The 288,358-nt window shown below is 40.1% G+C and overlaps 5 protein-coding genes across 6 annotated transcripts; 3 read left to right on the plus strand and 2 right to left on the minus strand.

The window, feature by feature from the left end:
- Positions 1-3,945: 3,945 nt before the first annotated feature.
- On the minus strand, positions 3,946-66,495 carry SH3BP5 (SH3 domain binding protein 5). The gene is made up of 9 exons (XM_060781833.2): positions 66,217-66,495; positions 59,852-59,914; positions 36,584-36,712; positions 15,032-15,196; positions 12,822-12,952; positions 11,591-11,633; positions 9,675-9,894; positions 7,265-7,522; positions 3,946-5,511 (listed from the first exon to the last, which is right to left on the minus strand). The coding sequence occupies exons 1-9, from the start codon at positions 66,316-66,318 to the stop codon at positions 5,333-5,335; spliced, it is 1,290 nt and encodes a 429-aa protein (XP_060637816.2). The 5' UTR covers positions 66,319-66,495; the 3' UTR covers positions 3,946-5,332.
- Positions 66,496-89,394: 22,899 nt separating this feature from the next.
- On the minus strand, positions 89,395-100,489 carry METTL6 (methyltransferase 6, tRNA N3-cytidine). Of its 2 annotated transcripts, none has more exons than XM_060781835.2 (6): positions 100,335-100,489; positions 97,239-97,603; positions 94,978-95,112; positions 94,419-94,589; positions 94,031-94,172; positions 89,395-91,117 (listed from the first exon to the last, which is right to left on the minus strand). In XM_060781835.2, exons 2-6 carry the CDS (start codon positions 97,533-97,535, stop codon positions 90,969-90,971), a joined length of 894 nt encoding a protein of 297 aa, XP_060637818.2. In that variant the 5' UTR covers positions 97,536-97,603; positions 100,335-100,489; the 3' UTR covers positions 89,395-90,968. The 2 variants fall into 2 exon arrangements, with proteins under 2 accessions (XP_060637818.2, XP_060637817.2); XM_060781834.2 differs by having other exon boundaries at positions 100,325-100,489.
- Positions 100,490-100,518: 29 nt separating this feature from the next.
- On the plus strand, positions 100,519-117,042 carry EAF1 (ELL associated factor 1). The gene is made up of 6 exons (XM_060781836.2): positions 100,519-100,706; positions 106,379-106,473; positions 108,844-108,980; positions 109,966-110,132; positions 111,372-111,596; positions 112,439-117,042. The coding sequence occupies exons 1-6, from the start codon at positions 100,604-100,606 to the stop codon at positions 112,483-112,485; spliced, it is 774 nt and encodes a 257-aa protein (XP_060637819.1). The 5' UTR covers positions 100,519-100,603; the 3' UTR covers positions 112,486-117,042.
- An 8,822-nt stretch (positions 117,043-125,864) lies between these two features.
- On the plus strand, positions 125,865-154,613 carry MTURN (maturin, neural progenitor differentiation regulator homolog). The gene is made up of 3 exons (XM_060781837.2): positions 125,865-126,227; positions 151,296-151,418; positions 154,333-154,613. The coding sequence occupies exons 1-3, from the start codon at positions 126,066-126,068 to the stop codon at positions 154,441-154,443; spliced, it is 396 nt and encodes a 131-aa protein (XP_060637820.1). The 5' UTR covers positions 125,865-126,065; the 3' UTR covers positions 154,444-154,613.
- A 61,937-nt stretch (positions 154,614-216,550) lies between these two features.
- On the plus strand, positions 216,551-279,480 carry ZNRF2 (zinc and ring finger 2). The gene is made up of 5 exons (XM_060781838.2): positions 216,551-217,488; positions 258,623-258,718; positions 270,373-270,478; positions 271,514-271,595; positions 272,811-279,480. The coding sequence occupies exons 1-4, from the start codon at positions 216,996-216,998 to the stop codon at positions 271,569-271,571; spliced, it is 753 nt and encodes a 250-aa protein (XP_060637821.2). The 5' UTR covers positions 216,551-216,995; the 3' UTR covers positions 271,572-271,595; positions 272,811-279,480.
- Positions 279,481-288,358: the final 8,878 nt, after the last annotated feature.

Raw genomic sequence — 288,358 nt, forward strand, 5'->3', positions numbered from 1 at the left:
TAATCCGTTGTCAAATTCTTCCAAACCGCACCAGGATGTAGAGTAGGTCATGCTGGGTCTCTGTGTAAATTGTGATCCTGATCCATCATTGTTGACAGTTGTAGTGGTCTTAGGAAGGGAGTGCAGGTATTGCAAGTCCCATCGTCCATGGTGCATCCTCCTTCAAACTGCACCTGGATGTAGAGTGCGTCATGGAGTCTCAGTGTGCCAAGTTTGGTATGTATTGGTAATTGGATGAGGGTTGCAGTGGTCTGAAGAATTGAGCAATGGTTCTGCAAGTCCCATAATCCACGGTCCATCCCCGGCCAAACCACACCAGGACGTAAAGTGGGTCATAAGAGGTCTATGTGCGAAGTTTGATCCTGATCAGTCATTGGATAAGGTTAACAGCGGTCTCAGAATGTGAGTGGTGGTACTGCAAGTCCCATCATCCATGGTTCATAGTCCTCCAAACTGCAGTAGGATGTCGAGTGGGTGATGGGGGCTCTGTGTGCCTATTTCGGTCTGTATTGGTAGTGTTCTGACCCAGCCCCCTTTGGCCTTTCCTTTCCTCTCTTTGTCATCTCGGAATGTTGGATTTGAGGCTGGCCAATCAGAGACCATATGCAAATTTCCTTCTGTCATGCCCCGTTTCTGTCATGAACCCTCTTCTCCACCAGGGGCTCCTATTGAAGCTGCCCAATCAGAGACCATATGCAAATAGCACCACAGCGGCAGCCAATCAGAACGCTGCCACATACATTTCCGCCCTCCACACTTCCTCTGTCCTTCCCATACAAACAAACACTCTTCTTTATTATATATATAGATATAGATTCTTTTCCTTTATGCAATTTTGATGATGGTGTTTGTTGTTTATGCTCTGGTTTTATTTTGCTGTAATATGTTGTCCGGGCTTGGCCCCATGTAAGCCGCTCCGAGTCCCCATTGGGGAGATGGTGGCGGGGTATAAATAAAGATGGTGGTGGTGGTGGTGGTGGTGGTGGTGGTGGTGGTGGTGGTGATGATGATGACGATTATTATTATTATTATTATTATTATTATTATTATTATTATACACATTTACAAACAGTTAGTGGAAGCTTTGTAAGTTGCTATTTCCAATGTCAGTCAGGGTCAGATAACACTTATCAAAGGATTTCCCAGACAGGAAGCAGCCAGGCTTTGAAGCTGCAAGGCTATTCAATGTTGATCATGCTGTCCAATTGCAACAATCACACTTGCCTCCAACAGACAAGAGTTCGTTCTCTCACCCTGGACATTACACAGATATATAAACTCCACTTACCTAGTTTCCAGCAGACCTCATAACCTCTGAGGATGCCTGCCATAGATGTGGGTGAAACTTCAGGAAAGAATGCTACTGGAACATGGCCATACAGCCCAGAAAACTCACAGCAACCCAGTGATTCTGGCCATGAAAGCCTTTGACAACACTATTGGAATTACATAAATTTCCAGCAGACATCTTGCAGTATGTACAAAATGTAGCTCAGATGTAAGGCGGAAAACCTTTTCCTCTTGTAAAAATCTAAACCCATGTACCAAATCTGAAGGTTATAAATACTCAACTCGAAGGCTTTTTCTATCCTTGCTAATGGTGGGGAAAATAAATCCTTGTTTTGCACATGGGCTCCGCTGAACAAAAACAAGTTTGGGAGGAAGCACTGGAATAAGCTTCATTCCATATCCTTTTCGTACATAGAAACCATACAATTTGGGGGTTTTTTTCAGACACCTCTGCCTTTGCATTATGCCTGCGTTTTTTGAAAATAGATCTGAAGTGTTGCTTTTGATCTTAGGGCGGCAGATGCACAGGCTCGGTGTTGTTCCTGCCACATTATCATGCAGCAACAAGAAAGCGCTCCTTTTGGGATAATCTTGAATTATAGCTGCCTTTGAAAAGAAAATTAAAATCAGATGCCTTGTAATTGCTCTTCAGTAATGGACCATTTGGGCTCAGGGGAATCGACTCACGCTGTGTACTTGACAGTAACTGGCAGCTTATCTGCTTTGCCAGGTAATTAGTAAGATGAAAGTTAAAGCTGCAGCTTGGACTGACAAGTACGTCGAAACCTAAAAGCAACCGCTGCTTTTAATTTATCTTTTAAGGCTCTCCTTACAGCAAACCAATTTGAAAAAGTTGGAATCTCGAGATATTCTGACAAGCTGTTTAATAGAGTAACAAGAGGATTGGGAAAGTGGTTGTGTTAAGCCAGTGGCTCTTTCAAATGTATGTTCACTAAATTACTTAAGCGATCCCTCGTAGCCCAAGGATGATGGTCCTCCAGTGTCTTGGCATCGGATCCGTGGGTGGCTATGGAGCCCTATTCTTGATCCACATGTTCTGCAGTGTGGATATCAGTTGGAAGGCAGCCCCAGTCAGGATTGGCTTGACATGCCTTCCTCTTGACATGTTTCTCCCTTTCACCCTCCATTTGTACCTCTTTGAATTCTGCAGCACTGCTGGTCACAGCTGACCTCTAGTTAGAGCACTCAAGGGCCAGGGCTTCCCAGTTCTTGGTATCTATGCCAGTTTTTAAGGTTGGTTTTAAGTCCATCTTTAAATCTCTTTTCCTGTCCACCAACATTACATTTCCCGTTCTTGAGTTGGTAGTATAGTAACTGCTTTGGGAGAAGGTGATCGGACAATCAGACAAAGTGGCCAGTCCACTAGAAGTGATGGCGTAGGAGAATCACTTCAGTGTGGTGGTCTTTGCTTCTTCTAGCATGCTGACATTTGTCCATCTGTGTTCCCAAGAGATTTGCAGGATTTTTCAGAGGCAACGCTGATGGAATCATTCCAGGAGTTGAGTGTGACGTCTGTAGACAGTCCACATTTCACAGGCATATAGCAGGACACTTATTAATCAGAAGATCAGTCCTTTAAATTCTGGGGATAATGTGGCCTGAGGATTGCACTTTCATTTGCACTGAAGTACCAAAACAGCATTTCATATTTCTTCTCTAGCTTCCCTAACTAGTAAGATCCTCCGCTTTCTTACATAATGGCTAGCATCACTTTCACTGACTGTTATATATCTATTCTATATCCATAATAAAAGTGAAAATATGTGTGTAAATACGTATGTGTATGTGGCTGGGGTGCCCACTTCCACAGAAAGCTTTAATTCACAGTGCTGAAGAGCCGCAAAAAGCCCTCCCTCCAAATGACATTTGAAGTTATAGTGAGTGCCATGAACATGTTACCCAACCCCTACCAAAGTCCTCCCCAAACACCATACTACCCACCACCCAAGGAAACCCACCGGCAGCTCCATAGAATCATAGAATCAAAGAGTTGGAAGAGACCTCATGGGCCATCCAGTCCAACCCCCTGCCAAGAAGCAGGAATATTGCATTCAAATCACCCCTGACAGATGGCCATCCAGTCTCTGTTCAAAAGCTTCCAAAGAAGGAGCCTCCACCACACTCCAGGGCAGAGAGTTCCACTGCTGAACGGCTCTCACAGTCAGGAAGTTCTTCCTCATGTTCAGATGGAATCTCCTCTCTTGTAGTTTGAAGCCATTGTTCCGCGTCCTAGTCTCCAAGGAAGCAGAAAACAAGCTTGCTCCCTCCTCCCTGTGGCTTCCTCTCACATATTTATACATGGCTATCATATCCCCTCTCAGCCTTCTCTTCTTCAGGCTAAACATGCCCAGCTCCTTAAGCCACTCCTCATAGGGCTTGTTCTCCAGACCCTTTATCATTTTAGTCGCTCTCCTCTGGACACATTCCAGCTTGTCAATATCTCTCTTGAATTGTGGTGCCCAGAATTGGACACAATATTCCAGGTGTGGTCTAACCAAAGGAGAATAGAGGGATAGCATTACTTCCCTCTAAAAGGTTAATCATGCCTAGAATAAACCCATAAAGCTTGATTGCGTCTCATGGCTACAGCTTGCACTTTTCCCTGCACTAGAATAAAGACACCGCACCAAAGACTTCTACTTTTCTCTTTATTTTACCGTTCCATTTGGCACTCACAGCATTCATCTCCTTAGCTGAAATGTAAGCCAAGCAAACAAATGGAAGGTAGGTGTATAGCTCAGAAAACACATTTATCAAGTTTTTTCCCTAAAATCATTTAAAACACTTAATGTAACCATACTGCACATGTAGACAAAATTAAAAAGGGGAAAAGGAGATGTTTACTGTAGTGTGAAAGGTTTGGGTTTTTTTTACATTTGTTTCCAGAATAGATGTATAAGTTACATAATAGGGGGAAAATGTGACAAAACTAAACCAAGCAAACTGGGGCAATAAACATCCAGAAAATAAATAAGCTTATTAGGGATGGCATATGCCATTTCCAGGAATACTATCAAAGCAACAAAAAAAAATCCTATTTTAACTATTATTAGTGTAACTACCAGACTTCTCTACTGCCTAACAGCTGCTACTAAAGCATGCTTCAACCCTCCAGTCTCATTTAGCTTTTTGCTTAAGGGATGCTACATGTATACGTCCCTTTTAATGAATCCAAATACATTATACATGACACCCGACATAGATAGCAGAAAGTATTCACCCATTCTTCAATCCTAACTTGCAGATATGCTGCCTTTCATGCACACCTCGCCACTTTTACTTGGTAGGCCAAGGGGTAAGCGTAACTTTTCCTAACCATGCCTAGTGATGGACACCATATCATACAGTCCTCACTTTAAAAGTGCTGGAAAATGTGTCCTTGGTAAGAATTTCCACTATACATTACATATCAGTCACTGGGTTCATTATCATGTTAACCTGCCCTCCCTCAAACCGCATGTGCACCAATATTCATCCATTTATGCTACCATAGAGATATCATCTATCACTCATTAGCTCTAGAGAAAGAGCAGATGTTTCTAGGCTCAATTACATGCAAGAGCTTTTTTTCATAACCCCAAAACATAATACAGTGAAAGAACAAGGTATTTAAAAAGATATGCCACTGGCACTTTGGAATTCTAGTATGTCTGAACAGCAGCTCAGCTCACCAAATGGCAATCGGCTGCGCCTCGCAACCATTTGGCATGGCCTCTCTGCTCAAGTAGCACAGCACGAGTTATTGCTTCTGCCAAACTGCTACAAAGAGATATGAAGTGTGCAGTACAAGCACAGTTGATGATGTATGTGGTCGACATCTGTCAAAATGATGTCATTTATTTTTCAAAACACACCACACGCGTCAGCCCTCAACACTGATGTAACTTAGTGCAGTTTTAAAGAGTTAACACTCAAGAGATTTGGCATATATTTGTTATTGGCACAATGTCCTTCTGACGTCCAGAAGATGTTTGTGTATAAATAAGTTAGAATTCTCGTTCGCTGCAAAGTGGCATCAATTTCATCCAATCTGTACTGTTTTTCTGTCGGGACAAATCCCATCTTTGACTTTCAGGCATTGGAGGGAGAGTCGCTTCATCCTGTTGTCCAACATTGGGCCACCCGAAGAAGAGCCGTTGCTACTCCTGTTCTTATTCACTTTGTCAAGTGTCTTGTTCTCTGCACCTTCAGCCCTGTCACCTGTGAAGATGAAGCGGATTATGAAAAACAATAAGAACAGTACCAATTCAGGACAACTAAATCTGAACCCAATCCAGAGCTATCCCATTAATCCCAGAAAATGTGGAATCAACTTTGCATGAAAGGATTCTACATTTAAACAGATTGTTGTCGGCTTTCATGGCTGGAATAACTGGTTTGGTGTGCATTTTCCGGGCTATATGGCCATGTTCCAGAAGCATTCTTTCCTGCCATTTTGCCCACATCTATGGCAGGCATCCTCACAGGATACAAAAGATCTACAGACCCACAAGGAAATTCCAACAAATGCTACGTTCAGCAAAGGACAAGAGGGATCCTCTCACCTCTGTAGGAATCATAGAATCATAGAGTTGGAAGAGACCTCATGAGCCATCCAATCCAACCCTCTGCCAAGAAGCAGGAAAATCGCATTCAAAACACCCCCAACAGATGGGCATCCAGCCTCAGTTTAAAAGCCTCCAAAGAAGGAGCCTCCACTACACTCCGAGGCAGAGAGTTCCACTGCTGAACAGCTCTCACAGTAAGGAAGTTCTTCCTCATGTTCAGATGGAATCTCCTTTCTTGTAGTTTGAAGCCATTGTTCCACGTCCTAGTCTCCAAGGAAGCAGAAAACAAGCTTGCTCCCTCCTCCCTATGACTTCCTCTCATATATTTATACATGACTATCATGTCTTCTCTCAGCTTTCTCTTCTTCAGGCTAAACATGCCCAGCTCTTTAAGTCGCTCCTCATAGGGCTTGTTCTCCAGACCCTTGATCATTTTAGTTGCCCTTCTCTGGACACATTCCAGCTTGTCAACTGTACATCATGCAGCTGTGGACAAGTCTACATAGGGACCACCAAATGGTGCACCCAAATACGAATCAAGGAATATGAAAGGAACTGCAGACTACTTCAACCAGAGAAGTCAGCCATAGCAGAGCACCTGATGAACCAACATGGACACAGCATATTATTTGAGAACACAGAAATGATGGACCTCTCTAACAGCTAACATGTCAGACTACAAGGAGAGGCCATTGAAGTCCACAAGCATATGGACAATTTCAACAGAAAGGAGGAAACCATGAAAATGAACAAAATCTAGCTACCAATATTTTTTTTAAAAACTAAAATCAGAACAGTAAATAAAGAGCAACACTCAAAAACAGGGGAATTCCAGACAAGAACCAATCAGGGCCAGCTAACATCTCCCAACAAAGGACCTCCCTCAGGCTGCAACTAGCCAGGCTTTGAAGCTGCAAGGCCATTAAATGCTCATGAAGGTGGCCAATTGCAGCATTCTTTCTCTCACCTTGGACATTCCACAGACATATCAACCTCACTTACTTAAGTTTCCAACAGACCCCTCAACTTCTGAGGATGCCTGCCATAGACATGGGCGAAACGTCAGGAGAGAATGCTTCTGAAACATGGCCATACAGCCTGGAAAACTCATTTACATAGATTATATGTAAAGATCCTCAGCTATCTCTTTAGTCATACCATAAATGTAAATGAATCAGGGCAGGGAAAGATGTGTCTCTCAAGTTGTTGAATCAGGATTTGTATCAGCCACTGGCAACATGGTTATCTATGAAATACAAGAGATCTGGGAAATTGTAGTCTACCATACTGAGGGTCTAAGGTTCTCTATCCCTTAGAAAGGCATGATATTGGTGGTTTTCTCTGTGAACCTTATTCTGGTGTCTCCCAGTACAGAAAATATAATAGGCCTTTTTAGTTCAACTTACCTCTTTCAATTTCACACTCGGGAGAAGAAGCCCCACTACATTCGCTGCGAGGTCCTAATAAAGGAAATACGCCAAATTCAGAGAGCGAGACGGGGCTGGACAGATCCAAGCTTCTAGGCCGCGCCACAGGAAGGTACTGAGTCGGCATATCAAAAGGGCTCGTGGGGCCAGAACTGAAGCTGGACACAGACTGGGTTTCAGAATCCTCTTCAGATACAACACTGCTGCAGTTGTCATCCTCAAACACTTCCGAAGCCACTGTGTGCAACATTGAGAGAAAACTTCATTAACAAAGCTATTCCCCTGACATCTAGTGCGTATCGCTTTGATGATGCCACTAGTTTATGGACTCTGCCCCCCATCATTATAATTACATACACTGTTTGAAATATACCCATGGCAGCTCTCATTAAAAACAAGCTGATTTTTCACTATTATGAAAGGCCAGCTCTAAAGATAGTTGCATTGAACTCACATAGTGTCAAATCATTGTTAAGGACTGTGTGTTCTCATCACTTTGATAACACCAGGGGCAGCCTTACAGTCCACAGCAACAAACATGAAACAATAAGGGACTGGAAAACATGAAACTTTCTTCCCCATTATTGTTGAACTTCACTGACTGGCACAACCTGGGGACCTTCACTGACTGGCACAACCTACAGTGAAGACATCTGCCCTTGCGCTGTGCTACTCTGCTGCTGAGTATGCATGCCCAGTGTGGAACACATCTCACCACACTAAAACAGTGGATGTGTTTTAATGAGACATGCCGCATTATCATGGGGTGTCTGCGTCCTACACCACTGGAGAAATTACACTGTTATTGCTGGTATTGCACCACCTGACATCCGCCGGGAAGTAGCAACCAATAGTGAAAGGACCAAGGCAATGATATCTCCAACCCATCCCCTGTTTGAGTATCAGCCAGCACGCCAATGACTTAAATCAAGAAATAGTTTTCTAAGATCTACAGAGACACTCGCTGGAACACCTCAGTGGCAGGCTCAAACCCAGAACCTCAATCAATGGATTTATTTTTATTTATCGTGTCATCCGCAACCAGAACACTGTATTACATTTCTAACAGAACAAAACAAGCAAACAGATTTTTAAAAACCACAAATTTTGCAAACTTGATAGCTGATTAAATGTCCTTTGACCAGTATCTGGCCACTTGGAGTGCCTCTGGTGTTGCCGCAAGAAGGTCCTCCATCGTGCATGTGGCAGGGCTCAGGTTGCATTGCAGCAGGTGGTCAATGGATCAATGGATGACACCAAATGAGAGACTCTCTCCTGGGCACACAGAAAACTGGGCAACTTGGAAGGCACTGAACAGACTGCGCTCTGGCACCACGAGATGCAGAACCAACCTTAAGAAATGGGGCCACAAAGTGGAACCCACAACATGCGAATGAAGAGCAAACCACAGACCACCTACTGCAATGCAACCTGAGCCCTGCCACATGCACAATGGAGGACCTTCTTGCAGCAACACCAGAGACACTTCAAGTGGCCAACTACTGGTCGAAGGTCATTTAATAGAATACCAAGTCTGCAAACTATGTTTTGTTTGTTTGTTTTTAATGCAATACAACTGTTTTGGTGCGCTCCTGACACGATAAATAAATACACTGGCACCAGTTAGTGTGACAATAAGGAATGGGTATAAAGGTAAAGGTAAACGTTTCCCCTGACATTGAGCCTAGTTGTAACTGACTCGGGGGGGGGGGGGGGTGCCTATCTCCATTTCTAAACTGAAGAGCCGGTGTTGTCCATAGAAACTTCCAAAGTCATATGGCCAGCATGGCTGCATGGAGCTCTGTTACCTTCCTGCAGAAGCAGTACCTATTAATCTACCCACATTTGCATGTTGTCAAACTGCTAGGTTGGCAGAAGCTGGGGCTAACAGCAGGAGCTCACCCCATTTCCCATATTCGAACCGCCAACCTTTCGGTAAGCAAGTTCAGCAGCTCAGCGGTTTAACCTGCTGCACCACCAGGGGACTCAAGTAGATAACAAGTCAACAGCCATTTCCAATTCAGTCACATATTGCACAACAGGAAAGGAGGACAATGGCTTTTAGTTTATGACAGACTAATTCATTCAGTATAGTGCTATCATTCATCGGCGACAAGGGATCTCAAGGCTTCTTTGGAGCCCCATTTTTCTGTTGACATTTTCATGTGCTTTAATAGGCAAAGCTGGCAGTTTGGAATAAATGTTTCATCTACAGTTGTGGTTCCCTACTGTTGGTCCTCCAGGAGCCTTGGGTTGATTGGCCAATTGTCAGGAATTCTGGGAGCAGGAGTCTAAAACATATGGAGGACCAAATGTTTTGCGAAAATATATGGCAAATCCAGATTATTATTTTTTTACAGACCTACTCAAACATTTTACTTCTACTTACTGGAAATATTATCTGGCTCCAATTTGCATGTTGAAAGGTCTTCCACCGAAGTATTGCTGCCTTCAGCGCCCACACCACACCCTCTGGGCCCCATGGAAGAAGCTCGCCTCCTCTCATGGATCTCGTCAGAGATCATTTCTAGGTTCTTCAGTGCCGTTTTGTATTCACCCTTTGCCAAGGACAGTTTTGCTTGCAGATCGTCCACTGTCTTTTTCAATTGCTAATGAGGCAAAATACATTTTTACTAAGAGAGATAGGTAAAGTAAAGGTAAAGGTTTCACCTTGACATTAAGTCTAGTTGTGTCCGACTCGGGGGGTTGGTGCTCATCTCCATTTCTAAGAGCCAGTGTTGTCCATTGACGCCTCCAAGGCCATGTGGCCAGCATAACTGCATGGAGTACTGTTACCTTCCTGCAGAAGTGGTACCTATTGCTCTACTCACATTTGCATGTTTTCAAACTGCTAGGTTGGCAGAAGCTGGGGCTAGCAGCAGGAGCAGGATTTGAACCGCCAACCTTTTGGTCAGCAAGTTCAGCAGCTCAGCGGTTTAACCCGCAGCGCCATTAGACTCACTATAAGCGATACACTGCTTATAGTGAGTCTATTAATATAAACTTCACAGAGAGGTAGCTTCTACCTTATTGCAAGAGGTACATTGCTTAAATGAAACTTTAGGGTAATAAAAGGTAAGATTTGGTTTTGAGACAATAAACACAGCACTTCGACCCATTCACAAGCCTAATTCAGCTTCTCCCAGACAAACAGCCTATTGTTATTACCTTGTTTTCGAGCAAAGATTCCTTTTTATAACACTACTAGCTGTCCCCTGCCACACGTTGCTGTGGCCCATTCTGTGTATATGCGTTTTGTGTGTATATATTTGTATATGTGTGTGTATGTGTCTGTGTATGTGTGTATATGTGTGTGTTTACGCATATATGTGTGATTTTGCAGATGCATTGTAATGTTTTGGGGATTTTTTTTGGCTTTTTAAGTCTCTTCCACTGTGTTGTTCAGTGTTTTTATGAGTGATGGTCACTTGTTGGCCTGATAGGTGTATTGTGTCCAAATTTGGTGTCAATTCACCCAGTAGTTTTTGTTATGTTAATCCCACAAATGAACATTACATTTTTATTTATATAGATGGAATGATACGACAATTGTCCTGAATCAATCTATCAACCTTTTGCTTGTGAAACTCGGTGGTTGCTGTCACAGGATGTCCAACTCTTTGTTTGTCACGCAAGTCAGATGTTCCCACCTCAACATCTTTAAACTTACTTGCCAATGACACACAGTACTCACATCAACACAATCACCATAAAAAGCTTGCATTCTCTAATGAATCTCCATTGGGGTGACACCTTCTGCTATCAAGAATTCAATGACTGCACGTTGCTTAAGTCGCATTGACCGACCGTCTGCGCAGGGTTCCATACATTGCACTTTAACAACACAACCATTCAATGCTAAGGCTTCCCGCCAAAATGGAACTGTAGAGGAGAGTCTACTGAACAAGCCAGTACCTGCCACATACCAGTACTGCCATCTGTTGATGAGTTATGAAGGTGGAGGCATTACTTTTCATTCAACCCTCGTATATACTGCTTTTCTCCTAAAGTGAAACCCAAAGGTGGCTCATAAAAGTAATGACAGGGAAAAATTAAAAAGAAGCCAACTGCCAGTGCCTATGGAAAAGCCACCAGTAGAACATGAATTCAACAGTGCCCTCTTCCTCGTCTCTCCAGCAACTGATAAGCAAGGGCATATAGCCTGTAATAACAAGGAGTAGCATACAGCCATCCTGACTATTAGCCATTAGTGGTCTGAAATTTGTCTCTAAAATCATAAAACTAATTTGCAATATATGTATTTCAAGTTTTACATCTTTGCTGAAAATTGTTATTGATACATACCTCTAGTTGTACATAGTATTTTGCCTTGAGTTCAAAGTAAGGCCTGGAGAGAAAGTACAGAAAAAAGATGGTGTGATTATCATTACTTATTGGCAAAACAATCTACTAATAAGCAAGAGAAATGTCTGTCCTGGATTCCAACACTAACTGTTTCAGGGTTTCCTATACTAAGCTATCTCTTCAAAGCTAAAGGAATTCCAATATCAATTATTCATTTCCTCTTTTATTTTCGAGAAGGATCCACTTCCCTTACAGAGGATATTCAAGAGGCATTCTCAGAAATTGATTTCAGCTTCTCAAAACCATTTTCCAGAATCATAGAATCATAGAGTTGGAAGAGACCTCATGGGCCATCTAGTCTAACCCCTGCCAAGAAGCAGGAAAATTGCATAAGCACCCCCGACAGATGGCCATCCAGCCTCTGTTTAAAAGCCTCCAAAGAAGGAGCCTCTACCACACTCCAGGGCAGAGAGTTCCACTGCTGAACGGCTCACATAGTCAGGAAATTCTTCCTAATGTTCAGATGGAATAGTTTGAAGCCATTGTTCCGTGTCCTAGTCTCCAGGGCAGTAGAAAACAAGCTTGCTCCCTCTTCCCTATGACTTCCTCTGATGTACTAATACATGGCTATCATGTCTCCTCTCAGCCCTCTCTTCTTTAGGCTAAACATGCCCAGCTCTTTAAGCAGCTCCTCATAGAGCTTGTTCTCCAGACCCTTGATCATTTTAGTCACCCTCCTTTGGACACGTTCCAACTTGTCAACATTTCCCTTCAATTGTGGTGCCCACAATTGGACACAGTATTCCAGATGTGGTCTAACTAAGGCAGAACTTCCTAACAGAGTGTTGAGTATGCATAATGATTTCTCTGTCCTTCAGGGACCCAATTCTGTGTGGTATTGTGATCCAACTCTATAGAAAAAGTGGCAAAAAAGATTCCCCAGAATCATAAGATATAACATGGAGAAGAATCGTTGGTCAAGGACAATAGAGGTATAATCTTAAGTTATGAGTTCTTCACCTGCATGTGACCAAAAGCCTAAAAAAAGTCCTCTTGTCATGTAATAGCATGCCTCTTTCTTTCTTTCTTTCTTTCTTTCTTTCTTTCTTTCTTTCTTTCTTTCTTTCTTTCTCTGCCTCTCCCCTACCCACTCGTTCTCTCTCTTAAGCACATGCATCATTCTCTAATATATGCAGGTAAGAATTTGACCTATATCTACAAAGTGACATACTTGGATTTATTTATAGCTCTTTTCAGTTTCTTCTCCAACTGCTTCATTCTGCCCATGGCAGCATTATACTTGGCTGCTGTCTCCTTGTGCAACAGCTCACTTCTGGTTTTCGTCTGCTCTGCCTCCATGACCTTTAAAAGAAGAAGAAATAAAAATGGCTTTGAGTTGAAGCAGCGGCAGGACTACTTTACGCTGAGCTCGAGTCCATTTTTAACAGCATTACAGCCCCAACTTCTCAACATAGACGCAAAGCATAACAAAATTTGGAAGCTGATGACAAACATAATTAAAGTCATTCTGTCAAAGTCATAAGCGTTGAGGTAACTGCTGCTGTTGGCCCAATTCAAAGCACAGGTTATTACCTATAAAGTGCTATATCAGTGCTGATATCTGCTGGGGAGGCCCTTCTCTCAGTCCCACCATCGTCACAGATGCAGTTTGTGAGTACAAGAGAGATAGCCTTCTCGATGGTGGCTCTCCGACTCTGGAATTCCTTCCCTAGAGAGATCAAGTGGTCCTAAATCTCAAAACCTTCAGTTCGAGCCTAAAAACAATGCTATTTGCCTGGAGTAATGCACTATGGTCATGTGATGATGTCAACCATTGTTATTTGGCACTTTAGTTCGTATTTGAAGAAACCCAATGGCCCACAGGTATGATATTTAGAATTTTTAATTTTTATTTATACACACACACACATTATCTACTGACACTATCTATTGTTTGTATCCAAATTGTGTATTGTTTTTATGATATGTAATGCTATTTTATGTGTGGCACCTTGAATGTTTTGTTAGCCACCCCGAGTCTCTTCGGGTAGATGGTGGCGAGGTACAAACAAAGATTTATTTATTTATTTATTTATTTATTTATTTTCTTGAAAAACAATTGTTCAGAGGGGGATTTCCACCTTCGCCTTCCTTTGTTGCTGACAGTGCGTGACTTACTCAAAGTCACCCAGTAGGTTTCCAGAATCATAACACTATGTAAAATTATTTCAGTTCCTGGGTAATACATGTCATTTCCTAACTGGTTCTATCATAAAAACATGAGAAACGTTCATTAAACTGCAAAAAAGTTGGGTTGATGTAAGTTTTTCAGACTGTATGGCCATGTTCCAGAAGCATTTTCTCCTGACGTTTCACCTGCATCTATGGCAGGCATCCTCAGAGGTTGTGAGTTTGCCTCTCACAGATGCAGGTGAAACATCAGGAGAGAATGCTTCTGGAACATGGCCATACATCCCGAAAAACTTACAGCAACCCAGTTATTCTGGCCATGAAAGCCTTCGACAACACTTTGAAAAACTTTGTTTCTGCAGGACATCCTGCAGCACATTTTGCTATAGTTTTTCAGTGAATATCTCACAGAGTCTCAACTAATTCAACATAGTTTGTGGCAGCCACAAAAGCAAAATTTCTGCAGTAGAACAACTACTTTCAAAATAAGTACTGCACAACTAAACAGAAAACAACACTTTCAAGCCAGGAACAATTTTTTTTCCAAATTTGATATAGTGTAATCTTGCACTCAACCACTACACCACAATGACGTTGCTTAGTTAAGACTTCATTTTTAAGAAAATCTTAATTGTATTAGGGATATACCTTTGGCTAGCTATCTAAAATTCTATCAATCATAACTTAGAAATGCAGAACAATGGCTGACTCCTATGTTTATAACATGAAAACCATAAAGAGACCATAATTTTATCCTGGAACCAAGGTCATGAAGCCCACAAAAATGTAAGGTAATTCCAGAATTGTCTATAATCCTAAATGATGTCGAAGATCGTAAGAAAGTATTGACAAACAGCCTAAAAGGCAATAACCATAGACCTACTAAATTTTACAGAAGTGCAAGGGGAAAATGTCCTAAAAAGTTTGACGTACACCAAAAAGTGTGGCCTTTTAACAGGTTAAAACTAACAACTGAATTCCCTATGCTTTATTTTGTACCTTCTAAGATGGCTTTGTGGAGTTCCTTTAAAACCATGTATGTGACCAGGTCAGACCAAATGCTATCTGAAGTAACCTATATGACTGCTCACTGATGAATCACTGCAAATTCAGAGCCTGGCCAACAACACATAACACACAGTATTCTGTAACTTTCATCTCTTTCACAAACCTCTCAAGAATGTTCAACTTTCTACAGGAAGGGACAGAAAGCAAAGGGCAGCTTTTCCCTAGAAAACCAATAAATCTTACCCTTTGGGTAGCATGGTTAAGCATCTCCTGCCAGGCAGAGTCAAACTGACGCTTGTCATCTTCCAGCAGCCTCTGCTCAGCCAGGGAAATGGTCTCCTTTGCAGCCCGGAGCACCTCTGTGGCTCTCTGGAAATCCTGTGTTGCTTTCTGAGCTTCCAGCTGGGCCTATAATGAGAGAGACCATTATTTAGCACTCGTCAATCTTGACAAATTAGTAGAAAGAAGACCAGTCAATAATCCACACTTATTAAGATCTTAAACCCAAATGATAGACCTAACAAGAATAGATCTTGGGACATGTGCTTGTGTGTTATGCGTACAAGTATGTGCCTTCAAGTTACCTGTTGATTTATGTCAAGCCCAAGAATCTCACAGGGCTATATATTTATTATTTTTCAGCAATATAATAATAATGATACAATTTGTAGTCAGTTATTTTCCACCTAGCTTAAGGTAAAGGTTTTCCCCTGACATTAAGACTAGTCGTGTCTGACTCTGGGGTGTGGTGCTCATCTCCATTTCTAAGCCGAAGATTTATAGTCCACCTACAACCAAAGAGGATTTTGAACCCCACCAATGATAGGATTGAAGCAAACGTGGCACTAAGGACTCCCATGATCAACAGAAAACACTAGGAAGGGTGGTGGCCATTGACCTTGAGTTTGGGAGTTGTAGTTCACCAACATTCAGAGAGCACTGTGGACTCAAACAATTATAAATCTGGACCAAACTTGGCACGAATATTCCATATGCCCAAATATGAACACAAATGGAATTTGGGGGAAATAGACCTTGACATTTGGGAGTTGTAGTTACTGGGATTTTTAGTTCACCTACAATCAAAGAGCCTTTAGTACTCCACCAATGATAGAATTGGGCCAAACTTCCCACACAGAACCCTGATGCCAACAGAAAATACTTAAGGCCATCCAGTCCAACTCCCTTCACCAAGACAAGAAAATGTAATCAAAGCCCTTTTGACAAAGAGCCATCCAGGCATAGATATTGATAGATATATATGATTCACACACACAGAGATATAGTATCATAGATTTGAAAGGGACCCCTAAAGAAGGACAATTATATGTTGCATGTTCCAGAGTAGGCAAACTAGAGAATCACCACATCAACACTGACAAAGAAACAGCAAGAAATACTGTTTACTCAGTAGCATAAATAAATTACATATATTAGAAACCATTACTTTATTTTCCAGATTACCAGGCTGGGCCACAGCAACGCGTGGCAGGGCACGGCTAGTCATTAATAAACAGAGAAAATAATTTTGTATCGGGTTGTTGTAGGTTTTTTCGGGCTATATGGCCATGGTCTAGAGGCATTCTCTCCTGACGTTTCGCCTGCATCTGTGGTAAGCATCCTCAGAGGTAGTGAGGATGCTTGCCATAGATGCAGGCGAAACATCAGGAGAGAATGCCTCTAGACCATGGCCATATAGCCCGAAAAAACCTACAACAACCCAGTGATCCTGGCCATGAAAGCCTTCGACAATAATTAATTTTGTATCCTCTCATTCTACAGAGTATCAAGATGATATAATACTCGTTTCCATAAAAAGAACTAAGAAAAAAGAACCAAGATCAGAAAATGTAATGATCTGATATTCTGTGCGTTGGTGTTTGCCTTCAAGCAGCCTGTCAACTTAAGGCACCCCCTTGAATTTCACAAGGTTTCTTAGGCAAGGAATGCCTTAGCTGTAGTTCTGCCAGTTCTTTCCTCTAAAATATCGCCTGCAGCCCTTGGGATTCCTTGGCAGTCTCCCATCCATCTCCCATCTGGTGCCTTTGGGGCCTATTTTAATAGATAGTCTTCCCCTTAAAATCTTCCTTAAATCATTTTTAGAAATGATTTTCAGGCGGTAAATATCTTTTCTTCAGAGAGCTGCCTTTGAAAGAAATCTTACACGCCTTCGCCATTTAAAGTTTCCTTCTCTAAGTGCTTTGTTATGTTGTCGCTTGAAATGGATTGAGCTTCCAGCATGCTCAGCAGGAACCGTTTCTTCCCTGCAGCATAAATATTACATGCCTGTAGCATACACAGTCTTAATGTCCTAGTTTATGATAGCATTTTTCCTTTTTGATGAAATGCCTTGAGGGTGTGATCGTTCGGAGCGAAGAATACGACAGTGCCTGACCTTTACCAAGTATTAATCTAACCTTTACAAAATATGGAGCAGCGGGGGAATGAAGGTCACTGCAGTCAAAAACAGACTTGTGAGGCTAGGCTGGTGTGACCTGGACACATAAAACAGATTCATGGGGTCTAAACATAACTCAACAGTATCTGCTTCAGAACAAAATTACCTATGTCACTTTGGAGCATATATAACAACCACAATGTTAACCTGTGTCAGCATGAAAAAATGGGGAAAATTGAGAGATAAGTCTATTGCAGAAGACTCACCTAGCAGCATATTTGAAACTGATTTCATTTACCATGAGCTTTTGGGAATTTCAATCTGTTTCTTCAGGCATATGGAAACCAATGTGGTGTAATAGTTTGAATGTTGGACTGGGATACTGTGAGACAAGGGTTTTCTGCTCTAAGACAGAAATGGCTTCAAGGCATAAAACAAAAATGAATTTAAGAATGATTACATAATTGTGGGATTAGCATCAGAGTGATGCAAATTGTGATGGTGGTAATAAACCTTCAAAGAGCAATGCAAAATAGGACATGTCCATCAAACAGTTTGACTGTGTGGAAGTCTTAAATCCGTAAGTCCTAAGATGTGTATTTAACCCGAAGTATATATAACCTAAAATATTATAATGTTGGGTTGCTGTCGAGCTAAATGGCCATGTTCTAGAAGCATTCTCTCCTGACGTTTCACCTACATCTATGGCAAGCATCCTCTGAGGTTGTGAGGTCTGCCATAGATGCAGGTGAAATGTCAGGAGAGAATGCTTCTAGAACATGGCCATATAGCCCGAAAAACCTACAACAACCCAGTGATTCCAGCCATGAAAGCTTTCAACAATATATTATAATGTTTTTAAAATATAAGCCAAAACAGATTTCTCAAAGAATGCGTTTAAGATTTTGAGAATGACTAGTCCATATTTATAAATGCCCAGTCCCTAGCTCGTCAGATAGTACTCTGTTCTTTGTACTTCTTCCATACCTCATGTATACAGTTAACCATTACACTGGGATTCCTTCATCCTATTCCTCCCATTACAGTCCGAGTCCTATGTCCACAGGGTATACATTCATGGATTTATGTGGTTATGCAAATCAATGGATAAAAGAGAATACAATTAAACTGAAGAATTTCTGGTACAAATATAGCCTGGAAGACCTAGAAAATGCTTAGAAAGGACATATTTGTTGGATGTGGATAAACAAAACCATGGATACTAGTCTTCTGGATAGAGAGGCTGACATTAGTATTTAGTAATTACTGTTGAACTCTCATATTTCGTTCCTAGAAACACATGCCACTCTTTAATGGAATTGTGCATAACCTTTATGTGTTGTCCACAAAAAAAACTTTGTCAATCTCCAAATGAAAATGAGAAGGACCCACCCAAGGCAGAAAACCAGCAAATCTATAAATCCCTTCCTCTGAGCCTATGCTGCAAAGTCTCTCACAGAAGGCTCATCACATGATGCAGTAAGCCACTGTATATTGCAAGCGCCATCTGCTCGTGTCAATTTGTAGAGCCAAAATACTGCATTCCCCGCTGCCTCTTCCCTCCTTCCTCCAAACAATGAAACTGCAATCACATCACAGGAATATTGAGTGAGGTTAGTTAAGCCTCACTGGCAGGAGGGGAAAAGAAAGTGGCATATAACTGGTTATAGATAACCAGTTGTTTCCACATTCTGATATGTGCCGCTAATGAATGGATTAACTTGATAACCTTGACTGGGAAGATGGTAAGCAATTAATTACATTTTGTTACTTACAGCCAAATGCTGAAAATAAATCTATAAATCGTGACAGAGCCAGGGAAAACTCCAGCTGATTTTGCATTACATTCAGTAAGACTCTTTACACCCAACAGCACTCTTTATGCTGAAACAGAATGCATACAGCAGTGGATAGAATACTGTTAATAAACATCTATTATTTATTTAAAGTATTTATTGATTTTTTCCCCACCAGGATTCTGAAGAGGGATACAATGAAATGCAAAATATAAATCATGTGCCGGAATAGTCAGTTTCATGGCAATTATTTGGGGGGAAATACCTCTAAATCTTAACCATAATTTACCCCCAAACAACTCCTATTGTCCTTTGGTCTCCTTCACATATGACAAGTTGACAGGAAAATATATATTTCACCCTATATCTATGCAGAAATTTAGAGCACTCAAAAGAGATCTAGGATATATTTCACAATAAGCATTACTTCATTCTCTTCAATTCCCTTCTATAATTTATAGACACAGACCAAGGAGAAAAATAAATTTGGGAACGCAAAAAAGGCTACACACAATTCAATGAAGAGTATACATTCCCATCTTTTAAATCAACGGTTGTCAACATTTGGGCTTCGAAATACAGGCAGTCCCCAAGGTTTGTTGAATCTGTTTGTAAGTAGGAAGAGGTACATTGTTTAAGTTAACTCCGGATACACACACTCAAGCTTTGGCTAGCATAGGGAAGGATTAACACCTCTGTACTTTTTGTTTTGCTGTCTGTGCTCCTGTTCAGAAGACCTCACCTCACTTTCTGTCCCTGTGATAATTGGATTTTGAAAAAAATGGCTTCTTGTGGAAATAAGGATAGATGAGAAAGCTTCAGTGGATACACCTTTTCCCCATGATAACTCTTTTCGTTCCAAGGGGTAGATTTATCTCGCTTCTTGTTATCTCAACCCTGTTCTTAACTATGAGTCATTTGTAAGTCAGATGTATGCAACTTGGGGACTGCTTGTAGTTTGCACTAAAAATGATGTTCTAAACCAGAAAGAAAGTGGTGATTGAGAAGTACGTGTTTAAAAAAAAAAACAAGAGAGATAAGCAGGGAAGGATTCCATTAGGAAATGGTTAAAAGATTACATATGCCATCCCAACAAACTATAGACATTTGTAACATTCATCTTTGATTTTTTAGTTCTTTCTCATTAAGAGTGGGTGCTTTTAGACATCTCCAGTGCACTGCCTCTAGATATTTTGGATGACAGCTTCTATCATCCCTGATGAATGACTGACACTTGTATTCCAAAATACATTAAGAATAGCATTTTTGGGAAAGGCTAAAATCTTGTTCCAATTGGAATGTGTGTACGTGTTGCAAAATACAGGTTGAGCATCCATTATTTGGAATTCCGACATCCAAAATACTCCAAAATCGTCCACATGGGTGGTTATGATAGTGACATCTTGGCTTTCTGATGGTTCACTATACACCAAATTTGAGTCAAATGGAGAATTGCTTCAAAATACAGTACATTACTTCAGGCTATGGTTATAAAGTGTATAGAGAAAAGAATTTTTGTGTTTGTACTTAGGTCCTATCTGCAAGATAGCTCATTATGTCTGTATATGCAAATACACCTATTCCAAAATGTGAAGAGAAACCGAAATCAAAAGGTTTTCTGGTCTCATGCATTTCAGATAAGGGATACTCAACCTTGATTAGAAAAAAATCTTGATATAACAAGGTATTAAAAAATGAGATTTTTAACCCTGTGTGAAAGCAAAAAGACAAATATATTGATGATCCATGCAAAAAAAAAAAAAAACCACCTTCATGATATTGAGGGGGAAATCCTGAAGTATGAGTAGTAAACTTTCATGTGAGAACAAAATAAGAGAAAAATTATATTGAAATATAATGAAACAGAGACATACTGGAATATTTTCAGATTGCATCTCCAGATAATTCAACATTTTTAAAGATCTATTTTGTTTTTCCCTCTCTGCCACGTTACATTTTGCATTATCTTACCAGATTGACAACATCTATAAGTCTTGAAAGTCTGCATGCTCTTAATGCCCTTTCAGGCGACCTACTAAAGATCCTACCTGGATAACAGTTTTGGAATTTATCTTACAGCCAACACAGCAGATCTTATTTTTGTAACCTTTACAGTCAAGAGAGGTTGTATAGCCTCACCACTTTTCTACCAAAGGCCAATAGCGTCTAGCATTCTAAAAGCATAGCTAGAAGCAATCTTAGTTACCTTCAAATAATGAAAAAATAGGTTCTTATTTTAAAAACCAGCAAATATTCTGGTAACTTCTTTCTTCTTAGGCGATCCCTTGTTGTTTGTGTATGATGGTCCTCCAAATGTGGTGTCTTGGCAGTGGGTCTGTAGGTGGCTATGTAGCACTATTCTTGATCCGCAAGTTCTCCCGCAGTGAGGACATCGGTTTCTAGACGGAAGGTGGTCCTGGTCAGGGTTGGCTTGATGCCCCTTCCTCTTGGCATGTTTCGCCCTCCATTTGTGCCTCTTCAAATTCCACAACACTTTTGGTCACAGCTAACCTCCACTTAGAGCACTCAAGGGCCAAGGCTTCCTAGTTCTCAGTGACAATGCCACAGTTTTAAAGGTTAGCTTTATGCCCATATTTAAATCTCTTTTCCTGTCCAACAACATTCTGTTTTCCATTCTTGAATTGAGCGTATAGTAACTGCTTTGGGAGACGGTGATCGGACATTCAGACAATGTGGCCAGTCCAGCAGAGTTGATGGCGTAAGAGCATTGCTTCAATGTTGGTGGTCTTTGCTTCTTCCAACACGCTGACATTTGTCCACCTGTCTTCCCAAGAGATTTGCAGGATTTTTCGGAAGCAACGCAGATGGAATCATTCCAGGAATTGAGTGTGACGTCTGTAGAAAGTCTATGTTTCGCAGACAAACAGCAGGGTTGGGAGGACAACAGCTTTATAAACAAGCACCTTGATATCCCTATGGATGCTTTGGTGCTTAAACCTCTAGATAATCAGTAGCCAACACATAGTTTGGTGGCTGAAAGGTTAAACCTCTTTCTGGGAATATTTGACCTGCTAATTCCAAACATGGCACCACTTTTCCCCTATCAGTTCCAATTTTTGAGATACACAACATAGCCATCTCCCAGTTTTCAACTACTCTCCCATAAAAACCATGATACGTATATCTAATAAACTAGAGTTAATGCAGTCTATCTAATGCCATTTTCTGAATCAGCACCCCAAATAACCTCTGGGAATGGCCTAAAAACTATGACACCAAGGAAAAAAACTTTTTGTTGTTGGGCTGTGTAACTTACGAAGCAACTTTCCAAGGTCTCAATAAATACACTCAGCACTTCACATTTGGTGGGATTCGGAGCACAGGATCCATGTGAAAGTGAAAAAATGTGAATGTGTAAAAAAAATTTAACTGGAGAGAATACCTCTCTAGAATTTCTAGGTCTTCCAGCATGACTCCATGGCTGAATTCCAATGGAAGCTAACCAAAGAATTACACTGGAGGAGCCAAAGATTTCTAGAGAGGAGTTCTCTCTAGAAATCTCTATGTCTTCCAGTATAACTGGAGAAAGTTGACTATAGAATCACACAATGGTGAACCTAGACATTACTACAGAGAACATTTTACTCAAATCCATGAAGAAATAAATCTGCAGAAGTAAAAACCACAAGCATGGAGGGATGGTTATACTGTGTTCATGTACACATACATAAACACTGAGAATTAATATTCAACAAAGACTGCACAAAGTTCTAACTAGTTCCAATATACAACCAAGTAGCATGGAACTAACTGTTCTTAGCCCAATTGAAGTTCTCATTCTTTCCTTAATGAGAGCAAATATACTGATCAACACAGATACTTAAATATTTTAATTGCTTAGGGCATTTTTGGAGCCCCTGGGTGGTGCAGTGAGTGAAACCGCTGAGCTGCTGAACATGCTGACTGAAAGGTCAGTGGTTTCAATCTGGGGGCCAGGGTGAGCTCCTGCTGTTAGTCCCAGCTTTTGCCAACCTAGCAGTTCAAAAACATGCAAATGTGAATAGATCAACAGGTACTGCCCTGGCAGGAAGGTAACGGCGCTGGCCACATGACCTTGGAGGCATCTGCGGACAACACCAGCTCTTTGGCTTAGAAATGGAAATGGGCACCACCCCCCAGAGTCGGGCACAACTAAATTTAATGTCAAGGGGAAACCTTTACCTTTACTTTTTAGGGCATATTTTTAACCAACAAGAATTCCTTTATCACAATTCTTGTCAAAATTAACAAGAAGCAGAGTAAAGTTTAAACACTGCTGGCTAGTGAAGTATTTGTTGCTTGGGCTATGCATCATGGATAACTGTTGAGAACCTTATACACAAAATACTTTTGGCATCTTGGATAGATCCTTTACAGTTAGAACTTAAATCCTAAGCATGTTCACTGTCTTACCGATATCAAAGGTATCAGCCACCGCTGCATGCGAAGAACAAAGTTTCAGTGGCAACCAACTATACTCCTGTGCCATTTCCATAGTAAACACTACCTCAGCATGATCCCATCAGCAATAATATACTTTGGGATTTTTTCACACAAAAGACAGAACTAAATGTGTAAAATGAGCTTTACCCACAGTGCAGAAAACAGGGATGTGATCTTGTTAGTGCTACCAATGGATATGATCCCACAGAGACTGCTGTCAGAAGTTAAAAGACATACATCTTCAGACCCCACCAAGCATGAAAGGAAAAAAAGATCCTGTCATGAATGAATAAAAGATATCTCCAATAAAAATAGTTTGATAAGGAAGATATCAGTGAGAGGTAGGCATGAAAAAGTGATTTGTTGGGTTCCAATTTTCCATGAAAAAATCCCTTTTGAACTTCTTGAGAGTCACATCAGGTAAAATTGCATTCTGGATCCAAAAAGGGTACATTTCCAAGGTTTATGAAATATGTATGCAGAAAGAAAATACATATATGTATATGTATATATGTATATGTGTGTGTATGTATGTATGTATATGTATATGTGTGTGTGTGTGTGTCTATCTATCTATCTATCTATCTCAGCTTGGGTACCCAGCGTCATTTTTTAATTGTACAAAATGCACAAGGTTGTGTGTGAACTACAAATCACATCATGCTAAAAAAAACTCCAGCAGTACTTAAAATTTGTTATGTTGGGCAAGTTTGCTCTAGATGCATCATTGGTGGGGTTCAGTGTGCTCTCTGGCTGCAGGGTATACTACAACTCCCAGTAGGTTGAGGCAGTCATGGGGGTTCTGTGTGCCAAATTTGGTCTAGGTCTATCATCGGTGGAGGTCACAGTTTCTCTGGTTGTGGGTGAACTACAACTCCCAGAAAGGAAGACCAGTTCAACCCTCCCACAACCCCCTCCAGTAATCAAATTTCGGCATGTCAGGTATGTGCGCCAAATTTGGTCCAGATCCATCAGTGTTTGGATTCACAGTGCTCTCTAGATGTAGGTGACTACAATTCCCCCAAATCTAGGTGAATTTTCCCCAAAGACTTCCAGTATTTTTTACTTTTCGTGGGGGCTCTGTGGTCAAGTGTGATCCAATTCCATCATTGCTGGAGTTCAGAGTGCTCTTAAGACTGCAGATGAACTAGTACCTACACCTCCTATAAATCATGGTGAATTCTCCCCAAACCTTTCTAGTATGTTCTGTTGCTGATCAATTCCTCTATGTGCTGTGTGCCATAGAAAAGAATAGAAGAAGGTTAAGGGAGAGGCAGCGGGCAGGATCATGCAAATTCCACACCAATGGAGAGAGTGAGAAACACTGGGATGTCTGTAGTGGAGGAAACACATAAAATCTAGGATGAAATTGTCCTTGTATGAAAGCCTTCACTTGGGTAGTGGACAGTATTGTGTTTGTGGAGGACATTGGCAGGGCTCTTGTACATGTTCATGGCGCTCACTATAAAACTGTATGCCAAAATCCAATGTTGATTCTCCCCACCCTGCTTTCTACACATTTCCCTTCATTTGCAAATGCTTCAGAGGGTGAAAATGTGGCACCTAGTCAAGTGTATATATAACCATGTGTGTACATTATCAAAAACAGGTACAAAATATGTATTTTGAAACAATATGAATACAAATGTGCATGCATATTTGTGGTACGAGGGCGAAATGCTAGCAGAAGATGAGTATTCTGAGAAAGGAAAACAAAACAAGCAACATACATATTTCACATCTCTACTTAGAGCTTAAGAACAGAATAAGATAAGATAAATGTAAGACTGTCTTTGTAAACTTGAACAAAGAATGATTGTTTCATATAATGCCGAGGCCTAATCTGAAGTGCCTGGCAACCCACATTCTTGTACAAAAGTCATGTCATGGCCTCGGATCATGAACACAACCATACAAGGGAGAATCCCACATTTAAACGTCATCTTTAACAGCGGACAAGAAGACAGCCCAGTTTTTACTTATAAATTAAATGTTTTGTGATAGTTTGAGATGAAAATTGGAAAATCTATTTTTGAACTACAATTTCCAGTGCCCCCCATCCAGATACAATGCCAGTTCACTTGTTAACACCATTTGTAGATGTGGGTATAATGAAATGTTGCATAGATTTGTAGTATTTATTTCCCCGTTAATTATTTTCAAAAGGCGCCAACTGCTACTGCTTTCATTGGGACCCATAATTCTGCTTGACTGAATGATTGTAAAAAGAGAAGCCAGGTGCACAGTCAAGCTAGCTACCAGTTTAAATAATCAAAACCTTCAGTAGCCTTTGAAGCCCACCTGCAATTCATTATTGAACATCTATCTACCAGATGCCCCATTTCTGGTGAGATTCTCATTTTTAATGAGCCGTCCCTTCTACCTTCATTACATTTAGAATATCCTAACTCTATTGAAGCGCAGTTTCAGTCAATGCCCAGCAGCATTCCAAGCCAAAAATGTGGTGAATTTCTTATCAATTGGGTTTTCAAGCTTCACTACTATTCATAATTACATCTGGGATCCAACTGGAGTTTTATTCTAGAGGGCATCTAGACCAGTGGTTCCCAACCATTTTTTGACCAGGGACCACTTGACCAGGGACCACTTTGACCAGGGACCACTCTCCAACAGGGTTACGAATCAGTTTTTGGTCAACTTCATATTTAGTTTGGTTATTTGGGATGCTGATTCAGAAAACTGAATTGGATAGACCATATCAGCTCTAGTTTCTGATACATAACATATGCCATCCAGTAATCGCCATCTGCTTGCCCAGAAAACTATATTTAATAAGTCTCAGCACTATAAGAGTGCACTATGAGACCAGTCATTCTCATTGCAATGGTGTAGTAATGGTGAGGCCGTGGACCACATTTTAGTTCTTGAGGAGCACTGGTGGTCCACAGACCACAGGTTGGGAACAGCTGGTCTCGATATACAACAGCCTGCCGGATGCCTACTGTTCTGTACCCACTACCACAGTGGCCTTTGCTTTCAAACTTTAGAACTTACACATTGTCTCTGCATCCCATTGTTCCTCTAAGTAGTTCAGAGATAGATTTTAAAGAGACAGCCTGTGAAGAAGTTTAACAGGAAGGTGTAATGGCTTGTCCCAATCCAACATTACAAGAAAACATATCTACCTGTGTGCATCCACACAAGTAATTCTAACTGTTGTTTAGGAAATGCAAAATGCATCACATTTGATCTCAAAGTCACACAGTTTGGGCTTATTTATCAACCTCACTTCATATCTGGTAGCAACCACCCCTTTTCCTCCCTGACGTTCTCTGGAAAGAGAGGATTTTTTTAAAAGGCAGTGTTTCTCTTTCCATTTACCCCGAGGAAAGGTTTTCTTACGTTACCCTTACCTCCTATGCTCTTTTGTGCAAATACAAGCAGATACTACCTTCTCAACTCCAAGCAGCACCAAATTCCACAGAAGTTAAAGAACAAAAGAAAGCTCACTGCCCACATCAAAAGTCTGTAGAGGCCACTTGTATTGTCCCAAATAAGAAAGATGCACATTTTCCATCCCAAGCTACTTCTGAAACTCAGAGGTGTCGCAAAAATAATTTGGAGAACCATAAAGACAAGTACTGTTCAAAAACATGGTTCGATGTAACTGCACATCCAGCAGAAACCATGTGCTACCAAAGAATTAGGAGATCTTACTTATTTATTTTATTTATCGTGTCATCAGCAACCATTGTATTACAATTCTAACAGAGCAAAACAAACACAGAGATTAAAAAGAAAAAGAAAAAAAAAGAAAGAAAAAAAACCACACAGATTTTGTAAATTTGGTATTTGGTTAAATGTCCTTTGACCAGTATCTGGCCACTTGGAGTGCCTCTGGGGTTGCCGCAAGAAGGTCCTCCATCGTGCATGTGGCAGGGCTCAGGGTGCATTGCAGCAGGTGGTCAGTGGTTTGTTCTTCTCCGCACTCGCATGCCGAGGATTCCACCCTGTAGCCCCATTTCTTAAGATTGGCTCTGCATCTCGTGGTGCCAGAGCGCAATCTGTTCAGCGCCTTCCAAGTCGCCCAGTCTTCTGAGTGCCCAGGGGAGAGTCTCTCATCTGGTATCACCCATGAATTGAGGTGCTGGGTTTGGGCCTGCCACTTTTGGACTCTCGCTTGCTGGGGTGTTCCAGCGAGTGTCTCTGTAGTTCTAAGAAAACTATGTCTTGATTTAAGTCGTTGACGTGCTGGCTGATACCCAAACAGGGGATGAGCTGGAGATGTCTCTGCCTTGGTCCTTTCACTATTGGCTGCTACTTCCCGGCGGATGTCAGGTGGTGCAATACCGGCTAAGCAGTGTAATTTCTCCAGTGGTGTGGGTCGCAGACACCCCGTGATAATGCGGCATGTCTCATTAAGAGCCACATCCACTGTTTTAGTGTGATGAGATGTGTTCCACACTGGGCATGCATACTCAGCAGCAGAGTAGCATAGCGCAAGGGCAGATGTCTTCACTGTGTCTGGTTGTGATCCCCAGGTTGTGCCAGTCAGCTTTCGTATGATGTTGTTTCTAGCGCCCACTTTTTGTTTGATGTTCAGGCAGTGCTTCTTGTAGGTCAGAGCACGGTCCAAAGTGACTCCCAGGTATTTGGGTGCGCTGCAATGCTCCAGTGGGATTCCTTCCCAGGTAATCCTCAGAGCTCGGGATGCTTGTCTGTTCTTAAGGTGAAAGGCGCATGTCTGTGTTTTAGATGGATTAGGGATCAGATGGTTTTCCCTGTAATAGGCAGTAAGAGCACCTAGAGCTTGGGAGAGCTTATGTTCTACCATCTCAAAGCTCCCTGCTTGAGCGGTAATGGCACGATCGTCAGCATAGATGAAACTCTCTGTCCCTTCTGGCAGTGGCTGGTCATTTGTGTAGATGTTGAACATGGATGGAGCAAGCACGCTCCCCTGAGGCAGGCCGTTCTTCTGTTTCCGCCATCTGCTTCTCTGGCCCTGGAACTCAACAAAAAAGCTCCTGTTTTGTAGCAGGTTTCCTATGAGGCGGGTGAGGTGGTAGTCCTTTGTGATATTATACATTTTTCTCAGGAGGAGGCGGTGGTTCACAGTATCATAGGCTGCTGACAAGTCTATGAAGACAGCTCCTGTGATCTGCTGCCTTTCAAAGCCATCTTCTATGTGCTGAGTCAGGTTCAGCACTTGCGATGTGCAGCTTTTGCCTTTTCTGAAGCCAGCTTGCTGTGGGATCAGACAGGGGTCTATATTTTCCATAATTCTATGCAAAATAAGTCTCTCCAGAACTTTGTAGAGGTGGCACAACAGGGAGATTGGTCTGTAGCTTTTTGGGTCATTACGGTCTTTGCCTGGCTTCAAGATGGCGATGACTCTTGCTTTCCTCCAGATTTTGGGGATCTGACAGGATGCAGTGCAGTTGTTCATCAGCTCCAGCAGCCAGCGCCTTGCTTTTGGGCCAAAGTTCTTGATTTGTTCCATCCGTAGATCATCCAAGCCAGCTGCTTTGCCATTCTTACATTTGTTGAGAGCCATGTCCAATTCAGTAGATGTAAAGGGTTCATGGAGGTTGTTGTTCTCAATCTCCGGCTGTCTGGCTATTGGTTTCTTTCCTACTTTGGTGGCAAGGTTGGGTTTCCCATTCTTCAAGAGTTGGTGTGCTATCTGATCTGCCTTTATGTTGGCATGGGTATTAGTTTGTGAGGGATCGTTGCTCAGCCGTCTCAGCAGCCTCCACGCCTTCTGGCTGCTCCTGCCCATGTCGACCTCTGTGATCAACTTGACCCACTGTTCTTTCTTGGCTTCAGAGATGGAGGACACAATGCTCTGTGCTGCCTGAAGAGTCTGCTCACTGAATGGGTCTTCGTTGTGGAGCCTGTAATAGTTTTCCAACAAGGCAGCTGTTTCAGGAGTAATGCCCTGAAGGTAGTGGGTTCTGCAGCCTCTCGGTATAGAGGCCCGTGAGCAGGTTTTCACTATTTCAATAAAATGTTCGTAAGGAGATCTTACTTATGAGTTGGAGAAATCTATGACATCCGAATGTTTACATAAAATTATCAAACTTATAAACAAATCAGAAGATACCCGTGCACCAAAACATTAATTTTCAAGAAATGTTGTCAACCTGCTCACAACTTCAAATGGTGACAAAAATGTATATAGTAAGTGTTTTACAATGTGTGGAGAACCCCAGGTATTCTAGTTCTGTTCTAGAGATAGTTTATTAATGATTATTAATGTCTCATGTAGACAGAACAGAACAGAACAGAATAGAACAGCTTTACGGTCAATGTGTATTGAAATGTTTTTAGTTATGAGCTGCTTTGATTCTTTGTATGGAGAGATAAAGCGGAATATAAATAAACATAATAATAAAAAAATAATAATAATAGGGAACGTGCATGGAGAAATCCATCAAATTAGCTGGAGACACTTACCAAAAGTAGGCATAAGAAGCAAAGTATGTACAAAAATGAATATGTATAGATTTGAATTGGTCTGTGAATTTTCCTGCTGATATTTTAAAATGCAATTTCTGTTGCATTCAGAAATTGATATGGGAAAACTCCAAGACAAGGATGCAATCAGGAAAATGAGAATTTGGATAAATTGAATTGGAAATTCCAAATAAACCTTTTAAAAGATTGGCTCTACATCTGCTTGTGGATAAAATAAAAGCTTTTGTCAGAAGAAACCCTGAAAAGTAGAGAGAATTGGTGTTTTAAGTAGAGAGCAATGTTGCTATTATTTTGATTAACAGTAGAAAGCATCTTATGCAGCAAGGCTAAGTCCTAACCTATTGGGATGAAAAAGGATAGAAAATATTACATTCAGTGTTGAGAGCAGAATATAAAAGGGTATAGTCAGTTTGCAATGACTCTACGAATATTTCAAATGTTTGGTGTGAATGATTTCCTTTCCCCAACTGAGCCAACATCCTCCCTTAAAAACAACACCATTTCACCGCTTACTAAATTCCACGGTTTAGGAGCAGGAAGCCATTTTCCGCCTATTCAGCAGTTTTTATCAGGTCATGTTTCCGTTCTTCCTAGAATTCAATTGAGTATGAGCTGGATTTACATAAAGTCATTCAAGCAGGACCCCTGAGGGGACATGATTTCAAAACAAGGAGAACGGTTCAGTTTCTTAGACCTTTGGGGACCTGCATCAAGCTAGCCTAATGTCATGCTGCCAGGCTTTCCCCAAAAAGATGGAAGAAAGAGCAGCACAAAAATAATTAATGATGTCCCTTGATGGAAATGCAATAACCTCTAAGAGAAAGGTTTCAACAAAGAGTAAGCCCAGAGGAAATAATAAATCATGAAAGGGCCATGGGACAAAAAGGGCAAAGGCTCCATGTCACAGCCTACACCAGCAGCACCTACGTCAACGGAAGAGCAGATCTCTCACACACTCTGGTCCAAATTGAAAGCCCGTGAAGCAGTAATGTGAAAAGCTGTCATTATGGAAAGGAGTTTTTTTTTCCAAGGCAGAAAGATCCAGCTAGATTAACAACTATCGCTATAACAAAAGGCAAAGTTTCATTACAGTACAACATAATCTTGGGGTGTTAAAAGTTAGCTTCCCCTGTGCTTTAATTTTTCAGATTTACTAATTATATTGAACTTACACACAAGGATTCTTGGAACTGTAGTGGATGCAGTAACCTTTTCCAAGCAATTACTTATAGGCCTTACTTCAAGTATTGCTACTGTTTTAGAAACAGGAGTAGCTCTTGGTAGGATTAACTGCTGCCAGAACATCCATTCTGAAGCTCTCCTCCAAATTTTGAAGCTCTCCAGTGAAAATTTTGAACTCAGTGTTTGTAATCGTGTAAAGAACCTCCATGCACAGAGGAGTTTCTCCCCATTAGAAACTTATTCTCCACATAAAGAGAGTTGTGGAAAACCATGATGAAGATTTAAGGCTAGGTTATCATCGTTCCCACTTGTGGGATTCATCTCTAAACCCTTAACAGAATTCATGTTCTTCAGAGTCAAGATAATTTCTTTGATCTTCCAGATGATGTATTGCAACTCCCAATATTCCTAGATACAATGGCCAAAACTTCTAGAGGACTGAATGATTTCAACTCATGTTCCAAGTGTTGTGGCAAGTGGAATAGAAGGTATTTCAGTGTATCTATCTAAAGATAGATCTTTGTAAGAGAAAACCTACAAGTATGTGTGTCTAATAAACCCATTTATATGTAACCCCCAGTGGTTCTCAACCTGTGGGTCCCCAGATATTTTGGCCTTCAACTCCCAGAAATCCTAACAGCTGGTAAACTGGCTGGGATTTCTGGGAGTTGTAGGCCAAAACACCTGGGGACCCACAGGTTGAGAACCATTGCAACTTATAAGTGTGCATACCCAAACTTGACAAATGAAGAAGATGAGGAAAATGAAAAGTATCCTGCTCCTTTACCTATATCCCTTGGATGATTCTGACTAATCAAACACAGCAGAAATGATGCAAATAAGTCAAAGCAATGGCTGTTGAAAGGGTATGCAGGCTGAGTACAATTTATCTGAAAGATTTGAGACCAGAGAGCTTTTGGATCTTGGAATTTTTTTTCAGATTGTAGAGTACTTGTATTTGCATATGTGTAGATATTGAGGAGATGGGACCCATATCTAAACAGGAAATTGGTTTCAGTTTCAAATACACATAGCTGGAAGATTATTGTATACACAATCTATATAGATAAAAATGTAATTTTCGTTTGTGGGATTAACATAACTCAAAAACCACTGGGCAAATTGACAAAAAAAAATTGGACACAAAACACCTATCAGGCCAACAAGTGACCATAACTCATAAAAACACTGAAAAACACAGTGGAAGGGATGTAAAAAGCAAAAAAAAAAAAAAAAAAAAAGCAAAAAGATGCTACAGCGCATGCACAAAATGACTCCCCCTGGCAAAATAAAACAATAGCATATCCACACTCTCTTCCGGATTACAGCTCCCAGCATCCCCTAGACCAGGCCCTTTAGGAGAGAAGGATGATCCAAATGCACTGCTTCCAAGCTGCAAGCTTTCTTCTCCTGGGATTTCTTCGAGAGCATCCCAATCCCTGCATATTTCCAATTTCCTATTCTTGGACTGCAACTCCCAGCAATCCTCCAGATGGATAAGATAGGTAGTTAGGCTGGTAGATAGATTGATCAGTAGGACTGCAGGGAGTTGCAGTCCAAGAATAGATAGAGAAGGAAGAAAGGGGAGAAAGGGGAAGGGAAAGAAAAGGGGGGAAGGAAGGAGAGAGGGGAAGGAAGGAGAGAGGGAAAGAAAAAAAAGGAAGAAAGAAAGGAAGGGAAAGAAGGAAGGAGAGAAAGAGGGAGGGAAGGTTGGCCACAGCCAACACGTGGCGAGTATTTTTTAAAAATTGTACATGAAACAAAGTCTGTATACACTGAAGCATCAGAAATCAAAGGTATCATTATCTCGTCCACCTATGTGGATTTTAGATTTCTGAATTACAATTAAAGCATACTCAACATGTTCAAAATTACAAAGCTGCAAACACAGTAAATAAAATAGTTGGCTTTTTAAAGTCTCTACGTGTATTCAAGGGGCTTCACAAGCATTGTCCAGTTGTGATCTTTTTAACAGATCTAAAGAATCTCCCACACTCCAGACAGCAACACCAATCGTTCTTAGTCAATAGACAATAGTGAATTTTAGATAGGAATTGTAGTTCAGCAGCATATGGAATTTCCCATACTTTCTATGCTTGCCTTAAGGCAAATCTAGATTATCATCACCCACACTGCATTGTAAAGCAGGGAACTGGATTATGAGCCCTTGACAATAGTCATTTTGTGCCACCATCTTTCAAGTTCATATAGGAGAACTTAACTAGGAGCCATCCTGATTCATAGCTTTAATAATTCAGCTATAAAACCGCAAGAAACATAAGCATGTTTACTGTACCTCATAAATAATTTTTAGGAAAAATAATAAAAGAAAAATAGAGAAATAAATGCCCAGAAGATCAACCTCTGAGTCAAGCAAAAGTAGAGCAAGTGTCAGTACTCCAGAAAAGGTCAGCCAAGTCTTTCGCTGGAACTGGACCAACTCTTTTCTGTGGAAGTCAGCCAAATAGAAATGCAACTCTGTCCCATATTCAGTGACACGAGATTTCTGTTCCTCAAATCCATCTTGCTTCCAGCTCTTGCCAAGAAACATTTTGCAAAACATTACAAAATCTCAGTTACACAGTTTGGCGCCAATTCCACATTTCAATGAATCTCAAGATTGTGCTGCTAAATCAATCTATCAACCTGGTTTGTTTGGGTTGAGCTTTAAAATGCAATTTTATTTTGTTGTAATCAGCGACAAAGTCGATATGGCTATGTTTTTTCAAGGACCACAGTGAACATGGAAACGGTGATTCGTAAGTTCAATTTTCAGATGTAACTATGGACACGTGAAAAACAGGTATAAAGAAATCTGATGTACACTTGTCTCTGCACAATCATGGTGTATCTAAAACGGCAATAAAATCATAAAGCAGCTTTGTATTTAACAAGGAAACCACGAAAAAATATATTGTGAGAGACATTCAAAAATTGGTCTTTCTAGCTTAGCTGTACAAGGTGTCCCCTTCTCCCAAAGCGAAAGGCTTGCTATTCCCAGAATAAGCTGCAAGTGTGAATATAGCAAATGAATTACTGACATGTAACGTTTTGGTTGGCAGCAAGCCTAATGAATTTCTAGAGGCTGATTCTTTAAACCAGAACTACAAGCAAACATCAAAAGTGATTTATAAGCCACAGACAGGTTCATCTGGAGAGGCTGCATTCAGTTGGTGCCAATTTAGATTTGCCAGCCCAGCTGGAAAGTATACAGAAAGATGCAGCTGTCTTCAACAAACAACACTCAAGCTCAGATCTCGATTCACTTTCCTAGTACCAATAACCATGCCTTAGAACAGTGTTTCCCAACCTGGGGCTTGGAGCCCCTGGGGGGGGGGTCGCAAGGGGGTTTCAGAGGGGTCGCCAAAGACCATCAGAAAACACATATTTCTGATAGTTTTAAGGAACTCCTTTGGCAGAGAAGGCTCAAGATCTCTCCACCTATAGAATCACAGAATAGAATCATAGAATCAAAGAGTTGGAAGAGACCTCATGGGCCATCCAGTCCAACCCCCTGCCAAGAAGCAGGAATATTGCATTCAAATCACCCCTGACAGATGGCCATCTAGCCCCTGTTTAAAAGCTTCCAAAGAAGAAGCATCCACCACACTCCGGGGCAGAGAGTTCCACTGCTGAAAGGCTCTCACAGTCAGGAAGTTCTTCCTCATGTTCAGATGGAATTTCCTCTCTTGTAGTTTGAAGCCATTGTTCTACGTCCTAGTCTCCAGGGGAGCAGAGAACAAGCTTGCTCCCTCCTCCCTGTGGCTTCCTCTCACATATTTATACATGGCTATCATATCTCCTCTCAGCCTTCTCTTCTTCAGGCTAAACATGCCAAGCTCCTTATGCCGCTCCTATCCTACTCTCCTTTTTGTAAACAGACAGTGAATCCTCCCACCAAAAGCCCTCCTCTTGCTGGGATTGGCTGGCCTCTCGGCTGGCCTCTCAGCCAAGGGGAGGGCTGTTTCTGAGACTCCAAGTGGGAAGGGGAGAGCAAGCATGCTCTTCCCTTAATCACTGTCAATTCCTCCCAAATCCCTCCAGTATTTTCGGTTGATCATGGGGGTTCTGTGTGCGAAGTTTGGCCCAATTCTATTGTTGGAGGGGTTCAAAGGGATCTTTGTTGTAAGTGAACTATAAATCCCAGCAACTACAATTCCCAAATGTCAAGGTCTATTTTCTCCAAAGTCTACCAGTGGTCACATTTGGGCATATTGAGTATTCATGCCAAGTTTGGGGTGGTTGAAGAAGAAGAAGAAGAAGAAGAAGAAGAAGAAGAAGAAGAAGTCTGTTTATGAGCATGACTTCTCACGTCCGCCATTATTTTTAAATGCAAATGAAAAGAGAAGAATTGGGTCTGATACAATTACAGATGTGACAAAACATAAGTCTAGAAAGATTAGTCAAGAATCAACTCCAAATGCCCGGGTCAATCTTTACTCTTAACGAAAAAGGAACCATCCTCTTCTCTTAGGAGAGTGATGAAAGGCACTCCGTCCCAAGAAAGCCTAAAAGAAGCACCAATCTCTTCTATTCTCATTGCCATAGCACCGTCTTTAGCCTTTTGAAATGTCTGGGTAGGGAAATGGCAGTGGCAAAATGCTCCTGAAAGCAGAGCTATGAATTTCCCCTTTCAATGGAATAACCCTAGATTTAGCTAAAGCTCATATCAAAATCCTGAATTTTGGCATCAAAACTTGCCCTCGAATTATAAATAAGGTCAACTTATACACAAGTATATGTATTTATTTATTTCAGGTCCTATCTCAACCTCCGCAGAGGGCCTCACGACGGCTAACAAAACGGCACCCCATGGTGCCCATACCAGAAACATAAAAATACAATTTAATAGCAATATGGCAAGAAAACAGAATAAAACAGTAGAAAACAGTAGAAAACGATATAAAAATATAAAAACAATCAAGCAGTCAGCAGTCGCCGGTTTGAATCATCATCCAAGGGGCAGTCAGTCAGTTCTATAAAAGTCGTCATGTCAGCAAGTCAACCTAATCTACAAAAGCCTGATCCCATAGCCAGGATTTCATTTGTTTCCAGAAGGTTAAGAGGGATGCAGCAGATCTAATTTCACTTTGGAGGGAGTTCCAAAGCCGAGAGGCCACCACAGAGAAGGCCCTGTCCCTTGTCCCCATCAGCCGTGATAGCAACAATGGGGGGACAACAAGCAGGGTCTCCCCGGATGATCTCAGGGCCCTAGGTGGATCGTAGCAGGAGATAAGTTCAGCCAGGTAAACTACTTATATATAGTAAGTAGGATGTTTCTGAACCATCATTATAGGTAGTGATTAGGGAAAAGAATAGAATAAGCTCTTTGACAGCTTACACTTGTGTGGGTGGTACTTGCAAGCAGATGGGGGGAGTGAAAATGTGTGATGAGTCCCAGGGAAAATACCAAGCTGAAACAGCCAGTCTGGTATCAGTCAAATAGATACATATCAAGCATTATGAAAACCGCTGGGCTTACAATATACCCTCTGTGGCACAATAATCAGCTCATACTTTTCTGTCATGTTTTCTTACCTGCCTTGCAACCCTCCGAGCTTCCCAGTAAGGTTTTGAATCTTCGACAGCTTTCCCAATCTTCTTCACTAATTCATCTAGTTTGATTGTAGCTTCAACGAGGACAGAACGAAATTTCTGACGGGCATCCTGCAAAGGAAAGAGCAGCAAACAGTGTCACCAAAACTGTTCTTGCGGATCAAATTTGATTAAATAAGCCTGCCTAGGCACAGCAAACGGACATGTTTTGTAGAATATTATTTCTGGAGACAGTACCAGAAATGTGGGTCACCATTCTGAAATGAAATTTACCACGATGACAAAAACCGCTTGTGATCAGATTTGAAGAGTATGCAATGCCTGGCAGCATAACTAGGCTTCTGACTTTCTCTGGCAAATCCAACCACATTTGAACAGAAATCAAATCCAGAAAATTCATAAATTCAGACGTGAAGGAAACAGTAGCATCTTTTAATATACACTGATGAATACGCATGCCCAGTGTGGAATACATCTCACCGTGTTAAAACAGTGGATGTGACTCTGAATGAGACATGACCCATTATCACAGGATGTCTACGCCCTACGCCACTGGAGAAATTACACTGTTTAGCTAGTATCACACCACCTCAGGAAGTAGCAGCCATCAATGAAAGAACCAATGCATTGACATCTCCGGCCCATCCTCAGTTCAGACACCAGCCAGCATGGTAGCATCTTAAATCAAGAAATAGCTTCCTAAGATCTACAGAGATACTCGCAGGAACACCTCAGCAAGCGAGAGTCCAAAAGTGGCAGGCTGAAACATAGAACCTTAATCAGTGGTTGAGACCAAATAAGAAACTTCCTCCTGGGCACACAGAAGACTGGGTGACTTGGAAGACACTGAACAGACTGTGCTCTAGCACCACGTGATGCAGAGCCAACCTTAAGAAATGGGGCTACAAAGTGGAGTCCACGACATGCAAGTGAGGAGAAGAACAAACCCCAGACCACCTACTACAATACAGTCTGCAGTAGGTGGTCTGGTGTAGGTGCCACATACACAATGGAGGACTTCCTTACAATGACACTCGAAGTGGCCAGCTTCTGGTCAAAGGAAATTTAGTATAATGACAAGTTTTTAACTTTGCTTATGGTTTTTTATACATTTTAACAGTATTCTCAATTTGCTTCTGACATGATAAATAAATATATGCACCACTGTCACCAATAACCATTCTGCTATTTTATCCTATGTGCAGTTTTCATTCTATAAAATATTTCTTATTGTTTGTTCTTAAGTTTCTTCTTGCTTTTGTGCATTATTTTGCTTCCTAGATCATTCATCATTGTTATATAAGTAAAAGAACAGGTGTGATTAAAACGAATGACTTTTTGAGTCAGACCACACTGTCCAGGTGCTCATTTCCTTATTTTGCTCTGAAAGCCAGTTTTCCACCTAAATTAAAAATAGAAAGCACACCTCACTCTCTCACACAACAAAAATAGGAACAGTAGTTCTGACTTGCGATATGTCTGTTCCATCAGATAAGGTATAACCCTCTCCTTCCTCCCACCTGCTCCAGATGGGCAGGAAAAAGAAAGACCTTCTGGGATCCACACAATGGGGGAACAAACCATAGAAAGCCTGTCGCTAATATAGTTAAAGCACAAATGCTGCAGAAGAAAGTACACAACATGTGGAGGGCGAGTCCCTGTTATGCCAGAGAGCTTCTCCCCCATCCCTGGCTTCCTTGCTATTCTAATAATGTTCCTGGAGACGGAAAGAGAAACGGAAGAAAGTGAGAGAGGAATGGTAGGGAGGAATGCGGAACCCCAAGGAGATAAGGACGTCTAGAAAAAAGGATAATAGACAATTGAGTGTGAAGACAGGGTTTTTTTCTAGAGAGAGAAATAACTAAAAGGATCCAAGAGGAAAAGAGATACTGGAGCAAGCAGAAGGACAACATGTTTTACCAGAACACAGACAAGATTAGTTTCCCACATGGGGATATCAGAAGATCTTTCTTTTTCATCCCTATCTGGAGCATGCAGGAGGATAAGAATAATAATAATAATATGGCTCACGAATGGAACACTGAAGAAGGAGACAGAAGGCCTGATTCATGCAGCCCAGGAGCAAGCCATCAGAACAAATGCCATTAAGGCCAGGACTGAAAAATCAGCTGATGACCCAAAATGCAGACTGTGCAAGGAAACGGATGAAACCATGGATCATCTCCTCAGCTGCTGCAAGAAAATCGCACGGACTACAAACAGAAGCACAACTCTGTGGCCCAAATGATTCACTGGAACTTATGTCACAAGTACCACCTGCCAGCAGTAAAGAATTGGTGGGATCATAAACCTGCAAAAGTAGTGGAAAATGAACACACAAAAATACTGTGTGAGTTTAGAATCCAGACTGACAAAGTTTTGGAACACAATACACCAGACATCACAATTGTGTAACAGAAAAAAGTCTGGATTATTGATGTCACCATACCTGGTGACAACCGCATTGAGGAAAAACAACAGGAAAAACTCAGCCGTTATCAAGACCTCAAAATCGAACTGCAAAGGCTCTGGCATAAACCAGTACTGGTGGTCCCGGTGGTCATTGGCACACTGGGTGCCATGCCAAAAGATCTCAGCCGGCATTTGGAAACAATAAACATTGACAAAATCATGATCTGTCAACTGCAAAAGGCCACCTTACTTGGATCTATGCGCATCATTCGAAAATACTTCACACAGTCCTAGACGCTTGGGAAGTGTCCAACTTGTGGTTTTGTGATATGAAATCCAGCATAAAGATCTCGTTTGCTGTGACATACTGTGCTTTCGTGTCAGTAAAATAATAATAATAATAATAATAATAATAATAATAATAATTTATTTGTATTCCACCGAATCTCCCCGAGGGGACTCAGGGCCGATTCCAACATACACAAACACAAAGACAAACTCTCAATGCCTAGAAACAACATAACATAGATAAAGGTAAAGGCTTTCCTTGAAAGGCTTCCCTTGAAGCATAATCCAAGCTAGAAAATCTGCTGAGAAATAACAGGCATCCAAAATAGACAAAAAGTTAATTCAAACTACACAGTTACGACACTTTAATACCACTTTATCTACCATTGCTCCATCCTATGAAATCTTAGGATATATAGTTTTGTGGGGTACTTGGGATTTTTTGCCAGAGATTACAACCTCTAGATTACAACACCAGCATTGAGCTTCTGAGACTTCGAGGTACCTCTGAAGATACTACAAATCCTAGGATTCGACAGATGGAACCATGAGAAAGTGGAATCAAAATCTTACCAGTGTTTAATGTACACTCTGACCTGGCTGCCTTGGCAGATATACCCAGAGTCAATCAACTTTATTCTAGAAATGTGAATTAATGTTAACTGTAAAATTAAGATTTATTCATCCTCAGAAAGGCAAGATGACTTTTTGTTGGAACAGTTCCTTCGCCAAACAATATTCACGATTAATATAAACGAAAGTGCACAGTACCCAAGGCTGCTCAAGTCATTTTGGCAGAAACTCCCTGAAGCATCTCTCTCGAGCAGAGATTTAAATAGTTACAGACGGCTTCCTTTTCATGACATGATGCCTCTTCACTGTGCTAAATTACAGGGCCAGCCCTGCTACCCAAAGGAGGGGTTTTTTATGAGTCACTATTCTGAGTATAACTCAAAGGACAAGAAAATCAGCTATATCATAGCATTGAGAATGAATGGATTGTGGCATTATATGCCAACTTTTCTCCCTTAGTGAACTGAAGGTGGCATGTGCTTTTGATAGACCACAGGAACCTGTGTATGATATAGTCACGTGCCAACTATTCTTTTGACTCCCCTTCCCCAATCTGCTGCCTGCCAGGTATACTGGGATTACAACTTCCATCAGCTCCAAACAGACTGGTTAATGGTCAGGAATGGTGGATATTATACTCCAAGCTTTTTTTATGTCAGGAGCGACTTGAGAAAATGCAAGTCGCTTCTGGTGTGAGAGAATTGGCCGTCTGCAGGGATGTGGCCCAGGGGATGCCCAGATGTTTTACCATCCTGTGGGAGGCTTCTCTCATGTGCTTGCATAGGAAGCTGGACCTGACAGACGGAAGCTCATCCCCAGATTTGAACCGCCAACCTTTCGGTCAGCAGTCCTGCCAGAACAAGAGTTTAACCCATTGCGACACGGGGGGCTCCAAGCCTATGAAGAACACCAGATGTTAAGGGACACTGTAGCAGAGATCAAAGTAATGGGACTCTAGTTTTTAGAAGAAATCCCAAATTTCATGGATAATAGAATAATATAAAATGTGAATAATTAGAATTATGTACTTTTGTACTCAAATCCTCCAAGTATTCTTAATTTGTAACATCTTTGCAGGGTGTGTTCTACAAATGCAAGAAATGGAATTCACATGAAAATAAGAAAAACATGAGCACACACTCAACAAGCACACTTCTTCTTTCATTCTTTCAAAGATATGGAACTACCCATTAGTTGGTAAATTACTGGCTTCAAGCTGTAGACTACATACTTCCAGTTTTGAGAGACAAAACTATTTGTTCGTTGCAAAACTCAGCTTGACATCCAAACAACAAAGGTGAGATAATGTGCAACACAAACTGCTGTAATCACCAATGAAGCAAATATTTTGACAAAAGCCAGCATCTCTAAAGCCAAACTACTTCTGACTCACTAAGAACTGTGCATGTGGTACCAGCCTTTATAATTTCACTCCTATAAAAAGACAGAACAAAACCATAATACAGGGTTAGTCAAAATGCATAGGCCAATAAGCCATTCAATTGAATGGCTTATTGGCCTATGCATTTTGACTAACCCTGTATACACTTTCCTAAGATTGGTGGGTGGGTGTAATACTAACATGAGCAATGTGATCCTATTAAATAAAAAGGAGCTTTCTGTGAAATAAAGGACTTGGGTTTGTTACAAATGCCGTCTTTTTCCAGTATTTTCAACTAATGTTCTTTACTTAACAATAGACAAAAACAAGGGGCAGTAAAGATTCGTGCACAGATGCGAGGTGTGCAATTCGGCCAAAAGGAATCCCGTTTCAGGGTCTATTTTCTGTTAACCCCTAATTCTGTTTACCGGGAAGTTACTCAAATTGGTACTCAATCTTCAGTCATTTTAAGGCCTATCTGCATGAAACCTACTTCAGTTTTAGACTCCATTTACAACTGCAGGCCTGCCAAGTTTCAGAATAATTCACCAATCTACTGATTTTTAAGAATTATTTTAAGTTTTTACCATAACTTTTTTTTAAAAAAACTGTAAGCAAGGGTTCTAGGGATTGTAATCACCAGTTGTGTCAATTCTCAGGCAATCAGAGCATGGACACAACCAGACATTTTATTGGTTGAGAAATAGAGGGGGAAAAACTTCAGCTCCCATCATGCTCCAAGAGGAACTCAGAGACTTTTCAATGCATGTGCTGCTGGGAAAGCGAGTTCCCAGCAGAGTCCTCTCTGGAGGAACCAAGGGAACTTTTCTACTGCCGGAGAGGGAGAGAAGACATCTCAGGAGCTTCTCCAGGAACTCCACGGCAGACCCCTGCCTCAGGTATAATGCAGACTTAACTCCATTATCTCCAGTTGCCGATAAATCCGGCTCTATTGATCCGTTTTGCCCAGCTTTTCAGTTCCCTCCTCCCCATTCTGTTTTTGGGGATTACACGAAACACACACCGAATATTATAAATCACTTTCGGTCAAACTGATTCAGGACCAAGCCTAGAGGGAAGAGAAAAAGGTACCCACTTTCCCTCAAAATGGATTAGGGTGGCCATGTTTCCAATTTTACAGAGGATGTTTGATGGGCAATCAAGTCCAAATTCAGTTTAAATATATGCCTAATAAATCCAGTATAAATTCTTAATGAACAAGGACCTTAAAATAATCGTCAACAGAACCTGGGAGGGCGTCCAGCTCACGCCACAATATTTCCCCCCATAATTGTGAGATACAATTTATTTCTATTTAATTCTTTCTAAATTTGCATCTCTAGATAGAAATTAATACATTAATTTTTTTATGCAGAAGCTTTTGTTATTCTGTTGTTGTTCACTTTCTCATTTGGCAATGTATAAGTGGCCAGTTTACGATGGCTGGTTATCGTTCTGTTCCAAGATGCAGAAGACAACTTCACTTCAAAATCCTTTTAAATAATGCAACAATCTTTATATACAAAAAAGCCCAGGCAATATGCCCAGAATATAAAATTAATTTTTAAATTCTAGTCCCCAAAGACAGGCAGAGCCAACCTCCCACCCTTCAAGGATGACAGCTTCTTCTTACACACAGAGCACTAAATCCTCAGTTCTCTGGCTGGAAAACAGCTACACACTGCAGGCAAGCATAGGAATGCAATTTATTCTTTTCCTGAGCTTTTTATAGCAAAAAGGTTGTATTATTCTCTTGACAACCCACTACACTGGAATTGATATTCTATTGATAGTCCATTGCCCAGTAGGAAGGAATAAATTACTGTTTATAAGATACATTGGCTTTGAAGCAACATACATTTTGAAATACTATCATTAAGCCTTTAAATGCATAAGGTTCCTACATTTCAAGATGGGTTTTTTTTTTAAAATCTCAGCATAGTCAAGCTGCAGTCCCACAAAGCTGTATCCCCACAAAGTAGTAGTAGTAGTAGTAGTAATTATTATTATTATTATTATTATTATTATTATTATTATTTAATTCATCTGCAAGGAAGCAGATGAAACAATAGATCACATCCTAAGCTGCTGCAAGAAGATCGCGCAGACGGACTACAAGCAGAGGCATAACACCGTTGCTCAGATGATTCATTGGAACTTGTGCCACAAATACCATCTGCCTGCGACAACTAACTGACCTCACAATCATGTTAAAAACCAAAGTATGGATCGTCGATGTTGCAATCCCAGGTGACAGCAGGATCGCAGAGAAACAACCAGGAAAGCTGACACGATATGAGGATTTAAAAATCCAACTGCAAAGACTCTGGCACAAACCAGTAAAGGTGGTCCCAGTGGTGATCAGGACACTGGGTGCAGTGCCTAAAGACCTTGGCCTGCACTTAAACACAATCGGCGCTGACAAAATTACCATTTGCCAGCTGCAAAAGGCCACCTTACTGGGATCCGCATGCATTATTCACCAATACATCACACAGTCCTAGACCTTGGGAAGTGTCCGATGTGTGATCCAATACAACAGCCAGCAGAGTGTCTGCTGTGGACTCATCTTGTTGTGTTTCAAATAATAATAATAATTTATTTTGTAACCCGCCCTATCTCCTCGAGGGTAATCAGGGTGGCTTCCAGCAAAATTAAAACAATGGTAAACATTCAATGCCAGTAACAATGTATAACACCTCAAAAAACAGAATCAATAACAATTAAATGCCAACTTAAATAAGCAAACATAATACATACCAAATTTTAACAGCATAGGTTCTTAAAACTCTTAGAATATGATTAAAAATAATTGTTTGAGCTAATGAATGAAGGTTGGTGTACAGCAGTTTGGCAGGGGTATATATCGGGATGTAATTAGTCCTCCTCCTCTCTGTACGCTAAAGTGCATATATGAGTTTTAGCAGCTTTTTGAAAGAGAGGAGAGAGGGGGCGAGTTTTAATTCTTTAAGGAGGAAGTTCCAGAAGCGTGGAGCAATCACGGAGAAACCCCCCTCTCTCGTTCCCACCAGCCACACTTGAGATGAGGGTGGGACCAAGAGAAGGGCTTCCTGTGCTAACCGCAGTGCTTGTGGTGGTCTGTATGCAGATATGTGGTTTTTCAAATAGCCAGGGCCTGAATGGCTTTATAAGTAATAACCAGCATTTTGTATTTAGCCCAGAAGCAGATTTAGCCCACTCCCTGTACAACACTCCAGTTAGTAACCTGGCTGCCAATCTCTGCACCAGCTGTAGTTGGAAACCAGAATTTCTTGAGAAGCCTGAATAAATTGATTTTTAGCTTTCACAACTCATTTAGCATCACCTGGGTCCTTCCATGTGTACCTTCAAATCACCTATCGACTTATGATGATCCCACAAATCTCATAGGGCTTTCTAAGGAAGAAATACTTAGAGTTGGTTTTGCCATTTCAATGAAGTTTAGCTTGCAGCACCTGGTATTTGTTGGCCACCTCCCATCCAAATACTAACCAGGGCTGGTCTTGCTTAGTTTCCAAGATGAGCCTTTAGAGCAGAGCCTTCCAAACAGTTCATGTTGGTGATGCACTTTTTAGACATGCATCATTTCAAGACACAGTAAATTAGTTTTACTACCAAATTGGAGGATAAACCAACTCTTAATAAGAGATACGGAATTGTAATAACGAAATGTAAGAGGACACAACAGAGCTAATGAAAACATTTCATTTATATATTTTAATAATATATGATTTGGAAGCGCTGCTTTAGAATATTTAGCAACTTGGCTCCGCATATAAGTGGCTTTAAAAAAGAAGAAATCTGCTATAACCACAGGCCAGAGTAAGCGATATGTTTTGTAGTCAATGGCAAAAATGGTGAAACTATTTTAGAAGTTGTCATACAAAGTACAAATGAGAAAAGATCCCTTAGGGAACAGCACAAGTCAAAGTAAGGGAAATCCACTCCAACTTGTGGCAAACTGTAATGAAACACAATCACCTTTGATGGTGAACTAGCCCACAATTGATTATGTCAAATCTGCAAATGAATGTCGTCACCCCTTTCCCACTAGACTGTTCTTTTGGGACTCTGTTGCTCACATATAACTAAGTTTGTGCCTGCTATGGGACATCCAGAGAGATAAATGTTCCTGTTCTGGTTTTTCAGTGTTAACACTGAGGATGTAAACATCCAATTCCAAGTGCACAATAATAAAATATAAAGTTGCACTTTAGACTATGTGCTGGCTGAAGCAGGGAGAAGATTCTGAAACTTGTAATCCACAAAAATTATTTTTCAAATACCAGCCAGAGGGGAAAAAACATCATTTGGTTCTTAACTTTTCCAAATCATGACAGCAGCTCAAAGCTATCCAAGAAAAATCTGTAAGTTACATCTCAATTTCTGCCTTGCCAAGAAAACTACATCATCTTCACAAGGGGGAAGGTGCAGGGCATTCTGGCAAAGCACTCCATCTGCGCTTTAGAGTTGTTTCATCATAGCTTAGCTGCTCTGCAACAATCCTCTCTGCACTTGACCAGCTGTCCTACATCAATGGGCAATTTGGTTATTTCCTTCCATTCTTTAGCATTCTGTGTCTTAAAACCATCAACAATGACTTCATTCTGTTCCTGTCTGTTTCCAAGCGGACCTCCCTTGGAACAAATCTCCACTTTCATCCCTAACCTTGTGTGTAAATCAACCAAGTTGAGAAACCAATTTAATAGGACTACACTGCCTGAAAACGCATTTAATTTAAAACAAATGGTACTTTAAAACTTGTTCCAGAAAGATTACATCATTTCTATGGGGACTACATCAGATTTAAAGCTTTATTTTCTGACCTGTTCATCTCTTGATGTTAGTGAAGGGATGGCCAAGTCTTACAATGACGGATAGGCCAACTTTTCACACACAAGTGAACTGCAACTAGCCTATAAATTGAAACTGAAATGAAAGGGAAACAAAAACTTGAAGTGACCAGACATCTATCTACTTCCAGTTTAGAATGTTTGATTTTTTGGAAGAATAATAGGTACGTTCCAAAGACCTCTAGGATCAGACACCCCACATCTTAAAAAAATATCCCTGTGAGAGCAGAATCAGTGGGTTCTCGGTTCTACAGGCTATATTTTACCCATTCCTGACTTTCGAGACTGATTAAGGATTTATTTTGTGTTGGTCACTTAGAATCAGCCTATATGTTTGGACAACTTCCTTAAAGAATCTATATTTGATGACTTTGTGACACTATCCTCTTGTGAGCCACACAGATATTGCCATCTGTGTCACTCCACCATGTTCTCCTTCAAGCAAGTCAGGGCTTCAGTAAGACCTGCCAGTCTGTATGTGTACATGAACATGAATAATTACTTTGTCTATCTGTCTCCCCAGATGAATGGAATGGGTGGTTCTAATAATCAAAGTAATCCTGCTGAGATCCAATCCCCGAAGAAGCCACACATTATAGTAATTGGTTTGTGATAGATAGTGCTTCATGATAGGAATTCAAATTGACCTAGCTTAGCACCAAACCAGCAAAAAAAAAGATGTTCTTCCAAGCACCTGGGGGCCAGCATGTGATTCATAAATTGCTTAGGAAGGAACAGGTTGAGTAGAGGATCTACCAAGTAAATCTTCTGGATTGACCACTTCAGTTGTTGTGTCCAACTGTGTTATCATAAACCAGTACAGCAGTCAGTTATAAACACAATACGTCTGACCAAAGTTTTTACCCTGCAATTCCAGCAATGAAGTATCTACAACGCAATCCTGTGTAAATGCATTATCACCATCATGAGCACTACAATTATTTTATTGTCACCATTATTAATATCCATTACAATGCCATTAATGGGTCCTCGGTATCTGGTAAAGTTTGATTCAAGGTTTCATCATGGACACCAAAATCTGTGGATATTCAAATCCCATTATACGCAATGGCATAGAAAAATAGTGTCCCTTATATCAAATTGTGAACAATTAAAATGAGTTCCAGAGAACCTGAGGATCAGTAAAATGGTGGGAAGCTACAGTAGGGTATGCATAAATATCTGTATTGCAAAAGATTTACTTTTAAATATTTTTGAGCTATGGTTGGTTGAATCCATGGATGCAAAAGCCACAGATACAGTTGACTGATAGTGCAGATTTATTTAAAATATAACTTTTTAATATAATATCAAAAAGAAGCATTTGAACAACTCCACTTTCATTGGCCAATGGATGGGCCTTGACAATTATTTTCAAGTCGTCATTACGTATAGTGATTGCTCCAAGACCTTCAAAGTCATCTGTTGTCAACATAACTACCTTTAAAAAAAAAGTGGTATTGCCTTCCCATTTCTCAAAAGTAACAAGATGGTAACTTCAGAAATTAATCACATTGCAAAGCATTTATACTATGGTCATCGTAGGAAAATAAATTATTTTTCAAACACAATTTATTTCTTACTGTCTTGGGTTCATGTTGTTAATGGAAACTGGTTGGTCTCCTGTTTGCTAAAAGAGTTGTAAAGCCCCCTTAGCCCTGAACCTCCAAACTAATGGCATAGGGCAGATTTTATTATTTAGAATATTGTGATTGATTTAAGAGTTTTATTATCTAAGTTGTTTTAAAGCTTGTTTTAAACATGCTTCTTTTTTATTATGTTTGTTAATCACTTTCAGCACCATATTTATTGGAAAGGCAAGACAACAATGCAATTCAATAAATAAATAAACAGCTGAAGTAATAACAAGTCTTGAAGACGTTAAAGATTATGATTATGGAACTATTTTCTCCCCACACATTTCTGATATTTAAGTCTTAATTTTCAGGAGTCATCATTTGCAAACCCAGTGAACCTAATGCTCCTAACCAAAGTTTAAAAAATAAATAAATATGAAATGAAGGCTGTATTCCACATGTCACTAAAAGGATGCCACAAACGTTTGCAGGAACACCGTGTTTCAAAACGGTGGGCTTTCATACAATGTTCATAGCATTGACACAATGCTAGCCACCATTAAGATGTTTTAAGCATCACCATATGCTAGTAATCCTGAGTTGTGCAATTTCCACTTTTGTCCCAATCCATTATACCAGTTCCCCTGCTCCATTCTACCAGGACTGGTCCAAGGAATGTTACTGCCTGAGCTAAGGAAAGATACAGTTTGACAGTCTTTGCTGGGGATGCATCCTTGGACTTCCTGCGGTTAGCAAAAATCATGAACAGCAGCAAACCCTATTGCCAGGAGAAACATACCACAGAGTTGCACTGGAGGACACTGGAAATGCCTAGATACCTCTCAAAGCATTGCTAGATCCCCCAATGCTACTTCATGGTCAATCTCCAGCAGAAGCGTGCTGTAGAGTCACACTAGAGGACTAGGAAATGCCTCTAATAGCTTACCTGCACTCCCCACGCCTCCCAGCTTCTAGGAGTCCATCTCGCTAATAAGTAAGCCCAGCCCTAACTTTTTTCCTCCTCGCGGACTCATCTTAAAAGCTTTCAACCATTAATCCTTAACCATTACATGCTGTCCAGGCAAACGAAGCTAAGCTTCAAATAACATCAACATTTTAAACAAGAGTGGGCAATATCAGGTCAGGAGTCCAAAGGGACATCTCAGCCCCATAACATGCAGATGTCTGTTAATGCAGCAAGCAACTGTTGGACACTTTCCATTGAAGTCCAAAGTCCTTTCCAATGCAGATTTTGGAAACTGTTTTTTCTCCCGCCTAGCATCATCAGCGGTCATGCTAATTGGGAATTCTGAGAGATATAGTTCAAAGCAGCAACACTTTCAAGTTCTGTCTATACCTAAAAAACGTCTCCCAATTTTCCAATGCTTTTCTGCCTTTCTACTTTTTCCCTCCAGCCTGGCTTGGCTGGTTTTGAATTTATGCCCTCGTGCCCTTACGTATATGAAGGACAATTGCCTGGTTGCCCATTATGCTAACTATGACAGGAGCATGTTGCAGCTGTCTCTGCATGTTCTGTATCAAGAGCTCAGAGAAGTCTAAGATAAGTCATGGTTTGGTGCAAACTTTGGAAGCAGCTTTCTATTTATTTATTTTATTTATTTACATTATTTATATCCCGCCCATATCAGCCCGCAGACGACTCAGGGCAGTCTACATATCAGCACAATTTGATGCCATCAATACATACATTCAAAAAGCAAAATCAATCTGTTTACCAATCTGTTTCTAATCAATCTGTTTACCAAAGGAAATTAACCAACAGCCAGGGAGGTAACCAGATGGCAATTTATTATTTATTTACTTCATTTATATACCGCTTTTCTCAGCCCTTGGGCAACTCAAAGCGGTTTTGGGCGGAAAAAGTAGACAGGTTTATTTGAATTGACTGATGCATGAGCTCATTCGTTACCTGCTAATGCAAACTATTGCAGAGAAAGAAAGTAAGTTATTACATTTAAGATGTTATTTACTAACAGGCTCAGGGACAACACACCAAAGAAGTAGCAACGTCTATTTTTATCTCTGTGTTCCATTTTCCTTCCCTGTGGATTATGTGCATACATGTTAAGGTTAAAGCCTGATTCTTTGTGACATGAGAAATCTGTCACAGGGAATGGTATCGAGGTCAAGGCAGAGGTGGGGCGGAGGAAACTGCCAAAAATGGTGTCAGCATGGATCAGCAAAATATCTGGAGCCCCCAATGGAGCAATAGGTTAAACCCTTGTGCTGGCAGGACTGCTGAGCCAAAGGTCGGGAGTTGGAATCCTGGGAGCGGGGTGAGCTCCCATCCATCAGCTCCAGCTTCTCATGAGGAGACATGAGAAAAGCCTCCAACAGGATGGCAAAACATCTGGGTGTCCCCTGGGCAACGTCCTTGCAGACAGCCAATTCTCACACACAAGAAGCGACTTGTAGTTTCTAAAGTCACTCCTGCCATGGAAAAAAAATCAAAATACCTCAAAATGACTGAGTTCATATCTCTTTTGGTTAAAAATGACAATACCATAGTGGTCCCTTGTGGCAAGGGTATCACTTTGTGTTTCTATCCACATAATTTGGGGATATTATCCCATGTGACAAATACAACACCTGCAACAGGCATTGGTCTGGATAGGCCTCCAAACTACTTGGGAGCCAAACTATATGCGACATTAATTGTGTGTAAATAATTCATTTCCACTATTACAAGTTTTAAAAGCTCTATGGGAACACAAGTATGCTTGAGAAATGTTCCCTTCTTCACCAAGGTATAGCTGCTGTTATACCTTGTCAATTTCTCCTCCAACTTTAACAGCATTTTAGTGATGCAAGGAGAGGAGTCACCAGGACCTATTGAGGGGAAATTCCTATTTGCATCGATAGTCCTGATCTGTCTCATCCATAGCCCTGATCAGACACTACAATTCACATACAAAGTGGCTATTTAAATTTTAACGAAAAGCACATGCATTAACTCCTTCCACACAATTGAAACCATGTCTCATTTGAAATAGCTCTTAGCCATTGATCTGCAGCCACAACTATTAAAACACTCTAGGAGTGAATGCGTCCAAGGTTTCCAGTATCTTAACGTGAACCAATGTGGGCCAGAACTGACGTTATTGGTGCTAGGATAGCCAACACAAAAACACAAGGAAGTGGGGGGGGGTACGTCTAGGAGTTTACAAGAGGACAAAACATTGTTGTATTTTCTTGTGAACCTATCACAAAGTTTTCTGGGGCTGGTTATGAGTGATTTGGACATGACTGAGCAGGGGTTCAAACCCTGGACTTCAGAGGTGTAATCCAGAATTCAAACACCCAATTTTTAAAGGCATTCTGCCTTTCACAACACATTTACAGTAATGTTTAGAAGTGTGCTGACAAAGTGAACCAAGGCATTTTGCCAAATGATACAATAGACAACATGCCTCTTTCTATACATTGAAACAAACCAGACTGGAAGTTGTATCTTATTCAATTGTGGTAAGAGGATCACATCCTCCACTCAAGGACAACAGACCAAATTGGGACAGGGTAAGTTATAATATAAACACAGCTTTGTCTAGAATGGTCAAGGGCACAGGAAGAATGATGGGAAGTGCTCCCACTGTCGCCTTTAACATCCATCATCCAAGATAATTGCATCACTCTTCTTGATGGAAGGACTGGCTCTAGTATAAAGAAAAACTTGTTCGTCTTCTTAAATGCATTAATAATAATAATAATAATAATAATAATAATAATAATAATAAATATTATTATTGCTATTATTATTATTATTATTATTATTATTATTATATAAGATAGTCCCAGTGGTGATCAGCACACTGGGTGCAGTGCCTAAAGACCTTGGCCTGCACTTGAACACAATCAGCGCTGACAAAATTACCATCTGCCAGCTGCAAAAGACCACCTTACTGGGATCTGCACGCATTATTCGCCAGTACATCACACAGTCCTAGACACTTGGGAAGTGTCCAACATGTGATCCAATACAATATCCAGCAGAGTGATCTTGTCTGCTATGGACTCGTCTTGTTGTGTTTCAAATAATAATAATAATAATAAATACTACTACTACTACTACTACTCCTCTGTGTCCCAAATCATTCTTTGGAGCTTTTGTCACAAGTACCACCTGCCAGCAGTAAAGAATTGGTGGGATCATAAACCTGCAAAGGTAGTAGAAAATGAACATGCAAAAATACTGTGGGACTTTCGAATCCAGACTGACAAAGTTTTGGAACACAATACACCAGTCATCACAATTGTGGAAAAGAAAAAAGTTTGGATTATTGATGTTGCCATACCAGGTGACAATTGCATTGAAGCAAAACAACAGGAAAAACTCAGCCGTTATCAAGACCTCAAAATCGAACTGCAAAGGCTCTGGAATAAATCAATATATGTGGTCCAAATGGTCATCGGCACACTGGGTGCCATTCCAAAAGATCTCAGCCGGCACTTGGAAAAAATAAACATTGACAAAATCACGATCTGTCAACTGCAAAAGGCCACCTTACTTGGATCTATGCGCATCATTCGAAAATACATTACACAGTCCTAGACACTTGGGAAGTGTTCGACTTGTGATTTTGTGATACAAAATCCAGCATATATATCTCGTTTGCTGTGACATACTGTGTTTTTGTGTCAGTAAAATAATATTAATAATAATAATAAACACAATAATAAAAATAATAAACTTTATTTATACCCCACCCTATCTCCCCTGGGAGACTCAGGATGGATTCCAAGAAACAAAAAGGCAAACATTCAATGCTTCAATCACAGTAAATACAAATATAAAAACTCAAAATAACCCCACATAAAGAGCAACTTAAGCATTCTCTTCACAAGCATTTCAGTCATGAACAGGAATATTAGAGTAGGCATAAATTAAAATCTCTCAGAGGGCTTCCATAATCCTTTACTGCAGTATTAATGCTCAGCTCTGCACTCTGAGCCAACAGAATTATGGATTTAACCAGGTCCAATCAAAGGCTCATTAAGAAGCAACAGATTAATTTACATGCAACCATCAACAGCACAGTGTCTCTCACAATCCATACTCTCTTTGCCTCACTGAGACCACTAAAGCAATCCACAAAGCACTCCAACAATCAGTGGAGCAACAATTGCTTCCTGACCAATAAAGGCATGAGCAGGGAGGACACAAAATACTATTTATTGACTTACAGAGCAGAGGTTGCTAAAGATCTTGGATTTACAAGCACTAACTGAAATTGTTTTCACTGACTAAAACGTGTCTATGGTTTGTCTACCCTCATAACACCATAGTAAGTGCTGTTCATATCTGTCCAGCAACACAAGCTGAATTTAGATCTTGACATAAGATCTCAAGTTATCCTAAAGGACAGGAATTACCTGCTAGCTGCCAAAAGTCAAGTTGAATGCCCAAGAGAACTCAGCACGCATTGAAACTTAATACATGATAACTTTTCCTGTGTGGCAAACACAAGCATTAATGGTTGGCGGAATAACTGAGTGTTATTGTTTATTCTGTACACAATTTACAACCTACCAGGCATAATAATATCCACCATTTCTGATTGTATGTTGAAAAACATTAAACTTTCACCTTTATTCAGAACTGGCTTTTTACATATGTATGTCTATTATATTGTATATTTTTTTGTTTTCTAATTATTTTAATGAATATTTGGAATGTCTGTAAGTGCATGCTTTACCATGTTGGAAAGTGCCCTGAGTCCCCTTGGGGAGATAGATGGTATTTGTGGCACAAGTTCCAATGAATCATCTGAGCAATGGTGTTATGTCTCTGTTTGTAGTGTGTCTGCGCAATCTTCCTGCAGCAGCTGAGGATGTGATCTATTGTTTCATCTGCTTCCTTGCAGAGTCTACATTTGGGATCTGTCGTCAACTTTTCAATTCTGGCTTTGATGGCATTTATTCTAATGGTTTGTTCTTGGGCTGCCAGAATCAGGCCCTTTATCTATTATTATTATTATTATTATTATTATTATTACTATTCAAAAGATCTCACAGCTGCATATGTGGTTCTTCTCCATTATACACATACACCAATATTTTATTTTCACAACAACATTAAGACATAGGTTAATCTAAGCAAAAGCAACTGAGCTTAATAGCTGATTTGACACTGTGGTCTCTCACCAGGACAGCTCTACTTTTAGATCCAATAAGGCAAGGGCTTCAGACAGCAGATGCTGAGGAATAGCAATGCTCCTCATTAACTGTCCAGGGGTTACTTTAAGTTGACAGGCAAAGGTGTGCATGTCAGTGCTACCCAAAATAGTGGCAATGCTCACCCAGAAGCTATTAGTTTCCAGCCCACAGCAAGTTTCCAGGAAAGAAACAACTGTGCCATAGTTAATGGTCACCAATATGATGCCAGTCAATGGTCCACTGGGATGGTCCCAAGCATTAGATAGTTTACGAAGCAATAGTGCACTTCAAACAAGGAAGAAGGGATATTATTATCTACATTAACCTACTGCTTCAGATCAGGTGGAAAATACGATTCGATTATAAACTTCAGTTGCCAATCCATTCATCTTCTGAATATGGAACCAGAGATAGTACTGCCTCAGGCTAGTATAGGTTGCTATAGTTCAATATCTGAACCAAATTCCCACACTGCCTGCCAGACCACCTCATTTTGTTGCAGACCCAGGCAGAACATAAATCAAATTTATTATGCATTCATTTTGGTTAGTCACACAAGTTGTCCAACCCTTGAGTAAGTGCTTGAAAAGCAGTAGAAAGCACCACCAGCAAAGCCAGTTTCTGATGGATTATGGAGCTATAGTTAAAATGACCATTTTTTGATATTTGGAAACAGAACACAAGAGAGAGAACTGCTTCTTGTAATGACAGATAGCAAGCCCAGTTTGCACAAAGAAGATAGTTCCAAGGACACTCCAAAGTCTTCTAAATCCAACCCTCTGCCAAAAAGACTGTTGAAAGAGGGACAAAAGAACACAATCCACAGAAACTATGCAGACCAGTATGGGGAAGGGATTGAGACATCCCATTACCCACTTTTGTAAATCTCTTAAGTCATATATGGAGACCAGATACAAGGCTAAGCAAAGATTATGTCACCACTTCTCCCATGAATGTAGAATGGTGTGATGTTTGAGCATTTGATTATGACTGAAATCCCCACTCAGCCATGCAAACCCGCTGGATGACTTTGGGCAAATCACACACACTCAACCTTAGAAGGAAGGCAAAATCAGACCTCCTTTGAACAAATCTTGCAAAGAACACCCTGTGGCAGATTCACCTTAGGGTTGCCCTGACTTGTGAACAACTTAAAGGATCAAAATAACAGAACAGCACTTTCACATGACTGTTCTTTCCGATAAGAACAACATCATGCTATCCCCAAACGACAAGTGGGCATGTCCTCAATTGCCCTTTGTGATGATCAGTGCCCACAGGACATATGAGAGACCGTTCATCTGAAATGGCGAGTTTCCCAAATAGACTCTTGCCCTTTGCAAAGTCCCTGACGACAGTGTCTGACAAGAATGACCACCGTCAGCTGGGAAACCAGGATAAAAGTTTAAATGTCAAGTGACAGGAAATGAGCATCAAAGCAAGAATCTCTTTCCAAATAGGAAGAAGTGGGATTTAAAAGGATTGAAGTGAACAGCATAGATGGATATAGAGGATGGCACAAAGTTGTATAAATTGTATAACAATGAAATTTGCCTATACAATTGCCATGTCTCCTCCTGAGAAAATTAAATGTTATTACAAACTGCCACCTGTCAGCTGAGAGATACTATAATACTATAATCATGTAAGCTGCCCCGGGTCCCCATTGGGGAGATGGTGGCGGGGTATTAAATAAAGTTGTTTATTATTATTATTATTATTATTATTATTATTATTATATAAAGTAATATATCAGTAAAATAATAATATAATAATAATATTATTTTACAGATATATTACTTTATATAATAATAATATTATAATTATAATAACAACACTTTATTTATATTCCACTCTATCTCCCCAAAGGGACTCAGAGCAGAATATAACATACACAGATAGGCAAACATTCGATGCCTTTAACACAGTGGAAATAACAATGACATGCAAATACGTAGAACAAAGGTAAAGGCTTCCCCTTTCATCTCCGGTTTTCTGGAGGCAGTACTCAACTCTGGCCATGGGGAGGTGCTTTTGTTCCATTTCCAAGCCAAGGAGCCCATTTCCCGTAGACACCTCCTGGTTGTTTTTTGCCGGCATGGCTGCATGGGCTCCTTTATTACATTCCTGCCGAAGCTGTATCTATTGATCTACTCACATTTGCATGTTTTTGAACTGCTAGGTTGGCAGGAGCTAGGGCTAACAGGGGGAGGTCACTACGACTTGTGGCTTTGAACAGCCAACTTTTAGGTCAGCGGATTCAACAGTTCAATAGTTTAACCCGTTGAGCCAACACAGCCACTATTTATTTATTTATTTATTTATTTACATTATTTCTATCCCGCCCATTTCAGCCCGAAGGCGACTCAGGGCCACTAGAAATCTATTTTGTTAAAAATCATCACTATTTTGAAATACCAAGTAAACAGCAATAGTGATGTTCTGGGGAAAAACAAATGAAACATTTTCCAGTTCTCTAAATAGCATTATCTAATTTGGCACATTTGATTTAATCCTTATATTAAAACTCATTAAAAGCTTTAAGTGGAAGCTATTTCATCCAAATATTTATAACAATGTAGAGAACAGCACATGCTTTCCTTATATTTAACCCTACAAAGTTCAACAATATCTGAAAGAATGCCTTCTTTGCAGGGAGATAGCCCTAAAAACATTTACATAATACAATTTAGAGCAACTACTTAACATTCTTTTGCTAAGGTATAACTGTACCACCTTCAGCTTCGCTCATTTACACGTCCCATTTCAAGCTGATACACTACAACTAAGGCCCCTTCTACACTGCCACATAAAATCCAGGTTATCTGCTCTGAACTGGATTATATGGTAGTGTAGATTCATATAATCCACATCAAAGCAGATAATGGGGATTATCTACTCTGATAATCTGGATTATATGGCAGTGTAGAAGAGACCTAAATTCGTATTCTAAAAGATTTTGATTTCAGATTGAGATGTAAAGATACAAGAAGATTCTAAATCAGAATTATTAGAATGCACAACATAGATATAGAAGTTTAATACCAGATCTCAAGTCCATTCTTCTGAACTTATACAAGCACACACACCTCACTGAAAAAAACCCCAGAATATCTTTAGTCAAGTATATTGGGAAGGGCAAGATTTCATACCGCCTCTTCTTTCCCACCTACAGAGTTGAGTGCAAAGTACTTTTGCACTCTGAATTCACATTTGCGATAACTGATGTAAACCAAGTGGGAAAGAATCAGGAACTGGGGAAAAAAACAGGACACTTTAAAAGTAGCTGAATGTGGGACAACAGAGAATGAATGAAGAATGTCCTTCCAAATGGGAATAGTTGAGAGGTATATTAACCATACCACTAGAACTCTCCAGCTAAGAGTTCTACCACTCAAATGCCACAATTCTAAGGATGGAGCTGTAGCAGCTAAAACATTACCCAATTGTTGTAACACTGTGGTGTGGATACACACCGAGGGTACACCTCACTGTTAAATTAATGCAGTTTGATACCATTTTAACTGACATGGTTCCAGGGTCAGGGAAGCAGATGGCAAAAACAGAAGAATGGCCTGCCTCAAGGGAGGGTGCTTGCTTTGTCGATATTTAACAATTGCACAAATGATCAGCCACTGCCAGAAGGTACAGAGAGTTTCATCTATGCTGATGATTGTGCCATCACCGCTCAAGCAGGGAGCTTTGAAATGGTTGAACAGAAGCTCTCTGGAGCGTTAGGTGCTCTTCCCACCCACTGTGTTTGACTTGTCATTATGTTGTTTTGCACTGTTTGTTTTATCTTGTTTATTTATTTATTTTAATGTGTTGTAATTTTTGTTGCTTTGTATTTTATTTTATTTTGTTGTATCTTCGGGCTTGGCCTCATGTTAGCCGCCCCGAGTCCCCTTTGGGGAGATGGAGGCAGGGTATAAATATAGTATTACTACTACTACTACTACAGGGAAAACCAGCTCATTTCTAACCCATTTAAAACACAGATGTGTGCTTTTCATCTTAAGAACAGTCAAGCATCTTGAGCTCTGAGGATTACCTGGAAAGGAATCCCACTGGAGCATTGAAGCACACCCAAATACCTGGGAATTACCCTGGACCATGCTCTGGCTTACAAGAAGCACTGTCTGACTATCAAGCAAAAAGTGGGCCTAGAAATAACATCATACGAAAGCTGACTGGCACAACCTGGGGGTCACAACCAGACACAGAGAAGGCATCTGCCCTTGTGCTTTGCTACTCTGCTGCTGCATACATATGTTAACATAATGAGATGTATACTGCTGCTACAACTCTCAGGATTCCATAGGATTGAGCCATGACAGATAAAGTGGTGTCAAACTGCGTTAATTCGACATTGTCGATCAGGGGTGTCAAACGTATTTTCACCGAGGGCCACATCAGCCTAATGGTTGCCTTCAAAGTGCCAGTTGTAACTGTAACAATGTATAAATGTAACTATGTTGCCCTGGTATTGACAGCCTGGGTGACATATAATGACATGGTGGGCCAGATTCAGCCCGTGGGCCTTGCATTTCACACACGGGCTGTGAATGCAACCTATGTCTCTTTTGGAGCGGGATTAAAACAGCTGTGCCCCTTGGGATTTTTCTTGATAGTTTGAGAAAACATTACATGGATGAAGCAACTGTGTTTCTCTAATGACTTGCATTCCTAATAATAATAATAATAATAATAATGTTTGACTTGTGATTTTGTGATACGAAATCCAACATATAGATCTCGTTTGCTTTGACATACTGTGCTTTTGTGTCAATAATAATAATAATAATAATAATAATAATAATAATCTTTATTTATACCCCGCCACCATCTCCCCAATGGGGACTCGGGGCGGCTAACATGAGGCCAAGCCCTTTTAAAATACAATACAGCATAGAAAAATACAGAATACAAAAAGCAAAATGCATCAGAAAATAAATTACAATAACAAAATGAAATAATAAAGTAAATTCACACAATATAAAATCGAACAGGATGGGCAGGCCAAATGGACAAGATAAAATGATAAAACCCTGGGTAAATTAGAAATAGGAAATATGTAAGTGAGGAGGGGCCAAGAAAATGAAACAGTGGGGTAACGCTTTCAGTTTCAATATGGGAAATGACAGCGGCATCGGCCGCACAGCAAGGCAAGGAACACAATCATCACAGTCACCTTTAGGCTATAATCTACTTTATTTACACAGTAGCACACTAAGCACATCGTAAAACAATTTCCTCTCCATTCGGCAGCTACATCACGAACACGCTGTTATCAGCACTAGTCCACACCTCCTGCATTCCAGAGTGACGTATGACGTAGGACGCACAAGCTGTGTCCATTGCCCTATACACTTAGATTTATGACCTCTCTAGGAATGCCGTTCCCTTCATGGTACAGTTAACTCTTTCCACACAGGAATACTCTTGGCACATAGCATTGCACTTTAAACCTACAAGACATATTTTGAAATCTACATTACACGATTACAAAACACTTCAACAGGAAAGTGTGTTGTAGGGGCAACACTATAGATGGGGCAACGCAAATGGTATGGATGGCTGATGATCCTGGAAATGGCAGCAAAGGAACTGCAGAAAATTCAAAAGCACTGTTTGCATACCTACATGGAGGATTAATTACCATTTTGATTGCTATGTACAGTATTATCTCTTGGTGTAGGATATATCAGAGGATTAACGAAATTCAGAGCACCACACAGAGTAATGTCATTCCATTTCAGCGACTGAACAGGACATGTTTGACCTACTTTTGCTTCATCCACCAGCTTAAGCCATGCAGTTACTTGTATTTAAAAAGAGCTATATTTCAAATTTCCTAAGAATGTTTTGTCGGGCAATAGAAATATGCAAACAAATGTTTCCTACCAAAAATATTTTAAATAATATATATATATATATACACACACACACACAATGACTTAGACAAAAGGAAAAGGAAAAAAAAAAACAGTACCTCAAGCTCGGTTTCTCTCCGATTAATATCATCTGTAGATTGATTCAACTTCTCTAGCTCTCCCTGGAAGAAAGCCAAAAAGAAGAACGAGAACATGTTGAGAAATAAGACACTGACAGAACCGGGAAAGAGTCAGGTTATTCAGTGTCATCTGGCATTTCACAGAGAGGCCCCAGCTGGAATGTTAAATGGAAACAGAAGGGTGGAAGGCATTCGAGAGCAAGGCTGAACTTTTGCAGCTTAAAGCCTTCTGTTGCAATCAGAGGAAAAAGACACGGAGTTTGGACATCTTTTGAAGGTTACATCTGAATTCTGATCTAGTTCAAGTTCTAACAGTGTTTGACTTGAAGTTCTCTTTAGTACAGGTCATGTGTAGAGATTGAAAAAGGGTTTTTTTTTCTGTGTTACATATCTCAAAGTGACCGAACCAAAGGCCCCTTCCACACAGCTGAATAAAATCCCACATTATCTACATTGAACTGGAATATATGGCAATGTGGACTCAGATAATCCATTTCAAAGCTGATATTGTGGGATTTTCTGCCTTGATATTCTAGGTTATGTGGTTATGTGGAAGGGCCCTAAGAGGACTAGGCACATTTACAGAAAAATCAGAATGCAAAGAGAACGAAGTTGGCAGCATAAGCTTTCGTAGGCAAAGTCCACTTACTCAGTTTGAGAATGCAGCAAATTCCCGTTTATTAAGATTCCAGTTTTCAGTATTGTCTCCTTTTCTTTCCCACTTTTACATTTTATTTATATAATAATAATAATAATAATAATAATAATAATAATAATAATGTGTGATCCAATACAACAGCCAGCGGAGTGATTTTGTCTGCGGACTCATCTTGTTGTGTTTCAAATAATAATAATAATAATAATAATAATAATAATAATAATAATAGGCGCACTGGGTGCCATGCCAAAAGATTTCAGCAGGAATTTGGAAACAATAAACATCGACAAAATCACGATTTGTCAACTGCAAAATACCACCTGACTTGGATCTGCGCGCATCATTCGAAAATACATCACACAGTCCTAGACGTTTGGGAAGTGTTCGACTTGTGATTTTGTGATACAAAATCCAGCATATAGATCTCATTTGCTGTGACATACTGTGTTTTTGTGTCAGATAATAATAATAATAATAACAATAATAACAATAATAATAATAATTGTATTTCTACCCTGCCACCATCTCCCCAAAGGGACTCAGGGCAGCTCACAGAAGCACTTCAAGGTGTTGCATATAAAACATAAGCATATGCAAGTTTTAAAATTAAACTCCTAAATTATTTGATTACATTTTATGTTATATCCTTCCAATAAGCTCAAGAATGTATGCATAATTTTTCCCCTCCACCCCTCATTTTATCCTAAAAGCTCTGCAAAATGGATAAGTGTGAGTGATAGTGACTTGTTCAAGTTCTATTGTCGAAGGCCTTCATGGCTGGAATCACTGGATTGTTGTGAGTTTTCCGGGCTGCATGGCCATATTCCAGAAGCATTCTCTCCTGATGTTTCGTCTGCATCTATAGCAGGCATCCTCAGAGGTTGTGAGGTCTGTTGGAAACTAGGAAAATGGGGTTTATATATCTATGGAATGTCCAGGGTGGGAGAAGGAACTCTTTCTCTGTTTGAGGTAGGTATGAATATTGCAATTGGTCACCTTGATTAGCATTTAATGGTCTATCAGTTTAAAGGTCTGGCTTCTTACTGCCTGTCAGATTACACAGAGAAGCCATTGAAATCCACAAGGATGTGGACAATTTCAACAGAAAGGATGAAACGATAAAAATGAACAAAATCTGGCTACCAGTATTTTAAAAAACTCCAAAATCATAACAGTAAATAAAGAACAACACTAAAAGGGGGGGGGGGGATTCAAGACAAAAAAACAATCAGGGCCAACTAATCACCTCCCAACAAAGGATTCTCCCAGGCAGTAAGAAGCCAGAACATGAAACCGCTAGGGCAGTGGTTCTCAACCTTGGGTCCCCAGATGTTTTTGGCCTACAACTCCCAGAAATCCCAGCCAGTTTACCAGCTGTTAGGATTCCTGGGAGTTGAAGGCCAAAAACATCTGGGGACCTCAGGTTGAGAACCACTGCGCTAGGGCATTAAATACTAATCGAGGTGGCTAATTGCAATATTCACACCTACCTCAAACAGACAAGAGTTCTTTCTCCCACAGATATATAAACCCCATTTTTCTAATTTCCAACAAACCTCACAACCTCTGGGGATGCCTCCCATAGATGCAGGCAAAGCGTCAGGAGAGAATGCTTCTGAAACACAGCCATACAGCCTGGAAAACTCGCAACAACCCAGTAGTTCAAGATAACCGAGAAAGTTTCATAGCTGTGTTCAGATTCTAAACCTGTCTTTTCCCACCTAAATCCAGTATGCTAACTATTAATATTGTGCATACATTTATAGCCTTTTCGGGATTCTTGAACAAAGAATCTGGGAAGGAGATACAGTAAAATTGTGTTATATGAAGTGAAGTTTTACTTCACTTTATTTGTCTTACTTTGCTTTTAATCGTCATATATCAATATTAATATCAAGTCAATACAGAGTCTATGGTATGGTACAGTTAGGCACAGCGGGTTAAACCACGGAGCTGCTGAACTTGCTGACCAAAAGGACAGCAGTTCAAATCAGAGGAGCAGGGTGAGCTCCCACTGTTAGCCCCAGCTTTTGCCAACATAGCAGTTCAAAAACATGCAAATATGAGTAGATCAATAGGTACTGCTCCAGTGGGAAGGTAACAGTGCTCCATGGAGTCATGCCGGCCACATGACCTAGGAAGCATCTACGGACCACGCTGCATCTTCGGCTTAGAAATGGAGATGAGCACCACCCCCCAGAATCGGACACGACTAGACTTAATGCCAAGGGGAAACCTTTACCTTTATAGTTTTAGTTAGGCCTATTTCAATAGTAACTCTCAACCAGGAACTACATTTATCTACCAATCCTGGTTAACTGAAGACCCTTCCACACAGTCGTATAACCCAGAATATCAAGGCAGAAAATTCCACAATATCTGCTTTCAACTGGGATATCTGAGTCCACACTGCCATATATTCCAGTTCAAATAGATAACGTGGGATTTTATTCAGCTGTGTAGAAGAGGCCTAAGAGTCTATTGTATTTACATGCTTCACTCATACATTACGGTGGATAGGTAGGTCAGCATTACTGTCCTCATTTACAGATGGCAGGTCTGGGGGTCACTCAAGTTCGTGGCCAAGGAAACATTTGAGCTTGTGACGTTCTGACTCATAGATCAGCTTTAATATAGGATACCAGAGTCACATTTGAATCCTCACAGACTGTGTATGTGCATTTAAGACATTTGTCCGCTTATAGCTACCCGATGAATCTCAAAAGGTTTTCTTAGGCAAAGAGAAATCACGAAGTAGAGACAAAAAAAGCCATTTCAAATGCATGTTTCGGGTTTTTAGGAGCACTAGTCAGACATGTCAAAAGATGAATTTACAACTGCATTTCAAACTTTGCTTTTTTGTTATCAAGCTGGTTCTAGCAAAAACACATTTATATCTTTCTATTCACTGCTTCCTCCAGAATGCTTTTTTTCTATGCTAATAATATAATATGTTGTATGTGTGTGTGTGTGTGTGTGTGTGTGTGTGTGTGTATATATATATATATATATATATCATAAGCTGCTCTGAGTCCCTTTGGGGTGAGAAACTGCAGGTTTATAAATGCCATAAATAAATTAATAAATAGTTGTTAAGTCATTACATGCATTTCATCACTTGTGATGCTCCTGAGCTTTCACTACACCTGTTCCCAAGTGTATATCTACTTTGGATGCAAGACAATGCATGTCTCTTCTGGATACGCATTCACAAATACATGCGCCACCTTCAAATGTTCTTGTAGTGCACCTTATAGACGTGGCATCTCTTTTGTCCTACTCTAACCTTTCCTGTTATTTCCATTTCCAACAAAAGTCCACTTTGTAGGGCAGCCGACCCAGGTGAGGCGGCTGCTTCAGGCTGCAGATTTCAAGCATTGTGACAAGCTGTTGTGGTGACATTTTATACTGCTACTAGACGTCCCCTGCCATGCATTGCTGTGGCCATGTCTATGTATATGTGTTTTGTGTGTGTATATATATTTGTATATATGTGTATACATGTGTGTTTGCATATATATGTGTGTGTGTGGTTCTGTGCATGCGTTGTAATGTATTGTGGGCTTGGCCTAATGTAAGCCGCACCAAGCCCCTTGGGGAAATGATAGCGGGGTACAAATAAAGTATTATTATTATTATTATTATTATTATTATGTAGTTTTTATTTTTTTGATTTTATGTCCCTTACGTTCTGATTTTCAATGTTTTTATGAGTGATGGTTATTCTTTGGCCTGATAGGTGTATTATATCCAAATTTGGTGTCAATTCATCCAGTGGTATTTGAGTTATGTTAATCCCACAAACGAACATTACATTTTTATTTATAGACTAGCTGTCCCCTGCCACATGTTGCTGTGGCCCAGTCTAGTGATCTGGAAAATAAAGTAATGAGAAAGTGTTGGTTTCTAATATATGTAATTTCTTTCTGCTTGTGGATAAACAGTATTTCTTGTTGTTTCTTTGTCAGTGTTGATGTAGAGATTGTCTAGTTTGCCTACTCTGGAACATACTGTTGTCCTTCTTTAGGAGTCCCTTTCAAATCTATGACACTATATCTGTCATATACATATGAGTGTGTGTGTGTGAATTATCTATCTATCTATATTATTTATCTATATATGGCTGGATGGCTCTTTGTCAGGAGGGCTTTTAATATGTTTTCTTGCCCTGGTGAAGGGAGTTGGACTGGATGGCCTTAAGGCCTGGGGGTTGGGACCTCTGGGGGGGGGGGTCCCAAGGGGGTGTCAGAAGGGTCACCAAAGACCACCAGAAAACACAGTATTTTCTGTTGGTCTTGGGGGGTTTGTGTGGGAAGTTTGGCCCCATTCAATTGTTGGTGGGGTTCAGAATGCTCTTTGATTGTAGGTGAACTATAAATCCCAGCAACTACAACTCCCAAATGTCAAGATCTATTTTCCCCGAACTCCATCTGTGTTTATATTTGGGCATATGGAGTATTTGTGCCAAGTTTAGTCCAGATCCATCATTGTTTGAGTCCACAGTGCTCTCTGGATGTAGATGAACTACAACTTCCAAACTCAAGGTCAATGCCAACCAAACCCTTCCAGATTTTTTTGTTGATTTTGGGAGTCCTATGTGCCAAGTTTGGTTCAATTCCATCATTGGGGGTGTTCAGAATGCTCTTTGATTGTAGGTGTACTATAAATCCCAGTCACTACAACTCCCAAATGATAAAATCTTTTTTTTTTTGAGTGATGGCCACTCATTGGGTTGTTAGGCGTATTCTGTCCAAATTTGGTGTAAATTCGTCCAGTGGTTTTGGAGTTATGTCAATCCCACAAACTAACATTACATTTGGCTGTAGGTGAACTACAATTCCCAAACTCAAGGTCAATGCCCACCAAACTCTTCCAGAATTTTTTGTTGATTTTGGGAGTCTTTGAGTGATGGTCACTCATTGGGTTGTTAGGCGTATTCTGTCCAAATTGGGTGTAAATTCGTCCAGTGGTTTTGAAGTTATGTTAATCCCACAAACTAACATTACATTTCGATGTAGGTGAACTACAATTCCCAAACTCAAGGTCAATGCCCACCAAACCCTTCCAGAATTTTTTGTTGGTTTTGGGAGTCCTTGGTTCAATTCCATCATTGGTGGAGTTCAGAATGCTCTTTGATTTTAGGTGAACTGTAAATCCCAGCAACTACAAATCCCAAATGACAAAATCCATTGTTTTGAGTGATGGTCACTCCTAGGGGTAGTGGGTATATTTTGTCCAAATTTGGTGGCAATTTGTCCAGTGGTTTTGGAGTTATGTTAACCCCACAAAGGAACATTACATTTTTAGATAGAGATAGAGAGATAGAAGGAAGAGGCATTGGTGATGAGGCTTGCTGCCTATTAACGCCTAAGCACCTTAAGTGGATCTACACCAGGCCTGGGCAAACCTGGGCCCTCCAGGACTCCCACCATTCCTAACATCCGTTGGAAGTCCAAAATACCTGGAGGGGCTTCCTTTCCCGAACCCCAGAAAGAGAGAGAATGGGGGAGAAGGGAGACGCCCCCAAGGCAAGAGACTGGGCTGGACTGGCACGCGGCTGCAAGGGGAGAAGAAAGGGGAGGCTCATCCAAACGCTGACACTGCCGCAAAAACACACCCAGCAAGCAGCCATTGGGGAAGGGTCTCCTTCAGGGGTCCTCTGCAGCCCCTTCCCGCTCCCCTTTACCTGGATCCGGGGGTCCACTTCTTCCTCCTCCTCCTTTTCCTGCGGCTGCTGCTGTGGCTGCTCGCCCTCCTCCGCCTTGTTCTTCCTGGCAGCAGGCTCCATGTCGGTCGCAAGAGGGGTCTTTCTGGCGAGGAAGGGCGAGGAAGGGGGGGGGGGAAGAGGGTCTTTCTCCCCCCAAATCCGCTCCTTCGGCAGAACAAGCGCTCTGCCACGCTCTGCCTGCCTCTCCTTTCCCCTTCTGTCTCTCCTTTGCGGCGCTGCTTATGCTTCCCGCTCCTCGCCGCTAGGTGCCGCTAAGGAAGGAAGGAAGGAAGGCGGAGGAACTGAGCCTCACTCTTGGGCTGCGGCTGCTCTTTCTGTCGCCTGCTCCACCTGCTGCCGAGGGAATTTTATTGTGCAGTGTTTTTATGACTGTTTGTGGCAATGCCCAAACGTGAACACTGGTGGAGTTTGGGGAAAATCGACCTTGACATTTAGGAGTTGTAGTTGCTGTGGTTTGTAGTTTGTCTACAATCTAAGAGGCTCTAGAACAGTGGTTCACAACCTGGGGGTCGGGACCGCTGGAGGGGTCACGAGGGAGTGTCAGAGGGGTCACTAAGGACCATCAGAAAACGCAGTATTTTCTGTTGGTCATGGGGATTCTATGTGGGAAGTTTGGCCCAATTCTATCATTGGTGGGGTTCAGAATGCTCTTTGATTGTAGGTGAACTATAAATCCCAGCAACTGCAACTCCCAAAATGTCAAGGACTATTTTCCCCAGACTCCACCAGTGTTCACATTTGGACATATTGAGTATTCATGCCAAGTTTAGTCCAGATCCATCATTGTTTGAGTCCATAATGGTCTCTGGATGTAGGCAAACTACAACTCCAAAACTCAAGGTCAATGTCCACCCAAACCCCTCCAGTATTTTCTGTTGGTCATGGCAGTTCTGTGTGCCAAGTTTGGCCCAATTCAATCGTTGGTGAAGTTCAGAATGCTCTTTGATTGTAGGTGAACTATAAATCCCAGCAACTACAACTTCCAAATGGCAAAATCAACCCCGCCCCCCCAACCCCACCAGTATTCAAATTTGGGCATATCAGTCCAGTGAATGAAAATACATCCTGCATATCAGATATTTACATTATGATTCATAACAGTAGCAAAATGACAGTTATGAAGTAGCAACAAAAATAATTTTATGGTTGGGGGTCAGCACAACATGCGGAATTGTATTAAGGGGTCACTCCACCAATGATAGAATTGGGCCAAACTTCCCACACAGAACAACAGACAATATTGTGTTTTCTGATGGACTTTGGTGACCTCTCTGACATCCTCTCACAATCCCCCCCCCCCCCCAAGGGTCCCAGCCAGGTTGAGAAACACTGGTATATGGCATTGAATATTTGTCTTTGTATTGGAAGCTGCCCTGCATCCCTTCGGGGAGAGAGGGCAGGTTCAAAATATATTATTATTATTATTATTATTATTATTATTATTATTATTATTGCTAGAGGATGGAAAGACAAATGGAAATGGACGTTAAGTAATTGGAATGATTATATGTATGACCGAGTGTTGTTAGATATTACGGGAATTATGACTAACCAAGCACCAAGAATGGATGAAGAAAAGATAATTATAAACAGATGGAAGGTCTGCTTCAACTGGGTGAAAAATGGAAGAGCCAACGATCACATCAAAGAAAAAATACAAAGACTCTACAAGTGGCTGGATCTGCAAGATTAGTAGAAATATACTGTGGTTGAGGAGGGAAGGTGGGGATAATGTAATCTACACCAGTGTAAATTAGCATAATGTCTTTAATATTTGTTGAATTACTCAGGATTTATATGTGTAACACTTGAAATTTAGCTTATTGATTTGTGTTTATAACATAAGAAAATATGTTTTTAAAAACCTACTGATTAAGGAGATGCATAACAAATTGACTACATAGCAAAAATGTAATTTATCATGGGTGGGGAAAAAATTTTGAATGTCATTATTGCCAAAGCTCATTCTTTTTATTCCAAGTTATTTCAATTAAAATATATCGTTAAAATCTTTTTTAAAAATTATTATTATTATTATTATTATTATTATTATTATTATTAGAAAAACAACAAGATGAGTCCACAGCAAACAAGATCACTCTGCTGGCTTTTATATTGGATCACACGTCGGACACTTCCCAAGTATCTAGGACTGTGTGATGTATCGGCGAATAATGTGTGCAGATCCCAGTAAGGTGGCCTTTTGCAGCTGGCAGATGGTAATTTTGTCAGCGCCGGTTGTGTTTAAATGCAGGCCAAAGTCTTTAGGCACTGCACCCAATGTGCCAATTACCACTGGGACCACATTTACTGGCTTGTTCCAGAGTCTTTGCAGTTATTATTATTATTATTATTATTATTATTATTATTATTATTATGAGCCACATAGTTAAAGCAATGGTATTCCCCGTAGTAACCTATGGATGTGAGAGCTGGACCATAAGGAAGGCTGAGCGAAGAAAAAATTGAACTGTGGTGTTGGAGAAAAGTTCTGAGAGTGCCTTGGACCGTGAGAAGATCCAACCAGTCCATACTTCAGGAAATAAAGCCCGACTGCTCATTGGAGGGAAGGATAGTAGAGGCCAAGATGAAGTGCTTTGGCCACATCATGAGAAGACAGGAAAGCTTAGAGAAGACAATGATACTGGGGAAAATGGAAGGAAAAAGGAAGAGCAAGATGGAAAGATTGTGTGATGTATTGGTGAATAATGCATGCAGATCCCAGCAGGGTGGCCTTTTGCAGCTAGCAGATGGTAATCTTGTCAGTGCCAATTGTGTTTAAGTGCAGGCCAAGGTCTTTAGGCACTGCACCCAGTGTGCCAATCACCACTGGGACCACCTTTACTGGTTTGTGCCAGGGTCTTTGCAGTTCGCTATTATTATTATTATTATTATTATTATTATTATTATTATTAAGGAGGCCCTGGCTTTGTTCTGTCTTTTTATGTGGCTCTCTCCCGATGCTGGACGACAACAACAAGTCCTGTTTTCTTCATAAATTAGACATTATAACCAAAGCTGGAAGTTGTGATATAGTACATTTTGGTCAGATGAAACAGTTTGCTCTGTTTAATCAGGAGTGTGGGGTTTGGAATGAGATAAAAGGCTTGTGGGATGATGTCTGGTTTTAAAATCCCTTAGAAATTTCCCCCACCTCTGAAACACAGGGGCATAGTATAGTTTTAGTCAGGCCTATTTTAATACGTTGCAATTCCCATTATCCCCAGTCCTCATAGCAGATAACACTATCTAACAAAATCTGGAGGGAAAAAATCTATTCCTGGTTTGAAAATTTTATTTCCTGTTTAATTGTTGGGTAATTGTTTTGAAAGTAGTTGCTATACTTCAGAAACTGGGTTTTTTTAAGGTTATTTTATATATATATATATATATATATATATATATATATATATATAAAGACTTTTCAGAATACAATAAAAAGAGGGAGTTGTCGTTCAATAACATCTGGGGATCCAAATGGGGTAAAAACCACAGAGCTCCAACCACTATGTAAAAACAAATGTACACACAGTCCCTAAGTTACAAATCAGATAGGTTCTATATGTTTGTTTTAAGTTGAATTTGTAAGTGGGAACAGGTACATTTTAAGTGTAACTCCAGACATATATATATATATATATAGAGAGAGAGAGAGAGAGAGAGAGAGAGAGAGAGAGAGCTTTGGATAGCCTAGGGAAGGGTTAACATCTCTGTAGTGTTTGCGTTGTCGAAGGCTTTCATGGCTGGAATCACTGGGTCGCTGTGATTTTTCTGGGCTGTATGGCGTATTCCAGAAGCATTCCAACAAAGGATTCCCCCAGGCAGGAAGCAGCCAAGTTTGAAGCTGCTAAGTTTTTCAGTGCTAATCAAGGTGGCCAACTGCAACATCCACACTTGCCTCCAACAGACAAGAGTCCTTTCTCCCAGCCTGGACATTCCACAAATATATAAACCCCACTTGCCTTGTTTCCAACAAACCTCACAACCTCTGAGGATGCCTGCCAAAGGTGAAGGCAAAACATCAGGAGAGTGCTTCTGGAACATAGCCATGCAGCCCAGAAAACTCACAGCAACCCAATAATCAAATGGTCAAATCCCATTGCAGAGTATTTTGACGAGGCTTGGTCTTAAAAGAACCATTAGGACCCTTTAACTTTTTAAAAGACTTCCTTTAGGTTGGGATAAACTGCCAAAACGAAGTTGTTGATCAACACACCTGCCTGTATTTTCTGGCCATTCTTTGAGGATGTGGCTACGCAGTTTGTTGTGACAAGCTCATGCATTTCAAAACTACCCACTGAACTGCTATTGAGAAACAGGAACGGCTTGCTTTCTCTCACACAATCTTGTTATTTCTCGGTGGCTTTTAAGTTCCTCTTTGCTCATCCTAGTTCTACAATTACAAAGCAGTGATCCCTTTGAAAGTATCACAACCACGCCACTGTGATTGAAAACTGTGGAACTCATGGCGACAAGATATAGCAAGGGCTGCCCTCTTCTTAAAAGGGGGTTGCATTCATTCATGAACGACAGAGGCATAAACACTACAAGTCGGGATGATGGTATATCGGGGGTCCTCAAACTTTTTTAAGGTTTAAGGTTCATGGGCCCCCGGTCTGTTGGAGAGTTGGACTAAAGTTTGAAAAAAATTAACAAATTCATATGCACATTGCAAATATCTTATTTGTAGTGCAAAAAATAAAGGCCGAACTATAGTAAATGTAAAGCTTTCCCCTTGACATTAAGTCTAGTCGAGTCCAATTCTGAGAAGTGTTGCTCATCTCCATTTCTAAGCTGAAGAGCCAGCGTTGTCCGTAGAGACCTCCTAGATAATGTGGCTGGCATGACTGCATGGAGTACCATTACCTTCCTGCCAAAGCAGTACCTATTGATCTACTCACATTTGCATGTTTTCAAATTGCTAGGTTGGCAGAAGTTGGGGCTAACAATGGGAGCTCACTTTGTCCCATGGATTCGAATCAGCAACCTTCCAGTCATCAAGTTCTGTAGCTTAGTGGTTCAAACCACTGCGCCACCGCAGACCCAAGAAGAACAATACAATATTAAAAATGAAGAACAATTTTAATCATCATAAACTTACCAGTATTTCAATGGGAAGTGTGAGCCTGCTTTTGCCTAATGAGATAGTCAAGTTAATAATTAGGATTGTTGTTGTGTGCCTTCAAATCATTTAAGAGTGAGGGTGACCTTAAGTCTAAAATTTAGGGTAAAGGGCAGGGGAGACGTTTTAAACAGTTCACATTTGGAATTCTTACATTTTCTAAATTAGCAATTGATCCTCAAGAGAAAAAGAAAGGCCACCATGAACTTTGATTCAGTAATAATATTAATATGTGAAATTATTGCATAGTGTCTCGTCCATGCTGACTGACAGATCTGAGTCATCATCATCAGGAAAAAAAACTTTTGCAATCTCTGAGTCATCATCATTATCACCATAGCAGTAGACAAAATATTAGTTTTCATGCCTACAGATTTCATGAATGATCATAATAGAGGACCAGAGCTGGGAGGTGCCCAATATTTATATACTATATTTCTAATCAGACAACCACTGCTATACCCAAACAGTTTAGAGCAGTGGTTCTCAACCTGGGGTCCCCAGATGTTTTTGGCCTTCAACTCCCAGAAATCCTAACAGCTGGTAAACTGGCTGGGATTTCTGGGAGTTGTAGGCCAAAAAATCTGGGGACCCCAGGTTGAGAACCACTGGTTTAGGGAAAAGATAGGAGGGTAACCTCCTCTGATGTCCAACATCCACAAGCAGCAATATTTTGAGGAGGGAGGGCAAACTCCAGAGTAGAAAACACACCATGCACGCTTTCCAAGCTTTGCTGGCTTCTTTACTATGCAAATATGTTATACAGGAAAATAATAATAATAATAATAATAATAATAATAATAATAATCCTTATTTGTACCCCGCCACCATCTCCCCAATGGGGACTCAGAGCAGCTTACATGGGGCCAAAGCCCAAACAAGAATTACAATATAACAATACAAATTGCAATAAAATAAACAACATAACATTAAAATAAAACATCAAAGCATATAAAACAATATACACAGAACATAGGAACTAAGCATAATAACAAAATGACAGAGGGTGGGCCACATGTACATAAAATAATAATAATCTTTTAACACCCCAGGGGAGATAAGGGGTCAGAACTCATTGTAAGGGAGAACTCAGAGAGATAGGAAAATAAGAAAACCTACGTACATTTGGGGGAGGGGGGGACACGACTCCTGGGACAAGGTCAGTATTGTCTATGTCTGATTTCTATATATTATTGTGAACGTTCAAAAGCGGAAAAGGTGACAGGAAGACAATAAACTCAATTGACACATAGTACTGGAAGAGAGCTTTGTGGATACCATAGATTAACTCTATGGGCCCAAGAGCAAATTCATCCTCAACTCTCACTAAAAGCCAAAATGATTAACCTGAGGCAATTGTTATTTGGACATATAATGAACCCACATAACTTGTTGGGGGGGGGGGGACCCTGTTATGTTTGGTTATTTATTTGTCGTGTCAGATCAACCAGTCAATTATATTACATTTCTAACAGAACAAAGCAAACAAACAGATAAAATACAGCATTTGTGAGTTTGGTAGTTGGTTAAATGTCCTTTGACCAGTATCTGGCCACTTGGAGTGCTTCTGGTGTTGCTGCAAGAAGGTCCTCCATTGTCATGTGGCGGGGCTCAGGGTGCATTGCAGCAGGTGGTCAGTGGTTTGCTCCTCTCCACATTCGCATATCGAGGATTTCACTTTGTAGCGCCATTTCTGAAGGTTGGCTCTGCATCTTGTGGTGCCAGAACGCAGTCTGTTCAGCGCCTTCCAAGTCGCCCAGTCCTCTGTGTGCCCAGGGGGGAGTCTCTCATTTGGTATAAGCCATTGGTTGAGGTTCTGAGTTTGAGCCTGCCACTTTTGGACTCTCGTGCTCTTACCTACAAGAAGCACTGCCTGAACATCAAGCAAAAAGTGGGTGCTAGAAACAATATCATACGAAAGCTGACTGGCACAACCTGGGGATCACAACCAGATACAGTGAAGACATCCACCCTTGCGCTGTGCTACTCTGCTGCTGAGTATGCATGCCCAGTGTGGAACACATCTCACCACACTAAAACAGTGGATGTGGCTCTTAATGAGACATGCCGCATTATCACGGGGTGTCTGCGCCCTACACCACTGGAGAAATTACACTGCTTAGCCGGTATTGCACCACCTGACATCCACTGGGAAGTAGCAGCCAATAGTGAAAGGACCAAGGCAGAGACATCTCCAGCTCATCCCCTCTTTGGGTGTCAGCCAGCACGTCAACGACTTAAATCTAGAAATAGTTATGTTTGGTAAAGTAGATAAATAGAAAGACTACACTACTGGTGAACTGAGCCTGTTAAGGAATCTGGGCTGTTAATAAGAATGCATCTTGGAGATGTTTTTGGAATCACCATTAAATCTAAGCCAAGTCAGTCTGATGGTTTCCTTCCCCTGGCTGCTGCCCCAGCATTACACTGCCAGTAACTGCTCAGGTGTTTGTTAAAGATTAGAGGAGAGGAAGGAAGGCTTTTCTTGTTTGCTTTTGTTTAAAGATTAATTAAACCCCAGTATAATGGAATTAACATAGCCAGTGTGGTGTAGTGGTTTGATCTCTGGGCTATGACTCTGGAGACCAAAGCTGTGGAAAGTCACCGGGTGACCTAGGACAAGTCACACAGAAAAGTCTGTGATAGCTTTGCCTTAGGGCAGGCATGGGCAAACTTCGGCCCTCCAGGTGTTTTGGACTTCAACTGCCACAAACATACAGTAAGATGACTGGGATTTCTTAGAGTTGAAGTCCAAAACACTTGGAGGGTAAATGTTTGCCCATGCCTGTCTTACGGTCACCATAAGCCAGAAATGACTTGAAGGCTGACAAAAATAAAATCAACAAGAATGGAAGTAACCCTGTGTAATCCACAAGGAAATATAGTTTCATTAGTTTTATTTTTTTTACCTTAATGCTAGAGTTGACATTTTACTTGGGAAAGATAGAATCATAGAGTTGGAAGAGACCTCATGGGCCATCCAGTCCAACCCCCTGCCAAGAAGCAGGAATATTGCATTCAAAGCACCCCTGACAGATAGCCATCTAGCTTCTGTTTAAAAACCTCCAAAGAAGGAGCCTCCACCACACTCCGGGGCAGAGAGTTCCACTGCTGAACAACTCTCACAGTCAGGAAGTTCTTCCTCATGTTCAGATAGAACAGTGTTTCTCAACCTTCCTAATGCCACGACCCCTTAATACAGTTCCTCATGTTGTGGTGACCCCCAACTATAAAATTATTTTCGTTGCTACTTCATAACTGTAATTTTGTTACTGTTATGGGTCATCATGTAAATATCTGATATGCAGAACATATTTTCATTCACTGGACCAAATGTGGCACAAATACCTGATTCACCCAAATTTGAATACTGGTGAGGTTGCGGGTGGAGGTGTATTGATTTAGTCATTTGGGAGTTGTAGTTGCTGGGATTTATAGTTCACCTACAATCAAAGAGCATTCTGAACTCCACCAATTGAACTAAACTTGGCACACAGAACTCCATGATCAACAGAAAATATGAGAAGAGTTTGGTGGACATTGGCCTTGAGTTTTGGAGTTGTAGTTTACCTAAATCCAGAGACTACTGTGGACGCAAACAATGATGGATCTGGACCAAACTTGGCACAAATACTTAATATTTCCAAATGTGAACACTGGTGGAGCTTAGGAGAAATACAGCTTGATATTTGGGAGTTTTAGTTGCTGGGATTTATAGTTTACTTACAATCAAAGAGGATTCTGAACCCCACCAATGATAGAATTGAGCCAGACTTCCCACACAGAACCCCCATAACCAACAGAAAACACTGTGTTTTCTGATGGTTTTTGGCGACCCTCTGACACCACTTCATGACCCCTCCAGGGGTCCTGACCCCCAGGTTGAGAATCACTGAGATAGAATCTCCTTTCTTGTAGTTTGATAATGTTTGTAATGTTCTAGGTTTTCCCTCTTCCTTTTGAATCATGATTCCAGAACTCATCCAATTGAGGCCAATTGCTGTCTCAGATCCCACAGGAACAGGTTACTTTCTCTTAAACTAGCTGCCAGTATTTTGCCGGCCGATTTCTACCCAAGTTGGAGTGGAGTCCAAACTGGGCAAAGTGGTAGCAGAAGTAGTACAGCAGAGCCAGAGCTTTCACAGCCCTGCAGCATTTAATAGATGGAAACTGGAATACGTGCAGCCAAATAATATCAAATTATGGTCAAAATAGTAATATTAAAGAGGAAGCTAGGAGAGGCTGTAACATTTTGCCTGAGCCTATTGGGGAAGGCAAGATTATATCCTTACTCCCAGCTCAGCTAATTGAGCACCAATTACTTTTGCACTTTGCAATTTGCAGCAAGTTGTAGGAGGATGAGGGAGAAACTGGGGCATGTTGAAAGCAGATGAAAAAGTGAAACTGTTCCCGTCAAATCAGGATAGTTTCAGGGTTGAAGTGCTGGAGCTTTCCTGTGAGCAGGGACAATTATATCATTTGCCGCACTCTTCAAACCTTGCTGTTCCATTTTTGCTCACACGAGGAAATAAGTGGTGGAGCTGAAATTACCACACAACTTGATATTGTCAACTAGCACTGTTCTACTGCAAAGCATTTAGGGATGGATTGGTGTAGAATGGACAGTTAAGGGTTTATTAGTTTGCTGCTAAGGGAAATGAAAACTGCTAGAACCGGGGAAATGGATCATCACAGCTGTTTCCCATAGTTTTGCAGCTGTGCTAGTCTTTTGCGGCGAAACCAAATTTCAGAAACCTTTGTTGCTGAAATTAATGTTTTGCATCCCAACCTTATGCACGTGTCTTGGGAACTAAATCCCCCTAAGTTTTACCAAACCCATTGCTACACTTTAAATAGAAATATGATACAATTCAACATAGAGGACACCGATTGTGTAAAAGGGTCTAAGCTAAATGACATGTATAGGTGCAACTTTAGAAATCTATCTATATAAAAATGCTCTATTCGTTTTGAGTGACATCATAACTCAAAATCCGCTGGACAAATTGCTGCCATATTTGGCCACAGGACACCTACTAACCCAAGGAGCAACCATCACTCAAAAAACTTGATTTTGCCATTTGGGAGTTGTAGTTACTGGGATTTGCTAGGATTTAAGCTTAAAATCAATGAGCATTCTGAACTCCACCAGTGATGGAATTGAACCAAACTTGGAGCACAGGACTCCCATGGCCAACAGAAAATACTGGAAAGGTTTGGTGGGCATTGACCTTGAGTTTTGGAGCTGTAGTTCACCTACATCCAGAGAGCACTGTGGACTCAAACAATGATGGATCTAGACCAAACTTGGCACAAATACTCCATATGCCCAAATATGAGCACTGGTGAAGTTTGGGGGGAATAGACCTTGACATTTGGGAATTGTAGTTACAGGGATTTATAGTTCACCTACAATCATAGAGCATTCTGAACCCCAATTATAGAATTGGGCCAAACTTCCCACACAGAACCCCCATGACCAAAAGAAAATACTATGTTTTCTGATGGTCTTTGGTGATCATTCTGACACCCTCTCAAGGTGGTCCCAGCGGTGATCGGCACACTGGGTGCAGTGTCTAAAGACCTTGGCATGCACTTAAACACAATTGGCACTGACAAAATTACCATCTGCCCGCTGCAGAAGGCCACCTTACTGGGATCTGCACACATTATTCGCCAATACATCACACAGTCCTAAACACTTGGGAAGTGTCCGACATGTGATCCAATACAACATCCAACAGAGTGATCTTGTCTGCTGTGGACTCATCTTGTTGTGTTTCAAATAATAATAATAATAACAACAACAACTTTATTTATATTCCACCCTATTTCCCTCGGGGGACTCAGGGCGGATTCCAACAAACAAAAAGGCTAACATTCAATGCCTTAGTAACAATAGATACAAATAAAATAACCCAGGATAACCCCACATAAAGAACAACTTAAACATAACAACTATAACTTAAATAAAGCGTAATCTATTGAAAATTATAACTAACATAGAACAAGAACATAAAAAATTCCATGGGAAAAGTCTGCCACAGAACCTGAGGGACCTTGGGCTTTATTTCATGGAGGTAAATATCTGGACCATGGAATAATCAGAACCTATTGATGGGCTTTCCCCATCACTAGCCCTTGGCAGTTTCATTGCAGGAAGGTGGCAAACCTGTAACAGATATTGCACAATGATACTGGCATGTGATAAAATCCCGAGAGTTTTGGACAATACCGTTTCCCCTAAAATAAGGCATGCACATAAAATAAGCCATAGTAGGATAGGAAATCAGAAGACGCTTACTTCTTGGGAGGAGAGCAATGTCCAGTCTCGATAAAATAGTAAAGAGTAGAGACATCACACTGGCAACAAAGATCTGCCTAGTCAAAGCCATGGTATTCCCTGTAGTAACCTACGGATGTGAGAGCTGGACCTTAGGGAAGGCTGAGTGAAGGAAGATAGATGCTTTTGAGCTGTGGTGTTGGAGGAAAGTGCTGAGAGTGCCTTGGACTGCGAGAAGATCCAACCAGTCCATCCTCCAGGAAATAAAGCCCGACTGCTCATTGGAGGGAAGGATACTAGAGACAAAGTTGAAGTACTTTGGCCACATCATGAGGAGACAGGAAAGCCTAGAGAAGACAATTATGCTGGGGAAAGTGGTAGGCAAAAGGAAGAGGGGCCGACCAAGGGCAAGATGGATGGATGGCATCCTTGAAGTGACTGGACTGACCTTGAAGGAGCTGGGGGTGGTGACGGCCGACAGGGAGCTCTGGCGTGGGCTGGTCCATGAGGTCACGAAGAGTCGGAGACGACTGAACGAATGAACAACAACAGGATTTCTAAGCTATACCCCCAAAATAAGACATAGTATTAGGCATGGCTATGCAGCGTACAAGGTCGGCTCCTCCTCTCAGGTCCTGGTTGTTCTGTGTGTGCAGCAAGCAGAGAAATAGAGAGAGACATAGAAAGTGAAAATAAAAGTCTCCTCAGTGAAGTGAGTAGCAGAACATTCTGCTTTAGGTATTGTGTGTCCTCAGGGGGTAGAAGTAAAGCTGTGGCTGCTGTTTTACTCAAAACTGTGGGTCTCTCTCCCCAGCACTGACCAGTAACAGTCTGTGGGTCTCTCTCATCCCACACAAACACCAGGGGGTAGGTGAAAAGCTTCAGCAATCAGTCTGCTACTGAGCCCAGAGAGATCATTTCAGAAATACAGATTGTTTTACAATACTTAATAAAAATAAGACATTCCCTGAAAATAAGTCATAGTGTGCATCCTTGAGAAAAAAATATATAAATCAGTGTCTTATTTTCAGGGAAACACAATAGTATCAAGGAAAAGTAAGGGAAGTGAGCTGCGTAAACTGTAATAAAATTAAATGTTTAACTAATGGTAGGTAAAGTGCACCTTTGGGTCTATATTTGACCTCCAGAGCGGTTTTTCTGACTCTTGACCCTAGACTGCATTTTCCTTCTCCTAGCTTCTGCGATAAATGACATCTCACAATTCGCCTGCAATGAAAGATGTCTGCAATTCACCTTTTAAATAGGTTTAGTGGTTAGAGTTGCCAAATCAGAACTATCCTAGGTCAAAACTTAACGTTGAGGAGATGGTTCTCGATGATGCTACAAGGATAATGTTAGAAGGGGCAGCCCTTCGTGATATCATTAAGCATGATAAATTAAACATGAAATGCATTATTCATTTTTTTAAAAAAAACAAAAAGCCCTTAAGTAATTAGGAAAATATGTGCATATCTACACACCCTATTTGAGGGTGGGATTTTCTGCCCTGATGTTCTGGGTTATATGGCTGCCTGGAAGAGCCCACTGATTTTAGGAAGTGACAAATTGCTGGAGTTCAAGTGAATCACATAGGAAACCAAAGGCCCCTTTGTTTATGCATGCCTACACACAGGGGAATTTGGCATGAGCTTCATGCTCCTACTTCTCTTTTCAAGAGAAAGGAGCTTTTTGACACCATGTTACACAAAGGAAAGGAGAAAGGTTTTGCAGAGGAATCATTACTCTTTTCACAGAGCACCTACCACCTGGCAAAAACACCTTTGAATATCCCTTGTCAGAAATTCATAGGGTCACCGTAAATTGGCAGGCAACCTGAAGACACGTACACAACACTGCTCAATCTGGCTTCCTCTTTCACTCACAAACCCACAGTTTCTTCATTCACTGCTAGTCTTGCCTGGCACCTAGGCAGTAGCAGTGCAGGTGGTTCCTGTTCTGTTTTGCATTGCATCTCTCCTCTGGGCCTGCTCTTCACATTTTTTATTTTCTACTAATAATACTACACTCTTTACCATTTCACAGATGAAAACTGAGACATATTTGGGTAAGCAAGAACAAAAATGGCAAAAGTTGTGCTGTTGAAGGCTTTCATGGCTGGAATCACTGGGTTGTTGTGAGTTTTCCATGCTGTCTGGCCATGTTCCAGAAGCATTATCTCCTGACATTTCTCCCACATCTATGGCAGAAATCATCAGAGGTTGTGAGATCTGTTGAAAACTAGGCAAGTAGGGTTTATATATCTGTGGAATGTCCAGAATGGGAGAAAGAAATCTTGTCTATTGGAGGCAAGTGTGAATGTTGCAATTGGCCAGTTTGATTAGCATTGAATAGCCTTGCTGGTTCAAATCCTGGATACTTCCTGCTTGGAAGAATCCTTTGTTAGGAGGTGTTAGTTGCCCCTGATTATATCTCACGGTCTTTTCCAGATTTTTTCTCACTTTATTCCTGGGAACGTTTTCTCATCCCAGTCACCAAATCAGACTCTCCCTTCCAGAGATCCCCATTAAGGCTATGCCAACACCTTTGGCACCCATTATAGGCTCAGCCAAAACCCATAATAATAATAATAATAATAATAATAATAATAATAATAACAACAACAACACTTTATTTGTACCCCACTACCATCTCCCCAAGGGACTTGGTGCGGCTTACATGAGGCCGAGCCCAAATACAACAATACAAGCAAAACAACAACAGTACAAGCAATTAAAATAAAACAAAGACAATAAAATATGCAACATTATCAATAAAACAACACGCAATTAAAAACATTATCTCATTCCAGGCAGGCAGGAACAGAACTATCATATCCCATTATCTCCAAACCAGCCACATTCCTTTCTGTGGGTGGATCAAGAACAGCTGCTAGACTTCAAATCAGACAATGACAGTTTATTAAATTTCCTTCCATACCCAGAACCAATCAGCAATGTCAATGGACAGTGCTCCTGCACCTATCAGGGAGCAGGTCCTAGCTGGCAGTGATCTGGACAAATCAGCAACCAGCACGGCAAAATCTCTCTTTTTTTAACAGCTGTTAAAATGCGATAAATAAACCTGCATGTTTGCATTTGTGGGTATGTCAGTTTTCAGAGCATTGGCTCTGCTGGCATCCACACTTAGCCAAGGTCATTTAAAGCCTCTGTTCTTTGCCATCATCCCATCTGTGTTTTATTTGGTTCTTCGGGAACTTGGCATGCCGGGCTATCCAAACCTGCGGTCTTTGCAGAGCTGAAATAATTGAAACCTATCAGAAATATTTAAAAATGACTGTTATTTTTAATTACAAAAAGTGAGTCAAGCACAGAAAGGGTTAAATGGATACAATGACACAGCAAAAGCTGCAGTTCAATATAAGCAGGTGTGTCTGTAGCTTAGTAGCCCTCAGTCTATGAGAGCTCTCTTGTGGGAGAAGGGCCTCAGTATGAGAAGCCCTCAGTGTTAGTTCAACTCAATGTGGGAGAGGCATCAGTCTGAGGTAGCCCTCAGTGGGAGAAAGGCCTCAGTGTGAGTAGGCCTAGTGTGAGAAGCTTATGTGAGATAAGGCTGCTGTGTGCAAAAAGCTCCTGTTGAAGCTCCTGTGTAAGTTTGGTGTGAGAAAAAGACTGTGAGAGTGATGTTGTTTATCTGCATGAGAAAGAAGCCCAGCGTGGAAGTAAAGAAGGAAGTATAAAGTACTTTATTTGTGTTATGGAAACCTTGTTCTTGTAAACAGTGCAACCATATTATTTTGCTATGAAAAAAAGCCTCCTATGGAAGAGATAACATTGGTCTGTGTGTTTTTGTTCTTTGTATAACTTTTCGGCTACTGGTGCTGAGTCCCACTTCTGCTAATACGTTACTCTGCTATACATTCATGGGGAAGGTCTTTTGTTAATAAGCCCACTCGCCCAACAAAACCCTCTCCCAAAACCAGTGTTTTCGAGATTAAAAAACTAATGTTATTCACAACTTTACAAAGTAAGGTTATAATGGAGTGACCCTCTGAATGGGCAACTTTCAGGAATTATTTCATTGTATATTCCTAGATAGATCAACGTTTCTCAACCTGGTGGTCGTGACCCCTGAGGGGGGGGGGGGTTGCAAGGGAATGTCGGAAGGGTCACCAAAGACCATCAGAAAACACAGTATTTTCTGTATTGTCGAAGGCTTTCATGGCTGGAATCACTAAGTTCTTGTGGGTTTTTTCGGGCTATATGGCCATATAGCCCGAAAAAACCCACAAGAACTTACAGTATTTTCTGTTGTTCATGGGGGTTCTGTGTGGGAAGTTTCGTTCAATTCCATTGTTGGTGGAGTTCAGAATTTTCTTTGATTGTAGGTGAACTATAAATCCCAGAAACTACAACTCCCAGATGTTAAGGTCTATTTTTTCCCGAGCTCCACCAGGGTTCACATTTGGTTATATTGAATATCCGTGCCAAGTTTGGTCCAGATCCATCATTGTTTGAGTTCACAGTGCTCTCTGGATGTAGGTGAACTACAACTCCAAAACTTAAGGTCAATGCCCACCAGATCCAGTATTTTCTGTTGGTCATGGGAGTTCTGTGTTGGGTTCAATTCCATCGTTGGGAGAGTTCAGAATGCTCTTTGATTATAGGTGAACTATACATCCCAGCAACTACAACTCCCAAATGTCAAGATCTATTTTCCCCATCTGTGTTCATATTTGAGCTTATCGGGTATTTGTGCCAAATTTGGTCCAGTAAATGAAAATACATCCTGCATATCAGAGATTTACATTATGATTCGTAACAGTAGCAAAATCATAGTTATGAAGTAGCAACAAAAATAATGTTATGATTAAGGGTCACCATAACATGACGAACTGTATTAAGGGGTTGCGGCATTAGGAACATTGAGAACCACTGTACTAGATGGTCCTTGTTCTAAGAGTCCATTATTTTGTCATGATATTCTATATGACTACAATACTCACTTTCCCCAAAATATTATTTCTAAACTAAGGGTGTTTTTTGATCTGTATAACTTGAAGGGTAATTCATAATGGCTAGAAAGTACAGTGACGTTTCATATATCAATACCATATGAAAAGAAAAAAATGCAAATGTCAGGGGAAACCCATGTTTAAAATAACACAATATGTTTCTCTCTTCCTTGTTCTGCCCTTTCTCAGTTCTGATTTAAGTTGATTTCACTTCTCCTGGCCTTTCCCTGACTGGTCTTTCCCTGACTGTTTCCTCTCCCTGTTTCCTCTGACTGACTGATACAAGAATATAATTTTCTCCTGTTTCTAAAGCTGATTAATCCCTGTCACTAACTGAGTGACCCGCCTGGCAGAAAAAAAAGTTGATCTGAATGTGATTTTCTCCCAACTAACTCCAAATCAGATCTCTGAAACATAAGAATTATGTGGCAAAGGAGAATATTTGACACTGGGTCATGTAGTACAGGGAAATCCTTTGCAATGCTACCCTGAAGCGAGGGAAATGGCAGAGGTTCAGTTCGGGTCAGGCTTCTCCCATGAGAAACAGACTCCGATAAGAGTGCACCCAGTCCGTAAACAAAAGGCTTACATGGGATGCAGGCTAAAACGTCATCTTGAAAACAAGCTGACGTTCCACATTGATGGCTCCAAGAGATCTTGTGAGAATAACGCACTGGGCAGAAGGGGGAGAGAAATAGTCATGCAATTATTACAATTCTTCCCACAGATTGACTAAAATGATCCTTATCACATCATTTTTAAAGAGCCCCGAACAGTCCTTCTATCTGGGAGAGAAATAAGGGAATAAGTGCCTCAAATGAGCAAGAGATCAACAGATCTGAACCTGATGTTTTAATTATAGGGGTAGAATGTTTCTGAGCATAAACAGAAGGCACTTCTCTTGCTACCCAATAATTCTCTGGGTCTTAAAAGCACACCACTCCTGGAAGCAAGATATAATTGTTTTCGCTGTTTCAATTTGATAGCTAAAAGAGGATGCCCAGATATATGATTAGGATTAGGATGAGGGGAATGGGAGAGAAGAGATCTGTAATGGTGTGTAATCCTTTTTCCTCCGTATCAGTTCCCCAGTGAATAAACCCTAAAGCTTTACGAAGCTAAGGCTCAGAGCCAAGAGACAACCTGGGCATAGTCTGAGCATTCATTCCAAATGACAGAAAATAGACTATAGCACAGAGAAATCAAATCCTTTCTCTAAATGTCCTTGGTTAAATCCAGGCTCTTTTGAATGCTAAGACATAGCCATTGAAGTTTTATGAAGCAACAGCTTAATAACACTCATGGGTGTTGCCAGGCCCGTAGCCAGGATTTCGTTTCGGGGGGGGGGGGGGGGGGCTAAAAAATTTTCAGTTGGGGTTTCGGGGGGGGGGGGCTGAGGGGGCTGAGTCTGAGTGAAAGAGGGTCTAGCCTAGCAAACCTTTTGTATCATTACCCCAATATGGGATATATTGAGAATGGTGATCAAATCATGATATTAATAAACATAACAGTTTAAATAATGCACCAGTAAGGCCTTTTCGCGAACCACCATGAGAATTTCGGGGGGGGGGGGGGGCTGAAGCCCCCCGAGCCCCCCCCCCCCCCCCCCGGCTACATGCCTGGGTGTTGCTATGTAATTATTAGCCTGGGGGGCAAAAAGCCTCCAGTTACCATATTATTTGTGGAGCCACTCTGTAATTAAGTAACCATTCCGAATTGAAAGATTGTGAGCCAAAGGTATGGTCATAGAAGAGAATGGCAGCCAGTGAATGGTCAGCTTGTTTAATTAGCTAGCTTTTAAACTTTATCTACAACATTTGGCATTTTAGTAGTAGTGCCTTGCTTTTCACTTGGGAACCAAGACCCAAAATGGCTCACAACCTTTAAAAACAATACAATTTTAAGTACTGTACTTGCAAAGTATAAATGGTAAATCAAATGTTACCATTGTTAAAACAATTAGTTGTATTTATTTATTTATTTCATGTCAAAAGCATTGTGTAAATAAGTATAAAACCAATAAAATAGAGGAAACAGAAACAGCTAAATAATTTTAGACTAAAAACAGGCAACAGTGACCACATTGTCTGTAGCTTTAAACAATTATTCCTCTGTGCATAAGGAAGGCATTGAGGGCAAGCATACAGATGCAGAGGTATTTGTTCTGCTCCACAGTCTCACAAGGTGGAGGGTTCTTCTGGTAGTATCATTTTGCCAGGTTGTTTTCTGAGTCTGTTCAGGAATTTCCAAGTTGTCCATTCTTGGTTTGCCCCTGGAGGCAGACCCTCATGGGGGGCCATCCATTTGGGACTTACTGGTTTAGCTCCCCAGAGGGATACTCTTGCTGTTGCTGGGGAAATACTAAGAGGAGTGGTGGTTCTCATGAAGCTTTTCCTTGATTTGAGTCTACTGGGAGGAGGCTGATAGCCATGCACTGGATGGCTTTCACAGTGTTCAACCTTATTCCTCTCACAGTTAGCAGCAACTTCCCGTTGTACATTGGAGGAGGGGAGCAATGCCAGCTAGCTTGTAGAGTTTGTCAACTGGTGTAGGTTTGAGACATCATGTGATTATTCTGCATGTTTTGTTCAGTGCTATGTTCACCTGCTTTGCGTGAACAGACTTATGCCAAACAGGGCACGCATGCTCAGCAGTTGAATAAGACAAGGCCAGGACTGATGTTCTTATTAATTTTGGGTCTGCTTACCATGCACTGCCAGTTTCCGCAGGATTTTATTGCGTGCAACTACTTTGTGCTTGGTGTTCATGCAATGTTTACTAAATGTTAATTCTCGATCTAAGGTGACACTGAGATATTTAGGTAACAGTGATTGAGCTCTTGGCCTTCCCAGGTAACTTTCAATTCCTTGTTTTCCTTCACGGTTCCGTGGGTGGAAAGCACACACTTGTGTCTTGGCAGGGTTAGGCTTCAGGCAGTTATCTTTGTAGTGGCTGGAGAGATCTTTCTAGGCATTAGTAAGTTGTTTTTTGACTGACAACTTCAAAGTCTTTTGCTTATGTTGTTAGGCCAAGGTCATCAGCATATATAAAGCTCTTTGTAAGTGGTGACTGTGGCTGATTGTTATTAAAGATACTAAACAGGGTTTGGTGCAATAACACTGCCTTGGCCATTGTAATTCTGGATGATATTTACATTACTTTTTGGATTACATTTCTCATAATAAATCTTGAATGGTAAGATAGAAACTATCTTTTCTAGTATACCTAGATTTCTGGATTTGACTTCTTTGTTCATTTTCATAGGAGCACCAACAGTTTAAAGCCCTCCCAGTGACAGACAAAGCCTTTTTTATTCAGACAGGATTTTAAAGCAAAAGGCTTTTAAGAACAAGCCAGAGGGTGCTATATGTTTGAATAATATTTAACCATTTTATACCAATTTAATATTATATGATTTTCACTAAAAGTTCCTATCCTAAGTATCTCAGTGTCACCTTAGATCGAACACTAGCATTTAGGAAACACTGTATGAACATCAAGTACAACATAGCTGCATGCAATAACATCCTATGGGAACTTACTGGCAGCGCATGGGGTACAGATGCAAAATTATGAAGTAGCACTGAACAAAACATGCAGAATAATCACAGGATGTCTCAAACCTACACCTGCTGATAGACTCCCATTTTTTCCAAAGTTTTTTTTCCTACCTGTAGACACGAAAGAAATCTCATGTCTTGGAAAAACAATGGCAGGGTTCTAAATGTCAAAAGGCAGATGCTTTGTAATTAGCACACTCCAGCTATGGTCCATATGCAAGCCATGACGGCCCATTTATTTTCTGTAAAGTACCACATTCACAGTATAACCCTTAAATTAGTACAAGGCAATGCTCAGACCTGCTCTCAGCAATTAGATCAAAGCATAATTATAGTCATTTGGAAAATTAAATTCTCTTCTACTGAACTCTGCAGTATCCAATCTCACTAGGATAGAAAGCTGTGCTCAGTGCTTGATGAACAACGGAGCTAGCTGTGCACACCTGGCTGCCAATTAGGCACAAATCTTCCATGTTGAAAGAGATACAAATGAAAGAGGGGCAGAGATTGCCCACTGAAACAGAATCTATCCTCTCCTAACTGTAGTCTGCAGTATGGATTGCTTTAGAGCAGTGTTTCTCAACCTGGGGGTCAGGACCCCTGTGGGGGTCGTGAGTTGTTGTCAGAGGGGTCACCAGAAACCATAAGAAAACACAGTATTTTCTGTTATAATTGTAGAGGTTTTTTTAGTACTGGTGGCCAGATTTTGTTCATTTTCATGGTTTCTTCCTTTCTGTTGAAATTGTCCACACGTTTGTGGATTTCAATGGCTTCTCTGTGTAGCCTGACATGGTAGTTGTTAGAATGGTCCAGCACTTGTGTTCTCAAATGATATGCTATGTCCAGGTTGGTTCATCAGGTGCTCTGCTATGGCTGACTTCTCTGGTTGAAGTAGTTTGCAGTGTTGACTGTTGGACGAGGACTCTGAAGACTAGGATTCGAATCCCCAGCTACTGAAACCCACTGCTTGATCTGGACAAAACACAGTCTCTCAACCTTAGGAAAGCCATGGGAAATCTTTTTGATTTTTTTTCCTATAAATTCCTCTGCTAGGATCACAGCAAATCAGAATTGAATCAAAGACGCATAACAACAATAGTAAAAGAATTAGGGAGTTTCGGGAACTGTAGTCCCAAAGAGTAACTTTTCCAAGCCCTCCTTCTGGGAGCATATCGCTTTGGCTGGCAGGCAGGTAGAAGTGCAATTGAATGCTCCTATGCCTGTGAACAACTCTCTGAGCATATAAAATATTTGACCTGCAAGTACATTCAAACATGGGAGTTATGCTATTTCCCACAAACTGTAAACTCATCATTCCCCATAAAGTAACCTTAGAAATGTCAGTTCCTCTTTTCCCACTTGATAAAATAATTTCTTCATGACTGAAGGATCAAAACTATAGTGGGAATGATTTTTTGCTCTTTTCCTACCCCAGCCACTCAAATCAAGTACCATTGTCTCAAATCCTCATGCACCTGCCTCCAATTTCCATAAAATAAAAGAGATTAAAAATCAAGAATCAGCTAATGCAATTTACAGGCGGGAAAGTGGACAGGGAAACCAGTTTACTTATTTAGGGAGATGCATGAACATTTCCTTTGGCTTTGCTCTACTGAATTAAGGATACCAAAGCTTGGTATATAGCGCCACCTAATGAATAAAGGGGAATATCATCACAATAATGTAAATAGTGTAAAATTGGGGTGGAGTAAGTGTGGTCTGGAAGCCAACAGGGTGTAATGGTTTGGGCATTGGAACCACAACTCCAGAGACCAGGGTTTGATGCCCCACTCCACCATGGAAACCACTGGACGACTCTGGGTGATTCACACACGCCCAGCTCCTGAAAATCCCATGATAGGGTCTTTGTAGTAAGTCAGAAATGGCCTAAAGGCACACAACACCCACAAAGTAGAGCCTACATTTGGTACTCGACTGCAGTTCCTATGTGCCCTAGGAAGTATAATGGGAGTTACAGTGCAACATCTAGAGAACCATACTTTATCCATTGTCTTAAAGCAGGGATTGGCAAACTTTGGCCCTCCAGATGTTTTGGACTTCAACTCCCACAGTTCCTAACTAACAGTAACTTAGCTGGGATTTCTGCGAGTTGAAGTCCAGAACACCTGTAGGGCTGAAGTTTGTCCATGCCTGTCTTAAACCCTGGAAAACATTTAGTGGGGAGGGGAGGGACACACATAGTCCCTTCCAAATATTGAAAATAAGCTAGGTGGGCTATCTCTACCTGCTATTATCCCATCCTTATATAACCAGCAGGGTTACCATGGGTTATCCACAAAAACCTGAGAGATGCTGCCCAGTCAGAGTCCTTTGTGAAAGTGAATTTTCTCAATGCAAACATCTGCATACTTGTAGTACTCATTCTCACAAACATTGCTTGATTGGGTTGTTGCAGGTTTTTCGGGCTATATGGCCATGTTCCAGAAGCATTCCTTCCTGATGTTTTACCCACATCTATGGCAGGCATCCTCAGATGTCGTGAGGTCTGTCGGAAACTAGGAAAATTAGGTTTATATATCTGTGGAATAACCAGGGTGGGACAAAGAACTCTTGTCTGTTGGAGCTAGGTGTGAATGTTTCAATTGGCCACCTTGATTAGCATTTGATGGCCTGGCATTTTTTTGGTGTGGCTTGCTAGTGCCTGGGGGAATCTTTTGTTGAGAGGAGATTAGCTATCCCTGATTGTTTCCTCTCTGGAGTTTCTTTGTGTTTGAGTGTTGTTTTACTGTTATAATTTTAGAAGTTTTTAATACTAGTAGCCAGATTTTCTTCATTTCCATTGTTTCCTCCTTTCTGTTGAAATTGTCCACATTCTTATGGATTTAAGTGGCTTTTCTGTGTAATCTGACATGGTAACTGTTAAGAGTCCTCCAGTATTTCTGTATTCTCAAATAATATGCTGTGTCCAGGTTGGTTCATCAGGTGCTCTGTCCCATCCTGGACATTCCAGAGATATATAAACCAATTTTCCTAGTTTCCAATAGACCTCACCACCTCTGAGGATGCTTGCCATAGATGCAGGCGAAATGTCAGGGGAGAATGCTTCTAGAACATGGCCATATAGCCCGAAAAACCTACAACAACCCAGTTATTCCAGCCATGAAAGCCTTCGGCAATACTTACTTGATTTTTTTCAAGTAAGGGGAGGGGAGGGTCAGGACATGCCTCTGACGGTTCATTGATGTATCTGGCACAAGTCTACAAATGGTCTTTATTAAGTGAACATGTGGAAGAAGATGTGTGGGTGCCCCATTATAGGCTATCAAAATGCAGATGACAGATTGCAGTATTACCTAATATTAATGTAAAAGAAAACCATTCAAACATTTTTGCACTCATTTTTTCATTTTTGTATTTTTTAACTTTCATGGCAAGGATAATTAGTTCTCTCTCAGATCTGCTGTGGACTATCAATCATCAACTTGTTCTAGCAATGCATCCGTAGAACCAAATTGCGATTCTGGCATCAAACAAAACGAACCAGCAATTCTCTGAGCAAATTCCTGTCTTAGCCACTTAAGAAGCCGATGTTATTCACTTTTTTAACTTATTAACTTTTGTTGGCAGGATATTTAGTTCTTTCTCATTTCAGCAAATATCGCTATTTAAAATAAATGCTGGTGATGCATATGTGAAATAAGTTCACTTAGGCCCCTTCCACACAGCTATATAAAATCTGCATTGAACTGGATTATCTGGCAGTGAGGACTCAGATAATCCAATTCAAAGCAGATATTGGATTTATTGTGTGAGGTGTATATATCTCTGGAATGTCCCAGTTTTTTTTGCAGGGGGGGGGAGAACTCTTGTCTGCTTAAGGCAAGTGTGAGTGTTGCACCTGGCTACCTTGATTAGCATTGAATGGTCTTGCAGCTTCAAAGCCTGGATGATTGCTGTCTGGGGCAATCCTTTGGAGGTGTTAGCTGGCCCTGATTTTCTTGTCTGGAATTCCCCTGCTTTTTGAGTGTTGCTCTCTGATTACTTGGCTAGTTTCCAACAGACCCCCCTCAATATCTGAGGATGCCTGCCATAGATGTGGATGAAACGTTAGGAGAGAATGCTTCTGGAACATGGCGATAGAGCCCAGAACACTCACAGCAACCCAGTGATTCCTTAAACAACACATCTGAACATTTGTTCTTATTCTTGAAGAGGTTAATAAAACAAACATAATTTGAAAAAAAAAGGTTACTTTTAAAGTTTTTAGAAAGTGAGGTTTTTTTGAACCAAATTATTCTGGTATACTAGTTTTTTGTGAGCAAGCAAAGGAAATACTCTCCCATTATACATACACACACACACACATATATATATAATGTGTGTGTGTGTGTGTGTGTGTGTGTATATATATATTCCATTGATTCAGATACGATGTTAAACTATGGTTTCTTCTTGGATCATGTGGGCCAACATCACTGTAAGTAGCAATATGGAAATTTTTGGTTCTGTTTTATCTGAACTCCTATTCATTATGTCATCCAAATGTAGATAAACCATGGCTAAAAACAGTGGAAATGTTACCAGTTCAAATAATAGTTTATAAAATTAGCTTGATGCCCATGACCATAATTATGATTACCACAGTTCTGAGGGTTCAAACAAAATAAGCAGTTAGCTTAAAACAGAAGAAAAAAAGCCTTTTGATATTATCTCTGTGGTTGCATCCAAGGAATGCTTATGAACCTGCAAGAGGTTGGGCTAATTTTCAAAACAATGTTCAAATGTTCCACCAACTTCAGGCCTTTGCAAAAATCATGTTTCTTTGTGAGGCTTCTGAAATTTACTTTGGAGGAAAACCCTTGGCACACACAGGCCTTCCTTTTTGTTCACAGTTTCTCGAAGCACATATTCACTGACCACTTGCTTGTAGCCCACAGACAGGAAAAGTTCTGCCAAGAAATCTGACGGGAAGAAAGAAAAACAGTAACTATAAAGGGACAAAAGCATGAATTGGAAGAAATTCTCAATAATCAGGTTACTCTTCTCAAATGAAACATTTCAAAGCCTTCCTATCTTAATATGGAGGTATGAAGAAAGGAATGTTGGCTTTGTTGGAGCATGTGAAAAGTCAGTTACTGTGTGTGTGTGTGTGGACTGTAAAATAAGATGCACAAAGCTGATTGGTTGGGTTATGCCTGGGGAGATGGCTGAGCCTGGGACTTCTGGTTACTGTTACATTTTTCAGGCTTGAGCTATGCAGGTGCTTGGAGAGAAACAGAGAGGCAGAGTTTGGACTGTGCTCTCGCTTCATGAGCTGCTGAAGGAGTTTCTCCACATGGACAAAGAAAGACCATTTTAAATCTCTCATAAAAGAACATTATGTGAGTCGATGTAACTGCGCACATAATTGTAAATATGATGTTCTGAATTACGAGGAGTAAACTAATTATTCTTTATTGATCACCTGCATGGCATTTCCCCCCCTCTGGCGAGGCAGTGTGTGGGCTGACCAAACATGAACTACATGGTTTATTTTACATTACACCACAAGTCTTACCTGTGATAAGTTATTTTCCAGTAGATAGGGGTTAACATCCTATATGTTTGGGTTGCTCCTCCCTCTTGCTCTTATAGGCAGGAATTTATGGGGGGGGGGGGGAAGGAACCCTCCAGCTTCTGAGTGGGAGGATCCAACCCCCAAAGGCCAGTCTTGTTCCTGCCTACGATGCTGCAGTAGTATTTGCTCATTTGAGCAAATTGGTCCCACCTAAGCAGCCTAATCTTTTATCTTATTCCTTTTGCAAATAGTTTTGCAGCAAGTAATCAAAAGCAAAATAGTAATTCAAAATGTGAAAAGACGAGAACAAGCTTTTTTGGTATAAAATAATACCAGTGTAAGTCAATGCTCAACTGGAATATGTAGTAAAATTTGGTACTCTGTGGACATGGTCATTTGACGCGCGCACACACAGAGGAACGAAGTGCGGGAATAACAAAATAGAATGTGTTTATGCCTTGGAAAGAAAAGAGGAACACATCTATGAAGATACAGCAAGGAGAGCTTTTTTGTGACTGCTCCTGAACAAAAACAGAGAAGAATCGAGGGCAAAACCTATCAAGGGACCCCTTTGTGCACAAAACTAGGTCACATGCTTCTCTGCCCTCCGGAGTATGTAAGTGGGGCTGCCTCTAGCACCAAACTAGTGACAAAGTCCATGGACAGTTCTTAGCTATCAGATGGTACCTTTTTTTGCTGAGCAATTTACACATTTTGTAGATAATACTTTAATTCCCTACTTCTTAACAAGCTGAAGTTTACATGAGTGAACCAGGGATCCAAATTTGGTAAGCGGCCTTTCCAAATTGTAGGAAGATTTCCATAACCTTCAACTTAAGGCATTTGGTATACAAGCACCAATTTTACAGTAAGTATTTAACCCTGTACTAGATCTCTGGAATTCTGTATTTACACACACACACACACACACACACACACACGCTACTAAGCAGGTTTCTATGTGTTTTATGTTTATTTTATGTTTGATATAACAGGTGGTTTAGATTTTATTCTAATTTGCTAAGTTATAATTTGTTTTTATATGCTGTGGAGTTAATTTTTTGTTATTATGTGCCCATGAGTTGTTATGTCCAGGCATTGAATGTTTGCCTTTTTTGTGATTGGAATTCGCCCTGAGTCCCTTCAGGGAGATAGGACAGAATATAAATAAAGTTTGATGATAATGACAATTATTATTATTTCCGAATTTGATTCGACTGACCCTTGATCTGATTTATGAAGTTTTTTCTTGTGTTCTGAAACACTTTCATTGCCAGCCCTAGACATTCAGTTACCCTTTCATGAAATACGCACCTACTTCTCGAAATGGTCACGTAAGGGTAGGTTTGGGTTCAAACACACTAAAACACCATGCAGAATAAAATCTATAATAACAATAAAAATGCCTTCATATCTGTGGTAGCCATAATTAATCAGAACACACTACTAGATGCCTCAGAATTTTGAAACTCTGGTTGACAGCCAAGTTGACATGCTCAGATTCAAGTCGCTTGTGCAAAATGGTGGGTAAAAACAAAAATGGAACTAACTGTAACTTATCAGGAAACCTAGGTGGACATCTATAAATATGATAAAAAACTCATCTAAGTCGTAATGCCTTATTTTCAGGTTTAAACAAGATCAACATTCCAAATGGGAGACTTCATAAGACACAAGGAAAGGGAGGCTGCCGTAATTCATCACTAAATTGTGGCAAACAACTCAAAATCTGGAAGTATTTTTGGTATCCAAGTTTAAATGACAAGTTTACACAAAAAATTCAAAAGGAAGGGGTTCTAATCCCAAAAGGAAAATGATCAAAATGTACTGAAATATGGTAAAAGATATTTCAAAATTTGGGAACATTTCAATATTGTCAAAAAGTTGTAGTAATCACTTAAAGTCAACATTCCAGACAGTGTTTCCTAGAACCAAAAATGAGGGCCTACCACAATTCAACAGGAATTTAAGTGCTAGAAAATTGGAAAGGGTTTTTTCAAGGCACTGATACTAAAATTGCTGAAGATGAAAATAAGGTGAAAAGAGAGGGGAGAGCTAAGGCACTGCAGCTAAGATTTTTGAAGTTTAAAAATTGCAGGTAAACAGGAAAGATCTTTCCGAAGTAAGATGAGGACATCCATGGAGCCCTTTGAGGATATTAGATATGGATCCAGGGAGTAATGGATACACCTCACCAAATATTAAACAAATGTCTACTGAATCCACTGATTTACTCTTAATAAAACAAAAAAGCAAAACACACAAACAAATCGTAGCAAAGAAACAAATGGTAAAAAAGGTGAGTCTGTGAACTCACCATCTGAGAAGAAATATGATCTGGTTCCATCTTGTCTTACATAGAAGTTTTCACCAAGCTTGTTAGCAGACTTAAACCTCAGCATTGCATGATCATTGAGACCATAATCTCTGAACAGCACACATTTGCCTGGTTTTAATACCTGACAGGTAAAATGTAATAGGTAAGTAATCTGGATCTTACGGAACTGAAGCAAGTATCAAACAAAAATATATCAAACATTTTGGGTCATAGAAACTCGGTCATTTCAAATATTTAAATTTTTACAAGAGATTTAAAATTTTTATTTTGAGGATTAAAAGTTGTTTTACAAAGTGCTTTTGACTGCTAGTCATAAACATGTTCATTATTCTTGAGGACAATATTTTGATTATTATTTAAGAGTTACCTTATAAATATTGCGCAAAACTAAATGCATCTTCTCTGGATGAATGGCAGAAAGAACAAATATCAACGTCGCAACATCTACAGAATCTGGTGGTACATTTTCCAGAAGGTCATCTTTGGTAAGGTCACACTGGAACACTTTGCATCTCTGGGGATCGTACAGAGGGTTTTGCTGTGAAGTGAAAAAGTTTCCTTAGTTGAGGGACATATTGCACTAAGCACTCGAGTTTTCATTTTTCAATCCTTTTGATTTGTTGAGTTCCAAATCCAGAAAAAGGGTCATGTTACTATGACGAGGCTGGATTCAGCTTTCTATTCCATTTATTCCATGATCCTGCTCTATGATTCTATCAATCTGTGATTCTATTTTTTTTAGTAGGATCAGCATTAAGATGATGATGGAGGAAGGCTGGCCAAAAAGCATCAGGTTGCAGTAGTGTGTCTGCAGTAATCAATGCAAAACAGTGGGATTCTTCTATTGCCAATCCTAATGTATCTGCGTTTACCTGTCCACACTTTAGCCCTATCTGTGCTGCAGGAAAATGAATTATTTTACTAACCTTTACATATTCCACGGCTCGTGGAGAGAAATCACAGGCATAAGCAAAGATATTCAAATCCTCTTCTAAAAGTGGAAACAAACAGTTCCCAACACCACAGCCTGCTTCAAGAATTGTCAGTTTCTGATCGTCAAACTGTATGGTAGACAAATAATTACATCTGTTACATCCTAGCAAAGCAATAGAAATCCTCCTATTATTAAATATCAATACTTTTTTCAGGTTCTAAGTCCAAAGTGACTAATATTTCAGCACTATTCTACAGTTAAGGCCAGAAATAAACACCACCATGATTTTGTGTTATATGATGCACTCAGTTGCTGAATGCAATGGAGACAAAAAAGGAAGTTAGGGTGGGAGACATATCAACAATACTAAGAATATTTTAATAAAAATTAAAAGACCAGGCAAATACCATAATTCAAGTCAGAGTTGTATGTTGCAGAGTGTTAATATGTGTAGTATGGAATGGTTTTTTTTTCTTTTAAAAGGATGGCTAAGCTATATAATAAAACTTTATTTATATTCCGTCCTACCTGCAAATCCAATCTCAGATCCTTCTGCTCTGTTATTCAAGAATGCTGACACAGTTACCAATTAATTGCACTATAATCTTTCAAATAGCTCTAAAATATTACAGCCTTACAATGCAATGAATCTTTTTACACACCCAACATGAGAAGGAACTAGATTAATTCAAGAGAATATTTTCAAATCTACCTCTTGACTGAGTCTAGGTTCACTGCTATGAAAAAAAGAATGTGATGTAATCTGTTGAGGACACATTTTAAGCCAAATTTTGCCAAATTCAACTGAAATAATTTATTTGTATCTCTATATACCATTTTTTACTCAGAAAGCATCAGTGAGTTTTGGGAATGGACTCTTAGTTGTCCATTCCCAAGGCCTTATCAAATTCGCTTCCTTTGATTTTTAACATTAGACACTTCCAAAAAATATTTATTAATTTATACTGGAAACACCTGAAGCATGACTGTTGTCCTCCTAATAGAAAAATAATTTCTAAAACTGATTTATTCTACAACAGCTTTGGAACTACACTAGTTCCAACACACCTTTATACAGATAATGTAAAGATATGGTATCACAAACTTATCTAACTTTGAACCAAGGTATGTTGTACAACATTGCTGCAACAAAATATACGACCCATTGGCAATCTTGTGCCTTTAAGATGTAGTTAGAGTACTAGAACAATTTGTGCCTTGACTGCTGCTTGGGGATGATGGGAGGTGTAGTCGAAGGTGGTTAGGTTGGGAAAAAGGAAGAGAGACTGCTCAAACTCCTGGACTACTGTGCTCTTCCAAAATGCTAAATCAAGCTTTACAACATGCAGCTTTGATCAGACGTGACAGCTCCTTTATGACAGTAGGACTTCTGAATAAGAAGCTATTGACTGACAGACCTAAAATATATATGTGAAGGGTTGGTACACCGCATCTCATCACAGAAACTACAACTGCTGCATCATGGGATAAATGAAGCACATCTCTTTTGCCTGAAGCCCATGACATTCACATAAAATTGTACATCTCAGGATAAAACTACAACTGCCTACAGTCTTCCAGCAAAACAAAATACTTCTATAGTAGCTCTAACTTGAGATGCTTCCATGGAAATTATGGATCACTCAGGCTGTTGTTGGACTATAACTCCCAGCATTCCTTAACCCTGGAAACTGTGGTCTAAAAATACTTGGAAGTTTCTAGTGCTGAAAAAGGAGATTTTGCAACATTTCCACTTGTTTTTCCTCCATAATAGATCTTTTTCTAATAAGACAAAAAGGTAGCAGAAGCAACCAAAAATCATAGGATAGTTACATATAGAAGATGATGCATTTGGGCCCTCCAGGAAAGACGATCCAGAACTTGGAATGCTACTTTTGAAAAGTAATTTGCTAGTGCTGTTGGATTTTCTGTTTCTGTTTGTGTGTGTGTGTTTTTAAATAACTTGTGCCTAATTGTGATTCATTACTGGTTAGTTACATTTTATTTACTTTTAAAAATGTACTTTGTAATACTAATAAAAATAAAAAAAAATGACCATAAATCTCCTGAAATCAGTGTTTTGGATCAAAATAACACAGGTTATTCCAAAAAGCAACACTGTTACAGTTACTTTTAAGGTTACTTTTCCAAGTAAAGACACTGCCAACACCATGCTCTATAGGTAATGTAGTTATTTGGCACAAGTTACTTCCAAATTGGGCAGCAAAGCCATCTCTGGAAGATGAAACTCACTTCACGGCAGGATTTTAGTTCTTCAAACTCTCTTGTTGTCCAGTGTCTATCCTTGAAAAAATTTGTGCTGTTCCTTTTGTAAAACAAGTCCCAATTCCTTTGTGCTTCTTTCTCAAGCTTCTGTTGCTTGAAATCAGATACTACGACTGGATCTTTGGCCAGCCTTTCAGCTTCTTCGGGGCTAAGCGTTCTCATCTTATGTCCTCTTCTATGGAAACCTCCATTTTCGAGATCTGATATTACCCCATCAAGTTCAGCTGCAGATGACTCACTCTGGAGAAGCCTCAATTCGTTCATTTCGATTAAAGGAGGAAGCGCAGATTTGTAGTCACTGCATTCCTTAATCGCATACTTCTAGGAAAGAACTAGATTCAAGACGACAACAAGGGAAAGGTTACCATTTTATATCTTCCACTTGAGAACACAGCAAAATGATAACAGGATCTTCATGGTGATTCATTTCCCTATAATATCACTTTTTATAAATATAAATACATTTTTATGCAGAAGAAAAAAGCAAAAGAAGAAACAATGTCAACAGCAGATGTAAGCCTCCCACAATAGATTGGGATACAGTAACCTTCCCTAACCTGTTGTCTTCTAATATGTCAGATCTCAACCACAAAACTGTGCAATTCGGGGGAGAAAAATAAATTTAGGAAAACTGCTATACAGGCAGTCCCTAAGTTACGAACAAGATGGGTTCAGTCGGTTTTTTCTGAAGTTGAATGTACATGCATGTTGCAACAGGTAAATTTTAAAGTGTAAGTCCGGATTATTTATATATATGTGTGTGTGTGTGTGTGTGTATGTGTACACACACACACACGCTGGTGGGTCAAAATGTTTTGTCTCCTGTGTCATAAAATGTTATAAATGAACATATAACAGCAGAAGTTGCAACCAATCATAGCCTGAACTATCCTCTACTCAAAACTACAGTTCAACATAGTCACCATCAATTTGCACATATTTGTGGCATCATTTAACCCAGGCATCAAAACCATTTCAGAAAAATTCAGGGTTTTGCTTCATGACCCATGATTTTAAAGCTGTTTTAACATCATTCAACCCATTGAATCTGAAACAACGTAGGTTGTCTTTCACAGGAGCTCTGGCTTCTCTGTGTAGTCTGACACTGAATGACGTTAAAAAAGCTTTAAAATCATGGGTCACAAAGCAAAACCCTGAATTTTTCCAAAATGGTTTTGAAGCTCAAATGAAGCTTTCTCACCAATCCCTGTTTCCACAACAAGCCACATTTTCCAGAGGGACAGAAAATGAGGTGAAATCTTCTGAACAGAGGCCCCGTTCACACAGCTGAATAAAACCCCACATTTTCTGTGAAGTGGAATATATAGCAGTGTGGACTCAGATAGCCCAGTTCAAAGCAGATATTGTGGGATTTTCTGCCTTGATATTCTGGGCCATATGGCTGTGTGGAAGGGCCCAGAGACACAGGATGCAAAACAAACACCACTGGGGTGTCAACCCTTCCCTATGCGATCCAAAGCTTTTATATATGAAATATATATATGCAGGCAGTCCCCAAGTTGTGAGCAAGATAGGTTCTGTAGGTTTGTTCTTAAGTTGGATTTGTACTTTTTATCAAGTGTTACTCCAGCCATATATTTGTGTGTGTGTGTGTGTGTGGCTAGAGTTAGACCAGGCATAAGCATACTTCGGCCCTCCAGGTGTTTTGAACTTCCAACTCCCACAATTCCCAACATGTTAGGAATTGTGGAAGTTGAAGTCCAAAACACCCGGAGGGCCGAAGTTTGCCCATACCCGAGTTAGACTTTAAAAAGTATCTGTTCTGACTCAGGGCCCTTCCACACAGCCCTATATCCCAGAATATCAAGGCAGAAAATTCCACATTATCTGATTGTAGATTCAGGCCCCTTCCATACAGCTGAATAAAACCGCACATTATCTGCTTTGAACTGGAATATATGGCCGTGTGGATTCAGATTCCCCAGTCCAAAGCAGATATTGAGGGATTTTCTGCCTTCATATTCTGGGATATAGGGCTGTGTGGAAAGGTCCAATATCTGCTTTGAGCTGGGTTATCTGAGTCCACACTGTCATATAGTCCTTTGCAGAAGCATAGGAGAAGCTCGGCCTGTCATTAAACATTGAGAAAAACAAAGTGCTCTTCCAGCAGTTGACAGTCAGCCCCTCTCCAATGCCAGAAATACAGCTTAATAGTGTAACCTTGGCAGCTACCTCTCCACCAAAGTCAACATTGACACTAAAATACAACATCGCCTGAGCTCTGCAAGTGCAGCTTTTTTCCAAATGAAACACAGAGTGTTTGAGGACCAGGACATCCATAGGGATACCAAGGTGCTTGTTTATAAAGCTATAAAACCGCCGACGTTGTCCAGATGCCCGACCACCGTCTCCCAAAGTAGTTGCTCTACTCCGAACTCAAGAACGGAAAACAAAATGTTGGTGGGCAGGAAAAGAGATTTAAAGATGGGCTCAAAGCCAACCTTAAAAACTCTGGCATAGACACTGAGAACTGGAAAGCCCTGGCCCTTGAGCACTCCAGCTGGAGGTCAGATGTGACCAGCAGTGTTGTAGAATTTGAAGAGGTATGAATAGAGGGCAAAAGAGAGAAACGTGCCAAGAGAAAGGCGCATCATGCCAACCCATAGGGCTCCACAGTCACCTACGGACCTACCGCCAGGACACCGATCTTGGAAGACAATCCTACTAGGACAATGAGGGATCACCTAAGAAACTAACATAGTCCAGTTCAAAGCAGATAATGTGGGATTTTATTTAACTGTGTGGAAGGGGCCCTTGTTCAAAGAGGATATTGTGGGATTTTCTGCCTTGATATTCTGGGTTATAGGGCTGTGTGGAAGGGCCCTGAGTCCACACTCAGATATTGTGTGATTTTCTGCCTTGATATCCTGGGATATATTAATGTGTAGAAGGGGTCTTTGAAACAAATTCAACTTAAGAGCAAACCTACAAATCCCATCTTGTTGGTAGCTTGGAAACTGCCTGTAATTCTACAGCGGTGTCTCTTCTTTTGCCTTCCTAAAAGGCCTCAAGAGCTACAAAGCCGCCCCCACCAACACGCACCGCTCTCCTGAGGCGCTCTGTCCATGCTCAGAGGCGCCCTTGACTCATCCAGGCTCATCCTCCCTCTTCTTCTGTGGGATCTTCTTTCTCTCTCTTTCTGCGAGGCCTAAGCAGCCTGCTCGCCTTCCTGCCTCCTTGCCAAGCGGGGAACCCTTTCGCGGTGACACCAAGCCCGGAAGAGAAAGCGAAGGGAAGGGAAGGAGGGAAGGGAGGAAGAGAGGGAAGGAGGCAAACGGCGACCGGCATCGTCGTTGCGGCCTGCGGAGGCCATGAACGGCTCGGCGAACCCGCTGCTGGACAAGGAGGAGCACCCGCTGCAGCTGGGAGAGAGCTTCGAGCGGCACCCCAAGGCCTCCTTCCACACCATCCGCTGTGAGTGGGACCCGGTTTACTAGGCCGCGATGCGCACAGGCCTGTTTCCTTCGGCCTTTGATTTGGGACACAGGCGTTGGAGTGGCTCAGTGTTTGGGACTTCAAGCCCCTTTGGTTTGGTGGCATCTCCATTTGAGGGTTTGTTTTAAAGGGGGGGGGGATGTATAGAGTGTTCCCCAAAGTCACAATCAATAGAGGAAATGTAACTTTTGTTTACAAGGTACTCACTACCAACTCTTCTCTACCCTTCCTCGAAGCCTTCTCTGTCATTCATATCTATCTATCTATATCTAATATAAATAAAAATGTAATGTTCGTTTGTGGGATTAACAGAACTCAAAAACCAGTGGGCGAATTGACACCAAATTTGGACAACATACACCTAACAATCCAATGTATGTCCTTCACTCAATTTTTTTTGATTTTGTGATCTGGGAGTTGTAGTTCTTGGGATTTATAGTTCACCTACAATCAAAGAGCATTCTGAACTCCACCAATGATGGAATTGAACCAAACGTGGCATGCAGGACTCTCATGACCAACAGAAAACACTAGAAGGGTTTGGTGGGCACTGACCTTGAGTTTGGGAGTTGTAGTTCACCTACATTCAGAGACCACTGTGGACTCAAACAATGATGGATCTGGACCAAACTTGGCACAAATATTCTATATCTCCAAATATGAACACATTTGGGAGTTGTAGTTACTGGGATTTATAGTTCACCTACAATCGAGCATTCTGAACCCCACCAACAACAGAACTAGGGTAAACTTCCCACACAGAACCCCCATGACCAACAGAAAATACTATATATATAAACCCCTTTTCCTAGTTCCAACAGACCTCACTACCTCTGAGGATGCTTGCCATAGATGCAGGCGAAACGTCAGGAGAAAATGCCTTTAGAACATGGCCATATATTCCGAAAAAACCTACAACAACCCAGAAAATACTGTGGTTTTTGGTGACCCTTCTGACACCACCCTGGTGACACCCCCCCCCCCCCCGGTCTTGACTTCCCAGGTTGAGAAATGCTGCCTTAAGGCCATCCAGTCCAACTCCCTTCACCAGGGCAAGAAAACATAATCAAAGCCCTCCTGACAAAGAGCCATCCAGCCATTCACACACACATATATGTATAATGACAGATGCAGTATCAAAGATTTGAAAGGGACCCCTAAAGAAGGACAATGATATGTTGCATGTCCAGAGTAGGCAAACCAGACAATCTCCACATCAACACTGACAAAGAAACAACAAGAAATACTTTTAACCCACAAGCATAAAGGCATTACATATATTAGAAACCAACATTGTCTCATTACTTTATTTTCCAGATCACCAGACAGGGCCACAGCAACGCGTGGCAGGGGACCACTAGTACAATATATAATCTAAGGCAGGCCTGGGAAAACTTTGGCCCTCCAGGTGTTTGGGACTTCAACTCCCACAATTCCTAACAGTTGTTAGGCCCTCCAGGGAGTTGAAGTCCCAAACACCTGGAAGGCCAAAGTTTGCCCAGGTTTGATCTAAGGCCCCTTCCACACAGCTGTATATAATCCACATTGAACTGGATTATATGGCAGTGTGGACTCAGGGCCCTTCCAGACAGGCCCTGTATCCCAGGATCTGATCCCAGGGTTTCTGTTTTAAACTTGATTATATGAATACTCACTGCCCGATAATCTGGGATAATTCTCTACAAATTGCACTTTTCATTGCTATCTCATCCAGAGGTTTATCATTTTATGCCATACATTTGGCCCACCCATTGTGTTGGATTTTCTATTATGTTATATTGTATTATTTATTTTATTTGATTGGTTAATTTTTACTGTGATGTTATTTTGTTGTTTATATTTTATGTTGTTGTAGTGTTTTGCTGAGCTTGGCCTCATATAATCCGCTTTGAGTCCCCTTTGGGGTGATGGTGGTGAGATAGAAATAAAGTTTATTGTTGTTGTTGTTGTTAACAGAAAACCTGGGATCAGATCTTGGGATATAGGGCCTGTCTAGAAGGGCCCTCAGATAACCCAGTTCAAAGCAGATATTTTGGATTATCTGCCTTGATTTTCTGGGTTATATGGCTGTGATATAATACAATTTTCTCAATTTCTCCCTCTATGTATATAGAGACATTGGGGACACTACCTGGCTTGTAAAGAGTCTGCCTTGAGTTCCTATACTGTACTATTTATAATGGTTTTGTATTGTATTTGTATTTTTTATATTTTATTGCTGTGTTTTGTTGTATATTGATGTATTGCATTGTTGGGCTTGGCCTCATGTAAGCCGCCCCGAGTCCCCTTGGGGGAATGGTGGCAGGGTATAAATATTTTTAAAAAAATATATATCATTATTATTATTAATCTGTAATAAACAGAAAACCTGGGATCAGATCCAGGGATATAGTCCTACATTGCCATGTAAAAGACAGATTATCTGCTTTGAACTTGATTAGATGGCAGTGTAGGCTCATCTAATCCAGTTCAAAGCAGATAATGTGGATTATCTGCTTTGATAAGCTGGATTATATGGCAGTGTAGAAGGGGGCATAGTCTCTTCCATCATAAAATGGAGGACAGGGGGAATGTAGCAGCACCTTTGACTTTGGATTTTTTCTATCAAACAATTTCAAGCCATGAGTAGTTAGACCTATGGATGCAGTTGTGCAGAGGGCTGGCTGGTAACAGCCTTTTATTTTAGCATGAGCTTTCATGGACAGCAACCCACTTCTTTTTTTCGTTAAAGATGTTAACCTTTAAGTAAAGATATATAGAAAAAAGATAGAATCATAGAGTTGGAAGAGACCTCATGGGTCATCCTGCCTAAAAGCAGGAATATTGCATTCAAAGCACCCCTGACAGATGGCCATATATAGAAAAAAGTTTTAAAAGGAAATACAAAGAAGTAAAAGGAAGAAAAACATGACATAATTATTCATATCTCACTTTCTAACATTAAGACAGTTTCTCTTTTTTCCTACAAGTAATTCCTTCTAATCTTCAGAAGGTTACTAGGTCTGTTTTTTTTCTTCTGGTTATTGTTTTCAAGAAAGCCCATAAGGAGTTTCCAGCAAAAAGAACCCCATTATGATCAAACAGATATGAACCCACTTCTTCACAACTCACTTTGTACTGCAACTGAAGCAGAGAGTTGATAACCATGAGAGCTCATGCAAGAATAAAAACCAGTTCGGCCCCTTCCACACAGCTAAATAAAATCCCACATTATCTGCTCTGAACCGGGTTATATGGCAGTGTGGACTCAGATGGACCCAGTTCAAAGCAGATATTGTGGGATTTTCTGCCTTGATATTCTGGGTTATATGGCTGTGTGGAAGGGCCCTTAGTCTTAAAGGTGCTGCTACATGCATACTGTAGTTTCAGGTCTCTGAAAAATGGAGGAATGAAAACCACTTTTGTTCTTTTTGATTTCCTGAGGAGTTTGCCTTCCCTTTTACTAACCCTACTATTATTGTACCATCAACAGCTTCATAACCAAATATTTAGGTGGTGCTGCCTTTCCTGTTGTGAGAATAATTACTTGGGAAAGCTGGGAATAATTGTTGGGAAAGGTGATTGGGCTGCTGTTCAAAACTCAGGAGCTGGACTACTAGAAAGTTGTCAGTCCTCTCATTCCGATTACAAGCCCGATTGCCAGTGCCAAGATGGAAAAGTCAGCAGTTTACAAAAGAGTGGCTGTAATTGCTTGCAGCAGCGAAATCAAGGCCCATATGCGACTTGTTGCAGATTAAATTGGTGTTAAAACAGTAGTGAGAGGAATCAACTAGGATATATAAACCCATTTCCCTAGTTCCAACAGAGCTCACAACCTCTGAAGATGCTTGCCATAGATGCAGGCGAAACGTCAGGAGAGAATGCCTCTAGAACATGGACATATAGCCCGAAAAAACCTACAACAACCCAGTCAACTAGGAAGTTGGCATCCTGGACTTGAACATGTTTCTGTGAAACACATTATCGTTTGGAAGATTGTCCTTCTCCATCTCAAAGTGTGATCACTTATCTTTCTCCCTTTATCACATTGGATTAGCATCCAGTAGGTTGCTGTTCATTTTTCCAGACAAAGGACTGTATGTAAAGTAGAATAAACAGCCAGGTTTGCCAATTCCTGTGGTGATTACAGTGTACTGCAGACATCAAATCATATTAATGCTTATTCAATAACGTTAGAAATTCCATTTGATTTCTCTGGAACAATCTGCTGTTAAAAGCAGGAAAAACGGGCCAGGCTGCATCATTTATTTAGGTCAGCAACCTGCCTAGAGTTGTTAAAAACTAAGAGAGAAGGAGTCCTTTCACACTGCAAAATTATAGTGCTAAGTTCCATTTTGACTTCCATTGTTCCACCCTATGGAATTCTGAGGTTTTCAGATGATGATAATAGTGGTGATTATTTTATTCATGTATAGCCTGCTTTTAATGGTAGTCAAGACAGCTTAAAATATATTTTGAAACACTAAAGAATTGTACAATACACTCCAATAAAATAAGATAAAATTAGAGGACAACTAGTCATCTACAACTAATGTGGATATTTTGTTTAGATTTATGTTATTACAGAATTTTGTCTGATTACATGTAGTTTAATTTATTGATGTCAGGTTTAATTTACTGATTGTAGGTCTTAATTTGATGTTAGGTTTTACTGTTACTTTTATATGTGGGGGTTTTCTGGGATTTTATGTTAGTATCATGTGTTTTTTGTAGGCATTGAATGTTTGCCATTGTTACTGTATGCTGGAATCTGCCCTGAGTCCTCTTGGGGAGATGGGGCAGAATAAAAATAAAGTATTCTTCTTCTTATTATTATTATTATTATCAATGTATAAAGTTTAAAAAAGCCCGATGGTACAAGAAGGTACAACTAGACAGTTCTCCCCAATGTAGAAGCCCCTGGGGGTCATAGGATGGGAATATGGTGGACACATTGTAGAATCATAGCACTGTGGTGTGAAATAAGGATGGGTAAGTTGTCCTCTGTTGTCAGACTTGTCCTTCTGATGTTGTTTTTCCTTGCCACTGACAGTGCTGAGTAAGGCACCCTGCTCCATAAAATAATTCAGACTGTCAATTGCTATAGTTGTGGACCAAGATAGCTGGATTTTGGACATAGAGCAGATGGCTGTTTAGTTTCTTGGCCTACAAGCAACAGCTGCTTGACCAAAGCGAGGAGACAGGATCCTCTGAGGATGCTCGCCATAGATGCAGGTGAAACATCAGAAGAGAATGCTTCTAGAACATGGCCACATAGCCCAAAAAAACCTACAACAACCCAGTACTGCTTCTTTTAGGTTCTTCCTGGAATGGACTATGTTTCCACCTTTTGTTGCTCTACTCAGAGAAGGGAATGGTTCCTTTTCTTTTATAAGAGTTAAGGTATAGTACTTAGATTAATCAGTGGATAAGGTAACCTAGGGTTTTTTTGGAGTAAGTTTTTGACATATACATCAAATACAAGAACAGTAGTAGAGGACTCTATGAATCGAGGCTATTGACTGGATGAAAAGAAAAGACAACTATCAAAAAGATTTTGCTGTTAAATATTATTTTTAAGTCCAGTAACTCCTGACCTGAAAGTTCTGCTGAGGAGGAGTTACTAAAAGTGGAACTAAGGTATGATTAAAACCAGTTCTTGTTCCTTCTAGATGACTTTAAACCAGCATCAATAGACACATCTTCTGAGGGGGAGCTGCAAGTTGGTAAAGGAGATGAAGTCACAATTACATTGCCACATATCCCAGTAAGTTTACTACTGTAGGTTAAAATGGAGACTTTCCAAAGAAGTCATGTGTTTAGAACTTTTAATTCATAACCAAGAACAGCAGTGTATATTTTATAAGCACTGAGAACACTTTGTAACCAGTAAGACTCATTAAATTGGAGCTAACCAGATTTACCTGTTTTAGGCACCTTGTTCTGTAGGGTCAACAACACAGCGTATGTAATTTCTTGGTATAATATGTACATTAAGGTTTGTGGGTTTTCTTCCTGGCTACTTCTTTAATTGATATGAATTATACAGGCTATCCAAACTTATCTTTACAATTTCAATTGTATGTAGAATTGAAATTGTAAGGAGAGTTTTCATACACTGCAGTTGTGGACTGTTTCTTTTATTTTAATACTTGGAAAATTGTAAATATGTGCCTAAAATTCACTTTTGGAAACATTTACTCAGAATATATATTTTATTATTTTTATTATTTAATAAATTATGAAATATCATTCAGGATATATTTTATTCCCAATGCGTTTTGCAATCATCAGTAACACTATACAAAATAACATTAGCATGTTTAAACATAAAAAGAATATGCAAATTGAATTTTATTCTTGTTGGAAGCAAACAGGTACAGAATACAAATGAACACATGGGCTGTGTATTTTGTAGATGAAACAGAGGTCAAATATACAGGAGCTTTCAGATCATTTTTCTGATTTATGATGACCATAAGACAAACTTGTCAGATGCTTTTCAAAGCAAGTTTCTGATAAGAATTTGCCTGTGTTTTGCTTTTAGGCTGAGAGAGTGTGTCTTGTCCTAGAACAGAACATTCAGCACATTGATCACACTATCTGATACAGGGTAGAGCAGCGGGGGGGATATACTTCTCTCATTAATGCACATTAACAGATATGAAGCAGAATCCTACATTGAGCAAACTGGACTTGATGACCTCCCTTCCAACCTGGTAATGCATTGTGGGCTTTAGCCATCCATGTTGTTTTTGTTGTTGTGTGCCTTCATGTCATTTCTAATTTATGGTAATCCTAAAATAAAATGTTCATATGGTCTTGACAAGATTTTGCTCAGGGTCATTTGCCTTTCCTTTCCTCTTCAGTTGAGGTAACGTGTTTTGCCCCAGGACATCCAGAGGGTTTTCATGGCTGAGCAGGGATTTGAACCTACGTCTCCTAGAGTCCAATTCTGTAAGCACTACACACTGGTTTATCCTGAGTGTGTGTGTGTGTAATGTTTAATTGCAATCACAGTTGAATGTAATTGCAATTAAATTCAAGTGTTGAATGCTGACACTTCCCTGTCAAGAATGGATCAAGACTTCATAGCTTCCATGACAATTATGGTTCCATCCCACGTGACACTTGGCCCTACTCATGCCACGGGGCAAACTCTGGACCTGGTTTTCTGTGCTGCATAGAATGATGATGATCTTAATGCAGAATAATTTTCTGCCCTTCCATTGTCATAAACAGATTATTACCTGGTCAGCTTTGAACTTGCTGAGACTTGGACCTTCTGAAGAATTAGGGACCCACTAGGACAGTGGTTCTCAATCTAGGGTCCCCAGGTGTTTTTGGCCTACAACTCCCAGAAATCCCAGCCAGTTTACCAGCTGTTAGGATTTCTGGGAGTTGAAGGCTAAAAATATCTGGGGAGCCCAGGTTGAGAACCAATACACTAGGATGATCCACTGCAGGAGGCTGATGGCTCTGGACAGATTCATCTCAGAATAGCACCATGCAGATAAAATGGATTAGATTTGTTTTTACTTGGATGTTGTATTTGATACAGTTCCTCTTGCATGAGCTTTGGTGAGACATACTTTCTCACCCTTAAAAGAATGGCAATGGAAAACCGCCTTTGAACAAATCTTGCCAGGAAAAATCTGGGATAGGGTCACTATAAATTAGATGACTTGAAGGCACACCATAACCACCTCCACAGTGTCATTACTGAGCTATCAAAAAAGTGTTATGAAAATTAAAATAAAACATCTTTTGGTTTTAAGTTTATGCTTAACTATTTGAATTGCTTCCCCTTTCATGGATCCCTCTGTGTTAGTAACATTAAAGTATAGGAGATCAAATCAGCAGATATTACATCAATACATTTTTTAAAATTCTGTTTCATGACTATTAGAACTGAAAATATTGGGTTGAGTTGTGAATTAGTCATGCATAGGCTCATTGAAATTAGTTAATTAAGTCTTAATTATTTCATTGAGTCTGCTCTAACTGCAATCCATAAACAGGGAATTGTTACCTTGGAAATGAGAAAGTAGCTTCAGCATTTTTAGTAAAGTAGTTTCATGTGAATATACATGTTTGTTTAGATGTAAAAGTAATATGTGTTTTTCTCACATGTCAGGGTTCCACTCCTCCAATGACTCTTTTCAAGGGAAATAAAAGGCCATACCAAAAGGACTGTGTACTTATTATCAATCATGATACTGGGGAATATGTGCTTGAAAAACTAAGCAGCAGCATTCAAGTCAAGAAGACAAGGTAACAATGACTGGCACAAGCTTAAAAGCCTAACTGATACTTGGAGAAACAGAGCAAAATATATCATTTCTACTTCTAAATGCAGGGATCAGACTGTAAGCAAGATCCATGTAACTGTGTGCATCCAGACTCTAGGGTGAATGCAGTTTGACAGTATTGACAGTATACTATGGAATCCTGGGAGTTGTAGTTTTGTAAGGCACCAGCACCTTTTGGCAGAGAAGACTAGAGACTGTGTAAAACGACGACTCCCATGATTCCATAACATTGAGCCATGGTAGTTAAAGTGGTGTCACACTGCAGTAATTCTACAGTGTAGATACACCCTTCTTTGAATTATGGAAAGTATCCAGAAGGGTAACAAGAAGATGTACACTGATCTCTCAACCCCATCCAGCTGAAAACTGTATCCCTCTTCATTGAACTGAGGGAATCGGATTTTCAGTGGAGGAAATTGAATACAGCTTGCCTTGTATGTTTAGACATTAGCCTGTTTTAAACAGATGAGCAAACAAAATTATTACTGTGACATATTAACATATTGAAGAGAGTGCTGACCTTATTCCTGCCATGTTAACTTTCCAAACATGGAAAATCCTTGAAATGTAGATGTACAAATGCATCGTCCATCATCTCAAGTGTAACAGTCTGGGCAGGGTGTGCCCTGTGCTGTTGTTACCTATTTGAATTTGTATCATCCTAGAGACTAGGCAGCATGGACCAGGCAGTGGTTTTGTATTTTTAAGGATCATAGATTTTCTTGTGAGAGGTAACAAAACACTTCACCTCTCATTTTCTCATTAAGTCAGTGTTACATTTAAATGGATTGTGCATCAATATTTTAAAATACAATATTAATTTTAGAGAAATTTTTGAAAGGATGAAAGAGTTTATTTAAAAGGGAGAATTATATATAAAATATTATTATAAGATATTGTAGTGTGTTGCTAGTATCATTTTCTGTGTTCATTATCTTTTGTTGTAGAGCTGAAGGCAGTAGTAAAATCCAAGCTCGAATAGAGCAACAATCTGCCCGAGCTTCACAACCTTCCACCCAGTTCAGAGCTCCTACAAAGCCAGCAGCTGGTCCCAAAACCTCTCCATTGAAAGACAATCCTTCACCGGAACCTCAGTTGGACGATATTAAGAGAGGTATGGATATCATAACCTTGCAGCAGGGGCTTTCCTGCATTTATGAGCCAGTTAGAGCATTAAGATCGGCAGAGGAGGTCCTACTCTTGCTCCCGCCAGCCTCGCAGGCACGACTGGTGGGGACGAAAGACAGGGCCTTCTTGGTGGTGCCCCCTTGACTGTGGAATTCCTTCCCCAGCGAGATCAGCTCGGCCCTCTCTGTCCTGACATTTCAGAAACTACTTAAAATGTGGCTTTTAAAGCAAGCATTTTGGGTGTGAGAAAAAGTAGTCAAGATAACTTTGAGATTGGTGCAATGTTGAATGTTTGCTGTGTCCAATGTTTTTAGTTAACTTGTTTTTAATCTACTCTTATATGCTATTTTAGTTATGTAACGTATTATATATTTTTGCGGTACTGAATTTTGCCATTTACTGTGTTGTCAACCACTTTGAGTCCCCCCCCAGGGACTGAGTAAAGCAATATATAAATGAAACAAATAAATCAATAAATAAATTACTAGCTGGCAAAGCTATGCCAGGTGAGAATGGTTGGAGGGGGTAGAGGTGAGTTTGATGTGCCACCAAACAGGAGGCACATCAAACTCATCTGCACACCGGACAACAGCCAGCGGCACTACAGACTGACCTGTGCAGTAAGTCTTACAAATCTCCATTTCAAATGGTGGACAGCTCAGGTGGCATTACATTTGTTGTGTTAAATATGGTTTGGGGCTCTAGAAGTATTTGTGTTTTTTTCATTTTCACAGAGATTCGGTGTCCCTAGCCCCCCCCCCCCAAAATGGAGGGCCAAATGTAAATGTGTATGTAATAGTGTTTTAAATCATATATCTGTTTCAGATTTCCTGTCATGAGAAGTCAATATGTGGTAATGTCTAGTTACTTGCATTAGTTGACTTGGCCATAGTGTAGCATACTACCTAAATTTACTAAATTGCACTAATATTATGAATAGCATTTTTTTAAAAAAGATGCATGGTATTCATAAGGTCAAAATGCATGCAAGTAGAGGAACACCCAGTGAACAACCCACCAGGCTGGATTTTTGGGCTTCTTGTTTTCTTCCACATCTTCACATCTTTATATCGTTATACCTAATGAAATATTCTGGACAACTTGAAACCTCCCAGGGATATTATTCCATTCTAACATTGTGAAGATGTCCATGGCTTGCAAACTTGCGCATCCTCCAGAACTCTGTTAATTTATTGATTCTATTGCAAACATTCTTTCATTCTAGAGTTAAGAGCTGAGGTTGACATTATTGAGCAGATGAGCAGCAGTAGTGGCAGCAGCTCCTCGGATTCAGAGAGTTCCTCGGGGAGTGAGGATGAAAGTTCCAGCAGCGGCAAGGATGAAGCAGCACACCCTTCCCCTTCTCAGCAGTTCCACAACAGGAATGCAGTTGCTAACGGTACAGGTACCGGCAGGCCGCAAGGAAGCAATCATCTCATGAATACTCTTAGTAAGTTCTTTCTCTGTCTCAGCTGTCAGTCACAGGGTATAGATTTTTTTAAGGGACAGAGTACAGGACACATTACCTTCAGTTGACCTCAGTTTTCAAAATAAGAAATCCCTTTGGGAGAGAAGCATTCGGAACCAAAAAAAAAAAATACATTTGCAATGGTTGAGCTCATCCCATTCACTGCCTGTTATTTTCTCTCTGAATTCCCATTTCCTAAAGTTAGTTCTTTTTCAACCAGTATGAGGGTAGTTTGCATGCCTTTTTAAGGCATACTTGGTCATAATTGGGTGGCCTTGTCAGGCTTGCATCTACATATCTGAGAGCAGGGTTTGCTGTCCTAATGAAAACAATGTTGATTTTGTAGGTTCCCCATCCCATCTACTTATGTTTCTTTAACTTTATTTTTTACCAAAGTTCTCGTGTTTGATTGGGATAATAGATGCAAATGTCCAGTATGATATTTTTGGTCATGCTGGGTAAAATTAGAAAAGCATGGCTATACCTGTAAGCATTTTAAGCCCTGTAAATAAATAATGAAGAAAGATAGAAGCTGAACAGGGCTCTGTAGACTGGCTCCACCCAAGGTGGCTCTGCTTAGTCAAGAAGGTTGTAAAGCGTTAAGTTTCCAGGTCACTGCTACCTTTAGGCTTCAAGTGATTGTTAAACCAGTGAGCACTGGGCAGAACTTCCATTTAAAACATACCCTGTAGAACTAAGTCCTATTAAAATCTAAGGAGAGCATCTTCTCATTTTCCCTCAGTTTGGAGAGAAATCCAGCAATTCTTCAATGTGTAACATACATAGAAAATAATGTAACTTTTCCTTTTTTTAAAAAAATGCAGGAAATGACTTGCAGTTGAGTGAATCTGGGAGTGACAGCGATGATTAGAATGAGGTTTCTCCTGTGGTTTCCTGTTGCAAATATGCAGTAAGAATGACATCAAGTGAAAGCTGGTTTGAGACACAGCTGAGCAAACATGCGATTTTGGAAGGTGCAAAGGCAGCGAATGTTCCTGAAGCAAGGCTTATATTGTGTTAATTTTATGTGCACATTGTGTATGTTGTGTATATTCTTCTGAAGTTTTTAAACGGATGTGAATATACTAATATAGTAATCTGTGTTCATTCTGCGCTGACACTCTATAAAGCTTAAATAATAATAAGTGTGATGTAATCCAGTAGAACTCTTGCTTTTAGGAATAGTTTGGTGCCCTGGCAGTTTTAAAGCAAAAGTTGTCTATAGTCCAAATATATGCCAGGTTAACCATTTTGAAAATCAAATAGGAAATGTAGTGCAGATTTGAAAGGAAGACATCACATTGAGATATACCATTATATTGGGTTTGCTGAGCTTAAGGCAGAATTATGAATGCCTTGATGTAAAAACTGTCTGCAGGCAAGGAACCTTTAGTAAACTGGAAGAGCACCACTTCTTCTTTTTGCCTTCTGGATTCTTGGTATGCCCCTAAATGGCTGACAGACCTACATGTGGATGGGTAGGCACACTGTTTAATCTTCTCATAGAGTAATATGAATTCATGAATTTATTTAGAGGACTAAGTTAAGGCTTTTCTGTTCCTAAAAGCTGATACAATAATTATTTTTGGTAATAATAATATTAAAACTTTATTTATATTCCACCCTATCTCCTCAAGAGGACTCAGGGCGGATGACAACAAACAAAAAACACAAACATTCAATGCCTCAGTACAACAACAAATGCCAACATAATAGCCCAAAGTAATCCAACATATAAAAACAACTTATAACATGACATCTATAGAGTAAATAAAACTTAACCTATCAAAAAATTATATCTAACATAAAACCTGAACATAAAATATCAGAATTAAGGAACACACTGGGAGGAAATGTTTTCATACTTTTCTTCTTGTGCTTAATTAAGTTTTTCTTTCTTTCCTGTAATGTGTTATAACATACAACTTCATGTATTTGTTGATCTTGTGCAGTTTCACCAACCGTTCAAGCATTTCTTGATTGTTCGCAGTCAATTCGATATTCAGTCCTGAAGCGGGCAGGTACTATCTCGGTCATGTCCTGACTGGGCTTGATGTTTTTAATGTGTTTCAGTAAAAGGCAGAGTATAAACAAACCGATAATTGTAACAAGTAGCTCTGTACCAATAGCATACAACTTCTCTAGGCACCTTTTGGAAATGTCTAAGAGAAAAATACTATGCTGTACTTCACAGTCTGAGCCATAAAGACCATTAGATGGCTTTCTCATCAACAATTGCTCTGCTTCCTGTGCCAATAAATGAAAGCCAACTGTTGCCCAGGCTGGTATTTGGCAACTGAGAATATTCTGCAGGATGACTAAAGACGAGATTATGATTCCCACTGCCACAGCCATTACAGCCACCATACTTAGCTTCCCGGCTGAAGGTGGAAATGGCATGTGAGGGGAGGGAGTATTGTTTAAAAAACAACAGTTTAACTAAGAAGCATTAACATTCCCTTTATGACTTTTGTACAATAAATTCTAAATATCCCACAACTCCATTCTCATATAAAGGATGCTCATTGGTCTGCAGCCTATATGCATGGTGTTGTCTCACATGCGTCAGGACTTCATATTGGCCCAATCCCATGTTTTGTGCTTTAAGTTGCTTCGGACTTAGATTCGCCATATCATGAGGTTTTCTTGGCAAAATTCATTGAGAGGGGGTTTGCCCTTGCTTTCTTCTGAAGTTGAGTGTTTCCTTACCTAAGGTCACCCAGTGGATTTTCATGGCTGAACTGAAATTCAAACCCTGGACTCCGAAGTCATAGTCCAGTGCTCAGACCACTATACCACACTGGCTTCCATCTGAGCACATTAGGAAACATGTGCTAATATATTTGGAAGCCCCAGAAATGTGATACCTTTGTGATAGTTTTCTTGGAAATATGTCTTGTTTTCCCAACATAAGTATGGCAAGGAAATGTTGAAGCTCATAATTGCTCAAATTGAAAAATATTTCCCTATATGGAGTTCCAGAACAAACACTACCCAGAATAGAGCTTACTTTGCTTCCACCTAGTAATCAGTTTTAGCTGCCAAGCTATGTTGATCTGTAGTGGGCACAACTTTTCATGGATTATTTGTTATAATCTGCATCATGCATGCAATGTGCAGCAAGATTACCTTGACCACAGTACAATAATTCATATAAAATGCAGAAATTGAATGTAGAAATAATCAATGAGCCAAAACTCATTTAACAATGGAGAGATGTAAAATTCCAATAAAATGAAAAATCAGCATTTAACTGGTATCTAAAACTATGGGCTTGTTGACTGATGGGAATTTCTGCTGCTTCAGAGGTCAAGAATTTTGTCTCCCATCTGATTTTTCAAAAATGCTTCCTCTCAATCCAAGTGTCTAATAACTATGAGAGTTTATTATATTTTATAGAGCAGGGAGGAAGGATTGTCTTCCGTATCTTTACATCTACACAGTATATGTACTTTAAAGACCTTTTGAGTTAAGTGTAGTCTAGTTATTAAAATGTTAACAAGCAGGAATGTGTATATTTTGTGTTCTTAAATGAAGAAATATGAGAAACTCTTACGCATTATAAAATACAAACTATTTTTCTAGATTAATCTGATTTATATTGTTACATTTGTGTACAATTTTATGTGTTGATAGACAAATGTGTAAAATAATGTTTTTTGAGACTGAAATGGGATGGACTGATCAGGGAACTTGTGAAGAAATATGAAGAAAATGTATAGATTTCTTGGGAATCCCATGGAACCTCAGCTGTAGACTGTCATTTATCTCTCATTCCATATTTAAGGATTAGAGGTTTTTAGGCGTGTTCAATCTGAGGTCTTTGCTTTAATGGTCTCTTGCTTTATTTTGCTTTATTAGAGCAAGAGATCATTAACTTTGCCTTAATTATCTCTTGCTCTAGCAGGCAAAAGAAAACAGATAAAATTCTACTTCTAATTAAATAAAGGTGCCTTAGTTGTATATGAATTTAAGCAGAGATCCATGTTTTCATTTGAAGTTCTGCCATTTTGCACAATTGTTGTACCAAAGTTATAATCCCATCTTCAAAATACCTGTGGAAAAGACCAGTTGCATACTTTGGTGGCAAACTATAACTGACTGTTACACAGATGAAGCAGCAATATGGCTGTGGCACTTGAGGAAATGTCTCTCATGTGTGCTTTTGTGCCAGTCTTGAAAAGTAATAGGTGGGCCTTATATGGATGTTGTCATGATAATCGGTAGGCTGAAAGAGAAACTCTCATTACTCACTGCTAGCATGGAACTGGGATGGACAGAATCAGAGGCCTAGAATTTGGAAATACTGCTTATTTTGGATCCTAGGCCACAAAATCCTTGACTTGAGGATTCTGGAGGTTGTGACAAAAAAAACTGTGTTAAAACCAGGTAAGCTTTAAGAATCAAGTGAGGTAGAGCTTAGCCAACTGTGCTTCTCTTAACTCGTGCAGAAACTGCTGTAGCTAAAATTAGTGTAATACATTCATGTGAGTGCTTTGCTATTTGAATTTTAGGATGCTTGGCTCCAAAATGTTCCACACCATAAAGTGAATTGAACTATCCATACCAAATATTCTCCACATGCTTGGCTTTCTAACTTCCTAACATAATTGGAAAAAAAAATCAGTATTTTTTCCCCTAAACGTTGCATTCTTCTGAAACTTCTTAAGCATATAGATAGGGTAATTCACAAATTCAGAATGTAGAGCTCATCAGAATGTTGTTTTTAAGCAGGTTTCCAAGCCTTATAGCTATAAAAGTTAAGCATTATTTTAATAAGCATTCTGCAAAGATGCAGCACACGTTTTCAGTAGTGAAAAGACAAGGCTTTCGTATCTGATAGTGTTTATTGTTCTCCATGGCTACTTGCAGAGGGCAAGTACAGTATAGTAATATAATGAATCACCAATATCTTCTACACATTAACTTTACCAGAGTGTAATTCTGACTTAGCCTATGTGGATTGTACTGCAAATAGTTTACATTTTGATGTTCTGTGTATCAACATGAAGAAAATATTTGCTCCAAAAGCTAAATAAAGATTGAAGTATTAAATTTGTATGGAATATGCCTGTGCAATGGAACTTTTGTATCAGTTCGCTATCTTCTTAAAAGATCATGCTTCGCGTAAGTCTCATACCAATTGATTTAAAAGGCTGTGGTACCAGATTGGCCATGTACAGAGCAGAACTGAAGCAACCGAGACCTATTTCAAGCATTAAAGAGGTCAAAGTAGAACTAAAGCTTATTTCAGATATACTATTTTTGTGTAATATACTATTTTGAGATCGTAAATATATTTGCCTCGTTAGTCTAATAATATATGTTTACATTTATGTAAATTGTATATACACCTAATTGTACATTTTGTAGTAATTTTTCTTTTTAAGATTTTATTTAAATAAAAAATGAACTTCAGCAATCTAAATTTTGTGCTTCGTTCCTCGTAAGAGTTTTCTCTAGCTCATCAGAAATCTGGGCTCACACATTAATTAGTGGTAATTATTTCACAGTATCTAGTGCTTTACACTAACAAAGATAGAATGCATGATATAAGTTTTATTTTACCTTCAGTGTTAGCAAAAGCTTGATTTTTGGTTTGTCAGTTCCACAGAACTGGGATCACAGTTTATTCTTTTTAAAATAGTTAAAGAAAATATGGGGGTGAAGGGGAAGTGAGCTTCACAAAATATGGAGTAGGGGGAGCAGCATGTGTGGTGTAGAAGGTGGTCCTTTGAGTTTTATGGCATCACATTTACCATGTAAGAAGAATCTTACTATGTAAGATTCATCGTCATTTAAGGAAAATGGAAGGTGCAGAGTCAAAACGAGTGAGGGGATTGGAAAGGATCTCACTTTTGGGGAAAAAGACAATGAGCCCAAAATCCACAGCATCAAACCGAGTGTTTGCCCATGGCAAGACGCTTATTCTATGATTCTGGAAGGGTAAGATTTCCAAGTCTACATTGCTACACAAAAACTGCAGTTAGCAAATAGAATTCCTCAGACAGCCCTTGCAACAAGCAGCATGTTTATTTATTGCAGGCGCTAATTACAACACTAAATGACGGGACAAAATGCAGTAATGACCATTTCACAAGTCTGAGTAAAAAACAAAGATGTGGCTTGAATCAAAGGGAAAAGAGTTTTTGGTCCTAGAAATATGTCTTATGAACCAGATTACAAGGGGTAGACTGCTAAGAAAGCTCATGTAAAGCAAAGACTGAGCCAAGTAATCCTTAGAGGCATAACAAAGTTCCACAAGAAATACTTCATTCATTCTGTTTCTAACAATCTCAAGTAGTTGTCGAAAGCTTTCATAGCTTCTGTGAGTTTTACGGGCTATATGGCCATGTTCAAGAAGCATTTTCTCCTGACGTTTCACCCGCATCTATAACAAGCATCCTCAGAGGTTGTGAAGTCTGTTGGAAACGAGGCAAGTGAGGTTTATATATCTATGGAATGTCCAGGGTGGAAGAAAGAACTCTTGTCTGCTTGAGGCAAGTGTCAATGTTGGAATTGGCCACCTTGATTAGCATTGAATGGCCTTGCAGCTTCAAAGACTGGCTGATTCTCAAGCATGTGACAATTTACTACACATTCCGTACTGCATGGAGAAAGACAAATATTTTGATTAAATTAAAGTAAAGGAGACCACAGAACTTTCATAAAGATATATAGCCGAGCCTACTACTCTTGAGACCTTTTCACTCTTAGATGCTATGAGTATCCTAGTCAAATTCCTTTTCTTAGAACAAAGAGAAATTAGAAAGCATGCCAAGATATCTCTTCTTCCAATGTGGTGCCCAATGTTTAACTACAATTTCTATCATCTATGACCAGTGGCCAGTCTGGTTGGGTCGGTTGGAGCTGCAATCTGGAGGATGCCATGTTGACAAAGACAATGCTCGGGTGATACCCACCCAAAGTACAAAAGGACTTTGAGATCTCAGTAACTGAATTGGACATAATTTCTGGTTAGAAAACTAAACAGAGCTTAGGAAAGTATATTTGAATAAATAACACAGTCACTCACTCAGCATTGAAGTTAATGCAATTTGTGGAATTCTGGGAGTTGTCAAAACATATTTATTTCTCAAGGTCTGTTATTCTGTGCCCTGTTAGAATGGATTCACAGTGTAGAATTAATTCAGTTTGACACCACTTTAACTGCCTTGGCTCCGTGCTATGAAATCATGGGAGTTACTGCTTAATGAGGCAGCAGCACTCTGGCAGGTAAAACAGTTAAACTACAACTCCCACAGTTGTATAGCATTCAGCAATGGTAGTTAGAGTAGTGTCAAACTGAATTAATTACTCGGTGTAGATGCACCCTTAGACTCAGAACATAGAATGATAGTTAAGAAAACCATCTATGGTCAATGAATTGTTGAAGAACAAGATGGATCCTCTCTGTTTCCCAGCCACAAAATATGCACAGATAGTGAGAATAGCTGGATCTTACCCGAAGACTAACAAAAGGAACCATATTCTTCACCTGAGAGGAACAAAGTAGCTTAGTGACCGTAATAATAAACTTTATTTATAAAGTGGATTGTGTGGCATAGAGGTCTTCCACTGCCTCACATTTGTTCTCAGCATCCCAACATATGCTGCCTGAAATAGGTGCTTCACTCCATTAATGATTATGGAGCTCCTATTTTTTTTAAAAAACAAACAGTTGTTCTTTGTGGTAGCATGACACAATTTACTTTTTGGACTACCACTTTCAGAGTTCTTCAACCAGCATGGGTAGCCAATAAAAAAAAGTACCTTATCCAAACGTTGTATTTGTCAATTAAAAATAAATAAATAAATAAATAAATAAGTTTATTTATATTCTGCCCTGTCTCCCCGAGGGGCCTCAGAGTGGTTTCACTCAGATTTGCCCCTGATAAAAAACTGAACATCAGGCTCATCTGCATGTCAAGTAGAGTAGAGGAATGGGAATACTTTTCAAGAAATTTGCATAGCTGAAAAGAAAAACAAGAAACTAATGTGCATATTTTAAAAGCAATTAATTATAACACTGTGCAATCAGTGCATTGAGAGCAATGATGAAAATATATTAAAAGAAAACCCCACCAGAGAAATAGCAATACTTTGTAAATAACTTTTATTTGCATAAGAGTGTTGAGAAGTGTAATCCCATCATGCCCCTTTCAAATAACTAAATTAATAACAATAACACACACACAACCCATCAAGGTAGTCTGTACACAGAATGTTCCAGAGCATTTTGGCATATTGAGGAACCCCTGTAAAAATTTTAAACATTTGCTGTGTCTTTTGTAGATAGTTGTCTCACTCTGCCTAAAGGTAAGGCAACCCTGGTAACAGAAAGATAGATATCCTAAAATAAAAGTGAATGGGGTAGATTTCTAAATTGTTTTGTGCATTCGAATAGTTTCAGACTTATTATGACCCTAAGACAAAACTATAATGAGGGTTTCTGAGGCTAAAGCTGGATCTACACTGCTATATAATCTAGATCAGGGGTTCTCAAACATTTTCAGCTGCGGAGCCCTATTTGAAGGGAAAGTTTCTTGTAGAGCCCCCCAAAATGTTTATATATTATTTTATATATTATATATATTGTGTGTGTGTGTGTATAAAGAATGGGCAAACTTTTTGACCAACATAAACAAAACATTATTTCAGTCCAACCTCCCTTCTGTCATGCAGTAAAAGCACAAAGCATCCCCAACAGATAGCCATCCAGCCTTTGTAATAATAATAATAATAATAATGGCAGAAGAAGAGAAACATGCACTGGCAGATTATGTGAAAGGCAGTCACGAACCAACATTGAGGGAAGTCAATAGTAGTAAATTGCTTAAAGTGCAAAAGACAAAGAGTGAATACTGTAAAAACACAATCCAGAGCAGAAGAGAAAACTGGCAAAAGAAGGCTCTCCATGGACAGTTCCTGGGAAAGATTGAGAGCCAAATTGACAAAGAAAAACATGGCTGTGGCTCACAAATGGAACTTTGAAAAAGGAGACAAAGGAGGGCCTGATTCCGGCAGACCAAGAACAAGCCATTAGAACCAATGCCATCAAAGCCAGAATAGAAAAGTTGACAACAGATCCCAAGTGTAGACTCTGCAAGGAAGCAGATGAAACAACAGATCACATCCTCAGCTGCTGCAAGAAGATCGCGCAGACAGACTACAAGCAGAGGCATAACACAGTTGCTCAGATGATTCATTGGAACTTGTGCCACAAATACCATTTGCCTGCGACAAAGAACTGGTGGGATCACAAGCCTGAAAAAGTTACAGAAAATCAACACATCAAACTACCCTGGGACTTCTGAATTTAGACTTACAGAGTTCTGGAGCACAATACTCCTGACCTCACAAGCATGTTAAAAAACAAAGGATGGATTGTTGATGTTGTCATCCCAGGTGACAGCAGGACTGAAGAGAAACAACTGGAAAAGCTGACACAAATGAGGATTTAAAGATCGAACTGCAAAGACTCTGGCACAAGCCAGTCAAGGTAGACCCAGTAGTGATCGGCACACTGGGTGCAGTGCCTAAAGGCCTTGGCCTGCATATAAAAACAATCGGCGTTGACAAAATTACCATCTGCTAGCTGCAAAAGGCCACCCTACTCAGATGTGCACGCATTATTCGCCAATACATCACACAGTCCTAGACACTTGGGAAGTGTCCAACATGTGATCCAATACAACAGCCAGCAGAGTGATCTTGTCTGCTGTGGACTCATCTTGTTGTGTTTCAAATAATAATAATAATAATAATAATAATAATAATAATAATAATAGTCTGCAGTTCATGAGACAATTGCAGAAGAATACATCTAAATTTGGCTTTAAAAAAACCAAGATGCATTCATACCAAGACCCACACCTGAGTTACTTTGAGAATAACTCATCTACATTTGGCTTTTTAAAAAACCCTGGATTTTACCTATAGCCTGAGGCTGGATCTACACTGCCAAATAATGTAGTTTGAACTTAATTATATAGTTGCATTATTTGGGTCTACACTGACCATATAGTGGAGTTCAAAGTGCATTATTTGGCAGTGCAGATCCAGCCTGAGACAGCTGTGAATGAACATATAATTTGCCTAAAAACAAAAACAAGCAAACAACCCCCCAAACAAGATGCATTCATGCCAAGACCCACAGTCTGAGTGTAATTTGATCACCTAAAATTGTCCTAGACTTGGTTAGCCTTGGCAGGATCCAAAATACTAAATGTACACTCAATTCTCCAGACCCGGCCCTGTAATTTCGTGCCATTCTATTTGGATGGAGACAGACTCATTTGACGAAATGAGGGGTCACTTAAATTCAATGCCAAAAAATATAACAAAAATAAAATAAAATGTCAAGACTGAGCAGAATGGAGGAGCTGGGTTTGGCAACCTGCCACCACCTTTTGGTTGTTTCTCCTCAGCCACAGCCACCTGCTGCAAAAGGGCCTCCTCTTTCTCCTTTGAAACCACTTCACAAGGGAAAAAGGGGAAATTCCTTCTTTTCATCTGGGGAGAGCAGGAGAGAAATATTATTTTCTTATAAGGAAATTTCCTTGGATTTCTCTTCAAATAGTGAAGATGTGTGTGTGAGAGAGAGAAAGAGAGAGAGATCCCTTCTTTCCAGGCCTGTAGCCAGGATTTCGTTTGGGGGGGGGGGGGCTGAATTTTTTTTCAGGGGGGGTTTCGGGGGGGGGCTGAGTTGAGTGAAAGAGGGTCTAGCCTAGCAAACCTTTTGTATCATTACCCCAATACCCCCATGCATATGGGATATATTGAGTAGGGTGATCAGATCTTGATATGAATAAACATAACAGTTTAAATAATGCACCAGTAAGGCCTTTTCGCGAACCACCATGAAAATTTCGGGGGGGGGGGGGGCTGAAGCCCCCCGAGCCCCCCCCCCCTCCGGCTACATGCCTGCTTCTTTCCTATTAGGAAATTTCATTGAGTTTCTCCTCATATGGTGAGGGCATGAGAGATATTTCCTTCATTTCCTCTGAAAAAATTTCCTTGAGTTTCTCCCCATATAGAGAGGGCTGGAGAGAAATTTCCTTTCTTTCCTGTAGAAATTTCCCAGATTTTCTCCTCATATAATAAGGGCAGGAGAAAGATATCCTTTATTTTCTATGAGGAAATTTCCTTACGTTTCCCCTCATATAGTGAGGATGGGAGAGAGATATCCTCCATTCCCTATGATGAAATTTCCTTGAGTTTCCCCTCATTTAGTGAGGAAGAGAAATATCCTTCTGTTCCTGCAAGGAAATTTCCTTGAATTTCCCCTCATATAGTGAGAGCAGGAGAGAGAGATATTTTCCTAAGAGGAAATTTCCTTGAGTTTCCCCTCATTTAGTGAGGAAGAGAGAATTCCCTTCTTTCCTATGAGGAAATTTCCTTGAGTTTCCCCTCATTTAGTGAAGAAGAGAGAATTCCTTTCTTTCCTGTGAGGAAATTTCCTCGACTTTCCCCTCATTTCGTGAGGAAGAGAGAATTCTTTTCTTTCCTGTGAGGAAATTTCCTTGTGTTTCCCCTCATTTAGTGAGGAAGAGAGAATCCCTTTCTTTCCTATGAGGAAATTTCCACAAGTCTCCCTGTTCCATCTTCCAGGAGCTTGGTTTGCATTGCCCCTTAGTTGCATATAATAGCATCCCTTTGCATTTTCCCCAGGGTTGCAGCAGCACCCTGAAAGTTAATTATTAACAGAGGCTGGAAGCCAGCCTGCAAACCTTTTGCAGCAATTGGTTTAAAAAGTGTCCTTTTGATCTAGAGACCACCCTTTTTCCTGGGGATGAGATCTCAATTTTGGAAAAGCCCTCCTGCTTTCTTTAGTATAGAAAAAGCCTCAGATGTGCTGGTGGCCAAGGTAGATAGCTCGGGCAAGCCATTGTGAGTACGATTGAGATTAGGATTGAGGTTACCCTCTCGCCTTTGAAACTGGCGTTGAGCTCAGATAGAGAAAGACCTGCACTTTCTAAAGGACAGCAGCTCAGTGCTGGGGCAGGGAATATCTCCGGATTTCTCTGCCATTGAGAAAGGCTCCATTACTTCATCTCCAAAACTAATCTTGAGCTTAGATAGGGGAAGACCTGCTCTTTCTGAAAGATAACAGCTCAGGGTTAGGGTGAAAGATCCCAAGATTTTTCTACCGTTGGGGATAAGTTAATTCGGTAGCTGAAGGAAAAGGGAAAGAAAGAACATCTATATGGTTTCCCAAATTGACTGTTTGCGTTTGTAACTTCATCAAGCTGTGCCAAGTCTGTCAAGGACTTTGTAAAATAAATGTTCTGTTGATGTTCAATTCTGGACTGGCCTCAGTTGCTGAGAATCTGGAGCTTCTAAGAAAGGCACCTGCGGTTTGCCCAGATAAAGAGAGAAGCACATCTTAGTTTTAACTTCATAGTGTCTGGGTGTGATGGCACACTTGCCTCATTTAGTGAGGAAGAAAGAGAATTCCTTTCTTTCCTATGAGGAAATTTCCTCGCGTTTTCCCTCATTTAGTGAGGAAGAGAGAATTCCTTTCTTTCTTATGAGGAAATTTCCTTGCATTTCCCCTCATTTAGCGAGGAAGAGGATAATTCCTTTCCTTCCTGTCAGGAAATTTCCTCATTTAGTGAGGAAGAGAGAATTCCTTTCCTTCCTGTCAGGAAATTTCCTCGAGTTTCCCTCATTTAGTGAGGAAGAGAGAATTCCTATATTTTTTATGAGGAAATTTCCTTGCATTTCCCCTCATTTAGCGAGGAAGAGAGAATCCCTTTCTTTCCTATGAGGAAATTTCCCTTTGTTCCCCTCATTTAGTGAGGAAGAGAGAATCCCTTTCTTTCCTATGAGGAAATTTCCTTGAGTTTCTCATTTAGTGAGGAAGAGAGAATCCCTTTCTTTCCTATGAGGAAATTTCCTTGAATTTCCCCTTCATTTAGTGAGGAAGCGAGAATTCCTTTCTTTCCTATAAGGAAATTTCCTTGAGTTTCCCCTCATTTAGTGAGGAAGAGAGAATCCCTTTCTGTCCTGTCAGAAAATTTCCTTGAGTTTCCCCTCATATAGTGAGGAAGAGAGAATTCCTTTCTTTCCTATGAGGAAATTTTGAGTTTCCCCTCATTTAGTGAGGAAGAGAGAATTCCTTTCCTTCCTGTCAGGAAATTTCCTTGAGTTTCCCCTCATTTCCTATGAGGAAATTTCCTTGAGTTTTCCCTCATTTAGTGAGGAAGAGAGAATTCCTTTCTTTCCTATGAGGAAATTTCCTTGAGTTTCCCCTCATTTAGTGAGAAAGAGAGAATTCCTTTCCTTCCTGTCAGGAAATTTCCTTGAGTTTCCCCTCATTTCCTATGATGAAATTTCCTCGAGTTTCCCCTCATTTAGTGAGGAAGAACAAATTCCTTTCTTTCTTATGAGGAAATTTCCTCGCGTCTCCGCTCATTTAGTGAGGAAGAGAGAATTCATTTCCTTCCTGTCAGGAAATTTCCTTGAGTTTCCCCTCATTTCCTATGAGGAGATTTCCTTGAGTTTTCCCTCATTTAGTGAGGAAGAGAGAATTCATTTCTTTCCTGTGAGGAAATTTCCTTGCATTTGCCCTCATTTAGTGAGGAAGTGAGAATTCCTTTCCTTCCTGTCAGGAAATTTCCTTGAGTTTCCCCTCATATAGTGTGGAGGGGAGAGAGATTTCCTTCGTTTCCTGAGGAAATTTCCTCCAGCTTCCCCTCATATAATGAGGATGGGAGAGATATTCTTTCTTTACTGTGAGGAAATTTCCTTGAATTTCCCCTTATGTAGTGAGGTGGGGAGATTCATTTTTCCTATGAGGAAATCCCTTTCTTTCCTATGAGGAAATTTCCTTGAGTTTCCCCTCATCCAACGAGGGCGGGAAAGGGACTTCCCCCTGTTCTTCTGAGGGTGAATGATGGGAGAAGCGGGCCCTTTGGCAGCAGGTGGCGGAGGCACACGGGTTGGAGGGTGGTGGGGAATCTGAGGGAGAACTGAAGCTGGGTTTGATGGGATATGCTCGGTTTTTTCCGGAGGCCGAGTGGGTGGATCTCCTGGAATCCAGAAGGATCCGGCCCAATCCAGCCATCCCCGTCCGCCGAGGAGTGACCCTCTTTGCCTCAGCGAGATTCGAGGGGAGGGGAGGGGGACTGGAGGAGGAGGAGGAGGGAGCGAAGGCGAGGCCGGCCTGCTTCCAAACACGGCATGTAAACAATACAGCGCAGGGGAGGCGAGGCAGGCGAGGAGGCCTAGGTCCCAGGGCCAGAGCGGGAGACTGAGGGAGGGAGAGGCACGGCCCCCATTAACCCCTTCCTCTTCCAGGGAAGGAGGCAAGGAAGGGAGGGCCGCCTCGAAGGGAAGGGAGACAGTCACGCAGGCGGAGGAGGAGGGAGGGAGAGGGAGAGGGAGAGGGAGAGGGAGAGGGAGGAGGAGGCGGCGGCTAAAAGGCGGCCGCCGGGGCGAGCGAGGATGGATTTCCAGCAGCTGGCGGACGTTGCGGAGAAATGGTGCTCGGGCAACCCCTTCGAGCTCATCGCCACCGAGGAGACGGAGCGGAGGATGGACTTCTACGCCGACCCGGGCGTCTCCTTCTACGTCCTCTGCCCGGACAACGGCTGCGGGGAGAATTTCGTGAGTCCAATGGGACTGGGGCTGGGAATGGGGGCCCATTGTGGCCGCAGCAAAGGGAGGGATGCCTCCCCCCCCCCCGTGCCTCCTCTCCATCCCTCGCTTGGTCTTTTTTGGGGAGCTTCTATGGCGACCCATAGGGCTTGGATGGACCCCCACCATTTCCTTTCACCTTCCCCATCCCTTCCGCTTCATCATCGTCATATTTATTTACCACCTTTTCCTTCTCAAAGAGACTCCAAGCCCCCATCTCCACTGCCACAATGCAGCTGAACTGCATTGACCTGCATTGTATCACTCTACGCCAGGCATGCGCCAACTTGGGCCCTCCAGGTGTTTTGGACTACAACTCCCACCATTCCTAGCAGCCTCAGGGCCTTCCAGGCGCTTTGGAATCCAACTCCCATCATTCCTAACAGCCCCAGAACCCTCCAGGTGTTTTGGCGTCCAACTCACACAATTCCTAACAGCCTCAGGGCCCTCCAGGTGTTTTGGACCCCAACTCCCACCCTTCCGAACAGCCTCAGGGCCCTCCAGGTGTTTTGGAGTTCAACTCCCACCATTCCTAACATCCTCAGGGCCCTCCAGATGTTTTGGACTTCAACTCCCACCATTCCTAACAGCCCCAGAGCTCTCCAGGTGTTTTGGAGTCCAACTTCCACCATTCCTAGCAACCTCAGGGCCCTCCGGGTGTTTTGGAGTCCAACTCCCACCATTCCTAACATCCTCAGGGCCCTCCAGGTGTTTTGGACTTCAACTCCCACCATTCCTAACAGCCCCAGAGCCCTCCAGGTGTTTTGGAATCCAACTCCCACCATTCCTAGCAACCTCAGGGCCCTCCAGATGTTTTGGACTCCCAACTCCCACCATTCTTAACAGTCTCAGTATCCTCCAGAAATTTTGGACTCCAACCCCCACCATTTCTAACAGCCCCAGGGCCCTCAGTGTGTTTTGGACTCCCGCCATCCCTAACAGCCTCAGGGCCCTCCAGGTGTTTGGACTTTAGCTCCCACCATTCCTAACAGCCTCAGGCCCTTTCCTTTTCCCCTCAGCTGCTTAAATGGCTGAGGGGGGAAAGGAAGGGGCCTAAGACTGTTAAGAATAGTGGAAGTTGGAGTCCAAAACACCTGGAGGGCCCAAGCTGACCCATGCCTGGTCTATGCTAACATTGCGGCCTGGAATGCCAGCTTAAACACTAACCTTTTGCCACAGAATGAGTGATTTTATTCTCCGTATCGCTTCCCCCACCTTTCCTTAATTTGCCTCTTGTTTACTTGCTAACTATCTGCCTTCAGGAGCATCCTTTCCTTGGGTAAGTTCTCCCTCACCCTTTAAAGAGCCTCACTCTGCTTTAGTGACAGAGGAAAAGAGGGTAAAAGGAAGGTGATACGGTCAAATGCATGTACTTAGTGTTATGTTTGGAGCCCCCCCCCCTTTCCGGTGGTGCAGCGGGGCAAACCATGGAACTGCAGAACTTGCTGACAAGCCGGTTAGGTTGACAGTTTGAATCCAGGGAGTGGGTTGAGCTCCTGTTGTTGGCCCCAGTTTCTGCCAACCTAGCATTTCGAAAACATGCAAATGTGAATAGATCAATAGGTACTGCTTCAGCGGGAAGCTAATGGTGTTCGATGCAGTTGTGCCAGACACATGACCTTGGAGTTGTCTATGGGCAATGCTGGTTCTTCGGCTTAGAAATGGAGATGAGCACCACCCCCCAGAGTCAGACATGACTAGACTTAATGTCAAGGGGAAACCTTTACCTTTACTTAGTGCCATGTTTGTGTTCCTTGCATTCCTCACTGTCTGAGGTGGCATTTTATCAGTTTTTTGCTTCAGTGAGGGATCCCCCCCCCCCATTTCGCCTTCCCCCAATTCTCTTAATTTGCACCCAAACAAAACAACTTGTTTATTTGCTAAGTGCCTGCACAGAGGAGCACCCTTCCCTCTGATCAACCCTCATCTCATCTCCAGACTTTGTCTGAGCTTGTCTGGGACTTGCCAAGGACCAAGGAAGCATCTCTGGGCTCACGCAAAGTGTCGCAGCCTCACCTAAGAAGCATGGATCTTTGGGAATAAGTGCCAAAGGCTTTCTTGTAGAAAGTGACAAAGTGACGGCTCTAATTTTAGACTAGGATTAATGTCATCTAGAGGCAGAGCAGATCCCACAACCGATGACCTGCTGGGCCAAATACAGCTGTTGGAGGCCCACTGAGTATGCAAAGGAGCAAAGCTGGCATTTGGGGGGCCACCTGGTGCACTGCATTCGGCTTGACGGCTGATGTATTGTCCAGGCCTGCTGCTGGGGAGCATAATGGAGGCTCCTAAACTGAATGAAACTGTAGGCTGCCTTATTTTGAAAATGTTGAGCAGGAGGCTGTCCTTCCCATTCGCACACCCAGAGGAAACAAAAGACATGCTTTTCTTTTTCTTTTTTTTCTTTTTTCTTTTTGCATGGTTCCCAAAAGCTGGTTCCCAATACATGTTGTTGCTTTGTATTTGTGCAGGGAGGGAGCGGTGGAGAAGGTTAACTCTCTCAGTCATGGCACTCAGCAAGTTTAAGGACAACAAAACTGGAGCACTGATTTTGCAGAGAGGGAGCAGACTGACGTTTTTATTATGACACAGAAAATCCACATCCTAATATTATTGCTGGGCATAATCATTTCCAAATAATCTCCAAAACTGCAAAATGGAGTCTACTTCCTGGTCTTGCTGCTTGGAAGGCCAACCTGAATTAAAAATGCCAGCGAAAGGAGCAAATGTAATAATGATGATGAAGAAGGTGGTCATAGTATGAGAATCTGTTTATCTCTGCAAAAGCAGGTACCAAGTAGTGTGCGTGTGTGATTTCCTTCCTACAGCAGTGAGTTTTGCTAATGGCTTATTATGCATCCTGAGGTGGACTGAAAGCACGTCGCTCACTCACTCTTCTGAGGTTAAGGTGAAATTTTACAACTGTCCCAGGAAACGGAGAATGGAATAAAATGGAGTCAGGATGATCAAATCTTTCTCTACTTCAGAAGCTTCCTCCTCGTATACCATTTACATTTCTCAGGTTTGATTGGCAGAAAACACAATGCATCTTATAAAGGTTACTCTCAGTGACCTAAAGGCTTCGTGTTTCTGCCCGTTGCTTCTTGGTTACATCATAATCCAAGCAGGTGGTGGCTTCATATGCTTTCCCTAACAGCTGGCACCTAGTACTGCCAGTACTTTCTGGACTGCTAGATTAGCAGCCTTCTCTCATAAGTAAATATAATAACAACAAAAACCAGTGTTTGCTTTGTCAAATTAAACTGACCCACCCAAAATTTGAATGTAGGTTTTAAAAGCTGGACTACTATTGACCTGCTGTAGAAATATGAACCCAGACCAAGGGCCCTCCTTATGATATTCATAAAAGTTAAGTCTCCTCCATTCCCTTTGACATTTTAGTGACAGCCAAGAAGAAATGAACAATCAAATAGTTTAGCCTAAAACAAGGATGCGGCTCTCCAGGTTTTGTAGTTTTGGTCTCAGCAGTATTAGCTAGTATAAACAATGGTGAGGAATGCTGGGAGTGGTAGTCCAGCACATGCTGGAGGACTGCATTTTGCACATTCCGGCCTACAATTTCTGCCTTGAACTGCTATTATCCCACTAGCTTGAGGTGAATCACTTCATTGTCATTAACAAAGTACATTTTCATGTGACACCTGAGTTTTTGGCGAAAATGAGCATGAATAATCACATTCCAGGAGCATTAGGATGCCTGGATTCCCAGCTTATGCAAAAGTGACCAGCCTATAAGCAGCAAGGTACAGTGCTGATACAATAAAACGTTCCCCATTTTGTGCATTTCTATGTATATGTGAGCTTCATTAATACACACAGACCACCTTTCCTTCAAAGAGCTCCAAACACTGTGCATGACTCCTTTGTTCAGTTTTATACTTGCATCAGCCCTGTCATATTGCCCAAGGCCAACCAGTGAATTACAGAATCTCTTCCCAGCTCTAGTCTAACAGTCTGGTTACTACAGTACATCTCTTTCAGTATATAGTATGACCCTTGTACCTGCAAGACCAGTACCTGTGGTTTCACCTACCCATTCAATAAAACATGTCCTTTCTAGGAATTTTCTAGGTTCTCTAGAATGACTTTATGGTAACCAGGCAGTTGCTGCTAATTTCTATAGGGTTTGGTAATATTCCCAGATTCCTGCTTCACCAGTAAGTTCAGAAATGTATCCCCGCAGATATGTTATCTCAAGGCATTTCTAGCCCCTTCTGCATGATACAATGCACAACTTCCACCAGAAGTTGACCATGGAATTGGCTGGAGGACGTCAACATGCCTAGCAAAGTGTTCTCTTGGGTAAAAAAAAGTTAGCAGGTCTATATCTGTGGTGTTCCCACTCTTGCAAGGGTTCTGTGTCTCTAACCCTTGCAAAAGTGGAAACTAGCTATACCAGTCATTGTCACTGAGGTATCTCTCAGAAATTGGGGACTGCTGTATATTGCCCAGCATACTTAAGCAAGAACACCTGGAGAGGACCAATAAAAAAGAGATTAGATGGGATATAGTACAGGAGCAAGGAACCTGTGACTTACCAGAAATGAACTGTCGCTCCTCTTAGTCTTGACTATAGGGTCTGCTGCCCAAAGTTGATGTGTTTTTGAGTTCAGCAACACCCGGAAAACCACAAGTTGCCCATTTCTGCTATAATGGAGTAGGCAAAATGCAGATTTCCAGATATTTCTGGACTGTTTAACATTGCTGGCAAGGGCTTCTACGGGATAGGCCTCTAAAGTTCACTGTATGATCTTTCGAGAGGGGCTGTTTGCTATCCGTTTTTACCTCACTGGGCTATTGTGTGAGAAACAAGCATAATTGAAATAAGCTTTAAAACAATGGAAGATTCCTCTCACATCTTGCTCTTTGCTTTTTAGTTTAATTTGAAGCCTTGTCAATTATCCTAGCCTAGTTTTTAGACCTCTATGGAATCCCTAAAGGTATATGACTTATATATGGAATTAGGATTTACATTTAAAAATTCCTAGGACAGTATTTTCAATAACACCACAGTTTTTGCAGGGCATTGGTGCAGGACAGTAAAAATGTTGCTACATCAGTAATGGTGTCATACTGGAACTATCTAGTGAGTAATATGTTGTGAAGTTCACCCAAAAACTTTGAGCCATTGGGCCTAGTAAACTTTTATTGATGTCGAATAGAACCAAGATCTATCTCTTAAGGTAGTGATTCCCAAACTCTGTTCCTCTAGGTATTTTTGAATTTAGCTCCTAGTAGCCTCTGCCACAAGAGTCAAAGATTCTGGGAATTGAAGTCCCAAATACCTGGAGGAATAGAGTTTGCGACTCACTGCCTTAGAGGATACTTTTCCTATCAAACTTCCTTGTTTTCCTTGCAAAGGGATGGATTTCACCCCTCCCCAGGCCTACTGGCTTCCACTCTTGGCTTCCTGCGCTAAGGCAATTGTGTATTGTCTTTGCTTTCAGAGTTGGAATTTGGAAAAGTGATTTTTTTGGAAGTATAACTTCCAGAATTCCCCAACAAACATGACCAAATCTATACTGGCTGGTTGATTGTGGAGTATTTTCCAGAGTGTTTTTTTTTTTTTGGTAGTTGTGATACTACATACTGTTTCTTTTATTCTTGGGACACATACTTCCAGAACCTTTCAATGTTCTGGTCAGAATGGAGAAAAGTCAGCTTTGCCCACTGCTTTTTTTGGCAACAGGACTGAAAATGAAAACAAAAACACCCAACTGAGACATTTTTTCCCCTGGCTGACTTAGGAAGCTGACGTTCAGCTGTAGGCTCCCATTTGATTATATTAATATAAGGGCTGCTTCATGGATTTCTTGTGAAAGACCTAGATTTGAAGGCCTGTGCTTCACTGCTTCCTTTTAAAAACACACTAAAGTCAAACAAAGCTATCTTGCTTCTCTAGAGCTTTGTATGTTTTGTGTTAATCCTGTGAATGATTCTGTGAGTGTTCAAAATGCTGCTTTTATTACAAGCACCTGCTTAAATATTTCATCCATATTGCAACTTAGGCCAGATTCAAACCTGGGAATCATCATCATATAGGTGACTTCTCATTCACTAGCCACATACAGAGATTTTGGTAATACTTTTAGAGTGTGAAAAGTTACCTTTTTTCAACAATAACTCCAAAATCACTATGGCGTTGTAGTCTAAAATGACTTTTTGTATAGCTCTGGATATGTCTTTCTTGATATAAAATATGTACAGAGTGGTGCTACTTCATTCACACACATCCTTGTTAAATATCCTTCCCCAAATTTTCTTAAAGCGAAAGTAATCCTTTCTACATCTACAAAGGACACATTTGAGCATAGGAAGAGTGCCTTCCCTTTCATATTGCAAAACTCACATAGCAAATCAGTTGCCTGTGAAATTCCTACCTCTAGCTATCAAAGCTCTAACTGGTCAGAAAGTGTAACTTTTAGAAAGGACTTGGCTTAAACACTTTTACCTTCATTACTTCAAGGTATGAAACGGTGGGGGGGGGGGGATTATAGAAAACGTTTGGACAAACGAGTCTCCAAAGCAGTGTTAGTAATGCCTACTAAACGAACTTCTAGAGTAGAAGAACAAAAGTGGTGGGAAACTCTGCTTTTCTTCTCTGCAGCTGATATTTATGGAGTAGTAAATAGTATTTCCCATGCCTGGCAATGAAGGGAAGAATAGCTACACTGGGGCAGATGGAAACGAGAAAGAAGGAAACAGACATATCTAGTGCTAATTAATTTAACCGATGCATTTTTTTTCTTATCACCTTGTTACCCTTTGCAAACTTGTTTGATTATTGCATTCTTTTCCTGCTTAGACTGTATTCTAAGGGCATGTGATACAGCCTTGTTCTTGATTCTTAATAGTTTTACCTCTGATTGCTATCTAGAGTAGAAAGTGTCATATACTCTATAGGCTTTCTCCCTTATAGCTTGAGCAGAAATCCCACTGAAACATGTGTTACTGAGGAAGTCTAGAGCTATTAGCAAACATTGAAAAATGTTTTGTTTGCTGTTATCTGGAAAGTCTCTGGTGTTTCTGAGCTGTTATCCCATAGATGGGAATTGTGTTTAGAGGCAGTGCCAGATGCTGTGAAAGCTAAACCTAGCTCATGTTTGATGTGATGGCTGATTCACCCAAGCAAAATATACCTTGATGTTCCACTCACTGAACGATGAAGAAGCATATCTGAACTTTTATTAGAATCACCAGTCCATAGAGAAATTGGCAGGCATTTTAGGCGCTTGTTGTCTAGTTATGAGATTATGTTTTGCTTGGCCTTTGCCAAAGGCTATCTTCTGCCAGATCTTGTTTGTACAAGATAATAATTCAGTGGTTAGAAATAAGTCAGGTATATATTACAACCTTTATAAAATGATAATAATTGTGATAATGATTTTGGGGTTTTTTGTTTTGTTTTTAAAAATAGTTATGTTTTGTAGATAGGGTGATTTCTTGTAAGGGATAAAACAACCTTAGGCTCTCGAGATGCATTGCACTACAATTCCCAAATAAAATAAATGAACAGCAGAGGAAAATCAAAACCAAAAACACGTAAGGAGTACATAACTGCACAACATATATAAAATGAATCATGTGGAATGCAAAACCATAATAATCCTAACAAATCTATTTACATATGTGTTGTATACCAGTCGTAAGATAAACCAGTGCAAATCAAAGAACTGTTAGATGGACATGGAATGAGTTTATCAACATGAACATATATCACACTGATAAAATTACCAATAACTAGATACTTTTTGTGTGTTTTGCTCATTGAATGTTAAATATAGTAGATTATAAATAACCAAATAGCAGAAAATGCAAAATGCAAGTAAAACATTGGCAGTGAACAACAGAACATTGTATGTACAAAACTAGCAGGCAGCCACAGGAATTCTAGATAATATCCATTCCTGACCTATCTTCCTCAATAAATGCTAAACCTCTTGTTGAACTGCCAAAATACACAAATATAATTGAATAAGGAAGATACAAATAAGAACTGGAGTGCATCAGATTGGAAAACACTAGTCAAAACATTCACAACAATTTAATTTCAAACCCACTGAAAATCTACTTGTGTAAATGTGAGCTGGACTTTTAAAATGTCATGTTTTAAAGATCTGTGCCTTCAGGATCTGAGTCAATGGGTGTATTTACTTTGTGGAACTAATGCAGTTTGACAAGACTTTAACTGTCATGGCTCAATGTTATCAAATCATGGGAGTTATAGTTTGGGGAGGCACCAGCACTTTTTGACAGAGAAAGTTAAAGGCCTTGTAAAACTACCACTCCCATGATTCTATACCATTGAGCAATGACAGTTAAATTAGTGTTAAACTGCATTAATTCTATAAAATGGATGCACCCAATGTCACTTTGGAATGGTTAAATAAATGTCAATGCAAAGTTCTTATGAGCTTCACTTACTCACTGAGAAATCTGAAAAAAATCTCTGGAGTCAAACTGTTTTGAAGTGATAACTGACATGCAATAATGATATTTTTGTGACTTGCAAAGGTCATTGACAATGGTGGGGGTGGAGGAAAGATTTTAAGTGTCTCCTAACTCGTTTACTGCTTGATACCTCAATCTTAAACATACTATTTGGAACTAAATCTCATTGAAAAGGATGGAAACACAAATGTCTAGACTTGCAGCCAGAAAGTAGCATTTGTTTCTGTTATTTATTGGCACCATATGTACAAATAAAGTGACCCGTTTTGCTGAATGACAATGTTTATCAGAACTCAGAAACTTTGTTTTTTGGATTACAGAATCTCTTTAGCTGGCGTCACTAGTTGGGTGGGAGATTCTGGGAGTTATCCAAAAACACATTTTTGAGCTCTGATCCTTTTGTAACCCAAACATCTCCATCTATATAGGTAAGAAGTATCAGCAGGCTTTGTTGGCCATCATCGCACTGTTGCTGGGAAGAGTTTGAAGCTGCAGGCTGTCCCAACTGGCTTCGTGCATAGAGGCCCACTTGGCCCTAGTTGCTAGCTAACACATCTGGAGGTGGCAGTCTTTCCTTTATAGTTAACAAGAGGCCTAGAAAAGACAGCAATTCGAGCAGCAGCATTGAATGTTCCAGGGTAACAGCTTCTCAGGGTTTTTTATCAGACAATATGCTCTTAATTTTAGGCTCTTGTCATGTTTGTTGGAAATTTGCTCAACTTGTAAGTTGTCTTGGAGAGAAATTGTCTTTTAAAACAATATATAATATTGTATGGACTTTTAGGAAATTGCCTGCTCAGTTTTGGCTGCATTCACACTCTTTTTTGAATTCCTTTTCTCCCAACATACCAATCACTGGATTTTCAAACCATTAGTCTATAGGCCAGAAAAAGGAAAGATGTAGAACATGGGCAAGCTTTTCTCTTCTTGAATGTGACCTTTGGTGTCTCCTATTTCTTTCTGGATTACACCAAGAGGGAAAAAAAACCCACTGAAATCTACTTAAGGAACCATGGAGCATTTTACTGTTCAAGAATAACATAAAAAAACAAAAACAAATTGTTAACAAGTAGTCCATATTTTACTTCTCTATCTCCTATACTCAGATAGAAAAGGTTATTTTTTATTTTTAAATTTTTAATGTTTGGTTATATATTGTTTGTTTTACAGCAGACACATAATATTCAATAATACATAATACAGTCAGTCTACCACATAGTAATTTAGCATCTACTGTTATTTTTATGCTTATACATAATTTCTATCCCTGACAGGGTTCTTGATTCGCCATCTTAAATCTTAAACATGAACATTCTATCCAGTTCTTCTAATAGTGCATTTTTATCATATCTTTTCAGTTCAGTTTCTCTTTCCTCCTTTTAATTTGCCCCTTTGTCTCCAGTTTACTTGAATAGCTGTAAACCAACGTCAGAGTGCAAAAGAAATTGGGGCAAAGAAGATGAGGAGACACAATCTTCTCTGTAACCTCAGGCAAAAGCAAGCTGCTGTAACCTCTTCCAGCTTGTCTGTTCTTCTTCGTTACTAACATTTGCTGTCTTGAATGTAGTCTGATGTTATTTGGTAATATGTCCCAATTTCATCTGAAATCTTGGAGGATATAGTGGATCCTGAAGGTACTTAGAGAGGCTGCACTTAGTATAATATTTCCTAGCCAGTGTTCTTCAGTGTATGGTGGATTGGGCACTGCTATGTGGGCCTTCTTTTTTAATGAGCAATTTCCACACCCTTTTTTAGTGGGTGGACATTGCTGTTATCATTTTGATGTTTTAAAAATAGTGGAACAACAAGCCACTAATTTATAATTTGGTAATAACCCTGAGAATTGAAGGCTGTGTTACTAGTCATTCCTATTTTTTCTCTAAGTACCTAGAGGCAGCATATATGACGTTTATTTTATGTGATAACATCCTGACTCAAAGAAAATCGACCAGTGAGCTTCACACAGTCCTGATCTGTGTGAGATTATCTCCCAGCAGTACACTTTTTCATCACTGAATCTGCAGTGTTTATCAGCATTCTGCTCCGGAGAGCTTGTCCTCAAATAGTTGGAATGTTTCGGAACATTCCCATGACATCAAAAGACTCAGCCAGTGTATGTATACAGACACTGAACTGAAAAGCAGACTGCAGTGGCTAGCCACGTACGTGTAAGATCATCATTACTGTAGCCAGTGGCAACCTCAAATTAACTCAGGATGATGACAATAGCAATTCATATGACGCATGAAATCACATTAGGTTATACAAGAAGCTGGCAGATATAAATGAGTGGAACAGTATTCATTATTTTGTGATGTTGATAAAACATATAATTTACTTTCTCAGTTTAAGCCTGGATACATGTGTACCTGTTCTGAAACTGATTTTTATTACATGTACTATATTTTTCTGGCAGGTGATTTTTTTATGAATTGTGAATGAATTAAATGTAAAATTCTTAGGAAAAAATGAGAGGAGATCAGAACCAGTTGAGCTACCAGGGAACTGTTCTGGCCTTGCTATTAGAAAAGCTTTTCTACAAAATGTGGCCCCACAACTTTTATTATTTCAAACCTATTGTGGGTCAGTGGAAGTGAAACACTGCTATATATTGATGTCTTGCTGTAAAATAAAAGGAAAGTAGCATATATGGTCCTTTAACATTGTCCTCACAACGGCTCTGGTTGGTAGGTCAGGCTAAGTACAATTGGATCTAAATAAACTAATTGAACCTTAGTTTTCTAGTCTTTTCCACACAGAATCTGCCACATTGGCATCCTCCACTTGGAGTAGACTACAGTAGTCATCATCCTAGACAGATTGCTGGGTGGTGATATAAACTGTAGTCTAGCATTTCTGTAAGGTGCCAAGTTGGAGGTCTACTCAACACCTATATGGCTCTGATAGCCTTGAAATCCTAAATGGTATGTGCTATAGAGTATATTTGAAAGAAAGGAACTGGCAAAACTTCTGTCTTTGCATAAGAAAATCCTATGATAATCACTGGATGGCAATACATTGATAGGCAACCTGAACATGTGGGTGCACACATTCTTAAAATGGACAAAACTGATGATGCACAAGTTGGTTCTCCTCTTTTCCTTTATTTATATGGCTGTAAATACAGTTAAAACCCCTTGCACATTATTCCTGGAGATAAATGAGCCAGGGATATGCTCTGTGGGATATGTTCTGAGAAGCAGAAAATACTTTAGGCTGTAGCTAGAGCTGCCAGATTCAGGATTAGACAGGATTGTTATAGCTTCCGAATTTGTACAGAAGAGAAGGAATATATCTGGTAGAGCTGCTATTGAGGCCCTCCATTAGCACTTTGTACAACAACATCTCAGCGGGTAAAGCTCTGGCCCTAACTTGCAGCAAAAGGTCTGTAATATCAATCAAACAAATTGCATCCAGATTTACACTAAAATTATACTAATACATGAACGCTAAGATTAGTTCATTGAAATCAATAGGATTAATCAAATTGCTATTCATGGGACCTGAAGACTTGATTCAATCCATAATTTTGGATCTGGCAGCACCATAAGGACGGTAATAGCACTAGGCATCTAATATAAGACTTACTGTGTATTTCTCTTAAATCTAGCAGCTTTCCCCTGTGTTGGACAAGTAGCCTAACTTGCGGTCCTGCTTTACAGAGAAGAGTCTTCTGTTTGAAGGGCTGCAAATGCAAATCTTTGAAAACAGTCTCTGACTTAAGGGCTACACTTATGCTATGCAACACACTGGGCAAAGACACACACACACCTCTCCATCACACTGTGGTGGTAGAGAGTAGCAGTTTTCCAAGAGAAACAGCAGCAGATGGCAGCCAAACTCAGCAGAGGAGGAGTGAGATGGCATGGCTCAGAGGCCAGTCTTTTTGTGTGAGGCCCGAGGAAGAACACAGCAACACAATATGTCTTATATTAGGTGCCTAATGCAATTACTATCCTTATGATGCTGACATTCTGTGAGGTGGTCAGTATTTGTTTTCAAGAAACTCATACATCACCTTCAAGTTTCTCCTTATTTAATCCAGTCCCCTCATTCATTTTGAGCAAGCATAATGCGTGCGCGCGCACATACACACACCATCTTCATGTTTGTTGAGATGCTCAAAGCCTTTCATGCTTCAGAACATAGCACTGCAATCATGCTTCAAGTGGCATTGCTGCATCCTATGAATTCTGGCATTTGTGGTTCGAAGAAGTACTAGGAACTCTCTGGCTAAGAATTCTGAAAAGCTTTTTCTTAAATTGCAAATCTCAGGATTCCACTGGGTGTTGCTATGACAGTTAAAGTGGAATCATAGCAGTGTACATATGTAATGTGAAAGGGACACAGGTTCAGGAAAAGACAAGATAGAGAATAACAAATGTTTCAGGGACCCCCAAAGACACTTGTGGCTGGATCAGGTGCACCAACTGAACTGTTATTAATAACAACCCTATTTGTGTATAATATTTTTATCCTAGTTTGTTATTTGTCTGACATGTGACTCTGATTTTATTTTATGTTCAAGCTGGTTATCTGAGATATTTTAAGTATTGACACCCATTTCTCCTGGTTTATCTTTACCAGTGTAAGACTCAGTCTATTTTTATTTCCCAAGCACTATTCCATTTATTTACCACAAAAGAAGTGCATTCAGCTCTCCGTATTCACACTGAGGATAGAGGCACAGAACCCCTGTGAAAGTGAAAAAACGTGAATAAAGAAATTACTATTGTTACCTGGAATTTCTAGTCTTCCAACACAATTCTATAGTCAGCTTTGCTAGAAGCTTACCATAGAACCACATTGGAGGACCTAGAGTCCTAGAGAGGTGTTCTCCATAGAAATCTCTAGGTCTTACAGCATGACTGGAAGAAGTTAACCGTAGAGTTGCACTGCAAGATCTAGAAATTCCTAGAATACATATTTTTAATCAAGTCAATCACAGTCAAAATCACAGATGTGTAAGGATAACTGTAATTTGATGTATCCCATTTTGAAATATTCAAGGCAAGAATATCTTGTACAGATCCTTAGATACTGACATCGCAGTTTATGGGTATGTAGCATTTGATACCTTATTTATTTATTTATACACCGCCTTTCTCTACTCCGAAGGGGACTTAAGGCGGCTTACATATAGACAATTATTCATTGCCTTAAAACACATACAATACCTTGCTATAGTTCTAAACAAGCTCTTTGGATTTTTGGCTTGGCTTTTTATGTAATTATTCCCAGGGCTAGTTTATGCAATCAACTGAATCAGCCAGTTGCTTTTACTGTTATAAAGCAATTGCAGGATTGTGCCACTCCAGGCTGACCTGAGATGGTAGTGTGCTTTGGAGGTGGCAGGGTTGCATTTATAGAGAATCTCCAGAGGTAGAAAAAAGGCATTGTTAGGGAAATAAGTCTTTAAATTTATCCATAATGTGTGTTTGTGTTTTTGGAAACACATCAAAACATACAGTTTTCAGATAAAGCATTCCTTCTTGATTCTTCTGACAAAAATGCTGACATGGACAATGCAAAAGAGAATATAAATCTGCTCTGAGAAAGAAGTGGCTATTTATACCTATATATTTTCATGCTTCTATCCTTATCAATCTCATTACAAAAGGGTGTATGTAGCAATCTTTTCGGAAATGAATTTGGAATTAATTCCTTCTAGATTTGCTTACTTTTTGAGAAATCTAGAATCCTTGTTATGAAGGGCTTCCAACTTCAATGCTAGGAAAGCCAATGTCCTTCAGCTAGTCCAGCTTCTCTGGGCAAATCTTTGACTTCCTTTGATGGAATTTGAACAGTTAAACTGGGTTTAGTATTATTCATGGGAAACAGAGGCTTTTCCTATGCCCGTACAGCCAGTCCCCAAGTTGTGAACAAAATAAGTTCTGTAGGTTTGTTCTGAAATTTAATTTGTGTGTAATTCAGAACAGGTACATATATAAGCTTTGGATAGTATAGGGAAGTGTTAATGCCTATGCAGTGTTCATTTTGCTGTCTTTGCACCTGTTCAGAAGATTTCCCCTAAATTTCTGTCCCTGTGATAACTGGATTTTGAAAAAAAAAAAAAAGCTTTTTGTGGAAACAAGCATTAAAGATAAAGCTTCAGTGGAAACTCCTTTCCCCATGATAACTCTTCCAGGAATGAATTTCCCTTCTGAGGAGTAGATTTCTCTCATTTCCTGTTGGCTCACTCCTGTTCTTAACTATGAGTTGTCTGTAAGTCGGATGTTTGTAACTTGGAGACTGCCTGCATTGGCAAGAAGTGCTGAAGGAACCATCCATTTTATTTATTTTTACATAATTGAACCGTTTTGTGAATGCTGCGGTCCATGTTGACATCACAGCTTATTGCATCCTGAAAAATGCAGAGGTATAGTTAGAATGAAGAAGATAGAAAGATAACTACTTCAGAAATGTCAACCGCCATTGATTGTACCATATACTGTCTAACCCTGCTTGTATATAACTATAAGTGAATTGGGTTGTTGTAGGTTTTTCCGGGCTATATGGCCAAGTTCTAGAGGCATTTTCTCCTGACGTTTCACCTGCATCTATGGCAAGCATCCTCAGAGGTAGTGAGGTCTGTTGGAAGTAGGAAAACGAGTTTATATATCTGTGGAATGACCAGGGTGGAACAAAGGACTTTTGTCTGCTGCAGCTAGGTGTGAATGTTTCAACTGACCACCTTGATTAGCATTTAATGGCTTGGAAGTGCCTGGGAGGAATCTTTTGTTGAGAGTGATTTGATGTGCCTGATTGTTTACTCTCTGTTGTTTTGCTGTTGTAATTTTTGAGTTTTTTAATACTGGTAGCCAGATTTTGTTCATTTTCATGGTTTCTTCCTTTCTGTTGAAATTGTTCACATGCTTGTGGATTTCAGTAAGTGAATTCTCTGTAACATTTCACAAATAGAAACCAGCAAAAAACTGGACCCCGGTCAAGGACTGGCTTAGGGAAAGGAAGATAAAGATATCAGTCTATTAATATTTAATAATATATAACTTAGGATCAATATCCATTATAACAAGATTTGAATATGTAGGTAGACTTAACTAGGAAAAAAGGAATGGAAAAAGTAACTATGTAAGAGATACATTAACATAAGAATAAGGAATGCACAAGAGAAAAGATAAATAAGAAAATATGAAATGTAGACACCTGGTAGAATAAAGCGTGACACAGATATTAATACTCAAATATTATTAAGTATGAACTTGTAGATGCATAGGAAAAAGTTTTAGTAGAAGGAAAATAATAATAATAATAAAGAAACAAGTGAACAGAAAAAGAGGGAGGATACACTCCCCAAAAATACCAGAGTAGAATGGAGGGGAGGTCAAATGCCGAGGCTAACTAGCCTCTTTTTTAAATGTGTCTTTAGATAGGTAGTCTGTGTGCGTTATTAGAATGTTATCATATTAGAGACTCGTAACTCTGTATCAATGCACGTCGTACTTGTTTTTATGTCGCTTTGTCTTTGTCGGTGAGCATGTCTTTTGTATGCTATCTTCCTTTTCTTGTCTTTAATATTGTAATAATAAAATCTAATAAAAAAAAGAAACCAAGAAACATGTGGCCAAGTGTGGTCAAGTTGGCAAAATTCATTGATAAGGACGAACATACATATTCATAGTTAGGAGAGGTTGTAGAAGTTTAATATTTCCTTAGCCTACTGGGAAACGTAAGATTTCACCCCTCGTCTCCTATCTCCCCTTGGAGTTGATTGAGTGTGAACTACTTTTGCAGGTTGAACTCAGTTTGCAGCAATTGAAATAAACTAAAGAGAAAAGGGGGAAAGAAAGTGAAAGTAGGATATTTTAAAAGCAGCCGGAAAAGCGGGTTGATAGATAATTAATCAGGACTTTCTCTGCCAAATCAGGATTAGAGGGTGTTTAAGCTACAAGTGCATGCTACTTGATTACTCCTGCTAAACAAATGACAGACTTTCTATCATGATATCAAAACTGAGTGCTGTACTTTGTTTCTTCCCCAACAAATCAGTGTCATAAAACCAACAAATACCATAGAGCAGCTGTTAGTTAGGCGTAATGATGTCATTAAGCTCTAGGAGATTGTTCTAGGAAGTGTAGTCTGAGAATTGCAGGATTATCTACATGCTTTATTATGTACATTATTCTGTACCACTGAGTACTAGCATTACTACTTAATACTTTTGTTTAATGTTGTGTATAGTTTAGTTATATGCAGTTGTCAATTTACTTTATGTATTTCATTAGGTTTTATCTCAATAATGTGTTTTACAGCTGTGTTACATTTTTTGTATATTTGTTACTTCTTCCTTCCTCTGTGTGTGTATTAGATTGTATGCCTTTGGCAGTACTTTTTCATTATTCTGTTACTTGTAAAGTACCATATTCACTGATGATACTACAGAAATACAACAATAATATAGTCTGCCCTTCACTTTTACAGGATAAGCATTTACGGATTTGCTTGTTTGCAGATTGCTGTATATGCCACCTCCTCCACTGCTGCCCTACACCATTTTTAACAGTGACTTTGATAGCACCAGTGTCACTGGAAGGAAATGATACTGACAGGGTTGCTGAGCCCAGCTATGCACATGTTCCCTCATTCATTTGCTCACATGTGGGCGAGAGAAAGAGATGTGATGGAAGAAAGGAAGGAAGGCGCACACCATTTTTCTCACATACTCACTTGCTTAATTCTATGAGCAGGAGGCAAGAAGGGGATGAAAGGAGGGAGAATTCACCTGTTTGTTCACTTACTTGCAAGGGCAGGAAGGGAAAAGAAGATGGGATGGGAAGAGGTGCATTATATTTGTTCATTTGTCAAGGGGATGGGAAGAGAGAAGGAATGTGTATTTGCTCATTTGCATGGGTGGGATGGGGGAGCAGGGAAGAGGATGGAATGGGAATAGAGAAGGCATGAGCATTCACTGTCGTGAGTAGACAGGGAGGGAGAAGAGGATGGGACAGAGGGAAGGATGGTGCACACATTTGTTCACTCCTGTGGGCCGAAGGGGGATGGAAATGGGATGAGATGAGAGAGGATGCACATGTTCACTCACACTCACGGGAGGAGGGAAGGAAATGGGATGGGATGGGGTGTCCCCTTTCTTCTGCTGACCTGCCCCCACCCCCCTTTTCTGCATAAGCAAATGAGCAAAGGATTGCCCAAATAGCTGGGCCCAGTCATCCAACCAATATTTATTTATTTACTCTATTTGTACCCTGCCTTTCTCTACCCTGAAGGGGACTCAAGACAACTTACATAGAGACAATTATTCAATGCCTTAAAACACACACAATTCCAAAAAATTAAAGTTAAATTAGAAAAAAATTAAAACATATTAAACATTTAAAAACATTCAGTTCCATCTGTGTGTATGTATGTGTGTCTAATACAGATTTTCTACATTTGTGGGGGTTTGTACCCACAAAAGGATGGCTGCAGTAATAATTCTCATAGAGATAAGATGGTAAAACCAGTTGCCCAGTAACATTTCACACCGGGATTGTGGCGCAGCTGGCTGAGTGTCAGCTGCATTAAGATCACTCTGACCAAAAGGTCATGAGTTCGAAGCCAGCCCGGGCTGGAGTGGGTGTCCAGCCATTGTGTAGCCCGTTGTCGACCTTTGCAACCCGAAAGACAGTTGCATCTGTCAAGTAGGAAAATAAGGGACCACCTTGTGTGGGAGGCTAAATTTAACTAATTTATGAGGCCATAAAGAAAGAAGACTCCGGGGAATATGGAATGCGGAAGAACTTCATCGGTGTCGTTGATGGACGATGAAAAGCAGCAGCTCCCCTGGCGGCCAGAAAAAAAAAAGTTAAATAGCCTTTGTCTGTTAAATGTTGTTTGTCAAACTGGCATTGAATGTTTGCCATATATGTGTTTACTGTAACCCGCCCTGAGTCCCCTGCGGGGTGAGAAGGGCGGAATATAAGAACTGTAAATAAATAAATAATAAATCTAATGGGAGCAAAGCACATGGTTGCATGCTATTCAAGAGCAAAGTCAAAACACCTACCCTCGACATCTCAGTGTGCAAGAATTCTTTTTTGACAGAGTATTTGAACATCTGCACCTCCCCACACATGCCTACTGTTTGGAGTAGTACAACCCATGAACAATGTTTTACTGCTTTACTTCTTAAAGAGTGATAAAAGCATCCTCATGAATCCTTTTTCATGCAAGCACCAGAGAATCCTCATCTTTTCCAGGTTTTTCTTACTGTAGAAGGTTCCATTTCTTTCCCGAAGAAATGTGATGAAAATGATTGTTGCTAGTTTCATGCAATTCTGGTTTCATTTTTGCTGTGTAGAGCAGATATCATTGAAGCTTTTTATAAACTTCAAGACTAAGATGACGTTACTGTCTAGGTTATTGCTGATCCCTGTGATACTTCTAGCACTCAGGTGTCATTATAATCAATAAATTTAAAATTACCTGGCCCCTACATGACTTATTTTTTAAAAGAAATCCCCATGTTTGTCAATACAGTGATCTTTTTATTTTGTTTTTTTTAAGATCTCTTATTTTTAAAAAGACAATTGAATACATAAGTGTCTTATGTATTCCCCCTCCCCTTATACTTCAAAGGGTGGCGTGTGTGCATGTATGTATCTATCTTTCATATGCTTTATTAAACAATTTGATTCTGTCTTTCCTCCCAGGAGCTCAAGTTGATACATCCCATTTCTCCCGTTTTATCCTCAGAACAACCTTGTTAGGTAGAATAGTCTGATATTTTTAAATACATATTTATATTTAAATGATTTTAATAATAGGAACAAAGATCAAACCAAGATATTGAAAATGCTGTATAGCATAGAACTAGCACACAAAAACTATAGTAAAAACTTAAGGATCTAAAATCAAACAGAAAATGAAGCAACACTGTAGGTAAAACCACAAGCCTGTAATCTATATAAATAAAAATGTAATGTTCATTTGTGGGATGGACATAACTCAAAAACCACTGAATGAATTGACACAAAATTTGGACACTACACCCCTAACAGACCAACGAGTGACCATCATTCATAAACCCCTCCCCCAAAAATAGTGGAAGGGACTTAAAAACCCAAAAAAGCTAACGACGATACAGCGCATGTGCAAAAACGACAGCTATCAGCATCCCCTAGACCAGGCCCTTTAGGGAAGGAGGATGCTCCGACTGCACTATTTCCAAGCTGCAAGCTTGCTTCTCGTTGGAATTTCTTGAGAGCATTCCAATATTTCCAATTTCCTATTCCTGGACTGCAACTCCCTGTAATCCTCCAGATAGATAAGATATATAGATTAGATAGAGATAGATAGTAGGTAGATAGATCAATCAGGAGGACTGCTGGGAGTTACAGTCCAAGAATGGGTAGAGAAAGAAGAAAGGAGAGAAAGAAAAAGGGAAGAAAAGGGGTAGAAAAGGAAGGAAGGAAAGAGAGAAGGAAAGAAAAAAGGGAAGGAAGGAAAGAGGGAGGGAAGGAGAGGAAGAAAGGAGAGAAAGAGGGAGGGAAGACTGGCCACAGCAACGTGTGGCTGGTACAGCTTGCATGGAGCGTAATGGCAAATACTTAGAAGGCTTGGAGGAACAAAGACATTTTAATTAGTTACAGAATAAAAACAATGTTAACAGGAACATTTTAGGAAGAAAAAATATACACCAACTGAAGAACTATTATGCTTCATTGACATTTTTAGCATCTATAAATTCATCAATAAAGCTAATATATTGATTTCATTGGCTTGAATGGCTACTCTAGATAAAACAGAGTTTTATCTTTGGATAGGCATTTCATCCTCTTCCTTAGCAGCTCTTTCTCCCCTAGGTATCATGATCATGACTAGTTCATCATCTTTTCTATTGAACAACACATGCATGGCTTTAGTCCCCATGCATCTTGAATTTGTACTACTTAGAGAATTTGTAACTTAATTTAGCGGTTTCATTTTTTCACATTATAATTTCTTACTTTGAAAAACTGTAAACACAGCTTGATCAATACTGTAGCTCTGTTTTTGTCTCTCACAGATCAGGAGTGGGTAGAAAATAAAAGAGTGGGCGTACTCGTTGGATGGTATATTGATCCATTATGTCTCTTTACTGTCAAGAGAATCTCAAGTACTCTGTGCTAGAAGTGCCAGATTTCACCAATTCTAAGACACACTTCCCCCTTCCCCAAAATCAAGGCTAAAAGGGAGGAGAGCATCCGAGTATCACCAGCATCCTAGATTTTCAGGTGTTGTTTTTTTTATAAAGAAGATCAGGAATGGCAGCTGGGGCTGTGAGAGTGGGAGGGAAGGAAGCAAGCAGGGAGCCACCAAGCTTCACCCCAATCTCTCAGCTGGCTTCTCCCCTTTCCTTCAGTTGTCTTATCCCAGATCTCCCAGCCAGCTGAAGGAAAGGGAGAAAGCCAGCTGAGAAATCGGAGAAAGCCAGCTGAGAGTTCGGGAGTCTGTTTTCTTTGAGGAAAATATTTTTTTTCCTAAAATTGAAGCTCTAAAAAGAGGGGTGCATTTGGAATTGATGGTGTCCCAGATTCAGTGAAATACAATATCCAGCCATTTTTATCAGTCCCATATTTTTGTATATCTGAGAAACAGAGAGTAGAGCTTGGAAAATTATGAAGCGAATATGGTTTAGTTCTGGACTACCTGGAAGATTGTATGTCCATGTATGAGGCAGTCTGAGCCCTGAGAGCATCAGAAAAGGCTCCTCTCTAATTTTCACCACTTTCATAGATATGACTGGTGAAGCTCTGAAACTCTCAGAAAAGCCAGAATGGCCCACCCATGCCAGCCTTCTGTTGGCAGAAAAATACTTATAGAATACTAGCTGTGCCCTGCCACGCGTTGCTGTGGCCTATAGTAAAACTTATCAAAGTTGAGGTAGATATCTGGACTATTATGAAAGAGAGGTCCCTACCTATTCCTTCCCCCTTTTCCTCCCCCTTTCTCTCCTTTCTTCCTTCTCTACCTCTTTCTTTCTTTCCTTCTTTCAATACTTGGTTTCATCCTTCTCTCTTTCCTTCATTCCCTCCTCCTTCCTTCCTTTGCCTTTCTTCCCTCCCTGTTTGCTTCCTTCTTTCACTTTTTATTTCCTTTTATTTCACCACCATCATAACAATAACAATAATGCAATGCATTGCCTCTGGGACCTGACACCTCTCCCATTCCCCCTAAAAGGGTCTCATAGGAACAATAGCATAATAATAATAGAAATAACAACCTTTACCCGCCACGTGTTGCTGTGGCCAATCTTCCCTCTTTCTCCCTTCTTTCCCTCCCTCCCTCCCTCCCTCCCTCCCTCCCTCCCTCCCTCCTTCCTTCCTTCCTTCCTTCCTTCCTTCCTTCCTTCCTTCCTTCCTTCCCATCTTTCCTTCTCCTCTTCTTTCTCTCTTTCCTTCCTTCCCCCTTTTTCTTTCTCTTCTGCGGTCTCTCTTTTCTTTCCTTCCATCTTTCCTTTTCTTTCCTTTTCTTCTTCCTCTAACTTTCCTTCCTTCCCCCTTTTCCTTTACCTCCCTTTCTCTTTCTTCCTTCTTTCCTTCCTTCCTGTCTTTCCTAGATTTTGACAGGGCGGGAAGGGGCGGGGTGGGGTTTGGAGGTGGCGTGAAGTAGAAGGAGGTAAGATTGGGGCAGGGGAGTGATGGAGCGTGGGGTTGCGTGTGTGTGTGCGGCAGCGGGGGGAGTGATGGAGCGTGGGGTTGCGTGTGTGTGTGCGGCGGCGGGGGGAGTGGGGTTGCGTGTGTGTGTGCGGCAGCGGGGGGAGTGGGGTTGCGTGTGTGTGTGTGGCGGTGGGGGGAGTGATGAAGCGTGGGGTTGCGTGTGTGTGTGTGGTGGCGGGGGGAGTGGGGTTGCGTGTGTGTATGCGGCGGCGGGGGGAGTGATGGAGCGTGGGGTTGCGTGTGTGTGTGCGGCAGGGTGTGTGTGTGTGCAGGAAGCGGCGCGGCGGGGCTTGGAGTGGGCATGGTTTCCGCAGAGGGAACGTTGGCCGGAAAGCCATGTGCGCGCGCCAGGGAACTTGCGGCTGGGCGCCAATGCGCATGCTCAGTTGTTTTGCCGTTTTGTGAGTGTGTTGTTGTGTTGTTTTTCATTTTGAGTAGATATGTTTGTACCTTGTGGGTTGTGTTATGGGTATGGGAATTTTGGTTAAGTTTCGTTGGGGTTTTTTTGAGTTTTGTTCTTTTGCCGTTTTGTGAGTGTGTTGTTGTGTTGTTTTTCATTTTGAGTAGATATGTTTGTACCTTGTGGGTTGTGTTATGGGCAGGGGGATTTTAGTTAAGTTTCGTTGGGGGATTTTTGAGTTTTGTTGTTTTGCCGTTTTGTGAGTGTGTTGCTGTGTTGTTTTTCATTTTGAGTAGATATGTTTGTACCTTGTGGGTTGTGTTATGGGCACGGGGATTTTAGTTAAGTTTCGTTGGGGGATTTTTGAGTTTTGTTGTTTTGCCGTTTTGTGAGTGTGTTGTTGTGTTGTTTTTCATTTTGAGTAGGTATGTTTCTACCTTGTGGGTTGTGTTATGGGCACGGGGATTTTGGTTAAGTTTCGTTGGGGGATTTTTGAGTTTTGTTGTTTTGCCGTTTTGTGAGTGTGTTGTTGTTGTGTTGTTTTTCATTTTGAGTAGATATGTTTGTACCTTGTGGGTTGTGTTATGGGCACGGGGATTTTGGTTAAGTTTCGTTGGGGTTTTTTTGAGTTTTGTTGTTTTGCCGTTTTGTGAGTGTGTTGTTGTGTTGTTTTTCATTTTGAGTAGATATGTTTGTACCTTGTGGGTTGTGTTATGGGCATGGGAATTTTGGTTAAGTTTCGTTGGGGGATTTTTGAGTTTTGTTTCCTCGTTGGATGCCCCTAACAAATTTATATATATAGATAAGCTGGATAATAGAATGTTTTTAAAGCAAGGGCTTTAGATTGTTGTTGAACTATTTTACTGTATTTTTGTCCTTTCTGAGTGTAACATGTTTTTAATTGTTTAACTACTGTGCAGAGTTTAGTCTATTTAAAAGTTGGCTTCCATATGTTTTTAGCTGTGTTGTTATTTAGTGCTCTCAAGTTGTTTCCAGCTTAAGGTGAATCTATCATGTTTATTGTCATTACTGTGTGCATTCAATTCATTTCTGACTTTAAGGTGATGTTAAAGTGAGCCCATCATGGTGGTTTCTTTGTAAGATTTGTTCAGAGGTGAGTTGCCTTTGCCTTCTACCAAGGCTGAGAAAATGTGCCTTGCCAAAGGAAATCCAGTGGATTTCCATGGCAAAGTAGGTATTTGAACCCTGGTCTCCTGGAATTTCATCTAACATGCAGATAACTAGACCATGGTGGCTATTGTAATAGTTCTAAATTGGAAGCTACCTTGAGTCCCAATTTTGAGAAAAAGGCAAGTGTTAGTAGAAAAAAAAAACAATACTTTTGTGGGCTGTAGCTTCCCAAATCATCTGGTCTATTGCCTATGCTAACAGGGGGATTTGGGGAGATGTAGCTATTTTTTGTCCAGTTCACCCATGTCATTTGCCCATGTCATTTGCTGATGACAGAAAAATAGTGGTGTGCATCACTGAATCCTCTATGCAGGACAGCTTTCTCAATCCAACTGGAAGGGTTTGGACAACTTCCATCAGACATAACCTGCGTGCCTGTGATTCCTTGGATGTATCCCAGACATTGGATGGAGGCTTTTGGAAACAGTGGGCAACAGGGCACTTTGCCTATTTCCATCCTGGCCCCTTTTCAGTACTTAATCTAGATTTGGCTTCCCTGAGCCATGCTCCCACTTGGCACTCACTCATGGTTTTACTCTGGGCCCAGTCTGTGCCAGAGGGGTGAGGTGAAAAAACCTGCTGCTCCCTGCTCCTCTCTCTGCATGCAGAGGGCTGGTGAATAATGAGCCACAGCAAGAAAGAAAATTCACTGGCTATCAGGTTCTCAAGACGAGCTCACTGCTCCCTTTTGAGAAACCTGGGTGGTTGCCCCATAATGCAAGCCAAAAATACATTTCTAGACAAAAATAGGAAATCTTTAATAATGACTCATTAATCAACATTTTTCAAGGCTAATTGTTCCTTCCTCTTGAGGTTTTTTGAATAAAAAAAACAATATTTGTGTGTTTGTTTTGGCTGGTTATGTTTTTTTGGGATGTTGTTCTAGGTATTTGACAATGCAAGATTCTGGCAACAACCAGATTTTTTTCCTGATATGCCCACAATAAGCTGTTGTGTTGTTTACATATGGCCAGCATGTTAGAATTGGATGCAGAGAAGAGGGAAAACAGACCCAGAGCATAAACTGACGTTTTTGGATTCCATGTGTGGGGGAGGTTGAAGATTTCCTTGTATGTGCTACCACCCAAAACAGTGACCATTTCCTGTAATATATATATAGCAGACCTGTATGCCTAATAAAAGCAGGACTTGAAGATATCCACTGGATTTGGCCTCTGTTCCATCAACTGTGAATTGATTTTTAGCTTGCTTTTTGCTGTACTTTTAAAATAAAATTAAAGTACCACAATCTCCTAAAACTTCCAGTTTCAGGGTTTTGCTTAACTCCTGGTTTGTTTTCTCTGTCTTCCCTTTTAGCACGTTTGGAGTGAAAGCGAGGATTGCTTGCCTTTCCTGCAATTGGCTCAGGACTACATTTCTTCTTGTGGAAAAAAGACACTCCATGAAATACTGGAAAAAGTCCTCAAATCATTCAGACCTGTAAGTGTCTGTTTCCTTCAGCAAGAGGTTTTGGTCTAATGTGGTAATGTTCTCGAACTTTTTCAGCTATGGAGCCCCTTTTAAATCAAAAGTTTATAGTGGGGCCCCAATAAATGTTTATATATTATATATAATGTACGTATATCAGCCATGGGCATACTTTTTGACCCATTTTGACGTGTTTTAAAATTTGACAGACAGACCAGACCAGTGGCAGATAGATGGAGAGTGTCTGATTTTAACAGGCGTGTTTTTATCAATTGTTCTTCTTCTTCTTCTTCTTCTTCTTCTCCTCCTCCTCCTCCTCCTCCTCCTCCTCCTCCTCCTCCTCCTCCTCCTCCTCCTCCTCCCCCCCCCCCCCCGCCCATCAAACCACACACTGAAGCCATTTGAAGATTTAACAGATTATTATTATTATTATTATTTTTATTTATTTATTTATTTATTGAAGCAGAAACCCCAGAAGCCATCCAGTCCAATCTCCCTTTGCCATACAGGAAAAACACAATCAAAGCACCCCAACAGATGACCATCCAACTTTTGTAATTAATAATAATAATAATAATAGGAGCAGAAGCCTCAGAAGTCATCCAGTCCAGTCCCCTTCTGCCATGCAGGAAAAACACAATCAAAGCATATACTTCGTAGAGCCCCAAGGGCTCCACGGAGCACACTTTGAGAACCGCTGTGCTAGATATTAAATAAAACATGGCTACCATAGTTTCTCCAAAGTTCTCTTAAATCTGTTAAATCTTCAAATGGCTTCATTTTACTTCCCTGTCCCTCTGTTTTCCAAATAGAGATAACTATGTGAAACAGGAGGCAAAGAAAATGGTTCCTAGCCATGAAGTGTGGTTTGATGGGCAGGGGACAAGATGCAATCTGGTGTACAGGACTCTGAAGAACTGTGAAGTGTCTGGCTATATGAGAAAGCCTATGTAATAGAGTTATTTCCAGAGGCCCATTCTGATTACAGAAGTATAGTGCTGTGATTCCACTTTAACTACAATGCTTCCATCCTGTGGAGTTCTAGGAATTGCAATTTAGAAAGGGCATTTGGAATTCTCAGCCAGGGCACTCTAATGCCTTACCCCAGAGTACAAGCCCCATGCCAGTGAAAGTGAAATAATAATGTTCTCTTTATGTAAATAGGCCCCCAGTCTTTCTGTTATGGGATTTCACAAGACCTGTTCTTCCATTCTCTATCTGAAAATAATAAAGGCAAAGGGTGGGCTACTTTAAATGAATGTAGGTTTCCAGGACCAGATGAACTACATCCAGGAGTATTAGAAGTGCTGGCAGAAATAATCTCAGAACAACCAGCAATCATCTTTGAGAATTTCTGGAGAACAGAAGTTCCAGCGGACTAGGCCAAATGTTGTCTCAATGTTCAAAGAGGGGAAAAATGAGGACCCAAACAATTTTCACCTATGTCTTGTCTAAAGCTTTCATGGCCGGAATCACTCGGTTGCTGTGAGTTTTCTGGACTGTATGGCCATGTTCCAGAAGCATTCTCTCCTGACATTTCACCTACATCTATGGCAGGCGTCCCCAGTGACCAAGGAACATGAATCAAGGAACATGAAAGGAAATGCTGACTAATTTGACTTGAGAAGCCAGCCATAGCAGAGCACCTAATGAACCAGCCTGGACATAGCATATTATTTGAGAACACAGAAATGCTGGACCAGTCTAACAACTACCATGTCAGACTACTCAAAGAAGTCATTGAAATCCACAAGCATGTGGGCAATTTCAACAGAAAGGAGGAAACAATGAAAAGGAATGAAATCTGGCTACCAGCATTTAAAAACTCTGAAATCAGGACAGTAAATAAAGAGCAACACTCAAAAACAGGGGAATTCCAGACAAGAAAGCAGGGCCAGCTAATACCCCCCCCCCCCAACAAAGGACCTCCCTCAGGCTGCAACCAGCCAGGCTTTGAAGCTGCAAGGCTATTAAATGCTAATGAAGGTGGCCAATTGCAGTATTCACACTTGCCTCAAGCAGACAAAAGTTCTTTCTCCCACTGTGGGCATTCCACAGATATATCAACCTCACTTGCCTAGTTTCCAACAGACCTCACACCTCTGAGGATGCCTACTATAGATGTGAGTGAAACGTCAGGAGAGAATGCTTCTGGAACATGTCCATACAGCCCAGAAAACTCACAGCAACTTAATTTTCACCTAATCAACCAGGAATTTTTTTAGAGCAGATCATTAAACAGTCTGTAAGCACCTAGATCAGAATGCCAACACAACATGAGTTTATAAAAAACAACATGAGTTTCCCAAAAACAAGTCATTCCAGGCCAATCTCTCTCTCTTTTTTTTTAATAAAGATACAAGCTTTGTAGATGAAGGGAATGCTTTGGATGTATCATGTCTTGATTTCAGTAAAGCCTTTAACAATGACTGCCATGATATTTTTGCAAACAAGCTAGTAAAAATGCAGTCTAGAGACAATGCTATCAGGATTTATAATTGTTTGACCATCTGAACCAAAAGGATGCTCACGAAAGGCTCCCTCTTCCCCTTGTAGAAATGTGACTAGTGCGGTGCCGCAGGGTTTGATTCTGGGTCCCGTGCTATTTGACATCTTTATAAATGGCTTGATGATGGAATAGAGGGTGGGCTTATTATTTGAAGATGACACCAAATTAGGAGGTGTAGCTAGTACCTCAGGGGATAATATCGGAATTCAAAATGACCTTAATAATTAAATTATCAAAATGAATTTCAACATAAAGTTTGCCTCTACAAGCCACTGATCTACCTTCTAATTTTGTCTTAATTCATGGGATGTTTCAAATATTGTGCAAAAATTATTCTTGAATACCAGTGATATTGCCAGGTGTTACTCTTTCACACGACACTTATGGTGTATTTCTTTTCCCCCTCTTTACAAACAGCTATTGGGGCTTCCAGATGTAGATGATGATGCATTTGAAGAGTATAATGCAGATGTGGAAGAAGAAGAAGCAGAAGCCGATCACCAGCAAATGGGTGTCAGTCAGCAGTAATATTAAGAGGAATTTAAAATATATATATTATCCTACCATGTGGGGTCTTATGCTTCTGTATTAGCCTTTTTGAAATTAGCACATCACACCAGAAAAAGCTGGCTTCCAAACCCAAAGTTAAAAAAAACAGAAAAGAAAAGAAAACCATCGATATTTTAAAGTCTGTGATGAGCTTTGCTAAGAAGTGGCCTGAATTCACTCCTGCTTCAGTGAGGTTTCTATGGCGTTGTCTTAGTAGCATTCTGCCATTATCTTAGAACTAGGGTGTTTTCTCCCCTCGCTGATTGTCTTTTTGTTGTTGTTACGATTTATTATTATTATTATTATTATTATTATTATTATTATTATCATTTTGTTTATTTGTATAGGAGAATTAACATTTCACTGACCTGAATGTGATTTGAATGTAGGAACTATTTGGTTGACGTGTTAAGTACTTGCGTGACCTTAACGAGGACCATCCATGCAGAGAATAAATGCAATCTGCACTTTCAGTTTTAGATCTCTTTCTCTTTATTATGTCAGAACAAAACAAACTTAACAGGGGTTGTTTCAAATGAATGGCTTGCCAACAAAAGGCACAGTCCAGTCAAAATGCAACATTTCTCAATGCATTCATGTCTGTGGGATGAATGATTTAAACATGTACTCTATTTCACTGATTTCACTGAAAAAGATTAATGCTTAGCAGATTGGGAGGAGATCATTCCGTACCCTTCCTTTGTTATCTTTTCCTTTAAAGACGTTCCCTTTGCTTTTGGTTTAAGAGTGGTATACAGGCAGTCTCCAAGTTACAAATATCCGACTTACAGTAACTCATAGTTACAAACGGGATGAGACAGCAGGAAGTGAGAGAAATCTACTGCTCGGAAGGGAAATTCACTCCTGAAAGAGTTATCATGGGGAAATGGTATCTCCACTGAAGCTTTCTCACCACATTTTTTCAAAATCGAATTATCACAGTGATGGAAAGTGAGGTAAAATCTTCAGAACAGGGGCACAGAGAGCAAAACAAACACCACAGTGGTGTTAACTTTTCCCCATGCTACCCAAAGCAAAAGAATATGCAAATATATTTGGATGGAGCTATAGTTTAAAATGCACCTATTCTGACATACAAATAAATTCAACTTAAAAACCAACCTATCTTTATCATAACTTGGAGAGGACCTGTATTGAAATATCTGCAGTTTTAATCTCCCTAGTCTGGAAAGATAGCAGAGAGGGGATCATTCTGTCTTCCGTGTGCAGGGAGTTTGAATTTGGAGACAGCCAACGAGAAGGCCCACTCTCTTGTTCCCACCAACAGAGCTTATGATGGAGGTGGAACGGGGAAATGGGCCTCTCCTGATGATCTCTGGACCCAGGCAGGCTTATACAAGGTGATGTGGTCAGCCAAATAGCCTGAACCATAGCCATATAGGGCTTTAAAGGCCATAACCATCACTTTAAATTGTGCCCAGAAACAAACTAGCAGGCACTTCTGAAGGACAAAAAATCAATTGCAGTACATTGGAAAGAGCACTACCACAACCTCGTGAATCACAGCTCCAACGTTGCCAAAGACGTTCTCTCACAAATCCCATAACAATAAACCAGGGATGAGCTTGCAGCACTGCCTAGTTTAGAGAAAGTCAGCAACACCATCAGCCAACAAAAAAATATGTTTAAAGAGGGTGGACTTGAGCTGACAGAACAACTCCATCAGTTCATGGAAAAAACATGGGTAACCAAGAAAATCCCAGCTTTAAGGATGCCACCATCATCACCCTTTTCAAAAAGGGAAAGAACACCACAGAAACTATGAAGGTATCCCCCTTCTAACCTCAGCAACCTGACCACAGCTTTTTGGACCAGCTGAAGTTTCCAAGCACTCTTTAGACGCAGCACCACATAGAGTGCATTATAGTAATCCAAACAGGATGTAACTAAGGCTACTATGACCAAGTCAGGCATCTCAAAGAACAGGCACAGTTGGTACAAAGTTTTAAAAGGTGGCTTAAGTGTTTTAATGGACAAAACCCCCACAAAAGAACCCCTCTTAAAGCATTAGATATAATGAGAACACATTACATATTGCACTAAAATTAGAGTAATGTATTTGCGTTTACAAAAATAATGTTGTTTTACTGCCAAACAGCCCCACACAGGTAATGTTACTTGTAATGCATTTCCTTCAAGCTGTGAAGAAATGGGAATTAACAAAGTAAAAAAGAATTGAACATGCATTTCCTAGGAGACTGATAATGCTGTGTATTATAAGATTAATAGAACAATACTTAACATTACTCATTACTACCCAGTCCTTCAGCTGGCTCTCTTACGACCAGGTGATTTAACAGTCCCAGAGTGACCAGCATCCATCCAGGGAGCTGGTTTTCTACAAAAACACGTGTAACACATTAACATTGAAGTCCACCCAGGCCTTGTGGATTCAGCTTTTATAGCTGCACCCTCCTGAAGTTGCTGGGTCATACCCAGCTGGAAAAGGCCTGGAGCTGATGTCTACTTGCGAGGAGGCCCAACGCCAGCAACAGAAGATCTGACTGGAGATATTCAGGCCTCTTCTACAGCAGCCACAGCAGACTCCTCCATATCATAAACCAATACAATATATCCCTGTTTTAGTTGACAGTTTTTATTTCTTGATGCCAACATGTATCAATACAAGAGAACAACCCGACTGATAAAGGACTAATCCTATTTATCCCCCATGTGGTGGTTATTGGTCTTTCCTGTCAGATCTCTGTTACAAATAGAGTGCTCAGAGTAAACAAATCAAATGATTTCATATATCATTATTTAATATCCTTATTTATTTTTTTTAAAAAAAGGTGATTCACTTTAAAATACAAATAAAAAATAATCACTGCAGTTTTGTTACATCCAAATCCACAGGGGATTTTATATATATAGGTAAAGGTAGTCCCCTGACATTAAGTCCAGTCATGTCTGACTCTGGGGTGTGATGCTCATCTCCATTTCTAAGCCGAAGAGCCAGCGTTGTCCGTAGACATCTCCCAGGTCATGTGGCCGGCATGACTGCATGGAGCGCCGTTACCTTCCCGCCTGAGCGGTACCTATTGATCTACTCACATTTGCATGTTTTCGAACTGCTAGGTTGACAGAAGCTAGGGCTGACAGCAGAAGCTCACGCCACTCCCCGGAATCGAACCTGCGACCTTTCGATCAACAAGCGCAGCAGCTCAGTGCTTTAACCCACTGCGCCACCGGGGGCACTTTTTATGTATATATAAAAATATATAAATATATATAAATATATATATACACACACACATACATACACATAGCACCTTTTTGAAGAGCTTCTTCCCAGCATGCTGTTCTCCGGTACTCTCTTACTTTATGGGAAATGGTTATAATGTGCTACCGATTCAGAATAGTGTCTTGTTATACTTGAGTGAGGTCACACTACTGGGTTCATTGCTTGATAATTGCAGTCACCATTTAGCGATTTGGAAAAACTGGCTGTCATTAGTCCATAACATGATCAGTCATCATGGATCATTGCTCCTCATTCTCATAAGCCAGATGTTTAAACATAATTGTACTTCCCTCTAAGTCTGTCTTAGGCCATAAAAAGTGGGTTTTTTCAGAAACTGGAAATAACGGGCTGGCATGACTGTAATTTGGGGCAACAGGTGGGAGTGCCTTGGAAACAACACTTCATGATCTAGGGGAGACCAAGGGTGGCTCCCGTATTGTTGGAGGCAGATTTACATTTAAATTTAGGTTTTGAAAGTAGCACAGGAACAGCTAGAACCAGTTGGTCTAATGACAAATTGAAGTTATATTCTTGAATTTATCTTTGTTCTACTCAAGTGTAAGTACCCAAGCCATTGCTATCCAAAAGGAGTAGAGAATTGGGAAAATTGTCATCTAATATCCTTCCCTCCAATGAGCAGTTGGGATTTATTTCCTGAAGTATGGACTGGTTGGATCTTCTTGCAGTCCAAGGCACTCTCAGAACTTTTCTCCAACACCACAGTTCAAAAGCATCTATCTTCCTTCGCTCAGCCTTCCCTATGGTCCAGCTCTCACATTCGTAGGTGACTATGGGAATATCATTGCTTTAACTATATGGATCCTGGTTGCCAGTGTGATGTCTCTACTCCTCACTATTTTATTAAGATTGGACATTGCTCTCCTCCCAAGAAGTCTCCTGATTTCCTGGCTGCAGTCTGCGTCTGCAGTAACTTTTGCACCTAGAAATACAAAGTCTGTCACTGCCTCCACATTTTCTCCCTCTATTTGGCAGTTATCAATCAGTCTTGTTGCCATAATCTTGGTTTTTTTAATATTTAACTGCAACCCAGCTTTTGCATTTTCTTCTTTCACCTTGATTAGAAGGCTCCCCAGCTCCTCCTTGCTTTCAGCCATCAAAGTGGTATCATCTGCATATCTAAGGTTGTTAATGTTTCTTTCAGCAATTTTTACCCCAGCCTTGCATTCGTCAAGCCCTGCGCATCGCATGATGTGTTCTGCATACAAGTTGAATAGGTTGGATGAGAGGATACAACCCTGCCGCACGCCTTTCCCAATCTTGTACCAGTCTGTTGTTCCATGGTCAATTCTTACTGTTGCCACTTGGTCCTTGTACAGATTCCTCAGGAGAGAGATAAAGTGATTTGGTATTCCCATCCCACCAACAACTTGACACAGTTTATTATGATCCACACAGTCAAAGGCTTTAGAATAGTCAATGAAGCAGAAATGGATGTTTTTCTGAAACTCCCTGCCTTTCTCCATTATCCAGCGGATATTGGCAATCTGGTCTCTCGTTCCTCTGCCTTTTCTAAACCCAGCTTGAACATCTGGCAACTCTCTCTCCATGTATTGCTGGAGTCTTCCTTGTAGGATCTTGAGCATTACCTTACTGGCATGAGAAATAAGGGCTACTGTACGGAAGTCTGAGCAGTCTTTCGCATTTCCCTTTTTGGTATGGGGATATAAGTTGATTTTTTCCAGTCTGATGGCTATTCTTGTGTTTTCCATATTTGCTGGCATATGGCATGCATCACCTTGACAGCATCATCTTTCAAGATTTTAAACAGTTCAGCTGGGATCCCGTCATCTGCTGCTGCCTTGCTGTTAGCAATGTGAAATGTTATAGCAGACCATATACAACAAGAAGCATTCTAGCAATTTCCTTGAAGTTGAATGTTTATTATCTTTAAAGTGGAGGGCATGTATGAAGAAGGAGCTAGCATAGACTGGGAGGAGTCACGTCCCTCCATGTGCAGTTAAGTCAATGTGCTCAAAGTGCATGCAAAAACTATTTGTGTGGTAAGAAGAGGGGCTAGGCAGGCTTGCTCTCATTTCACCCAAGATGAGCTTACTGCAGAAGAACCCATTTTAGGAGAAGTGTCTGATAACATCCTAAATCTCTAATGAAAAAAATCCTTTTCTGCATCACTGGACAATTGTTAAAGCTTGGCCATGATGCCAGCAGAAACTCCCAAACCCAGACAGATGAGCTAGATCAGGGGTCCTCAAACTACGGCCCGAGGGCCAGATACATCCCTCCAAGGTCATTTACCTGCCCCTCGCTCAGGGTCAACCTAAGTCTGAAACGACTTAAAAGCACACAACAGCAACAACAATCCTATCTCATCAGCCAAAATCAGGCCCACACTTCCCACTGAAAACTAATAAGCTTATATTTGTTAAAGTTGTTCTTCATTTTAATTATTGTATTGTTTTAAAGTGTTTTTGCACTACAAGTAAGATATGTGCGGTGTGCATAGGAATTTATTCATGTTTTTTTCAAATTATAATCTGGCCCTCCAACAGTCTGAGGGACTGTGACCTGACCCTCTGTTTAAAAGGTTTGAGGACCCCTGAGCTAGATTCATGGGAGGAGCATGATTCACTAGTAGAATACTATCAGTTCAGCATGAACAGAGACACAGATACAATAACCAGCCTGGAAAATATCACTACCTGATATTCTGGAGAGCCGCTGCCACTCATTGTAGGTGATACCAAGCAAATCAATATGTTCACACAGTACAGCTTGCACACAGCACTGTTAGCCATCTCTCAATTTACAAAGAAGGAAGTCTATGGTCCCTCCACACAACTGAATAAAACCCCACATTACTCGCTTTGAACTGAAATATATGGCAGTGTGGACTCAAATAGCCCAGTTCAAAGAAGATACTGTGGGATTTTCTGCCTTGATCGTGTGGGTTATATGGCTGTGTGGAAGGGCCCCAAAGTGAGTTTGAAAGGAAGAGATGTGAGTAGTTAGTGACATTCCCAAATGTTTCTTTTACAATAACTAGTTTTTATGGTTTTTGTGGAATTTATTTCTTGTGAGTTGGATACGGAGAATCAGCTGGAGCCATCCTTGACCGGATCCACTGAAATTTAAATTCAGTCTCTAATAATGTAGAAATGTTTTGTAGCTAATTCCTATGTGAATTTTGTGGCTAATTTCTTGTTGACCTCTAGAGGTCAGTATAAGCTACAGTTTTGTGGGTTTTCTCATTGATGCTTCTTATATTCAGCTCCAGCACTACAACCTTTGCAATACTGCCCTTTAGTGCATGTCACTGTCAACTGCAATTCATGTCAAGGCTACTGGGACATGTGTGCATCCAGTCAGCCCAGTCCAGGCTTAAGCACAGAGAAATCAATGCTAAGTCACATGTTTGACAGAGTGCTGATAGTCAGTTGAACCTGTAAAACAAGCTAAACCTCCCTGGATCTCTAGAACAGGATGAGGAAACTGGCCCTTTAGGTCAAGCTACATTTTCCATTACCCTGAGACAGCATAACCAAATAAGAGATAATGGGAACTGAAATCCAATAAGCTAGAGGGCCATCGAGCCCTCATCCATGCTATAAACCTTTCAGCAAGGAAAGCGTCAAAACTATTCCTTTAGGCTGGAGGCAGACCAGCTAACTATCGAATTTCAAAGAGAAGCACCAGCCTTGACACTGAGATACAGAACTTGAGTCAATATATACTAGACCCAAAGTGGCAAAGGGATACAAATATACGGCAAAGGTATACATTCTGATCTACAAAAGGCTTGACAACATTTCATAATCCAAGCGAAAATAGAATTCAGCATATTCAAGTTCACAGAATTCAATGAAGATGAGTGAGTTGGATTTATGATCTTAGTTGGGAGGTTTTAACTACAGCTCCCATCTTGCCGAATCATCTGGCTGTGCTAACTGGATCATGGAAGCTGCAGAAGGCAAACATTTCATAGATTGACACTAACTAAAGTTGTGTCTATATCTCCAAGTTGCCTATAAATTTATAACAACACTGAATTTCATTGGGTTTTCTCAATCCAGGAATATTCAGAGCCGATTTTGGCAGTTCCTTCCTCTGAAATATAGACCACAGCACCTGGTATCCATTGGTGGCTTCTCATCCAAGTAGAAATAAGGGCCCTTCCACACATGCACTATAACCCAGGTTAAATCAGGTTAAAAGGGGGAGGGGTGGCTAAATGACATTTAGTCAAAATGCGAGAGGAATTAGGAGAAATCAGGTTAAAGGCTGCAAAACACATGTTTAAAAGCTGCCCTAAAAACCCGGTTCCTCCTGAGAAACACGCACCTTTCTATGCTTATGTAAACATACAGGCATGGAAAACATGTGTATTTCTTTTCTCCCTCTTGTCTTGTTTTTCTTTCCTCCCTCTTGTCTCCCTCTTGTCCTATCTCATCAGCCAAAAGCAGGCCCACACTTCTCAACTTACTGAACGAAACCTTCCATGCAGGCCGGCAGCCATTGTATCTCTTCTTCTTCCTTGGAAGATTCAACTGGGGGCCTTGCAGGAGAAATCCCCCTCCCCTACCCAAAGCCCTCCTTTGGCTCTTCCAAGGGAGGGGGGAATCTTCAGGTCTTGTCCAGTCTTCTCCTGGTAAGTGGAGGGGGAAATGGAAGGCAAGGAGGGGGAGACAGTGCCAATGCCCACCCCTGCTGGTCTTGGATTAGCAGGGGTGAGTATCTGGACACCCCCTCCCCACAAAATCCCGTGGTTTGGGCCAGCTGTGTGGCTTCCATCCTAAGAGGAAGTGAGACTTAAAAACCCAATTCCTCTTGGATTTTTTGCCTGTCTGGAAGGGCAAAGTCTAACTCTAATTATTTATTTTATTTACAGTACTTATATTCTGCCCTTCTCATCCCGAAGAGGATTCAGGACAGATCACAGAACACATATACTGCAAACATTCAATGCTGATTATACAATGACAGACAACAGATAGAGGTATATTTAGGATTTTTCTCATCATTCGTATCTTTTGGAGGCTCTGCTTGGTTCTGGCCACAGGGGGGTGCTGTTGCCCTATTTCAATGCCAGAGAGCTTTCTTTGTTCGTAAACTTTCTTCTGAAATGCTGTACCTAAAATACCTCCCTGCTTAACGCAGTTCCTATTCATCTACTCACATTACTGTTTTTTATCCGCTAGGTGGGCAGGAGAGCTGGGCTGAAGGTCAGGAGCTCACCCTGACCCAGTCTTGACATGTCAACCTTTTCGGTTGGCAAGATTTACTGCAGCTGCAGCTTGTGATTAACCTGCTGTGCTAAAGCTTTCAAGAACAGATAAGATATGGTGCCTTTAGGGCACTTATGCCCTATAACTAAAGTTACCCGGCCCCATTTGATCAATGGGAAGAAAAACAGCACTGAAAGCCGGGGGGGGGGGGGGGGGGAATCAGTGATAAGACAGTACTTCACTTGCTTCTGGTTTACCATTTTTTGTAAATCCTATACTTCTCTGCCATTTCTCCCTTCCAAATCATTCTCTTTCCAAGTGCACAACCCCATCCTGACCCCCAGACTTTGTGTGTGTGTGTGTGTGTATGTGTCAGGTGTGAGAGAATTGACAATCTGTAAGGACATTGATGTTAGGGCTTCCTCATCTTCGGAGGAGGAAGGGGAGCAGGGAAGTGCTCAGGAGTTGGAGGGAGAAGAAGAATCAGACAACGAGGGTTTGAAAGTGCTCACATTTCTAGAGAGACGAAAAAGAAAAAGAGCAGAGACAGCGTTCAGCTAGGTTAGCTGCTAAAAACACTGAGCTAATTGGGAGATGCCCTAGCACCTCCTGCATGGGGAATTCAGGGCTATAAATCAGTAGTAGGCGCAGTCAGCTTTTGCTGGTACCAACGACCCTGATACTGATGTTTTCACTCCAATGGAATCTGCTTTGTGTCTGCTGCTAAGAACTTAGTTCATCATCCATTGTCTGATGGAAGACTGGTGTTTCTTTTGGGTCTTCGTAAGACACTTTAATTTGTGTCTGGATTAAGACTTCCTTGCTTCCTTTTGCACTTTTCAATTGCATTTGTTTATCCTTGGTGTTTGCTGAAGTAAAGCATTTTTCTTTTACTTTCAACGTAGTCTAAAGGCTGTTTTTGAAAGGCAACTCAGGACAGTTGACCGGGGAATGCCCAGATGTTTTGATGTTTTACCATCCTTGTGGGAGGCTTCTTTGATGTCCCCGCATGGGATACTGGAGCTGACAGAGGGAGCTCATCCATGTTCTCCCTGGATTCAAACCTGTGATCTGTCTTCAGTCCTGCTGGCACAAGGGTTTCAGTCATCCAGACTGAAAATGCATGTTTGAACTGCTCAGAAAATCTTTATTACATAAACTATTGGTGGAGGAAGTATTAAGCATCCCTCCATTACTATGCTGTGCTAAATGTCCTCTATGAAGCAGCTTTCCTTTACATACAACAAGTATATGGAAGGTATGCTTTTGTGGGTAATGGACAGTTCACCTGAGGCCAGGGACAATTTTCTTTATTCCCAGATTCAGTATACAGCAGGAATTCATCATGGACACCATGCTTTGAATTAAGGTCTCAGAGCATGCTTAAAAGGGCAAAGCCGAATGATGGATATGCTCCGGAAAGGGATTGCTCCCTACTGATGCTGCTGTAGAGAAAAATCTCATTTCTAGTATTTACCTAGCAAGTCTGGTTTAATGGAAGAGCAGGGAACAGACCCTATGATGAAGCTTTTTATACTTGGGCAAACATTCATATGGGCTAAAAGCAACCATATAAACGTGTGAAATCCTGGTACAAGAACATAAATACGTCCAACCAATGTAGTGATGTGTATTAGTCAATGCATTCCCTATGACATGGGAGAGTGTGGGTGGGTTTGCAATAATTCTTTTCTTTGTGTGTGTGTTTGTTCTCCATGAATTGGTTACAGTAGTATCTCTGACATGGTAGAGAAAAATGGGTTATAATTTCACGTCAGCTTCCCAGGGATTCGAGGCAAAAAAAAAAGTCCCAAGATTTTCTAATTAGTGGCTTGAAGCTCTCAGCTAAGACCAGATTGGAGACAGATAGTTTTCCTTCATGAGGAAGAAACAATACAGTGCTTGACAGTAAGTGCATTGACATCCCCTCAGGGCTGGTCTCTGGCAAGAAGGAAAACAAAGAGTGGCAGATCAGATCAAAATGGATGATCCGTGGCAAGGGAAGAAGGGGTGGAATGTCATTGGTGGAAGAAGTGACAATTGCTAGGCCATTGCTCACAACAGCTGTCTCTTCCTGCTGTGCATTCACTATAAAGCCTGCCAATTATATCACACAGAGGGGGTGCAACCTTTGTTTCACAGCAGTTAGAGATGATGGCCTCCAGAATATATCGCTCTTCACTGTTAAATATTCCACTCCCAAATGTGTTGGATACTGTCAGTCCTTGCTTATATAACTCCCTCCAAAATTGTCCACATGGGTGACTGAGATAGTGACAGTTTTGCTTTTTGATAGTTCAATGTAAAGCTTTATTTCATGCACAACATTATTAAAATTACCTTCAGGTTATATGTGTAATATGTATATCTATATAAATAAAAATGTAATGTTCGTTTGTGGGATTAACATAACTCATAAACCACTGGACGAATTGACGCCAAATTTGGCCACAAGACACCTACTAACCCAAGGAGTGACCATCACTTTAAAAAAATGATTTTGTCATTTGGGAGTTGTAGTTGCTGGGATTTATAGTTCACCTACAATCAAAGAGCATTCTGAACTCCACCAATGATGGAATTGAACCAATCTTGGCACACAGGACTCCCATGAAAACGCTAGAAGGCTTTGGTGGCCATTGACCTTGAGTTTGGGAGTTGTAGTTCACCTACATCTAGAGAGCACTGATGGATCTGGACCAAACTTGGCATGAATATTCCATTTGCCCAAATATGAACATAGATGGAGTTTGGGGAAGATAGACCTTGAAATTTGGGAGTTGTAATTTCTGGGATTTATAGTTCACCTACTATCAAAGAGTATTCTGAACCCCACCAACAACAGAATTGGGGCAAACTTTCCACACAGAACCCCATGACCAACAGAAAATACTTAAGCTCACCCATTCACGGTGGTGCAGTGGGTTAAAGCCCTGTGCTGGCAGGATTGAAGACCGACAGGTCACAGGTTCGAATCCGGGGAGAGGCGGATGAGCTCCCTCTATCAGCTCCAGCTCCTCATGCGGGGACATGAGAGAAGCCTCCCACAAGGATGATAAAAACATCAAATCATCCGGGCGTCCCCTGGGCAATGTCCTTGCGGATGGCCAATTCTCTCACAACAGGAGCAACTCCTGACACAACAACAACAACAACAACAACAACAAACCAGTCCAACTTCCTTCACCTGGACAAGAAAACATAATGAACGCCCTCCTGACAAAGAGCCATCCAGCCATAGATATAGATAGCTATATATGATTCACACACACACACACACACACACACACACACACAGATATACTATCATAGATTTGAAAGGGACCCCTAAAGAAGGACAATTATATGTTGCATGTTCCAGAGTAGGCAAACCAGACAATCTCTACATCAGCACTGACAAAGAAACAGCAAGAAATACTGTTTACCCACAAGCATAAAGAAATTACATATATTAGAAACCAACACTTTCTCATTACTTTATTTTCCAGATCAATACACTGGGCCACAACAACGCGTGGCAGGGGGTGGATAGTGAAACATAAATGAATTCCCTGTTTGAACTTGGCTCATGATATGGTATTCCCCGTAGTAGCCTATGGATGTGAGAGTTGGACCATAGGGAAGAGTGAGAAAAGGAAGATAGATGCTTTTGAACTGTGGTGATGGAGGAAAGTTCTGATAGCGCCTTGGACCACAAGATGATTAAACCAGTCCATACTTCAGGAAATAAAGCCTGACTGCTCATTGGAGGGAAGGATATTAGAGGCAAAGATGAAGTACTTTGGCCACATCATGAGAAGACAGGAAAACTTAGAGAAGACAATGATGCTGGGGAAAATGGAAGGAAAAAGGAAGAGGGGCCGACCAAGGGCAAGATGGATGGATGGCATCCTTGAAGTGACTGGATTGACCTTGAAGGAGCTGGGAGTGGTGACGGCTAACAGGGAGCTTTGACGTGAGCTGGTCTATGAGGTCACAAAGAGTCAGAAACGACTGAACGAATAAACAACAACAACAAGAACAACAACAACATGATATCTCATCATGTATGTATATGCAAATACAAGTATTCAAAATCCCAAACACTTCTGGTCCCAGATTTTTCAGAAAAAATACCCAACCAATATTAATGTAAAAGTATATTAAATATGAATACTATTATTAATAATAATATGGGGGAATTTTACTATGAGTGGTCTAAATGTAGATATATATTCAGTTGTACCATAGTAGATTTTTTTCAGCATTTTTCCCTGTGCAGACCAGTCAACTTGTCCTTTGTGTATAATTGAATACTCTTCAAATATCAGAGTTTTCTGCTTGATGTCTGGTCTTTGACTGGCTCAACGGCAGAGCTCCTTTAATGCAATCTCATCGTAATTGGGAATTAAAAAGAATAAGAGAGAAAGATCCCCCCCCCCCCCCAATCCATTCTGTAGTTAAAATCAAGGAAAAGACCCTGGGGCAATTTGATCATCTGAAAAAAGAGCTAATTAAAAAAAAAATCAAAAGCCAACATGGTTCTCAAAAGTCCCAAAGGAGAAATAAAGACTGATGGTAAGGTGTCTGAAGAGTCAGGATTTAATGGTACTTTTGCTGTGTTTAATACAAAACATTGATTTTGGGGTTTTTAAGGAGCTTATGGGAAAATTAGTAGAAGGGAACTTTGGTGGATTTGCAAATGTTGTTCTTAGAAAGGTTGTGTCTATTATGATTTCATTCAGCATCTGAGCTCACAGAAAAGATTATAGATTCCAGAAAAAAATATTTTGGAGCCCCCGGTAGTGCAGTGGGTTAAACTGCTGAGCTGCTGAACTTGCAAATTGAAAGGTCGCAGGTTCAAATCTGGGGAGCGGGGTGAGCTCCCACTGTCAGCCCCAGCTTCTGCCAACCTAGCAGTTCAAAAACATGCAAATGTGAGTAGATCAATAGGTACCGCTCTGTCGGGAAGGTCCCAGAGCTCCATGTAGTCATGCCAGCCACATGAGCTTGGAGGTGTCTATGGACAACACCATCTCTTCAGCTTGGAAATGGAGATGAGCACCAACCCCCAGAGTCGGACACGACTGAATGTCAGGGGAAAACCTTTACCTTTTTCTATTTTTTTTTCAATTTTGCACTTGGTGATTCATCTATAAATAGAAAGTTATAATATGGATTCCTGATATCAAGTCGCGTGATGAAGTTTAAACATACAATACAAGAATTTTAAAATCCATAAATTATCTCTTTCATTTGCTCAATCTCCAACATAAGAAAGAAATTAAGCCAAGTAGATCATTCAAAATATTAACAAGAACATTTAGGGCAAAATCTTAAAATAGATAAGTGAAAACTTCTTCATTCCAATGAAATAAATATGAACATTAATATACTTTAAAAAGATCTAACTGTACAAACTGTATATAAGATACGCACTAATCAAAAAGACAGATTTAATGAAATTTCAGCGATTTCATTCTTATTATTATACTACCAACACGGGGCAACAATTCGACTGCTGAATGTCGACTCTGAAGAGAATGTGAATTGCCCATCTTTGCCATGGAAACTTGCTTTAGTCAATTCACATTCTGGGTTGTTGTAGGTTTTTCGGGTCATATGGCCATGTTCTAGAAGCATTCTGTCCTGATGTTTCACCTGCATCTATGGCAAGCATCCTCACAACCTCTGAGGATGCTTGCCATAGATGCAGGCGAAACGTCAGGAGAATATGCCTCTAAAACAGTGGTTCTCAACCCGTGGGTCCCCAGGTGTTTTGGCCTACAAGTCCCAGAAATCCCAGCCAGTTTACCAGCTGTTAGGATTTCTGGGAGTTGAAGGCCAAAAACATCTGGGGACCCCAGGTTGAGAACCACTGCTCTAAAATATGGCCATATAGCCCGAAAAACCTACAACAACCCAGTGATTCCAGCCATGAAAGCCTTCGACAATTCACATTCTCCCAGTTTTGGAGGAAGATAAAGGCAAATCTCAGCAACGACTTGAAAGCACATTACTACTACTACTACCTCTAATACTTATATATCTTTCACCATCAATGCTGGTGAAAGTTTGGAATCCAGGCTGGAAGATGAATTAAGGAGAGACACCAGGTATTTTAAAAAGGGGTTCAACAACCTTAGTTTAACTAGATATCAAGATTGACATATGAGGGTGAGAGATGTGAAAGTACAACCTTTGTTGTACCTCCATCCAAAATATATTTGGCTAGTCCCCCCCCCCCCCCGGGCTTTCCCCAGTTCCATCTGATGAAGTCCTTAAGTGCTGTTGTTTAATTTACCTTCACTTCTCTGTCATGAGCCTTGTCCCTGCCTAAGACAAAGGTCAAAACGATATGGTGATGGTGGAAGACTTCACCAACACATCACAGGCATCTGACTATTTTACAGAGGAAAGCACAAATTGTAAAAGGTTCTGTGGTATTCCAGAGGAACTGTTGGAAGTCTGCTGATACTGTCTCCAAGTGACTGCTGCCTGGGGCAATGGCCTCATTGTGCTTAATGATAATGCTAATAGCCATATTTAAATAGGTCATTTGGAGCCATCTACTTTTCTTTCCTCTTCTCAGCAAGAGTAGTTCTGGTCTTTTAAAAATACAGATGCTGCTCCAGGCTAATATTGTTTGTCCTCTATAAATTCAAAACCCAAGACAGGGAGTATGACAAGTAATCTCTCAAATGCAGTGTTAGTGACTAATTCATTCTTTGAGGATTCATAAATGAAGACTGAAATAAAACACAGCTTTAATCTGAAAAACAACCATGCAACTAATACACTAGTCATAGGCTCTCTCCAATCTATTAGGTTTCACTAGCTTTATTGTCGAATTACTCTTCCCTGAAAATCGTTGGCTGCTCTAAAATCAAACTGAAGGTAACAGCAGATATATAAAGCTCCTGTTGTTTTATTGTTTCGGAATTCTCCTTCTGTACTGACAAGTACCGATGGGTAGATAAGAAGGTGTGGTGCCACCGCCAGTCAGAGCTCTTTTCCTTGTTCAAAGTTCTCTGTTCTTCATTGTTTCATTGTTCATTGTCAAAAAATGTTTTGTGTACAAGGCTGCCTGCTCCACAGCCTTTAAAGCGGCATCTATAGCAGTGGTTCCCAACCTGTGGCCCGTGGACCACCAGTGGTCCACAAGAACTAAACTATGGTCTGCGGCCTCACCATTACTAGACCGTTACAACAAGAGCAACTGGTCTCGCAAAACCCTCTTGTAGCGTTGAGGCTTATTAAATATGGTTTTCTGTAGGCAAGCAAATGGCAACTACGGGATGGCATATGTTCTGTATCAGAAACTAGAACTGATGTGGTTTTCTGAATCAGCTCCTCAAATAACCAAACCGAATTTAAAGTTGACCACAAACTGATTCGTAACCCTTTTGGTATTGATGTTGGAGAATGGTCCCTGGTCAAGTAGTTCCTGGTCAAAAAAAGGTTGGGAACTACTGATCTACACTGTAGAATTAACACATTTTGACACCACTTTAACTGCCATGGTTCAATGCTATGGAATCATAGGAGTTGTTGTTTGGTGAGGCACATGCAGCCTCTAGTAGAGAAGGCTGAAGATGTTGTGATTCCATAACATTGAGCCATGGCAGTTAAAGTGGTTTCAAAGTGCATTAATTTGATAGTGTAGATACACCCTAAGCAAGCCTGCTGCTCTCATGGGGCACAGCTACACTGATCATTTAATGTAGTTTCAAACCAGTTTTGAAAAAAGTGGTTTCACTATACAAACAGAGATCTTGAAGCAGTGGTTCTCAACCTGGGGTCCCCAGATGTTTTTTGCCTACAACTCCCAGAAATCCAAGTCAGTTTACCACCTGTTAGGATTTCTGGGAGTTGAAGGCCAAAAACATCTGGGGACCCCAGGTTGAGAACCACTGCCTTGAAGTGACTAGCTTGACTCTGAAGGAGGTGGTGGTGGCCGAGAGGGAACTCTGGTGTGGGCTGGTCCATGAGATCACAAAGAGTCGGAAGAGATTGAATGAAGAAACAACAACGCAACTATACAAACAATCACACAGGAAATTCCAGAACCAGTTTGAGGCCTGAGTGGTGATGACACAAATCAGAGTATCAATTCACATTAAGTGCTTTCTTTTTGCACACTTTTGTGGGAATTTGTTGTTTGGCCACCACAATTGGAAGCTAGCTTCAAACTGCTTTAAATGTTCAGCGTAGATGAAGTCATGGAGAGCTTGGAAGTAAGACATTACTTACAATTCTACAGTAAATTCTTTCCTAGTAAGGCACTCTTCCCTGTGCTGAATTGTCCTAATGTGAACTCTTGCTTAAGATTTTCAGACCTTCCAGCACTATAGCTAGATAGGCAACTGACATTACTATGTGAGTGACTGTCAGGATAGGCTCAGGCTGTGAGAGATGATACACCTGTCACAGGTAGGGAGGGAAATAGAGTGGTTCATTTGTGTGCAAATTAGACTTGAAACTAATTTGTCAAAGGAAATCACCTCAAAAGTCTCTTCTGTGAATCTGGATGGAAAATATCCACTGTGTACGCAAATGTATCCCGGTATATCCACTGAATATTTATTGGCTGTTCAGCATCCACATTTGAAATGCAAAGATCTGAGCATTTGACAGATTTAAATAGCGGACAAGAAGCAGGAGTTGCTTTTTTTTAAGGAAACTGACATGTAGCTGTCTAATATTTGACACTTGCTGTCATAAAATATCAGTTAATTTCAGACTATATCAGTTTCTACATAATGCTAAATCATGGTGTAGTATCATGGAAATGAGCCACGTTGGGCTCATTCCTGTCCTCTTCTCTTATGCATACATGAGAAGATTTTTTTAAAAACCCTTCCAATCTGAAACTATGGTTAATCTTAATTTAAATGGTTGTTTCAGGTTGATTTATTTCAAATAATCAATAGTTTGTCAGCACTGGATGACTGAAAGTTTCTGGGCACAAACGTTTCTGAATTCCTTAGTGAAAGACATGCTTTTTCACTAAGAATACACGATCCAACAGAAAATAGGATTATTCTCATCTGAGCCCGCCCAATTGCACACATGCAACAAATATTTAGAAAGCAGTGAAAGTTTAATAGGAGCTAACATATTGTATCTAATGTGTGATAATATTGGAGTTCTGATGTGTACCTACTTGTCAACATCTACCTATTAAGATATTAGGGCTGTGCAAAATTATCGTTAGTCCTCGTAAATTGGATCGAATTAATTAAATTCGTACTTACAATACTATATTCGACATGTGGGCATGGTGTGAGCCAAAAACTTAAGAATTGAAACTTGCCCAATACCTTTTTGTTCGAATTTTGTAAACCTAGGAAACCTCCCAAAGTTAGTTTCATTTTCAGCTCAAGCAAGCAAAGCAAAGCCAAAAAGGCTGCCATTCCTCTTTAAATTAATGGCCTCTCACCATTAGGATAGGGAAGTAGCAGGGAGAAAGCAGAGTTTGCTGGGAAATAGACTGAAAAAACAGAATTCTGGGAAATGTAGTTTGGTAAGGTGAGGAACCCTATGCCAATGAATTCAGCAGGGCCTGCCCTAAACTACATTAGCATTAGAAAGTCCCAATCAGGATAGGGGAGAGATTTGTCCCTCCATAGCAGCAGCCAGCCAGAGTTCCAATAAACTGTTGAATCTGCAAAGAGGAGGACTGACTGATATCTCTAGTAAGTAAATCTCTGTGCAGGGCTGGGAAGAAATCCCTAAATGGAAGTTCTATTGGTTAATATGAGAGACATTCAATGAGATAGCTGTCGTGGCTATTTAAAAAAAAAAAGTCAAAACTTTAAAAAGTCCCTAAAATCCGTAGATGTATGAATATTTCTGAAAGTTGAAGTATCCCATTACCTTGTGTCATTGTATAGAAAATTCAAGGAGATGGCTCTTGTAGTTGTTTTTTAAAATGTTGTTTATAAAAACTTTTGTGAAAATGCTCCAAAAATCCATGGATATGTGAAACATTTTGAAACTTGATAGGCCAACAGTGGTATATGTGTTCTACCATTGTAGCTAGTTTCACCCCAATAGCTGTAAAAATGAGGAAGAAAGGAGCCCCTGAAGTTTCCCCATTTGTGCAATTACAATAATGAAAAAGTAACACATTTTTGTTACTCTCATTATAGTAATGAAATTTCCATTAACTATACTTTAGAAACACTTTAGAAACAAAATGCTGCCAGCCCCTAATTTTGTAATGATTTTGAAACTTTTTTTCATTGATCACACAACACTATAAGTCAGTGGTTCTCAACCTGTGGGTCCCCAGGTGTTTTGGCCTATAACTCCCAGAAATACCAGCCAGTTTACCAGTTGAAAGCCAAAACATCTGGAGACCCACAGGTTGAGAAGACATGTGCTTTCACAAAGGTGAGTCTTCTTGTGGAGAGACTAGCATAATAATAATAATAATAATAATAATAATAATAATAATAATAATACTGTAGCACAAGTCAGTCAAGGTGGTCCCAGTGGTGATTGGCACACTGGATGCAGTGTCTAAAAACCTTGGCCTGCACTTAAACACAATCGGCACTGACAAAATTATCATCTGCCAGCTGCAAAAAGCCACCCTACTGAGATCTGCATGCATTATTCGCTGATACATGACACAGTCCTAGACACTTGGGAAGTGTCTGATGTGTGATTCAATACAACAGCCAGAAGAGTGTCTGCTGTGGACTCATCTTGTACTCATCAAATAATAATGGAGATAGCAATAACTCCATAACAAGGTGTAGCCAAGTTGTCATTTGGTGGCCATCATTTCTGAGGGTGAACTTCTCCATAATAAGTGAGTTGGTCCTTCCGGGGCTTTACTAAACAACTAATCAACCTAATAGAGCCTACCAAAGTTGATACTACTTGTGTAACCTTTGGGAAGCCACAGTCACCTCTGTACCACAATGATGCACTGGAGTAGGACTTTGAGTAGTATCTGATAATACTTTCAATAAGGCTTAGTACATTTTAGGCAAACTTCAGCAAGGGCTATGCCAAAACAACACACACTTTGATGCACAGCACTGACAGAACATCTTTGCCAAAGAGGGACCATTTTGGCATAATCAACAAACTAAGGTAGAAACAATTACTGGAAAGAGTTCTGTGCTTGAACTCTTGCCTTGGAACTGCAGAGCATACTCGGATCTCACAAGATATAGGCCTAGAGCCGCTGAATAGTATGGCTTTATGCGTGAGTGTAACTTATCATATGTCATCTTTGTCAGCAGAGTTGTAATATCAAATAAAAAATAACAATACTTCAGCAGAAGCTTACTTTATTATAGCTTCATAGTGGAAACTCAGAAATCAGATATCAGACCCTAAACAAAAACCTCCAACCAAATCCAAGACCAATACCAAGACCTAAAGACTGCAGGCAGATGCAAACCATTATAACAGCAGCAATGAGATCCACCTGCACCCAATTGACCAAACCCAAACCACAAGCATTTCAGCAATTAAAGGCACAAACTCACTTACACAAATATAACCAAATACATACAATGAACAATATAATTTTGCACATTTTACATTACTTCTAACACTCCTCCACAAAATTATATTAGTTCATATTTATACATTCATAAATTCAATTTTTCACAAAACTGGTTATGTTTTTCACAAGTAAGAGGTTTCGTCAAAATATCTGCAACATTTTCAACTGAAGGAACATAATTGAGAACAATTCTTTTGTCCTTAACAAATTGTTGCACATTTGAATATCTAACATTAATGTATCTAGACTTCGTTTTCATATTTTGACTTTTACTCAAAGCGATGCAGGTTTGAGAATCAACATAAACTTGTATTGGCAATTCTAAATCAATGTTCAGACTTTTAATCAAAGATTCTAGCCATTCTGCTGATGTCAAAGCATCAGACAACGCTGAGAATTCAGCTTCTCCAGTACTTAATGCCACAATGTTCTGTTTTCTGCTCTTCCAGCACACTGGTGTATTTGCATATTTTATTACAAATCCAGTAACAGATTTATTTTCCTTTAGATTTGCGAAAGAACTATCGCAATGTATTTCTAAAGACTTTTTGTCATCTGGACAAATTCTGAAAACTTTTTCAGCAGTTTGTTTTAAATATCTCAGAACTCTTTTTACTCCAGCCCAGTCTGTATGTGAGGGATTTTGAATCCTTTGACTTAGGATACCAACAGAAAAAGAAATGTCAGGCCTTGTGTTGTTTGCTATGTACAATAAAGAGCCAATAACTGAACGATAAATGAAATTGTTATCAAACACTTCTCCATCTACATGTTGTAAAAACTGAAGAGCCATGGGTGTATTAACAGTGTTTGCATTTTCCATTCTGGTTCTTCTCAAAAGATCATAAATCTTGTCAGTTTGGTTTAATTCAAAACCACTTTCATTTCTGGCAATATTTATGCCAAGATATCTATTAACATCTCCAAGATTTTTGATTTTCAATACTTTGCTCAAATTCTGAAATACTTCCTGAATTTGTTCCTCAGATCCAATACATAACACATCATCCACATAAATTACAATAAACATTTGTGTGTCTCCACTTCCTTTTGAGTACAAACAAGGATCAAAACTATTGGCAACAAAATTCAACTTTGTCAACACTTTGTCTAAATGTAGGTTCCAATTACGTGCACTTTGTTTAAGACCATAAAGACTTTTCTTAAGAAGATAAGTCCCTTCAGGAAGGTCAGATTCAAAACCTGGGATAGCAGATATATAAACTTTCTCCTCCAAGTCTGCATGAAGATACGCAGTATTCACATCAAAATGTTTGACTTTTAAATTCCTATTACTGGCAATTGCAAGAGTTATTTTTTAGTGCTTCCCCAGACACTGTGGGGCTAAATATCTCATTAAAATTTTCTCCATATATCTGTTCAAAACCTCTAGCAACTAACCTGGCTTTGTACAAAAAACCACCATCCTTTGTTTGTTTACGTCTATAAACCCAACGACAACTTAGAACCTTTACATTGTCAACTGTTTTAGACTTCTCCATGACTTGCAAATCTTTCAAAGAATCAAATTCACTTTGCATTGCTTTTAACCAAAGATTTCTCTCAGTCTCATCTCTTTTCAACATCTCTTTATAACTTTGAGGTTCAGACCAGTCATGTTCTTGTATTTTCACAACTTCACAATGGTATCTCTTTGGAGGAATACCCTTAGTTGTCCTAGAACTGCGCCTAGGAATGGTCCTAGTACTATCTCCTCCATCAGTCTCATCAGTTTCTGAATTACTAGAGCTAGTACTTTCTGAACTAGAAGATTCAGCTTCAGCTTTTCTCTTCTGAGGTTCTGTCCTTTTAATTACAGGACTACTGCCTTGTAACTGACTAGAAACAGATTCTTGCTTCACTTGCACTTGTGTTCCAAACTGTGTATCTTGAGATGTGCTTGGTTGTATATTTTGCTGTGCAGTCTGTTGTGAAACTGATTGCACTTGTGTAGCAGGCCGCTGTGAAACTTGCTGTGTAGTTGGCTGTGTGGTTAGTGGTGTGTGCATTTGAGTAGTATTGAAAGGCAGAAACACTTCCTTATTTGAATGAATCCTTTCCCAACCACTGTGTTGTTGGAATTTCACATTTTTAGAAACTAACACCCTATTATTACCACACCAAAATCTCCAACCTTTTGACTCAGAAGCAGGGCCTAGATATTTCAATTTCTTCCAAATAGAATCCTTTTTATGTCTTTGTTGAGAAGGAATTAAGACATATGAGTCACTTCCAAAAACTCTGATTGAACTCAAATCAGGAGTTTTTCCAAAAAACAACACATAAGGAATACTATTGACACTTTTGCAAAAAGAACGATTGAGCACAAAGGTGGCGTTTGCCACGGCTTCAGCCCACAATCCATCAGATAAACTAGCATCTCTTAACATTTTTCTAGCCACAACCTTTACAACACCTATCCACCTTTCTGCAACCCCATTTTCACTGGGTGAGTAAGGATTTGTTAACCTGTGAACTATGCCAAACTTTTCAAGCAAATTTTGCATTTGTTTGGACATAAACTCAGCACCACGATCACTCTGAAAAGCTTGTACTGGGTACTCAGGAAACTGTGTTTGCATTAGCTTCAACCAAGCAGAAATTTTTTGAAAAACTTCACCTTTAGTTCTTAGAAAGAAGGTGAACTTCAACCGTGAAAAATCATCTACCAAAATCAAAAAATATTTTGACCCGCCTACAGAAGTAGGATGAGGACCAGATACATCAATATGGACAAGCTCTAAGACCCTTTTTGAAACTCTAGCACTGTATTTTGCTATAGGAGCTTTCTTAAGATTTTCTGCTGCACAAATTTCACAATCTAGAAAATTCTTACATCCTTGAATAGGAATCTCACACAACTCAGCTGTCTGTCTTAGATACTGCCATGACAAATGACCCATTTTCCTGTGAAATTCATGAATACATTTGTCGTGTAATGGCCTGGGATTATCAGGTATCTGCTTAATGCAAGCAGACACATTTGTAGCAGACTTTAAAACAAAAAATCCCTTTTCTTGTCTCAGTTGCACTTCATTACCTTGAAGATCAATTAGCATAGACTTTTCTTTCTTTAAAGACACCTCAAAACCTTCATCCAAAAGTTTGTTGACACTGAGAATATTATACATAATTTCTGGTACATAGTACACATTCTCAAGAGTACATTTCAGACTGTCAATATAAAGATCACCACAAGAAAATACTTTAACTTTTCTATCATCTGCCAAAGAAATAAAGTTTATATCAGAGTCTCTCACATTTGTCAACAGTTCTATAGTTTTTACCAAATGCTGAGAACAGCCTGAGTCAATAATGAAAGAGTTCATTGTATCCTTCTTAGAGGTCACCAGGAAAGCATGCTGTAAGTCCTTTGAAGAACTAGGTCTCTCCACTTGCTTGTTTCTCCATTGTCCTGGATTCTGTTTGCAATTCTTAGCATAATGCCCTTTCTTTTTACATTTAAAGCACACAATTTGTGACTTTGGCTTAGCAACACAAGCAGTGTCATTAGAAGCAGTCCCAGAACTTGAACTCTTCTGCATAGGAGCAAAACTTCTCAATTTGCGTTGAGCTTCAAATTCCATAATTTTCCCCGAAATAAAAGGTATCGTAAGATCCCTGTCTGGAATTCCATGAAGAGAGTCCATAAACGCATAAAAAGGGCGAGATAGAGATCCCATCAAGATTAACGCTTGTTGCTCAGGGGGAAAAATAATGTCTCTTGCTCTCAATTCCGAAAAAAGAGCCACAACTTTTGTAACATGAGTTTGAACTGGAGTGCCCTCCTCATGTTTGAGGTTAAACAGCTGTCGCATAAGAATTATCTTTGAACCACTTGATTGTCTTTGAAACATATCTTTAAACAGATTCCACGCAGTTTGTGCATGAGGAATATTATGAAGGTGAACCAACAAAGAATCTGACACAGACAACTGAAGAAGCGCCAAAGCTCTTTCATCTTTTTGTTGATCCGCAGGAGTTAGTTGAGCTGGCAAATTCTCAATTATGTCCCATAAATTCTGGGAAACAAGATAAGCTTTAAATCTGATGCTCCAACTGAGCCAGTTACTATCAGATAGTTTATCAAAAGGGAGTGAACCAACTTGAAGAGGCGGCAAAGCCATTTTGGTATTTCACTTTAAAGTCCCAAAGTTCCAGAAACAAATACTTACTGCACCAAAAAAGAAAGGACCCCCAGTATACCCGGGTTTCAGCCCAGCCAATTTATATTCACTTCTTCAAGTAAAATTGGCTTCTAGCAGTCCAATATCTTTCAAAACTTTGCAGTAATTCTCTGGAATTCAAACACAGGGTCTGACTCACAAACTATTTGCTTCTTCTTTTGGCTTCAGAAACATTTGCTGAAAAAACCTTTTGTGCAAGGCAAGACAGGAAAACAACATAGTTGGCCCTTGCTGCTCAGGCACGTAGAAGGCAAATTCTCCAACATAGCAAGCCATAAATCTTCTTGATTTCTCTGAAGGCAAATCTTCCAAGGTTTAGTGTTCAGCAGCAAGCTATCACTTTAAACCTCGCTGCTCACCAAAGCAGCCAGGAGCAGAAGACTCAAAAATGCCTTCAAAAAACTTCTTAATGTTCCACCACATATTTCAAAAACAAACATCACCTCAGACACATGGATTATGCAGCGTATCTGGGCCCATAACCTGTCAGCAGAGTTGTAATATCAAATAAAAAATAACAATACTTCAGCAGAAGCTTACTTTATTATAGCTTCATAGTGGAAACTCAGAAATCAGATATCAGACCCTAAACAAAAACCTCCAACCAAATCCAAGACCAATACCAAGACCTAAAGACTGCAGGCAGATGCAAACCATTATAACAGCAGCAATGAGATCCACCTGCACCCAATTGACCAAACCCAAACCACAAGCATTTCAGCAATTAAAGGCACAAACTCACTTACACAAATATAACCAAATACATACAATGAACAATATAATTTTGCACATTTTACATTACTTCTAACAATCTTGAGCATCGTTTCATCAGAAGATGGGATACAAACCTTTTAAATAACTAAATCATTTAATCACAAAGCCAGGAAGTTGCAAATGTACTGTATGTACTCGAGTATAAGCCTAGTTTTTCAGCTCTTTTTTTAGGCTGAAAAAGTCCCCCTCAGCTTATACTCGAGTCAAGGCTATTTATTATTTTACTCTGTTATCTATATATATAAATTTGTTAGGGGCATCCAACGAGGAAACAAAACTCAAAAACCCCCCAACGAAACTGTACCAAAATTCCCATGCCCATAACACAACCCACAAGGTACAAACATATCTACTCAAAATGAAAAACAACACAACAACACACTCACAAAACGGCAAAACAACAAAACTCAAAAAACCCCAATGAAACTTAACCAAAATTGCCATGCCTATAACACAACCCACAAGGTACAAACATATCTACTCAAAATGAAAAACAACACAACAACACACTCACAAAACGGCAAAACAACAAAACTAAAAAAAACCAACGAAACTCAACCAAAATTGCCATGCCCATAACACAACCCACAAGGTACAAACATATCTACTCAAAATGAAAAACAACACAACAACACACTCACAAAACGGCAAAACAACAAAACTCAAAAAACCCCAACGAAACTTAACCAAAATTGCCATGCCTATAACACAACCCACAAGGTACAAACATATCTACTCAAAATGAAAAACAACACAACAACACACTCACAAAACGGCAAAACAACAAAACTAAAAAAACCAACGAAACTTAACCAAAATTGCCATGCCCATAACACAACCCACAAGGTACAAACATATCTACTCAAAATGAAAAACAACACAACAACACACTCACAAAACGGCAAAACAACAAAACTCAAAAAACCCCAACGAAAATTAACCAAAATTGCCATGCCCATAACACAACCCACAAGGTACAAACATATCTACTCAAAATGAAAAACAACACAACAACACACTCACAAAACGGCAAAACAACAAAACTCAAAAAAAACCAACGAAACTTAACCAAAATTGCCATGCCCATAACACAACCCACAAGGTACAAACATATCTACTCAAAATGAAAAACATCACAACAACACACTCACAAAACGGCAAAACAACTGAGCATGCGCATTGGTGCCCAGCCGCAAGTTCCCTGGCGCGCGCACACAGTTCCCTCTGCGGAAGCCATGCCCACTCCAAGCCCCGCCACGCTGCTTCCCGCACACACACCCCCCCGCCGCACGCACACACACAACCCCACGCTCCATCACTCCCCCCGCTGCCACACACACACACACAACCTCACGCTCCATCACTCGCCTGCCCCAATCTTACCTCCTTTTACTTCACGCCACCTCCAAACCCCACCGCACCCCTTCCCGCCCTGTCAAAATCCAGGAAAGACAGGAAGGAAGGAAAGAAGGAAGAAAGAGAAAGGGAGATAAAGAAAAAGGGGGAAGGAAGGAAAGTTAGAGAAAGAAGGAAGAAGAAAAGGAAAGAAAAGGAAAGATGGAAGGAAAGAAAAGAGAGACAGCAGAAGAGAAAGAAAAAGGGGGAAGGAAGGAAAGAGGTAGAGAAGGAAGAAATGAGAGACAGAGGGAGGGAAAGAAAAAGGGGGAAGGAAGGAAGGAGAGAAAGAAAGAAAAAAGGGAATGAAAGAAGGAAAGAGGGAGTGAAGGAAGGGGGAAGATGTAGAGAAAGAGGGAGGGAAGGAAAGAAGGAAAGAGAGAAGGAAGAAAAGAGGCCAGAAGAGAAAGAAAAAGGGGGAAGGAAGGAGATAGAGAAGGAAGAGGAGAAGGAAAGATGGGAGGGAAGGAAGGAAGGAGGGAAAGAAGGAGAGAAAGAGGGAAGGTTGGCCACAGCAACACGTGGCGGGTAAAGGTTGTTATTTCTATGATTATTATGATGCTATTATTATTCCTCTGAGACCCTTTTAGGGGGAATGATGGGAGAGGTGTCAGGTCCCGGAGGCAATGCATTGCATTATTGTTATTGTTATGATGGTGGTGAAATAAAAGGAAATAAAAAGAGAAAGAAGGAAGCAAACAGGGAGGGAAGAAAGGCAAAGGAAGAAAGGGGGAGGGAATGAAGGAAAGAGAGAAGGATGAAACCAAGTAGTGAAAGAAAGAAAGAAAGAAAGAGGTAGAGAAGGAAGAAAGGAGAGAAAGGGGGAAGGAATAGGTAGGTACCTCTCTTTCATAATAGTCCAGATATCTACCTCAACTTTGATAAGTTTTACTATAGGCCACAGCAACGCGTGGCAGGGCACAGCTAGTTATTATTATTATTATTTGAAACACAAAAAGATTAGTACACACAGCAAACAAGGTTACTCTTCTGACTGTTGTATTGGATTCCCAAATGTGTGCAGATCCCAGTAGGGTGGCCTTCTGCAGCTGGCAGCTGGTAATTTTGTCAGCGCCAATTGTGTTTAAGTGCAGGCGAAGGTCTTGAGGCACTGCACCCAGTGTGCCGATTACCACTGGAACCATCTTGACTGGCTTGTGCCAGAGTCTTTGCAGTTCGATGATGATGATGATGATGATTATTATTATTATTATTATATTTATTATTTTACTTTATTATTGTTACTGTTATTACACTCATTACTTTATTATTATTATTTTATTACATTTCTATTATTTTACTCTATTATTACTGGAAGGATACATGAACACATTGATATTGAAGAAGATTAGAATAATGGTTTAATCAGAGCTGGGCAGTCTTATCTTAACTTACAGTTTTATGTAAATATTCAAAAACATTAGCCCACTGATGCCTCATTTAAAGTAATTATATGGGTATCTATTTTTATTTTGAAATGTACCAGTAGCTGCTTTATTTCCCACCCTTGGCTTATACTCGAGTCAATAAGTTTTCCCAGTTTTTTGTGGTTAAAAGCCTCGGCTTATATTCGGGTCAGCTTATACTCGAGTATATACGGTATATGTCTCATTTCAATTCTCAAATTTTAGCTGCAATTTAAAGACTGGTGATTATAACAAAATACTGCACAAATATTGAATTTGAAAAAGTATTTGTTTTTGACACTTTTTTATTGCAGCTCTAATGCAGATTCCAAATCACCAGGAAAAGGAGCAGTTGTTACTTTGGGGTGGGTTGGGGGGCATGCTTTCTGCTAGGGCTGACTTTCCAAAGGTTGCTAACTTGAACAAACCTTGGATGTATAGATATTTGAATAAGTATGCAGAATCTGATGGTAGCTTCCAAGCGCATAATTTGCTTGAATGGTTTTACAGCCCATTATTGCTTCTCTGAAGGGATGACTCTGCAATGTGCTGTTTGCACAGTATATTGTTGCCTCTGAATTCAGTGGAATCTAACAGCAGGAGAATTACCGCTGATGTGGCTAGTGACCTGTGAAACTGAGTGTCATCAGTTCAAGGGGAACTGAGACCTCAGAAGGAGAGTGAATTTTCCAGAGACGAAGGAGGAAAATTGGAGTGAAATAACTCTGATATTTGTATGTGTGAATAGGGAAGCAGTGCTCTGTCCTCAAGATTTAGTCTCCATAAATCTAAGTTACCCCAGTTGCAGTAAATCTGACTCTATTCACTTCCAGAAAGTGATTGCTGGCAAGATTCTCTGTGAATATGTGTCTTGCTCTGCCAACTGATTTACTGAAAGCTTTAATAGGTCGCCTCTGCAGATTGTTTTTCCCAGAATGCTCAGCTTATGGAAGAAGATAAGAGGGTAGCAGGGAGATAAAGAAGGTGATTAAAATGTTGAAAATAGAATCTGAATTTTTACTATGTGCATTTGGTCAGATCCAGACTTTTCGTATTCACAGGGGTGGCTCAACCCATTACGCAAAGTAAGCATTTGCAGTATAGCTGATTTTGCCCAGGGGCACTCTTGGGGGACAATAGACCTTGACATATGCAAGTTGTAGTTACTGGGGTGTACAGTTCACCTACAATCAAAGAGCATTCTGAACTCCACCAATGATGGAATTGAACCAAATATGGCACACAGAACTCCCACGACGAACAGAAAATATATATCAGTGATTGGTTGGGGAGGGGGGATACTGTTTGCTTACCATTGAAAATTACCTAGGGCCGCCTCTGAGTATTCATTCTACTTTTTGTTTCTGTTGTTAAAGTACACTGTACCTTTTCACTTCACAGATGAAGAGAGTCAATGTGAACTCTTGTAAATGGACTCATTGAAGATAATAAGTGCAACCTATAGTATTTAAATGCGGAAACAATCTGTCTTATCTGAAGATCAGTTGTTGAGGATCAATAACAGGAGAGGACTGCTGCCTTCATGATTTGTATATGGGTAATGTGGAGGCTGTCGGTTGGCCGCTGTGGGAAACAGGATGCTGAGCTAGATCTAAATGGGCATTTCATCTGATCCAGCAGAACTCTATTCATTTCTTCTTCTCACAGACAGGTGGCATAAGGCATTAAAGGTTTAAACACAGGAACGTAATGTTCTTTCATTGTAAACCAGTGGTTCCCAACCTGTGGTTCGTGGATCACCCCTGATCCGCAACAATGAAAATATGGTCTGCGGCCTCACCATTACTACACCGTTGCCTTGAAACCACGTGGCAGATAGAACGACTGGTCTTGTGAAATCCTTTTATAGTGTCGAGGAAATGGGGATGTTGGGAGGGTTGAGGCTGACTACCCATGAAAGATTACTACTACCACATCAACTCTAGATTATGGTTTTCTGTGGGTGAGCAGATGGTGATTAGTGGATGGCATATGTTCTTTATCAGAAACTAGAGCTGATGTGGTCTATCCAATGCCATTTTCCAAATCAGCACCCAAAATACCCAAACCAAACCTAAAGTTGACCAAAAACTGATTTGTAACCCTTTTGGTATTAGTGGTCCCTGGTCAAAGTTGCCCTGGTCATGTGGTCCCTGGTTAAAGGAGACCTTTGTCAAATGGTCCTTGATCAGATGGTCCCTAGTTAAAAAAGGTTGGGAACCACTGCTGTAAACAGAAGAAATTATAATACAAAAATGTTAATTTTTAAACATCACAATTGTGAAGCTAAGCAGGTGAACTTTGGTAAGTACTTGGAAGGGAAAGTGCCAGAGAATACCAGCTTCTGTAGGCTATATTCAGGGAAAGCGATGGCAGACTTCTGAATGATTTTTTTCAAGACAGTCACATGAAAGGGTTGCCATAAATTGGAATCAGCTCAAAGGAATATAACAACAAAATGTTAGGTGCCTTTCCTTCCAAGCAGGTTTTCTATATGAAGTATGTATAATGTACTGGGAGCTGCTGAACTTGCTGACCGAAAGGTCACTGGTTCAAATCCGGGGAGCGGGCTGAACTCCCACTGTTACCCCCAGCTTCCGCCAACCTAGCAGTTCGAAAACATGCAGATGTGAGTAGATCAATAAGTACTACTCCGGCGGGAAAGTAATGGCTCTCCATGCAGTCAAGCTGGCCACATGGCCTTGGAGGCATCTACAGACAACGCGGGCTCTTCGGCTCAGAAATGGAGATGAGCGCTAACCTCCAGAGTCGGACACGACTCAGCTTAATGTCAGGGGAAAACCTTTACTATAAGGTATTGATTTGCGCCATGGATTCTAAATATACTACATTGTAATTGTTTGGCACTGGCAATCTGACCATGCGCCAGAACTCAAAATGATGACAGCTTATAATAATCAATCAATGTATTTATTGTACAAATGGAATGGCAAAGTAAAAGAGAGGCTTTGCCTGCGACATTTAGAATACAGCATGAGATTTTTCAACATAATGGAAGAACTCTAGGCAGTAATTTATTAAGCAAAGCTTAAATGGCTTCAGCATTAACAATCAATACTCAGAGGTCAACAAATAGTCTGTAGTCCCTACTCTGAAGCATTCATTAATGTAATGGTCCATTATATTGAATATTACTTGGATCACCCCAACTGATATTAACCTATTTTTTAACAAAGTTGTCAAAAGGTTTTATTCATATTGCCAAGATATACACTATTTTCCTTCCCCAGGTGCAAGAAGCAATAAAGCAGAACATCTCGAGTTACGTTAGGTCTTAAGAATTTGCACAGAAAGTTCTGGGGGTCTTGGGGTTCCTTGAAAGCTTATTTTGCCTTCTTCAGACAGAAATGGTGGGTGAGGTTCCTTTTGCTTCTTTTATGCATTTATAACCCACCTATCAACAGGTGCCCATGTTGGTTTACTCAAACCGATTAAACATTTTAAAATACAGACTGACTTAGCACACACAATTATATTAAATATAGTAGTATAAATACATTTGGTGGAGATAAAAGTCATTTCAAAAGTGAGAATGAATAAAGACCTGGGGCTCATACAACACATTCCTATGCAAGTCCACTCAGAATTAGGCCATGTTGAGTTCAAAGAGGTTACTTCCAGGTAAGTGAGAACAAAATTGCTTCCTGAATGTTGGTCTGATCTTTGTCTGCTGCAACATGCAACTGTAGGTGATGTATCCTCCAACAACTGTAAACTGGGGCATCTCTGGGCACACAATATCATAGTGTGTCAAGATGGCAATGGGTATAGATGAGGAAAAACCGACAAGCTAAAAGAGGTTGCAGCTACTTGCTTTTGTCCTGTCCTTTTGGGAAGGATGAATTCCCCTCCTCTTCTCTCTTCCTTGTTCAGTTGCCTTTGAACTCGGGTTTGCACCAACTGAAGTAAGCCCAGTGTTGAGTGATTTCAGCTACTTCAAGAATCGTGGGTTTGGAGCCCAATGTATCCAGCTCCCAAAGGATCAAATGGGCCACAGATGGGATGGAGGCAAATATCAAAGGTTTTGTTCTTCTTTAACCAAAGAGAGGATTCCAGCAAAGTCTGCACTCAAAAGACTGACATACCACAGTAACGAGGACATAGGTTTATTTATATTGGCAGCTATTTGTAATATTGAAACTTTGCCACACTGGTCGCTGATTGGTCCAGGTTAGTAATGGCTAGGATCCGCTCCCTAATAGGTTGAGGAATACCACCTGTCTCTCTCACTGAGTGTTTCAGGGTATGAGAGGAAATTTAATAAACAGTCATTGCCCAATTTGAAGTCTAATGGCTGTTCTTGGTCCACCCAGGGAAGGGGTGTGTGGGGGAAGGAATGTGACTGGATGGAGATAATGAGATTTGATGGCTCTGTTCCTGTCTGGCAAGAATGGGACAATGGGTTTGGGCTGACCCTACAATGGGTGCCAAGGGTAGTTATTATAGCTTTGATGGGTATCCCAGGTAGGAGGTCCAATTTAGTGATTGGAATGAGAAAATGTTCCCAGGAAGAAAATGAGATAAAATCTGGAAAAGCCCTGCGGCTCTTCCTGAGCCCATTATGTATCTGGCAGGACACTGTGAAGGGATTAGGTTTTCCCTTAGACTGAAAGTCCTTGGGTTTGGAATAAGGAGGTATTTGTGATGCTGTGCATCCCCTTGCACAAACCTGTCTGGCCCCTGCGATCTTCAGGCCCTTCTCTCAGTCCCACCTCCATCTCAAGCTCGGTTGGAGGGAATGAGAGAGAGGGCCTTTTCTCTCGGTGGCTGCCCCACAACTCTGGAACTCCCTGCCCAGGGAAGCCAGAATGTCCTTCAGGCGGCGGGCTAGAACCTTTTTATTCAGACAGATTTTTAAAGATGAAGAAGATGTTTGAGATCTAGTCAGGGGTTCTGTGGTTTTTAACTGATTGTTTTAGTGCTGTCTGTATTTAATTGTATTTTAATGTTTGTATATTTGTATATTTAAAATTGTATACTAATGGTTTCATGTTAAGCCACTTGAGTCTCCTTCAGGAGAGAGAAAGCTGGTATAATAATAATAGTAGTAATAATAATAATAATAATAACAACAACAACTTTACTGGCATAAAATTGTTTTTTAAAAGATAGAAAAGTTAATAGCATAAAGGACAAAGCATACACTCCAGTTTTCTCCCTGAGATTAATTGCATATTAAAAGCCTGTTTAAACAGAAAAGGCTTTGCCTGCTGGCAAAGGGAAAGCAAGTAGGGGGCCAGTCTAGCAATCTATCTATGTAATGCCACATCATGCTTTTATTCTATAGAGCAGGGATCCTCAAACTAAGGCCCAGGGGCCAAATACCTGGCCCTCACTCAGAGTCAACCTAAGTCTGAAAAAATTGAAAATACACAACAACAATCCTATCTCATCAGCCAAAAGCAGACTCACAATTCCTATTGAAAAACTAATAAGTCTATATTTGTAAATATTGTTCTTCATTTTAATTATGGTATTGCTTTTAAGTGTTTTTTGCACTACAAATAGGATATGTGCAGTGTGCATAGGAATTCATTAATTTTTTTTACAAATTATAATCCGGCCCTACAACAGTTTGAGGGACTGTGACCTGGCCCTCTGTTTAAAAAGTTTGAGGACCCCTGCTATCGAGAAACAGAGAAGTAGGTGCCTGGTAAATCTCTCTTGAAAAGACAGGTAGCTCTTCCCAGGAACACCCTTCGCTTGGATCAGAGCACACTGTTTGCAAAAGTGATCTGGTTGCACTTGTTAATCCACAAGGCACTGGGAGGGAGGCCAAGGTTATGTTGCAAGGTAGGAGAGTTATGGGAGCAAGGTGTGCAATAGCAGAAGGCATGATCATTCAGTGTAATGACAATATAGTCAAAGGAAAAATCCTAGTCTTCCTAGAATGTGAAGAGTAAGTTTCAAGCTTCTAAAGCTCCTTCTATGTTTCATATTATTCAGTGCTTCTCCTTCCTGATGTTCAGACTTTTATCTAAAGGAGTAAAGTCAGCCCTGCACATTTGCTGAGGTTAAAGAATAGAAACTAGGCTTGTGCATGGATCCATTTTAGCCATTTTCCTTTGTCCAATCCAGCTTCTTCGGTTGGGTCGGGTGACCATAACAGCAAGGGCCCAGCAATCACAGATTCCCATTCATAATGGGAACACGTGGCGGCTGATCACGGCTCCTCCTCCTCTATTCGGCATCACAGTTGCCTCCTGGCTTCAATGTAGTTTTTGCTTGGCTTCTGGCTTGGCCTATCTCTTGAATATTTTTTTTATTTCCTCTTATTTTCTTGATTCTTTTTATTTAGTGGGACTGACTGGGAGTTGGGAACATGCTGGAATGGTGGGTGGAGCGTTTGGGTGCTAGGAGAGTCACCCTTTTAGCTTTTTTTTTCCTCCTCCCCTCCTCTCTAATAATAATAATAATAATAATAATAATAATAATAATAATAATAATAAGCATACAGTTCTAGACGCTTGGGAAGTGTTCAACTTGTGATTTTGTGATAGGAAATCCAGCATATATATCTAGTTTTCTGTGACATATTGTGTTTTTGTGTCAGTAAAATAATAATAAGTAGTAGTTATCCCAGCAAACAAAAAGAAAAGCCTCATTTTCAGAAAACTACCATCATCTAGTTACCTCTCCTCTAGAGTAGAAAGTAGAAACAGCTTTGAGGAAGCATTAAACCCAAAGCAGGAAGGCGTGAGGGGGAAAAAGCAGCACTCCAGGCAGGGCCTCCAGTGCAAATCAAGAGAAAAGAGAGGGCTTTTTAAAGGAAGCCAAGGGAGATTGCTCCAACTTGATCACTTTCTTCCCTGGGAAGTGGGGAGCCTCCTTAAAATACCTTGGAAAGCCGTATACAAGGAGAGAGAGTGTGCGCCTGTAGCACCTATAGCACCTATCTCATCTAGAGGAAGAATCAGCTTTAGCAAAGCATTAAACCCAATCTCCCCTACAGATGGAAGGGAAAGGATTGCAGAAAGAGTGGTATCTTAATTCTGATGCTTTTAATCTAGGTCTTAATGCAGTGCCTAAAATGATGGGAAGAGGAGCCTGGGAAGTCCCCCCACCCATAATGGGCCGGGTGCTTCCTTAAACTCATTGCTGAAACGCAGGCTCCCTTGAAAAGAAGAAAGGAAAGAGTCCCAGGAATGGAAAGGGGAGCCTTGTAAGTTCCCCATTGCCGCCAAAGGGTGGGATCAAGCTTATTTATTGGGTGAGGACTGAAAAAGGCTATCCAGCTACCCACCCATTTTCAGGAAGCACACAAAAAGGGATATGGGGGTCTACCAGAATCCGTCCAGCAAAAATGGATTGAAGTTCAACCGAAATGCACAAGGCTAACAGAAATCACCATGAAAGTGAAAAACTATATATATATATATATATATATATATATATATATATATATATATATATTCCAGCACAACTCTATGCTCATCCTCTGCTAGAGGCTGATCACAGAATCACATTGAAGGACCTAGAAATTCCAAGGGACATGTTTTCTCTAAAACTCTATAGGTCGTCCAGCATGACTGGAGAAAATGGACCACAGAGTCATATTGTAGAACATAGAGATTCCTAGAAAGAGCATTTTCAATCAAACCCATGAATAATCAAATCCACAAAAGTTAAAATTGCAAATGTGAAGGGACAACTTTATTTCAACTTCTGTGTATGTTCCATGCATACTGAAATAACATTCAAGGTTTCTTGCTTTCTTGTTTAAGCCCTTCTTGCTTCTTGCTCTATCTCCACCAATGTATTTTCCCACATTTTGATAGTGGACTAAAACTTACATGTGCTCCTTTCTATTTCAATAATAGCTTTTAATAACCTATTCAATTTCATTAGGTCTACTCTAAATGTGACTATGTCCATTGAAAATAAAACTACATTGTGTTGCAAGCTCAAATGCAATGTTTACATCCTCTGAAGATGCCAGCCACAGATGCAGGCCAAACATCAGGAGAAAATGCTGCTTGAACATGGCCAAATGGCCTGGAAACCACACAGCACTCCAATGCTTACATCACCTCCCTGAATACCGGAGATCATGTATCTCAGCCAGCCTGAAGTCAAGTGACATATACAAACCTGCTTGGATATCAGAGGCTTGTTTTCCTTGTGAAAAAAATTCTGTTGTCATAGAAACAGTGATGAGATGATCCAAGAATGTGCCATGTGCGATTCCCAAAGAAGACACGGACATGAACGTATTTGAGGCATAATTCCCTTCATCTTTGTCTCACTTCACCATTGCCCAAGGGATCTCTCCAGTGCTTTTTAGCACCTTAAAAGCTGGACTCTCAGCAAGATGGGCACAGACACCTGCCACACAGACTGGACTGATGTCAAGTGATCAACACTTAATAGGGATGTATTGCCCGAAAAACTGATATATGGTGAGTTTCATTTCAAAATGAGCATACATCACAAGATGGGCACAGACACCTGCCACACAGACTGGACTGATGTCAAGTGATCAACACTTAATAGGGATGTATTGCCCGAAAAACTGATATATGGTGAGTTTCATTTCAAAATGAGCATACATGCAAATGCAACAAACCATTGTGAGTCTAGTAGGTCAGGCAGTCTGCAGGAGTCAGTCTTTCTAGCATAAGAGCCATGTAGTCAGTAGCTGTTGTCACTAGGGATGACTCATGTGCTTTGATTTATGAGTAGAATTATAAACACTGGCAAAAGCAATAGTTAGTGTTCAATGCGGAGACTGAACCCATCAGAATTGGGACATAACTTTATCCAGAAGGGAGTGTGTGGGTAACAGCTTGCACTTGAAGAATTCCATCAGAATATTGATTCCTTCCTTAGCAGAAACTAAGGGACTATGTTCCTAGCTGAGAATAAATATTAAATACAATAAATCACCTTAAATCAGAAGCAAAATTGTGGGAGTTTTAGAACTCCACAAAAAAAGTGGCACAGAGAAAGTTAACATATTGGACTCAGTAATAGAATACAAAACTTTATTATGGTCACTGACCAGGACAAAGTGGGGCACAGTATCAAAGTGCTATAACTGTATAGCATGAAACCAAAGGCTCGACAGTAGGCCTTTGTGATCTGAAACTTACCTACAGTTTCCCTAGAATGAATTTGTCCAATATTATTTTCTCAGGATTACACTATAGAATATGGAGCCCCCAGTGGTGCAGCAGGTTAAACTGCTGAGCTGCTGAATTTGCAGACTGAAAGGTCAGTGATTCGAATCTGGGGAATGAGGTGAGCTCCCACTGTTAGCCCCAGCTTCTACCAACCTAGCCATTCAAAAGTATGCAAATGTGGGTAGATCAATAGGTACCATTCTGGTGGGTAAAGGTGCTCTATGCAGTCATGCCAGTCACATGGTCTTGGTGGTGTCTATGGACAATGCCGCTTCTTCGGCTTAGAAATGGAAATGAGCATCACCCCCCAGAGTCGAACACGTCTAGACTTAATGTCAAGCGGAAAGCCTTTACTTTTACACTATAGAATAAATTTTAACTACCTTGGCTCAAAGCTATGGAATCCTGGGATTTGTAGTTTGGTGTGGGCGGCAGAGATGACTAAAGACCTTATAAAACTGTTGTATCAAATCCTGGGTTCATTGCCAGCATGACAGCTTCAAGGGTTCCAAGTCAAGACATGCAAAGATGAGGGCAGAATCAGAAGTCGCCTATAATTGCTTCATTGATCAAAGAAGGATGCCAGGGGAGAGAGTCCCAAATTGGACATGCCTCCATTCACAGGCATCAGTATTTTGTGGACTTTCAAAACAATAGACTTTGTTCTGATTGGCACAAAGTTACAATCCGTTCTCTCTTTGGTGTGACGTACATTTATTGCTGTCATATTTTACAGCTGTGATTGACAGGTTGTGTATGGTGGGAACTTTAATAAATCCTTCCTGGAGAAAACAGAATTTGTTGCTTTGCTGATGTCCTTCCTCCTTCTGCAGGGAGAGCAAAATGGATGTTGGTCTATAGCAATGATCCTTAATAGGTTATCTGGGAGGAATAGTCTTTAGATGATGGGATTTCCTGGTCCCCCTCAATGGGACAATGGGGAGCTGGGAAGATGAGCTTTCAGATCACCTTAGATGGGATTTATTCTGTCCCTTAATGATCAGTTGCCTGCTGATTTATTATTGACATTCCAATCTATTGTGCTCAGATCAGTGGCTGGATGATGAGGAAGTTACTGGTGATCTGTGCCGATTGTGATGTTAGTGAGAAGGTGGGAAGGCTTCCCAGTGGGAGGTTTCCTGTTTCTGATGTCAAGCAGGGGAATCAAAAGACCATCCATCCAAATCTCATTTTTGGGGGCTCCAGCTTCTGGGTCTGGGCTTTTGTACAAAAAAAACAAAACTCCCAAGATTACATAGGATTAACCCATGGCAATCAAGGTATTGTATTAATTATATCTTGTAGAAGCCCATCGGTGGAAATGATGTTATTCTATTTGTATAATGAATGACATTTTCCAAGGACATTAATACATATTTAGATACATGTTGACATGGGTTTTTTGAGTATTATGCCATTCTTTTACCAATCCCTAGGTGTCAAAAACCCACCAAACAACAATGAAAAATAATTAGTTAAAAAGCACAAACTACTCTTTAACACTTCAGCAAGTACAGGCAACAAATTATTTTTCAGGCACCTCAAGAAATACTAGGAGCAAATTACCTTTAAAAGGCAATATTTCAAGCTCTATTTCTCACATATAAATGTCTTATATAATACTCCAAGTGGCTTTTAAAAGAACACTAAGAGACTTGCACTCTTAAAATGCTGTAAAGTTCTGAGAGTGCCTTGGACTGCGAGAAGATCCAACCAGTCCATCCTCCAGGAAATAAAGCCCAACTGTTCATTGGAGGGAAGGATACTAGAGACGAAGTACTTTGGCCACATGATGAGGAGACAGCAAAGCCTAGAGAAGACAATTATGCTGGGGAAAGTGAAAGGTAAAAGGAAGAGGGGCTGACCAAGGGCAAGATGGATGGATGGCATCCTTGAAGTGACTGGACTGACCTTGAAGTAGCTGGGGGTGGTGACGGCCGACAGGGAGCTCTGGCGTGGGCTGGTTCATGAGGTCACGAAGAGTCGGAGACGTCTGAACGAATGAACAACAACAAGAGACTTGCAAAGCATCTGTTGGTGTTGTTTATCCGAAGCATTAATTTTCCCATCTCCAAGCTCTCCACAAGTAGGTCTGGGAGGCATGTGAACTTAAAGAATGGCTGGATATGGAATTCCTTCCTTCCTGAAAAATTCTCTAAGATATGAAACACACATCTAGGTAAAGGAAGAGGTAAAGGTTTCCTCTTGACATTAAGTCTAGTCTAGTCCAAATTTGGGGGTGGTGCTCATCTCTATTTCTAAGCCAACGAGCCGGCGTTGTCCATAGATGCCTTCTAGGTCATGTGGCCAGTATGACTGCATGGAGCACTGTTACCTTCCCATTGAAACAGTACCTATTGATCTACTCACATCATGCATGTTTTCGAATTGCTAGGTTGGCAGAAGCTTGGGCTAACAATGGGAGCTCAACCCATCCCGCGGATTTGAACCATTGACCTTCCAGTCAGCAAGTACTGCAGCTTAGCAGTTTAACCTGCTGCACCACCACAGCCCCTCTTTTTTTTAACCCACGTCTACTTTTCTTTAAAATGCTGTACTAGTATAAATTATTATGGGGAAATTGCATGCACACCCATTATTTGCATTCAGCTAAGTCCAGCAGGGTCATTATGCACTCCTTTCTGTCAGTATAGCTTCAATTGTGTCTGTTATCTGTCTGTACTTGTTTGATGACAGATGCTCCTAGGTTCTCTATTGTTATGGCTTCCAGTTCTCACATCCTTTTACAGTGTATATCAGTGATCTCTATTTGCGAGGAATAGGTTTCAAGGATTCCTAAATCGCCTCAAGTAGTATGTGTTCCAGTCCTATATCAGTAAATATATCAGTCCTATATCAGTCCTATATCAGAGGGTGAATCCAGCAAAGACGGAGATCCTATGGCTGGGTGGACCGGGCAGTGGGGACATCCATCTGCCCACCCTGGATGGCGAGGCGTTACGCCCGTCATCATTGGTAAAGAGTCTGGGAATCCTTTTGGACCCTCTGCTGACAATGGAGGCCCAGGTCTCCGCCGTGAGCAGAATCGCCTTCTTTCACCTGCGGCAGGGTAGACGGCTGGCCCCCTACCTGTCCAGGGACGACCTAGCTACGGTGATCCAGGCCACGGTCATCTCAAGACTGGACTACTGTAATGCCCTCTACATTGGCCTCCCTCTGTCGGTGATTCGGAAGCTCAAGTTGGTACAAAATGCAGCTGCTCGGCTTCTTGCGGGAATTCCGATGAGATGCCACATAACACCAATCTTACTACAGCTGCATTGGTTACCAATTGAGCACCGGATCACTTTCAAAGTGATGGTACTCACCTTTAAGGCCTTGCATGGTCTGGGGCCAATGTATCTGAGGGATCGTCTCACCCCCAACGAACCCCAGAGACCCCTCCGTTCTGAGGACCAAGATCTATTGGAGATCCCCAGTGTCAAGACCTTGCGTCTAGCGGCAACCAGACGCAGAGCCTTCACAGCAGTGGCGCCATCAGTCTGGAATTCTCTGCCACCTGAAGTTCGTGCCCTGCGGGACTTACCAGCTTTCCGCAGGGCATGTAAGACATACCTGTTCCGACAGGCTTTTAATGTTTGATACTGTTGTTTTTAAATTGTTTTAAATTGCTTTTAAACTTTGTTAGATTTTAGCTATTCTTGTAAGCCGCTCCGAGCCCCAGGGGAGTGGCGGCATATAAGTTTAAATAATAAATAAATAAATAAATAAATAAATAAATAAATTCTTCAAATGCTTTGGTACAATTATGGGTGAAAGTTAAGAAGTTGAAATTGAAATCAGAAATTATAGAAGTGCTCTGACCCAAGTATCATAGAGTTGGAAGAGACCTCATGGGCCATCCAGTCCAACCCCCTGCTAAGAAGCAGGAAAATCGCAATCAAAGCACCCTCGACAGATGGCCATCCAGCTTCTGCTTTAAAGCCTCTAAAGAAGAAGCCTCCACCACACTCCATCACAGAGAGGTCCACTGCTGAACAACTCTTTCAGTATGGAGATATTGGCTGAAGAGTAGATGGTACTGCTTTTTTTTCAAGGAAGACATATCCAACTTGGAAATATTCTGAGATAAAAATTTCCTCTGGAATGAGAAGATGGTGTTTATGGTCACTGGCTGGAGAAGAAAGATTAGGGCCCAATTCTAATAAATCTTTTCTTGCCATTGCAATACTGTCTGTGTGGGTATTTTCTTGTAAGAGCATCTATAAATGGCAGATGATGCAAAATGCAACAACCAGACAATTGTCTAGTATGCATTACTGAAACCATATTACACCATTAGTATGCACTGGCTGCCAACTCATTTCCAAGCCCAGTTCCAAATTCTTCAACTCCTCTCCAATCAGATTTGATGGCTTTGACTCCAGAGTCTGCAACCAGGAAATTGAACAACCTCAAAGAAGTGGAGAGAATAGGCAAGGATAGATTAAGAATGGATCTTTTTTCAAAAGAGTGAAACTCTCAATTTGTCAGTGTGTGTACAGCGAGGTGAGAATTCTAGTTTATGGTCCTCTGGATCATCCACTCCTTGCCCTGCTTGTTTCTGTTATTTGCTCAAAAGTTGGGAGGAGGCTATTTTACCGTTACACAATCTTGAAAAGATTCCCCCCCCCCCCATCTCGGTTGAACTTTGTGTTAGTTTCACATCAAGCTAGAGAAAATAAAGGTCTTAGTTGTGGTTAGAAACTTGGGAGATAAGGGTCCCAACTTGAGCAAAAATAAATAAATCATTGCATGATTTTATGCCAGTAATGCACTGTCAGTCTAATGTACTTCACCAGGATGGTGAAAAGATAAAGTAAGAAAAGAGCTGGTTATTCCACCCTGGTCTACTGGAAAAAAGGCAGGATGAACATTTTTTTAAATAATTAATCAGCTATGATTCTGGATGGTGATGATGACCGTAGTAGCATTGTACACCCCCTTTTGTAATGAACATACAAAGATACTTGAAGGAAAGTCAGTTCCTTTGCTGGATTCATATCATATGATATAATGTATTTCTTAATAAACATAATGTACATTTTGAAGGAATCCTAAACTGCTAGAATATAGAAGGATGGATCATAAAATGCTTGGCTGAACACTGAATTCATTCTATGTGTGGTTGCTTTCTTTATGGATCAAGTTATTGCCAATATACAGTAAAATTTATTTATTATTTATTTATTTACTTTATTTGCATACCGCTGTTCTCAGCTGTGCTGTCGCACGCTGGGCCTGTGCACATGACTGTAGACAGGACATAAATTCTCTGTGCCCAACGGGATGCCGGGGCTGCCTCAGATTAAAGGCCCTTAGATTCCCCCAAACAGAGTCTTTAGAATGCTTAAAGTAAATCCAACAAAGTTCTTTATTGATGAAAACAAACAGAAATTGTAGAGATTTAAAGTATCAGTTCTCTCAAACTTGTCCGCAGGGAACAGGCACTATCTTCTTAACTATAATTAACTAAAGGGGAAATCCTAGCTTCTAATCTGGGCAGTCTGTACTTGCCTCTGTTGACGTGGAGCCCCTGCACCCGGTACCAACTGCGTCTGGCTTCCGCGAGTGACCCTTGCCCCAACAGAGCTTTGTAGACCTCCAGGGAAAAAGAAGGAGTTCAGGTTGCTGTGATGGCCGGCTGGAGTCCCTCAGCCAAGCTGTGGCTGTATGTCTCCTGGCCAAGCCGTAGGGCTGTATAACCCCGGCCAAGCTGTAAAAGACGAAGCTTTTCTACAGGAGCCACTTCGTTCTATGTCCTGTGCGAAAGGCTTCTCTGTGAGAACTAACTCAAAATGGCTTTGTTCCCTCCAAAACTCAAAAAGAGGCGGGATCAGGGAACCTAACTATAACTGGCAGGTGGCTTACCCTATAAATGCAAATTATGACAGGAAACCCCCTGCTACAAAATCCCAAGCATGGGATTGCACACAAACATGCAAACACAGCAAATAAATCTGGAGCTCCTGGAACAGCTGTTCCAGAACATCAGCCCTTAGGCGACTCACAGCGGTTAACAACAAGAACAGCAAAAATTCAATGCTACAATAACACGGAATAAAAAACAGTTAACATCATAACACATTATACAGTAATATACAATTAACAGCAATAGCCATTCACTAGCGTATTCTGTATTCATTGAGCATACATTTCAAGGCCCCTTGTGGATACCTGAAATGGTGGATAATAGCAAACCCTATATTTTGATTATACTTGGGCTGGAAGCATACCATAGAATTGGATTAGATGACCATGTGGATATCAAATCCACTGATAAAGGTGAGCATACTGTATAGGACAAAAACATTATGAGGTATTTTTAAAAAATGATATGACTATCATACATCATCGGAACTTCATATACTTAACCAAAATTTTCAGATATCTAATTGTTCTGGCCCCATGCAATGTTAACTACTTGGAAGGTGAACTGGCTACAAAGAGGACAGATCAGAGACTATATAGTTGAATCAAACAAGAATTTATCAATTGACAAGAACTGTAGACTTTCTCTGCTCCTAAGTCTCACTATAAAGTCTTTATGAGGAGAGGTAAAGTCTTTGAGAGATAGACACAGTTCTGGCAGAACTGAGGCTCTTGAATCTTTATTTCTTCTTATTGTCTCTTTCTTATATGGTGTTCAACTGTCTCTAATATGGTCTCAATATTTAACTCTGACTGGACTTGAATACAGCTCATACAGCTCTGACTGGACTTGAATACAACTCATACAGCTCCAACTGGACGTGCTATTTATGAGGAGAGGTAAAGTCATACAGCTCTGACTGGACTTGAATACAACTCATACAGCTCCAACTGGACGTGCTATTTATGAGGAGAGGTAAAGTCTTTGAGAGATAGACACAGTTCTGGCAGAACTGAGGCTCTTGAATCTTTATTTCTTCTTATTGTCTCTTTCTTATATGGTGTTCAACTGTCTCTAATATGGTCTCAATATTTAACTCTGACTGGACTTGAATACAGCTCATACAGCTCTGACTGGACTTGAATACAACTCATACAGCTCCAACTGGACGTGCTATTTGTAGACCTTCCAGCCTTCCTCTCTCTTCAACCTTCAGTCACGAAGAGGCTGACTCTTCCAAGAACCAGAAGTGCCTTTGTTGAGTCTCTGCCCCAAGGGGATTCTTAAAGGAGCAGGGCAATGAAGACTTCAAATGCAAAGAGGCTGTTTAGATGGACACTCCAGAAACTGCACATAAAATATTAATCCCTCGAACAAAAAGGACTTAACTAGGGGTAAACACTGAGGGTCTTCAGGGGGCACAACACTAATTACTATGAGTACAAGGTATTATTTCTGCTTCTGTCATCACACCAGTAGTAATTAAATGATATAAAAGCATATTGCATTGGAACTACATGAGAATTTTTAATATGTTGCACCCATTAGATGTGCAATATTACCAGTGAAGCATGGAATGTAGATGTAGAGAAGTTCTTACACCACAACTACAGTATATTGAGTTATACAAAGTTTGGGGGAGTTTCATTTCTTGAATTACAAGTCCCATCATCCCATGCAATCTCAGTTTGCTTGATGACATCAACAGTGGACACATCCAAATTCTCAGGATCTCAGATTCTGCTGACCTGACAACCCTACTTGTGATGCCACCAAATAGGTTATATTGACACTTATTACAGTCACCTTCAAAATTTGAATGATTGTGTATCTTAATTTGATCATGCTCAGTTTTAAGGTCTCATGTGTTTGAAGGGTTGCCAACAATTGTGTTGTTGATGGCTGTGCAATGAAAAGATAAAGAACCATAAAAAATAGGTCTGGGGCCTTGAGACTGCCATCACTGGACATTGGCTTGCTATTTTTCTTTTGATGCCCAGGCAAACAGATAATCTCTTCACAGTCTTTTCCATTATAGTAAGATGCATTTGTTTGTGCTACTATTGTTAACTGCTGCTGTTTTATCTATAATTGCACAGAAACATACATTACTATATACACGTTTTACAAATGGTTCTATTTCAGTTATAGTGATTTTTTCTACATTTGAAATTATGTATATACCCATGTGCATATGAATTTTTTATGCAGATCTTCTCTGTCCATGGGAAGGGGGTGGTGTGCATATGATTAGCCTATTCCATATGATAATTCATCCAGACTAGATGAGCTTGCTGAGATGATACAGTATGGATGGTTCAGTGACAGTAATTACATTCATGCAAATTTCCAAGGCTCCTCACTGCGAACAATGAAAGGATCCCCTCAGGCCTTCACGATGTATGCAAAAATAGTGCTTCAGTTTTCTTGAAGGTTACATAGGGAAATATATCATCAGAGAGGGGGCGGAGGAATGGCTTTTTAGCATTTATTTCACAATAGAGTCCCCCAGAGAATTATTTCCAGCTAGAAGCCTGGTATTCTGCATTTCCTTCTTTGACATATTGTCAACACACAGGCTTCTTAATAAAAAGCATAGGTTTTGCATACATGTTAACAATTAGATTTTCAAAAAATTGGCAAAGATCCCAGATCTCAGATGAATCAGAAACATAACGGACCTTGTGGGTTCTATAAAGGATTCTGGAAAAGTCTGCAAACTGAATTACCGTATATACTCAAGTATACACCGGGTTTTTCAGCCCCTTTTTTGGCTGAAAAATTCCCCCTTGGTTATACTTATTATTACATTTATATTACTTTACTCTATTATTTTATTACATTTATTACTCTTATCATTATTACATTTATTAAAAAGGTAAAGGTTGTCCCCTGACTCTGGGGTGTGGTGCTCATCTCCATTTCTAAGCCGAAGACCTGGTGTTGTCCGTTGTCCGTAGACACCTCCAAGGTCATGTGGCCGGCATGACTGCATGGAGCGCTGTTACCTTCCCGCTGGAGCAGTACCTATTGATCTATTGATCTACTTACATTTGCATGTTTTCTAATTGCTAGGTTAGCAGAAGCTAGGGCTGACAGCGGAAGCTCACGCCACTCCCCGGAATCGAACCTGCGACCTTTCATTCAACAAGCTCAGCAGCTCAGCGCTTTAACCCACTGCATCACCGGGGGTTCCATATTACATTTATTATTTTACTCTATTTATTATTATTACATTTATCATTGTACTTTATTATTACTGTTATTATTACATTTCTATTGTTTTACTCTATTATTGTTATTTTTATTACATTTTTTTTATCCTCTATTATTATTGAAGGATACGTAAGCACATTTACATTGAAGAAAGTTCGAATAATGGCTTAATGTGAATTGGACAGTCTTATCTTAAATTACAGTTTTATGTAAATATTCAAAAACATTTAACCTACTGATGCCTCAATTCATGTAATTTTATTGGTATCCATTTTTATTTTGAAACTTACCAGTAGCTGCTGCATTTCCCACCCATGACTTATTCTCAAGTCAATCTGTTTTACCCAAATTTTTGTGGTAAAATTAATTGCCCCACCTTGTATTCGGGTCGGCTTATACTCGGTTATACACGGTACTTTAAAAAATTAGAGATAGAGAGATATAGATTAAATTGGGGTCCACAAACATTTTAAATGGAGGGCCAGGTCACAGTCCCTCAAACTATTGGAGGGCCGGATTATAATTTGAAAAAACATGAATGAATTCTTATGCACACTGCACATATCTTATTTGCAGTGTGAAAAACACTTTAAAAATAATACAATAATTAAAATGAAGAACAATTTTAACAAATATAAACTTATTAGTATTTCAAAGGGAAGTGTGGGCCTGCTTTTGGCTGATGAGATAGGATGATTGTTTGCTTTCAAGTCGTTTCAGACTTAGGCTGACCCTGAGCGAGGGCCGGGTAAATGACCTTGGAGGGACATATCCGCCCCCCGGGCCTTAGTTTGAGGACCCCTGGATTAAACCAAAGCAGTTCATTTATCTTCTATCTGGACATGTGGGAGCACTTCTGTGTCATAAGAACGTGATGTAAAAGTGATCTTGAAACTATTGACCAGCTTCGCTAATTTAGCTAACCAGGAGATTTAGTGTTCCCTTTCCACTAAATGACTGAAAATCCATAAAAACAATTCATGCTGTAACTTGAGCTGCATCCCTAACAGAAAAGTCAGATAACTGCTACGAATAGCAATGAAACTTGATTCTGGATTATATCTGCATCTCCTTCAACTAATGAAAGTTATAAATCCTATCTTTCATAGTGTTATGAGCTTACCCTGTTTTCAATAACTGTGAATGGCTCTATCACTGCAGTTTTGCCTTTAAGCATCAAGTGGTTAGAGTCCAGAAACTGACAAGAGAATAATATTTCTTGATAGCTTCCATGGGCAATTTGTCTGCAAATCAGGAATATGAAAGAGGTGCTTGGCAGAGTGTGTAAAATAAAGCAGACAGGAAATTAGAGATAGAGGGACATAGGACTGCAAGGAAGCTGAAGGTACTACATTCTAAGGAACAGGAATTTGTGGGTAAAGGAAACAGGTTCGTTGCATGCAATTGGACTTTGAGTAGATTTTTCTCCAGTGTGATGAAGAATTGTATACATCACACTAGAGAAAAAATCCACTTAATATCTGGTTTCTCCCTCCTGCAGAATTCTGGGGTTTGTAGTTTAGGGAAGAGCGTTTAACAACCTCCCTAAACTACAAACACCAGAATTCTGCAGGAGGCAGAAGTTAGATTTTAAGTGGATTTTTTCTCTAGGGATTGTACTTTCGATTCCGAGGTAGTTAAATAGTGTCTCATACCGATTTGAAATAGTTTCACACAACATTTGAAGCAAGAATCATGTAATTTTTTATTTATCTGCATAGGGTTGTATACAAAAGATGACTAATGCTGTATATTAAAAAAACACCCTTTAAATAATATACAAAAGCGTGGGGGTGTGTATAAATTGAAATTACAGCTTTCCCCTGCTTGTATCAGTTTCTGCCAAGTTATGTCATTCTAAAATTTCTTGGATGATTTTAGACTGTAAAACAAAGCCTATACATAGCTTCAACCTTCTGTTCTGCAAATATGTTCCATGAACATGTTAAAGCATTTTTAAACGGGCAAGGGATTTTAAAAGGGAATGCATGTCTGTCAAACTTAACGTTTAATACCGCAAAGGATCCATGGGATTGACAGCCCATTCCCATAATCAGTTGGGTTTGAGGTGACTTTTACACTGGTGTCAAAGTTTATCTAAGAATTGGTTTAAACTTTAGATGAAACACTAAACCATGACATTCATGGCCTTTGGAGAGTGACCATTTATCCCATTTCTACTTATTTATTTATTATTTATTTCTCGCATTTCTATCCCGTCCTTCTCAACCCCCGAAGGGGGACTCAGGATGGCTTACAATGGGCCCCATTACGAAGCCATTACATAACAAATTACAGTAATTAAAACCACAATTAAGCATAAGAGCATAATTAACAATACATAAGCTATCATTAAAACAATAAAACAGTCTCATCAGCCATATCATTGTTCCAGTCACATTCCTTTAAAGTGCTGCTTGCATCTATTGTCCAAAAGGCTGGTCCCAAAACCATGCCTTTAATTTCTGTCAAAAAGCAAGGAGGGGGGTGGCCGATCTTACTCAGTTGGGAGTGTGTTCCACAGGTGGGGGGCCACTTCTGAGAAGGCCCTGTCTCTTGTCCCCGCCAGACGCATTTGTGCTGTTGACAGGAATGAGAGCAGGGCCTCCCCGGATGATCATAGGCTTTGAGGTGGGACGTAGGGGTGGGGGTGGTACTTGCTCCATCTATAGTGTTGCCCCTATGATGCACTTCCCCCCGTCCTAAACTGAAAGCCTACCCCACTGTTTATTCTTTTTGGGTTCCCTTCAATTACATATTTTCTTTCCTACCTCATCCAGGGTTTTATCATTTTACCTCGTCCATTTGGTCTGCCCTTTCTGTTTGATTTTATAATGTGTTAATTTGTTTTATTTATCTTATTTTGCTACTATACATATTTTATTTTGATGTAATTTTTTTGTTGTCTGCATTTTGTATTTTATTTTGTTGTATTGTATCTTTGGGCTTGGCCTCATGTTAGCCATCCCAAGTCTCCTTTGGGGAGATGGTGGCAGGGTATAAATAAAGATGATGGTGATGATGATGATTATTATTATTCAGTGTTTGAATTTTGTTCTCTCTCTCATATCTTCTTCTAATATGCCTGAAATGAGACTTGATAATTGCAGTTTGTTGTTGTGGCCAAACTAGTACAAATTGTGAGGAATTTCATCTATGATCAGGAAAAGTTTATTAAATTTCCCATAATACTGACCAGCCAATCAACAGTGCATCTCCACCAATCAGCAAGCAGACGTTAGACAGCTGTAGTCTGAACCAATCAGCAGCCACAGCAGCAGAGTCCTTGGTCTGATTTTGGAGCACAGACTCTGCTGGCATCCACTTTGGCAAAGGAGAATAAATGCCTGTTTTTGGCCTTCACCTTGATGCGTCTTATTTGGCCCTTTGGGAACTTGGCACTCTGGGTCTCCGAACCTACAGTTCTTGTGGAGCTGAATCATTTGACACATTGAATCCTGCAGAACCAAATCTGTAGTTGTTTTATCTCCACAATAGTTCATTTCAGAGCTCAAGATTATCCATGGAGCTAAAATTACTCTGGTGATTATGCATGTAAATTTACCAGGAAGAAAATGCTGCAGAGTATAATTGGATTATCAAGACATTTTGCTCCCAGATCTGCAGAAAAGCAGTATCTAAAGATTCTTCAAAGTCATTTAAAGTAAAAAAAAATAGGCTTTTTGTTGTTCTTATTTATTTCCAGAAAAGAAGTAAAATTAAGGTAACAAACATATAGAATGCATGCTTATTGCTGCCTGACTATATACATAAAATATGGGAATATTACAAAAGGTACTTACTGTAGAAAAATAAGGTTATAAGGAATTTTATTATGCAGTTGTATCTAAATCATCAATCTATTTAGAATAAAAAGTAGAAAAGCTGCAAATGAATATGTTGTAAGAAACTAGTTAGTTTTCAGTTAGGTATAAGGGACCAAATTTCAAAAGTTGTAATATGGATACTCAAGTTATTATGAGCATACAATTGAAATTTATAATCTCTGGATTTAAGTAAAGTATGCATAGTATTTTTTTTAAAAAAATCCAATTTCAAAATGAAAGCTATAAAGATTATTAACTTATTAACTTAGTGTTCTACATCCTCCTCTGTTTAAATGAGCAAATGAGAATCGTGCTGGATTAGCCCAAAGATTGTAAAGATGGAAAACACTATTGTTTTACAGATCCAAATACCGCTTCGTTCTAGCACAGAGCCATCGAAAACTGTTATCACTAGGTGTCAGTGTGCTCTAATTTATTGCACTTTCCTGAAAGAAAAAAATCCTATAATAGTTAGAAAAACAATGGTTTTAAAAGAGTGATATCTGCTCTGTTGAGTTAATATCTTTTGGGAAGTAATCTTCCAACCAACACTTAATGTACCAATTCTATTTGGATACTCACAGAGCCCAATCATTCTAAACACTGACAATCAACCTTGAACTGAACAATATGTAGGTGTTAAGAATCTCTTCCAGCACAAACTAGGAATTTCCATAGAAAGTGTGTAGAAAATATTAAAATAAATACAGATAACATAAAAGTAACCTGAATAAACCAACGGGTGCTTTTAGTAACCTCAGTTGCTCCTTCACTCAAAAGGAAACAGGGGCCCAAACGTCCAAACAACACCCCCAATAAAAACTAATTAATTAAATACCTAATTTGATCCAGGCCTTCCTGAAACGCCCATGTGTAATGGGATATTGGGCCTGCTGGGATTCACCCCTGGGTAGCTCCAGATACTGGAGGACCTGATCATTCCTAGAGAGACTGACTATGCATTCAGTTGCAACAAACGATGCTCCAATAAAATACATCACCTCTTTTAACACACAATTGAAAGTACTGTAGTCTTTGACCTTGCATCTCACTTGAAAGGTTTGGAGGTAGAAACCAGAATTCAAATTTCTATCCAGCCAGAAAGTTTGCCACTTCATCTGGAGCAAATCCTTCATGGAACCTACCTTGTAGGTACAGGTACCTGTAAAACAAATTAGATCAGCTTGTACAGAAAACCTACATCAATAACTTGGTACAGAGCTTAAAAATACTTTGCTTTCATCTGTTCCTAGTTATTTTTTCTTCCCCCTTACTACTGGTTTGCAGTCCTTACTTCTTATCTTTCTTCATCTGAACACAAACTAAATTCAGGCAGTAATTTGAATGGCAGTTTACATGAGGTCACATATACTGAAAAAAGTATGTTTCTTTCTTATTTATCATGCCAAATAAAATACAAATCATCAACATGTATTTTATACAATATCCCTAAGTCTTGCTCATACTATCATGCACAACTAAGAAAAATTTGACTGAGTAGTAATTGCAAGATTCTTATTAGTATTAGCATTAGTACCGTTAGTATTTATATCCTGCTTCCTTTTCCCCAAAGGAGACTCAGGGCCCTTCCACACAGCCATATAACCCAGAATATCAAGGTAGATAATCCATAATATCTGCTTTGAACTGGGTTATCAAAGTCCACACTGCCATATAAAAAATTGGACTCACTCCAAATCCAGCATCATCTGTCTTCATGACACATAAGGACTTTTGGTATGGGTTGCTGAGAGTTTTCTGGGTTGTATGGCCATGTTCCAGAAACATTCTCTCCTGATGTTTCGCCCACATTTATGGCAGGCATCCTCAGAGATTGTGAGGTCTGTTGGAAACTAGGCAAATAAGGTTTATATGTAAAATGTCCAGGGTGGGAGAAAGAATTCTTGTCTGCTTGAGGCAAGTGTGAATGTTGCAATTGGCCATCTTGACTACCACTGAATGGCTTTGCAGCTTCAAAGCCTGGCTGCTTCCTGCCTCGATGAAACGTCAGGAGAGAATACTTCTGGAACATAGCCATATAGCCCAGAAAACTCAGCAACCCAGTGATTCCAGCCTTGAAAGCCTTTAACAACAGTTCTGGTATGTATTCCATTTTTTCTGCCTATAACCTGACTTTGCTCCACTTTAGGCAAAGTGTGAAGATACTCTAGATTTTGTGGGAAACTCTGGAGCATCCTGGGGCTTTGTGACCATCTAAACAGCTGTATTCGTCCATTTTGGAGCTCCCTGCAAGTGCTAGTGTGCTGATATCAGAAAGAACACCAGCATGAGCAACAAGAAAGAGGGAGTCCCTTCCTTGCTGGTGACATGGGTGACCCCATTCTGAATTCAGCAAATGCAACAGCCAGGTTTTGCTACATAGATTCTGGCGGCCTTCATAGATTGATCAGACATTTTAGCCAAAGCCATGTGACTCCTTTGCCTTGGCATAGCCTGAAAGTCTCTCAATAGACCAAAATATCACCTTCCCTGTTTTTCTCTTCATATCTCTCACTTTGTCATCCTGCACTGGATTCAGTGTTGTTGTTGTTAATTGCTGTTAAGTCAACATTGGCTTATGTCAAACCTATGAAACAGAGACCTCCAAGTCATCCTGTCTTCATCTGTCCTGCTCAGATCTTGCAAACTCAGGGCCATGAGTTCTTTGCTTGTGTGTAGAGTCACATTTGGTTTGGACTATCCAATTTCCTGGAAATTGGAAGTGGCAGAGCAAAAAAATCATTCTACAGCCACCTCTCAATGATGGGGAAGTGTAACGAAGGTCTTAAACCACTTCCACCATAGGGAGATCTCCCCTCCCCTTCTCTGAAGAATGGGAACATCTTGGGAAGGTTCCAAACACATTCCCATCCATGGGGGTGATTGCGGTGAGGTGGATGGGTCATGGATTCCTTCCAGGCTGCCATCTCCCGAGGATGTCAGCATCTTTGGAATGTTTCAAACTGCCGTCATCCTCAGGAGAATGCAGCATGGAGTGGAGATCGATGGCCCCCTGGCAGTCATCTCGTACCTGGGGGCATCTTTGGAATGTTCTGAAGACTCTGCCATCCTCTGGAAAGGGCAGCATGGGCAGGATCCACAGAGCCCTGGTGTGCAATGCCCTTGCTTCGCCAGCTGCACTGGCTGTCTATTAGCTTCTGAGCACAATTCAAAGTGCTGGCTTTGGTCTATAAAGCCCTTTACAGTTTTGGACCAGTTTATCTGTCCGAATGTATCTCCCACTATGAACCACCTAGGACTTTAAGATTGTCTGGGGAGGCCCTGCTCGCTGTTCCCCAACCATTGCAATCGCGATTGGTGGGGACAAGAGACAGGGCCTTCTCCATGGTGACCCCTCGGCTAAGGAATTCCCTCCCAAGTGAAATCAGATCCGCTGCATCCCTCCTGACATTCCAGAAAAAGTGAAATCCTGGCTCTGGAATCAGGCCTTTGCGGGTTAAACTAACTTGATGGCAAAGCTATGGTTTAATGGATTCTGATGGACTGCGTATAGGACGACGACTTAAATTGGCAATCGTTTTAATGTTTTTATAATGTTTTTACAATGTTTTATACTGTTTTTACTTGATATGTATACCTATTTTTATTTATTTATTTATTTATTTATTTATTTTGGTTGTTAGCCGCCCAGAGTCTCTGTGGAGGTTGAGATAGGATGGGATATAAATGTCCTAAATAAATAAATAAATCTCCTGTGGCTGGGGCCATCTTTGGGATGTTCTCTGGGCTTCTTATTTTTGAGAGGCAGAAGTAGTGTGGGGAAAAGTATTTGCATTTTTTTTCACATTCATGGGAAAGGCTGGTCCCTATTCCTCATGAATGTGGAGGGCCTCCACATTCTGGAAGCCTCCCATCTGTAATGCGTTTTTCTTATTTTCCCATTGGCTTCTACTTGCCAACCTTCACTGTTTTTTCATGACAGATGTAAAATACAACAGTGTCTGTTCAGTCATCCAGCTTCTATTTCAGGCTTGATTTGGTCTACGACCTATTTATTTATCTTTTTGGCAGGTGTTGATATTTGCAGATATCTCTTTTATTTCAAATGGGTTGATTTTCTTCATCTCGGCTTTTGCTTGCCTCATATACCCTGGCGGTAGCACCCATCTGACTTGTACACTCTAGGAGGGCTACCCTTCTTATAGTCTTGGGGACCTAAGTATGCAAAGATAAGAGGGAGCCATGAGAAATCGAGTTCCTTGCTTTCTTCCCATCCAATGCAAAATGAAGGTATAGACTGAAGTGTTATAGTCTTTGGCATAATTATTAATATTTGGCAACATCCTTGGCTGTGTTCATAGAATCATAGAATCATTGAGTTAGAAGAGACCTCGTGGGCCATCCAGTCCAATCCCCTGCCAAGAAGCAGGAAAATTGCATTCAAAGCACCCCTGACAGAGAGCCATCCAGTCTCTGTATAAAAGCCTCCAAAGAAGGGCCTCCACCACACTCCGGGGCAGAGAGTTCTACTGTTGAACACTGTCAGGAAGTTTTTCCAAATGTTCAGGTGGAATCTCCTTACCTGTAGTTTGAAGCCATTGTTCCACATTCTAGTTTCCAGGGCAGCAGAAAACAAGCTTGCTCCCTTCTCCCTATGACTTCCCTTCACATATTTATACATGGCCATCATGTCTCCTCTCAGCCTTCTCTTCTGCAGGCTTAACATGCCCAGCTCTTTAAGCAGCTCCTCATAGGGCTTGTTCTCCAGACTCTTGATCATTTTAGTCACCCTGCTCTGGACACATTCCACGTTATCTTTGCTGCTCCCTTGAGTCTGCTCTGTTTCAGGAATTCCAGAGGCTTATCCTGGCTAATGGAACAGCTCTGCTGGCAGAACATTCCTCTAGTATATATGGGGTATTCCAATGTGATATATGTTGTGGCAGCACTGTGTTTGCATTCTATCAGGTTGCAGGGTTTCTGCTATATAGCCACTCAGTCAACTGAGCACTTAATGATTAAGCATACATCTTATTTTTCATGGCATGATACATTCAATGATATCTTCTTTTTAAGAGCTTAATCTTACCAGTTTAAGTGATGGCAAAACCATCCAAAGAGGGCTGCGATGATCTTGAGTGAATGCAACTTTTTCTGATGATTTAAGAGGGAACGCATACTGTTTTGTTACCTGCTATTTTGACAGAATATAATTGCTTCCTTTCACAGGAAATGAGTGTAACACCACATTTAGCAAAAGTTGCTCATTTTACAAATAAGGCCTAAACACACACTTGAGGAAAACCAACAAACCCGTGGGTGAAAACTAAGCACCGTTTCCTATGTATGAATACCGAGTATCTATATTGTAAATTAAATAGTATTATTGCAATTGCAATTATGCAATTGTGACAAAACAATAGCCTGTTCTCAACCTCCTTGGCCTTTTGCTATTTATTTGTAGTTACTTAGGGAGGTAATTTTTACTGAGGAGGGTAGATATTCCATTTTTTGATGGCAGATGGAGTATTGCAAGAAGTAAGTGCCTCTTTCATGACCTAGAAGCCCAGATCAGAGATAACACCAAGAATAGCGTGAACAATGCAACTGCTGTACCTTTTTTTGCCCCAGGACATATTCTGAGGGATAACAGCTGGAGGTGACATTTACTCTGTCACAGAAACACATCTATAAAGACTTATCCAATTATTATGTCTCAGAGGATTTGGATAAAGTTTTTAATCCATCTAAATGGTGTGTAGAAAGCAGAAAAGACACCCACACAATTTATTTAAAAAGCAGGCTTGTACAAAAAGCAACCCACAAGCTCTATCAGTGCTGATGTTTCCGTTTCAGGAGATGTAATTTGGGTTTTGTTGTACAGCTAGCTAATGTAAGAGTGCTGCCTTTAATTTTTAATTAAGTTATGCAATGACTTCCACGGTGACTCAAACTCGCGATCAAACTGTACAAATGAAATGTCATACTCACCCTTGGATAATATTGTAGATGACTGATCTATATCATGAAGAAACCTCATTCAAACACAAATTCACTTGCTAAAAATATTATCTATTACACAAACCTGAAAGCAAAAGTAACTTTAAACAGTTTTGAAGAAATAAATGCCTATGCTTTTGAATAAGAAAATCCCTTCTCAAATACTAACTTGCATATTTGTTCAGATGTCACCACTATGTTCTATGGTAATTATTTCCAGATAAATGCATATATAGGTGTTCATAGTACTATTGAATCTATTTTAAACTTTATACATGCAAACACATATGTTTCCTCCCAGTCATGTGCACCACTGACTAGAATGATATTAGGGGCAAATGTCTGTTCTTTGTCTGCACTTGGTACACTAGAAACATTTTAATTTTTTTAATTAGCTTGGACAGTTGTTAATTCCCAGGATCTACAATCTGTTAATTTCTTCCACTTACTCGATAGTATATTGCAGATGTCTGAGCAATTCTATCTCACAGTCCTTGAACCTCCCAGCTAAACAGAAGCGTGTTAAAGTCTGATCTGCAAACACCACAAGGAACATTATATGGCACTTCTTCATTCTCCTACTTAGAATCGTAGAATCATAGATTTGGAAGAGACCTCATGGGCCATCCAGTCCAATCCCCTGACAAGAAGTAGGAAAACTGCATTCAAAGCACCCCCGACAGATGGCCATTCAGCCTCTGTTTAAAAGCCTCCAAAGAAGGAGCCTCCACCACATTCCAGGGCAGAGAGTTCCACTGCTGAACAGCTCAGGAAGTTCTTCCTAATGTTCAGGCGGAATCTCCTTTTCTGTAGTTTGAGGCCATTGTTTCGCATCCTAGTCTCCAGGGCAGCAAAACACAAGCTTGCTCCCTCCTCCCTATGACTTCCTCTCACATACTTATACATTGCCATCATGTCTCCTCTCAGACTTCTTTTCTGCAGGCTAAACACGCCCAGCTCTTTAAGCCACTCCTCATAGGGCTTGTTCTCCAGACCCTTGATCATTTCAGTCGCCCTCCTCTGGACACATTCCAGGTTGTCAACATCTCCCTTCAATTGCAGTGTCCAGAATTGGACACAGTATTCCAGGTGTGGTCTGACCAAGGCAGAATAGAGGGATAGCATGACACCCCTGGATCTAGACACTATACTCCTATTGATGCAGGCCAAAATCCCATTGGCTTTTTTGCCATTTGTCTAGTTTGTTTGCCAGAAGGTCATGGGGGATCTTGTCTAAGGCCTTACAGAAATCCAGATACATTACATCCACGGCGTTCCTCGCATCTACCCAGCTTGTAACTCTATCAAAAAAAGAAAGGTCAGATTAGTCTGGCAAGACTTGTTTTTGATAAATCCGTGTTGACTATTAGCAATGACCACATTCCTTTCTAAGTGTTTGCAGACCACTTCCTTAATTATATTTTCCAGAATCTTGGCCGGTATCAACATGTGGCTAACCAGACGGGAATTGTTTGGGTCATCTTCTTTCCCTTCTTAAAGATAGGGACCACATTTACCCTCCTCCAATCTGCTGGGACTTCTCCTGTTCTCCAATTACTCTCAAAGATAATTGTCAGTGGTTCTGAAATAACTTTCACTAGTTCCTTCAATACTCATGGATGTAGTTGATCTTGCCCCGGGGACTTGAATTCGTTTAGAGCAGCCAGGTATTCCTGGACAACTTGTTTCCCTGTTTGGGGTTGGATTTTCCCCTAATCCTTTGTCCATTTCATGTTGCTGAGATTCGGGATGTCTTTCTTTTTGTGAGAAGACTGAGGCAAAGAAGGCATTAAGTAGTTCTGCCTTTTCCCTATCCCGACAGCATTACCTCATCTTCTCCTTGCAGAGGCCCTATTGCCTCCTTGTTCTTCGTTTTTCTACCGACTTAAACAAAGAAGCCTCTTTTTATTGTTTTAATGTCCCTGGAGGCCTGAGCTCGTTTTGCGCTTTAGCCTTGCGAACCTTTTCCCTACAGGAGTTGGTTATTCCTTTGAATTCTTCTTTGGTGATTTCTCCCTTTTTCCACTTCTTGTGCATGTCTATTTTGAGTCTTAGCCCAGTTAGAAGTTCTTTGGACATTCTTTCGGGCTTCTTTGTATTTGTCTTAATTTATTTCTTTGTTTGCATTTGCACCTTGAGTATTTCATTTTTTAAAAGCTCCCATCCATCTTTAACTCCCTTGTCTTTTAGCATCAGTATCCATGGAATGCAACTCAATACTTAACACTTACTTAGTATTATTTCTTTGCAAAGTATTGTATAGCAGTTTTGCTTTGCTGTTCACAGCCATAATAGGAAACAGATCATAACTACTTATGCAATAGATAACAGAAACTAAGAAATCCAGACACAGAGGATGTGATACTGAAATGCAGGTTTCCCAAATATAAATCTGACTTTTGAGCCACACCTTATAATTAAATGTTTGTGAATGACACATATGTGGCTTTATCTTGCAGTATCTATGCCACAGATAATATTTACTGGGATTAAAGGCAAACATAGGGTGCTCATATTGCCCTCTGCTTATACACAGGTGTTTGGCAGAAGTGGCTGGCACAAGTTGTCTAGAATCGTGCCAGCCATCTATCTGGTTTATACCTAGAAAGACAAGTGATGGATTTCCCAGTGAAGGATGCCAGCACATTGCAAGACTGAAATGTACTCTTCCTAGTGTTTATAGTTCGCATAGTGGGTTCACTAAGTGATCTGAGGAACACCAGTCCAGGAAAGCTAGTCTGGAAAGAAGCATGCAAGAAGGTTGTGTCTTTTTGGATTCTATTTACTATAGGAATGGCACAAACAGATCTTAACAGAGTTGATTTGATAAAGGCGGTGTGATATTTGTTGATTCTAGATTAATCTGACTGCAGCAAAGTTTAACATCCAAGGAAGATTGCACTATGTAACACAATTTTTGTTTCTGAGTTACAAATGTCATTTTCTACTTGGTTATATCATAAAAACATGGGAAAAGTTTATTAAAATAAAAAGCTTTGTTTTTGTAGGACATCCTGCAGTACATTTTGCTATAGTTTTTCAATGAATATCTCTTAGAGTCCCAACCAATTTAACATAGTTTGTGGCTGCCACAAAACCGAAGTTTCTGGAGGATAACAACTGTACTTTCAAAGTAAGCACCACAGAACTAAACAGGAAATAACTTTCAAACCAGGAACAGAATTTTTTTCAAATTTTGTTATATAGTTTATGATTTATGTTGCTGGTTGGGAACCTGAGAAAAGATGAGATTGAATGGGCAAAAGGGCCCTCATGCGACTGGAGTATCAACTAGTGCTTTAATACGTATAGTGTGCCACACTATCTCAGGTCAACTGCTTATGAACTGAAACTTGTGAATCTATCGCAACTCTGTTGTTTCTCTTTCCTATACACACACTGTGCTGTCGCACGCTGGGCCTGTACATTAGACTGTACACAGGACATAAATTCTCTGTGCCCAACGGGACGCCGGGGCTGCCTCAGATTAAAGGCCCTTAGATTCCCCCAAACAGAGTCTTTAGATGCTTAAAGTAAATCCAACAAAGTTCTTTATTGAGGAACAAACAGGTACTTTAACAGTTTTCTTAAGTCTATAGGCTCTTTCAATCTTGTCCACCAGGAACAGGCACTGTCTTCTCAACTGTAACTAACTGATGGGGAAATCCTAGCTTCTAATCTGGGCAGTCTGTACTTGCCTCTGTTGACGTGGAGCCCCTGCACCCGGTACCAACTGTGTCTGGCTTCCGCGAGTGACCCTTGCCCCAACAGAGCTTTGTAGACCTCCAGGGAAAAAGAAGGAGTTCAGGTTGCTGTGATGGCCGGCTGGAGTCCCTCAGCCAAGCTGTGGCTGTATGTCTCCTGACCAAGCCGCAGGGCTGTATAACCCCGGCCAAGCTGTAAAAGACGAAGCTTTTCTACAGGAGCCACTTCGTTCTATGTCCTGTGCAAAAGGCTTCTCTGTGAGAACTAACTCAAAATGGCTTTTTTCCCTCCAAAACTCAAAAAGGGGCGGGATCAGGGAACCTAACTATAACTGGCAGGTGGCTTACCCTATAAATGCAAATTATAACAGGAAACCCCCTGCTGCAAAATCCCAAGCATGGGATTGCACACAAACATTTAAACACAGCAAATACATCTGGAGCTCCTGGAACAGCTGTTCCAGAACACACACAAACACACATAGCGAAATGTATTTGTGAGCTTGAGGAAAGTCTGAATGTTGCAACTGGCCACCTTGATTAGCATTGGATGATAGTATGATAGTTGGGTCCGGAAGCTCTGAGCGTTACGCTGTTTCTGTTTCACTCCTTCGGGAACAGAATGTGTGCCTGAGACCGGGGTTGGGGGGGGGGGGTGGTGGGGATTGAGAGACGAAGGTACTGTAAGCCAGGCCGGACACATATTATAGAAGGAATACCCTAAGCCTAACCCATAACCCTAACTGTAAACCTAACCTTACCTTACCCTACCTTACCCTAACCCTAAACCTTATCCTAACCCTCTCCGCCTTTCTATCCTTCCACCAAATGGAACGATGAAGTATATTCCCGCCCTGACTGTGCCGCTCTCCCCGCTTTTACGCCGCCCCCTTTCTGGACCACGTGGTCCCTTTCCTTATTCACAACTGCCTTAGCAGAATGTGCATAACGTTCAGAGTTTCTGGACCCAGCTTATCATACTATCAACTAGCATTGAATAGCCTTGGAGCTTCCCCCTGAACATTAGGAAGAACTTTCTGGCTGTGAGAGCTGTTCAGCAGTGGGACTCTCTGCCCTGGAGTGTGGTGGAGGCTCCTTTTTTGGAAGCTTTTAAACAGAGGCTGGGTGGCCAACTGTCAGGGGTGCTTTAAATGCAATTTTCCTGCTTCTTGACAGGGGGTTGGAGTATGGCCCATGAGATCTCTTCCAACTCTATGATTCCACGATTCTATGAAAAGCCTGGCTGCTTCCTGCCTGGGGAATCCTTTGTTGGGAGTTGTTAGTTGGCCCTGATTGTTTCCTGTCTGTTTTCTGAGTGTTCTTTATTTACTGTTCTGATTTTAGAGGTTTTTAATACTGGTAGCCAGGTTGTGTTCATTTTCATGGTTTCCTCCTTTCTGTTGAAACCCTTACTTACTTACTTACTTACTTACTTGATCCCTCGTTGGCCGAGTAGGATAGTCTTCCAGGATCAGTATTCTTGTGGATCCGTAGGTGACTGTGGAGCCCTATTCTTGACCTGCATCTTCTCCCGCAGTGAGGGCATTGCTTTCCAGGTGGAAGGCGGTCCCAGTCGGGGTTGGCTTGATGTGCCTTCCTCTTGGCACGTTTCTCTCTTTCACCCTCCATTCGTGCCTCTTCAAATTCTGCAGCACTGCTGGTCACAGCTGACTTCCAGCTGGAGCACTCAAGGGCCAGGGCTTCCCAGTTCTGTGTCTATGCCAGAGTTTTTAAGCTTGGCTTCAAGCCCATCTTTAAATCTCTTTTCTTGTCCACCAACATTCCGTTTTCCGTTCTTGAGTTCTGAGTAGAGCGACTGCTTTGGGAGATGGTGGTCGGGCATCCGGTCCAGTGGACTTGATGGTGGAGGACCATTGCTTCAGTGCTGGTGATCTTTGCTTCTTCCAGCACGCAGACATTTGTCCACTTGTCTTTCCAAGAGATTTGCAGGATTTTCCAGAGGCAGCGCTGATGGAATAATTCCACCACCTGAGCTCTGCGAGTGCAGCATTTTTCCAAATGAAGCAGAGAGTGTTTGAGGACTGGTAGATCTGTAGAGATACCAAGGTGCTTGTTTATAAAGCTATTGTACTCCCAACCCTGCTATATGCCTGCGAAATGTGGACTGTCTACAGACGTCACATGCAACTCTATAATTCTACGATTCTATGAAAAGCCTGGCTGCTTCCCGCCTGGGGAATCCTTTGTTGGGAGTTGTTAGCTGGCCCTGATTGTTTCCTGTCTGTTTTCTGAGTGTTCTTTATTTACTGTTCTGATTTTAGAGTTTTTCAATACTGGTAGCCAGGTTGTGTTCATTTTCATGGTTTCCTCCTTTCTGTTGAGACAACACATCCTCATGGCAACAAGGGGAAAGAAGAATGAAGGGAGAAAGGACTCCGCCTGTTGAATCTCGGCCTGTGAGGTAAAAAAAAAGAAGGAGGGAGGAGGTGAGAAGGGCGAGCGCGCGAGCGAGCGCTGATTGGCCCGCCTCAGCCAATCATGTGCCGGGCCGCGCGAGCAGCGGCGTCCGTTGGCCCTCTAGGAGGAGGGTGGGGAAGGAATGAGAAGGAGAGGGAGTGAGCGCGCGTGAGGAAAGTGGGCGGGGCCGCGGGCGCTCAAAACAGTCCCCGCCTCCATGATGGCGACGCGGCGGTAGAGAGAGAGAGAGAGAGCGAGCGCGCGAGGGAGAAGGCGCGGCTGCGCAGAGGTGCCGCCCCCTGGCCTCACACTTGAGCGAGCGCGAGGGAAAGAGCGGGCCGGGGCGAGGAAGCGGCCTCGCTTTTCCTTCGGACTCTGAGGGGAAGGATGGCGGGGACGGCTCGGGCGGAGACGGGAGGAGGCGCGGGAACGGCAGGGAGACGGACAACAACAAGAACAACAGCAGCAGCCATAGCCTCCTCCTCCCCCTCGGCGCCGCCACCCCCTCAAGCGGAGCTCCTCAGTGTTGTTGTTCCCGGCGCCTCTGCTGCTCCCAGGCTCTCGCACCGGCAGAGGCAGCTCCGCAGCTCCCGGCCGGCCAGCTGAAGCGCGGCTCGGAAGGGCCTTTCGCTTTTCCCGCGGAAGCAAGGACCATGGGCGCCAAGCAGAGCGGCCCGGCCGCCGCCAATGGCCGGACTCGGGCTTATTCCGGAGGGGACTTGCCTTCCAGCAGCAGCAGCGGAGGAGGAGGAGGAGGCGCGAACGGGACGGGCGGGAGGGTGCTGAGCGGAGCCGGGCGGTACACGCACTTGGGCCCCGGGGTGCACCACGCTTCGGCGATGGCAGTGGCGGGGCCCTCGGCGGTCCCTCCCGTGGCGGCGCCCCGGAGCAGGTCTCTGGGCGGGCCGGGGGCGCGGGTCGTGGCGCAGTCCGCCTTCAGCATCCCCAGCAGCGGCCTCTTCGGCTCCCAGGACTCGGTCAACAGCACCCCCGAGGAGGGCGGACGGGAGCGGGCCGCGGCAGGGGCAGGAGGAGGAGGAGGACACGGAGGAGGAGGAGGAGGACACGGCGGGGGCAGTGGCAGCAGCGGGCCCCGGCTCGTCATCGGCTCGCTGCCCGCACACCTCTCGCCTCATCTCTTTGGAGGTAATCCGAGTGCCAGGCTTCCTTGCTTTCTTTCGCCTGCCGTCAAGTCATTTCCGACCTCTTGTGGGTTCTCTTGGCTTCCCCGCGAGGCTGAGAGAGTGTGACTTGCCCAAGGTCAACCTCGTGGCTGAGTCGGGGTTTGAAACTCAGTCACACAGCCATATAACCCAGGATATGAAGGCAGAAAATCTCACAATATCTGGTTTGAACTGGGTAATCTCCGAACCCTTCCATGCAGCCATATAACCCAGAATATCAAGGCAGAACATCCCATAATATCCACTTTGAACTGAGTTCTTTTAGGACCCTTCCACACAGTCATATAACTCAGAATATCAAGGCAGAACATATCACAATATCCACTTTGGGTTATTTTAAGTCCCTTCCACACAGCCATATAACTCAGAATATCAAGGCAGAACATTCCACAATATCTGCTTTGAACTGAATTGTCAAACGGACCTTCCGTACTGCCATATATCCTGGAATATCAAGGTGAAAAATCCCTCAATATCTGCTCTGAACTGGGTTATTTTAGGGCCCTTCCACACAGCCATATAACCCAGAATATCAAGGCAGAATATCCCACAATATCTGCTTTGAACTGAGTTATCAAACGGACCTTTCGCACTGCCATATATCCCAGAATATCAAGGCAGAAAATCTCATAAAATCTGCTTTGAACTGGGTTATCAGAGTCCACACTGCCATATATTCCAGTTCAAAGCAGATAATGGGGAATTTTCTGCCTTGATATTCTGGGATATAGGGTTGTGTGGAAGGGCCCTTTGAGCCCTTCCACACTGCCATATAACCCAGAATATCAAGGCAGAAAATCCCAGAATATCTGTTTTGATCTGGGTTATCTCAGGGCCCTTCTGCACAGCCATATAACCTGGAATATCAAAGCATCATAATAATAACAATAACAACAACTTCATTTTGTACCCCGCCTCTATCTCCCCAAAGGGACTCGGAGCGGCTTACATATGGCACAACATGCCGAGACAAAGCATAAAATAAACACACAATAAATAAAGTAAAAGCTATAGCATATAAAACCGACAGTTTAAAACTCAGAACAACACCCCATGATCCATGGTGACAACTATCGTAAGACATGGCCAAATTGTAAACAAGACAAGGGGATGGGATAGAGCAGATTGTAGCTAAGGAACCGGGCATGGGATGAAAGATGAAAATCTCTCAATATCTGCTTTGAACTGATTTATTTTAGGGCCCTTCCACACAGCCATATAACCCAGAATATCAAGTCAGAAAATCCCATAATATCTGCTTTGAACTGGGTTATCTAAGTCCACACTGCCATATATTCCAGTTCAAAGCAGATAATGGGGGATTTTATGATGTGGTCTCCAGAATAGTAGCCCAGTGCTCAAAGCACTACTTTCTGTTTCCTGTAGTTCTTACTACTCAGTAACCTTTGGAACAATGTTCATAACAATGAATATTGTGATGGTAGATATGCTTGTTGGTTTTTTTTGGTTTTTTAAACCTGCATAATTAGTACTCAGCTGTGTGACAAAGCCTGATTGAATCAGAATTGAACTTCAGCTTTGTTTCTAGTTGCAGAACCTGATGTAAATGGAAATATGAAGATCTTTCCCGTTCTAGGAAGCTTTTTGCAATGTTTAGGTCATTAAATGCATTAAATGCTAATCAAGGTGGCCAGTTGCAAGATTCACACTTTCCTCAAGCAGACAAGAGTTATTTCTCTCACCCTGGACATTCCAGAGATATATATTTGCCTAGTTTCCAACAGACCTCTCAATTTCAGGAGACAATACTTATGGAACATGGCCATACAGCCTGGAAAACTCACAGGAACACACACACAAAAAATCTTTATTACAGTCATAGACCACTCTACTTGGGCAGAAAAAGCGAAATGCAAAGATACAGAATGGGGGACGCCTGGCTTGAGAGCAGTACGTGTGAAAAAGATCTTGGAGTCCTTGTGGACAACAAGTTAAACATGAGCCAACAATGTGATGTGGCGGCAAAAAAAGCCAATGGAATTTTGGCCTGCATAAATCGGAGTATAGTGTCTAGATCTAGGGAAGCAATGCTACCCCTCTATTCCGCTTTGGTTAGACCACACCTGGAATATTGTGTCCAATTCTGGGCATCACAATTCCAGAGAGATATTGACAAGCTGGAATGTGTTCAGAGGAGAGCGACTAAAATGACCAAGGGTCTGGAGAACAAGCCCTATGAGGAGTGGCTTAAGGAGCTGGGCATGTTTAGCCTGAAGAAGAGAAGGCTGAGAGGAGATATGATAGCCATGTATAAATATGTGAGAGGAAGCCACAGGGAGGAAGGAGCAAGTTTGTTTTCTGCTTCCCTGGAGACTAGGACACGGAACAATGGCTTCAAACTACAAGAGAGGAGATTCCATCTGAACATGAGAAAGAACTTCCTGACTGTGAGAGCCATTCAGCAGTGGAACTCTCTGCCCTGGATCGTGGTGGAGGCTCCTTCTTTGGAGGCTTTTAAACAGAGGCTGGATGGCCATCTGTCAGGGGTGCTTTGAATGCAATATTCCTGCTTCTTGGCAGGGGGTTGGACTGGATGGCCCATGAGGTCTCTTCCAACTCTTTGATTCTATGATTCTATATGTTTAGAAGTTGTTTTGTGCTTTCATTGCAAACTTATCATCATCATATTTCTTTATACTCCTGCTTTTTCCAAAGGAGTCTCAAAGCAGCTTCACATAAATGCATTAGCATACAATCTAAAATACACAAATATGCAAACGTTAAAACAGAATTAAATATAAACAGTATAAAAAAGTTCACAGTTAAAATCCATTAAAACATATTCAGAGTTGTAAATCATAACAGAATTTTTTCTGAGACAATCATTTGCTCTGAAGTTGAGAGAGTGTTCCCTCCAATGAAGCTTCATTGCAGAGTGAGGATTCATCCCTTAGCATCCAGCACCGCAGTGCCAAGCTCAAGACACTACACCACAGGGCCATGCTTAGACCATGCTGAAGTGTGTGCTAAGATAGAGCAGTAGTCCTTCGCCCTGTCGCTTGCAAAATGAAATCTGAGGGGAGAACAAAGTGGGATCATTGCTTTATTGCAGGCTGTAGCATTCATGAATATTGTTAGGTCAACTCCTGACCAATCTGTCTGATCTTATGTCTGTTATACATGTTTCTGAACCTCTAAGGCTCTTTCCCTTCTCTGGATCCACAGGAGTTACAGTTCCACTTTGGTTAGCAGAGTTTCTGTTTGTGGTTACACAAGCGGTGCTATAGAAATAAGCTTGTTTCCTGATTAGTGTGACAGAAGTCATATTGAAGTTTATTGCTATTATAGCACAACAGCTTGCATCTTTTCAGGGGTGATTTGTCTACCAGTCCAGTCAGAGACTGGCCAGGAAGTGTGTTTAATCTACACTGCGCTCTAATTTTAGGTTTTTTGAGTGTATTAAAAATATTTCGAGTGCTGTATGCATGTGGTTCTGCTAATTTTTACAGTTAACTAAGGAGAGCTAGTGTGAGTGCTAGACTACTGTTCTGGAGACCAGGGTTCACATTCCTGCTCAGCCATGGAAAACCACTGGGTGACCCTTGGGCAAGTCAAAACTTCTCAGTTTCAAAAAACCCTGTAAGAGGTTTGCCTTAGGGTCACAGTAAAATGACTTAAAGGCACACAACAACTGATAAATTTCCATTCTTCTGCCATTAGCTGGAAATGTACTCTAACATGCTTTAATAGTGTTTTTAGTTAGAGGTGTTCTGCAAAGTACTCATACTAATTTGGCAGGAATTGAAAACTCCAGTGGAATATAATGATCAACAGATATATTTTTTTCTGTTCAAGAGTTCACATTGCTTTCCCCCCCTGCATCTTGGTTTTTAAGGTCATCTAAGGAATTCCGAACTTTTTGCTAGTGCACTGATTTCTTTTTCTGCACTCAAACTTGGGGGACATGTTGCTGCCAGGACGAATGGACTGTGTTGTGTCTTTTCTACAAGTGTTTGCTTTTTGTTTTGACTCTTCTAGAAAGAAATGCCAGAAACAGTTTTTTTTTTACATGTTCAGTACATCTGGGTTTCCTTCTCACATTCTGGCTAGTGTTTTCCTCTATTTTGCTGGTTATGTTTTAAAAATACATTTAAAACAGGAACTTGAAAAATGAACTGAAACTGTCAGCACTGACATATGGCATGAAACTTCAATGGCTGTTTTCTGTCCTAGTGTAAATTCTCCTGGCTACTACTTAAATAATTAGGACTTAATTGGATGATGCATTTGTGCATCCATGCACTGTATTTAAATCTACTAAAGTCTCTATTTAGAGATTGATTTAGAAAATAAAGGTAGCTTGTTCCTATTTTTAGACTAATGAATTGCTCATTATGCTTATAAGTCTGAAAAATTCTTGCAACTATAAATCACTTGAAGTTTTTTTTCTATGGGAAAAATATTTCATTGAGGCAAGGACAGTTCTAATAGCAAACTGTAATAAAGTAATTCTGGACTGTGAATTACATGATTTGTGAAGTCCTATGTTGTTGTTCAATCGTTCAGTCGTCTCCGACTCTTCGTGACCTCATGGACGAGCCCACGCCAGAGCTCCCTGTCGGCCGTTACCACCCCCAGCTCCCTCAAGGTCAGTCCAGTCACTTCAAGGATGCCATCCATCCATCTTGCCCTTGGTCGGCCCCTCTTCCTTTTGCCTTCCACTTTCCCCAGCATAATTGTCTTCTCTAGGCTTTCCTGTCTCCTCATGATGTGGCCAAAGTACTTCAACTTTGTCTCTAGTATCTTTCCCTCCAGTGAGCAGTCGGGCTTTATTTCCTGGAGGATGGACTGGTTGGATCTTCTCGCAGTCCAAGGCACTCTCAGAACTTTCCTCCAACACCACAGCTCAAAAGCATCGATCTTCCTTCGCTCAGCCTTCCCTAAGGTCCAGCTCTCACATCCGTAGGTTACTACAGGGAATACCATGGCTTTGACTAGGCGGATCTTTGTTGCCAGTCTGATGTCTCTACTCTTTACTATTTTATCGAGATTGGACATTGCTCTCCTCCCAAGAAGTAAGCGTCTTCTGATTTCCTGGCCGCAGTCTGCATCTGCAGTAATCTTTGCACCTAGAAATACAAAGTCTGTCACGGCCTCCATGTTTTCTCCCTCCTATGAACAGCATGAAATTGAAGATTATCAAGGATGAAATGCTTCTGTTTGTCTTGTAGCTTTTGTGTTTATGCTCTTGCAAATAAACCCAACTACGTTGAGTAGGAATTAACTTTCCAGTTAATAAGTGTATAAAAAGTTAACAGAACTTGCAGTTCATTTTGCCCAGGAATCGGTAATACTGGATTGGCCATCTTTACTATTTTGTCTGAACTTTCTGAAGTGATAACTGAATGTTGCGGAACTTTTGAGAAGCTTGCATAGTAATTGCAACAGCTTTATATACAGAGATGCTATTAAGTGCTTACATTATCATGTGGGCAGGTGTGGTGACATGAAATGGATGAAACATTGCTTTCGAAATTCTGAGGCCTCTGGGATGAATGAAGACTGGTGTATCTGGTCTTGTGCCTGTATCAGGAAATACCTCAGATCACCATTTTATCACCAATGGTTGCTTAAATATTCTTTTTTAAAAAAGCTGAAAGTACATAGCCAATAAAGTGTTACTCCAGAATTATCATCAATAATTTTTAAGTGTCTAGTATGTTGGTAATTTCGTGTACGAGATGTTTTCTCCTTTTCATTTATCTGCTAATATTTCTGTAGTACTTATATCTTTTAAAAAGCAAACTATACAGCAATACAATTAACTGTCACATGCCTCCTTGTCCATCGGTACATCCTTCTGAATTTTATTAATATGCCTATGTGTTTTTATGCTTTAATTATTGTGTGATTTAAGTTTGATTTGGTTGTATGTTTACTATTACTACATTGTGTTTTTTCTGTTGTAAGCTGCCCTGAGTCCTGGGGAGAGGGGGCAGGATATAAATAAATCTTATTGTTATTATTACAGAGTACACAATATGGAAATCAGCATGCTGTTCTTACAAGGTTTAAAAAGTCAGATTGAACTAAATGAGAAAGGTTTGCATAAATAAGTGGTCTTAGCTTGCATCAAAACCTAAATATAGTTGCAACATATCCAAGTTGTAGTGAAACATTGTTCCATAGTGGGTGGCCCCATGCCAGATGCCTGCTTCAGACACTAAGAGAGTAACACAGTGTTTCTCAACCTGGGGGTCGGGACCCCTGGGGGGGGGTCGCAAGGATGTGTCAGAAGGGTCGCCAAAGACCATCAGAAAACACAGTATTTTCTGTTGGTCATGAGGGTTCTGTATGGGAGGTTTGGCCCAGTTCTATCGTTGGTGGGGTTCAGAATGCTCTTTGATTGCAGGTGAACTATAAATCCCAGCAACTACAATTCCCAAATGTCAAGGTCTATTTTCCCCAAACCTCACCAGTGTTCACATTTGAGCATATTGAGTATTTGTGCCAAGTTTGGTCCAGATGCATCACTGTTTGAGTGCACGGTGCTCTCTGGATGTAGGTGAACTACAATTCCAAAACTCAAGGTCAAAGTTCACCAAACTTTTCCAGTATATTCTGTTGGTCATGGGAGTTCTGTGTGCTCTTTGGTGGAGTTCAGAATGCTCTTTGATTGTAGGTGAACTATAAATCCCAGCAACTACAACGCCCAAATGACAAAATCAATCCCCGCCCAACCCCACCAGTATTCAAATTTGGGGGTATCGGGTATTTGTGCCAAATGTGGTCCAGTTAATGAAAATACATCCTGAATATCAGATATTTACATGACGATTCATAACAGTAGCCAAATTACAGTTATGAATTAGCAATGAAAATAATTTTATGGTTGGGGGTCACCACAACATGAGGAACTGTATTAAGAGGTCACAGCATTAGGAAGATTGAGAACCACTGGAGTAACAGAGACAGTCTGCAAATAACATCAGAGACTGGATGTACCTGTGAGGGAGGAGCTGGATCCTCAGGTTTAAAAAGCTCTAAACTAGCATATTGTAGAGAACCAGTGTGGTGTAGTGGTTTGAACAATGGACTATGACTATGGTGTCCAGGATTCAAATACCTGATTAGCCATGTAAATCTACTGGGTGATCTTAAATTAGTCACACACTCTCAGCCTTAGAGGAAGGTTAATCCTGTCTGAACAAATCTTACCAAGAGAACTTCATGATACGTTGGTGTTGGGGTTGCCATTAAACTGAAAATGATAGCAAACTCAAGCTTTGAGCCATCTGGTGTTTTGAACTTCAGCTCCTATAAAGTTCAGTCAGTTTGGCAACTGGTCAAGGTCTCTGGGAGCTGAAGTTCAAAAAACATTGAAGAAGAACCAACAATTAAGCGCCACCACTTTAAAGTTTTATAGGTTTTTTAAAACAACAACAATAGATCCAGCACTTACTGTAGGTTTCCTATACTTGAAGGTTTCCCTTCTCATAAAACATACATAGCCTTCTTTCTGTAGCTATTGTGCAAACTGAATATGGTCTGGTTCAGGGCTCTTTCAACATTTGCTGACATCATGCATTGGTAGATGATACTTCCCTAGATGTTAACAGCTGTTTTTATTGCTATATGGAATGTAGTTGTGTCAAGCAATACCAGCATGCTTTTAATATTTGTCAGACTCCTTGATCTTTATTTCCTTGTAGCCTGTGCACATTTGCATTGTGCAAGGGATAATAGTACTTAAAATAATGCCTCTCAATATTCCCATTTTAACATCCTTTCAAACTTTATATTTAGATCCAGTTTATATAAGATCACCCATATTTTCTGCAGAAATGTACGATACATCTTTGTGGTGGATACAGTGATGTTCTCTTACCATGCATATTATCAAATTACAAGGAACCTATGTGTAGTAGTATGAGTATTTGTGTAGTAGTGTGGCACAAGGAGAATTGAATGCTACCAACTTTTCTAAGAACAGCCGTGGAGATAAACTTTTCAGTAGTAGTGCTTATCATCTAGGAGCAGCTACATTAAAATGGACTCAAAACTTCTTGTGAAGAGAACGAAAACTGCATGCAGATGAGGCAATGACCGTGGGAAATAAATTCAAGCTATACAAGTACTACAAACCAGTTTTTGTTAAGCCATTCTTATTTTAGAATATTGAAGGATGCACATTATATTTTATTAAAACAAAGCAATGTATGTGATTTAACTGTAGGTAATGGTAACGTGAGAGAATCCTAAAGAAAACGACACACCTGTGTGGCGTGCGTGTGTATGCTGCTCTTCAGTTGGCCATCTTATACACAAAAGCATAAGAACATGGAAAGTATAAATAATAATCAAATCAACTGGTGCAACAAACCAACAAAACATAAATGAAACTAGCAGAAAACAGTGACAGACTAGTCCTGTCAGGCTGTAACAGAGAGATGCAAATCTTGTCCATGAGGATTGTTGTTGGGCTTCACTTTTTCTCAACTGTTTTCACTCTGTAGTGGTTGATTATTATGTACCATGCTATAGCAGTCATATAGCAATAAGATGTGCCTATGTTTGCTTGTTTCTTTTGTGTCATGTATTTTAGATTGTAGCCCATTGCACAGGAATTGTCTATGTTTTATTGATCTTAAGTGTCTTTGGGAAACATTTTATTTGAAGAATTGGTTAAAATGCCTTCAATACTAGTAAATCGAATTAGATCAAGTAGCACAAGATTCTAGAAAGCTTGGGGAAAATTGCTACTATCCAGCTTATTTGGGAAGAGACTGCCACTTATGGAAAAGAATTCATGTAAAAAAATTCACTTCTGCCTGACTTCAGATTGTAGATTGAAAAAAGGACTTGAAATAAGTAATGTAATATTCAAGCTTCTTTCCCCAACAGTTGTATCTATCAACTAGGTTCATGGTTATTCAGGGAACTTCTTTAGCAATAATTAAGAATGTTATTTATTTATGTGTAGACCAGCACTTTGTATTTACCGTAGCTCAAAAGCAGACTGGCAGCCAGTCCTTCCTTGACTTCCTTGTTCTCCGAGTAGGATTGTCTTCCAAGATCGGTGTACTGGCAGTGGGTCCATAGATGGCTGTGGAGCCCTATTCTTGATCTGCATGTTCTCCCGCAATGAGGGCATTGGTTTCCAGGTGGAAGGCAGTTCCGGTTGGGGTTGGCATGACGTGCCTTCCTCTTGGCACATTTCTCTCTTTCACCCTCCATTCGTGCCTCTTAAGATTCTACAGCACTGCTGGCCACAGCCGACCTCAAACTGGAGCACTCAAGGGCCAGGGCTTCCCAGTTCTCAGTGTCTGTGTCAGAGTTTTTAAGGTTGGCTTTGAGCCCATCTTTGAATCACTTTTCCTGCCCTCCAACATTCCATTTTCTGTTCTTGAGTTCAGAGTAGAGCAACTGCTTTGGGAGACGGTGGTCGGGCATTCAGACAAAGTGGCCGGTCCAGCGGAGTTGATGGCGGAGGACCATCACTTCAGTGCTGGTGGTCTTTGCTTCTTCCAGGACACTGACATTTGTCTGCTTGTCTTCCCAAGAGATTTGCAGGATTTTTCGGAGGCAACGCTGATGGAATTGTTCCAGAAGTTGCATGTGACGTCTGTAGATAGGCCACGTCTCACAGGCGTATAGCAAGGTTGGGAGGACAATAGCTTTATAAACAAGCACCTTGGTATCCCTATGGATGGCCCGGACCTCAAACACTCTCTGCTTCATTCGGAACAATGCTGCACTCGCAGAGCTCAGGTGGTGTTATATTTCAGTGTCAGTGTTGACTTTGGTGGAGAGATGACTGCCAAGGTAGTGGAAATGGTCAACATTTCTGGCATTGGAGAGGGATTGGCTGGTGACTTCTGGAAGAGCACTTTGAATTTTCTCAATGTCCAATGACAGGCCGAGTTTCTCATATGCTTCTGTGAAGGTGTTTAGAGTGGCGTGATGTGCTTCTCACAAGAAACATGACAGTTGTTGACAACTGCTGGACAGACCGCAGGCTAATTCAATCCACAATGGCTATCAAGATCGCCCCAAAGCGCAGACTCCAAGGAAGAAAGACAAGGCGCAAAATGAACACCCAAGCCCTTTAGGAGCCCTCCAAACGAGCCCTTCTCCAAACAGCACTCAAGGACCATCTACCCATGGAACACCCTGAAAATGTTGAGGAACATTGAAACAAACTGAAGACCTCCATCATCACAGCCCGCAAAGAAACTATTGGATATCAAACCAAGAAACATCAAGATTGGTTTGAAGAAAATGACAACGAGATCTAATAGCTAATTGACAAGAAAAGGAAAGCCTTCCAAACATGGCAGAGAGACATACAACTGTGCTGCTAAGAAAAAGATCTACACCAGTGCAAAAGCTGAGGTCCAAAGAAGGACAAGAGAACTCAAGAACATCTGGTGCACAAAGAAGGCTGAAGAAAGCCAAAACCTGGCAGATACCCATGATGTTCAGGGATTTTTCAAAGCCACAAAGGTCATCTATGGACCAAGGAACCCTGGCATACAGCCTCTACGCTCATCAGATGGAACAAAACTTCTGAAGGACAAAAAATCAATTGCACTATGTTGGAAAGAACACAACCAAAGCCTCCTGAATCACAGCTCCAATGTGACCGAAGAGGTTCTCTCGCAAATCCCGCAACAACAAACCAGGGATGAGCTTGCAGCATGCTTAGTTCAGAAGAAGTCAGCAATGCCATCAGCCAACAAAAAATAACAAAGCCAGCAGACCTGATGGGATCCCTACAGAAATCTTTAAAGAGGGAGGACCTGAGCTGACACAACAACTCCACCAGCTCATTGAAAAAGTGACCGAGAAAATCCCAGCAGATTTCAAGGATATCACCATCATCACACTCTTCAAAAAAGGGGGAAAGAACAGACTGCGGAAACTATCGAGGTATCTCCCTTCTGACCTCCACTGGGAAAATCCTCGCAAGAATCCTTGCAAACCGCCTTCTACCCCTCTCAGAAGACACCCTCCCAGAATCTTAGAACGGCTTCCACCCCTCCAGAGGAACAATGGACATGATCTTCACTGCACGACAGCTCCAAGAAAAATGGAGGTAACAAAATCAACTTTTGTACATGGCATTCATTGACCTTGAAAAGGCATTCGACACAGTGAATCTCAGTCCTCTCTGGACCATCCTCCAAAAAATCGGATGCCCTAATAAATTTGTGAACATCCTGCGGCTCCTCCATTATGACATGATGGCAACAGTCTTGGACAGCAGTGGCTCCCAAAGTGACCCATTTAAGGTGGAATCAGGTGTCAAACAGGGATGTGTTATTGCCCCAACCTTATTTTCCATCTTCATCACTATGATACTTCATCTTGTTGATTGGAAGCTTCCCACCGGAGTGGAAATCATCTATCGGACAGATGGCAAGCTATTTAACCTTAGCAGACTGAAAGCCAAAACCAAGGTTACAACAACATCTGTTATAGAACTCCAATATGCTGAAGACAACGTCATCTGTGTGCATTCAGAAGACCTACAAGCCACTCTAAATGCCTTCGCAGAAGCATACGAAGCATCCAGTGGAGCTGCCTTAACAGTAGAGTTGTCTGCTCTCTGTATGATTCTCCAGTTAGTAATCTGGCTGCTGATCTCTGTACCAGTTCTAGCTTCCAAATTATTTTCAAAGACAGCCTCACATAGAGAGTGTTGCAGTAGTCCAGATGGGACATAACTAAGGCATGGACTTATCCGGCATCTCAAGGTATGGGCGTAACTGGTGCAAAAGTTTTAATTGTGCAGAGGCGCTAATGGCCACTGCTGACACCTAGGGTTCCAGGGGCAACAATGAGTCCAGGATCACCTTCAACTTGCGAACCTGTGTTTGCAGGAGAAGTATGACCCCATACAAAACAATATGGTTTCGTGATCCAGCAAAGCACTTGCTGTCATTAATCAATAGTATAAATTCAGGATGTTTAACTCCTATCTTATATGTCTGTTTACTGATCCTGAGCGTGCTTTCATCAAGTCTAAATTTCTCAGCATGTTTTCAGTGATTTAAATTAAATAAAAGAAAAAGCCCTTCATCAATTTGACTGGTAATTTTAAAATTGTGGACTTATGTAGAAGTCCTCTACTGGGATCTAGAGTCTGATATTAAACAGTAGAATAATTTTCAATATGTCTTCAGTTTTGTAGAATAAAGTAGTGACCAATCTCTTTTGTAGATAGTGGTTTTTCAGCAATAATCTGATAACATTTTGGATGTGAGATTCCTAGAGAAGTGGTCTTTCTATGAATTTTTAGGTCATCCAGGATGATTCTGGTCAACTTCGGGCGGTCTGGAGAGAACATAATAATCAAATCGATAAAAGTTAAACCTGCAAATGGCAAGGATAGAGTGTGGTTTTAAAAGAAATTGTTCTCTACAGTTCAAAATTTTGGAGTATTTTTACTGTTATGTAAATACCATGCACAGTTCCTCGGATAAATTAGCACTATAATTCATTAGCACTATAATGCATATAAACAGTATTCTAGATTGAATCACATTACATTACTTTAGTGCTTACTTATACATGTTGATTTGAATGTTAATAACCATCTTGGTATTAAGTGATTTGGAGTCCTACTTTTAACTAGTGCAAACCTATTTTGGGTGTAGCTCCCTGTAGTTGTCTTGTATACTGTAAACATATTTCTGATACATTCTTTGCTAGTAGGAATCTCAAACGGGTGTTTAGCTTGTTTGTTTAATTGGGACATTTTGAGTATTTGTTTTACAATTTACAATACATTAAGGGAAGGCTTTACTATCTGAGAAGTGAACGTGATTGCTTTTAGTAATGAATTCTGTACGGGAAGAAAAATGATATTTCTTCCATCATTTTCATTTTGTAGCTTCAAGGGAATTTTATTTTGTAAAAGAACGCTAATGTTTAAGTCTGCATGTAGCGAGATTAAACACTATTGGGAAATATATTACTACCATGAGAACTAACCTGCACTTATTTCCCATGATATTGGAAAGACCTTTAGATAGAAACTGTGTGATTTTTCTAAGTGATGCTTTTATTGCTGACCCATTGTACAGGTCTTACAATAGTTTAAAGTATTAATCACAAACATAATTATTTCTCATGACCAAGAAATATTAAATTAAGTTAGATGTTTGGCGATGGTTGGTGGCTTCATGCTTCTTCATGCAGAATGAGGGCTCAATTTTAGGAAAGCTCCTCTGTTTCCTCTCCTAAAAACGGGAGAATAAAAGAGGGAAAAATCATTTTTTAAAGTTCTAAACTGATCTGTTATGTGTGGTTGCCCCTCCCAAAGATTACAATTCAAGTTCATTTCCACTAGTCAGACATGAAGCTTATTGGGTGACTTCTCACTGTCAGTCAAACCCACCTCACAGAATTATTATGGGAACATGCCAATATCATCCTGAATGCCTGGTCTTGTCTCATTACAGTAAATAAAAATAAATAACACATTTTGGTTGGCATGATTATAAGGCACCAGGACAGTATAGGGCTATTGAGATAGTATTGGTAAATAATTCTGCCTATAACCTTGAAGAGACTTTGACAGTCAAGCATTGACAATAGATCTGGGAAAGGATTTGTGTGACCCTCCAAATGTTGTTGGGCCACATGTCCCCTCAGGCCAAGCCAGTCTAGCTAATGGTGAGAGCACTGCACTCCAGTGCTAGAGGGCAATATTATTCTCACCTGCAGACTAACAGGATCCAAAGGATTAGCTTTGTATAAGAGGCTCCCTAGGTTTCTCAGAAATTTTGCAGAATAATAATAGTGTTAAAAGAGCTGTTGTCTGACAGATTATGGAGTTGTGAGAACAAATAGTGGTGAACATTAAAATAGCATATTTCAAAATCTAGTGCCATATCAAAGACAGATAGGTGTCAATGGAAGGTTTAGGACAGTGGTGAAAATCTTGCACACACCTAGATGTTTTCGTACTTGAACCTCCAGCATTCGTCACTATTTACTATGATTGCTAGAGATATTCTGGAGGGCTACATAATTCTTGCACCTGGTAAAGGAGAAATAACTTTTCTGTTTACTTTTCTTTCTGTAATTTACATCTGCCATGCTGATACACACTGCTGTTGTGTTCTTTAAGAATGGAAAAATGTCATATATCTGATACTTGGCTACTTAGAGGTTGTTTGGTTGTATGAGTCTCCTTGTGTGAGAAAAAGTGGGGTATAAATAAACATTAAAATATATTGTGCACCAGGCTAGCAGCAATGGTGCCCTAGAACCTTTGCAAGAAATATGGCCTACCCTGCAGTAAAACCTTGTATGAGCATAAGCTGGAAAAGACCACAGAAAATGAAAAAGTAAAAATACTCCGGGATTTTAGCATCAAGACAGATAAACACCTGCCACATAACACACCAGATATAATGTTGTGGAAAAGAAATATGTTTTTATTATATACATGGCAGTACCAGGAGACAGTAGAGTAGAGGACAAAGAGATGGAAAAAGAGCACAAAATACAAGGAATTACAAATTGAGATTGGACTACTATGGCAAAAGAGGACAGTAGTGGTTGGTGCCTTGGAGGCATTCCAAGAAACCTCAAAAAGCACTGGAAAATCCTTAATTTGGACAGAACATCAATGCACATGCTGCAGAACGCAGCACTTCTCGGAACTGCGCACATTCTGTGAAAATACCTCTAATATCCTAGGCCCTTGGGAAGACTGATATTCAGAGACGAATCCCAATCACTTGGACCTAATATGCATGTGTGCTGTGTTTTTATGTACAAATAAATCTATATAAGAAGAAGTAGTAGTAGTTAACAGTATTGAGCTAGATCTGTGCTAGGAGTCATGTGACCCTCCAGACTATTTATTTGTTTAATACACTTCAGCGCCATTTAATTTTTTTTCCTGAGCAGTCTACAAAATATATATTAAATCTCTGAAAATAGAAGAATTTAAACACAAAATATATTGTGAAATGTAAACCAAAACACCTACTCTCAAATCAAAGGGGAACAAGTGATAGGACAGTGCTGGTATGAATGTCTAAGGTAATCCCCGTAACATATTTCCAGTTTGTAAATGTTTAATCTACACCAACCATTTTTGAGCCTTTTTTTCAGTTGGTCTTGCTGAATTTATCAATTAGTGGCTAAGTCTCAGAGACCAAATCAAATGCAGTCTCATCCAGATACAAATAGATCCAAGACTGATGTTATGCAAGGAAAGGGACAGATACATGTCAGCACAAATGGACAAAGGTCACTTGAATCTCTGTGTATGTGAGTAAAAGAGCATGTGAATAAAAAAAACAACACAAAAAATTAAACACTTCTTTTCCAGTCAAAATCAGTTATGGTGACTGTTATGATCTTTTGAAAAAAGAAAATAATTCAGCCACAGAGATTTCATCTGGCATCACTTTTGGTCTGCAGAGAAGAGGCCTAAGGGAAATACAAAAGTGCTTGTGATTGGTGTTTCCTGTTCTACCCAGATCCTCTGCACTTGGTCTTTTATGTCTCACTTGGTTGTAATCCCTTACGTATTGTAGTTTTCCATGGTCTTCAGGGGTTTTCATTATGTAAGACATAATTCCTGGCTATTCCGATTAATACTTAGTAGACTAACAAATAACTTGGAGCTATGTAGGTGTCTTCTTTGCTTTAACCGAAATGTTACTAAGCATACCTATGCCCCTTCCACACAGCTATATACAATCCACGTTGAACTGGATTCTATGGCAGTATGGACTCAGATAATCCAGTTCAAAGCAGATATTGTGGATTATCTGCTATGATATTCTGGGTTATATGGCCGTGTGGAAGGGCCCTTATTATACAGCTTGGAAAACCTGATTAGTGCTTTTATTAGTGGGATATCCTGGCGCTCTCTTATTCATACTGCTGCCTTCCATCAGAGCCAAGCAGGGCAACACAATAACACAAATACAAGGAGGAAGTTTCTGCATCTCATTACAAGTGATCACACTTGTGTAAACATACGTGTTTTCACTTCGTTATAGATAGTTTATTTGGTAGTAAATTCATGACTGGTTCAAGAAAAGGTCATTTCCAGTTTTCTCAACTTAAAATGATTTTGCACATAATCATGAATGCTCCTTGTGTTAATCAAAATTGGAAGTGGATGAAAGAAATAAGGGTGTGATGTTAGATTTCTTAATTAGATAAGCACATTCATAGTTAATTTAGATTTACGGTGCTTGATTGGAAAGTGACATTGTCTTAATTTTAAATTGGAATAGAAAGGTTTATTTTTCTTATGAGAATGATGCTAATACCAGATTAACTTGGCAACAAATGCACATTCCTGACTTTCCAGAATTCTTGGCAAGTCTGTGTGCATTTGTGCTGTTAAAAAAAGTTAATGAAATGCCTCAGCATGTTTATGGAGTGAGATAGAAATATGTGGACAATAATATTTAAGGATAAAATAATAACTGCTTTCTGACACCTGGAACATTTCATACATTCTAATGTTTTTTTTTTATAGTTTTGTTTTCTTTTGCACTTAGCTGAAGGCCACACTAAGATTTGAAATAAAAATGGAAGTACCATAATTTTTATAAGAAAACGGTAGATTGTGGAAGAGATATTAGCTTAATTTAATTCCAATATGCTTCATGGTTTATTTCCTTACTTTCAGCAAAGCTTAGTACCCAGTTCTCATGTAGTATTTTTACAGACTTGCATAGATTCATTTTCAGTTTTTTCTAGTTGCAGCAATGGTAGTTCATTCACTTGTACATCTTCATACAGAAGAAAATCTGTGTTTGAGATGACAGTATTAATATGGAACTATGAACAAACTGTAGCGTTGTCCTTGTGCTTGCATGCAAGTTTGTTGTGATGTTAAAGTTTAGGCTTCTTAGGCTGGTGGAACCCATGCAAATTATACCATAATATGAAGGAAAAACCCAAAATGTGAAGGCAAGCTTACAGAAACCTGATCTATAACCAAAATTGAGACATTACTATAAAACCAGTATTTCTGGAAAAGACAGGAATGTACTGGAAATTCTGCAGGGTGTGCAAGCTTTGGTTGCAGGTTTTCTTTTGAGTAGAAATTATTGCACCATAGATGTGGTAGTGGTTGCCCCCTCTCCCCATCTGTGCAACCCAGATAGGTGCAAAAATTAGGCAGACCTTTTGATTGAGTTGTCTGGCTGCCCTAAGAACATGTATGAATCTTTGTATGTGTGTATTTTTATGTTTTTGATTCATTTTTGTTTATGGGCCATTGATATTAAAATATGATCCCTGAATCTTTACATCAGTCTAATGAAAAATCAATCAATTTCTTTTTATTGTAACCTATTTTTTCAGGGATCATTTTAATTATTAGTATATTAACCTCTTAGCTTTATTAAATATAATATAGGCTCTTACTTGCTTTTATTCCAATAAGCATGTATTTCTCGTGATGAAAACTACAATTCCATCAATATTGTATATCCTGGTGTGGATTTGTATTGTACTAGTAAGTATAAATACGTGGTTTTTAACAGGAATTATTGCTATCTAGCTTTTGTTTTTTTATCAACTGGCAATGGTTTTTATCTGTTTTTGCTTTATCCAAAGACAGCAAAACAGAATAATTGTGCTTCCATTTTTTCTCTCTGATTGTTTTTTTAAGCAATGCATTAGGGATGCTGGGTCAGGAAGTAAAGAGTTAGCTTTGACTGAATCTACACTGTCATATAATGCAGTTTGAATCAAACTCAGCCCCCCCCCCCCATCAAAATCCTGGCTACGGGCCTGACACTGACCATATAATGCAGTTCAAACTGCATTAAATGGCAGTGTAGATCCGGCCATTGACTATTGTCAGGAGTGTTGCTTGTTATTGCTCCCTAGTGAAAATAAAAGGCACTTAATCTGCACTCTTCTTTTTTGTATCCTTGGATGAAGAAATGAATCACACGGAATATTTTTCCGTATTCTGAAAGTGTTTGTAAGTGGAAGCTTTATGTTGTCCTCTACAAGTGAACACTGTAATCTTGTGAAAGCATAATGAAAATGTGCTTTCAGGCATAAATTTACTAACTTTTGATGAAATTATGTGATTTTGATCTGCAAAATGTATTAATCTCTTTCATAGGAGATACCCTGATATAGGATCATCAGAAGACCTATTTGAAGAAGGTACCATATGTACTCATGTATAAGTCTCAAGTCACTCCTGACACGAGCAAAAAAAAAAAGTATAAGTCTAGAAATGTTAGTTTAAAAAGGTCCCCAAAACCTGGGTCAGTGTGAGTACTGTACTTTAACTTTATTTTTTAAAAGGAACTACTTCTCTGAGTAGAGTGGCAGAAATATTAGTCCGCTTCAGAAGCACTGATCACATGTGTGCTGTTTGCCATGCCACTGCTTTTGGTCATTTTTGAATGCCTCTATAGGAAAACGGTGGGGGTGGCAATGGGTGGCTAGTCTCCTAGGAAGCATTGGTGCTTTCCCCCCTTTCATGGAATAATCTTCGATTTATCCATAATAAATTGAAAATAATAAATTGATTTTAGTCATAATTTTGACCCCCAAATCTGTTCTCAACTTATTCGTAAGGTCAACATATACATGAGTGTATATGGTAGTTCTTTTTTCATCTAGATACTAAATCAACAGATGCATACTCTCTTAGTGGGTTATGTATTCCAGAAATATTGCTATTATTACAGGAAACAATTGTGTGGCATGTAAGAGAACATGCATGCCCATTACTGTTATTGGACCTCACACACTTGTATCAGAAAATATTTGGTAAAAGTAAACAGACTTAAATAATGATTTTAATGTTAAATATATGCAACTCATCTTGTCAAAGAAAAACTAAAAATGGATTTTTACAATTGTGGAATGCTAGTTAATATTATATTGGGATGAATATATGTTGTCCTAGTAAATAGTTGCAAATTGTAAGTTCTATGTACAGTGAGAAATAAACGGGTTTCTATTATTTTAGTTCTTTATTGCTAAAACAAAAACAGTTCCATTGCTTTGAGAAAAATTCCTATGCCCCTTGTAGAAAAAATAAAAGTAACTGTCTTGGCCATATGAAAAATTCTAGAATAGAAATTGGGATCAAACCTTTATTAAGCTATTGCATTATCGTACAATATTGTGCCATCAGTATTGTTCTCCATATTAGGGCAATGTGATAAAGAAAACACAAAGAGAGGAAGTGGCAGATGCTGGATGTCTGCATTTAGTCTGAAGGTGGAATATGGGAGGATGCTGCAGACAATTCAAATTAATCTGTGTCAAACCACTGAGATGGTTTCAGTTGCATCTGTAATCTGCCAAGGGCTATTGTAATAAAGAAACGAAGGCATCTAAAATGGAGAGAAAATCAATCAGGTGTTTACATTCTTTCTTAGTTTACACAGAATACTGTGTAATAGAAGTCTATTGTACTGAATTTCAAAATCTCCCGAGAGGGTCAGGTTTTCTGAGCTGTTGAAGCTTCTGATGGAAGAAGCATTATAGGTTCAACTTATGCTGTGTGAATTTGAAAGGGTAAGGAACCAGTTTTGTAACATTGCCTTCCTTGCATACAGTAGCTTGAATATGAATTGGCAGTTGGTGAGTTAGTGACGGTTGCTACAAACGCCTGTGGGATTGTCTTAAGTTATTGTGTGGTGTGTGTATTTGATTTTCTTGCTGCATAAAACTGAAAAGCATGAGTTCTGACAGTGAGCTAGAGCTCCTTGTTTTATTGTTTGTAAGAGTTAATCAGATCTCAAGGTACAATTATCTAAAGCCACTTATTACTTACATGTGTGTTGACAAAATAGAAGTTATAATATTTTTCTGAGCTTTATTTAGAAGTCCAGGAATACTTAAATAGTTGAACATTGCTTAAAAAGGAATTTGAAGATAAAACACATAGCATTTAAAGAGTAAACTTTATGCATAAGTCCTAAATACCCTAAAGGCACCAAATTATGTCTGGTCTTGGAAAGTAAGTAGGGTGAGCCCTAATTAGTACTTGGATGGAAGACCATCAATGAATACCAAGTGTTGTAAGCTATATATCAGAGGAAGGAGTTGGCAAAACCACTTCTGCCCTTGCCTTTAAAAACTCTATGAAATTCATGGTGTCACCATAAGTAGACGGGTAACTTAAGGACACATGCACACACAGAACGTTCACATGCTTATGTTGTGCTTCCTTCTAGTATATATGCATGTATTTAGGGAGCTGTATAAGCACTCTCACAAACCCCTGTCTCTCACTGGGTTAAGGAGCTATCTGATGTCAAAATTACGTTGTTAAACAAAAGAGGCGCCCAGTTTAGAAGACTGTAATTATATGATACATGTTCTAATTATCTAATCAACTACATAGAATTAATTGCACTAAAGCAATGTGGATCTGAATTTCCTCTAAGATCTGTATGTATTTGCATTGCGTGTGTACATTTGCTTAGTTGTTGCCTGCTGGAATTTTCCTTGTACTGTGAAGAAACAGGATGAGCTGCATTCCATGCTAGTTAATATACTGTGATCTCAGCTAAAACAGACCCATTCAAAATACTTAGGTCTTTTTAGATTTTGAGTGTATAGCCATTCTGCTTATGATTATTACCGGTAATTATTTTATTATTCTTGTTTTCATTTTGAAATTTTGGTTTTCTTTAAATTTATGTCATTCTTGTATCCCTATCGTCTTTAGTATACTTTAGGAACCTCGAAGGCCACCTTATACTGAGTCAGACTGTTGAGCCATCCAGCCTAGCATTGTCAACTCTAATTACAGAATGCCAGTGTTTCAGAAAGCGTTCTTCCTGGTTTTCTGCAAATTCCTTGCAGTTTCTCATCTGGGTACTAACCAAACCTGGTTGGCACAAGTTCCAAAATGAGGTGAAGTTGGGTACGCTCAGGAAGTTGATGGTTTCATGTAGCTGTTTAAACATACCTATTGCAAAGTACAATATTTTTAATATGATAGGGATCCCTTACGTTCATATTACTGTAATACAGGTAGTAGCAACATGTGACATTCAGTTGTTATTAGACTACAGCTCTCTCCATCACGCACCCTTGTCTGTGCAAACTAGGGCTGACTGAAATTTCAGTCCAACAAGATTCAACATGTTTCCCATATTTCCTCTAAGCAAGGGTGGGCAACCATCAAGGAGGTATGGAGTCACATTGCCCCCCCCCCCATGATACTGCCCTCTTATGATAGACATAAAAAGAATCTTGTGATAACTCAAATAGACGAAGACCCCATCTACACTGCACAAAAATGGGGTGGGGGAGGGAATTATCATGAAGTGTCCAAATGATGGCTCATAATGCAGTCTAACTCGGAGGGTATCTGGTCACCACCCTGCCAAAAAGGTGGGGTTCCAGCACCCAGTCCAGCAGTCATATGTAGGTGGAAAGTGTGTTTAAAATACCAGTTTCACTCGCATATTGGCCTGTGTGGAAGCAACCTGAATTCCAGTCATGGACGCTAATGGGATTGTTGTTCAGATATTCTGAGTTGTTGGAGTAATTGATGTGTTGCTTGTTGGAATGTAAATCTTATTAGTGCAGAAGGTATTGACACATAAATGTTTGTCAGTACTCCAGTTATATGAGATGTCTGAAAGTATCCAGATGGGCACAGAAGATCAAATGTAATGGAGGAAATCGCCCCCCCAAAATCAAAAATTTACCATAAAGAAATTTTCCAAGAAATCAATCTTTCAAAATCCAAAGAAAATAGCACACAAATCTGAAACAATTATAACTTGTAAGCCGCTCTGAGTACCCTTCGGGGTGAGAAGGACGGCATATAATTGTAGCAAATAAATAAATAAATAAATAAATAAATAAAATTTATCAGAATAGAATTATTTTATTTCTTGGAATGCCTGCACCTAAAAATACTACTAGTACAGAGTGGCAGAACTTCTCAAAGATTTTTCTTAAAATAATACATTCATATGGATTGCTACAAACAATTTACTTTCAAGAAATAAGACATGTAATCTTACTGATTTTTCCCCTTTAGATATTTATAATAATAATAATAATAATAATAATAATTTAGTAGATGGGATTGTATTTTATTATTTATTTATATTTACTGTATTTATACAACACCCTTCTCAACCTTGTAGGGGACTCAAGGCGGCTTACATATATAGGCAACAATTAGATGCCAAAACACACACATAATAAAAACATAAGCATTAAAACAAACATTAAAACATATATGAAACCTTAAAACCAATTACTTAAAATCAGGCAATTCTGGAAAATAGAATTGTAATCCACATTCTGTTTTCCAGGACTTGTGAGCGAAGTCCTCCCTATTGAAAATACTATTTTCCAGCACTATTGCTCTCCTCTCCGAGTTATTATTATTTTTTTTTGCAATAGATACTAATTTAAAGTTGTTTCATTTGCCTTGTATGGCTCTTTCGTTATAGGTTCTGTTTCTCCAAAAATGAAAACACAAACATCTAGCTTTCTATTGTCAAAACATATAATGTTTATGTACATTTGTTTTTTTCTATAGCTATCTGTAGAATTATTGTTAGAAGACTACATCTGCCTTAAAACAAAACAGTTCTCATATTTCACTTAATTTGCTTCCTGTTTTTTGCAGATTTTTTTCTCCCTTTCATGCCTTTCTTGAGTTCAGAGAAAATAAATACTTTCATAGTCTTTCAAAGATATCAGCATGCTTATTTTTACAGGGGAAATAAAAATACTATTATTGACTTATTTTGATGATAAAGCAGACCCAAGCAAAGCATTAGCTGCTAATTCTCCAGCAAATGTTAGTGTCCAAATTGATGGTTGATCTGTTCTCTCACTTTTCTGCTGCTATCTAAAAACATGAAGGATTTTAAACTCTTATTTGGTTTTTATTTTCTCACATAGGAAAAATGTTATTTGTACTGTTTGCAGCTCCTGTCAAAAGTTATCATGTTGTGTATCCATAGAGATGTTGAGTATAGCCATAACAAAAACCCTGTATACTCACATATGTCTAGTATCTTTTGTCCAAAAGCTGGGTTGACTTGTCCATGGGTCAGTATGAATATTGTACCTTAACACCTATCGAAAACAGAACCACTCCCTTCTCCAGATAGAGTGGTCAAAGGCAAGAGCCCATCCTTGAAGAACCTAAAAGACGCCCCAATTCCATCTACTCTCCAATGTTACACTACATATACTGTAGCTTTTTTGAATGCCTGGGTGGGAAAATGCCAGCAATACAGGGGTAACTGACCTGAGACACCTTTGGCGTTACCTCTCTTCATAGAATAATCCTCGATTTATCCACAGGTCATATTAAAATCCATAAACTTTAATTTTGACTGGCTTTTTCTCAAGCAAAACACCTTGTTTGGCAAATTATTCTGTTACTAATCACAATGAGGAAAGCAAGAGAACTTTGACACAAAGCAAGAGACAAGAGACAAGTGCTGACTTTTCTTCCTTCTCTGCTGATCTTTAAACATCCAAAGTCCAATGGGAATTACTGTTATGTAGAATGTAAACAGATGGAATGCAGGCCCTTTATGCTTCAGACTGTTAGAATGCTTTGTAGATTTCCTTTTCCAATTATAAGGCTATCAATTTATATAGTAACCAAGTTGTGTCTCTTTTGTACCTTTAGATATCTGATTGATCGGAATATATGAGCTAGCAATTGCCCTGAAGAATTTGTATTAGCCTCTATCAGTTTCTGGAGCTGATTGGTGACTACATAGAAAGATATTTTCTCTTCCAGTGTTTTCTCAATTCAGTTTTTTTCCACGTGACCCTGTGGTGGAGTGACCTTCCCTTGGAGTCCTGATTGGCACCAATATTGTTCTTATTTTCCTGCCAAATTAAAACCTGCTTATCTTAGGGTTACTTCATAGGTAAATTACTGCCTGAAAACATATGCAGGGATAGCTGTGTTCGCCATGCAATAAAATACAATACATGTTATTCAATATCTCCTTTGAGTTGCCATTGTCACTTTCACCTTGTGACATGCAAAGAACATGTGGGATTTTAGAGTTCTCTCAGCCTGCTTTTAATTATCATTTTCCCTATTTTTCAGCAGGCAGAAGGGGAAACCAAGCTAAAATACTGGGCAAAATGAAACCATACACTTTAGAAGTGTTGCACTTTATGTCTGCTTCCTAAGTGGGAACACAGTTCATAAAGAAAAATAGGTAGTTGGAATTTGGTTCATCTTTTATTAGATCTAAGTAGTTGCTGATTTTTTTCCATATGCAAAGAATATTTATGTTTGGTGTATACTTCCAGTACTTTCATATTAAAATGTCACCAGACAGTTTAACTTGGGAGACTAGACTCCTTACAAAAAAGGTATGGTTTGTATTATTCCTCCTCTGTGCCCTCTACAATTGGTGTGAGATGACTGTTTAAAATATTTGCAATGTAACTGCATCGGCTTGTAAACAGACCACTTATGTGATCTCTGCCTACCATCACAAAGTTTAATTGGATTTATTTATTAATTTATTTTGCAAAAGATCAATGTGTGGAAAGGATTCATCACTCTGGTAGTTTAGGACACTCCAAAGTAGTAGATATAGTAGAGTAAATAGTCTGTCCTGCCAAGAGGTTGGGATGTGCTAAAATTATCTTTTATAGAATTCCTCTCCATATGCACATTGTGGAAAAGTGAACAATATGTTAGTACTCCACCTGTACTATTACTGTGGTGTATGCTGCAGGAACCTACTATTCCTTATCTTCAATTTACTGATTGAAACATGTACAGAGCTGTTCAGAGAAAGAGGCAGGATGGACAGTGAGAACGAATAAGTGTGAAAATATTTTCCTTGCTTAGTTGGAGCAATTACAGATTAAATCTCATATTAAAATGATGGATTTTATCATTGAGCATAATAGCTATGCTTGAGCTTTGTAACATCTGTAATAGGCTTTGAGTTGGTAATAATTTACATCAGGTACAAATATATTCCTTAGTAAATTTCCAGTTTCTTAAATGTGAATTATGTCCATACAATTTTTTGGGTTTTTTTGGTTTTTTTTTGTATATCACACCTATGGGTCTGCAAAATTACCCATTAGTTCTTCCTACAAAACTCAGATTTTGGTGGTAGTTTCCCTCCCCATCTCAAATGTACATGCATAAAGTGTTACCTTTCAGTTTAGTTCATCTGCTGTAATGTAGCACATACAGTAGAACTTTTATTGAAATGTTTGGCCAAATATTTCGTTCTTCCTTTACCTTTAGGTAGTGTTTTAATTTTAATGTCAAGTTTAATGCTTTTAACTTTTTAACTTGTCCTGCTTTAATTTATATTGAGTTCCATTCAGGAGAAAAGTGGGGTATAAATCAAATCACCTTTTCTTTCTTTTTTGGCTTTATTTATGTGATTCTCCAAAGTTTGCTTGAGCTGGGGTACAATATAGTTAAAGTACACAAATTTAAAACATAAAACAATTGAAACAAATATATTGAAACACATCTAAGAACAAAACATTAAAATAAGTCATACCAATAAATGCTAATTTAAAATCCATAGTTTAAAATTGACTGGGAAGGCCTGCTGGAAAAGATAGGTTTTTAATTCTGTTTTAAATTTTGACAGGTATTCCGTACTGAAATCATACGCTCAGTCCCACATGTACCTATTACCAAACTGGCTGCCATATTTTGAACTAATTTGGGTTTCTAAATTTAGGGGTAGCCCAATATAATACAGAATACAGAAGTGCAACCTTGGTGTTACCAGAGTGCGTACCACCATCTTTTAGATCTTTAGATCTTCCAGTTCTAAAAAAGGGATCGACTAGCATATAACTCAAAACTGAAAATAAGCACTCCTGACCATATCTGTTTTGGGGAGATAAAAACAGGAATGCATCCAATCTGCAAACAGTCTTTTAGGGGTGTATAACTCCATCCTGAACTGCTTGACGTACCTCCAACTCCAGGTTAGGACCTATATGGTAAGCACCTCTGTCTTATCTGGATTCAGTTTCAGTTTGTTTTTCTTCATCCACCCCATTACCTCCTCCAAACACTCATTCAGAAGAGACACATTATATCCTTAGGTAAGGCTATTTTGGAAGACATGGAGAAAAATATTTGAGTGTCATTAGCATACTATAGCATATTAAAGGATGAAAAACATTGAGGCTATGCCCCATGCAACTGTCTTAGGTCAAAACCTAACATTTCAATGTTAATAATATATTTTAAAAGATGGTCTTCTTTATAAATATCACTCAGTCTATTATGGTCCCTCGGTCTCTGCAGCGGCTTTGGCGTATGAACAAAGGGCTGAATTCCACCTCTCTATATAGAGAGAGACCCAGTCAAAGAGAGCAGCATTTGACACAGTCGACCACAATCTCTTGACCCACCGCCTTGCTGTTGCTGGAATCAGGGGGACAGCTTTAAACTGCCTGTCCTCCTTTCTTCACAACCGTGGACAGCGAGTGGAGAGGGGAGGCCAGGTCTCTGAGAGGTCCCCTCTATCTTGTGGGGTTCCTCAGGGGGCCATTCTCTCCCCTCTGTTGTTTAACATCTATATGCGACCACTTGCTCAGCTGGTTCGAGGTTTTGGGCTTGAGTGTTATCAGTATGCCGATGACACTCAGCTGGTGCTGAAGATGGAAGGCTGACCGGACTCTGTACCCCAGGGGTCCTCAAACTTTTTAAACAGGGGGCCAGGTCACAGTCCCTCAAACTGTTGGCGGGCCGGATTATAATTTGAAAAAAACATGGATGAATTCCTATGCACACTGCACATATCTTATTTGTAGTGCAAAAATCACTTAAAAACAATACAATAATTAAAATGAAGAACAATATTAACAAATATAAACTTATTAGTATTTCAATTGGAAGTGTAGGTCTGTTTTTGGCTGATGAGATAGGATTGTTGTTGTGTGCTTTTAAGTCGTTTCAGACTTAGGTTGACCCTGAGCGAGGGCCGGGTAAATGACCTTGGAGGGCCGCATCCGGCCCCGGGCCTTAGTTTGAGGACCCCTGCTGTACCCGATTGTTTCCATCAGTGCCTCGAGGCCGTGACTGGATGGCTGCGTGCCAGCAGGTTGAGGGTGAATCCAGCAAAGACGGAGATCCTATGGCTGGGCGGACTGGGCAGTGGGGACATCCATCTGCCCACCCTGGATGGCGAGGCCTTATGCCCATCATCATTGGTAAAGAGTCTGGGAGTCCTTTTGGACCCTCTGCTGACAATGGAGGCCCAGGTCTCCGCCGTGAGCAGAACCTCCTTTCACCTGCGGCAGGCTAGACGGCTGCCCCCCTACCTGTCCAGGGACGACCTCGCTACGGTGATCCAGGCCACGGTCATCTCAAGACTGGACTACTGTAACGCCCTCTACATTGGCCTCCCTCTGTCGGTGATTCGGAAGCTGAAGTTGGTACAAAACGCAGCTGCTCGGCTTCTTGCGGGAATTCCGATGAGATGCCACATAACACCAATCTTACTACAGCTGCATTGGTTACCAATTGAGCACCGGATCACTTTCAAAGTGATGGTACTCACCTTTAAGGCCTTGCATGGTCTGGGGCCAATGTATCTGAGGAATCGTCTCACCCCCTACCAACCCCAGAGATCCCTCCGTTCTGAGGACCAAGATCTATTGGAAGTCCCCAGTGTCAAGACCTTGCGTCTAACGGCAACCAGACGCAGAGCCTTCACAGCAGTGGCGCCATCAGTCTGGAATGCTCTGCCACCTGAAGTTCGTGCCCTGCGGGACTTACCAGCTTTCCGCAGGGCATGTAAGACATACTTGTTTCGACAGGCTTTTAATGTTTGATACTGTTGTTTTTAAAATGTTTTAAATTGCTTTTAAACTTTGTTAGATTTTAGCTATTCTTGTAAGCCGCTCCGAGCCCCAGGGGAGTGGCGGCATATAAGTTTAAATAATAAATAAATAAATAAATAAATACTGGTAGCACCCTGTCTCATGTCTCTGGATGATCTCTCCCATGATTTCATTTAGATGTTAAAAAGCAATGGGGATAGAATGGCACCTTGTGATATACCGCATAGAGTTGGAAGATACCACAAGGACCATCTAAATATAAACTTATTAGTATTTCAATGGGAAGTGTGGACCTGCTTTTGGCTAATGAGATAGGATTGTTGTTGTTGTTGTTGTGTGCTTTCAAATAGTTTCAGACATAGGTTGACCCTTAGTGAGGACCGGGTAAATGACCTTGGAGGGCCGTATCTGCCCCCCCCCCCCCCGGGACTTAATTTGGGGACCTTTGCCCTAGGCATTCCAAAAGAATACCATATTGATGGTACTGTATACCACTGAAAAATGGAAAAGCACGGACAGGGACATATTCCTCCAGTCAGTGTTAAGCCGGAGATCATCTACTAGCAATCTGAACTCTGTATCCTGCTTTGAAGCCGGTGTGTTATCCAAGACTACCTGGAGTTGGAGGGCAACTGCCTTCTCAGTCACCTTGTCCAAAAAAGGAAGATTAGACTGATCTATAATTACTAAATTTCCCTTCCTCGGAGATTAGTAATTCCCTCCCTTAAAGATGCATTAGTAATATGTTGTATTTGAAATCAAGCTGCATCTCTTCCCTGGACATTATTGCTTTGATCTTAAGTTCAGATTGTTTCATTGGTACAGTTGCACTCTCTCTTGTAGGTTGCCTATAAGCAATTACCATTATTTTGTTGTAAATATTAAGACTAATTGGTCCGTCCCCCCCCTTGCATCCTGCCCATGCTGTTATTTACTCTTCAAGTAAATTCTCAGTTTTATAAAATGTGACATTTATATTAGTATAGTGTTAATCTGATCAGAAGTTCTGAAATATATTATAGTAAAATGAATTGCAGGTCTTAATTCAGTTTAAAGGTACATTTTAAAATCGTTTAGCAAGGTGAAAAAGATTTCAACTGTTTTGGTTTTATATGGGTGATTTTGTAAACTAAACCAAGTTCAAGGTTATTTAGGTGTGTAATACATAGTTTAGCTATCTTGTTTAGTATTCTCATATGACTGGATTTCAATATAGATTTTCAAATGCTAGCCTGCTTCAGTTCTATAAAAAGACAGTGTATACAGGTGGAGCTGACCTTCTGCTAGGTCATTTTCACACAGTAACAGGAGCAGTAAACCCGTCTGAGTGCAAGTGGAGATTTTATTAGTGAATTGCTCTGATGTCCAAACAGAAGTTATAGCACATTTTTTATTGAAATAGGCCTTGTGTTCACAGCATTGTGGTATCCTGGTATTGACTTGGAAATAGAACTGTTTTGTCAGTAATGCTGCTTATTGACTGTTAAATGGAGGCACATTCTCTTCTATTGATAGTTGTGGGCTTTTAGGAAATGTATATAGATTACAGTAAATTCTGAACAATATCGACCTATGCGAAGTGTGTATGAATTATGAATTATTCTTTTCTCACCCATAGGTCAGTTCCAAAATAGGAATTCTACCCAAATCATTAGATTTATATGTCACAATTTTTCTTTCAATTTTTCTTTCATTTTTTCTGACAATAAAGAATTGACTGATACGGGAGAATAATATTCCAACTTTTTTCTTGAGGTTTAGATATTGACACTGTACCTCTATACCTGTGGATAGATTAGATCAGTGGTTCTCAACCTGTGGGTCCTAGCTGTTTTGACCTACAACTCCCAGAAATCCCAGCCAGTTTACCAGCTGTTAGGATTTCTGGGAGTTGAAGGCCAAAACATTTGGGGACCCACAGGTGGAGAACCACTGGGTTAGATGGTTATTCAAAACCTCTGAGCAGTAGGCATCAGTTTATAAAATACGGTTTTATGAAGTTTACCAGGACTTGCAAGTAAGCTTTTGGAAAGCTACATGATTCCCATACCTGCTGTAGTGTGTCATTCTTTTCAGTATTCCCATGGTTTTTGCCTCAAATCTAATTGTTTGTCTCATGAAGAATAGATTCAAGGAATTGTGGAGTTGTAAGCGGACATTTATATAAACATATTAGCTAATTTAGTGGGTCTACTCTAGTTAGAACTGGATGGATCTTTTCGCCAGTGGTGTATACATTTTACGGTTTCCCTATCTTGTGTTCCTTATTTTATTTTAGCTTGAAGAAGCAACACGGAAGTTTATAGTGTACAAAAGATAATGTCATCTAGAAATATTTCTCAATATATTTTTTGTTTGTAAGAGATCATTTTTGTACGTAGTGTACTTATTGTTAGTAACTCACTGTCGGAACACAGACGCCTTAAAGGGCCAGACTCAGAGTTAGTTCCAAAACAGAGTTTATTAAACAAAGGAAAAAGACTCAGAGACACTTAACTCAATGCCTCTGGTCAAAATCCAAAGTCCTGGTTTCAAAAGGTTAACCAAAGTAATAATCCGGATTATCCAGAGAAAAGAACTGGATTAAACAAAGTACTCCAAAAGTCACACAAAACAGCACAGCATGCAAATGATTAACAAAACAGAGAAGCCACAGGGAAGAAAGCGCAGTGAAGCGAAGTCCAGGGTCGTAGCAAGCAGACTCTGAAGTAGCGAAGTTCCAAAGTCCACTGAAGCAGAGTCGTAGTCATACCGGTCCAAGGTCAAGGAAGGGGGAAATCCACACTCACGAGAATCCAAACCGAGTCGAAAGCACACATGAACAGGAACAGCAACCTGCAGATTCCAAACCCAATGCCAACATGGAACAGGCAGCGACAAGCCCAAACAGTACCCAATGCACGAACGTATACCAACACCTTGCCTTCTGCAAAGATTCCACATTTCTGAGCCCACTTTTATTACACATCATCCTCATCAGAAGATGAGCTGACCACCGCCCCATGATTATCCCTTGTAATAGGTGGTCTGTGGTTTGCTCTTCTCCACACTCGCATGTCGTGGACTCCACTTGGTAGCCCCATTTCTTAAGGTTGGCTCTGCATCTCCTGGTGCCAAAGCGCAGTCTGTTCAGCACCTTTCAAGTTGCCCAGTCTTCTGTGTGCCCAGGAGGGAGACTCTCATTTAGTATCAGCCATGGATTGAGGTTCCGGGTTTGAGCCTGCCACTTTTGGACTCTTGCTTGCTGAGGTGTTCCTGTGAGTATCTCTGTAGATCTTAGAAAGCCGTTTCTTGATTTAAGGCATTGGTGTGCTGGCTGATAGCCGAACAGAGGATGGGCCAGGGATGTCACTGCTTTAGGACTTTCATTATTGGCTGCTACTTCCCGACTTATGTCAGGTGGTGCAATACAGGCTAAACAGTGTGGGGCGCAGACATCCTGTGATAATGCGGCATGTCTCATTAAGAGCCAAATCCACTGTTTTAACATGGTGAGATGTGTTCCACACTGGGCATGCATATTCAGCAGCAGAGAAGCAAAGTGCATGGGCAGATGTCTTCACTGTGTCTTGTTGCAACTTGCAGCATGCAGTGTCCAAAGTTTCCCATAAGGACTTATGATCCTAAGAATTTGCTACATTTTCTAAAATAAAAGGTCTGGTTGGCACCTTTCATTTAAAAAAAAAAATCTAAATCCACTGAAAGCCTAAAACAAGCACCAAAGATACAATTTGTGTTTATAAAGGATTATATGGCAGATTGTGTTGGCACAAGTTAAGGGAATGCAAACAATAAGACTTTGTGTTTCATCCTGAGTTAGGAAGGTTTATTATAATTTTGATTTTAAGGTACAAACTTGTCTCTAGTGTGATTTTATAATTGTCTGGACTACATCTGAATTCCAAAAACCCAACCAAACTTCAACCTTTCTTAAGCGCTAAAGATTACAGTCCAGCCTATAAATATAGCACACTGAGAACAGTGTTATTTTTAATACGCATGCATTTGATAAGGCTTATAACCCTAACCCAAACACAATAAAATAGTTTATCAAGATTGGGAAAAAATTCATTGCATTGTGTCAACTTTCTTTAAAATAATTTATGTGTATGCATATAACAGATGTTTTATTTTCATTTCCATAGCATAACAATGCATACTTAAACCCAAGTTAATTATTGTTGCTTAGAGATAAAGTAGGCAGGATGTCACATTTTCTCCCAGACCTTGCACTTTCACTTTGTAGATCAAATAATAATATTACCCCTGCAGGCTGAACGGGAAGTGAAATACTTTCCATTGTATAAGACACAGCTTCAAATGAGCCAAAACATATGCATTATTAGGACTTGTGCATTATTATAGGCTCTCTGTATTCCTGCATATGAATGGCCTTCAATTCAACCACTCACAATTGGTTGTTCTCAGTGTGCTATATTTATAGGCTGGACTGTAATCTTTAGCGCTTAAGAAAGGTTGAAGTTTGGTTTGGTTTTTGGAATTCAGATGTAATCCAGACAATCATAAAATCACACTAGAGACAAGTTTATACCTTAAAATCAAAATTATAAGAAACCTTCATAACTCAGGATGAAACACAAAGTATTATTGTTTGCATTCCCTTAACTTGTGCCAATACAATCTGCCATATATATGAGAGAAAGACAGGCCTTGACATTGCCCTTTTATATAAAGAATACCATTTTATTATGCCATTGTATATAATGGGGTTTGAGCATCCACATATTTTGGTATATACTGTGGGGGGGGGGGGGGGGTGTAAGAGAGTGGAACCAACCCCAGTGGATATCAAAGACCCACTGTACCATAAAGATTGTAGTCAAAGTGCAAGATACGGGTTGTATGCAGTTCCAGGGACATTTTTGTGGTCCCTCAGAATGTTAAAATACTCATATACATCTCAAAAACAGAGGAATAATCTTTGCCATTTTGACATGTTTGGAGGATTTTGGCTATGCATGCTCACTATGGAGGTCTTACTTTATTCAAAGCAGAAAGTGGTCAGATCAGAAAGTTTCAATCACTTCCTGGTTTGAAAAAAAATGTATTTAAAAATATGTATTATACCTATTTCCTGATCTTACACAATATGCCTCATGGCCTTCTTTAACAGAGGCTGATCGTCACTTTGCTTAGTTTCCGTAATGCTGTACCCAGTATTGACATAATAAGTCTGATTTTTGTTTACTTTGTCATTCCATCAGATTGCGAAAATGTTAGGTTATGTAGAAGTTGTGAAAATCAGTTAGATAAGTGACCAGCTTTTTTAAAAATCCAGTTACTGATAGTGTTCTTCAAGGTATGTCACCAATTAATATGTTGAAAAGTCTGACAGTTTGATATAATCTATAGGTGAAGCATATTTTCAGTCCCCCTAATTTGCTATTAATATATAGGCTGTTGTTTTAACAAATACTTGCGTTTAGTATTTCATATTTTTCCTTCTGAGCTAACAATGAGTTCAACCATCCTGGCTTGAAAATATTAATATATATCCAAACCATTTTATCTAAGAGATACCAGTTTACCCTTGTAGAGCAACTTGAGTATTCATGGGTTTTGATATCCACAGAGGGTCCTGGGACCAAACCCCAGGAGATACTGAGGGCCTACTCTATTTTACTTGAGAAGTCTGGTTTTGGGGGTTTTTTTGTACTTGAGATTTAGAAATGTACTAATTTTTATTGTTGTGGTTCTGTTGGCCTTCCGTATTTAAAAAAAGTTTGATTTGTACACCTATTTTATATTCCTATATACATTGGATCCCATAAAAAAATTCTTGGGGTAAAAAGCGGTCTGAGTTGAAAAAGAAGTCCTGATCTAGAGAACGTACAGGGTGAGGCAGCATAACTTCCTTTTTAAAAATGTGCGCCATTCAGTTGGTTGAAGATGTAGCGGAGTGCTAGTGGTCTCATTCAAGAGGCGGGAGTATAAAGTTTTGTCCTGACACAGTTCAGTCGCCATCATGCGTTGGAACAGTGAGGAGCGTGCTTTTGCCGTTGAGGCCTACTTTTCGAGCAGATTTGGAGTGGCAGGCCCGCTCTCCAGATTTGGCCCCTTGTGATTTTTTTCTATGGGTTTTTTTGAAATCCCGTGTTTATGTGAACTGTCCAAGGACCCTACAAGATTTGAAGACCAACATCCAGGAAGAAATTGCCAACACAATTCCTGCTATGCTGGCAAGAGTCATGACAAATGCCAGAAATCGGTTTACTCCGTGTATGGAGAATGGGGGACGTCACCTACCTAATTTGATCTTCAAAACTACGTAAAACAAAACTTTAGGTATGCGCCTACATTATATATATATATATATAAAATTCTGATTCATACAATGGGTTTTATTAAGTTTTGAAAAAAAGTTATGCTGCCTCACCCTGTATTATGTCAGAATCTGCCGTTAGTATTTCTCTAATGGAAGTTTCTATCACAGTTGTGTTTTGTATTAAATTCTGGCTTTTTGTTATTGATAAGGTTTTCCTTTCTTTCTTTCTTGCTGCTGTATTCCTCCAGGAACCATTAGGTACTGGTAAGTATTTCAATTCAATCAGATTTTACAAAGTTTTGCCTAGTGAGAACATTGTGTCCTCACTTACTTTGGTGAAAACTTTGTACTCTGTGGGCAAGTCTGTTTCATTGTTTTCTCAGACCATCATTACTGCTTTGTCTGAGAAGAGATAGACCTGAGAAATGGTAGGGCTCTAAAGACTTTGTTCAAACATTGTAATACGCTATAGTGCACTGTGATAAAATCCTTGGTGTTGTACACTCTCACTTTTCCTCTAGGCTATTGTGCAGCTGCAAGGAAATTGGATGCTTTTACTTCAGATTTGATTAATTGCAATTCAGGATTATGTCTGCTCCTAAAATTGTTCTTAGTCCTACCTTGTTTTTTGATGCAAGCCAATTTATTTAGCCATTTTAAAAATTGGCTTGTTGGAAACAAAGCATAGTTAAGATTCATCAGTTTTTAGAGGTACGTTGTGGTTAAATAAATAAAAATCAGAAGCTTTTGGAGTGAACAAGGCTAAGACTTGTTTTTACCACAGTTGTTAATGGTTTATTGTGATATGTATGTACAGAATTTGTTTTTGCATGTTTTCTGAGGGCAGCCATTTATTTGGTCACAGTGTTGAATTTTTTTGCTCTTGTCTTCCCCTTTCTTAACTTCAGAATTTTGCATATAATCTGATTTTCATAACTTATTTGACAACCTGAACATAAGCCTGCTCTGCTGTATGATCATGGTTAAATATATTATTTCTTGTTAATCTTGTGGATATTGGAGTTTTACAGTTCTTTTCGACTAATTAAGCTTGGTATCTTAATATATTGTTGTCATGGAACACTACTCTGTTTGGGTTGAAGATGATCTTGCATGGTTATAGTGTTCAGAGAGACTCCTTCCAAAAATAGCGGTGTGGCTCTTAAGAATTGCAAGTGCCATTCTTCTTGAGAACAGCAACTTTCCTCCTGCCTGTTTCCCCAATGGAGCCCCTTCTCCTATTCCTGAGGGGTCTCCAAAATACCATTCTGAATTGAAATGTTTCCATTTTCTTTAAACTGAATATAATCTTTATTTTTATTCAACAAAATATTTGTTGTCTCTTTGTATCTGTGAGTTCAGTGAAAACATGTGTTGTTATGTTGGTTTCCTAGAAAATTTTGAATTGAGAAAATTATCCAGAAAGTTTTCCACTGCCCCTAAATCAAATGAATTCTAAGCTAGCTTCATCATGTGACTCCATTTGTTTTGTTAAATGTGTAGGATACAAAAGTGTATGTTTTCATAATAGCTAAAATGCTTGAATTAAAATACTTAAACACCAAATACAAAGAAAATACACATTGTGTAGTTTGAATGTTTAGGTAAACTCAAAAATGTGCATGGGCATGTGGATGGACAGTGGAGGGTAAAAGAAACCTCTGTTAATTAATCTTTTGTACAGACTGCAGTATAACTTTGGTTCTAATAATTATGAAGCATCCTATCTTAAATAAAATTATAAGGAGAGATTATTTCTGTGCAGTTCCTGCCAAGAGCATTGTTATCTGTCATTTATTTCAGAAGGAAAGGTGGCACTTCATTTTCCATCTGTATTCTTATAGGCAGCATTTCTCAACCTGAGGGTCAGGACCTCTGGGGGGGGGGGGTTCATGAGGGGGGTGTTAGAGGGATCACCAAACACCATCAGAAAACACAGTATTTTCTGTTGGTCATGGGGGTTCTGTATGGGAAGTTTGGCTCAATTGTTGGTGGGGTTCAGATTGGTCTTTGATTGTAGGTGAACTATAAATCCCAGCAACTACAACTCCCAAAGGTCAAGGTCTGTTTTCCCCAAACTCCACCAGTGTTCACATTTGGGCATATTGAGTATTCGAGCCAAGTTTGGTCCAGACCCATCATTGTTTGAGTCCACAGTGGTCTCTGAATGTAAGTGAACTACAACTCCAAAACTCAAGGTTAATGCCCACCAAACCCATCTAGTATTTTCTGTTGGTCATGGGAGTTCTGTGTGCCAAGTTTGGTTCAATTCCATCATTGGTGGAGTTCAGAATGCTCTTTGATTTTAAGTGAACTATAAATCACAGCAACTGACAAAAATCAACACGCACACACACACACCAGCCCACCAGTATTCAGATTTGGGTGTATTTAGTATTTGCCAGATTTGGTCCAGTGAATGAAAATAATATTCTGCATATCAGATATTTACCTTACAATTCATAAAAGTAGCAAAATTACAGTTATGAAATTGCAACAAAAATAATGTTATGGTTGGGGGTCACTGCAACATGAGGAACTGTATTAAAGGGTCGCGGCATTAGGAAGGTTGAGAACCACTGCTTATAGATATAGTCTGTAATTAATACTTTAAATCCCTTGAAACAATAAAATGTTAGTTCTATTAATTTTTAAAGTATGAAGGCCATGCAAATAGTGTTGGAAATTTAAAATTATGTAAGCTGTAGTTGATTCCCTGCAACATATAGAAATGTTGGTACTCTTCTGATGTCTGTGCCTTTGTAGATGTTAATATTTCTGAACAGTGTGTGCCTTGGTACAGTAGAACTCAGTGGTGATTCTCCTAATGGAGCTTTCTTTACCCTACATCCAAGAAGCAAGGAATGCCAATCTCTGCTATTGATAGAAAATTCTTGGCAAGCAAAGAGAGACAAAAATAGTAATTAATCTCTAGAGTCTCAACCATCTCCATTTGTATTTGTGTGCACGTATGCGTGTGCTCTCCTTCAGCATCTGAGTGAAGGAAAAAATTTCTTCTGCATTTTAGCCTCTGTGGCATTTAGTACTGAATGGTGGGACATGTTAAGAGTTATAAAAGCTTATAGCAGTTTGTGTTTGTAACAAAATGCATGGCCAAAATGTTACCATGAAACTCAGTATAATGATACCAAGCACCTAACTATAGCTGCAAAGGCTATTTTATTGCTCTTTGCTCATTTTGTAAAGTTTTCGTGTGAGCGGGGAAAAATGGAAATTATTGGGGCTTTTCACATTTAGGACAAGTGAGCAATGAACTGATCTAGTGACCACTTGAGATCTTATAATTATGAAAAGCTTTCAGATCTTAAAACAAGTTTTAATCCTTCCTGTTAGAATACTTGATTTCAAATGGACTGCAGTTAATTTTTTAATTAAAAAATCTGATAGTTATACTTTGATCGGATTAGACTTGAATCACTTAACCCCTAAAACTGCCTTCTGTTCTTTAAACATTTAGGATTTGCTACATTGTTATCTGTGCTGAGAGCTTTAAAAATTGTACTTTTCAATGAAAACCAAACGATCTAAAGCACCTATAAATCTTCTTAGAAAGATTATTTTATAGAATACATGAGATTTGTATATAGTTCTCTCTCAATATGTTAATTTTGCTCAGTGTAGATTATTGTGAATGATAACTTGTGATAAAAAGCTCTGAATTTTAATACACAGCTTAAACAAGTTGAAGACTAAATGGTAATCATGAAAAGTATGACAAAGTTCAGTGTGTAATAATGGTTTTCTGTTAGGGTTTTATATTGTGTTTATGCATATATTTGGTCAGGTGGTGTTTTCCTTTTGAACAAAATGGAAGGAGCTCTTTCTGGATTCTGTTCATTGGTAGAAAGTGTGTGTGTCTAACCTAGTAGGAAATTTCTAGGTTGACAAATGTGTCATTTTGCCATGTGTTCCTAGCATGGCACTGTTTAAAATTGGAAGTGTGTTATCTGTCTTCATCTCTTCATAAGATTCAACAAAACTCAGGAATAAGATTGATGTTCAAAATTCAATATTATTTTCTTAAAACTCCCGCCCCCAAATCTCATCTCAGCATTTTTGTTTCCAGGATGGAAAAAGATAGCTCTGATTATTATCAGGCAGGGCCATTTTTCACATATTACATTTTCATATACCACAGAGAGAGTATTATTTCCATGTTTCAATATAAGTAGAGTAAGAAGCATTTGCAAAAGTTCCTTTAAATTGAGGTACGTAATAGGCTTGCCAATGGAAAGATGCAGTCAAGTGGCATCTGATTCTGGTAACTTTTATTATGTCAGCAAAGTTGACATCTATTTTACTGTCAAGAGATTACTGGATAATACTCACAGCATCCAGTCTTTGGTGGACTGTATGTAATTTTCTATTTTGCCAACAATTTCTCTCCTCATCCCAATCTATGCAGGCTAAGTCATGCATGAGGCAGCAAACAAACTCTTTAATAATTACTGATGAACATTGCTATGGGGCAGAGAAATTCCTGTAGTCTGCCATGGACAAATTTACTCTGTTGATAAAGGAAGGAACATTGTACAGTTTCTGGTACAAAATGCTAAGCAGAAATTAAAGCTACAGAAACATCTTGTACCATAAATCTTTAGACTTAGGTAGAAGTTGTTTTCTTTTTTAAATGCACTGGATTTCTTGTCATTTTCATATTCATAATGCCTGAAACTAGATTCATTTCTGAGTGGTATGTTGTTATGCATTTAATCTAAAAGCCTTTTAAATTCACTTGATGTCATTAACTAACATTCTTACATTGAAGTTAATTTGGGAAATCAAAATGTTGAGCAGTATTACAGTAAAACAATTAAAATCTTGATAGTATGCTTCTGCTCTGATAGGGTGATGAGAAGGGGAAATAGCATTTATTGCCATATTTCAGTACCATAGTAATCATTCTGTAGGATTTTGTTTTGAGAATTGTGGTTGGTGTAACATTGTAGCATTTACAGTTTATTTTATATCATCAAATGTGCAGGGTTCATAAGCCAGACTCTGTCATCTACATTCTTTTCATGAAGTGGTATGATTTTGGCTGGGATTTGAAGCCAAAGGAAAACATAAGACAGAGGGTTAATGTGTATAAAAACATCCCCTCCAAGCCATGACATCTGTTTTACACTCTGATACATGTTACAATGTGGTGTCAGTTTGCTTTAAAAAATGTTCTTAATTTTTTTTTTGGTTGGAATATATAGAAAGCATTACGTATATGTATTTGTGGATCCTAAGACCTAATAAAAACATTTGTAGCATTTGGGGCCTTTTACAGTGACTTGTGGATATTTATTCTCTTGCTCAATGTTTCTAGATTTTAGACCAGGAATATACTAACAGTGGTTTCAAGTACAATTGTCTCACATTTAATGTCTGCTCCTTGATCACTATAAAAATGATATGTCAAGTGCTGAAGCTAATTTTTCCTCAGTACTTGCGTGATGTTTAAAAATGAATCTGTGGCAATGTATTTGTATTATGTTATCTGATGTATTTCCTTTTTTCTTTTACATTATATATACAGTACCGCCTTTACACAATAAAAATGTATTTTAAAAAAAATGATTCCGTGGCTGCATTATCTGCAGAATCTGTGGAAGCATTCTTATCTTCTCATATGTTTTCTAAGATGTAACTACTGTTGGAAAAACAACAGTAATTGAAACTTGAAAAGAGAAAATGCCATTAGAGTGTCCCGAGATTTAGAACCACTACTTTTGTTCTTTCTTTGAAGAACTTGTAAGTTTGAGCTGTAGAGATGATATCCTTCATAGATCTTAAAGAATATTTATTGAAAAGTATTGCACTGATGATGGGATATGTGTGTGTGCATATTACTATTTATAGAATTACTTTCTATAGTCAGAAACATCACAATTCTTTGGGTGCCCACAGTAACATTGAAGTGTACTTGTCAGCGCTGTAAGCTTACGTTTAATATTTGTATGTTCCTGCAGACACTGGCAAAAACCTTGAATATAATTCTTTTGAGTAGTAATGGTAATTTTCTTGTTTAATATTAAGCAATGCCATTCTTCCACTTTCACTTCAATCCATGTAGAACTTACAAAACAGCCTTATCTGCTAGTCAGGAAGATTTGGGAATGCTTCAGTGTTTTAATCTCTGTAAAATCGCTAATAATTATTGAATGATAACATTTAAATTGTACTTATAAGTTTAGAAATGAGTCTAACCCAATATGTTTCTCTAGTGAAAAGGGAGAGGTGCTTGTTCATATACTTCCAGATAAAAGCTAAGATTTTCAGAAATGAAGCATTAAATCGAATGCTGTACCAGAGACCAGAGTTTATAATACTTTATGTGACCGATTGTGCAGATGTCTAGCCATCCTGACCTAGTTTGTGAAAAACTAATTGAATCATTTCCAGGCATGATTATTGAGTTGATTGTAGCATAGAGAGATTCTGCAATATACAAAAAAAAAAGGTTGCCACAAGCATTTTCAGAGGTTATATCCATTAGGATGAAGCTGGTAGTGTCAGTAATGTGAATCTACAGATATGTAAGTTCAGTTATACTTAGGTTATTGCCCAAATTCACAGCATATTTTGGGTTCATTTTTCTTAGTTAAGAAATGTTCTCAAACCAATTTCCAACTCTTTGACTCTACCTGCTTTCCACCCTTCCAATGAATTCAAACATGTGATTATTGGTTCTTAAAATTAGGGAAATTTTGTCATTCTTAATATAGTATAATTTAGTTTGAATGCAATCAGTTGTCATATTGAATGAGACAATTTCTACTCAGACATAACCTCGAATAAAAATGCAAGGAAGAACCAATGCACATAACTGATAAACATAGACTTGATGAAGCTAAGCAGAAGGTAGTTGTGCTCTGAAAGAGTATTGCCTTGAAATAGCTGCATGATGACATTTTTATATCTTTTATTTTGATTTATATATAAGTATCAACTTTTTCAGAAAAGTTGTCACGTATTTCAACATTTGTCTTTGCTTTGTTCTTTATTTATTTAGGTTTCAAGTGCCCTGTTTGTTCCAAGTTTGTATCTTCGGATGAAATGGACTTACATCTTGTGATGTGCTTGACAAAACCAAGGATAACATACAATGGTAAGAAAGTAAGCTAATTACTACTTGTAATACAGTAATTGGATTGATACTGCATCAGCTAAGCCTGCCAAATTGGAGACTTTTTTTTTAAAAAAAATTAGCAACTACAGAGCTTTCTAATGCTTACTCAATATGGATACATATCTCAACTTTCTAACAGAATTTCTGATCATTTTTTCTTTTCCCCAACTGTGTTCTCTCTCCAAGATGCTTACCTTTCTTTTCTCTTTTCAAGGGCCTTATTTAGAAAGCTAAAGGGCCCTGTAGCTAGAGGAATGCTTGAACTTGCAATCTTTGTATTTCAGAAGAGCCAGATGTGACGAGTCTTTCATGGTTTCCTCACCTCTCCTACGCAATTTAAACTACTCTATGTAAACAAAAAGTCTTATGGCACCTAACATGTTTTATTCATCATGGGACTTACATGGGCTCAAAACAGATTGAACTCGTAAGCTTTTAAAGTTGCCACAAAACTCTTTTGTTGTTTTTGGTGCAATAGGCTAGAATCATGAAGTTGGAAGAAACCACAAGGGCTGTCGAGTCCAACCCTCTGCCTTGCAGAAAAATACAGTCAGAGCACTCCACTGACAGGTCACCATCCAGCCCCTGCTTAAAAATCTTCAAAGAAGGAGACTCCACCACATTATCAGCCAGTATATTCCACTGCTGAACAGTTTCCTAATAGGTGGAATCTCTTCTCCTGCAAGTTAAATCTATTGTTCTACGTCCTAGTCTCTAGAGCAGCAGAAAAGAAACTTTCCCCCTTCTCAATGTGACATACAGTCCTCCCCCAGAAATCTTCTCAGATCTTCAGCTTTGCTTCTACTAAAATAATAATGAGGAAGCTGTACCCATGTAGATTTCTCACACTTCTCTGAGCCCCACTGATCATTCCCTTGACCTGTCTCCCACTGTTTTAGTCCAAATAAAAAGTTTCAAAATCAATTAGCAGTTCCAAGAGCTTCCTAAATTTCAAAGATAGGACTCAGCTGACTCCTGGAAGCACTGGCTGCCTAGTTTCGATGCATGGTTGTTATATGTACAGTTTTATAAAATTATGCAAACAATAAAGGAAAAGTATTTAAGTTATAACGATAGAAACTTGAAAGCCCATTGCATAAACAATTCAGCCTTTACACAAATCACTAGAAGACCGATAAACGAGCCAGTTGATCCAGAGAACTAGCGAAGTCTCTTAGGTCTCATTGTTGCTTTCTATCAGCTATACATATACATTGAAACACAAATAACACTGTTAGTGATGGTTCATTGCAGTGGTAAACAAGTATGAGAAAATAATACATTTCAAGATTCACAAGCAGTTTGAAAGCAACTTTGCCATATAGGTACTGTAGATACAGCCCATAGTAAATATTATATCAGAGATGCCTAATCTAGTTCTTACAATTATCATAATCACATTTAAAAATACTTTCCAAATATTACTAGCTTCATGGTAGGCATTAACAGAAAAGGAGGCAGAAAGATGATTTTCCTCCCATTGGATATGGGGGAGGGGGCTTTCCTTTTTTAGTAGTTGATTTGGTTTTTATGTTAGGTGTTGACACAGTAAAGACATTCAATCACTGTTCCACCACTGCTCACATTTTTCTGCATTTTATTCCATGCTTTTTGTGGTCACTTGTGTTAACCAGGCTAATACTTAAAGGCAGAGCTGTGCTACTGCAGAAAGTAATTTTTCATATGACATGCCTGTGAAAGCCCATTGAAGAACAAAATTTATTCAAACAGCTCAAGAAGGTGATGGCAAACAGTTCTGATTCTATGCTTGTTTTGGATGTTTTGTTTTTTTTACTGTTTAAGTGTGGCCTTGAACATACTATCTTGTTAAGATATAATATACAAGATGGTTAGCTATAGTAATTGTATATATTTGTTTTCTACCCAAGTGAGCTATTTAATTAACTGGGACTAGAACACTACCTTGAACCAGTTTAACCCACACCGAGTAAGGGTGTGTGTGTGTGTGTGTTCATTTTCTTGCTTGTCACTTTACTGTCTGCTGTAGTAATTGAACTTGCAGGCTTTATTTGTTTAATATTTCTCAAAAATGGGACCCAAGGTGGTTCACAAATGGGTGAAATCAAAATATATGAATTAAAAATCTTTAATTCAGATTGCAGATATGCAGATATCTTAGATCTCTTAATGCAGATATCCTAGATCTCTTTATCAGAGATCTAGGATATCTGTATGCCCACCCCCCTCCAAACACTCCACCTGGTCACGCCCAGTACTTTTTAATTTTAATTATTACATTTGGCCCTGCCATTGATTTTAATTGCGTCATTGTGTGTTGTTAATGTTATTGCTTTGTTTTTGAGTTATTTTGTTGTTGTTATTATTGTTATTGTTTTTACTATTGTATTTTGGCTCGGCCTCATGTAAGCTGCACCGAGTCCTTCAGGAGATGGTAGTGGGGTACAAATAAAGGTTTATTATTATTATTTTATTAAAAATGAGTTCTAAATGTTAAAATACATTTAGATATCATATTAAACACCAGTACTTCAAAACAAGTGTGGTGTAGTTGTTTGAGCATTGGACTATGACTCTGGAGATCAGGGTTTAAATCCCTGCTTGTCCATGGGTGACCTTGAGCAAATCACACACTCTCAGCTTCAGATGGAAAAGGTGACCCCCTCTGAACAAATCTTGCCAAGAAAACCCCATGTTAGGTTTGCCATAAGTCAGAAATGACTTGAAGGCACACAACAGCATCTATCAATGGGATCAATAACCATGGTTTCACTTGTCCACATCTGACAAAGTAAGTTCTCTCTAGGCATTTTCTAGGACCTCCAGTGCAATGTTAAGGTGTTTTCAAGGCAGAAATCATTCAGTTCAATTGGATTCATATTATCTCCAGATTCACTTATTTGCGCAAAGTCCAGGGACATATCCCTCATGGGTCGTACTGTATTGCAGAATGCTTTGTTGTAATGCCTTGCCAGTGGGTGAATACTGATGATAATTTACCAAATGATAACTTGGTATTTTGTATATGCTGTCTTACATTCAGAACACCAGTTGACTGCTTCCCAAGGACAAGTGTTTTGTGCAGGAGGGCATCAGCATTATATCTCTTCTCAGAAATTTCATTTGTATTGAAGCTTGAAGTAGCAGGAATTTCTAATGTTGTTTCTTACCTTTTTACTTTTTCCTTCCAGAGTGTAAATGAGAGGTATCCCTGGTTCTCAAATGTCCTTTTTACATTTCCAAGGACTTTGGGGAGGGAGATTATGTTAGTCACCAATATGGTTCATATATCAATACTTATTTGGGTGCCACTGTAAGCCAGAGTTCCCAGTTTAGCATTTATGAACTGTGTTGACAGTGCATGAGGCCCATTTGATTCCTTTTATCTCTACAAGCCAAGAATCACATATGGGGTTTGTACTTCGACTTGTAGGAAGAGTGGTAAGACAGAGGTTCTGGCACAAATGACCTGAACACTTTTCTTTCTTCATTAGCTTAGCCATTTTTTCTGATGCAAAGAACCAAGCTGGTTGCATGTACCAGCTTATCATTCATGAACAGTAAACCAGGATTTCTTGGAAATCCGCTCCTTATTGCAAGTAAACGTGGCTGCCGTTAATGGATAAATTTTGTATAACAACTTCATAACAGATGGTGTTGTCCTCTGCCAGCTCTTTAAACTGAACTTCTTGGCAATAAAAGGTAAAAGTTTTCCCCTGACATTAAGTCCAGTCATATCCAACTCTGAGGGTTGGTGCTCATCTCCATTTCTAAGCCAAAGAGCCAGCGTTGTTAGCAGACACCTCCAAGATCATGCAGTCGACATGATTGCATGGAGCGCCATTATCTGTTTTAATTCGTATCCTGACTTTTTTGCAGTAAGTTTGCATGATTGGGTGAATTTAATGCACTTGTGAGTTAGCTCTATTTTGGAAGACAGGTTGTGGGTAACACTGCCACAATCACATTGTGTCTTCATTATGAATCTTCATATTGTGTCTGATTCAGTCTGTGTCAAGATGGTTTACAATACACACTTTGAAGTGTGTTGATGTTTTTAAGTTTGCCAAGAAAGTGAGCTAACGTACAAGATTAGTTTGGTTAGCTTTTTACTCTTGGTTTTTCTCCAATTGAAGGGCCATGTACAGGTTTGAGCTTCCATATCTTTTGCACATAGAAGGGATTACTGAAATGGGACAGATTGGACATCCTAAATTATTGAAGACTCCTGCAGTGGAGGAGTTCCAAACATGAGGGTAAACCGAGTGAAGAAAGGACATGTTGCCTACCTGTAACTTGACTTTGAGTAACCATCTCTGAAATTGCACAAGTGGGGTTATTCTGCATCTGCGAAGAGCATCATTCAGAACTTTCTAGAGCAGGGGTTCTCAAATTCTGCTCTGTGGAGTCCTTTGCGCTCCACGAGTGATAGTCAGGGATTCCACTGTACCATGCTGCTTCTTGCCCCTTCTTCTTTCCTCCTTTCCTCATCCTTCCTCCTCCTACCACCCTCCCCTTCCCCCCTCCCCTTCCTCCCTCCCCCTCCCCTCCCCTTCCCCTCCTCTCCTCCTCCCCTCCTCCTGAGATATGCAAGGAAATTAAAGTTTGGAGCTGCTGAAACTGCCACTGTCCTCCTGATGCACAGACCCTTTCTTCCTCGCCTCTCTCGTCCACACTCTTTTCCTAGCCACCCAATCCCACCTCCCTCTTCCAAAACCCTATTTCTTTGCTTCCAAAACCCTATTTCTCTCTGTGAGAAAACTGGCTTGAAAAGTGCAGGGCTTCAAGGCCAGTCCAAGGAGCCTGAAGTAGCAACAGCAGGTGGAATCAAGTGAAGTGTTGAGGGATAAGGAGGGTTCCCAGGAGAAACCACCGGTAGCTATGTTGATCAACAAAAGTCTTTGTTTACAAATCAGAACTGAAAATAGATTATGCTGGTCTGAGAGATTACATGGGAAAGTTGGGGAGAAAATGCACGGGAGACATAATGTTTTCATGGGTGTCTATTAAACACTTTAACTTTAACAGCAGTCAGGCAATGCTGTGTTGGAGTGAGAAGCTAAGCCCGAGTCTCTTATTCTTGCTTCAAGTCAAGCCTTGGTTTTGGATTTTAATATCCTGGAAATTTTCTATGTTCTCCTGTTCAATATCTGTGATTTCTGGCTGTTCCTGTACTTTGTCACCTCTGGAACTTTATGAGACATTTGGGTTATTGTTTAGTTATCACCTGTTGCTAAACCTTTTTGGATTATATATCTTTTTTATTCCTGCTTTTTAATATGCTTTTTATGTGTCGACCTTTGCAACCCGAAAGACAGTTGCATCTGTCAAGTAGGAAAATAAGGTACCACCTTAAAGTGGGGAAGCTATATTAACTGATTTATGAGGCCATAAAGAAGACTCCAGCAAAAACATTCTGGCGGGGAAGAATGCGGAAGTGCTTCATCAGTGTCGCAGATGGACGATGAAAGCGACAGCTCCCCTGGCGGCCAGAAAAAGTTAAATAGCCTCTGTGTATGTCTGTATATGTTTGTATGTCAAAAATCGACATTGAACGTTTGCCATATATGTGTACACTGTAATCCGCCCTTATATTTCTAGACTCTTGTGTGTGCAGTGGTCTTAGATGTTTCCAGGCCTGAAGTGCGACAATAACAACAATATAATAATAATAATAATAATAATAATAATGACTAGGTGGGCATATTATGTGTGCTTTTCTTGCATCGCAGAAGAGAGTTGGACTGGATGCCCCCTGGGGTTGCTCCTATTACTATTATTATTACTACTACTAGTAGTACTACAGAAACTGAATTGCCATCTGCCAGGGCACTTTGTGCTTTTCCTGCATGGCATAAGGGGGTTGACTGGATGACCCCTGGGGTTGCTCCTGTTGTTGTTGTTGTTACTATTACAGAAACTGAATGGCCATCTGTTGGGGGTGCTTTTATTGTGTTTTTCTTGCCTGGCATATGGGGGTTGGACTGGATGGCCCTTGAGGTCATCCATCTGCCTCTGACCCGGCCCATGTGTCAAATTTTAAAACAATGAAGCCTCTGTGTCCAAAAGTTTGCCCATGTCTGTGTGAGATATATATATCACACTGGGAACGAAGATCCGCATAGTTAAAGCAATGGTATTCCCTGTAGTCACCTACGGATGTGAGACCTGGACTTTAGGGAAGGCTGAGCGAAGGAAGATAAATGCTTTTGAACTGTGGTGTTGGAGGAAAGTTCTGAGAGTGCCTTGGACCGCCAGAATATCCAACCAGTCCATACTTCAGGAAATAAAGCCCAACTGCTCATTGGAGGGAAGGATAGTAGGGGCAAAGATGAAGTACTTTGGCCATGTCATGAGAAGAAAGGAAAGCTTGGAGAAGACAGTGATGCTAGGGAAAATGGAAGGAAAAAGGAAGAGGGGCCGACCAAGATGGATGGATGGCATCCTTGAAGTGACTGGATTGACCTTGAAGGAGCTGGGGGTGGTGACGGCCAACAGGGAGTTCTTGCGTGGGCTGGTCCATGAGGTCACAAAGAGTCGGAAACGAATGAACAACAACAACACACACACACATTTATTAGGGTTCCATGAGAAATGTTTGCTTCATAAAGGGCTCCACAGCTGAAAATGTTTGAGAACCCCTGTTCTAGAGCTTTGCAAAAGTCTTTTGGTGGTGACCTTGCCCACTCTTCGGGTTCCATACCTAAGCACTTCCTTCCTAAACCCTCAGATGTTTTTTGTCCACTGCAGCAGCAGTAAAAAAAAAATCATTTGCTAGCAATGTTGGTGGGTTATCCTGGATGCCCTGATGGAATGATAAGCTTTTGCATAATGGTTATGCCTTATTTGATAATACAGTTTTCTCTATCACGTTTTTCTAAAATATCACTAATACTCAGTGGTCATTGTGCTAATTTGGGAACTCTTCAAAATTGCCATATTTGTTGTATTTGGAAAAACAACAACTTATTTGTGCAACAAATGACATATTTTCAGAAGCTTCCAAATGTGATTGGCACTAGAAGAGGAAAAAGTTGGGGCTAAGGCCATTTTTGGTACCTCAAAATTATATAGTATTAATATCTTAACAACTAAGGAGGGTGTGTTTGGATGCATGCATGTGCTCACCCACTATTTGTTGTTTTGTGCCTTCAAGTTATTCCAGACTTATGGGGCCCAAAGGTGAATCTGTTGCATGGTTTTCTTGGCAAGATTGGTTTAGTGGAGGTTTGACTTGGCAACTGAATCTGGTTGGAACATACCAGAATTGGCTATGTAAGCGAAGCAGTATAATTAAATTGGGCTGTGGGACTCAGTGTGATGACTTAATTCTGGGAGGATGAAACTGAAGTATCAGAACTTCTCTTGAAGTGTATTTTAATTCATAAGGCTGAGAATGACCAAATGGCTAGAAAGCTGCTCTCCTCTTGAATATAATCATGGAAATAAGAACCTTTCTCAAAGAACTCTGAGACTAACAAGTTTATTGATTATGCATAGACTGCCCCATTTACAGAGAATACCTGCAGAATCTCCAAAAAGCATTTGACTTGCTTTGTTGTAGTGTTTTAATAGTAGTACTACTACTACTAGTAGTAGTAATAATAATTTTATCTCCCTCTCTCTCTCTCTCTCTCTCTCTCTCTATATATATATATATATATGCACCATATTTCTATAAAATATGTATTAAATGCACAATGCCGAGATTAAAACACAGGACACACGTTTAAAATTGATGTAAATACTTAGTAAATACAATCCATAGTAATATGTACATGAACATTAAACCTCTTATTTCTTTTGTTACTTCTCCAGTACCCTAATATAGTTGACTTAATTAATGCTATAGAAGTTTTCAGTAAAATAGAGGAGGGAAATCTCTGACCCAGAGGACTAATCCAGGCCAACAGGGGCTGTATCTGGTATTGAGCATAAAATACCAACATCAAGAAAAATGCTAGAATACAAGTAAAAATACTGGTTTAAGTAAAGCGGGAATTACATGTTACCTTTGCATCATTTCATTACGGATATCTAGGGGAGCCCAAATCCATATTATCATCTTTGAAGAATTAGGAAAGTTAATTATTAAAAATTTGACTAGCTATTTGATAGATATTTTCTCATGAATAAATCTCTAAATCTGTGCTCTGTATGTTTGCATCCCATAACTTGTATTCATTTGAGCTTCTCATAGAAATGTCACAGGCTGTAATTTTTTCTTTTAATGGCCTTCTGGCCCATTTCCAGATATACTTCTAGCAGCTGCTGATGAAGTAGGCTCCAGTCCACAAAAGCTTTTGTCACAATAAATCTGTTAGTCCTTAAGGTGCCATAAGATGGTGATATTTTTGCATTTAGCACTGCTTAAATCTTATACAGTATTTCCAGTAATAGTGTTGTCTATCAATCAAGTAAGATACTTTTTGTTGGAAATGTTTTTGAAAAGTTGGTGCATTTTTTATAGTTTGCTAACACAAAATTTAGTCAGTTGTTACAACTGATTTTGAGAAACATACCGAACATCCCGCTATCCATATGCTATGACTTTACCTGTATAATTATTTTTTAAAATAATTGTATGTAAGATTTCTTACAAATGTACAGACTTTTAAAGCACCAGTCTTCACATACAGAAATTGGTATAATATTGGTATGAGTGTTTGTGTGATTGGATTGGATTGATTTGAATGTTGGACTAAGACTTCTGGAGACTAGCATCTGAATCAATAGTTAGCCATGGAAATCTGCTGGGTGATTTCGTGGGTCATGCTTGTTCATTTCGATGACAATGGAAAATGCTCTCTGAATGAAGCTTCTAAAACAGTGCTTCCTAACCTGTGGTCCATGGACCACCAGTGGTCCAAAAGAACGAAAATATGGTCTGCAGCCTCACCATTACTACCCCATTGTCTTGAAACCATATGGCAACGAGAGCAATTGGTCTTGTGTAACCCTCTTATAGTGCCAAGGCAATAGGGATGTTGGGAGGGGAAAGATTGCTACTACCATATCAGCTCTAGATTATAAAATAAGGTTTTCTGTGGGCGAGCAGCTGACGACTTCTTGATGGCATATATTCTGTATCGGAAACTAAAGCCGATGCGGTCTATCCAATGCAGTTTTCTGAATCAGCACCCCAAATAACCAAACTGAATCTAAAGTTGACCAAAAACTGATTTGTAACCCTTTTGGTACTAATGCTGGAGAGTGGTCCCTGGTCAAAAAAAGGTTGGGAACCACTGTTATCACTAGCCAAAGAATAGCATTTCACTTTCAGAAATTTCTGTAGTGTGACCAAAGCACTTAACCTTGCTCTTGATTTTGTGCATCTTGTGTGCTGCATTTATGATCTGCTATCATGGTGGGTTCAAGAACAAATAAAACTATACACGTAACATGCCTGATTTTTAATCAGATCAGTAGTGCTTCTTTTTCATGAGTTTTAAGTGCTTGTCTCTATGTGTCTCTGTCTCTCTCTCCTTCTCTCCTTCCCAGTCTTTCCTGCTCTTGCTTCTGCTAAAACGGATTTGTTTTGGATGCTTCATCTGAATCACAAATATTTGTTATGCAGCAGAGCATAGAGTGTTAGCATAGATGCTTTTATGAAACCGGTATTAGTCGATCGCACAGGTTTTTGTGTTACTGTCTTCTTAACTTATGCTGTCTTGAACTTTTACTCAGAGAGTTGATTTTTTGTTTTGCATTTTGGGTACATGAATTTTCATAGCTGTAGATAGAAGCATGTGATGTAATTAGTAATTCAGGATGTCTCATTGAAAAGGGAAATGGCATCTCATGGTCTTTCAGTAGCTATCTTTACTAGTGTAAATACATTTGTGTGTAAGAATAAAAAAATCATGGCTAACCTGTGTATATGTAACCTCTTCTGGAGGCATCTGGCATCTAAAGTAGGGTTAAGTGAAGCCAGGTTAACTGGAAGAGGAAATCTGGGTTCTCCTCTTCAAAGCAATGGATTTCATTTAGTGGGGGATGCAAAAGCCACCTGTCCATTCTGTCAGCAGACAGTGTACTAGTCATAATGCAGCAACAGAAGCCTAGAAAGCAAGACGAGGCAGTTTACTTTAAGAATCTTTTGTGTATTTGTGCTGTACTCATGTCCTCTTTCTTTCTGTGCATACACAACTGATAATAAATTAGGACAGAAGTGTTTGTATTTAGAATACTGATATCAGTATACTTACAATCATTCCTGTTCTAGAAATGATCATGAACATCAGTTAATGGAGGTGAATATGCATTGGAGAATTAAAAATGTACCAACAACCACCCCAATTATCACTATTTGTTTGTGTCTCTTTTATAGTTGGAAAACTGTAAGCTTGAAATATTATTGAATGTTCTCTTGCTATGTACATTTACTACTGCTGGTTAAAAAGGGACAGGTTGTTTTCATTAAAGAATTCTCTGACACAAATGCCCTGATTGGCATTTACTGTACTTTTCTCTGCCTTTTGACCCTACAAAGGTTCCAGAACACACAAAAAAAATGTCTGGAAATTAGCAACAGTATTCTGGATTGTATTTTCAAAGGAACATTGCCATGACATCTATATGGACCATGAGTAGGTGTATTCTTTGACCCTTTAAGTAAATTACACAGCTCTGAAGTGGTGCTGATATTTATTGATTAATTTATTTAATATCCTGCCCTTTTCCTGGTATGGACTTCAAGGCATCATACAATAATTTAAAACGAAATGCAGTTTAAAAAAAGAATACACAGCCAGCCAGTGTTCAGTGTCTGATTATGATTTTCAAGGTCTAACCAATGAGGAGGGCCTATGATCTGTTAATATCGTCTGTATTGTCCATTTTGTCAGTTTGAGTAAAATCCAGCAGGCAGGACATCCAGACATATAGAATTTTCGCAAATAGATTAAAGCATGCAGATTTATTTTACAGAACTTCTTCCTCAACTTTCCCGAACTTTGTGTCATCTGGAAACTATAAAGCACAATTTGCAATCAGCTAGTGAGTGAATAGGCTTTTATTTCATTTTGTTTTGCAACAAGATTGTGGTGATGCTTTCAACAGTAACAGTAGTGTGCAACAAAACTACATATCATTTATGAATGATGACCTTTATGCTACTCCTCCATGTTCAGGGTACAAGTGAGAAGCTCTGATTTCACTGAGCTGTTTTAGGTTCTACCACTCAAAGTCCTTTGTATTTCCTACCAGGAGATTCCCCCAATACTGCTTATGAAAACTGAGTGTCTGTCTCTCCCCCCCCCCCCCCCCAAGATTTTATTGTGTGTGTCAGATGCCATTTTATTACCTAAGCATCTACAGATGAAAGATTGATAGCTTAACTAACAGTCCAAGTCAGATTCAAAAGAGACAGAAACTCAGTTTTTCCAAACCTGCACATAGATAAGTGTGTCCACAATGGAATAACAGGTGTATATTCAGTGTCCACGGGATGAATGTTTGAGAATGGTGGAACATTCTAGAAGAGGGCATGTGAAGCATTATGTAAATTTTTCCTATATCTCAACAGCAAGTTTCACAAGAGTCTTCAATTATAACTATTTGATTTTTTAAATAAGTATTAACTTGAAATCTGTTTTCTTTAAGAATGTTAATGCTATCTATCTATTGCCATTTATCTTTGCCTATTTTTGTAGAGGATGTGCTGAGCAAAGATACTGGGGAGTGTGCAATATGTCTGGAAGAGCTGCAGCAAGGGGATACAATAGCACGATTGCCTTGTCTATGTATATATCATAAAGGGTAAGTACATGCAAAATATAGTTCAATAGCTTGTTATTGTTCAGCTACTTTCCCAACCACACAAGTAGACTTCTGTCGATACAGCAAGGACTTTCCTTCCTCTCATCCTCCCAATACTACTATCACATCAGTATATTTAATTTTCTAGTTTATTTTTCTGTTTTTCTTGAGCTTTTTTGCCATTAAAATTATTCTCAATTTGTCGGTTTTTTCTGTGAAATGCATTTATCTTCCCACATAATGTATTATTTTCTTGTTCCCAAATATTGGGAACATTCTAGAATAGAGGCTCTCAAACTTTTTAAGCAGAGTTGTTGTGTACCTGCAGGTAGTTTCAGACTCAGGGAGACTGAGTCTAAAGTTTAGGGCAGGAACCAGGTAAATGACCTTGGGGGACCACATCCAGCCCGTGGGCCCTTTAATTTGAGAACCCCTGTTCTAGAACTTTAACCATTAGACAGCCATCCTCTCTCTCTACTCTGCTCCATTTTTTACAAAATCTGTGTGGTGTGGTTTGACGATGAAGCAGGTACTTTCCCATTCTGCACTCAAGATACATTTACTGTAGTATTCATTACAAGCATTACAAACATTTGCATTTTGTCTGTTGACTTTAAACAAGAAGCCCTGAAATGGTTTATTTTAAAGTCGTTTTTATTTTTGTGCATTGGATGTTTGGGAATGTTTTGTGTTTCTCCATTGTATGAACAGCAAAGAAGACAATCTGTACTTCTGTTAGTGATTTCCTAAAATTATATTGTATTGAGGAAAACGGCTTCTTTTCATAGGGCCTTCAGAAAAGGTGCTTTCACTGAGGATTGGCCATGTTTAAATTAAATATATAAATTTTATTAATTACTCAGTTAAAATAAATAAATGGTAAAATGTTTATTATTGACAACTATTTTTATATTTGGAAAGTGAGAGCAGAAATGTTTTCTTGGTTTTATTGGAACCATCTAAAAAGTAGCATTCTGTTTCTGCCTTAGATTTATTTTTTGCCTTTGTTGTTTTTATTTTCTCTCCTTCTCATAGATGCATAGATGAATGGTTTGAAGTAAACAGATCTTGTCCTGAGCATCCCTCAGATTAATGATAAAGATTCCTGTTTTTGAAGGTAACTGTGGTTCCTTTTTGTTAGTATAACTAAGAAAGTTAAGTTAAATTTAACTATTATGAATCAAAGTTATCTCACTGACCTAATCAGAGAAAAATAGCTTTATAAATAAATAAATAAATAAATAAATAAATAAATGCCCTAAAGATACACAATCCTGTCACAAGTATTAACCAGGGTCAGACGTGGTAAATACAGGAAAAAGAGACCACTAATGAATACCATGTAATATAGTTAGCTATATTTCAAAGGAAGAAACTGGCATCAGAAAATGATATAAAATTCATAGGGGTGCGACTTAAAGACATGCACACATTTATTGCTTCTCAGCTGCTCAAGAATATTTTTAAAACTTTAAACGTAAGCTGATAAGAATATTTTTAAGAAGAGACTCGGTTTTGTGGAAAATATGGTTCTAACAAATATCCACATGCAGTTCAATCAGCCAAAGAAACCACTCCTGGTTTTAAGGACTGTAAGCCATACAAAATAGTAATATGTAGCTTGCTGTCTATGGGCGCATCCTTGAGAGAAGCTACAGAGAAATTCTTTTCTTATATATCTTGCAAGCACCCCTTTTAAACTATAAGTCCCCATAAAGCATAAGTTGCTTTTTAAGATGTGAACAATGGGTGAGGGAAAGATAGACAAAAACAAGTGTCCCTGTTTCCCCCTACATCACATAGTTAATGAACAAAAGAAGGACCTCCATGCCCCAAAGAGTTGGCATTACTTTTTGGCTAGATAAGTTGAAGTTGGTCAAGCTGAGCGGTATAGCTGATAGACAGCATATATTTGCTGACAAAGTGGTGGTTATAATGGGGAGAGCCCACATTGTTGTCTGTCTTCCCTTTTTTTTCTGTCCTCATAGAACATACAAAGGGCCTTAGTTCCCCTTTGCTCTATATGTAGCACTGGAGTACCGCCCACTAATGTAAATAAGTAAATGAAAGACAATCCGGGAGGTTCCAAGTTGAAATTGCTTCCTTCATCAAATCCTCAATAAACTGCAACCAGAGAGTAAACAACAAAATAATGGTTATGGCTGTAACCATGTGGCTTTACAGTTGCTTTCTGAATCTTAGAATGCTAAGTGGTTCCCAGAGAAGCACAAATCTCCCTGATTTCCATTCCTACAAATGAGACTGCTGTGTTTTACAGAATGTAATCTCCAACCAAGAAATCTAATTTTCTTTTCTGTCAATTTCTTTGTAGTCTCTTACACTGATCATATGTAAAGGATTTGAAGTTCCATCTTCAGGCGCTAATATGAGAGTGGACCTATGTTCATTTTGGACTGGAAAGGACAAGAGATGGAACATGCCTGCGACAGACAATGCAAAGTTGGAAGTTCAGTGTATCAACACTCACCTAAAGGAGACACAGGGATTCTAAATATGCTGCACATCCCAGAAAAATCCTCTTCCCACAGACTTTACAGACATTGTTTTGTATCTTCAGGCCAAAGTTAATAACTTTCAGTTTAATTTTTTAAAGCTATCTACAGAAGCAGGATTGTGCTCACATCCTTTCTTGAATGGAAAACTGTGTGCTCTAAATCAATCTGGGACATAATACAAGGAAAATGCCATTCTTGGGTTGGACCACCCCACTCCTTTGCTCCCGTGGGCTGTTAGGAAAAGCAGATTATTACATGCAGTCAAATATGGTGAACATATTCATGAAATTACCCCACCCTGTATGCTGTTCACCTTTTTCTGTGAAAGAATGCAACATTCCTTGACTTAGGAAGTTTTTGTTAAGTAAAGTTTTGTCAAGAGTGCAGCCCAAAGAGCAAAATATAATCAAGTCTGATTGCTAATTGACATTGTTGATCAGGCTATAGAATTATTGAGATCCGCATACTGTGTTCATTTCTGTATACTAAAATTGACTTTTACTGCTTATGGGTATCAGTGCAGCAACAGCAAAATGAAAAAGCATAATCTAGCAGCTATGCAATATTTTTTTAAAATAATTATAGGGAAACTAAAATTACCATCTATCAAAGTGCTGCCAGTTAAGGTAATTTAACGGGTATTTTTTTAATGTTTCAGGTAGTTAATTTCTTGTACTATTTCAATCTCCAGGATTCCCTTGTTTTGCTATATAGTCTCAAAAGCAGGTAATGTCAGACGTTTCATGATGGGTCCTGGGCTGATTTTTCTTTGTGTGTGTATTTTTTGCCATTCCACATGCATAAATGGTCTTAAGGGTGTATAATTGTGGGCATAGGATTGAAGAAGCACCTGTATTCTTGATCATTAACAATTTACTATACAACTCTGGCTTGCCCTGAATTGCAAAATTCCAAGTAGGTAGAGAAGAAGCTCACTAAGTAAAATGACAAATTAATAAAATATTTGTTTCCACACACACACAAAAAGCCAAAACAATGGGGACCTTTTCATGGAAAGCAATTAAAGTATCTTGTGATTTTTGTTTAAAAATGAAATAGTGTTGAATAAAGGTGATGGAAAGTTAAAACATGTTTAAAGAGCAAAAATAAGATTTGTATTACATGATTTCATTTTTCTTAAGGATTTGATTGTGTTTCCCTTAAGAACACATTTTAAAAAATCTGTTGGTTGTTATGTGTGAAGAGGCAAATTTAGGAACTGCTGCTGATACCTTGTGTAAATGCGTGTGCATATGTGGGCATACTTGGTGCCTTGCTTTTCATCCACATTTCTCAAAACCACAAACCAATGTACAGTCCGCTAGTAATGTCTTACAGCGTAGATATGTCTTCAGTGCTGTAACAAGCAATTGTCTCAGATTTCAGGAAGTATTACACTTTGGTGCAGTGGTTCCCAATTTTTGGTCCTTCAAATGTTTTGGACTTTGTCCCAGAATCCCAAGCCAATAAAACTAATAGGCAGTGATTTTGGGTGGCCAAGTCCAAAATACCTGGACAACCAAAGGTTGGGAATCACTCTTGTAGTGAACAGAACTAGATGTTCGGAATTCACAGAATCCTTGTCTCCAGTGTGTGAAATGAACAGGTTGGAGAATTTGCAGGTGAGAAGCAATGGGCAGGTATAGGAAGTGCTTGAGTTTCTCCTGTACTGTTTTTCTTTCTGCAATCAGGGAAACTTTAAAAACAATATAAAACTTTTCCCTCTTTTCCCCTCAGTTTTTCCCATTAGAGGATACTGTAGAGAAAGAAAATGTGACTTTTTAAGGCAAAATTTCACTCAAAATGTATATATTTCTGTAAGACAATTTGGAACGGTAGAGAATGATTTCTATGATTCCTAGATACACATGACACTCAGAGGAAATATACATTTCTGCATGTTGTTGGTGCTGCCATTTTAATGAGAGGAGCCCACAGTCTTCAATTTGTTAAAGTCGTTACATGCCTTCTTTTCATGAATAGTGGCTTAGTTTGAATATGGACTGATTGTATTCAAGCTTATTTCTGAATAGGGGTATATCAATCTGAAATGTCAGACCTTTTAAGGGTGCAGTCTTTGGCTGTACATTTGAGTGAATATTTATAATATTGCTCATTACAATTAGTAAATAATGACAAATAAATGAATGGAATAAGCTATTACATTTCATGTTGTCAAAGCAGCAGAGAATGTTTAAAGTAATAAAAAACCAATTATGGCTTATTTCAATTTCCCTCACATTCACCCCTCCCTCACAGCTTCAACATTGCTTCACATTTGACAATACAACAATCCCTGCCCCCCTAACCTGGTTTTGCTTTTTTTTTTCCTTGGGAAATCTGGCTTCAGAGCCAAGCTCAACAAAACCATCTGGGAAAGGCTTGCAGAGGAAATGCTGTAAACAGGGAAAGATTAAGCATTCACACTCTACTCTGCCAGCCCTGCAAATATTTCCCTTGCCCCTTCTTGCACTTTTGTTTGCTGCCAAAAACCTGCTTCTATCATTTTGCAGGAGAGCAAGGCAGTGACTTCTGATAGTGCAGTTGGCCCTCCACATTTACAGATTTCACTTTTGAGGATTTGATTATTCACTGATTTAGTATGTTCTCTCACGGAATCTTTAGATCCTCCAGTGTGACTCTGTGGTCCATTTCTACTGGAGAATCTTAACGGTTCCTAGAAAGAACGCTTTTCTTGGCATTTATAGGTCCTCCAGTATGATTCTAGAAGATATTGACTTAGAATTGTGCTGTAGAGATTCTCAGAGAGGTAATTTCTCAGATTAAAAAAGTTGGGGTTTTTTTTAAAAAAAATCACAAGTTTGCCACTTTTGTAGGGGTCCCTAAATGCAGAGAATGTGGAAGGATGACTGTTTTGAAGAGGGGAGAAGGGAGGGAAAAGCATTGTGTCAAGTCTCATCAGCCTCTAGGAAACTGCAGGAGCATGTTGTGCTCTCTGTTTCCCATTGTTTTTCTTTCCTGACAACCCTATCCCCTAGCTTTAAAATTTCTAACTGTAAGTTGTGACAACAGTGAATCATACTATTCAGAGACATTTCTTTCAGCTTGAATTGGAACCTCTGACAGTTTTTAAAGGAGCACTGGGGCTTAAATTAGACTCTGGATTTTTTATGTAAGTTTGTTCTTTCCATTCATTTTCCAAGGAATTGGTAGATACGCCGGGTATTTCTCGATTCCTTACTTGGGAATCATATCTTGAGGGTTTTTTTTCTATTCATTCCAATCCCTTAGCAGAATGGACCCAGTAAGGCAGACTTATGTTCCTGACTTGCTCTAATGCACTTCTTAATATCCAGAAATCTCTTTCTGCTTTCCATTTTCCTTACTTGTAGTTGATTTCCTTTGCTGCTTTTGAGATGCATACAGTGTGATTTTCTTGGCATGATACTTCAGCTTGTTTTTTGCTGCAGACATGCCGTATGGAAAGTCCCCATTTTATCGCTGCCAGTGAGGAAATATCAGTGCTCTTCTTTTTGATAGAACAATTTGCTATTTATACCTCTCAGTCCCTTAGTCTCAACTTTAAGCTCCAAATCTTTCCTCTTTACTTCCATCTCCAGCACACTCTGAGTCTTAACCTACTCTGCTTTTGAGTTGAGCTACAATCTTATTAATCTTAGTTAGCAATTGCCTCTTCAGCCCTGGCCAGAGGGGAACACTTTCTATATGTCTGGCTAACAGTGGCTTTCCTAAGCTGCTTTCTGATCTTGCCCTGTGCAGTGAAAATCAAAAGCATGATTTATTAAGTACTTGCTATGCCTAGGGTGTGTTTAGAGGGAGGTCCACTGCCTGGTTTAACTCAGTGGTTATAGTTAAGCAATGAGATAGTTACTGCTACAAAATTCTCAGGTTTCTGGAATTTTAAATTTTATTTATTTACTTTATTTCTATCCTGCTTTTCTCCCAATATTGGGATTCAAAACATTGCCTACAGTAGGGTGGCAAACTTCCCAGACCTGGTGGATATGCATAGAAGAGCCACTGGTTGCTGTTTGATTGCTTTGGCTACCCAGGTTCAGTTTCCAGTCAATTCAGTTACTGCTGAAATTTGATGGGAGCCGAACTCTCTCTGCAAGGTACAGGAAATTACCAGAGTGCCTCCTGCACTACCCCATTAGTCAGATTGCCAATTTTTTTCAGGAGGGTATACAAAACCATTGTATTTTGAAGGGTTTTTTTGCAACAGTGGAAATACTGCCAGCATTAGACAAAGAAAGGACCTTGTGTGGAAAGGTTCACCAAAGGAGTTCCACAGGAAGTCCACCAATTCTTACTCACCCTGGGGGGATGGACAAACATTTTGAATTCAGTGAACACATTCTGTCATGGAAGCAGGGTTGGAGGGACACATGTGGGGCATGGTCAGGACAAATCAAAAAGTGGATGGGGTTATCTTTTCCTTCTTCCCCAACACTACCGTCTCCTACATCCTGCTCTTTGCCACCCCTCTTTCTCTTCCTCTCCCCAATTCTGTTCTTCATTCACTTCACATTATAATGCCATACCATTCATGTTGCAATCGGACAACTCCTCTCATCTATTCATCCATTCTCTCTTCCCTTCACCCACTATCTCACATACCACATGCGCATTCTTTCTCGCACAGTCTCATCTTTCAACCCCATTCATCCCCCACAATGATCTGACAGTCGGTTTGAGGATTTTCCTCCCAAGATGTTTTGGGAACAACAACAAGACTCTGGTTTTGCTTGTCTGCTGGCTTTTCTTTTTTGATGTCTGGAAGAGTTCATGAAATGGTGGTATAATGAGACCTAGGTGGAATTGGAAGAGCAGACCATTGAGCATTGTTCCAAGAAGGGCACAGTGTGGCTGACTCGCATGGCCTGGGCTCTTTTCTACAGCATTTGCATGAGTATCCCGTAAGATGTTCTAGGGCAGAGAGAGAGAGACAGAAAGGCACATTCAAGCCATGGTTTGCCCATCACAGATTCAGTGCCACAGTAATAAAAGCTGTAAAGCAATATTGGTTAAAGTTGCCAGCATGATAAATAATTGTGTGAAAAATGGACTTAACTTTAATATCTCTTGACTTTAATAGCTCTCTTCTGTGACGCAGTTCAGTTGCCAGAAGATGGTAGCTTCTTACCTGTGGTAAGGTGTGCATTGCCAGTGTCTGCTTATGACAACCAGCAGTTGTTTTTAAGTAGCCATTTTTACATATTTAAAATGTTTGTTTGGCAGGGATTACACTTTGAATTCTGGGCCAAACAAACTCAAATGGGGAGGCCACTTTAATGGGTTGGAATAAATTTTAATTGGTGCTGACACTTATAAACACTTTATTTTCGAAAGTCTTTTTACTGTAGAGTATCATTTTGTTCTTTTCATTCTGGAATGTCTTAAAACATTCAAGCATGGCCATTTCAATATGTGATGAATGTCTTCATTAAATTGTTATATTTTCCTTCAGTTATCTCTAAAAGCAACAACACTGAGTCTTTGCTCACATTAAAATGTATTTAGGTTCCATAGCTGAATCAGACAAAACAACCAAATCACCTCATTAGAGAATGTCTCTAAATTAATTGGAGTGAACCCTAGCTGAATCCATAAATCTCTGCTTACTTATCAAATCATTTTCCTTTTTAAGTGTTGACAAAGTCATGTCTATTTTGGCCACCAATGTTTTTTTTTAAACTTCACCAGTGCCCCATAACACATGCAAACAATTCCCTAAAGCTGTGTATAGAAAAGTCAGGATTTTTCCTATCTTTTCTAATCTTGTGGGATTTTTTTTTTGAAACTGTAAGGAAACTACAGATCTACATAGGCAGATATTGCAACATGGTTGAAATGTTTGTTTTGGTTTATTACCCACATGCACCCAGACAGTGATTATATTAATTTGGGGGAGGGAGCTAAAATATTAAAGGGCCTATTTTAAAGGAGATAAAGGAGCAATGTTCAGGGCTACTGCCCAACAAATTAAACTTTTCAAAACATTGAAGCCTTTCTCCTGGGTAAAAGTGCTCACTGTCACTCATCTACTCACACCCATCATTTCCAGACAAACTCTGAGCATGCAACAGTTCAGTAAGAAATGCTGTAACATTTGCAGTGCTTGGAAATTTACTGTTTTCAACTACAACATTCAATAGTTGCAGTAGGGTCTGGGAACTGTGTTTTCCACAAAGTAACGTTTCCAGGCTCTGCACATTTTGCTGCAGCAGTGAACAAGAAGTCTTCCTTGATTTCCCTGCTGATAAAAAAAGAATGTAATTAGCTATGTCTAATATAAAATATGTTTGTAATTTTTAAAAAAATCGAGCTGTATGAGTGGGGAAACTACTTGAGGTCTGTTTTTTTTAAAGGTACATCTTGTACTTGGTCTGCCAGTATATAATTGTATGATTTATTTTCTTTTTTACTGATCTAGGTTGTACGTTTTAACATTCCATTTGTGTAAAATATGTACAATGACGTTAATAAATTTTTTGAAGCACACTTTTGATTACATCTGGCTGTATTCTTAGCTTTCGAGATACAAACAGGAAACTGAACTTGGTTAAAGTGTTGGCTCAGAACAGTACTGTGGTGATAAAGTGGTTTTTCTCTTGTGCTTAACCCTTTTCACTGAGTTAGAAAATATTTGAAACAATGAAATGCATGTTTGCTTTCTGACCTTTGCCTTCCACGACCAAGGTCAGAAAACTACTAATTTCCGGAGAGGTGGCTATATCTGTTTTGTTCTTGTTGTGTGCTCTCAAGTTGTTTCTGAGGATGCTTCCAGACAGCACTAAATCACAGGTTTTAAAAAGGGGCAGAAAATTCCAGGATTTCAGAAGTCCACACCCAGACCTGTTGGTCCCGGGACTTCTCCCTCCATTGTCCAGACTTTACACTTTGTTGCGAACATTTAGAGGCTCCCAAGATGGCCGCCGCAAGTCTTTCGCCGAAAACTTTGCCTTAAAAAAAAAAAACAACCTCGAGATACGAGTATGCGGATATGTGGAGAATCACTGCAAAACTTCTGTTCTTTGTCCTGGACAGAGAAACTGTGCCCTCCACATGTTTCATGGAGTTTCTGGCACAAAAACAAAATGTCACCTTCTTTTTAGGAGCTGACCAATCGGGAACAAACATCTAAAACCTGGGAACAAACCCAGATAAAAAAAATGTGATTTGTGATTACAGGGACATACAGACATGCAAATACCCGCATATGTGGCTCAAACCACGATACTCCCACACCTGGAAATTTTGCATTTTTACCTTTTGTAGCAATTGATTCCACGTTTTCAGGGAACAGCATCTGGCCACCTTCCTGTTTGCTGTGGAAGCTTCTGGGATAAAGGTACCTGGACGGGCCCTGATTTAGGGTTGCCATATCTTGGGTTTTTCTTGGCAGGATTAATTCAGATGGGCCTCTGTGGCCGAGTAGGATTCAAACTCTGTTTTCCCAGAGTCCTAGTCCAGGACTCAAAGCATTATACTATACGGACTGTCTGCTCAACTGTAAATCCCACTGTTGAGTTCACTTTTCTCTCTGGAATTAGTGTGTTTCAGAATGCAGCCTAATCTGGGATTAAGGCCTGAGATTCAATTCCCAATATCTGTAGGGATCTTAATAGAGCTGGGAACATAGAGCTGGTGCTGCTTAGAACAGGCAGAGAGAGGTCCACAGTGCCGACCAATAGCCTAGCTGTATAAAGCAGATGCTATCTTCCAATTTTTTCCTCTTGAAATGTCCTAACCAAGAGTCCTGTTCTATTTAATGGTTAAAGTAATATAGTGCTGATGACAGCTAACAAAAGTTGAAAACAAAAAAAAGTTAGAACATGGCTCTATAGCCCGAAAAAACCCACAAGAACCTAAAAAAAAGTTAAATAATTAAAATAAAGAAAGACACCTTAAACACATGAATATAAAACAAACAGCATCTGCTATTTTAAAATGTGTTCTTTTCCAGTTTGTGCTAACTTTAACTTCTTGACCCAGGTCTCTTGTTGAGGAGTAAGGGCTGTGTGACTGATTCAGAAGGAAATCATATTGAAAAGTGAAGATTTGTGATGACTATTTGGTCATCTCTAGTCAAATCAAATCATCTTTGCCTCCGATTTTTTCTTTTCCTATTGTTTGCCTAAAGAAACGTCCTTGAAGAAGACATTCTGTTGAGAAGCCTTGAATAGGAACAAAGCCATTGCTTAGGATGCACTTCTTATGTTATCTTTCAATGTGGGAAAACACAGAGGGACTTGGGTTCAAATCACCTCTTAGTCATATATGTCACTGGTGGAAAAGGAACTGTTAATGTCATAAAATATGGAACATTCAGCTTCACCACCTTAGAATAAAGATAATTGAGAAAACCAGGTGAAATTAGATGTTCATGTTTAAATGATACAAAGGTGTATTATACTTTTTATAGAGTCCCAGTTGTTTAATAGGTGTATGTGTGTATATGTGCAGAAACTTTTTAGAACTCTTCTAATCGAGGAGCATATGAGAGGCTTGGCCTGTCATTGCACATCGAGAAAACCAAAGTGCTCTTCCAACAGTAACCAAACAACCCATCTGCAATGCCAGAAATACAGCTTAATGATGTAACATTAGAAAATGTTGACCATTTTTCCACTACCTTGGCAGCCACCTCTCCACAAAAGTCAACATTGACACTGAAATACAACACCGCCTGAGCTCTGTGAGTGCAGCATTTTTCTGAATGAAGCAGAGAGTTTGAGGATCGGGACATCCGTAGGGATACCAAGGTGCTTGTTTATAAAGCTGTTGTCCTCCCAACCCTGCTATATATCTGTGAAATGTGGACTATCTACAGACATCCTGGAATGATTCCATCAGTGTTGCCTCTGAAAAAATCTGCAAATCTCTTGGGAGGACAGGTGGACAAATGTCACCATGCTGGAAGAAGCAAAGACCACCAGCATTGAAGCGCTGCTCCTCCGCCATCAACTCCGCTGGACCGGCCACATCCGAATGCCCGATCACCTTCTCCCAAAGCAGTTGCTCTACTGCAAACTCAAGAATGGAAAACGGAATGTTGGAGGACAGGAAAATAGATTTAAAGATGGACTCAAAGCCAACCTTAAAAACTGTGGCATAGACACCAAGAACTGGGAAGTCCTGGCCCTTGAGCGCTCTAGCTGAAGGTCATCTGTGACCAGCAGTGCTGTTGAATTTGAAGAGGCACAAATGGAGGGCGAAAGAGAGAAACGTGCCAAGAGGAAGGCACGTCAAGCCAACCTCAACCAGCACTGCCTTCCACCTGGAAACCGATAACCTCACTGTGGGATAACATGCGGGTCAAGAATAGGACTAGCAACTTCAGTCAGGACTGTCTGTGGTAGGCGATATTGGAAGTTGCAGTTCAACAACATCAGGGCAATTGTACAATTCCTGTCCTTACTCTAGTCACAACTTTTCAGATAATGTTGCAGGAAAACCTAGTGAAACTCATTATTCTCCAGAATTGATGGTTGCGGGTTCAAATCCAGATCTTCAAAAAGGAAAGCTTTTCTTTTAAATTTGGTATGGCAATCTTGCACTCTTCCAACCTGAAGGGCATTTTACAGCATTTCTTACCTCTGGCTGTGCTGGCTTGGATGTTTGGAACTTGCAATCCAGTGGTATCTGGAGAGTTGCATGATTCCAACTTCTGACGTTTCTGACATCTGCTCAATCTTTTGCAGATGCTTGTTCCCAACAACTGCCGTTATGGGAGATCTTTTGCCATCCTTTGCCGGTTATGCTTCCAAGCTGGTTACGACTGCAATTAAGTTGAAGCTTTACTATGAGTATTCTTGGTTTATTAAAATAGCCCCATTTTTGACTTGGCAGAAGGACAACAGATGGAAATTATTCCAGTCTAGAAGGTACAGAGGTTCATGTGCGGAATTTAAATGAACACCTGTTGTCTTTGTTCTGAACCTGACTCCATCTCACTGCTATGTATTGGCTCTGCCTTCAATTACCAGAGTTGTGCTTCATTGGCTTTGAGTTAATGTAGTATACGTGCCTGCGTTGGACTGGCAGGGACATTACATTCCTAATCCTAGCAATGGAGCATGGCCTATGGCCTGAATACAATCTGTATAGAACAAGAAGACTGCTGTCTTCGGGCTTCAAAACAGGACTGGGTTAATCATTATGCTCAAAGTGGCCCAGAGCAGACGCTTCCTGCCTTTCATTTCAAGCATTAGGAAGGGAAGCCCAGCCACCTGTCCATCAAGGCATGCGGTGTCATGGGAGGACCTTGAGTCCACATCATACCTTTCAGTTGAGAGATGGTACAAGGCAAATCACCAGCATCAAGGTATACATGGAGTATCTATGTAATAAAATAATTGTATTGCAGCAGGTGCCAAGGATGTGGCTATGAAGAAGGAGGTTAAATGAAGGCATATTTCCCCAAAATTATAATTCCCCCCTCCATTAAATGCCCCTTCTGTTTCCAAATTTCTTGTAATAATTTAAAATTTCAGTTGAGTATTTATACAATTTACACATCCAAAATGGGATCAGCAAAGTTATCAAAGGAATGTGAACACAGAAAACCTAAAAATTCTAGGGGTGAATGATGTTCAGTATCTCTCTGCAGTGCTAGAAGTTTGGGGACTTGAATGTACATTCCATTGTCTGGAAGGATTCTTATTTGATGGATAACACCCCTTCCCACCCCCTCTCCCCCTGACCCGCACATAGCTATAATCCTGACATGTATGCAATATGAGTTCTCCAGTCTTTGCCGTCTCTTCCAAGCAATCTGGTTGCAAACCACAATAACCATCCTGAGCTTGTAAAGTCATCCTTCCCCCAAATTGGGACTACTACTTTAAGCATCCAGTGATGGCTTAAAGGCCACCTTTCCATGACTCCCGAATTATCCAACTAGGTATTTATTTATTTATTATTTATTTACAACATTTATATGAAGCCCTTCTCACCCCGAAGGGGACTCAGAGCAGCTTACAATACACACACACACACACATACAATATACAGTATTATATTATTAGCATAGTACAATATCAGTATTGTACTATGTACAATACTGATATTGTGCTATGTACAATACTGATATTGTACTATATTGTACTATTGTACAATATCAATATCAGCATAATACAATATCAGTACTACTATATTGTACTATACCACTATATTACTATATTGTACTATACCGGGGAGTCCCCGGTGGCTCAGTGGGTTAAAGCGCTGAGCTGCTGAGCTTGTTGACCGAAAGGTCACAGGTTCGAATCTGGGGAGCGGCATGAGCTTCCACTGTCAGTCCCAGCTTCTGCCAACCTAGCAGTTTGAAAACATGCAAATGTGAGTAGATCAATAGGTACTGTTCCAGTGGGAAGGTAACAGCGCTCCATGCAGTCATGCCGGCTACATGACCTTGGAGGTGTCTACAGACAATGCCGGCTCTTCAGCTTAGAAATGGAGATGAGAACCACACCTCCGAGTCGGACACGACTGGACTTAATGTCAGAGGAAAACCTTTACTTTTACCTACTATACCATTATATTGTAATATTATTAGTAATAATACATGTAATATAAAATAATTATTTATTTATTTAGAAATTTTGTATTCTTCTCTGTCGAGGGACTCTGGCCAGTTTCCAACGGTAATATCACAAACAGTCATTAAGAACATCATATAACATATTAAACTAAAACATTAAAATAGCAAAATGCAATCACATAGTTACAATGGTCAGTCGTCATAGTAAATTCGTTGTTTACTATTGTTGTTGTTTATTCATTCAGTTCCTTCTGACTCTTTGTGACCTCGACCAGCCCATGCCAGAGCTCCCTGTCGGCGGTCACCACCCCCAGCTCCTTCAGAGTCAAGCCAGTCACTTCAAGGATCCCATTAATCCACTTTGCCCTTGGTTGACCCTCTTCCTTTTTCCTTCCATTTTACCCAGCATCATTGTCTTCTCTAAGCTTTCCTGTCTTCTCATGATGTGGCCAAAGTACTTCATCTTTGCCTCTACTATCCTTCCCTCCAATGAGCAGTCGGGCTTTATTTCCTGGAGGATGGACTGGTTGGATCTTCTGGCAGTCCAAGGCACTCTCAGAACTTTCCTCCAACACCACAGTTCAAAAGCATCTATCTTCCTTTGCTCAGTCTTCCTTATGGTCCAGCTCTCACATCTGTAGGTTACTACGTGGAATACCACTGCTTTAACTATGTGTATCTTTGTTGCCAGTGTGATCTCTCTACTCTTTACTATTTTATCGAGATTGGTCATTGCTCTCCTCCCAAGAAGTAAACATCTTCTGATTTCCTGGCTGCAGTCTGCATCTGCAGTAATCTTTGCACCTAGAAATACAAGGTCTGTCACTGCCTCCACGTTTTCTCCTTCTATTTATATAAGAGTTTATATAACTTATTATTATTATTATTATTATTATTATTATTATTATTATATTGTATTACATTATAATATTATATTATTAGTAAAGCACAGGAGACATGTTGAGTCATTTTCTTTTTTGTGTCAGGTGTGACTTGAGAAACTACAAGGTGCTTCTGGTGTGAGAGAATTGACCATCTAAAAGGACGTTGCCCAGGGGACGCCCAGATGTTTGATATTTTCCCATCCTTGTGGGAGGCTTCTCATGTTACTACAAGGGGAGCTGGAGCTGACAGAGGGAGCTCAACCTGCTCTCTCCAGATTCGAACTGCTGATGTGTCAGTCAGCAGTTCTGCCATCACAAGGGTTTAACCCATTGTGCCACTGGGACTCCAGCCTCCAAGGGTGCATTCTACACTGTAAAATTAATGTAGTTTGACAGTTTTAGCTGCCATGGCTCCATGCAATGGAATCATAAGAAGCTGTGGTTTTACAAGGAGTCACAAGGTGCATCTAAAGCAGGCATAGGCAAACTTCGGCCCTCCAGATGTTTTGGACTTCAACTCCCACAATTCTTAACAGTCTATTGGTTTAACCCATTGTGCCACCAGGGGCTCCATGTTGAATAATTAAATCTGGTGTTAAATGGTTCTGAATATGTCCAAATCCTTCTGTTAGTTGATGAATATGATCCACCAGGATAAATACCCCAAGGGCAACAGATCGTGCCTGATCTTGGAAGCTAAGCATGGACAATTCTGGGAGACCACCATTTAATATCTGGTGCTGTAGGCTATATTGTAGAGGAAGGCAAAACCACCACTATTCCTAGCCTGAGCAAACCCTATGAAATTCCTGGAGTCACCAAAAGTCAATAAGCATATACAGACACACACAATACGAGTATGTAAAATTATCTTTGCATGACACTAAATGTGATGCTCTATGTGTGGCTTGAACTGGAATTATTCTTCAGAAGTAACTGCTACCAGCATTAAAATCATGTCTTGATGGAGAGACACTGTAGACCTGCATTTATTCTTTCTCTCTGAAGCCAAGCACTGTCTCTTCTTCCCAGTGATAAGTGGAGTACATTGGCTGCTTTTCTCTGATGCTGCCCTTTCCTGGCAAGTCTGGCAGAACCGAGTTCTGTCTTGCAAAGGTGCCCAAGGGAAGCTCTCGTCAAACTCTATCTATGTTTTTGTTTTCCCGCTGGTGCTTTTGAAGTCCTGCCCCCTTCCCCTGCAGCTGTTTCTCATGAGATTCCTATCTCCTCACCCGTCTGTCTGCCTCGGAGCAATGTAGTTGTTGTTTTCAGGTCGTGCTAACTATATTTCTTTTAATATGGTATTTCGGAATGACACTCTCCACCACTGAGGTCAAACGCAAAATGTATCTCTCCTGACGTCAAGGCTCTGTTCCTGGCAATGCATGAGCAAGCAACTTCGGAGTGCAACAAAGAATTGTAATGTGGTTCTTGACATTTCCTGCCAAAGCGGAACATCAGAAGCCACACAATCTGCCAGGGCAAGAACGGTTGAGACCTCTGGAGAATTTGGAGTATTTGTTGTGATCTCTGGAGAATTTGTAGTATTTGTTGTGACTGCTTTGCTGGAACTATGTTGTTTGAATTTGGGACATTAAAATCTATCTCATTTTTGTTGCATTTGATCGAATCAGAGGCCTTTACAAGAGCCCCTGGTGGCACAGTGGGTTAAACCCTTGTGCCGACAGGACTGAAGGCCATCAGGTTACAGGTTCAATTCCGGGGAGAGGGCGGATGAGCACCCTCTGTCAGCTCCAGCTCCCTACATGGGGACATGAGAGAAGCCTCCCACAAGGATGGTAAAACATCGAAAACATCCAGGCATCCCCTGGGCAACATCCTTGCAGACGGCCAATTCTCGCACACCAGAAGCAACTTGCAGTTTCTCAAGTCCCTCTTGATAGAAAAAAAGAGGCCTTTAGAGTGGGAAGGAACCACAAGAATTCAACTCCCTGCCGGGCAGGAACATACAACTAAAGCACTCCTGAAAATATCCATCTAAACTAAGAATCAAATTGTTCTTATTGCCAGTAAGTGTTTCTCAGTTTTTACATGAAGTCGCTCTTGTAATTTAAATCGATTGGTTATCATGCTAATTTCTGTAGCAGAAGAAAACAATTCACTTCTTCTACTTTGCATCCCTTGAGAGTCCCTGGTGGTACAGTGGGTTAAACACTTGTGCCAGCAGGACTGAAGACCAACAGGTCACAGGTTCAAATCTGGGGAGAGTGCGGATGAGCTCCTTCTGTCAGCAACAGCTCCCTACATAGGGACATGAGGGAAGCCTCCCACAAAGATGGTAAAACATCGAAAACATCCAGGCCTCCCCTGGGCAACGTCCTTGCAGAAGGCCAATTCTCTCACACCAGAAGCGACTTGCAATTTCTCAAGTCATTCCTATCACAAACAAGCTTTAAACCTTAAAGCCTATATTTAGGAGAGCTCACAAATAACTTTAGCTATGTGGTTGTATAGGAAAGAGAAACAACAGAGTTGCGACAGATTCACAAGTTTCAATTCATAAACAGTTGAGATCTTTAAAGATGGACATTCTGTCACACAGTCTTCATTTCCCCAAGATAACACCTTTAATTCCCTAAACTGTTACTCAAAAGGCTTGGGTTCATGGATTCCTACCAGCTTTCTGATGCATCCTACTCCATTCTCAGGTTTGTGAGACATTTCTTTGTCTTTCCTCTGAAAGCCATTTTCAAAAGATATTTTTCCATAATTGTTCTGTTGTTACTGAAAAAATGCCAGCACTTCTGATGCGACCTGCATTGAGTGTGGGGTTTCTTCCACCAAAGAAATCATAGTTCTCCAAAGCAGTCAAGGATTTTTGTCATTGAGAGACATGTATTTGTGTCCACATATTTCAAATATAAGCATTTTATCATGTGTGTCTTTTTTTAAAATGAAGATATAGCTAGGTTCTTGTGGGTTTTTTCGG

Source organism: Anolis sagrei, chromosome 6, assembly GCF_037176765.1.
Source record: "Anolis sagrei isolate rAnoSag1 chromosome 6, rAnoSag1.mat, whole genome shotgun sequence".
NCBI lineage: Eukaryota > Metazoa > Chordata > Lepidosauria > Squamata > Dactyloidae > Anolis > Anolis sagrei.

Coding starts and splice junctions, on each gene's coding strand:
- SH3BP5 (XM_060781833.2), bottom strand. CDS start 66,318: ATGGAGCCTGCTGCCAGGAAGAACAAGGCGGAGGAGGGCGAGCAGCCA. Junction 11,634..12,821: donor AGAGCTATAAATAAATCCAA/GTATGTCACTTT, acceptor CTTTCTCTCCAG/GCCTTACTTTGAACTCAAGG. Junction 5,512..7,264: donor CGAGTGTGAAATTGAAAGAG/GTAAGTTGAACT, acceptor TCATCTTCACAG/GTGACAGGGCTGAAGGTGCA.
- METTL6 (XM_060781835.2), bottom strand. CDS start 97,535: ATGAACGAATTGAGGCTTCTCCAGAGTGAGTCATCTGCAGCTGAACTT. Junction 95,113..97,238: donor AACTAAAATCCTGCCGTGAA/GTGAGTTTCATC, acceptor TCTACCATACAG/TTTGACGATCAGAAACTGAC. Junction 94,173..94,418: donor TTTTGCGCAATATTTATAAG/GTAACTCTTAAA, acceptor TTTACCTGTCAG/GTATTAAAACCAGGCAAATG.
- EAF1 (XM_060781836.2), top strand. CDS start 100,604: ATGAACGGCTCGGCGAACCCGCTGCTGGACAAGGAGGAGCACCCGCTG. Junction 100,707..106,378: donor CTCCTTCCACACCATCCGCT/GTGAGTGGGACC, acceptor TGTTCCTTCTAG/ATGACTTTAAACCAGCATCA. Junction 106,474..108,843: donor TTACATTGCCACATATCCCA/GTAAGTTTACTA, acceptor CTCACATGTCAG/GGTTCCACTCCTCCAATGAC.
- MTURN (XM_060781837.2), top strand. CDS start 126,066: ATGGATTTCCAGCAGCTGGCGGACGTTGCGGAGAAATGGTGCTCGGGC. Junction 126,228..151,295: donor ACGGCTGCGGGGAGAATTTC/GTGAGTCCAATG, acceptor CTTCCCTTTTAG/CACGTTTGGAGTGAAAGCGA. Junction 151,419..154,332: donor TCCTCAAATCATTCAGACCT/GTAAGTGTCTGT, acceptor CTTTACAAACAG/CTATTGGGGCTTCCAGATGT.
- ZNRF2 (XM_060781838.2), top strand. CDS start 216,996: ATGGGCGCCAAGCAGAGCGGCCCGGCCGCCGCCAATGGCCGGACTCGG. Junction 217,489..258,622: donor CTCGCCTCATCTCTTTGGAG/GTAATCCGAGTG, acceptor TTATTTATTTAG/GTTTCAAGTGCCCTGTTTGT. Junction 258,719..270,372: donor ACCAAGGATAACATACAATG/GTAAGAAAGTAA, acceptor CTATTTTTGTAG/AGGATGTGCTGAGCAAAGAT.